General features: G+C 27.8%; 16 protein-coding genes and 3 non-coding genes across 25 annotated transcripts; 10 read left to right on the top strand and 9 right to left on the bottom strand.

The window, feature by feature from the left end:
• The first annotated feature begins 3715 nt into the window (after window positions 1-3715).
• On the top strand, window positions 3716-4283 carry LOC132918922 (uncharacterized). Its single transcript, XM_060980281.1, has one exon. The coding sequence runs from the start codon at window positions 3885-3887 to the stop codon at window positions 4281-4283; it is 399 nt and encodes a 132-aa protein (XP_060836264.1). The 5' UTR covers window positions 3716-3884.
• Window positions 4284-11143: 6860 nt separating this feature from the next.
• Window positions 11144-21515, bottom strand: LOC132920001 (uncharacterized). The gene is given in 9 exon segments (XM_060981988.1): window positions 11144-12039; window positions 12041-12178; window positions 12290-12471; window positions 13265-13781; window positions 13846-13946; window positions 14988-15086; window positions 15493-16340; window positions 16417-16647; window positions 21121-21515. Coding segments are annotated over 9 exon segments (2415 nt in total). The 5' UTR covers window positions 21155-21515; the 3' UTR covers window positions 11144-11774.
• A 43669-nt stretch (window positions 21516-65184) lies between these two features.
• Window positions 65185-79482, bottom strand: LOC132921585 (uncharacterized). The gene is made up of 4 exons (XM_060984682.1): window positions 77905-79482; window positions 74820-74913; window positions 68073-68183; window positions 65185-65738 (listed from the first exon to the last, which is right to left on the bottom strand). Exons 1-4 carry the CDS (start codon window positions 79166-79168, stop codon window positions 65549-65551), a joined length of 1659 nt encoding a protein of 552 aa, XP_060840665.1. The 5' UTR covers window positions 79169-79482; the 3' UTR covers window positions 65185-65548.
• A 7969-nt stretch (window positions 79483-87451) lies between these two features.
• LOC132919506 (uncharacterized) lies at window positions 87452-91391 on the bottom strand. The gene is made up of 11 exons (XM_060981169.1): window positions 91153-91391; window positions 90842-91070; window positions 90670-90756; window positions 90473-90606; window positions 90229-90325; window positions 89899-90000; window positions 89588-89768; window positions 89363-89498; window positions 88688-88911; window positions 87852-88612; window positions 87452-87785 (listed from the first exon to the last, which is right to left on the bottom strand). The coding sequence occupies exons 2-11, from the start codon at window positions 91056-91058 to the stop codon at window positions 87751-87753; spliced, it is 1974 nt and encodes a 657-aa protein (XP_060837152.1). The 5' UTR covers window positions 91059-91070; window positions 91153-91391; the 3' UTR covers window positions 87452-87750.
• Window positions 91392-91528: 137 nt separating this feature from the next.
• LOC132919505 (uncharacterized) lies at window positions 91529-105410 on the top strand. 2 transcript variants are annotated; one of them, XM_060981167.1, is made up of 31 exons: window positions 91529-91774; window positions 91845-92250; window positions 92978-93100; window positions 93188-93296; window positions 93359-93504; window positions 93679-93863; window positions 97091-97440; window positions 97509-97790; window positions 98041-98261; window positions 98347-98725; window positions 98807-98887; window positions 98943-99146; window positions 99211-99350; window positions 100209-100449; window positions 100518-100602; window positions 100682-101005; window positions 101070-101255; window positions 101318-101388; window positions 101446-101571; window positions 101661-101827; window positions 101905-102068; window positions 102162-102362; window positions 102430-102551; window positions 102626-103015; window positions 103076-103232; window positions 103328-103425; window positions 103505-103673; window positions 103742-103937; window positions 104029-104220; window positions 104318-104658; window positions 105125-105410. In XM_060981167.1, exons 2-31 carry the CDS (start codon window positions 91871-91873, stop codon window positions 105268-105270), a joined length of 5976 nt encoding a protein of 1991 aa, XP_060837150.1. In that variant the 5' UTR covers window positions 91529-91774; window positions 91845-91870; the 3' UTR covers window positions 105271-105410. The 2 variants fall into 2 exon arrangements, with proteins under 2 accessions (XP_060837150.1, XP_060837151.1); XM_060981168.1 differs by lacking the exons at window positions 91529-91774; window positions 91845-92250; window positions 92978-93100; ... (1 more) ...; window positions 93359-93504; window positions 93679-93863 and adding an exon at window positions 95961-96053.
• Window positions 93857-96169, bottom strand: LOC132919508 (dynein light chain Tctex-type protein 2B-like). Its single transcript, XM_060981171.1, has 2 exons — window positions 95843-96169; window positions 93857-94190 (listed from the first exon to the last, which is right to left on the bottom strand). Exons 1-2 carry the CDS (start codon window positions 96112-96114, stop codon window positions 94025-94027), a joined length of 438 nt encoding a protein of 145 aa, XP_060837154.1. The 5' UTR covers window positions 96115-96169; the 3' UTR covers window positions 93857-94024.
• Window positions 105411-106685: 1275 nt separating the features above from the next.
• Window positions 106686-110220, top strand: LOC132919507 (small ribosomal subunit protein uS11A). The gene is made up of 4 exons (XM_060981170.1): window positions 106686-106844; window positions 107021-107175; window positions 107783-107870; window positions 109931-110220. Exons 2-4 carry the CDS (start codon window positions 107027-107029, stop codon window positions 110147-110149), a joined length of 456 nt encoding a protein of 151 aa, XP_060837153.1. The 5' UTR covers window positions 106686-106844; window positions 107021-107026; the 3' UTR covers window positions 110150-110220.
• Window positions 110221-113691: 3471 nt separating this feature from the next.
• On the top strand, window positions 113692-123940 carry LOC132919949 (CLIP-associating protein 1-like). Of its 2 annotated transcripts, none has more exons than XM_060981902.1 (2): window positions 113692-113983; window positions 118414-123940. In XM_060981902.1, the coding sequence occupies exon 2, from the start codon at window positions 118508-118510 to the stop codon at window positions 122561-122563; it is 4056 nt and encodes a 1351-aa protein (XP_060837885.1). In that variant the 5' UTR covers window positions 113692-113983; window positions 118414-118507; the 3' UTR covers window positions 122564-123940. The 2 variants fall into 2 exon arrangements, with proteins under 2 accessions (XP_060837885.1, XP_060837884.1); XM_060981901.1 differs by having other exon boundaries at window positions 113692-113987.
• Window positions 123941-125536: 1596 nt separating this feature from the next.
• On the top strand, window positions 125537-130807 carry LOC132921307 (methionine--tRNA ligase, cytoplasmic). The gene is made up of 12 exons (XM_060984265.1): window positions 125537-125810; window positions 126305-126421; window positions 126635-126838; window positions 126930-127019; window positions 127112-127463; window positions 127543-127762; window positions 127824-128037; window positions 128159-128395; window positions 128465-128648; window positions 128713-128877; window positions 129294-129452; window positions 130365-130807. Exons 1-12 carry the CDS (start codon window positions 125701-125703, stop codon window positions 130521-130523), a joined length of 2211 nt encoding a protein of 736 aa, XP_060840248.1. The 5' UTR covers window positions 125537-125700; the 3' UTR covers window positions 130524-130807.
• A 1809-nt stretch (window positions 130808-132616) lies between these two features.
• LOC132919413 (ankyrin repeat and SAM domain-containing protein 3-like) lies at window positions 132617-193461 on the bottom strand. 3 transcript variants are annotated; one of them, XM_060981000.1, is made up of 7 exons: window positions 150420-150742; window positions 147321-147432; window positions 144368-144563; window positions 135866-135984; window positions 133898-134067; window positions 133649-133778; window positions 132617-132944 (listed from the first exon to the last, which is right to left on the bottom strand). In XM_060981000.1, exons 3-7 carry the CDS (start codon window positions 144518-144520, stop codon window positions 132860-132862), a joined length of 657 nt encoding a protein of 218 aa, XP_060836983.1. In that variant the 5' UTR covers window positions 144521-144563; window positions 147321-147432; window positions 150420-150742; the 3' UTR covers window positions 132617-132859. The 3 variants fall into 3 exon arrangements, with proteins under 3 accessions (XP_060836983.1, XP_060836984.1, XP_060836982.1); XM_060981001.1 differs by lacking the exons at window positions 147321-147432; window positions 150420-150742 and adding an exon at window positions 193213-193461; XM_060980999.1 differs by lacking the exon at window positions 147321-147432 and having other exon boundaries at window positions 150420-150741.
• Window positions 160458-199012, top strand: LOC132919412 (cadherin-related tumor suppressor). The gene is made up of 14 exons (XM_060980998.1): window positions 160458-166143; window positions 177386-177703; window positions 178836-179069; window positions 179383-179584; window positions 180202-180395; window positions 180478-181399; window positions 181486-181666; window positions 181731-185307; window positions 186181-187733; window positions 187808-188363; window positions 188422-188692; window positions 189771-190421; window positions 190950-191206; window positions 197305-199012. Exons 1-14 carry the CDS (start codon window positions 161002-161004, stop codon window positions 198424-198426), a joined length of 15180 nt encoding a protein of 5059 aa, XP_060836981.1. The 5' UTR covers window positions 160458-161001; the 3' UTR covers window positions 198427-199012.
• Window positions 199013-201707: 2695 nt separating this feature from the next.
• LOC132922107 (lipoma-preferred partner homolog) lies at window positions 201708-205720 on the bottom strand. The gene is made up of 9 exons (XM_060985444.1): window positions 205556-205720; window positions 205167-205444; window positions 204977-205089; window positions 204702-204915; window positions 204427-204596; window positions 203579-203757; window positions 203079-203199; window positions 202846-203005; window positions 201708-202703 (listed from the first exon to the last, which is right to left on the bottom strand). Exons 2-8 carry the CDS (start codon window positions 205420-205422, stop codon window positions 202874-202876), a joined length of 1185 nt encoding a protein of 394 aa, XP_060841427.1. The 5' UTR covers window positions 205423-205444; window positions 205556-205720; the 3' UTR covers window positions 201708-202703; window positions 202846-202873.
• A 6624-nt stretch (window positions 205721-212344) lies between these two features.
• LOC132921474 (uncharacterized) lies at window positions 212345-219757 on the bottom strand. Its single transcript, XM_060984511.1, has 3 exons — window positions 219545-219757; window positions 215294-216675; window positions 212345-213062 (listed from the first exon to the last, which is right to left on the bottom strand). Exons 2-3 carry the CDS (start codon window positions 216673-216675, stop codon window positions 212816-212818), a joined length of 1629 nt encoding a protein of 542 aa, XP_060840494.1. The 5' UTR covers window positions 219545-219757; the 3' UTR covers window positions 212345-212815.
• A 7880-nt stretch (window positions 219758-227637) lies between these two features.
• Window positions 227638-235422, bottom strand: LOC132923142 (uncharacterized). Of its 2 annotated transcripts, none has more exons than XM_060986975.1 (4): window positions 235201-235422; window positions 234301-235103; window positions 230454-230669; window positions 227638-229250 (listed from the first exon to the last, which is right to left on the bottom strand). In XM_060986975.1, exons 1-4 carry the CDS (start codon window positions 235228-235230, stop codon window positions 229154-229156), a joined length of 1146 nt encoding a protein of 381 aa, XP_060842958.1. In that variant the 5' UTR covers window positions 235231-235422; the 3' UTR covers window positions 227638-229153. The 2 variants fall into 2 exon arrangements, with proteins under 2 accessions (XP_060842958.1, XP_060842959.1); XM_060986976.1 differs by having other exon boundaries at window positions 235239-235422.
• Window positions 235423-239051: 3629 nt separating this feature from the next.
• Window positions 239052-242224, top strand: LOC132921104 (uncharacterized). The gene is made up of 4 exons (XM_060983940.1): window positions 239052-239631; window positions 239697-239912; window positions 241210-241517; window positions 241826-242224. The coding sequence occupies exons 2-4, from the start codon at window positions 239700-239702 to the stop codon at window positions 241962-241964; spliced, it is 660 nt and encodes a 219-aa protein (XP_060839923.1). The 5' UTR covers window positions 239052-239631; window positions 239697-239699; the 3' UTR covers window positions 241965-242224.
• Window positions 242225-242374: 150 nt separating this feature from the next.
• Trnah-gug (transfer RNA histidin (anticodon GUG)) lies at window positions 242375-242446 on the bottom strand. Its single transcript has one exon. It is a non-coding gene; the product is annotated as a tRNA-His (tRNA).
• A 3206-nt stretch (window positions 242447-245652) lies between these two features.
• LOC132921010 (uncharacterized) lies at window positions 245653-251728 on the top strand. 2 transcript variants are annotated; one of them, XM_060983805.1, is made up of 5 exons: window positions 245653-245792; window positions 245901-246132; window positions 249066-249379; window positions 251092-251239; window positions 251299-251728. In XM_060983805.1, exons 2-4 carry the CDS (start codon window positions 245908-245910, stop codon window positions 251234-251236), a joined length of 684 nt encoding a protein of 227 aa, XP_060839788.1. In that variant the 5' UTR covers window positions 245653-245792; window positions 245901-245907; the 3' UTR covers window positions 251237-251239; window positions 251299-251728. The 2 variants fall into 2 exon arrangements, with proteins under 2 accessions (XP_060839788.1, XP_060839787.1); XM_060983804.1 differs by having other exon boundaries at window positions 251092-251728.
• LOC132923567 (5S ribosomal RNA) lies at window positions 250097-250215 on the top strand. Its single transcript, XR_009661221.1, has one exon. It is a non-coding gene; the product is annotated as a 5S ribosomal RNA (ribosomal RNA).
• Window positions 251729-252425: 697 nt separating the features above from the next.
• On the top strand, window positions 252426-252544 carry LOC132923555 (5S ribosomal RNA). The gene has a single exon (XR_009661210.1). It is a non-coding gene; the product is annotated as a 5S ribosomal RNA (ribosomal RNA).
• The last annotated feature ends 650 nt before the right edge of the window (window positions 252545-253194 follow it).

The following is a 253194-nucleotide window of genomic DNA, read 5'->3' as shown; positions in this document are numbered from 1 at the left end:
TAATAATAATAACAATAAACATACATTTTATTATATGAAAGTTTGATATATTTATTCTTATACATTATTCTTATTATTATTATTTTCTTATTTTTTTTTACAAAAAATGTCTCCATATAATTTTAAGTTTCTATGTAATTGGATGTATTATGTCTAATGAATATAGTATAATATGTAGTGTACTAGTGTAGTTAATGTATAAACAGTGATTGTGTAACATAATCATCCCACTTTTATCCTTGAATGATGTTCAAATTTGTAATTTATCTCGTGAAAAATTTAAATCACAAATAATACCACATTTCTAAGAATACTAACTAATGTTTTATACAAATTCAATATTTTAAAAGAGAATATTTTTCTCATACCATTAAATTGTAATTTGTAAGTATTGTTTGTCTTTTAAGAACACCCAGACAAAAAATATTTGAATCATAAAAATGCAGTGTTTTTAGTACTTCAAATTGCACAAGAAAAAAATATTAATTTATAAATAAGGATTAAATTTGCTTGTTGTATAATAGATTTAAAATATACTTATAATTGAAAAATACCTATATTTTACATTTTATTTACTAAAGGTAGTAAAGGAATAGGATTCTTATACTATATATTATAACAAATTAAATATCAATACCTACATTATAAATAGGCAAGTGAAATAAAATACGTGTAGAATTAGAAAATATTTATGTGACTCACACTCGGAGACACTCCACTATGTGTGCGGTCAATTCATGTGTAAACTGTAAAGGCATACAAGAATAGAAGTAACTTGTCAAAAGCTTGAAAATATTTAACACCAAACTTAACCTCACGAGGTTTTACACCACTTACAAAAAAAACCAAGTGTCTGTATACTATCTTTAAAGTATCTGTGTCGGCCTTATTTAATAATATAATAAGTACGTCAAATAAAATATAAAAACAAATTGAATAATACAACAAAAACATTTATTTGTGAAAAACAATATTATTTTCATAGACATACTAATAATATAATATATAAATATATAATAAGTATCTGCTTTTATTTTAACTTGCACGCAATTATAAGTTCAAACATTATAAACTACAGAGCCATACAAGGTGATTGGTAAATGGTCATGACTAAAGTCCTGAAGAAAGAATCCGTTCAGTGATGAAACTTCCAATTATTATTATATAAATAAAACTTTTGACTTACGTATAACGTATAAGTAATTTAATTTCTGAGTTACCGGAGAAACCAAATTGTTTGTTTATATATTATTATGTATAAGTATAATATTATGATCTTTGCAACACTTATTTGGAATTATTATACTGAACGGAAATCAATTGTCAATTGAATTGGTGCTCAAAAGCATATTATAAAAATGTTGAACACGAAGTATATTCTTGTTTATATTTGTTTATGTGCGTTACAAGAACGATCGACTGGTTTTCCCATATCAAGACGTATGTACATATCTATATTACATGACCTATTACATTGATATTAATAGGATATCAGCGCATCATTTGTTTTATCTGTTTGACCAACTCGCAACATAGCAAATTTGCGTTCAGCAGAAGTCCAGAATAAACTTTGAGTTGTAAGCTTCTTTAGGATTAGATTTGATTAGAATTGATGTAATATCAAACTTGAAATCGTAAGTTGAAAACGTTATTTGTGTTCTTGATTTGGTTTTATTTTTTAAGATAATTATACTTTAAAGCAAGATATAAACTTGTAAACAATTTATAAACTGGAAAATATTACCTATAACTCAAAAAAAATTTAAGTATTGTAAAAAAAGCCAACGTAAAAAGTAACATAGGTCACTTTGATACTAAAGCCATGGACACGAGATTAATTCTATACTGAATAGCCTAGATAGTAGATAGGGTTACAATCTGTTTCGATATATTAGGAATTCGGGGCTGTTGCCGCAATATTGATTTCTCTGTCCCGAAGTCCCGACAAAAGACCAAAATGTCCCGATTGAAACTGTGCATTGCAAATTTCGCTTTATCGCATACAAATATGCATGCGCTACAGTTGCCATTTGTCCCGGCTTTAATGCAGTGGCGCAACTAGGGGGGGAGGCTTAGCCCCCCCCTCCAAAAAAAATATCCTTTATTGAATTTAAGTAATACACGTAAAATTGTTTTTTGTCACTTAGTTTTAGACTATGATTGTGGGTTTTATACTATTATGTAATATTTAGTTATACCTATTGTATAACAAGCTTTGTCGTACTAACTGTCATCTGTCTCGTACCTAATTTTTGGTATATTGACGAATATTAATCGTAGAACGTGTTACGTCTCTGTACTTTTCAGTTATTTGTTATTTCCTGTTTATATTTGTTATGTGAGTTTAATAGTATAAGATACACCTATTAAGATGGACAAGAAAGTTTTTAATATTTTCAGTATTAATAAAAAGACAGTTAAAAAAAATAATGATGAATATGTAGTGCCTTTAATGGTAAAAAATACTTCCATAGTAGAAAATGTACTGACAGCTGAAGAGCCTGTATTAGTACAGAAAATACAGTTGAATTACCCTAAAGATTTAGGTGATATTCACACGAACTAAAATCTAAAAGTTTTATTAAGTGCAATTTTTTGCAATTTTTTTGAATTTATCCATTTATATACAACTATTTTAGTTATATTATAGTCGACACTCAACCGTCATATCTAATATCTATGTTATCTTATAAAAATATAAAATAAACATAATTTCAAGTTTGTATATATAATATATACAGGCATGCAGCACAAAAATTATTTGTGAAATATGACTATTTAACAATTATTTTTTTTTTTTTTATAACTTTTTTATTTTAAAATATAAATAAGATGTTTGACATATTATTAAAATGTTTACAATAAAGTATCTACCTCCTTTAAGCATAATGCTTGTGTTGGTGGTAGAGAGTATTATGTGTTGAATTGTTATAATTTGTTCTTCAGCTACTCCGAATAGAAAACTGAATTATTTATATTTATATTTTTGGTAAAATTTTAGATAATAATAGTAAATTTAAAACATTTATAACAAAACACTGTTATTTTTTAATGCAATTTTTAATATTTTAACTTTTAAGTCTAATTGTTGGTATTTTTTGTGTAATACTGCAATCAATTTTACTAATTTTTTAGTACCTACTACAACATCCATGCTTTATTAATTAATAATTTTCAATAATCAATAAAAATATTAATCAAATAGAAATTTATAAAATACAAAAAAAATACTGCACACAACTTTAGGCCCTGGTTGGTGTATAAAATGTTGAGTAGAGTATGCCATTTTCATTATTGGCCTGTATATGTTAATACGATAGTGTCAACATATACAATAAAAAAAAAAACAAATTATTGTAGTGTTGTGATTGTATGTATAGGGGCGGTGGGATACTCTCCTATTGGATATTTTAAGTTCATAGTCTTGTGAAGGGGCTGTAGCCCCCCCCAGAATTTTAACCCTAGTTGCGCCTATGCATGTCCCGGTGTTCCCTGGCCGGTCATTAGGTTATTGTATATTGTATTATAGGTATTTAAAGATTTATCTAAAAAAAAAAAGAAAAGATTATTAATAATATTATTAATATGATGTCCCTGTTTGGTTATTCCAAAATCTGGCAATCTTAATACTAAACCAAAATTTGACAGAGAGAAAACAATAAATACATTGTGCTGAAATCTTTATCAAGTTCCGTTAAACTTTAAATACCAATGTCGTGATATCATGATAAATATTATGATTTAAAATAAGGTGGCATTGTTTATAATTTTCAGTGTCATCCAACCTGGACGGTGCCGTGTGGTTCACGGAGCAACCATCTGCAGCTTCGTCCAGAAGTCTGTGGACTTTGTCGTCTTCCAGTAATGACAATGACAGAAACAGAATGTCGCCGTCCGACGACCAAACTGTGATCCAAACTGTGATCCTACTACCCGAACAGCAACTGTATCCGTCATTAGACAACAAAGGTAAGTGCTTACACTCGTCCCAACCATCACTGACCGATAAACACATAATCACTTATCGATCGTCAGATAACTTTTTACGGTTTTCTTCACCGTCATCCTACAATAAATTGAGAGATCCGACGTCGTCACCGAATGCTATGGGTTTGTCCGAGTTTCGTCCTTCGAAATTTGAAGAAGTCTCGATGATACTGTTTGACGATAAAGGCGAAATGCACACAAACTACTACCCCCCCGTCGACATGGCAACAATAAACACTGTCAGAAAACCGATGACGTCGATGAGAGCCACCGATATTGACCCAAATGATCGATAGTCAACAAATAATGATTTGAAGTCGTACTAAAATAAGTCTTTTACGTCCTTTTTTTATGAAGCGTTTCGCATCTATTCGCATAGAAAATGACAAATGTTGTTTAAAAATCGTGTATAATATGATGCGGCTCCAGCGGCTGTTGTATGCGTTAAATCGTTCGAGTGGCACTAAGTCGAAAATCTTTTGGACATCGCGACAACGAGTGTGGTATGCATTTTGGCTGTATTTACACTGTTTAATGTAGATCTATACATATCGTAGTTGACTATGAGTTTTGGAATAGTTCAATGGATATTACCACATTATAGAATGTAATGTTTTCAAGTTTTCTGTCCGTCACTGTTATCGTAGAACAGTAACGTTCATTACGTTGTATACTAATGCGTTGTTATGAAAATGCTCACTATTTTGACTTAATAAATTGAATTATATTACTGCATTGTTTGGTTTTCAATATACTATATTATACATTTAAATATATTGAATTGAAATAGAATAAAAATATATTATATATCGTTTAATGAGAAATCATTATTTATATCTTATTTCATCAAAATTTAAACTTTAGACATTCATTTTAGATTCTGAACGAAGCGAGGTTAGGTAGAAAATTTAATAGATTTATTAGACAATTGGATTTTCGATTTTTCAGTTTTTTTTTTTTTGAAATGACTATAAAAAAATTGACTATCCAAAAATCTTTAAAATGTAGTACAAGGCTTATTATAAGTTATACTTATCGTAGTAAAAAAAAATAAAATCAAAAATCGTTAGTCACAATTTTTGTTTATAAGCATTTACAGTTCAAATGTTTACGAAATATGTTAAAATCGCGAAAATTTTCAAGAAATTTTCAAGTTGAAAATTCATAAAATTTTTGTAATTTATATCTAAGGTTAAAAAATCCAATACAAGGTTATCCATAAGTTTTCCTTCAAGTAATTGTAAAAAAAAATTCCAGCATCAATGTAGAAAAAAATTAATGATCATATGAAATTTATTTTTTTACAATATCGAGTAAAATGACGATACATTACAATTTAAATATACTTAAGTAATAATAATATAATATATCTTACTAATTATCCTAGACTGACAAATCATCTCCGTTCAGAATCGTCTTTCGTATATTATAATGATACCTGTCATTGCATTCAAATGTAACACATCCATTATAGTGACCTACAACCTACTCCCATCTCTACTATACAGCAGAGCGATGCCCACTTGCCCACCTTTTTAAATTACAAACCTATATTAAATAATACAATAAAATAATAACATGAGAAAGTCGAAAAACATGAGTTGATAGTGGAGAAAATATACATTGATATTATTATAAATATATATATAGGTAATAATAACGGTATATCCGGGCATCCGGGTATCTGGCTAATAAAGCGAAAAAATAACCACGAATGTAAAAATCGCAAATTAACAACGGAAAAAAATTGCCGAAAATATAGTATATATTTTTTTAATATACAGACATTAAAATAAAAAATAAAAATTATACTTAAAACTTGTATATTAATAAATAAAAATAACAAATTTTAAAAAAGAGACAATAATAAAACATTGAATAATAAATTATATGAAATCTTTTATATATATATAATATTTATATATAAATTTGAATATGAATATTAAGTAAATAATTAAGTAAAAAGATCTCTGGATCATTTTTTTTTTTAGTTGAAAGGTTGTATTGGTTAGAGAAGTTTAGAAAGGATAATTTTTCAAACTCTTAAAAAAATATTTATTGAACTACGTTCAACATTTTTTATAATCCAATAACAAAAAGTTGTGAAAAAACCTTGCATGCCTTCTATTTTTAAATTTTAGATATAAGTGTTAAACATTTTAAGAAATTGTCAACTATGAAACACCTAGCAAATTTTGGCAATTATTGACAAATTTTGTCAACATTATAACTTAATACACGCTTAAAAAAAATATCATGTAAGATGTAACAAAGTACTTTCAATATGTTTTAAATTGGCTTATGAAAAGCTTATAATGAATCTTCTATTCAATTTTCAAGATATTTTTCAAGTAAAAATTAATATAAAATGTCTAATTGCAAATACATGATTAATTACATTAAAAAATTACATCTCATAAGAAATGAATTCTTCCTAAACATTTCGGGGGGGGGGGGGCGATTGAATAAACAGTCTATTGAATATTTTTTCGTTTTAACTACAAGTCATTTTTATATTTAATTCAACTATTTTAATTTTTAAAAATTTAAAACACATTTACCTAACTTTTGTTACCTACCCCAAAACATTGTAATACTATAATACAGCGGTGTCAGATTGTTTAGTTAATTACTTACACAAATTTAAGTCACAATAATAATAAAATGTTTATCAAGTACCTATATACATACGCATGCGTATGAAAGCATAATTTTACAAACTATATATAAAATGTATGATTCCTGGTTAAATATACCAGGGTATAATGTAAGACGCTGTTGCCTGTTGAGCGTCGTTTGCGATATTGAGAAAATTTTTGCGCTGTTGACAATACATTTTTATGCGTATGTTAGTGGAGTGATTTTCAAATTTTAAATATTTCATATTAAATTATTATATCAGTTATATGTATTATTTTAAAGATTATTTTTCGGAAGTCGATTTCCTATACTTGCTTACACCGAACATACACACAGTTGATAGTTCCCATGTACCTGTACGATTCAGTATTATGTGTAGCATAGTATAATACACTATTTATATGTTTTATAAATATAATATTCATAGGCCCAAATAGTGTTTGAGATTTGGTGGGGCTGAAGCCTTAGCTACTGAATGAAGCATTGAAGCATTTATACAGGTAATTAACACCTAAAAAATTTTTTAGTACAACATATAGGTATATCGTATACTGCTTACTTAATTACAATATTGACAGAAAATAAAACTTACTAAACATTTTTTTTAAGAGGACGCCATACCCGCATGTGTTGTCTCTGTCATACTAACGTACATCATAACAAATTTTCGTTCAGTATAATACATTTTGTGACGTTAGCTTTAATATTACAGTAAATTTACCTATTATAAAATTTAAAAGTAAAAATATTATCTAGACAATGACATATGCTTTTAATGATATTATCATTTTAAAGTGAGTTATGAACATTTTAAAGTTGTTATATTTTACATAGCTTTAACTCACATTAAAATAATAATATCATTAAAAGCATAATTATTATGTCAAATGTGCTATTTCATCTAGTTATAATAATTGTCAAAATTATATTTATAATATATAATATACATTATACATTTATACACCACATAATTTTCAGGAAAACGTATAATAGCCAAATGGTATATCAATATGAGCTGCAACAATAGACTTCGTAATAAGAATGCTTATTATTCTTAGACTCTTAGTTCTTGGTAGGTTTATGGCTACAAGTCTATAATGAACAATAATAATAAAAATAATACCACGATAAATAAAATTTGTTCATTTACGAATTACGTAATCTTAAAAATACGAACACGAATTTTGCATCATAAAACTATAATAATACTGATAAAGCTTAAAAAAAATTATGAAATGTTTGCGGGGGGGCTTAGCCCCCCCTATTTGCGCCTATATATTAATTATTATTATAATAGGTTATGCGGGCCTTAGTTTCTTTCGATTAAATTCCACTAATAAGTATTTTACAAATCGTCGGCTTTCTACTCATTATACTGGAATATTGTATTCATATTTGAAGTATAATATTAGTTTGTACTTGAAGTCTTGAAAAACCTAGAAAATTTATTAATTCAATTTTCTGTCGTCCTATACAATTGTAGTTCATAAAATTGACTTTTGTGTTTTCTACATTTCATAGTAAGTTCAAAACTGCAATAATAATAAATTATTGTTCACATAAAACATATACCTAAATACAATTTGACTTGACCATTTTTGCTAATCAAAATAACACAAAATTAAGGACATTTCGAATAAAACTGATTTACTTATAAAAGAAAAATTTTAAAATCTTACTTGATTATCTTCCTACAAAATCCGTCCATATATTTAATAAACTAATTTATAACATAAAAATTAGGTATAATATTTAAGTCCATAAAAATCCCAGAATCTATTGAAAGTAATACAACTATTTATTTTTAAATTGTATTTAAATATAATTATGTAATTAGTTTTAAATATAGGTACATAAGTAAATTAAGTAGATAATGTGCAAAAATGTATTTATTTTCATATTATCAAAAAAAAAAGCAATTGGGAATAAAATTAATAGAAAATAATTATATTATCTAATAAATATTTTTACATTTATAGTAGTTATTATATAATATATATATGCGACCCTTGATAGAGGGGTAGAGGGAATTAATGCGTTGTTGACAAAAATCCTTAGAATAGATTCTGAAATATACCTATTAGACATTACCAGACCACATCAAATAACCGGCCATATTCAAATCGAATTTTAACTATATAGTTTTGTATGTACCTTATTTTGTAGATACAATTGTGTATCTATATATAAGGCTAAACATAGTAGTGTACACTTGCGCATCCAAATGATCGAATCTTGGCTAAGAAATATGACTAATATGAAACAATATGACTAATATAAATCAGTATACCTATTGTGTGACCTAGTAAATTTTTTTGTTTTCCTTAGCAAATATTCTTCAGTGTCATTTTCTTGAACTTGGTTAATACACAACAAAACATATAAGTACGTGATTCTACGTACCTATAGTCTTCGCCCTTCGCCGTGCATATGTTTAAGATTAAACTGAACAACTAAATAACAATTATTTATTGTACAAAATAAAGTATAGAATAAATAACACTGAATAATTTTGGAATTTAAATTCGTATAATATAGCGTATATAATTCGGGGTAATGGACCTTTTTTTAGAAGCTGAATTACTCAGTAAATATTACTTAAGTGTATCCGAGATCCAACACTAAATCTTCATAAAAACCAATTGAACTTAAATCGATAACGAATTTTTTTATTTTACATGAATAAAATGACTATATCTGTGTTAGAAAATTCTGATCTAATCTATAAGCTATGGTTTTAATACCTACTCCTCACCGACATCACCATAATTTGGCTGTGAGAAAATCATTCTCTGGTGATATCACTATATGTATATCACTGAATTCCCGTGTTGTTATGGCAGAGCAACAGTGCAATCTAACCAAAGTTTGGCATTTAAACAAATGTTTTAATCTTGTACTCTTGTAGGTTATACTTGCTAGGCTATTCCCTAACATATTTTTTATCCCTTGGATAACGTCCCAAAAAAATGTCTTACGCCTACACAACCGCATGAATATTTGTGTCCCCGACATCCTAATTGCATTCATATACCTATATACTATATTGGCTACATTCATACTTTTTAGTGGTTCCTAAAATTATCTATAAGTAGTTCATACTAAGAACTAAAACGCCTAAAACCATAAAATCTAAAAAAAAATATATATTAAATAAGCAATTATTATTGCAAGCAACCTACAGTAAGATAGAAAGTAAAATAAATTGCTTAAACTACACAAAAAAAATGTATCATAAACCAGGCATAAACTATCATACAACCGTTGTTGGTAGGTATACGATATTATATTATTTAATCATTGAATTTACATTTAACAGTGACTCACTCAACACCTTATGTACAGCAGAGCGGTATCCACCTGTCTACATAACAATCATTAATAAACAATTTATGAGGAATTTTGAGTTAAACTTTCAATATTTATCGAAATCTATAAAAAAAAATTAAAATTTCAAATTTTTATTAATAGTTTAAAAAGAGTAAAAATATATCAATGAAAATTGTATTTCGTATTGAAAATGCTAATGAACATTTGATGAAAATTTCAAGTACCTGTCCAAGTTATTTTGTTTTTGTTACACTAAATTTTTAAATTTCATTGAATACTGGTTCTGCGTAAAAATCCGTTTTCCTTTTAAATTATTTATCTCCGAATTGTTAACATGTAGTCATAATGAGGCAATTGCAATTGCCTCTCCACGACCATACCTAATATATTCGTATATTACGACATATTCCATAGTGAATTATTTTTGCAATTCTCGGTATCTAAATTGACAAAACTACTTTATAGGGCTGCATTGGGACTCAGGAATAAACTATATATACCAGCTAGTATCCGATATACTACATGTCTACATCAGTGATGGCTATCGAGTGTATAGTGAAACAAAAGTAACGATTGAGACTTCTCCAAAGGCGTGACCAATCCCTCCTCTTTAATTTTGGGTATAAGTATTAAAGTATACAACATACTTACATGCTTAACGCTGTACAATATTAATATTATGTAGGTATTTTTGTGTCTATCTAACAATATCGTATTTAGTATCCAATGCCCAATAATAGTGGCATATTCAGGGGAGGGCTTCATGGTCCCCCTCGTCGGTCGTATTTACTATTTTTTTTTTTAAAGATTTATATTTATTTGTATACGTGAACGCATACTACAATATGCCGTATAAAATTTTAGACAGTGTATGCCCCCCCTAAATAAAATTCTGAATACGCCACTGCTCAAGAGTACTAATTAAAAATTAGTAACTAATGTGTTATATGAATACAAAAATAATCCTTGTTTTTATTTACTTTCAAGTAGAAGACACGAAGACCCAACCTTCCTTTAAAGGTATTACTTGAGAAAGGCCTTTACTTTAACATATAGGATAGCCGCGAATGTTTGCTATAATAAGCAAAAAGTATGATACTTTCTTGGCAGGGTCGTACTCGGAATAATACAAACTTACAAATAGTTGTAACTCATTATAAATAAGTACATAATCTGTAATAATACATAAGGAGAATTCAACTTTTTTTATTAAAAAATCAAAAGAACGTTATATTATTATAATTAAATAAGTTCCAATTTTTTTTATTGGTCAATACAAAAGTTAAAAATAAACAAAACATAATCAATTAACTATTTTACAATGTTCAATATATTTAAAACTAATATTCAAATTAATACTTCGAATAAATGCAAAGAAAATAATGAAAAATGATGAAGATCCAAAATGATCGAAACATTTAAATATATAATATTGTAATAGTAAATTATACACGACAGAGAATCGTGTTCATAAATATAATTTTCATTTGTACATATTTGTACACATACTATTTATAGGAACAAAACACCCAAGCATAATAACATAATGATATTCAGAATTAGAATCTCGTCGTCGATCGAGTCAAAACATAATCTCAATTGGACAGGAATATAATTAATAATAATTTATTACAAATAATAATAACGAAAACGTGAACAACGAGAGCAAAAAACGTTAATAAGGTGTTGGAGAATGACGATCCGAGAACATTTCAAAAACACACACATATTACCTATGCTGCTTAGTTGCGGTAGTAGTTCTTACATGTAGGGCGGGGGCGGGGGCCAGTTGCTTCGGCTCTGATAAGTGTTTTGCATCAACGGGTGCGGTGGTGGGTGATGCGGGTGCGGTGATTGCGACGGTCCGGCGCCGGCGTTAAGCCAATCGTTGCTGTCGGTTGCGGTAGGCGAGTACCAACCAGTTGTGGCTGCGGGGACAGAAATCGCACCACCACCACCACCACCGCTGCTGCTACTACCCGCTGCCGGTTTCGGCCAGTCGGGTCGGCTTCCGCCGTGCCCAGCCCATTCCTAGCTGGTGCGTTGTCTCTTAGACGGACCACCTGTAGATTGATATTGCTGGATTTGTTCGTCTTGCTTGGCCACCAGTGTTTTTAACTGGGGCAACACGTGCGTGATATCTTGAAGCATGGCCATTGGTGTGTCTTCCGCGTACATCGACCTGAGGCGTCCGTTTTCTCGCAACACGTTCAACTGTTCACTGTCAAACAAAAGATGGACAGTTAATAAATTACGTCTACTTATTTCGGTCAGTATTAGATAAGAAGTATAAAGATGATTAAAAGGAAAAGGATCCATCCGAAATACTTACGAATTTCCACTGAATAGAGTCGTTTTTAAGAATTTGTGCAAGACGTGCGCGCATCTTGCGACAGTGCACGAAGGCAACATCATTTGGACTAGGTCGTCCAAGGTTACCATCAAATCTGAATATATGTAAGGTTTAGCGTTTATGCAGTGGATCATTCTTCCATGTAGTGTTGCCTTTTGGATCTGTTAAAAAGTACATATTAAACACATTAAAATAATAAATAAAAAATAATTTTGTATTTTAGTTTTTTGTTAATATTGCTCCGTTTTCAATTTAAAAACTAACAGGTCTGTTATTTATTGCAATTGATCAAATAACAAATATTGAAATAAGAATTTTAAAAATATTTCACAAATATTGAATTTAAAGAATAACTTTATTACTAAGTATAAATACGATACACACATTTAATTTTCAGAAAAATTATATAAGGTTTATATATATATTCAATGTTTCATTAAAAATATGTAAAACGTAGTAAATAAAATTCAAACATAATTATTTTTGAGTTCAATCCATACTACTATTTTATGTTTATCAATTTACATTATCAAATTTCTGTTATACAAAATTGGCTAAAGTTGATGTACATGTTAATTTTGTAAATAAAAATATACTTTTAAGAAGATTATGAGTGGAGATTTTTTTTTGTCTATGTGCATATGTATATTGTACATGATGTACAAGATAAGTTGAAAAAATATTTTGATTTTCATCTTTGAGGATGATTTCAAAAACCAAATTAATTCTAGTTTGTACTTTATGACACATAATAATAGTACCCACTTGCCTACCTTTTTAAATATAAAAACAGTCATGAAATGATCTAATGTAAAAAAAGACATCATGAATTAAAAATTTATACTTCATAAATGTTAGAAAAATATTATTATTCTATTTTAGGTGACTAGGTCCCACCACAACTTCAATCAATCTAAGAATATTAAAATATATTAAATATTATTATTTATTAACCTTGTATGCAGCATTATTTGATGAATCATGTGCCCACATTCGTTCAGGTATTTTTGTTAATTCCCATCCAGAATTAGAGCGGAGAGAAGTGTCTTGTACAGTTTGAGGGACAGGGCTTGATGGTGGAGACGATAAGTCAATGATTTCAGTAGGTGGGGGTAATAAGACTGGTGCAACATTTCTTAAGGCATTGCGCTGTTGAGTGTTGGTTAAACGACCATGAACAGATTGGCCATTATATGACTGCTGAGTTTGAGGAGTAGCACTCATTTGTTGTTGTTGTTGTTGTTGTTGTTGCTGTTGTTGTTGTTGTTGTTGTTGTTGTTGCTGCTGCTGCTGGTGGTGCTGCTGTTGTATTTGTTGTTGCTGCAACTGTTGCTGTTGAGCTTGACTGCTATTACTAGAACGTTGATTATAGAATTGTCGTATTTGATTTGAGTGCGACATCGCATTACTATTGTACATGGTTGTCATACATTGGCTAATAGGCACAACATTGGAATACGACACAGCATTACTAAAAGCAAAAATATTTATTTTTTTATTTTAAGATCTTTACAAATTTGATTATTAATACGTACCCAATTACTGGCGCTGTATTATTTGCACGCACTAGAGGTGGTGGTGGTATAACATGGCTCACACCATTCATGGAACTATTGCCTTGAGACATTGTTGGACCCTACAAATCCAATAAAATCACATCAAAAACTATTGATTTACTAATAAAAATATACATATAATACACAGATGTGATTATGATTTAAGGTACCACTAAATATTTCAGTTGTATGACACCTTGAATTAAAGTGAATATTTTAAAGGGTCTATGGCAGGGGGGGGGGGGGTGTCCACCAATTAATATATTTTAAGGGCAACATTAAGTATCTAAAAATTTTTTGCGGGCCATCAAAATTCTAAGTACATATTATAATAAGTAATAACACATATAATTTTATCGTAATATATGTTATTTATTTTTTGTCAGAAAACCAGATAACCCTGGCCTAGGGATTGACCTTTAACTTAGTCAGTTATGTAAATAGAAAGAAACTTTATACACAAAAAACATTTAAAAAAATGTTAGTTGTATTACGCATACACATACTAAGTATAAAAAATTTGAAATTCATAAATACATGTGTTTTTAAGTACCCCCTAGGCCCTCCAAAATAAAAGGTCATCCAGCTGAAATATTTAGTGGTACCTTAAATTATGATCACACTACATAGCCCACAATATTATAATATTAAGTTTTAAAAATAAAACCCACCATTGAATCCATACTTTTTAAATTATTATCACACATAGAGCAAAACTTGTATTCAATATATTTTTTTTTATTTTAAATAAACTTTTAAATGAAGCATCTAATAATATTAAATTATATGACTCAAAATATTAACAGCTAGTCAAAAGTTAGATTTAAAATAAATTCAAAACAAATAAAAGCTATACATTTTATTTTACAATTATTATTCATTAATACATCAGCATATTACTTTAAGTCTACAAAACATGTTAAGTTTTTTTTTAAAACCAGTGATAAATTATTGAAATTACCAACCGAGGAATGATAATTAAATTTAAAAAAAATGTTGTGTTAATTAAAAAATATAAAAAGTTTTCAGTGTGAGCTTTGAACTACAGAGAATTAGTCGAGTATTGCTATACAAGATATCAGTAAGGAGGAAAAGAATTAAGAAAGCTTAAAAATAAGTACCGCATTATAGCATTGAGCAGCTATACTTTGATTTCTGGACGCAATAGCATAGCCACGTGTTGTTTGCAAGGGCTGAGCCGGAGTGCTATATGAATTAACCTACAAAAACATTATTTGTTTATTGAGAATCTAGGAGACACAATATTATAGAAAAATCGGTTTATATGAAATACATGCTCGACACCACCACTGCTTATAGTATAAGAAAAGTTTATTAAAAGTAACAAATAAAAACAAAATTGCAAGTAAAAATTAAAGCCTTTTAAATCATTTTTTCCATTTATTATATTATTGTATTACTTTATTACTTACAAAATGTATAATTAATATACCTATTTATTTATAGACCCATTATTTATTAAAAGTTAGTACTAAAGAAAATGTTAAGCATAAAAATCATTAATACATTTGAATAAGTTGTGAAAAACACAAGCAACAATTTTTTTTTTTAAGAACCAAAAATACAAAAGCAATTTAATAAACTCAGTATAAAGGTAATACATACCATTTGATTTGGAGGCCATCCGTTTTGATAGGTGTTCATCATTACTGGCATACTTTGTGGAATCACTGGTGCAGGTGCTGTCAAAGAGTGCGGAATAGTATTTTCAGGAGCAGGTACTTCAGGGGGGGCTCTGATCCAAGCACCTGGTGGATTAACATGGGCAGATTTCTGATTTGTTAGAAGTTGAGTATCAACCACCTTAGCTGGCCAATACTCTTCAAAATTTGTTTCCGGTGGAAAATAATTTTTGATATCATCAAGACTAGTCACCGTGCATGAGTCACTAGCAAACAATTCATTTCTGATACCCTGAACTTTACAACAGAACTTGAGATAGGCCAAATTCCAATTTTCAAGTTTCACAGCACGATGCCTTAGGTTTTCTGTTTCACCTTCAAAATAGAATAGCGGAACATACTTTTGGCCATCTTTAATGCAGTATGGCACAACAGATTCAGAGTTGATGCGAATAAAACCACATTTCTCTTTGCGGCCAGGAGTAATATTGCACAGTAATTTTTTATAACATACTTCTATGAATGTATAAAACTCGTGGACATCTTCTAGACGGACAATATAATCTTTGTTTGAATAAAACATATCTTTTCCATACAAACCATCACAATGTTTTATGTTGATGTCATTTAATATTTTTGCTTCAGAATCAGTGATAAAGTGACTTCTTACTGAAGTACATGTATAAATATCAGCATGTAAATAATGTAAATAATTGCTGAGCAGCTGAGTTTCAGCCATCCGTACAGATACAAACTTCAATTCTTCACCATTTATTACACGAATAATGTATGGTACATGGTATCCTGCAATTGATTTCCAGGAAAATTTACCTATATCGCACAAAATAACATTCATTAGATATATCTTTGTAAGAAATTTCAAAACTTGTATTTCCTAATTGCTTACCTTTAACACTATCTACATCTTCACTGTCTTTAGGTAATTTTTCTTGATTGTTCTTTTGTGTAATTGGTGCAATAGCCAAAGAAACTGCCCTACCAGCTCTGTTTATATAAACATTGGCTGGAGAATTCAGCTGTTTTGCTGCAGCTGAAGCACTTTTTTGAAAATTCTCTTTCATTTTGAGAGCCATAGCATTAATTTCAGGATCATCGCGTTCATTTTTAACACTTATACCTGTAATTTAATTAAATTATAGATAAATATAATATTATAAATCTTGAAAAAAAAAGTATATGGAATAATTTAAAAGAATATTTTTCTTGTATTTATTTTTAAATACTTTTGCTGAAATCTATTGCCATCAAAAATAAAATAGTAATATTATGTCTAAATATTATACTTTAGAAATTTTATAAAAAAAAAAAATAGTGATCTTAGTAGTAAATGTACAAAAATTATAATAAAACTCATAATCATATTAACTATTGGTGTAGATAACAATAGTAGTAAAAACTTGTTAACTTGTTACTAATAATTTTAGCGTTTTAAATATTTTCAATATTATGATAAATGATAAAATCTAAATAGAACACCCATCACTTTTAATTAGATATTAAAAAATAGGATAATAAAATAGATTGTCACAACCATAACTACCTGAAATTTAGGACAGTCGAAGAGAAAATAGAAGAAAAAGGTAGGCTTGTTAAAAATTGTAAGATTAAAAAACAACAATTAATATTGGATTAGTCTACTTGGTTGCATGTTGTCTTCAACTAAACAAGTCAAATACAAAAATATTATTTTATATTTTTAGTTACTCATAATAAAATTGAAAATGACACAAAAAATAACAATACAAAAACTTACCATAAGTTTTATTATTATATAAGAAATAATTTAGTAAGAATAAGAAGTCGCTAAAGTTTTTTAAACTTAACGCTAGTCACTTTTTTAAATACCAAGTAAATAAAATTTAAAATATACGCCTACTTAAGTCTACATTACTCTTTTAAAATTCTTTCTTAGTATTAGAAAAAAATAAAAATCATAATATGATTACATGTAGCTAACTAAATGAAAAAATAATAATGAAAAACTAATTTAACAATATTAATATGTATACACATAATGCAATAACTAATATAATAATATTATGTAGGTATACAATTATTATTATTATTACAATACACAATAAAAATAAACTAATTGTAAAGATAAACATAGGATTTAGATACAAATTATCACTACGTCAATCATAGATAATTATAATTTATAACACAAGGGGTTTTAATTACTAAAGCTAAAGATTTTAACTAGACAACAAGTTTAAAAATAGAAAAATTCTATGTTAAGACGTCAAGACGGCATATTCAGGTAAAAATAATATCAAAATCTAGTAAAACCAATAAAAGGTATATAATTAATGAAAATAAAATATTATTATCTTTTAATCTTATTATGTAAGTGTTGTTTACAAATTTATAAATTAAATTTATTATTTTAATTATATCTTTATGATTACAAAAATATTCCTGTACTTCTACCTGCTATTTTTAAATTAACGATTTCCTAATACAATTTTCGATTAGTGGAACAGTGATAAATTACATTGGTTTTATATTATAAAATAAAAATAATACCAATTATTATTCAAGAATAAACAACGAAGACAGTAAGTATAATTTTAAGAAGCTATTAATTATTATAAGATTATTTAAGTTATTATTATAATTAATAGAAATTATACCATTATTGGCATTATTATATTATTATTATTTAAATAAATAATCAAGATTTTGGTTATTCTGTTTTAATTAAAAATTTTTGGGGGACTTGAAATGTTTACGTATGTTGTTTATATTTTATAACACATAATGACATTTTCAAAATATTTATATTAATTCTAAGCTATTTTGTTTATTTACACGACGAACTTATTCAAACCATTATACGGTAAGTGTTAAAAGTGTTTATTGATTTAAGTTAATAAACATAATATATGATAGAGATGCAAATAGTTAAGACGAAACAGGTATAGAAAAATATTATTTACTATTATATTAATAACTAACAAATTAAAATTATTTTATATTATCCCTATAACCTCATACGACCATACTTCTTTGGAGAATAAATTAACAAAAATAAAATAAGGCACTATTATACGTAAGTACAGGTGAAGATCACTTTGAGAACTATTCGACCGAAATTACCAACCGTCTGAAACGGATTAAAAATAGCACTCGATAAATTAAATATTATTTTTTATAATTTAAAACAATTTTTTACAACGCATTTACAATTATAATATAATATAGGTACTTAATTCATAATTTTAACATTTTGTCATAATAATAGGTATAGGTAATTAATGTAATAAATAAATTATTGAATATTTAATATATAAAGCGACAATATAAAAAAGAAGTATTAATTGGGGGAGGGAAGAAATAATATGTCTGGCTAGGCCCCAAGCTTCCCCCCTGGATCCGTCTCTGAGCCTCATCATAAAATATGTATCAATTGTTATAAATATATATAATTAATATTATATTATAATAGTTATAATATATATGATTTGTTTTTGGAAAAACTGAGTTCAACCTTCCCGTATTACAATATAAATATAACAAAATATCTTTAAAAACACGGACAGATTCTTTTTAAATGTTGATATATGTATCCTAAACAAAATCTGAACAAGTAATTTCCGAGTTATTATAACGGAGTACTACCCAAGGATTCAAATCATTTGTACTAAAAGAAAAATAAACCGCATTCGTCAAAACTGCTGACGGACGACTCGATCCTACGGATAAATTTGGCGCGAAAACGATCTTCAGTTTTTCAGAACGTGTTAATGATATTATTGTATCTTGGTTCATGGTTACACACAACACACGCGTGTATTTGAAGGAGTAGGAGGTAAAAGTGGTAACGTCACATTTGAACGATTTTTTTTTCGAGACGGACAGTAGAAATAACCAAACGTTTTGAAGAATTAACGTCCGTTCTAGAAATGTGAATTTTATAAATCTCACGATATAACAATAACAAAATTGTTTCGAATTGACCTCATGATAAAATACTTTATTCTTTATTTTATACACGCCTAGTATACATTTATTCAGATTAGGGTAAGTTAACAAAGTAGAAGGCCCAAGTAAATTTTAAAAAAACAGGGTACCAACAGTACACCCTTTACTTGCACAATGAACAATGCGATTTGTGATGGGCATAATAAATAACCGATGGAGCACAAAAGTCAAAATAACAATGTTTATTCGAAATGCCCGAAAAGAATATACAGTATTGTACTTGTTTCCGTATATAAAACAAATTGAACCATATTCAGAACACTTTAAAAAATCGTCATGATTATAAAATTTGTTCAAAATAATATGCATGTCAAACTACCACAACGTCCGATAAAAATTCAGAATGCGATCCGTTCGCAAGGGATGAGGAATTCAAGAATGTCCAGCATTTAAAATTTCAACTATAGCCATAGCCCATAGGCGGGCATTAGGGGAGGTGCTAGGAGTCATTTTATCAGCTCTGAATTGCATCTATGTCGTACGATTCTATACATCGTCGACTGACACGATTACACACACATACACAAGCGCGCGCGCGGGAACACGCGACCGCGTACCCCTTCCCCTCCCTATCTATCATTCCACTGACCACAACTTCAAAGGTGTCGGACGAAACGCGATAACAAAAGCCTTAAAACACGCGTATAAATGTGGTCAACGAACATGTGGATAAATTAGAACACGTGTTGACATTGTCGGGAAATCCCGGAGCGATACTAGGTTCCCTGAGCAACGGTTTTGTTATAGACCATCATCATCGCAGTAATAATTTCAACTAGAAAATAATCTAAAATTTTTAAGTTTAAGTCGATCGTACAATCAAACTTTTAAACGTTAGAAAAGCATAACAATATAAAACATACGACTATTTATGGTCTTCGCGATAATTGTATACAACATAAAAAGAGAAAGAGGAGAAAACAACGCTACACTAGAGAAACATAATAAATTACGAGGGCAATAATTCGTGTGCTAATTTTCAACGTTTTTAAAATTTAATAAATCGTAGGTACCTATAAAATTACATATTATACATGAATGATTCATATACACAATTACAATTAAATGTAAATCGTCAAACCGAAAGTAAAAAAACCGCAGTATTTCCTAGAAAAAATTACTGATCACCCCCTTCTCGCATAATATAATATAATATGCATATGAATGAAATGCAAGGTACTGTTTACACTTAAAATAAAAATTATTGGTACTGTTTGCAACCGATATGGATAAACGTTAATATTTACATGTCACAAAAGTGAGGCACGATTGACCTTAACTTGAAAAACAATCAAGATACTACTACAACAGCACTACTATATTCTTCTAGTAGTATCGATAATATTATAAACATTACATGTGCACGTCCCAACACATATCGATAAAATAATAATAATAATAATAATAATAATAATGGTAATAAAAACGACAATGGGTAATAAATAATTATTATTATTGTCGTTACACGAAACACAACGATTTAGGTAAACCGAATCGGGTGAAGCTTCCACCCGATCAACGATGTGTGCGTGTGTCCGTAGTACACCAGTGAAAACACATTAAGCGTTACAATCTCGTTAGGTTTGAAATGGTTTACAATCATTACCTTCGTTTGCGGGAACGCTGATAACAGAAGCCATCTTGTTAAGAGTCCTTCACACCGGTGGCTTGACGACAAACACGGTGGTAGTGGCGAAGGGGGTGGTGGGGACGTAATACGTTAGTGCTCGACAAAAGCAAGAAAATGTCGCGGCAGTTGCATTTGATTAAATACGAAAAAAAAAAAAAGAAAAAACGTCGACTGTTAAAATATAAATAAATACGTCGTATCGATAAAATTTATTCAACGAACGGAGGCGCGTAAGGTGCGCGCGGCGCTATCGCCTATCGGCGGCGGCGGTGGCGGGCTAAGCCGGGAACAACGGGAACCGTGGAACGCGTGTCGGGTGGACACGAGACGAGCAGTGTCGGCGGACGAATCACGAATGAACTCGAACGGTGTCCGACCGGCTCTCGGGCCACGGTGGGGTGAAGCGCGCGCGCGCGCGGGGCGGCGGGAGGCGCACCCACACGGCGACGCGACGGGCCCGTGTGTGCGTGAGTTTGCGTCCGTGTGAGCGCGTCCGCGCACGAGTTTACGTGCAAATCGGCGAGTTTGTGTGCGCGCGTGTGTGCGGCGTACGGTGCGAACAATGTGCGCGTGCGTGAGCGAAGTGAAATCGTCCGAACAAAGACGGGAACCAGTCGGCGGCTGGCGTAGCCTCTAAGCGAGGTACGCGCCGAGACCGTAAACCCCGCGACCCGCGACCCGTACCCGGCCATCGTTCGCGCGTCAGCGGAGTGGCGGGATCCAATGGCGCCGGCCCATCGTCCGTTTGCGCGTAAAACCCATTAAGCGGCGACCCCGCCGACTAGTACCCCGGATAGAGGCTGCCGGCGCGCCGAGCTCGCATAGTTCAAGGTTTTTTCAGATGGCGTACCGACACGGGAACGATAATAATTTATCATTTCTTTGAATACCGTGCGACCGACCGACGCCGCCGACACCCGCCCGCCCGCCGTCGACCGATTCCCGGCGATCTCGAGCGCCGACACTAGCGCTGCACGGCGTCAGCTCACGGCTTCCCGCCACCGCCGGCCGCCGAGACGCCAACCGACAATAATGACATTATTTCGTCTGCTAATGACCAAACGACGTTGTTCCCATTGTTCGTTATCGATGCGGCGGAACTGCGAGAGGCTACGCGACGTTCTCGGTCGTGAAATTCCCTGTTCCGAACCGGTGTGGAAAATAATAAATACATTATGTTTATATTATAATATATATTATATTATATATCGTGCGACCCTGCACCACCGCCACCGACCGGCACGCGGACCACCCACATCGGACGGTCGCTTCGCGCACACCCACATTAACCGACAAAATTGCGTTATTATTAATTATTATTACGTCCGTTACGGCCGTCGCCTTGTCCCGGGCTATGCGCGATCCGGGCCAATTAATATTATCCAAACCTCATGACGGGGGCGGGCGCACTCGGTTTTTAATTGGATAGTTATTATCCCGTTCGCCGTGTATGGTCTATTGTAATAATTCGTAACTCGCGCACGACTGTCAAAATATGACCTTTTTTCCTTTTTTATCTGTTCATTTCATGCATCGTTTTGTTTAATTACTTTTTTCCCGTTGACCATGCGACGGAAAATTATTGTATAAACATGATATTGTTACTACTGCATAATGTATGGTAATAATATGATAAATAGCGTGCAATTTACTACAACATTCAAGACGTATACAAGTATACTGAATTATTGTAGATTGGTGCACGAATACATTATACAACTGCATAATATAATACGATTATCATTAATAATTACCGAGTTACTGGATTATGCGCGCATACAATTGATGCATATAATTAAATGTACACTCATCGTTTCCATGGTAACGTCAATAATATCCAAATGTATGACAATGGAATCAGACATTTTGCGCGGCATAAACGGCAGATGTTTATTTTTGGAACCTACCTGTTGTTGCCAGTAGGAAACGCCGTATTGTAATACATTTTTTTTCGTCCACGCGGCTAAGCCTAACAATTGTGTGCCATGTTATTTTTAAATAAAAGCTGTAACAACAAAATATTTCCAAAGAAATGCCGACGAAATAATTGAATTTATCTTGTTCGTCTGCTATGTCGACGTTCATTTCAAATACGAAGGTTTTCAATGCGATTTAAATCGTTTTCAATTATATGTAGTTTGGTACTTCATCAGTTTGCATAGCTTAATCATTGTACCCGATAAACGTCTTATGAGTTATATATATAATCGTTGTAATCATTTTGTTTACATTTCATGTTAAAATACACACATTTAATCATTAAATATAATATTATCTACAAAATGTACAATAATAGTTATCGCTTGTTAATAATATTATTATCAAAACAAATTATCGGGTGAATGATGGGTGAGTCATAATTCGTCAATGTTCCAACATTTGAACAAACTAACATTATAATTTATAATTACACCGATAACACCATCACCATTAATAACTATTAATGGGTGCGGTTTGTTGGTACAAAATGTAGATAAGAGTTGAAATAGATGTACCGGATATTATGATGGTTTGATATTCGATAGAATATCGACCAGTACTCAGTAACTTTTAACGTCGTACGTGACATTGAAAATAATATGTTACAACGATAGTAAATGGTTTCGTTTCGAGTAACTATACAGGCTTTACCCAGTCACGGCTTTTCTCACGGGCATGATTTGCGGATTACACGGATAAACATAGATGAGAATATGATGTACGTGTTCTGCAGATATCGTACGTCACCTTTGAAATAATATGCAATACGAGTTGCTTTCCAGTTACAATATAGAAAGGCAGCTGGACGACAAATTATTATTATTTTGTTCGGGCGTATTGATTTTAGCGGGGCACTATCGATTTCCCACCAAATGTCTCGCTAAATGTTGAGGTTAAATGTATAATTAAACTTTTGACATTAAATTACTCTGTACACTGTTCGGAAAATAACTTGTTAATAATCAATATAAAACAAAATAATATAATACGAAACAAACGTTTTATTCGTTTAAAACGTTTTAAACAATTTATGCTATGTTTCAAGTGTAATAATATGTTTATTTTTAATAAAATATTTCACCAAGCTAAGAATCATGTATAAAATAGTGGAAATTTTAAAACTTTAAACTGAATAATGATAGGGTAGTTACTAGTTTTAGATTTGTGTAAGTTTATATGATCATGAAATCAGATTTTGTAGTGTGATTTACCCGTTAACAAATTGATTGATATTTGTACAAATAATACTATTATTTACATTTTTCGAAATTATTTGAAAACGCTACTCTTTAATGTATTTACATTGATAATTGAATAAATCTATACAATAAATAATATAATAATGACATACGAGATTTCGAACACGGCTTACATATTTTGTAAGGACATTTTATTGTTTAAAAAAAATCATATTATACGTAAAAAAAGGTTATAAGATTAAACATTTTCAAAAATAGGTTGTACGACCATAGAAAGTTTAGGAACCCCTGGTACAAACTATTTACTCCCTTATGTCGGATTCTTCCACCCACCAAAGTGGGAATTGAATTCCTAAATATTATATTGTTGTTATGTTTCACTAACAACACAAACCGATATTCAAACACGTTTATGTTTTTTACATAATATATTATATAATATTGTACAAGAGTACAAGCCACAAGATTTAAAACGTTGATATTTTTTTTATGTATATTTAAAATAAAACTGGAAATCCCAATCCTCAAGTGGGTAAACAGTATATTACATAATACAATATTATATTATATTATCATTTATTCTATAGATAAATCGAATTATAATGGAAGTATCAAGTACGTTTTTACAATTTATGTTATTTCAAAACTTTATTATCTAGTGAATAATAGGTACAATTTTTTACAATTTTTTAAAGTATCAAGTACCTATTTGAAACATTGCATCATACGCATTTGTATTTTAAATTCAAATATACCTTATCGTTTTTGTTTGGATTATTATTATTTATCTATTCAGAGATAAACTCATTGAAATCTTGTTATTTTGTACTTGATATAACCTCCTAAAATAATTTCCAAACACCATTGTTGATTATTTATAAAGCCTATATTGGCTATATTATATTGTTACTTGAATAGGAAACTATTAAATAATGTTATTATATGGGCGATAGCATACAAGTTGTAACATTTCTGTATAACATGACGGTATGTATTATGTATATATTGTGTACAAAGGAAAATATTCTAAGATGTAAGTATAAAAATAAATCAATGAAATATAATATGTACACGGACACATGGCATTATAGTATTCTATATTTCTACACAACAGGCACATTTTAGTTTTTTTCGAACATATTTTATACAATTTGTTATTTAGTACCTATCTGGTAGCCGGTAGGTATACATATTAGGTATGTGATACATAGAATAGAGTTTAAACGAGTCATTAATATCAATGGTCGATTTTAAGCATCGAAGAAAAAGTAATATGTATAATTAAGTATAAAAAAAATATAATTTGAAAAGTATTACTATTTAAATAATATGTGCTAAGTATTTTTTTTATTTATTCTTAAATACTTAATGGCAAAATTATTTTAAATACACTTTAAACACTTTTTAAGTTGATGTATAAATTTGTAACTATAATTAAAATTAAAATACAAATTAAATGCATATTTGCACAAGATTATTAATAGGTATAATATGCGTATATATATGGTAATAAATAGTATTAATGTCAGTGTTGTAGAAAGGTAACCAACAAATTATATATTTAAATATTATTTTATAATTATAGATTTAATATTATATATTTATAGGTATCTTAGAGAAGATAATAATTAATAAATAACACTTAAGAATTAAGATGTGTGTCTAGACGACTAGATTATAAATAAAAGATATCCAATTTTATCTGTTTTATCTAAATACAAAACTGATAATTTAAAAATTGCATTTGTAAAAATACCTTACCTAAATTTAAGTTTTACGTGTACTTTAAATACGATTATCCACTGATGTTTGGCGTTTGCAGATAATAAACAATAAACTACAAATAAAAAAAAAACCACAGTAGTTTATAATGTGTGTTTACACGTAATACATAAACATAAAAGAATATGAAAATAAAATCGAATAAATAGGCTATAAACAATAACACAGTAAAATTAACACCTTCCCCGCGAAAATAATATTTTTATTTAAATTTAAATTAAAAATCTTGTCACAAAAAATTATCTAAAATCTAGATAATTTATCTTAGACAACTATTTTATTTAAATATATAGATAAAACAATTAATAGATGCTTAACATTATTTTTATCTAGCTTATAGATAGTATAGAAAAATAAACATTTTTATATCTAAATAAAGTAATTTGATACAATGGTGGTGATAAACTCTCCCGATTTTTAAAACTAGTAAACTTTCCTGGGTCAACATTATGATTATGTTTACCTGAAGGAAATATGCTAACTCTACCGAGTTATTTTAAATGTATAGAGATGACACTATAGTGAAGTTGAAATTTACTGTGTTATATTTTTGGATTAGTTTTCATATAGATCCAAATTAAGTTGAGAATTTTTCATATTCTTTCAAATGTTTCATTTGTCTATTTATAAATCATATTAGCTATGATAATGCTTCCACAAAATGAAAAATTGGAAACTTTTGCTTCGTACTTGACCTTTAGTTCAGATAAATATTGATTAAGAGTTAAGATGCATAAAATCTTCCAATAACATAAACTTCAATCTCCATTTATTTAATATTTATTAGTACCTTTAAAGATTTTCAAACCTAGGTACATAAACTACATACATAAACTTCTAAGTTATACGATAAATAAAATAAAGTACTTAAGTAAAAACTATTATACCAAAAATAAAGAAATAATTATACTTTCAAGACCAAAATATAAATATTTTAAGCTTTTTTTAAATGTGTTTATTTATGATACAATAATTATAATGTACAATCGAACTGAGGACAGTTTCCATGTACCCTTCGCGTAGTACTGAAGATGACTCGGAGAAGTTTACAATCACCTGCGAAGGAAGCCTCAAAGTGCTCATATACAACGTACTCCATGGAAAATTATGAAAACTTGACAGTTGACAATAAAAAATACAATATTTTTTTATAATCTTCATTTGTATTGTAATTTCCATTACTTGTTGTGAGTTGTGTTCGATATCGATGACAGTATGACACGTTATAACACAAAATATAGGTACGTATTTTAGTTATCGACTTTGAGTATAATTTAACAACGCTAACTGGAAATTATATTTTGGCATTTTGCTTCATCGTATACAATTTTCGAGTCTTACGGAAGCACAGTTAGCGATAGATTTCCTACGAAATTTATAAAAAATATTATGTACAGTACAATATTATCAAATGCACTTATTCATGGGAGTATATTGTTTATTTTTGGTATGGTATTCATAGCTCATAGGCGCATCGTTATTATTTTTTCATATTATTGTGATATGAGTATTGAATTTTTTAGAATAGGATATTTCTAATTTATACGATGCTATTAATAATACAAATACACAACCACCATATTTATATGTTAATATGCTCTTGTTTGTGATTGTATTACTACCAAGCGTCTTTATTCAAGTTTTATACCGTACACTAAAATATCAGTTTTAATTTTTCGAAATATTTTGTCAACAAAACTAATGTCGACGTCATAAAGGTAGGTCACGACACACGTGTCATAGTTTTGTTGTGCATTGATAGAAAAATAATATTATTATGTTGTGCACATTAACATTATTAGGATCTTTAAACATGTAAATTATATTTACTAAATATCATTATTGCAATATCTTTTGGTCGTGTAGACTGTAGGCAATAATTGATCTTGGATAAAAATTCTAGATATATTCTTGATGTTTTATTTAGTGAAATAAGTCAATGTTTATAATTTAGTAAATCTATAAGTCTATATTGTTGTATCTATACTTAGTAGTTAGTACTTAGTATACTTACTATATATGTATTTAATTAATACTTTGTATATCGCATTGTGTTAATTTAATAATACATTTTTCTCTCTAATAATTCTTTGATATTTGCTAGATAGACAAAAAGTCAATAAAATATAATTTGCATTTTATTATTGAAATAATTTGAATAACATAATTTAAATCGACAAAAATGTAAAATAAATTATTATTGTTAATGCTGCATAATGTTTGATTGACATGAAATTTAATCTATATGATGATGGACTACAAAAATTGCAAAAATGCTATGGATAACACAAGTAATAACAATTACCAACATTTTAAATTTTATTATTGGATATCGAGTTAAAAATGTACTTTTTAATTAGTTTTTACCAATTTAAATAATATATTAAAATACATTAAAATTTTTATCGAATTTAAATAATAATTTTTTTTTCAAATATTTCTATACAAATTTAAAATTATTTAGAATTACAGTACTTATACACTCATTTATATCGGTTGTATAAATTCTTACGAGGAATGTTGGCGAGAGATAGTTAATTATAGCTTTAAAAAATTCAGTATTAATGTAATTCATAATAATAACTCAATATTAAAAAGAAAATGTATTAACTAATACTATATTTCCATAAGAAAACAGTAAAATTAGAATTTAAGTGCAGCTATGGAATTTCTGATCAACTACCATATTATTATTATATCATCGGATTAACTTAATATAATATATTATCTGTTGGTAGGAAGGTACTGGTCACTATAAGTATTTAAGTACCTAATTAATAAATATTAAAAAAATCAATATTAATATGCGTGCTGTAGGTACATTAATGTTCATTCATTTCAAATTTCAACATATTATGAATAAAAATTAAGATAGTATTGCCTAAAACCCTAAAGATGTTTAAAAGCAGCTAGCTGTTCGGCCATCATTTAAGTCAATTTATTATTTGTTATAAATAGAAATAGGATGCTGACGACTTTTGCACTTTTTTATTTTGTTGATCCTATATAAAATGCCATCTTAGCTAAGACATTATTTCATGTTCCCTCGATTCAGAATATACCAATTTTATTTTGCATTTTTAGACATTTTTAACTATACATTATTTTTTTTTTGTTTTTTAACGTTATTTTTTTATATTATAGGTCAATTCTAGTAGTTTTTATACAATGTGGTCATTTTTTCGAATTTTTGATTTTAAAGAAAGTGTTTTCATTCTGCAGATGAAATTATTTAAATACTTGTTTCATTGATATTCAGTGATTTATATTCAAAAAAACAATAAAGACTGAATTTTTTTTTTATTTTACTTTCTAATTTTTTTTTACTGTAAATTAAACTTAAAATCTAAATGTTTACTAAATTTCGTTTACGAACATATTTTAGATAATTTTTTTTATATTTTTTAGGGAATTAAAACAATTTTTTTTCGATTTTGATACTTTTGAAGTCATCAAACTAATTGGCTTATAATATATTATATTTATAATGAAACGGGTACGATAGGTACCAAATTATATTCACAATAATAATAATTATTAATTAATGATACGCGTAGACGAGGTATTGTTTTTATGAAAAGTTAAAATGGAAGTTAATTACTAACTATATGTGTAACTATAAATATTAACTACTGACTGTACAAATATTATTTTTGAATAATATTATACAGTATACACACGTGAAAGTGCAAGACACAATATTATCGGTCTATAGTTTTTACATTTATCTGCAGCTATCGTTTACCTATTCTACATTAATTGTTTATGTTATAACTTATAAATTATAATAGAAGTCATATAAAAACTGGTCGGTGATTCACTACAATATTGTTAATACAAATTTGAATACATGTCGCGATTCATTTAATTTTTATTCAGTTATTTACTTAATTAGATACAAATATTGTATGTTTACAAAAATTGTCACCTGCCCAAAGGTGTACATAATCTGTTAATTGAAATTCACATAATATGTTAAATATAACTAATCTTACTATATATTTGTCGTGTTTTACAATAAAGTATTTTATTGTTATAAAATATTTATTTTATTTATTATTTATTTGCATAGTAAGAAAACATTACTATTCTATAAATATAGTACTGTATTAATATTTAATACTAATATTATTTATAATCAATAGTAATATTAAACAGACACTTGATTTATTACACTTTTATTCAATTGGAATGTAAGTATGTAGATACTTAATATGTAAATTATGTATAAATGAATATAAGTGATGGTAGTATGGTACCTATGATATTCCGATGTTTGAAATTAATATAATATTTTATGATATTAATGGTTTTCTAAATTTTACATCAAATAATTGTATAAATTATAATCTATTGACTATTAAGGACTGCCATTTTACATTACATACAATGCCTATGCTTAGAATTATTTTCGCTTTGAGCGTTTAAAAATAATTCTAATCATAAATATAATAGTGTAATTATTGTAATACATAAGTATATGAAACATATTTGAATTTAATTGTATAATTAAATTTTAAACTGATTTTAAACCTTTTTGGAAATATTTACAAATTACATAGTTATTACAATAATATTATTGGATTATTAAACTAAATTAAAAGTAAAAACTAATATATCTTTATATATATTATAATAAATAACGAACATATTAAATCATTCTAGGGTTTGATTAATTAACATATTATTAACAAATTTATTACAGTTAAATTAATATTAATATGGTATAATTATTGTATTGTGATAAGGAGAAAGAGACTCGTTGACTATCAATATTAATCGACTAATAAGCTTTATTTTCATATTATTACTCGAACAAATAAGACAAAGAAATGGACGATTTAAGAAGTTGAGGAAGGGTAATGACTTAATTACTTAATTATATATAATTAATAATATTAAAATTATTGTATTTAAAACATTTAAAATATTTTAATATTCTAATATAATTATAGATATTAAAATATGTATAACCAATGTACCAATATAGCCATATGCGATATGTCATAGAACACTGAAAACACAAATTAATGTACAAAAACGGGTATCATACGATATAGCGTACGATGCACCTTTTTGTGAACACACGATTGCGTACGTTAAACAATTAACTTTAATATTTACCCCAAAAGTCAAACGATTGCGTATGATTTTCTGTGCAACGTTGCCACATTTAAGTTTTAATTTGTGATTAGTAAAAATTAAATTTTTAAAAAATGATTTAAGTCAAAACATTTAAAAATAATAAAAGGTTAAAATAATGATTTGTAAAAATGTATTCAATTTAAAATTGTATACCTCGGTATCACTAATAACTAATTTTTAACAAATGTTATAATATTTTTTGAATTTTATATTAATAATTATATTCTTTCATCGTTTCTTTTATACCAATTAGGTACCTAAATCAGCATTTTCAATTTTTTTAATCCAACCTTTAAATACTAATTGTATTTTCAAACATGTTTCTAGAAGGATGAAAGCTATTAAATTGAGCGTTATAAGTTCGATGAAAACTTTCGGATTAATTTTAAAATGTACGTTCTATAATAGTTCGAATTAAATGACAATAATGCTTCAAAGTTGCAGATAAAAATCGTACGCAATCGTGTTTCACCGACAAAAAACACATCTTAAATTCTTAAACCTTTTTCAAAATCACACATTTATTATACATCCTCGGTTCTAAAAAATTGACGGACAACGATATAAATTTAATGAAATTTAAAAAACAACAAATATGTATTCCATTATCAAAGGAGTCATTCACTGGTCTTTACTGAATATATACCATGTGGTAATTTAACAAATTACGTGTATGCATATAGACTATAGAGGCTGTAAAATAATTTGTCTAATGTGTAACAAATAACAAGCAATAACAATAATTATTATACTCACAACTGCAGACACAACTAATAAGAAATAGAAACATTAAAAATAAATAAATTAAACTTCTAATTTCATTATTATACATTTTCATCTGTTATATAGGTATAAGCATATGTCAAAACCATATAATTATATTAATAATGCTGATCTATGTTGAATTGACAATAACCTTGTTAATATAAAGAGTCAACAAGGTTTCTGAATTAATCATTAAAATTTGTTGATTTGACTATTTGTAATATTATATTTTATAAATTATACAACATTATTCTAAAATAATCTAAATAATTGTTAAAATTTAAACAATAATTACTATTTATTAATAATTAGAATGATGTTTATATTTTAATTACATTTCTCACCGTTTCGTTATTTTAAATTAAAATTATAATACACATAAACGTTAAATGTCGTATAATATGTATGTATAAACGTTGGCCGTAATGGCATAATAATAAAGTTAGGTGAAAGTACAACACTAAAAAGTATATATACAGGGAATTATAACTACATATTTATGTTTGTCAAAATATTTTATTTACTCACTCAGTTCCCATACAAAATAACACGATTTCGCGAATAATTATTGTTCTGCGAATTCTTTTTAAACTTCAATAAAAACAATTTCGTGTACTATTTATGAATATTTAAAATTATATATTTTTTTCGATTAATGTATGGTAAAACTAGTGAAAAATGCTTGAAAATTGAACAATATAAGACTCTTTATAAATTGTTCTTAAAGAAACCTAAAAATATCAAAATACATATGTACAAGTATTATATCTTTTTTACAATGGGTGTCATTGAGTTTTTTAACAGACAAGCCATTTTTTTATTTTCAGGCTACTTGTTTTTTTACTATAGTATAAGTATATGTATATTATTCTATATTATGTATTTTTATGACCAGAGCTAGGATTTGTATACAATAAAAAATTGTAAAATAGACAATTTATTTACCAAAATATGCAAAAATATGCATTTAAATTTTTATAAGATAAACACAAAAATACAGTTACAAAAAAAATATTTATTTATTGAAATACATCAATGAATGGCTGTTTGTCTTAATGTAATATAATTGAGAAATAAAATAAATAATTACAATTCACATTCAATAGTGGAAATATTTTGAATTTTATGTTTGAAAAATTGGAAAATTTATGTTTGACAAAAAAAACCAAGTTTTATACTTTAATCAGCATATGCAGGGCTAGAATTAAATAAAAAATATTAATTACAAAATATACTATAAAACATCAAACATGTATAATAATGTATAATATGCAATAATATTCATTTTATCCAAAATATGCAAAAACATGCAAAATAAAAACACCGCCATTTATGAGGTGATTCGTGGAAATTACTGACAAAATCAATACCTAATCAGAAATCGCAAAAAAAAACATGTTGTGGCATATAAATCCTAGTCAACAAAATTTTCAAAATCAGAAGTTAATATAGGTACTCATTAATTCCTATATTATTATTTATTAATAATTACGAAATAGTTCTAATAAATATGTTATTTTTATTATACTAAATAGTAAAATTTTAATAAAATATATAGCATTTATATTTATAAAGGTATATTTAATTTTACATTTGACTATCCTATAGTCGTTGAACGTTAAGAAAATGTGGCTATTATACCTACTCGTATTATGTTTTTACTGATTAATGATTATTCTAGTAATCATGGATTCATAGCGACTACATTTTATTTTTTACGCATTTAAATATATTGAAATCGGTTTCAAAGTCTAATAGAGGTCATTTATATATGTAATATAAATGAATAATTAACTAATTTATATTTTATACTTTGTTAATAATCACAAAAAACAAGAGTACAACACAACCGCCTCTCCAATTTTAACTAAGTATATTATAGTATATTGAATAACTTACAAATCATTATGTCTATATTATTGATAAGGGATAATTAATTTTATCTTTAATCAATTGATCATAACATAAATAAATAAGCCATGTTTTTATTATATTCTTGGCTTTTTTAATATTTTCAAAAGTATAAAAACACGTAAAAAACAATGGCAAAATTACTGTTAGTATAGGTTGAACTAATTTTTGCAAAAATTTACCGTAAATTATTGGTATTAATTTATCATAATAAATATTATATTTATAATTTGATAACACGTATTATAGAACGGTATGAAACTGCCAATATAGGTATATGTATTGTATAATAAAATGTAAATAGCAGTATAGCTAAATAACTATTAATACGTAATTAATAGCTTAAAATTAGTCTAAATATTTAAAAAAAATTATTGTGTACCTATATAGATAATAATAATGTATATAAAGGTGAAACATTTGTACTTTATTACTTTAATATTAGGTACAATATATAGATAATACAATTATTCAAAAGATGGATTCACGCCGTTCATATAATGTTTTTGTTTTGATAAACGAAAATCAAATATTTTTTTGTAATGGTCGCTATTGAGTATTGAGTATTGGTTACAGAAAATAAAATAGTTATTGTTGGATGTATTAATGAATTAGTAATCTGTCAAAAATTTAACAAGTTTATACAGTGCTCAACTGGGCAAAATTAAAGTAGGGAGACTCTGTTTACTTTTAAAATAAGAGCGTCCCCATTACTTATTTAAACATATTGAGTCGTGGGGGCTATGCCCCCACACCCCCTAATAATCACTTTTAAATCATAAAAAATATTTGTAAATAGGTAATCAATAAGAAAAATAAAAAAAATAAGTACCTGTTATATATATTATATTAAGAAATAATAACTAACTCAAAAGGACAATAAAATTGAATAAATAAAAACATCGATTTTTAACTATTTATTTATATAGATGCGCGATTTTGAAATAATCCACAAGACATATTATGGCGGTATTTCGCGCATTTTGATAAAAAAAACAAAATGATGAAGCGTTCCGAGCGTTTCCCTTAAAAATAATAGGGATATGCTAAAATTTCTGAAAAATTAATTGGGGTACTCCGTCCCGCTGCGTCATTTACATAAACAATTGTAAAACGAGTACAATTATTTGGAATTATCGACGTGTATGTACAACAAAAAGAAATGTCCTAATGTTTGTATTGTTCGTAACTTTAGACAGCTACGATTGACTAATTTAGACAAAAGTTTCAGATTGTTTTTAGATATATTAGGAAAGTCTAGAAAGTAGTTTAAACTAAGTTTAATAATTTATCAACATCTAATACGCCACAGTCAGATTATATATTTTGATCGAATTTTGTTCTTAGAGCGAGGTACTCCAATGCCGATTTGCTAGAGAACTTAGATATTTTTACTAAAACCAAGATATACCGATAAAATGTTATATTTCATGTTTTATTTTCTTGCGGACAAATTCGAACTATATAGCTAGTTACTTAATAAAATAATTTAAAATATAAATTACTCTATGGGATGTCAACTTTTTCGAGGTCATGATGTTACTATTTGTATCAATATTGCGATTTGTGGTTGTATTGAGGAGTGGGGGCTAGATAAACTAAAAATACGACTTAAAAATCATAAAACATATAGCCGTATAGGTATACTCGTATGTAAAATTACAATTACATACTCTTTCTAAAGTGGTGTTTAAGTAAAAACAACTATAATTAAACCAAAAGATAATAATATTTTAGAGATAACCTTATCTGTTTTAAATACTTAAAGTATTTCTTGATTTATTTGAACTTAAATTATTTTACCTATATATTATAATTATTATAAATATTATCATTTATTATGAAATGTTGAAAATCAACAGATATGATATTGTACATGTATCCGAAATAATAATAACTTTAATTTTTTTTATTACTTATTTTGCTCCCAATCTACTAAAGAATGAGTTATCACTTTATCAGTATAATTAAAATATAATATATGCGATTTGTTTTTCGTTACAAATGAATTGAATCTAAACTTATTATGTTTATAAATACTTAAAAATAAGTTAATATTATAATATAATATATAATAAAATATTATGTCTCTGCAGCTTAGAATCTTTTATTTAATGTGTTATTGTGTTCTTGCCAATAGCAATACAATACTTATATTTGTCTCATTTTTCTAGGACTTTTGGTCTATGTTGAAATAAATCATTTATCTGATAATAAAAAAAAACGAAAAGAATTAAAAATCTATTTATAAATTATCTATTTTGAAAGAACGTTTTAGTAATGTCGCAATAATGACATCTAAAGTAAAAAGCTTATAAGTTATAACTTATTATACAATACAATGTATGTACATTTCAAAAAAAAATTTTTTTTAATTAAATTTGTATAGGTACATTTGTTTTATGGAGTAAAATTAATTTTATAATATTATATTGCTTACACGTACCTATAGTAAAATATCAATAATGATTGACTACTAAATTAAACAATTTCAAGCATCTATAAATAGCAAAAAAATATTTCTTAATTTAGGTAATTCAAGTCTCTAACTCTAAACTTGTTTATTTTTGAATTACTAAACTATCATATTAAATTAAAATAAAATTTTGCGTAAGTAGTTCTTCGTTCTTTTTGAATTGTTTTGAAAAATACTGGAATATTTTTTCTTAAACTCTTAAAAGTATAATAACTAAGTTTAATTTTATATCTAAAACCATACCCGAAATTGAAGATTAAAGCATTTTTATAACTTTAAGACGTGTAGGTACACGGATAAAAAACACACAATTGAATCAAAATTATAAAATTGACTATCTAAAATAATGAAGATTGTGTGATATGTATTTTGGTTAAAATATATTATTTATTCTGTGGACAAATGATTAAAAATTGATACTAGGTATTTATCTAATTAATATAAAAACAATTGTATACGCATAAGAAGAAGATTAGTTAACTATATATTAAGACTAAAAAGTTAAAATTACCGATATATATATATATATATATATATATTATACAGTTAAAATTAAAATTTAAGGTGATTATGAACAATTATTTACGTATTTAATGATGCAATTTTTAACTAATGAATATTTTATAATTCTTAGTTGGATTTTTTGAAAGTTGATTCGAAAATCTCAACAAGTGGAAAAATAAAATTTAAAAATATAATATTTTTGTAATATTATCCTGATCACATACCTAACTAGTATAGTTCATTAATCATGTTTTATCGTTTACATGATGTATATATAGAGATATAAGATATGATATTTAAATAAACCAATTAGATACTATTGTTATTTAAAAACTTATGGTTTACATTTAAATTGCTAAAAAATTAAAATAATTAGGTATAATGACCTTGAAGATTGAATCTGAATATTCTATTACATATTTACAATACCTACATACTAATAATACGAGTACAAATAGTACAATATACCTACTTTCGTTGTGTTATGTGATAAATTGTGATTAAGTATATTTACGATATTTTTTCTTTTCTGTAAGAACTACTAAGGTATATAATGAAATTTGTATTGATTTGTGAAGTTCAAGTTTTAGCTATTAAAATTTACTTCAAAATAGTTTTAAATTGATCGTGATTTTAAAGATTATTTATAAACATTTGAACTTTTTCGCAAAATGTTATATTATAAAATAAAAACCGTATAAATATCTTAAAATTGATCTTTTTGATTTTAATTTTGTATAGAAAAGTATTGATTAGAACGTTTCAAGTTTCTAAGATTATATTTTTTTTACAACCAAATAATAAAATATATCTTTGAGGATAATTCGATATTTTATGAGTGAATATCCGATGTCGGTAACATTTGAAATTCCATCGTTCATAAAAAAAACTCACAGATGTGAGTGTTAACATGGAATTTATAAGAACATTTTAGCATACCTAAAGCCATAATTTTTTACTATGAGTTATTAAAATTCAAATTTTGACGATATCTAATATTCACACGTCAATTAATAATTTCTCCTCAATTTTTGTTATTTTGTTGTAATTCTATTTTAGGTAATCTATTAATTAAATTATTATTTTCTATAGGTACACTATTGTAATTCATATTATAATATATATTATATTACACAAAAGTGATTGTTTTCTCAAAAATGAGTTCAACTTATTGTCTTATTTCAAATCTACAAAAAATATGTTACTATAATATAATAAATAATAAATACAAGTTTAATGTATATCTAATCAAATATAAGCTGACCAATTGTCTCCGCTCAGTCGTTTTTGTCTTATAAATTATAATTTATAATAAACAGTCATAGGTACCTACTGATTTATTATAGTTGAACTCAAATTTAACTCATCCTTGACAATATAACATACTCAATATGACGAAGTAAACCCGAAAACTACAATATTAGTATACATGTACTGATGTATAACAGACCGATTAACCTGATTTTATAAAAAGATAAATTAATGGCATTTTCCTGTTTCTGAACGAACCCCTAAAAATCTATATTATATAGAATATGTCATTATTGTGTATAGATATAAATATATAATATGTTCCTATAGAGATATAGAATCATTAGAATCGTATGACGTATTATATTATTGTGTGTGTATGTGAATAAGAGTGTCGTGTGGGCTTGTCGAAAACTGAACGACGCGTTTCATAAAAGATTGGATGCTACAAAAATACGATTGGTACACCATAATACGGCGTGACTAATTTCTCCAGAATGTCTGTTGCTAATTGTTTACTACTCATTAGTACACTAGGTACTATTCACTATAAATATTATACGCAGTATGTTATAATATAATATAAATTTCAATAATTGTAAAAACCGCTCTGATTTTTGGTCAGTTTAAATTGTATACGTAAACTCGACCAGGATTTTTCAGGTAATATACATTTGTTATGTGAGCTGGGCCCTAAATTTCGAGACTCACTATTTACTATTTTTACGTTTGAAAATTATTTAGCATTAATACATTAACCTTTTTGACTTTTTACGTACCTATATGAAATAGGTGGCAATTCTCATCATTCACTAAAATATTTATTTTTTTTTTTCATTTTATTTAATTATTTAAATAAAACTATAAATAAGTATTTATCGTACAAAAAAATACTAATCTATACAATATAAAATTTAATGTGTATTCAACGTTAAATTGAATATATTAATTTATTTTAAAATACTCATATGGCTGCGTCTATGTATTAATTTTGATTATGAAGAATGAACTATCTATTGATATATTTCGTTATTTTTAAACACATGAAACGTGATTTCTATTAATTCTTTTTTTCTGGTATCTATTTTTTATATTGTACCTGAGACTGTTTTGTTAGAATCTATGTATAGGTTTTGTTGGTTTTCGTTTGTAATTTTTGTAATTTTTATATGACAGAATATGTTGATTGACGAGGTTAATACTGAATAGTGTGCAATGTGTAGTTGTCCATAGTAAGAATTGGAAAAGTAATATTGAAGTCGAGTTTACAATCATCATTTTCATTACCTGCTAATTTACAGATTGAGTTTACAACAAAAAAAAGTGATCACAGGACGGACACGAGTCGTTTACATTTTACCCACAGACGGCGGCGCATAAACGATTCGATAGTTTGATCGACATTAATTGTTCAAAATTAAACAGATGGTAACAAACGTTTTTAAAAAATATTGTACTTCATGTACTTAGAAAATAATACTCAATTTAAGAGGGCGTCACACCCGCAGTGTTGTCTCCGTCTTACAAGTACGTAACATAGCAAATTTACGCTCTGCAGCAGATCATATTTATCTACGTTAGTTAAACGATTAAAGTGAATCGACCTATTATGAAACTTGATGGTAAGAACATCATTATCTAGGGCATCTCATACGCTTTTTATTATATTTTTATTTTAAAATGATAACTATTAATTCATATCATAATGTATTCATAAATACATTTCAGTTACGGCCTTGATTATAGTCATTATTGAGAACGTAAAATTGTCTATGTAGTGCGTGGGTTAGAGTGGGTTAGAGTGAGATAACAAATACTATGATGCAGACATCCTCTTAAGCTATAATCGATATGATGATATTTAATTGGTGGTAAAACAATATAGTCCCGCGTGGCTTTCAATCAGTATTTTTATCCAACCATAAAAAATGTATGTATTCTGAATATAAAGATTCTGCCATCTCTTATTATACAGATACTAGCAAAAATCTAGGCTAATTGCTACCCAATAGTGGTTAACGAATAGTGATATAGCGGACAATTGACACCAATAATATATTATTATGACGGGTATATTATAATACAGTATATAAACTTATGTATATTATGTAAGAATACTATAATAATATATAATATTATAATATATTGAAATTTAAACACAAAAAAAAAACAGTTTAATTATTAATTAATTTGAAAAATGGTTCACTATCGTATATTATTAATTTCATATTTTTTAAATTGTTTTGTATGTAAACTTTATCGATGATTTACGTGTTTCATGTGACTTGTATTTTTTAAGTAACAATAAATGAGTTATAAGTATAAAAAAAAAGAAGAACATTGTATTTTAAAGATACATTTATGTACTTAAAAACCACAATAAAAAATGGCAAAATACGAACTTGTGTTGAATGCAAAAGTAATAAGTGCCAAGAGCCTAAATAACAAGAATTTAACACTAACATTTCAGCCAGAAGGTAGCAATTCAAAAATTTACATTTACAGAACACGATTATAAACTTAATCCAAGCAAGGTAGTAGCAGAACGTGTTTTATGTTAAATTAAGGATAAATAAGATTTAAAAACTGAACACAACTATAATCCTAAAGAAATATATTAAAATGTGTTGATATGATAGTATATGTTTTTAATCTTGTTTTTCCTTTATGAAATACGTTCTGCTGCTATCTTGCTTGGAATTTGGATTAAGCTTATAATAATGGTTGAATGGATTTTTAATTTATTTACATATCATTAATGTAAATAATATGACGCATAGTCATATATTATGTTGTTTTTCAAAAAATATTAACTATTTAATATAAAAGTATTTATTAATAATTAATTTTTTAGTTTTACATGAATATGATTTTAATATTGGCTGTTTATTATAAAGATATTAATATATTTATGTTAAGAAAGCGGTTCCTAAACTTTTTCGATTTACATTACTTGGAACTAAGGTCTTTACAAATGTTTTATACATTTTGCTCGACACAGACATTCGTTTATTATAAATACGTGATTTTTAAGCTAGATAACATCTGCGCCACAGTGTCCTTGTAAAAGACACTGCGGCGTACACCTTGGGGAACCGCTAATTCGCTACATGATGTTTTAAAATGGCCTACCACCGAGTGGCAAATGATCTATTCTTTGGATTTCAATGGATCAAATACCATAAAGCAGATTGCATTCTCCAGATTTTAACAATGACCATATATACGCCCACGTTTTTAACTATAGTCCATACCAAGAAATCGTTTATCGGCAAAGTATTCGAATGTAAAATCTATACATAGGATTTCGGTGAAATCACCGAAATCTATTATTTGATGGGTGAAAAGGTGAATAGGATGAACACAGGTGTCCGTCACTGAATGATTTACGTTTTAGGATTCAGGCTTAACAGTCTTTATGATTGTCTGTAGGTTGTCTGATCAAAATCTGACCTTTTTTTACACAAAAATGGAAAGACCATTTGAGAGAATATAATATACAATAGCCATTATTACTCGATGGTGATCTTCCACAAAAACTTGTGTTGCAGCTTATGTATAGTATATAGGTATTGTAGTATTCATGTCATAATGCTATAATGTTAGAATATGTGTCGTATAATAAAATGTCGAATTGACGTCTTGTTCATTGTTACTGAATATCGATCGAAATTACGGTATAGTCTCTGTATTTTGTTTCTACTCTTAAAAAGTATTTTATTTTATGTTATGAAATATTTTTCTTATAATTTTCAGTACATATACTATACTAGATCATTATAATTATTGGTAGATTAATTTTTTTATGTTTTATATTGAATAAAATAAATATGCAATAATAAATTGTCACTTACTTGGCATATTGGCAGTTGTTGAAGTTACTTCATTATTGTCATCTGTATGCTTTATCATTGCAAAGTTTTTATTGATTATTAAAATCTTAATTGGTGGAACAGTTCTAATTTCCATTACTTATCTATAATAACCGAACTAGACTAAAACATTAATAAAACATTAATTTTAAATTATAATCATAGTTCCAGTCGCGTCGTCGGCAAATAGTCGACTAACGGTGTTATGTTGAATATAACTTCTTATATAGATAGTTATATCAGGTTAGCCAACATATTTTTGTATTGTTCTGAAAAAATTAAATATTATTGATGACTTAGTACAATAAAACATTTAACACATTTTCTTCATCAGCACTTTTAGTCATTTTACAATAAAATATCTATTCTTTTGTCGAAGTATAAATAATTAATAAAATATTTCTGAATTTTCTGAATTTTAAGTTAGAGAATATTCTTTATTTAAATACTAAACTTTTAAGTATTTATTTTATGATCTATTATTTCTATTTTGTATAGTTATAATATCATACAGTATTAGATTTTACTAACTATACTAACCAGTAACCTTAATCTCTGGTACTTGGTATCCCGAGTTTTTATGAGACATCTCATGTAACTGAACTTATTTTGGCAAAACCTTTCATATATATATATATATTTGGTTAAAAGGCTTTCAGGACCATCCCATTTCATACTCAATCCTTCATCCTTCCCTATCCATCCCTCTTTTTTTCCAATCCATGCCTCTACCTAGTAATTCCACATCCTTTTTTATTTAGTCCCGTCTTGATTTAGGTTTTCCAAGTGATATTTTCCCACACGGATTTTGTTACATTTATGCTTTTATTGATTTGTTTTGGCTCCTCCGGAAATGCCCTACGCTCTGGAGTTTTCGTTTTCAATGGTATAATAATTTATTATGATAAAGATTGTATTCATATGAATCGCATGAGAATATTTTATTTTACCATTGCTTATCAGACTTTTATATGGCGTCGCTTACACTTTTATACTTGACAACGCAAACATGCAACACGGATTACGATTCAAAATTCTTCAATAGATCTTTTATTTATTGAGTATTGATTCTTCCTGTACTCAAGTCTATAGCTTTTCTGTCGATAGACCCCTTCGTGTTTTATGACATCCCATACATTTTCAAAGATTGGTCATTTTAAGACTAAATATTGTGAGGATTCAGCATTGTTGTTATTTTCTAGTGATTATAGTTAGGTGATTATCATATTTATTATCCACGTTATCCGGACCTTAGATACATTAGAATTTCCTCCTTTGTACATCTTAGTAGCATAGTTGATAAAATTCGTAGTCATATTATTAAAGCTATAAGATTATCAAAATTCCATGTCAGAAAACAAACTAGAAACTAGAAAACTATAAGATCAATCACATAAATGAAGAGTTCATATATTGCATAGTTATAAAAATATTTTTATTTTTGCTGTACTGTAATTTGTGAAATGTTTAATAATGATGGTTGATTTTAATTTACGTCTATGCTATTTAAAATTTATTTCAGTTTAAAATCATGAAGTAGAAAATAAAGGTGATTATCATGTCGGTAAACATACACTTTGTTCTGTCTATTGTTTGATTTGAATACCGCAGACAATCAATACATTGAAAATAAATGAGTAATAATATTGGTCATAGACAATTTTTACAGTAAAGATAAACTGGGTAATACATATACGATCTAATTTTTTTAATTTCTTATTTTGATTTTATGTTTATATATTATATTCTACTGTATACCTATAATATATTTCTATTTGAAATATACTACTCATTTAAATTTGTATCTATAATTATGTAAAATACGTAAATAAATAAATTATCGTAAATACATTTTTTTCCTACCTATAATAGTTCAAACTGTCTAAAATATTAGTTTTATTACTACCTAAAATATTACAAAAATACAAACCTTCCGTGCTTTTCATTTTTTCTATATATGACCGTACCAAGTCTCTTACAACCATCATAGCATATCATATATTAAACAATAAAATCAAACTGAATTTCTAGAATTTTTTTAAGTTCAATATATTCAAGGTTGGGATGAGTTTTTGTACCCACGATTTTATGCTTATTCAATAACAAAAAATTTTGTTTAAAATACTTGACATAGAATACAAAAAATTTTGATAATTATTACTAAAGTAGAAATAAATTCACCGATATTCATAAATATTTTATAACAGCGAATGTTTGTCATCATCACCAGTAGTATTTATTGAAAGAAGTACAATTTGTATTATTAGGTCTATCGAAGCAATGCGTAAATGCGAAATGCGAAAGTATACCAATAAAAAATAACCGACCCCTTAATCAAAATTATCTGGTAAAAATTGCGCACAGCATCTACATCACATTATATAATTAAATTATATTATATAATATATAATATATCAGGACCTATTACAGTATAATAATACAACTAGAATTTTTAAAAGAATTCACCATATGGTGAATCGTCCTATCAAAAAGGTTGGGAAACACTGCCGTAGGGAATCGTAACTACCGCCACCATGATACAAAGGTTATTCAGAACGCTAGAACCGATGTTGCCGTTGTTACGCGATTTGGGTTGCCACGGCGTCAATACGAAGTTGCCGTATTTGGCATGACGCATAACACATCAGTTGTGTTGCTAATGGTATAAGGAAAAAAACCAAAATGATAATATAATCAGAAAATTAGTATCGTCACAAAGTATAATATACAATCTATTTACTGTGTTAGTGTGTTCGTTGCAAACCGAGCGAACGATTGTTGTTGGGCTTCGACCAAAGGACAAATAATAATATAATATTGTTATGTGATGGAACCTGTTTTATCTAGATATGTATTTATTCGTTCAAAGTGCAATGTATTATTTGAATAAGAGTATCAATCCCGTGATAGAATATGTGTATCGAAAACAACATAATAACGCATAATATAAGAATAAATACCTATAATAATATACTTAAGTAAAATAAAATCGATTTTATCCTGAAATTTGTAAATATACATTTTTCCACTTCCTCACTATAAAATTTCAATCACCTATATTACTAAAATCGATTCTGAAATCTTTTTTAATTTTAGCTCATAAATGTCTATTATTTCAAGTATACTTTACGCAACTGAATAATTAAATACAAATTATAAAAGTATTACTTCAAAATGTAAATTCCTATTAAAGTAATTAATTTTACTATTGTTTTACCATAAGTTAATTTAATTTTTGCCGGAAATATTGCATCATTAAACCATCATATGATTAGTATTTAATTATTAAAATAATATATATTTATAGAATGTTAATAATTTTTGAGTAAGTACAACCTTATCATAAAACAATGCGAATAGGTTCATACTATAAATTATAAATTTATAATATTTAAAAAAATATTTAAGTCATAGCAATGTATACTAAAATTTATAATTTATTTCTTAATTGTTTCATAAACAGTTTAACCAACCTAGGTCCTTTATATTATAATTAAATGTGAACATTCAAATAAATAGTTACAGATACTATTTCAATAATAATACAGAAACATAATATACAAAAAATATATAATATTTGAATTATACATCATTATTTCTTAAAATTAACAAAATACTGAATTCAAAACTGTCACGATTGAATGAAAAAAAACCAAATGAGTAGGACATTTTATTAGTTATTTAAGAGGATGCCAGCGTAATATTTGTTATCTCTCTCTAACCCACGCGCAACATAGCAAATTTTACGTTCACAAAAATGACTATAACCATATTAATTTCTCAAATTAGAGTGAAATTACCTATTATAAAATTTAAAGTCAAGAAAATTATCTAGGGCATCTCATAAGCGTTTTATTATATTTTTATTTTAAAGCAAGTTACGAGTATTTTAAAATTGTAAATTATTTATGCATCTTAAGAAACTCATAACTAGCTTTAAAATAAAACGCTTATGAGATGCTTTAGATAATGTTCTTAACTTTAAATTCTATAATAGGTCATTTCACTCTAATTTGAGAAATCAATATGGTTATAGTCATTTTTGCGATCGTAAAATTTGCTATGTTGCGCGTGGGTTAGAGAGAGATAACAAATATTACGCTGTCATCCTCTTAAAGCACAATGGAAAAATAAATCAACAACAGAATTTTTCAAAAAATATAGGATAACAAAAAATTGTGTACTTTTAGAAATATATGAAGGAAGAAAATACATAATTGTGCCAATAAATATGAACAAGCAAAAAAGCAATATTTCCATTTAAATCATTCTATTATACATTATACACAAATATATTACATCCGCCAATTGTCTTTTAAGGAACAAGGAATTTAGACTAATTGAACACTGAATAATATCATAATAGCTTCTCAAAATATAGAAATATTAATGATAAATGCTACTTTCTTTAGTAAATTGTATTGAACAACTTAAATAAATGTTGTGCGGCACAATTTGCGTCTAGTTAGTGGTGGCGCCAGATATTTTTTATTGGGAGGGGGGAGCGATATACTGAGCGAAAATTATTTCTGGTGGGGCATTTATGTATGGCAATTGGCTACTCGATCACCTATTAATTTGTTTATAATGTTTATACCATATTTTCAGGAAAGTGTTGCTAAAAATGTTTCGGGTATATAATATGTAATATTTATAAATAAATAATCGAAAAATAAACCTAGGTTATTATTATCACAAATGTATAACAGTAAAACTTCAAATTTCCTCCGTTTTCTTTTATTTGTATGTAACAATACATAACTTTTTATTTTTTAATGTATGAGATTTTAGAAAGTGTGCTGTTATAGCATTAACTTTATTAAGTACTTGTATGCAAAAAAAGCATATTTAATTTGAGTATAATAGTCAAACTTAAAATAATATAACTTAAGTCGAGTTTTTAACTCTTTAAAGTAATTAATACTATTTTATATATTATTAATAATGATTTACAAATTACAATTTTTTTATTTACTTACATATTTTTAACATTAAATTTTAGGGGTGGGAAATAGAGCCGCAAAATCAAATGTTGGGAGAGTGGCACTTGCCCACCCTGGCCCTAATTGATGAATCAAATTCTAAGAAAGAACGTACAAGAGAATAATATAAAGTTTTTAAGAAATATAATTAATATAAAATATTTTTTTTTTTTTTTTTTTTTCTTTATTAATATATATACAATCTGTACACAAGGCACAATAAGAATATAGGCTATAATATTACAGGAGGAAAATCTTGAGTGAAGAAGCCACCCACTGATGACACTTCGTCAATATAAAATATAAATTATTAAAATGTTGAGTATTTCTATTAATGAAATCAAGCAACTTATATAATTTATTTAATATAGTAGAACTTCAGTATTCCGACTGTTTGATAATCCGGTATGTCCAGTAATCCAATTTTATTTTATTTTTATTTTTTCATTAAAATAGCCATAAAATTATTATTGTTAATGATAAAATCAAGTACTAACTAATTAAATCCGAATAAACCTAACTATTATATATTTTATTTTTATTCAGTTAACATTGATGTGTTATGCTTGTTTATTGTGTATCGGTCAGGTATTGTGTTGTATTACGTATTACATTAAAATGTCGCAATAAAGAAAACGAAAACATACTACTTTGAGTAGTCTTTGACTTTTAAATAAACGGTAACAAATTAGTAAACCTCGGCAGTACTCTGGTTTAACATCTGTCGAATTACCAAGATTTTACTGTATTAGTTTATGATTAATTTTAGTTTTAAATGATAATCATGTTTAAAACGATACCCAATTCTTTCATAACATACAATCTAAATTCATTATTGTCGATTTTATATTTAAAAATAATTGAGTTTTTGGAGCGGGTAAAGAAAATAACTTTAAATTTAATAATATTTATTAGAGGTAAACAACTAGTTTTACACCATGCAAAAACGAAAATAAGTTCTTCTGCAAAAGTTCAGTCTGCAATTTTATTAATTGGACAGTAAAGCATCATCAGCGTGTAGTAATATATTTATGGAATTTCTAATATACATAAAAGTCTACGTCCCCACGAATGTTTTTCAAATTTAACATAATAATTAGTATTGTTATTCGTCGTTTATATATGTAATTTTGTCTAAATTTTAACTTCAAATGTCTATAGAAAAAATTTGCTCATTCATTTTTTAGATTTTTTTGGTTTTACTATCCTGAAAAGTGAAAGTCGATGAATTATGAGTGATGACCGTTAGTAAAAGAGCTTTATTTTTTATTGTAATTGAAAAATGTAATAATAGTAGAGACTTGAATTTTTCTTTTTATGTTTATATTAGAAATTTCTTGATATAACAATTTCAAAATATTTTGGTTGTTTTTTGTTCTATTTACATTTAAAATGTTTGAATTTTTTAAATTGTATTTTTTAATCGAAAATTATGTATGATATAATTTTTGTTTGTTAGCTTCAAAATTGAATACAGATTCTTCGTATAGGTCTTTTTAAACGAAATGTAATATTATTTACAATATACAATGACATTTTAAAAAATATTTTAATTTTTTTAAGTTGTTTTACAACGATGCATCTATTCGTTATAATATGATACATCTGTATTGACTTATAATGTTAATAACGTTTATGTATAGTATTATTTTATGAAGTCATAAAATAATAGTTACATTATATTATATGTATGTGATTTTTTGTTGTCAAAAATTAGGTCAACCTACTGTATTACGTCTTATAAGAATTACATTATTAATAGCAATAGATATATAATAAATTATCCTGAGAAATATAGATTAGTATAGATCATATTCACTGTACACAATGGTTTTTTATTACATACAAATTATAATGAATATTAATTAATCATAGAACTCATTTTTAACACATCCATTACGACAAGATAAAATCGACGCTTATACATAGACATACAGTAGTGACCTTTTACGACTTTAAAACTTTTAATTTTATTTTTAGTTATTATATTATCCGTTTTTTTTATATAGATAAACACATTATATTTCAATTCTATTGATATTTTAAATTTTGATTATATTTATTATTATAAATTTGTTAGTTATTATTTATAAATTAAATAATATGTTATGTTAAAAGTATGAATAACGGTAAAATCTTGTATTTATGATGTAAAAAATTAAAAAAATAACTTTGTATTAAATTTTCATATGTTATAGAACATTCATTTTTTCATTCATAAATCGAAATAAAACTAAAATAAGTAAAACATTTTAAATATCTTTAAATACTATATGAAGTCACAAAATGTGTCTAAAATTATATCATATCTAGTAAATGCTATTAAAAAATTTGGTAATAATTTCAAGTCTCTGCAGTGTTTAATTTTTAATTGCTATTTATAATACGGGATACCAAATGATTGTGTTTTTAGAAGATTATGTTGGGCGTTGGCTTACTAATGTTTTTTAGTTTTTATAATACGGCTATTTGTAAATTTTAAAGTGCTCAAAGACAATTATTAACGATTAAAAAATTCGGGAACTTACTCTGCTGTTAAATGATTAATAGGTAACTATAACACATCAATGTCTGGTATATGAAACAACAATGATGACACTGTGACAGATAAATACCAAACATGATGGGAATACAAGAAAAGTTTGATTTTAATTGATTAGACAAGACATTTAGTTATACCGAGTACAACTGAATGTTAATTAAAATAAAATGTTAATATAATATATTTTACTTAATTGATAACCTAGTAGCATATAGATACAGTGAGCAAGCGATGAAATGAGACTAATTCGGCACAAGTGTATGTAGCAAGCCGAAGAATTGTCGTAATACATTTTGTGAACTAATCGAAAATAGTTATGATTCTGTGATAATACAGAATGAATGGGATCGCCTATACCATAAGCCCATAGGTCCTAGTTCTATGGGATGTATATAATATTACATAAATAAGCTCCGTGCAGTGCACTTTATCGTTGCTCGTACAAAATGTATCCGTATTATTATAAATGTGCCATGGTTGCCTAATGCTTACGTTTAGTGTAAGGATAAAATACTATTTTTTGTTTTCTGATTCGGTGTATATACCTAGATGATATTTCTGATATATCAACGTTATATATTGTCTTATCAACACCCAGCGTTGATAGATTTTTTCAATCGATTAACCGATGATTCGATCATTTGTTAAAAATAATCGGTTATTCGAATAATTGATTAATAAAAATAATCGCACAGCTCTAAACATAATAAAAAGGTAATATTGAAGTCATTAATCGGGATAAAAACCAACCTATATCTTGTGATGGAGACCAAATCACACACATTGATCATAATTTCATCAAAAGTTTTGGAGTGCACCGTGGACATACCCATCGTTTGTACATCAAATTGATATATATATAAAAATGTAATTTATAATAATAATAATATAAAAATACAATAGTAGTACTCACCTATTACTGCAGTGAATATCCAATGTATCGACATGTCATTGAGTTGGTTACTGAAATTAAGGGCGTCGCCCGAGTGCGTCCCGTTAATCATATCGTAACTTTTTAATAGCTCAACTGCGTCCGCGATAATATCGCTAAAAATTTTGGTATATCCTATGTGCGTCCGCGATATTATTGCTAACAATATTTATCTTTATGGATAAAATGCATTGATAAGGATAACTAATAATATTACACTGAGTTAGTTTACATTTACACTATAGTCCATACGTAGAAACATATATATGTATACTATTCGTAACTAGTCTTTGACAACCACGTGCAGTATGTATAGTGATGTGTAGAGCTTCCATTCAAAATTGAATTGACATTTTTACACACCTCATCCGGAAATATATATACATTCCTTCTTAGAAATATAACAAAAATTCAAATAGACACAACAATTTTGATACAAACTTCTCTAAAAAAAACTATATCTAAAGAAATTAGATCAGTCAATGAAAAAAATATTAAATTCATTGAAGAAAATATATGAAAATACAAAACTGAACAAATCTCTAGATATAATTTATTTATTTATAGATATATTTATATTTTTGGGGTGTAAGCCAGTTCACCTCCTCGTGGCGCAACCTGGGTAACGCTAAATGAACTTGGACGCACTTGGGCTACGTCAAAAGTAATGAACTTTTTCACTTGGTGCGCATCACTCGGGCGAGACCTTATTCCGGACGCATTCGGAACATTATATAAAAGACATTTTGGAACGCACTTCGAGAGTTGCCCGAAATTAATGTGTTTGAATTCAATGATAAATAATTGTACCTACCTATACGATGGAAATTGTTTCTAAAAAATTAAGATTTATTTCTGATTATTATTTATTATATATATATATATTTTTATTTATTTATGATATACTGATACGGTAACTTGAATTAATATTTACCAAATATTTTTATTGATTTTTCATATTTTGTAGGTAATTAAAATATCATATCAATTGCTAAATTTATAAAAAAAATATTTAACAATAAAGTGTGAAGAATTTTATGATGAAATGAGGAAATCTGAATTGTTAGGCATCTTTCCACTTATTTTGAGGTAAAATTATTGGATTTATCTCGAAAAATTCATGAAAGAATAATATGGCAATAATCTTGAAAAATTTATATTTTTGTTTTTTTAATGATATAACAAAAAAAGGTGTTCAAATGGATATCGCTCTGTTGTAGAGATGGAGAGAATTCAATAACAGTTAGGTATCATCGTATACGAAAAATGATTCTGAACGGAGTTAATTTGTCAATCTAAGATAATTAGTAATGTATATTATATTATTACCTATATTTAAATTGTAATACATCGTTATTTTACACGATTTCGTAAAAAATTAAATTTTCTACGCTCATAAAATGTTTTCAATATTGATGCTAGAATTTTTTTTTACGGTTACTTGAAGGAAAACTTATGGATAATCTTGTATTGGGTTTTTAACCTTATATAGGTATAAATCACAAACATGTTTTGAATTTCCAACTTCAAAATTCCTTGTAAATTTTCGCGATTTTGATATATTTCGTAAACATTTGAACTTTAAAAGCTTATAAACAAAAATTGTGACTAACGATTTTTGATTTTGTTTTTTACTACGATAATTACAACTTATAATAAACCTTGTATTAAATTTTAAAGATTTTTTGGAAAACCAAATTTTTATTATAGCGATTTAAAAAAAAAAAACTTAGAAAAATCGAAAATGTCAATTGTCTATAAATAGCTTAAAACAAATTAAAGTATTTTGAAAATTTAATCGTAAATATATAACACTAATATAAAGATTTGGTGAAAATTTCAAGTATTTACTATGATTTGTTTACAAGTTACAGCACAATAAAAAAATCGATTTTGTCGAAAAGTGATTATGCGTAAAAATTCCAGCTTTTCCGTCACTTTTTTAGGGATCTTCCTAACGCTTTTGAAAACTACTGGACATTTTTTACTTTTGACTTCCCAAAATACCAACTAGATGAATTTTCCTTTTCAAAGAGGGGCTGAAGTCAAAAATCAAAGCATTATTATTTATTTTTACTCCAAAACGTGATGACAGACACAAAAAAAAAAACATACATCATTGTAAAATTAATACATTCCTCACTTCGTTCAGAATCTAAAAATGTACAAAATAATATTGCTATTTCCTTTAAAAACAAATATTTTTATAATTAAATAATTTATTATACATTATATTTAATCTTTTTTTTGTTATTTTTGAGATCAAAGTATAAATTATTCAAAAATGATTGCTCTATTTATTTTTGGAAAATGTTTGAATAACATATTCATCCACAATACATTTTGATAAATATTATTTAATGTCTAGTGTGGACAAAGAGTTAGTTCCTTTTTTATAGGGAAAATCTTGACAAGGATCAACCAAAGTTATAATATTTAATAATTATAATCAGTTATATTCAATACTCGTATATGACCATATTTAATATAATATACATATAATATACTATTATTCATTGTAAAGATTTCAGATATCTCTAGTATTTTAATCTTTTCGTTAAATATATGATCAAAGTTATCAAAGTAGATTTATAGTCTAAGAAAAATATTACATAATTTATTTGGGAAACAGTAAATTTGCTTTAATTGCTATTGAACCTTTTGTTATTTTTAAGGAGTTTTGTATAGGCAATATTCAAAATTTTTTTTTACATTATGTGTGCTTGTTGACGCGTATTGAAATATTGAATGATCTTGGTTTGTCTTTCTTGAATACAGCTTTCTGTAATTATATTGGATACGAGATAACTGTAAATATACTAAAATTTAAAGTAAAATCATTTAAAAAAAAGAAAATAACATAATTTTATTATCATAATCATTATATATAAATAAGTACCTAAAGCTACTGGATTACTGTTTATTGTTCATCGCTACTTCTATTTAGATTAATTTTAAGAATTATTAATATGTATTTTAGTATGTTTATATTAAATTATATGATTGCCAGATTGAAATATTTTTTAATTCCATGCTTATTATCGTAACATATATAATTCTTCTATATGTGTGTGAATGTGTGACGTGTATGTCACTGAATTTCTTCTAAACGGGAGGACCGATTTAGATCAAATTTTTTGAGTGTTTTAGACGTTTTAGTGGATTCTTGTAAATTTCAAATTTACAATTGGACCAGGAAGGTGGCGCTATAATCCGGTTCTAAGAAATGTTGACATGGTTTATGACTTAAATAACACATGTGTAAATTTTAGAGGACAATGATCCCGAGAACTACTCATTCGATCGTTATGTAGTTATTTTTAATGAAAGAGTACACTATCTACAGAGTAGGTTTTCAGCATAATTGTATGAACCCAAACGCCCACCCCTATACATGGAATATTGAGCGATAAAATATGATGATGTCTGTGGCGTCATCTGTCCAGGAAAATAAAATTTAAATAAAATACAAAAAATAGTAAAAGTTTTTCCATGACGAAGTTGAGCTTAACACATTTAGAAGAATAAATGGTCAATATTATATCAACTTAAATTTTTTTTAGTTAATTTTTAAATTATTTGTTGATTTATTTACGGGCTAGGAGCTCAAAAGAACTATATACAATTAATAGTGATTCAATATCACTACACAATGCAATTACAATATATAGTTAATAGTAATAGAAAAATTGGACAATATAACATAATTATAAATGTAGAAAATGATAAAAATAAACAAAAACCAGTTTAATATGACTATAGAAATCTATTAAAAAATTAACGATTTGTCAAACCGAAATCCAACAATGTAACACCGCGCGTTCGTTTGGGCTAAGAAGGTTTAATATTAATTATTTTTATAATATATAAACATTATACTCGTACAATGTAGTAATGCGGCTACGTTCAATTTCGACATTTCACTAACTTAAAAATATCTTGTTCAAAAGACAAAGTGCATTATATTGTTATCCTTATATCAGTAGTTTTTCAATATGAATGATTAGTATGGGAAGGATTATCCAAATATTTTTTAAATCCATTACAACTACAATAAAATACAATTTTTAGAATATTTGTTTGAGCAAAAAAGGTATAAAAAGGTTGAAAAGTTTAACGAATTAAAACTATAAAGATTTTAAACAATTATCAATATGACTAATTTACAAATAATTAGCTATCAATTAGGAAGAGAAAAATAAAAATACGCAGCGATTGTAAACTACGCCCAAAATACAAGTAAACACAAAATTATACATATAACCTGTGCCCGGGAAAATTTTAAAAACAAATATCTATATTTTTGCAAAATTATCTTTAATTTATACTTAATTCGTTACAGCCTTAGTGTGAATATGAATAAGAATTAGAATAAAATCAAAAAATTTTTTAAATATATATAACTTTAAAAAGTACCTAATTTAATTACAAATATTACAAATAAGCACATAATATCGTTGATACATATTCATAAATTGGAGTTTGACCATTATTATATTTATTAATTAAATGTTTTAACTTATCGCGGGTTTTTTGTTGTTTTAGAATTTTAGTATATAAAGGGTTCATTTATACTTTTTAGTTTGATATATATTTTTATTTGAATTTCTTTTAACTTTTCTAAGAACATGAAAATATTTGGATGAGTTGTATAAAAGCTAGAATGAAATGACTCGTATGATTTCGTGGTTAAAGTTGGCTCTGCTAATGCTTGAGTAAATATTTCAGGTGGATACTGAGCTTTTTCACATATATATAAGTCTACCAAATAATCCGCAAATCGTGTCACCACTCTTTCGTCGTCAGATTTTGATTTCATTAAATAATTACCATTCATGTACAACCATTTTGATAGTGCAAGAGCTTTTAAATTAGAAATGCAATTGAAATCAATATTGTTTATTAATAACATATAACTCCTCATCTCTATATTTTATTTGAACACCACGTTAAGAATTAATTGAACTTCTTCAATTAATTTAGGGAATGGAGGAAATGTCTTTCTTATAGCATTATACATATTTCTCTTAATATTACGTACATCACTTGGTTGTAAATGTTCTGTTAGTAGCAAATTTGTATTATAATTAAAAAATATTTTACTGGGTTTGGTGCATTTATCTTCGGTTGCCTTGCATTTTATAATAAGTTTTGATCGCTTAATGATTCGTGGTTATGGTTTAAATTTTGTTCAGTGATTCTGTCGTTATCACCTACTCCATTTTTAAAAATTCTGTGTAAGTTTTGACCGTACATGGCCACTTAACCTCACTCGAACTTAGAGGCCAATTCATTTTACGAAACTTAAATTTTCAAGCATTTTCCGCGCTGTGACATGAGTTGTTTAGCCATTGTGACTTCACCGATTAAAGGGAATACGGTAGGCACTAGCAGACCTATGCCGGATATAGTGATAACCAACAGTTACCGTATTACTGCAATAACGTTAAGTAAGTAAAGTTAAGAATAATTTTTAGATGAAAATACAATTTCTGTGATATAGTTAAAAAAGTAGGTATACATTACAGTCATTACACATTCATAGAAAGTACTAAGTAAATTCTAAGAAAAAACTTGTGTAGGAAAATTCTTAGATAATTTTTGAAGAAGGTATTCAGAGAAAAAAAAGATAATTCTCACTTCTCAGTTAAGATTTTCGTTTAGATTTTTCTAAGTCGTTACAAAAATCTTAGTTAAGAATATACTAATCACTTGGAAAAGAAAACGTCATTGACATCGTTATCATCATATTTGTTGTTGTTATCACTTAAAATGTTATTTGAAATTTAACACGTTATTTATTTTTAAACTCATTTATTCATATTAGCCATACATATTATTTTTTATATTCTTTATAATTGTAATTTTCAAACATGGATAAAAGTATTGTTGAAAAATATGTGCCTAAGACAAAAAATAAACCTTTTATACCTGATGAATTGTCACTGCTTTCTGAGCTAGTATACAAACTCAGGTTTATATTAGAAAAAGTTGGTAAGCAATATTCAACAGTAAATGATAAAAGAAGTTTAATAAAATAAGATGTTGCGAATAATTTCATCGATTACTTATTGAAAAATATTCAAAGTATAATTAATTGTAAATTATTCTGAGTGTATTTTTATCTGAAAATTAGACTAGTCCGAGGGACTGTTTCGTGATGTCAACTGACGTGAAGGTAGGTACTTGTGCTGGCTCTGGTAAATGAAGTCTGTCGGAGTTCTCTTTAGGGCCCCCTTATATAGTCGGTTTCCCCTTACCTACTCTTCTCCTCGACCTAGGACAAATGGACGTAGCCGTTTGGACGTCAAAAAAAAAAAAATATATAAACCAGTAAATAAAATTAATAAGCCATTTATATTTATTAACATAAGTCAAAAATGAATATAAAATATTTAAATATACAAATTTTTCATTATATAAAATATTAAAATTAAAAAAATATCTAAAAAAATTTAAAAAAATATATAAAAATAATTAATTATTGTTTAAATATCTAAAAAATGTATGAATGTCAAATATAGTTATTACTTATTTATATTAATTATATTACTTATCTTATGTAATAATATTAAAAAATGATCAACATTTTATTTTAATGCAGAGAAATATTTTGAGCGATTCCACGTAAAAATGATATTTTAGTTCTAGTGTCATACCTTTGAACAATTCTTAGGTTAGATTAATATATTTTGATGATGATCTATTATAATATTATTTGTTTTCTTTATATTTTTTTTTACGTCAAATTGTCCCCAACTCCATTTGTCCCTATCCGTCTTCTCCTGACCCGAGCAGGACCCGTTTGAACCAATTTTTCTAAAACACAACTCGTTATTTGGAGCAATTTTGAAGACCCGTTTGGACTAAAAAATATTACTTTTATACAACTCGTTTGGAGTTTTGGTCCAAAATTTTCCAAAAAACTTGAAAATATTTATGCATTAACAATACTATATCTATAGTCTGTGAATATGTTAATGCATATAAATACTTTGAAAATTATATGAAGTATTTAAATATGTATTTATTATGAAAAAATGAAATGTCATTAATACAAGAAAATTATATAATTGATTATTATCTAAATAAGATATGACAATATGTTATTACTGGTTTGACGTAGTAACTACAGGTACAAAGTTCATCACTGCGTTGATAGTCGATAACGAGTTTCCAACATATTATGAAAATAATATGTACCTCTTATTATTTATTAGTTATTACCCATGTGACTACTGGTCTTCAGAAATAAGAAGTATTATAAAAACTTAAAACCTTGCAACTTTGAAAAGCTGTATCTGGCTAACAAATTAACGAAAAATAATAATTTGAACGTTAAGATTCATAAAAAAATAGCCTTACTATTTTATGAAATTTTAAGTATAGAATGCCATTTGAAAATCAAAATTTGATAGTGATTTCACTATTAAATATAAAGGTGAAAAAAATAAAAATATTATATAGTTTTAGAAAACCATGAAACTAAATATTTTGAAAAAAAAAATTGAAAATAGCCAACACTTTATGAAATAATGAGTGGTGTACAATGATAAAAGAATCACCCTGTAGAATGAAAAACAAATTAAAAATAAGATTCCGTAACGTTTCCTCTGGTTGACGTACTAATTTATTAGTCGACAAGGTTACGTCTTTCACAAGAAGGAAAACAAAATAATTATAGATGTAGAGCTTATCAAAGTTTCTAAAATAGATAACGATAAATACATAACAATTAATAATATCTAGTAAATCATTACTTATTTTAGCTGCCAAACCTATGTGTTTTTAATTATTATTAAGTATGTCATCCGGAGAAGATGGTACGTTACGGAAACTCATTATTGAATTTATTATAAATTTCCTGCAAGTCTATACAAGTATTAACATACTCGTAAATACAAAATATAATGTCCATAATTTAACATACTATATTATATACTACAGGGTTATTAAAAATTAATATTTTTTGTTATTTCGGATTATTTAATATTTTATTAACTTGATTTTATTATTAATTGTGAGTTTCTGAACTGTATGAGTCGTTGAAACACGATTGCAATCTAGTAATTAGTACGATTGAGCTCGAGCCTATAATGTAGGCCATTCTAACAATTTCCCAATACATTATCTACAAATACAGTCAGACTTGGTTAACTCGAAGTCGAAATTAAGTTAAGTTCAATTGTATACTTTATTAATATTTAACACATTGCATTTGTCATATTTTTTTTTCATAAACGTATTTTCTTAATATATAAAAAATAAATACTTATACAATTTTAGTAATTTTAGTATTTATTTTATACATATAAAAATATGACAAATGTTTATAATGTCCATAAGGGCAACAAGGTAACCTATGTTATAGACTCGAACGCAATTATTGTGGTCTGTTTTTTACAGGTAAAAAGATAAAACGGGTTAAATCGAGCTAATTTACTAGAACGCAATCGAGTTGGGATTTTGGGAGTTTGTAATTTGCACCACTGTAGGTAGTCAAAAGTAGCGTTTTTAATTTGCACCACCCACAGGTAATCGAAAATAGAATTTATAATTTGCACCAAAATGATTATTGATTTGTTCGATTATCGAATATTCGATTTTGAAATATTCGATTATTCCTGGATATCCTCGTTGACGTCAAGACTAGATGGACACGAATGACTTTTTTTTATATTCATAATTATACGATTTTATATAAACTTACAACAATATGTGTATTATAAGCTCAGCGTTATTTTATAAACAATAACTAAGCTAAATTTATAATAGGATATAGAAAATTGTAAGTTGGTGCTATCGAGATACTATTGAAAAAATAATCGATTTTAATTTTGGTGTAAATTACAATTCCTACTTATTACTACCTGAGGATGATGCAAATTATATATCCTTAATTTGGTTCAAATTACAAAAGCATTTTTTAAAAATGGGGCAAATTACACAAGTTGTATATATTTTGGGTCAATTTTGGTGCAAATTGACTACAACCGGGATTGGCTTAGCATACATGGGTAAGGCGGGGTGGGTGCTATCATGTTATACCCGTATGAGCACCTCAGTACATAATAATCTGGAACAAAGCAGTTAATTGTAACGCCATTAATCCAATTATTTCTATTATAAAATAAAACACTATGAATTATTATAAATCAGCAAATATAAATAAAACGTAAAATAATATATTTAATAATAATTAAAAACAAAATACAAGTATATTGCCGTGACACTTGTCTGAGTGTCTACAGTTTATAGTAACGAATGGCAAGATAATTGTTGAATATAGCAATTTTCATATGTTTAACTATTAATACAATATAATACATTAAAAATTAATTTGTGTTTTCTTAAAAAAATTTCAAGCGATATGCATCATTTTGCTCTATTTTTATAGCCCCATCATAGAATAATATAAACATCCCGTTTCAAAACTAAAGGAAGGTTTAAGGTTTAGTTTAATTCATTCAGAATTTTAAATATTTCAATATATATTTAATAAATAAATGTAATTTAAATATCATAGTTATCGTACATAAAACACCGATTTCCTCGAAAGTTTTCTTATTAATAAAATTAAAAATACATTAATTATAGAGACTTGAAACTTTTTGCTAATACTTATTTTATTATTTTCTATGCATCATATAATTTTCATAATATTAATATAAATTTTAAGCTATTGTACAATTGTACCACAAATCTATATTTTTCAACATTCTATATGGCACGTCGTGTTCGGTGTTGACTTATTAATTATAATAACAATTAAACAATACCTATTTAATGATATAATATAATATACGATGATTCATTAAAATTAGTTATTAACTAATAGGTTAAATTTTATAATCATTAATCAATGTAAAACTTATTGTCAAATATGTATAAGATAATACGCATATATACTTGATGTTAAATTTAAAATTATTATATGGCGATAAAATGTGAAAACTTATGAATAATTCTAAAAATTTATATCTTCTTTAAAATAAAAATATATTATAAATGAGTTTAAGTAACTTGTGTTTTTACTGAATTATAACTCAACCAAACTTATACTATAGATTTTGAAAAATGTCTATCTTGAGGATATAAACTTTTTTTCGTGGGAAATGCTACATGCTCTAATGCCTTGTACAACAAAGATACTGCGACGTAGACTTATACACATTCCAGTAAATAATAAGGGAAAAAGGGATGAAACACAATTTATTGCGCCCGCCCTACTTTTTTACACGCAAAAATCGCAACACGATTTGCTTGAGCCTAAATATATAGGTACCGCTGCTCTTATTGGCATTATAAATATTTATCATATTTTATATATATTGAAAAAATACTTTTATGAAAAAAAAAATTATGACAAATGTTTATAATGCAATGTATTAAATAAAATATATATCTGAACTCTTGAATAAAAATTCAAAATTATTTCTTTGTTTTGGTGTTGGTTACATCAAGTTAATATCTTATTATTTTCACCAGAATTAGATTTTTGTTTCTTATGTAGCCTATTGCCACATTCGTCCAATTGTATTGTTGGCAAAACTATCCAGTATCCATAAACTCGGAGAATGTAATATATACATATGTATGTAATAGTACAAAGTGTCCGCGTTTCGCACTTTTGACGCTCGACCGTAGAGAGTGGACCTAGAACCATTTAGAAGATATGTATATCATTTACAGTGCATACTAGTTACATCCAATGACCAGGTAGTTCAAAATTATATACGAGTTTCCCACCAAGAATTTTCATATTAGTTGTTTATCGTATAAAATAATTAAGTAGTGGTTCATAAAATCTTCACTAAATAATTATGATAATAATTAAATAAATTAAGTTTACTGTAATATAATAATTACATTACTAATATTTTACATATTTTAAGTTGACTCTAAATAGTAAATTGACATTTTTTTTCAATCATAATAGTATTTATCAACTACTATACTTTTATTTATGGTAATGAACAAATAGTAATTTATTTTTATTTTATACTGTTATTAATTATTATAATATTATATCATAAATTATTGTTATTAACTTAAGAGTTAAAACAACGTATTTTAGAATGATTTAAATAAATTGTGGTATAAATAGGTTAAAACTAGTTCAAATTTCTGAGTTACAGCACAATAACTAAAATCGCTAAAGCAAAAATAGTACATTATTAAACATCTAATCTTGAAAAATTTAGTACTTCAAATGTTAATAAAAAAAAAAAATTATGTCCATGTATTACTGATACTTGAAAAATACTATAAAATTAACTCAAGAGGAGCCTAATAATATGTTAATGCTTAACTATTTATTTGAAAATTGAATGGATTTTCAACTATAAAATTTCGTGATTTTGATAAATTTTGTTAAAACATGAACAAAAAAACTTATGAAAAAAATTGTGGCTATATAATAGAACCAAATAAATATTAAATATATTATATTTTTGATATTTTTTTTTAAATTGCTTTAAGCGAAATTTACTAGGAAATTTGGCATTTTGTATTTATTTTTAAACTCTTTTTACTCAAAAATTTCATATTTATACCTATTAATAACTTAAAAAACTAAAATATTTTCGATACTATATTATAATTATTATCATATTAAGGAAATTCTATTATACATTTTTAATGATAATTTCCAATCTCTACGGTTATTCATTAAGCAAAAAAATAAAAGGGATTTTCTTGAAAACTGGTTAAAACGTAGTTTCTGATTTTAGTTTAGAAATTATTTTATTTAAGTACAATAATTATCATAACTAAAGTATTTACCATCAAATTTTCGTACTACAAAACATTTATATGTTTAATTAAAACTTTGAAAAGTTCTTTCAATTTTTTACTATTTACCCTCCTCAGGGTTCAACTATATTTGTTTTATTATCATTAAGACAATTAACCACCTTTAAAGTTGAATCCTTTTTATTGTTTTTAAAGGCGATGAGTGATGACAGACACAAAAAGAAATAATAATAACACATACATGTCATAGTAAAACCAATATTACCTATAACACATTGTTACCAGTTATTAAAATAAAATATTACTCCATAAAAATAAATAAATACATTAATTACTCATGCAATCATTCTTTGGCCGTATTTATATTTAAAATTTTATTTTAACCTTATTCAGAAATCAAATGCTTTCACAATTTTAACTTCAAAGATATAATTTTTATATTCATAAATTGGTACAATTTTTTATATTCATTTAAGCCAAACAATGTAAAACATTTCTAATAAACATACTATGGTGGACTGACATTGAAAAAGTTGTTGTATAAAAAATATTTCATATATCATAATATATATAAGCATTTTTATTAGTTACTGAATTTAACCGAACTTATAATGAGTCAATTTAAGTTAAGTAATAATGTATAGACTACACATGTAAAGTATACGAAACACTACACATCACAATAACCAAATTATTTTTGGGAATTCTAACAAGCAAATGGCTAGTATAAATTAATTTAAAGTTTACTTGATAATAATTTTTATTGACAGACGAACTGAAGGGGATGTGCTTTCATCTATATAGATCATATTTCAATCCCAAACTGGGAACCTTTTCCCTTGGGTACGTGTTTGAAAGTTACGAAAACGTACATGAACAATATTGAAGTAGTTTTGAGAGAGAAATTTCAAAATGTGATATTTGACCCACGATTTATGTATATTTTAATATTTCATTTTCTAAAGTAAAGTTATATAGCATAAGTCCATCAGTGTCACAACTCACAGTTTATTAAGTACATATAACATGACGCCGAGTGAATTTCATGTAAGTTAATAATTATTAAAAACACGGGTATTATAAATACTCAAAAATTATGATTCATAAAATTAATACCTTAATTTTTTTTTGTTCTTGTACAAATGTACATTTAAACAAGCTATTATGATTGCAGATAGTCGCATTACAGTAATTTTTTGTCAATATATGCTTTCTGCTATATCATTCAATCCCACTCACTACATTCGAATCCGATGTACAAAGAACGGAGTTAATCGAATACATTGTGCACTACCACGTAATGAAATACCGTGTACTATGTATAGTATATAATCAACAGATTTAATTATTTAATGATCAACCATTTTGGATTAATCTTTTACAAATACTTCTAAAATCTCTAGAACATACCTACATCTCAGTTTTAAATGTTACAGTTTATTTATAGTCGTTCTAAATATTCACTTTCAATTCAAAAAGCTAATTTGATATTACATTTTTCAGTTCTAATCTATGATTCGTACTGAACAGTCGTATAATCGTAATGTCGTGTACTGAATGCAATAAAATTGTATGGCCGTCAAAGATTATTACGTACATTGGTTATAAATTAAATTTTAATCTCCATTGTGTTTCACTGTGTACTATTTCTTATTATAATAAATTAGGTAATGGAAACCGTCTTTATAATAGAGTGATAAGTGCCTACTATCGTATAATACTTCTTTGCGTAAGAAAACTGATATTAAAGATAGCAAAATCATGAGTTCTTTGAATACTGTGATCGATAAATTATTTCGGATTTAAAAAGCATTCAATTATCTTTTAACTAATTCTTAATAAGATAAAAAAATTAGAAGAGTTAGTTTTATCTTTTAATGAAATGCAAGACCAATGGCTTTTTGTTGTAACAAAATTGACTATTTTTGTTTAAAATCAGACAGATAAGTCAATAATATGTCAATGATTACACCAAAAAGATATAATAGGTTGAAAATAAAGTTAAAAATGCTGGAATTTACTTTATGAAATCCAATTATAATACTATAACAACTAATGAATCATTAGGTATTATTAATAAATATCGATTTAAAATAAGTTGATATAAAATATACAATTTTAAAACAAGGAAGGATGATACCAGTAGAATTTGTTGAATTTGAAGATAAAAACAGAAAGAAGAATATTATCAGGTTTTAAATCAAAACTCAAAACAAATCAGATTACTGCAGCTAAAAAAATTCACTTCTCATCTCCTGAGTTCCTGACCTTAAGATTTATTGGATTGATGAATTATTAACAGGTGAAACTAAAAAAATATTATGAATGTCAAAACAACTTGCGCCTAATTACAATTTCAAATACGTATAGACTAATATTAATGGTGTTTTTAAAAACAATTTGTAGGTCATTGATGTACGTATTAGTTTTTGTGTAAGTATACGTTTGCTCAATTGAATATTATTGATATTAAATTATATTAAATAGAAAGGCTGATTGTTTGTGGGTTTAGAAATAGAGAAAAATCTAATTTTTTATCATACTTATTTGATGATATTTATTTAATATTATATTTTAAATGCTATAAGAAAAATATTGTAAAATTAATTCTGTGAATAACAAAAGTTTAAACTATTTATTTAATGATGTTAATAATGTGAATAAGATTAAAACTATATCATTAGAAAATATTGATGATGTTAAATTAATCGATAGTTCTATAAACAGTATAAACATTCGTACAACATATATTATAATTTATAAGTTTTAAAGCACACATTAATGAGCTATAATAATTTTGAATTGTATTTAAAATTAATTTGATGTCATAGTTATTTACTAAAATTCATTTTTAATTTAAATAAAGCTGGGTAGCTACAGGTGTACACTGTACAGCAAACACAAAGTTATAAGACTTATAGTTCTAATTAAAAAAAACCAAAAATGTTAGTTTGTTTTTCAAAAATATATTTCTATACTACATCAGTGTAAAATATTCTAATTATAATTTGAAGTAAGTATATTAATATTATAGGTATACAAAATTAAATTACGTCCAAGTACGTATATTACATTTGAATTGCATAAAATTACTTTATATTATTATAATACGAACACAAACACTTATAAAGGTAATACATTACTAAACTCTATATTGCACTTAATTTCGATATGGTATTATTTAAAAACATAAACAATAATAGTTATAATAATAAAAATGGCGTATAATATGTGCTTATTTTCTATCACAGTTTTAATTTATACTTTAAAATGGAAGGAAAATAACATTTTTAATTAAATGGTCAGATGATTACAACATTTGGATTTGGTGGGCTAAAGGTCTAATTAGACCTACATGCTCGGCTCCTTTGGCTGGAAGCTTGTTCAGTGTATAATGTTTAATGAGATCAGGTATAGTTTCAAAAGGTCTATCCGATTGGCCCAAATAATTTCTTTCTCCAGATTGAGTTATTCTCATGTGAATAAAACCTTTAGCACTCCTGAAAAAAAAACAAATAATAATTATTAGAAATTGCTTAATTTGTTGAGTTAATACGACAATTTAAAACTTTTAAAGTAGTATACCTACATTAAAACCATAATCAATGAATTTATAAAAAATAAAAAAATTATGTATACATATAAACGTGTGATGTGTAAATGGCATATTTTATGATTTTTATAAGTTTTTATTAATATTATTTTTATCTTTTATGTTATGCTTATCAGGTATTATTTATAATTTAAATTCCAAATTCATGAAAAATCACTAAATTAAATGTCCTCTTAAATATGATTAACTGGTCCATAATTTATCCATTCAATTTTAGTGAACAATTAAATTAATCAATATTTTTTTTATAACCCAATATTACTGTATTTGTATTATTATTTATTATTATTATGATTCATATTTAGTACTACTAAACGTTTTAAATGTTTTATTATTATTTGTACTAACCGTAGTAAGTATAAACTTGGGTTATTGAGGATAATATATTGTTAGAAGTGGGAGTTAGAATTACAGTCACTACTAAGTGCTAACAGTAGTGTTAATTGGTATCACGTCAAGCGTTCGTCGAAAATAGTTCGTACGATAGTAGCTCGCGTGACAATATTATTCACAGGAAAATTATTCGAATAAGACGCATAATATGTCCGTAAAAAAAAATTAGACTTGATTATATCATGTAATATATTCTGTAATCTATACGGCAGTTAATAAATAACATACTCCATTAGGTAGAATAGTAGTTAGGTATATAGTTGGGTTGTTGGGTAATCGTAGAAGCCAAAGAAGAGATCCAACCATCCTCATTAGTGTATGTTATGATTTAGAAGCGGCAGGCCTTTCACGAACAAATTCAGTTGAAGGATGGCACAATTGTTTTTCATCTACACTTAATTCATCCAAACATCCATCAATTTGGAGATTTATACATGCACTCCAAAAGTATTAATACTTTAAAAAATCAGCAGGATATTGCTGGTCAAGAACCACCATTAAAAAAATAAATAAAAATGTTATCAAAATAAAATTTAAAAAAAGTATACTCGTATGTGCAGATTATATTAACTGTACAACAATTGATTATTTTCGTGGTGTTGGATACAATTTTCAATTGCAAATATAAAAACTATGTTCCTTCATATTGACATCCACAAACATGGAAAAATATATTATATTTTATTTTTGTAATGTATTGTTAAGTATAATTATCAAAAAAAAAATTAATAATAATTATAAAAGTATTTAATGTTATGTGAACCTATTTTGAATTAACAATATATTGAACATGTGAACAATGTATGCACGAACAATTTTCGTATTCAAATAGTTTCCTCGCGAACATTAGACGTGTGAGCATTAATATTGTCGCGTGAACTTTTTTCGGTGAACAATTGACTTATAACATCCAATATAAACATCTGTTTAAATATATTTATTTAGCATTTTTATCAATTTAAAAATATTTAGCATGCAATTTATAAAATTATTCATTGAAGTAAAAAGATCCACTGCAGTTATTAGTGGTATAATACTTAAATTTCAAAAAATTTGGCGCAAAAATGAACAGTCTGAAAAACGTACCTTTTTTACTTTGTCACAGATAGGCTAATAAAATTTTTTTTACACAAACGTGGACACCACTGTCCTGATCTTAACTAATTGTGCTTTCCTCAATCATACGACATATTATCTATCTATATCATCTATGTGGATACATCTATAACCCCGAACCCTCCTCTCCTGCTTACACTTTTAGAAATTTTCTTAGTTGTTTGTATGCTGCTACATTTTAATAGAAATTAATAATTAAAATATTAACATGAATTACATAAATTTGCTTCTTTAGATTTTTAAGAAACACGAGAACAAACAATTAAACTTTTTTTAATTTGAATAACTGAGATACCTAAGTCAGAAATTACTATTAATTTGCAGTAATACATGAATATGGTATATTATTTAGGATATCTATATCGGCTATATCGAAAAGAGTGCCTAGGGCTATGCCATTTTATTTATTAATTTTAATTTTATTTTTAATACAGTTACTAATTTAATAATAATATTGTATATAATACTTAGAATCTATAACATATAAACGTGCCTTAGGTAGATTTCTGTAATCATTATACATTTTGTATTATTGTCATGTTAATCAATATTTATGTTGAAGGGATATTAAATAATTTTATATCGCAAAAGAAAGAAAAACATTTTACATAATTAACTTCATTTTAGAAACATATGTAAGCAATTTAAAATGATATAATTATTTTAGTTACAAGTATTTGTGAACCATATTCTTACTATAAAATTTACATACTTAATTGATAACGCATATGATCCCTTGTTCCCTCTTACTAAATAGGTTCCTTCATCTTGACCATGCAAAGCTTTTTCAGCTTCAAGTCTGTTCATAGGTCCATGATACCAACTGAAAAATGTATATAATTATAAATTATTATTACCACCTATAATACCAATTTTAGATACATTAATATTTAAATCTTAATATAGTATACACCAAGTTAACAAATTCACTGATACATCGATTAATCAAAATACTGGATACTGAAGTATCGATTAACCAAAATAACATAGAAACCAAAATAATAATAAAAATTTATAAATTTATAATTTAAAGAAATTAATATTTAAATTTATTATAATACTATTTTAATTGTGTTTTTTTTTATTATTATAATAACTAATATTTATTACCCATGTTCTATATTTTAAAGCTATTTCAAATACTTTAGAAAATTTACTATAACAGAACACGTTATCAGGGGTAATTATTGTTTTTAAGTTTTTAACTAAGAGGTTACACTATTTGAAAATATCGAATAATTGAAAATGAAAACGACAACATACTATAAAAAATAATAAACTAGGTATTGAATAAAAATTGTAAATACTGAAATACCAGTGTACTATTTCATATCGGTATTAAAATGAATACCGTAACACCGATATTAATATTTCAATACCGCTTGCCGGGTTTCGCCTCATATTTAAATTATTAATGGAATTAGTGATTCCACTTTTAAAATATTTACATAAATTAGCGCTATAAATAATTCCACCTTTTTTTTAAGTAAAAAATAAACAAATATTATTACTATTTTTTTTTTTTAATTTAAACTACTATATGAACTAAAATAATTCTTGACCCATGTGTATAGTATTAAAATAATTATTCAAAATTATATTTTTAAAATACCAGTGACTATCTAAATGATATAATGATTAAATAAAACAACATCATAATATATAACTGCCAAATCAATAATTACAATACAAATAAAAATTAGTTATCAAAATTATTAGTAATAGTTCTATATATTATATTAATTGTTAAGTTGTAAGAATAATTTCTTCTTAGGTTTTTTTTTAAAGTCATAAAAAGTAATCATTTAACATTAGTGATTTATTTTAGCATACAAAAGTATATATTTTGAAAAGTTCTTAATTTCTGCAAATACCTTATTTGGACAAAATACTTATTTGAACGATAATTAATAACGGTGATAATTATTTTGTTTTAGGTAATTAAAACATAATTCGTAAGAATTTAAACTTATATACTACATTATATCATTATTAATTTTACTATATGTAATGACATTTTCGATTTATTTTTAAATATCATCTATTTTTACTGTTTAATGGTATTTACAAAAATATGATATTACATTTTAAGTTAAATAAGTTGATATAATATAGTAAAAAAAATATTATTGCAATAATTAAACACTAATAATATAATAAATACAATATTTTCAGAAAAAATTATATCAACCGACCGAAATATTAAAAGTAATATTAATGACTAATAGCTATATATGTATCAAAAAAAAAAAAATACCATAAAATATAATGTAATACCATTTACATTCAGAAGCGTTTTTCGTATATACAACGATGTATCATTAAATTCAAATGTAACATATCCATACTCATAAGACCATAATAGTGTCCCACTCAATTCCAATTGTACAGCAGAGCGGCACCAACTTTTATGTTTAATTTGTCTAAATATCAATTTTGTCAAGATTACAACTTCAAATTTAAGGTTTTATAAAATATTGATACCATAAAAACTTTAAATTGTTTATAAAATAAAATATCCGTTGTTAAACCATCTCGTTATTATTATCGTTATTCATAGTTTCAAGTTTGTAGTTTATACTCTGAAAACCAATTTGTCACAATCATATCATAAACTGAAAAGCTGTCATGACTATTATGATAGATCTTTTATTTGAAAATAAATGATACACGTCAAAATCTGTCTTAAAAATAAAATTCTCGTATTCTCGAAAATATTATGATGTTTTGTTCACTATAACGTACGTATACGCACCCTATATATTTTATTCTTGTTCGATACAATAGGAATAGCTTTACGGACTTACAGTTGTTAGTTTGATAAAAAAAAAAATAGACAATCATTGGATGAAAATAAAAGTTAAAGGTATTATAGAAGCTCGATAAAGTTATGTAAGACACGCACAAATATTCTTAAAACTGGACAATAAGGTTTCTTATTGTTATCGGTTGAAATTATATAATAATGTAGCCAATGTAGGTGTAATATTAGACATACTTGATCATATATTATGTATTCATGTTTTAGATTTTTTTTTTTAATATTTAATCAGTATACATTAATTGATGAATTTATTAATAAATTAGTAAAAATATTTTTTTTTAAGAACTAATGGGGCTATACGTGATATATTTGCATGATATTTGTGTGACTGTTGATACTCGAAACTTGGGATTTGATTGGGCTGATATAATATGCTACTTGCTTCTGTTACGCCCCCTTCCCTTATAACACTAAATTTAAAAAAAAGTATTCTATATCTGTAATATACTAATATAGAATATAGTTATTAGTTCTGACATGTTATTAAAATATATTTTTTACAAGTTATCGGAATGCAGAAAAATACGAATTAAACATAACGCTGAACATTTTATCATTAATAACTAACGATACTGTAAATAAGAACATGCATAGTCTATAATTTATAGACAATAGACATAATGGTACATACTACAATACTACATATTATATTATACATAGTTCAGCTGCAAGTTGACAAAATAAATAACTACACATTATTGGTAAAAATGTTTTTAATTTTCATGTATAGATAATATGAACAGAAGGTAAATTAATATGTTTTACTGCTTTTAGAAGATAATGTTGGGCGTTGGCTCACTAATGTATTTATAATAAAGCTATTTGGAGAATTTAAAGTGACTCACAAACGACAAACATAATAAATTATTGAAAAAACAGGAGAGCTGGATCTGCCGTGTAATAGATGTCAAGTGTACTAAACGTCATTGAGTACCTATATGGCTATATACTGTAATGGATGTGTTTGATTTGAATTCAATGATAAATAATTGAATTGTGCCTATACGATGAAAAGTAATTTTAAGTGTATAGGCATACCGCCTACATGTTAGTATATTTCTTGTAATTTTGTTCATTTTTTAATTGTTAAAATAAAACAATATACATTTTGTGTAAAGTTTCTGATTTTCCTTAATATTTGTTTAACACATATATCATTGTAAAATCAATATATTATTCAACATTCCACTCAAAATCTAAAATGTAGGATATTTATTAAAAAGGGAAATTCATAAATACAACTATAAAATATTAATATATAATAGATAAATTTTATAAACTATTAAAACGGATGATAGAAAGATACTATTTAAAATATGTGAAGTATTTATATTTCACCTCAATTGTAAGTGCTGTAATTTATTGTCAAAACTAAATTATTTATGATGTTGTTTTATTTGCTTATATTTGTTCATATTTATTGCGGGTATTAACATAGGGGTAATCCCTTGTTTAAACTTTAAAATGTAAAGTTTATTGTACTGGTACTTATATTTTATTAACAAACAGTTGTTTTTTATAGTACTCCTTTGGGTATAGGTAATAGTGCAAATATGTATTACAACAATGTTGTTTAATATTTATCATTATTAATTAATTAATTATATTCATTTTTGTCACAATTATAAGTTTTAATTTATAGGTAACAGTTCTACAACGATTATTTGACGAGTATTTTTTATTCATTGTTTTTGTGATGAACATTAAAATCCTTAGCATTATAATTTGTACAAACGTACAACAAACGTATTCCGAGTTAAATTTTATCTAAATTAATTGAACACAACACGATATTTATTCCTTAAAAATTACTTATTATTTATATTATTTAAATAATACTAATGTATACATATAAATTATTATTTAAAACCCCCAATTGTTCATACATTGTACATTAGAACAGTTATAAATATGTTACAACTTAAAGGTCTTTATTGGCGTTTGGAACTTTTGCTTGAAGCTTAAATTGTATGAATAGGTTTAAAATTTATTTTTATATTGATGTTATAAGACTGTTTTGATCGAGTAACTTATTCAATGATATACCTACTTAAATTAATTAAAGTACACCAATACAGAATTATGTCTCTATATTACAGAACCATTATATGATTTTTAATTTATTTAGTATTTTTCTATGATAAAATTTAAGTTGTGTTTCTTTAAATAAAATAATAATTTATGCACATTTATTTACAGATAAAAAGTATTTTTGGTTTAACATTTTATTAGATATTTTAATATTGTCTATTGATGATAATAACAAAATATCTTTTACATTATTTTACCTTAATAAAAATGCATTAACATGATTAAATTATATTTTAAACACTATAAACGTCATAAAAGGTCATCATTGTCCATGAGTCATTTACGGAATTCAAAAAAATAATATACTTAGCTGTAATATATAATATGGCTAATAGCGATATGGTGTTTTAAAATAATCTATAAATAACCTTATTACTTAAAAAGTTAAAAGCATAACAATGTTTTAAGAGAATGCCACACCCGCATGTTTTGTTTTTCCGTCTTACACGCGTGAACACAACGTTGAATAATATTCAAGTTTAGTTTCGTAAATTTTGTTTGTTTTTTGTCATAGGTATTTTTTCAATATTTTAATTCTATAGCGAGTTATATGTGCATAAAATATTATTATTCAAAAATACTCATAATTCGCTTCAAATTCAACTATCGAAAAAATACCTACGACAAAATAGTAAATTCAGGCAATGTTATCAATTTATATTATTATGCTTGAGTTTATCATAATCATAACAGGCAAATTCACTCTATTAAATATTAATATAATATATAATATTAATTATTAAAACCAATGAAACTAAATGTGGTTTGCTGAACATAAATTTGTTGTGTTACACACTTATAAGACAGAGAAAACAATAATAAGTACAAACAAGAAATCACTTTTATTAAATTATATTAATTTAGATTATTTAGAATATATTCTTTCATTTTTAATGTACTAGTGTAAGTGTGGCCAACAGGTAGATCGTGACTCCCTTTCGCATTTTTTTGAAATTTTAGATTTTTATCAGAAAATTAATAAAATAATAATTTTTTTTTTTGTAAATGTGTTTATCTGTTTTTAACCCACGAATATAAAAATTGAATTTAGAAAAAGGCAATAAATAACTATGAAAAACTAGATTATACACAATATAATATATACTGATATCGAGTAGCATATTTTATACGTATTAAAATACATGTTGTGTAAAACTATGAAATTAAACAATACTTATAAGTTATAAGTATAACGCGCATGTATATAAAATATATTTTTGTTTATTGACAACCTTTTTTTTCGATCGCAAAAATCTGAGAAAACTCAGAGCCCAGAGGTCGATCACAAGTCTATTAAAGTTACCACCTCTGTACTAGTGTATTGTGTATTAGTAAGTAATAACTTAATTATACTATCATAAAATAAAAGTAAAACGAATATACTTTTACATAGTTATTACTTATTAGTACCATCAATCTGTATTAGCCATTAGAAGGTTGGTACATACTAACTAATTATAATAGCTACCTATTATACCTATTATAATCAATGGTTTAATGCATATAAATTACTACATATTTTTTATTACTTATTACAAATCTGTAATTTTTAAACTAAACATAAAATATATGTAATATAAATTCATTAAAAAATTTAAAGTATCAATAAATATTTTTTATTGTTGATTAAAAAAAGGCTGTTACGAAAAACATTTACATTCAAAGAAAAGATTAAACATCAAATTATTATATCAACAAATTAATGTAATTATTAAGTCATCATATTTCAATGCTTCATTCCACTTTAGTCAAGAACATTTTACACCATACAGAGCACATAATACCATTATGTTCGCTACTTATACCACCAAAACAATTAATATATTCACCCTACCGGTATGCAAAACCTTGTCAAATTATTTCGATAATTGGATTATTTTTAACTATATTTAAATCTGATAGCTATTGTATTGCTGCGATAAAGTTAGTTTTAAAATAAATTGTCAGTAAAAACGTAATTTTCCAAAAACATATTATAATATTAAAAATATTTGATATTATTTAATAATTTAATTAATTAAATAAATTAAAATGAAGTACATTTTATCATTTATTTCATACTTAATTTATTTAATATTAAATAAATAAAAAACAACAATAAAGAAAACTAACAGTTTGTAATACAATTTAATTAAAAATATGATGAATTATGAAAATAATATATTGCAATTACAAATAGTTATTTAATTAATTTTAACTATACAATCTTAGAAATATAAATACCAAAGCCTTTTGAGATAACGTGAGGAGTATGATTAGTATGAATGAGGATAATATCATAATAGTATAATAGTTCAAGAGAAATAAGAGGATTTGGGTGGTACCTACCTATACTTTAGGTTGGTATGAAATATTTTTGTACAATAGTTTTTGGCTAGTTGCTCAACTGCAGTCGATATAATATTTAAATCTATTTTGATGATTTGTTCTCATAAGACTTTTTATTTTTCCTCATAATAAAATAGTGATACATAGGTAATATTTACATTTTGTATAATCTCTATAACTTATAAAGCACAATTTAAATATAATTTTAAGACTCACCATTGCTGATCTAAAGGTAAAGAAACGTCAATGTCTTCTACATAATTTAAAGGCTTTATACTGGATAAACTTAATGTTGGACGGTTTGGTTGATCTAAAACAAAAATATAATCAATTTATACTTCATATATCAATACTATAGAACCATAGACTAATAATATTCAAATTAATTCACAATTTATCATAACTAACTCGTCAAGAGAAAATCTATGAAAAAAACATCAAAAATATTTTTCACGAATCTTACATGTGATTATGTTATAAATTTCTTAAATATAATTTATATTTCTAACATAATATTATGTTTAATGCAATATCAATACTTATTAGCTATTATGATTTAAAGTTATACAAATTAAAACAAATTTCTAACCATTTTTATCTAAAATTTTCTTTTTACTTTGTCCTACTCGTAATTAATATTTGTGATAGCTTATTAAAACATTATGCAATTATTTATTTTATAAATTTAATTTCAGATAAATTTGAATTATACGAGTATTATTAAGATTTTTTATTAATTTTTCATTTAGCAGTCGCATAATATTAATATGTATTACTTTTAATTTAATAGAATTCAACATAATATATATAATAAATTATAATTGATATGAGTATAAAACTGTAGTATACCTTTTATGTGTATATCATATTTCAATTATTTATAAATTGTAATTTAAATAGTTAAACATTTTCATTTGGCCATTTTTTGTTTATCAGCAGATTTATTTAGCAGTGGTGTGTATATGGGTTATTTTAAATGAGCTGGGGAGGGGGTATAATTATGATACATACAATATACATTAGGGCACACGTTTTAATTTTAATTTATCCTGAAATTTCACTAAGCTCCTCCCCCTCTTCTCACAAATATATTCATTAATCGATCAGGGTAATTCGCTTATATTACCAAATTATTATTATAGTATATTTACACTATTAAAAAGGATTACACGCGTAATTCCTACTATAAGTATTAACTATTGTATTATTGAAGTGCCTACCAAGATATTTAGTAATTCATTAAATAACACGTATATATTTCCTATATTTATACGTTATACCATGTGTTTAAAAAGTTTGGAAACACTTTTATATTATTGTGTAATGTGTATATATTATAATAACTACAAAGAGCAATAACAGACAATACTGTTACTCATTTATATTATGTAAAATAATTAATAGCCTCATAAATTATATCATATTAATATTTATTAATCCCAATTAGTCTAATGACCTTTTTAAATAATCTGTATGTTGATATTATACCGTAAAAACATTTTAAGATGGCAATTTATGATTTATACATACATTAAAACCAAACATAAATAGAGTTCACATTGCTTGTAAACAGTGGCGGACTGGGAGAAAAAAAACAGCACGGGAAAATCATAATTTTAGCAGCCTTCAGTACACACCGGCCCTTTCTATATATATATAATAATTATTATATACTTTTGTAAGCATAATTTAGCTTTTAAATTTATAATATTTTAATTAATTGATATAAAACAAAATGAAATAAATAACTCTTTGAGATTCTATTTTTAAACTTGTTACAATAAGTTGTCACAAGCACAGACTGGACGGACTGGCCGAACTCAAGCCATTAAAACTCCAGCATTTTAAAATAATCAGAAATTTGGGTTTTTATGTTTAATAATATTACATTACTTATTACTTATTAGGTAATATTTTAATTTATAATTTCAGAATAATAATATTAAAAAATATATTTTTTATACGAGCAGCGGCCCACCGGGAAATTTCCGGGTATCTCGTTCGTCCAGTCCGCCACTGCCTTTCGTAATCATATTTAGACTGTTTATTTTTTAATCCAACCGTATTAATTTGCACTTCAACTGGTGTATATTATTGTAAATAATGTAAATACATATATACGAGTACCTAATAATATGTAAAAATAATATAGGTACTATATTATATATAAGTCTTTAGTTTTTATCATTATTATTTTTTTATATTAAGTAAATAGGTTTTGATGTATTAATTATTTTTTTAAATCTAAAGCACTTCAAATAAATACAACTTGATAATTAATCTAGAAAATAAATTTTATTTTACTATGTTTATTATGTTTCATGAGTGTTTTATATAATAATATAACGAATTATACTTAGTATTTGGATTTTGAATCATTCTGTATATACTTGGAATAATGGCTTATAGCCATGGTCATAAAATCATTCCCCTCATATCATACATCAATGAGTATTTTGATCCCTACTTTTTCAGCGAGGGGTTATCTAACACAAGGGTGAAACAAAACGATAGTAGGGTGTCCAAGTAATTTTCATAAAACTGTTCATAAATGTTCGGTTTTACTGTTTTAGACAATTTATATTTCCAACGACTATTTAAACTATTTTTTAACATATTAGATAGTATTATGTTTATTACTGTAAAAGTAGCCAGTGAAGTCTGTGAATCGTAAATTATACTAATAAAAAAAAAAAATTATATTTTACAATCGTTATTAAAACAAGAAGGTATATAAAAGAACTATTTTTTATCATTACATTGAAAACGGACTTTTTTAAAATTTATTTTCATATAATCAAAATAATGTTATATATCAATATATTATTGTATAAACATAATAATAATTATAAAAATAAAGTAGGCAAATCAAAAAATATAATTTTTAATTAAAGCATATTATAAATTTATTTAAATATATTATTTTATAATGTTTATTTACATTAGATTTGTATTTATTTAAAGGGGTCAAATGCATTTATTAAATAAATTATATATTATTTGTTTAATCAAAAAACGATTATATTTTTATTATTATGCTTAAAAAACTATCACGTGATGTCATGATGAGTTCCAATATTGAGCAAAAAACATGATTGTACTATAGGTACCTATATTGTACAAAACAACTACCTGTATAAATAAAAGTTAATACATATACTCGTATATTAACTAATAATTATAGTTACTCTTATAAAATAATAATAAAGAATAACATAAATTATAATACGTCCAAAATTAAGTAAAGTAATTAATCACAATTCACGATGATATTATACAATAAGCCCGTGGGCACACTTACTTTTGTTTTGGAAGGTTTTCGACAGTAGCTTATTGTTTTCGTTGACAGCAGCACTATTGTTGGGTATTACATTGAGGAACAAGGTACTCCTATCTGGTTTTTTTTCATTCTCATTGTGTAAATTAATCTTTTTTAATTTCGGTATGTCAAACGGAAGCTCTTCAAGCTGTTCGCTTTTAGACCTGTCAGCCGCATGACTGACACCGGAATGAGCACTGTAAGCGTACTCGTCACTGCCAATCTCAAAGTCTAACGATATAACTCTCGCACAGCTGTCCATCTGCCTCTTTCTAAGCTTCGGCATGTCGAATGGTAACACGGAACCACCAGGACCACATCCAGCATTAGTCTGTCTCCTCCTCAATTTCGGCATGTCGAACGGAAGTCCCTGCAGTTGTGGCGGTGCTAGTACTGAATGTCCCGTGCAATCCGACGACGACACCGTAGTCGAGCCCTCTTCGGATCTCTGTCTGCGCCTGAGCTTTGGCATGTCAAACGGCACATCCAACAGCTCCTGATAGCTGTCACCTGGTTTTGATCCTACGGATATGCCACTATCGGAACCGTGATGCTGCATATGGTCGCTGTTGAGCTTGATCAGGCCCAACGATTGCGGTGGTTTGGTCTTGACTGGCGTGGCCATCGCGGTGGCACTTTCAAGGGCATTGGCACACGCAACGACAACGGGGGTCGCGGAGCCAGCCGTGGATGACCTCCTACGTTCATATTCCAAAAACTCTGCGCCGGCATCCTGCGACGACTTGTCCGAGATCGGCGACAAGACGTGTGGTACTGGAAATCGCTTATAACACGGTGACTCAGAACTGTGCGAGCTCAACGAATCGCTAGTGATCGACTCCAGACTTAGACTGCTGCTAGTCACCACGCTGTCCGAGCTTCGGTACTTGTAAACACTGTTAAACTGTCGACTGCCGCCACCGCCACTGCCGCCGCCGCTACCTCCACTCCGGCCGCTGCCACTGCGTCTCTTCCGCAACAGGAACCCCAACAACCGGTTCTTGCATTGCATCCTGCAGGACGTCGAGGCGCGAACGACATTTGCGGTGGTGGCGGTGGTAGCGTCATCATCGTCCTCGTCGTCGTATTGCCGGACAGAATTCGCGCTGGCCGACAACTGCAACTGGTTAGACAGCCGGTGAGCGATGGCCGAATCTTGTTTTTCGGCCGATAGCAGGTCTTCGTCCGACTTGCTGATTTTTGAATCGAACGCGGTCTCGTAGAATCGTCGGAATTTCTTAGACATTTTTCATAGCCGTGTCATCACGAGTAGCTGTAAGACGGCTCGATGCCGAGAGGGGTACGTTATCTCGTTTGCCGAATTCGCGCCGAAAAACGGCGGTAGCAGTGACGATGGCATGTAGTTAACTGCAAAGGTCCGGGGCCGCGTACTGCGACACATACACGCCGGCCTTTTGACTAAAATAGTTGCAGCGCGCGGACTGTATACTTTTATAATATGTTATATGTGTACAAACACGCGTGCTGGTACACAACACCTGACAGCCGGGCGACGACGGTTGCGGCGCTCTACGGGGTAGTTACTGCACAGACGCGCGCGCGTGTTTTCGCACACCCACTCACCCACCCGCGCGCGTGGAACGTGGGAAGAAGGTCGCGCCGGAGCGGCAGGCGCGCGCGTCTCGCCAATCGATGCGCCGACGCGCGACGCCGACGCTACTGCCGAACTGCTATGTAATACGACAACGCGCCGCGATGACTCACGCTTTGGGAATTCGGTGCATTGATCCTCGCGACGGCGTTAGGGGTTGGATACCGTCGTATGAAATATTATACATATATATATGTATTTACCTACAGTCGGCGCGAGACCAAACGTCGCCGTTGCCAGCAAAGTCGGGATATTCTTTCAGTCTTCAGTGACAAAGAAACTAAGCTGTGCGTTCAGCAGATACCTACCACACGTCTTTGTGTTGGATACTATAGAAAGATATTTTATTATAATAAATGGGTTTGAAACCCTTTTGAACATTTTACAAATAAATACATAAAAATACGGTAACTACAATAATACTCGTAAGAGATTAGTAAATTAAATGAAACGTTTTAATAATTATGATTAATATGATATATTTAGATAAATATTAACAAATTAATGTATTTATGTGTATACGTATGTTGTATGGTATAATAATAAAGATCTATAGAGGATTCCTTATTGGCCCATTATCATTAAACGTCTAATAGCCTGCAATAGCACAGAATAATTATTCTGTGGCAATAGAGCCAATAGCTTATATTATTATTTTTATTGCACTATAGACTCAACAATTTAATTTAGTTTTACTCAAATACTATCAAATGTAAAAAAAAACACACACACACGCAATGATAAATATAGTATTAATATTCCATTTCATAAAATATAGAAACTCTATTAATATTTATAATTTTATGTTTACTTTTTGTATTCACAGTTGTTCTGTGTTAACAAGTATAACAAGTACATAGATATATCTAAACATTCTAAATAATTTTATGGTAATTTATCGTAACTCATATTTTCAAGTTTGACCTTTAACCTGCTTGGCTGCATCGCCTGCATCATAATATATAAATACAATTACTATAGGTAGTTATAAGTTATTATTGTTATTAATGTTATTATATGTATCATCCTGTCTCATGTATGCTTTAACAGCATTACTATTGGTACATATTTTAAAATTATATTAACTTAAAGAGTGGTAACTGGTAATTGTACAATATTTAATATGTATATTGACCTCAAATAACAAAAAATTAATGATCAAATTAATCCTTTGATAGTGTTTATTACAATTTTTAAAATATTTACTATTTAGACATTGTAATCTATTTTAGCCTTTAGGCATTTAACATTTTCAAATTGTATGGTTCAAACTACCTATTGATTAAAATGTTTAACCTAAAAATTTAAAATCCAATTCAAGGTCCAGCCCGCTGCCCGCCTTGATATCTTGATTCAACACACAAATTTAAATTAATTTTTAAATATTATTACGTACCTAAATAGTTTTAAAATTAAATGTGTAATGCCAGGGTCTGGTTTTTGAGTTTTTCTATATCATACGCACCAGTTACACAGACATGAGTACATAACTGTAGGTTGTTTACGAATTACGTTTAATATTTTGTGCCGTTCACGAAAATGGTTATATGGTTATCGTAGTATAAATCTAATTTTAGACAATTCTGAAAAATGACCATATAATATGGGCTATGGCAGGCGCGAACGCAGGGGGGCTTTGAGTGTTTTAATCCCCTCCGAAATATCAGGAACAAAAAATAAATTACCTGACCTAATGAATAGTGTGACATTTATGTACATTTTTCAGTATTAAATAGTATGTATAAAAGATAAACTTAGGCCTACAAGGGCACATTTGAGTTGAAACCTTGTGGAGGGGGGGGGTAAAATAAATTTTCCTTCTATACAAACAAAAAATAATTTACAGTTGATTACCTAAATAGACATAAAATTCTTATTATGTTAAATTGTTAAATATGATATCATTACGATTTACGAGCTTTATCAAACGAAAAATGTTTGAAATAAATGATTAATTAATGTGTTATGTAGAAAAAAATACGAATGATGGGGGGCGAACGCCCCCCCACAATTCCCCCATAAAATACGCCCTTGTAGGCCTATGTAAAAACCAGCCGGTCACAGGTAGACCGCATCCTAAAGCGACCCGCGGTAGAACGAGTTTGCCGATAGACCGCATACATATCTTCCGATTTGTATATATATTATAAATTATATATTATTAGAGCCTAGAAGACCTATTTTAATGAATAAAAAAATCAAAAATATACAAAAAAACGCTAGGTAACAAAAAAAAGTAAAACAATGAAATATATAAATATAGTTTACCAAAAATTGTGTGTTTATTTTTGTGTCTAATTCTGAAACATGTGAAACTACATATTTTCTGATATAAAAATATTTCACAAATTGAATACAAGATTCGAATAGAATACGAGGAAGCTATTTACAGATTCCCATAGGTAACATTTTAATGGAGGGGGGACAAAATAAAATAAATCTCAAATTTAGATAAGCTACATAAAAGTGTAATAGTATATTAGTATTTCAATATAATAATATAAATCAATACCGACATATTAGCTTTCGATTCTTTGCAACATTTTACCGGCTATCGCCACATAGCCACATTTATGTATAAGTAAAAAAGCTGCATACAGAGAGTACTCAAAATATTTATCAAACACGTCCCTTCTATTTCACTAAGACACGTCAAACCAGAATCTTAGACCTAGTCACCTAGATCTAGAAAACCTTGTAACGGACAAAATTCAATTTCTTGTATTAACATATTATATGATGCGATAGCGCTGTCCGTCCCGCGGACCCCTCTGCCGCCGCTCGAAGACGACACCGATCTACTTAAAGACGTGCACACTCACTATCACCATTGCCCAGTACCCGTGGTTCGGAGTGACCGGCCGTCAATATATTAATTAGCCACTAATTAAAATATTCAATATAGAATGTACCGGCCAAGTAATATTATATAATCATTTTGTAATGTCGTTGACGTACTTTGTCCGGTGCATGATACGCCCGTTAACGGACTTTTCTTTTCAATTTTGTTTTTCCTCTCCACCGGACCACATGTTGGAGTAGATAGAAAATCCATCACCGAGGACATCTCGGGGACGACGCTCAGGACACTAAAAACACTTGGCAATATTTTATATTATACATTATGTACCTACGTCACGAAACAAAGCCGGTATTAATTATTAAATTATATATTATATTGTTTATTATTGGTGTGCCCAACGGCCTTATTTATTGTATTTCATATTATTATATATGATGGTGGTGCTCAACGGTACTAAGTTTACACACAAGTTATTTATTATTGTTGTGCTCAACAGCATTAGGTATATTGTGTTGTATATATTTATTATTGCGTTCAATGGCACTATGTATTTATTATTAATGTAAATGTTGTGTTTAACAGCATTACTTTTATATAAATATATTTATTATTATTGGTATACGTGCTGGTAACCGATGATCGGAGCCGTGCCGTATTATTATGTCATATTACTCATTTGTGATATTATATTATTATTATTATTATTATTATTATTGGTGTGACCTTTACTTGGGGCGAAGTTTTTATGCCATATGGCTTTTCTTGGCTATAACTTAAATATTATTCTTTTTTCACTTATTAATATAAATATTACAAAAATAACAATCTCCAAAACAATGCGTTAATTATTCTTTCCTGTTTGTTTTTATTTTTTTATCTATGTAATATTATAAAATCCCTGCACCACACACCATTCCGTACGTTTTGTACGTTGTACCCAAGAGCTTAGTGCAATGATGCCAGATTTTCATAAGGTTCCGTAAGTATTTGACTATTTGACTTAGTATAGTAATGTAGCGTTTTACGTACGTTTCGCGTACCGAATAGACGATCAGATTTTGCCGGCCGGTCACCATGTTCCCCTCCAAATGCAGTGTGCCGGAGCCGGCACCCGGCGTACTGTGTGAACTTAGCGATTCCGACGAAAAACGGCACTGTCGATTTACCACAATCTAACTATGTATAAAAAATCGGACTGTAAATCCGGTCGTCTATTTAGTGTTTTATATAATGCCCAGTTTCATAGTCCACACCCTTTTATTCATTTGGTTATATCAGTTCTAAAGAAAACACAAGAAGAGACCTGCGCAAAAATAAGATCAGCATCTAAAGGGCATTTCAATAAAATGGCCTTAGCCGACAAACAACGTTTAGATCACACAATCAACGAATATAACAAATATTTGATCCATAAAAATATAATGAAATATTTGTAGTTAAGTATTTCAAGTATTTGTAACAAATACCTTAGTATACAATTATAATTATTTTTATACTTTTATTTTATTTTTACATTTTTACAATTTGTTTATACCTAATGTTATTATTTAAGAAAATTAAACGATTTGACAATAAATATTAAATGGCAACATTGCACAGACAACCGTACGTAATCGTGTTGTTTTTGGGATCTTTTTGACAATCTATATTGTTTGATCAAAATCGTACGGAATCCTGTTCTCAAAAAGGTAAAATGTACGGAATCGTGCTTTACCGAATTGGATAAATTGGATAAGGAGTAATAAGAATCTTGACGTACAATTGTAAACACTTTCACTGATGACAAAATGAAAAAGTTACCCATAACATTATTTTTAATCTTAAAATGTATTATTGTTTTGTCAATTATATCTAATTAACTATATCTATAGTTATCTGTATTTCTGTAAAGCTTGCATATAATTTCAACATATTATATCTAAATATAAATAATTATTATACGCTATTGTTGATATAATTAATATTTGTATTGGTATATTATTAAAAATACATTTTAATAAGTATACAGCCAGTACAGGAAAAAAATTGAAAATAAAATATAATCAAATATATTATTTGCTGTGATGTATAGTGCAGGGTATACGCGGGTAGATATACGGCGTATACCCAAAACGCTAAAATTCTTAAATGCGTATAGGAAAGAAAATAAAACAAATACGCGGGTATACGATCGTAGCCTTTTGGATGATAACCATATTACCAGAATTTATTAATAATATACATACAATTTGAACATTTCTGATTTTTTTTTATTCTCATAACTCCAAGAGAATTGGTGTATCAGAATAATTAAAATTAAAATTATAAGAAATAGGAAAATTTTAAATTGTCCAAACGTCATAACTTCTCAAATTACTCGTGGTTTATTTATTTATCATCAGAAGTCATTAATAAACTATAAGCATTGAATACTACGTAAACATATAATACATTGGGCAGGTAATAGATACTAGGTAATAGATACTGACAAGTGATAATACAATATGCATGTCATTTATTACATTTATAATTTAATAAAACAAATATTTAAAATTAAATTAATATTATGAGTTATGACGACGGCAATATGGTATATATAAGACATGGGGAAAATGAAATACAACAATTGGGCCGTAGATTTTTATTAAATACATCTGTACTAGTACAAGGAATGAGAAACTTTATTCATAATAATTAATAATACAAAGAATGAAGAAATACAGGAATTAAAATATATACTAATGTGAACGGGGATTTAATTTAATGTTTAATGAATATAATATGTTCAGATCTAAGATCTAAATTGACAATAAAAAATATAACAAATCTTATGTTTATGGCTTATCAATATAAATGGGCCACCTTTTAGTATAGGAAACCCAACCAAATATGTTGGAAGCTGGCTATTGCAGCACAGATCGACCGATGATAACCGTTCAAGGAAAGTGGAGTCATTAGAAAAACAGTGGAAAATTTTATAAATTATAAATAAAATTTGCTATAATGGAATTATATATTATTATGTATTTAAATATATTTATAATAATTGATAAATTTAAGTTAATTAGTATACGGGGGGTGTGGGGGGCCCCCTACGTACTACATATTTCTCAATTTAGGTGTATACACAAAAAAATATTTACAACTACACCACTGATTATTTGGTATCGGTTTATAACAATTAACAACTGCACATTTTTTCGTTTTATTCATTTAATTTCTTCCTGATAAATAATAATGTAGTAAAACAATTTATTTTATGTTGTCTATAGTCTGTAAGTGATTAGGTAATAATTTTATGGTAATATTTATTAAATTATAAGTTAATATTATTTTTCCAGAGGATGGCCGATGGGGGAAAGTGCTCTGTTTTGCCTTTACATCAATGAGCGCGAGCGCCCATGAACCTATTTAAAAGTATTTAAGATACACAGGCACAATTTTTTTACAAGTACTTAAAGTTAAAATGTTGAAAAAACATTTTTAAGATTTTTTAAAGTATACTCTTCACTATTTCTGAATACTTTTAGTACAGTCTTGTTTCTAGTAGTCTTATTTTGGTTTGTATTAATTCTAAATACTTTTAAAGTGTTTTACCCATGAAGTAGGTATGTAGATGAGTTTGAACTTTTATGAGATTTTAAGTTTCATATCATATTGAATACCTATTCGATTTACGATATAGGTACCTACCGTCAAGGCGTCAAACATGCTGCGCTCCAAACTGTAATATAATTATAGGTACTTACCTATTAGGCTAAAAGTTATTTGAGACATACATCTAATGTCCATATATGTTTAATAATATAATTAATAAGTACATATTTGTATAGAGTTATATGTCGTATTTATTTCACTTTTTTTCTTGATAATTATAAATCATAAGTTATAGTGCTGTATAGTTGCATACTAAAATGCTATTAGGTCTACTTTTTACTATCCATTTACCTTTACGTTTTTTATTTTATTAAGTAAATAAAATATAGCACAGATCTCAATTCCACTGTTGTAATCAAATTTAAAATTAGTACTACCTCTAGGCTTTAGGGCTTCTCAACCTTCATTTATTGCCTGTGCGAATAGTGTACAAGAAATGCGATTTTAGAGGGTCTCGTGCTATTTTAGTAGTATTATTTTATAAGAAAAGTACAACTACTAGGTACTCTACCTACTCTAAATTATTCAATGGTCGCCTAATCTGGGCATTGCAGTATCTAATGTTTTAACCAATACCTATATAACTTTAAAAAGTGGGCTAATGCTATAGGTACCGCTCTATCTACTGTGTGACCGTATACGGTTAGGTCGAGTGGGTCCCTGCATGTGATGGACGTGTTAAATTTGAATATAATAATTAATAGTATATCTTTGTATACAAAAAATGATTCTGAGTAGTGAGTAGAGACATTGGCTATAATTCTGTATTGCTAAGTATATTTCATGTAAAGTATGTTTTTGAAGTTGCTATTAGGTAAAGTAATTTGTTTTATTATTAACGTAGGTTGAATTAATTTTTGCAGAAACTGTACATTTGAAAATATCACAGTGAATATAGCTGAAATATCAGTATGACAAATAATGAAATAAAGAATCAACGTGATAAATGATGACTTTGAAAATATCATGTTTACAAAGTGCAACAATTATTTAATAAATAAATATAAATTACCAAGTTCTAGTACTTAGTCAGTATACTATATACATTTATGACATTCTACAAATATAAAAAAGTAATCAAAAATATTTGAAAAGTATTAATAGTAATAGTTTTTCAAATTATTTGTGTATTATTTGAAATATTCTAAGAAAAAAGTATTTGAACAGTATTTTTAAATACTTGGAATAAAAGTATTCTTTACAACACTGACACACTGTACTTAAATTTATTTTACTTAATTTGTATTAAGTATGTAATTCAGATAAAAACACACACATGTATAAATTACCTACTTATAAAGCAGCTCAACAGTGCTCATTTTCAACCAGCCAGTTCTTCCCTATTTTTATTCTATATTACAATTGAAATGCTGATTTTTAAAAACAAATAAACATTCCAGATTAGATATTTAGGTAAAAACACTATAAATGATTAATAATATATAATAATATAATTGGTACAACAGTTCTAATTATTAATTTTATAACATAATTAATACAAAAATTCAATATTTTAAATCAATTAATAAAATATAAGTATAATTTATTAAGTCTAAATAAAAATATTTAAAATTAACATGTCATAATAAATGTCGAAATATTTTTCAAACTTTGTTTTAGAATATTTTTAGTTTCTAATTATAATTGACAATTGATAAAAATTTACATTAAATAAATTTAATTAACTATTCTTTTTAATGTACAAATATATAATTTAAATGTTACATCACTAATTACAATTAAATACGAGTACATATGTACTTAAGATGATTATTAACTAACTGTCTTCAGATTTTAATGAAACTGTAAAACCTGTAACAAAAAAAAAAACAATGTTTATCATCAAAAGATTAAACATTTTATTAACAAATAATTAACCTGAACTGGAGTCATCATCATTTTCTGATGAAGGAGCAGTTTTTGAAGTAGAAGCTTGAGATAAAATATTAATTGGTGGATTATCATTAATTGCCTCTGAAGTTTCTGTTGACCCCAACAATGTATCATTTTTATTGAACCAAAAGTTCACTTTAGTAGTATAGTCACAATCAGAATCATCATTAACATCAGCATTCTCATCTTCATTTTCCCATTCAGATAAGTCATCTATATCCCAGGGGGATAATATTATTGGAGCTAGATGGTCTACATACGATAACATTTTTTCTTTTGACATATTCCAAAAATTATTCTTTTTAATATTAATTTCTTCATGTATGTCTGATGGTTCTAATTGCCAAAGATTACTCATATCAAATATACACGAATAGTTTAGCTTTGGAACCGTTTGAGGTTTTATTGTAACATTTTTATTAAATTCAGTAACGTCTATTGGTGTACTATCATTTATTTTTTGAACAAATAAATCTCCAGCAGAATTAATACTGTATAATTTTAAATCTTTAATATGTTCACCAATAACAGTAGTACCAGTCAAACACCGTGAAAATCGATCAAATAGTAATGGATTTAAGCAATGCCCTTGAAGTTGAACATTGCGTAATGATTGTAATGGATTTGGAATTGATGATGCAATACTTTGACATAATAAATAGTTATCTGGATATGAAGTGTACGGTAAAGAAACAAGGCTTTCATCCGTTTGGTTTCCCAAAAACAACATTTCACACGAATCAAAGCTAAAAATATGTATTTACATTTTAATGGTTAATATACTTTATTTATATTATGTATATGTAAGCATTTACACTCACTTGTTTTCATAACGATGTATATTAATTAGAGATGGAGGATTTGAAAGCATGTGATATGATTTACTTACAAATCCTATTCTATTATCAAATGTTAAAACCGAATGGTTGGAAGTTACATAAATACTATGACTATTTAAATTACTACTTTTTAGTGTTGTTAATTCTTCGCATGGTTCTATAAAAGTAGTTGGATCATAAATAGAAGAAGGTTTAGATATATCAACCTAAAAAGTAAAAAGTATTAACAAGTATATAATATATTGTGCAAAGCTCAAAACTATTTCAAATTTTAAGTATTTTTAATTTTCTAGTTTGTTTTTTAAATTATTTATTGTGATATCATTAGAATTATTATTAATGAACTTAAAACATACTATTTTTTTGTATGAAAAATCTTGTTTTAACTAGAATTGTGAATATTGTAATTTAATTGTAAAATTAATATTAATACATATATACCAATTAAGTTTTGTAAACAGTTATTTTTAAATTTTTAAGTTTTTAACCTATGTTTGGAAGACTTTTGGTTTTGGTTAGGCTCACAATGTTGAAAAATTATAAAATCTGTGTTTAAAGCCATTTTCAAAAAACCAAGTTTTCAGCCTTAATGTTTTAAATGTTATAGGATTTGTACTTTATTTTAGACCACTAAATTTAGTTATAAATTATACATACCCGAGTATCTATTAAGTAGAATTGTTGTCTATTGATAACGCCAATTAAATTAGATTCATTTTGTAAGTAACTTAAATGCATAAAAGAATCTGGTTGATCATACAACACGTCAAAATATTTGTTTTGAATACAATTTCTTTAAAAAAATAATTAAAACATTTTAATATTGCATATTATTTATTTTATGATTTACTTCAATAGGAAATATTATTGAAATATATTTACCCGTCTTTCCATAATTTAATAAAATGTTTCACATCGGCAGTACAAAAATTATTAGGTATCATATCAGCATCAGCAAACGGTATATCACAGTTATCATAAACTGAATTATTATTTAATATAGATTCTGAATCAGAATTATTCCAAAATATAAATAATTTGGCTTTTTGGCGAATCATTAAATCTAAAAAAGCAAAATTAAATACACAGATATTTGTAGATAATGATTTTTCTTAAAATACTCTTAAGTATAAAATAATTGATATAAATGATAATTTAAACTTATTATAATTGTATAAATTTTATAATATTACCATTTGAAATTGAAGATTTTATATCAAAAATTGGATCTTTAAAATGTTTGTCTTTCTTACTTTGAATTAATTCAAATTTATTATTACTAGTCGATATAATATCTAAAACAGTAAAATTATTGCGTTAAGATAAAACTATAATAGTTTAACATTATGCAACTTAATATTCATAAAACAGAATATATAAAAAAATTAACAAATCTAAGTAAAATTGCACAGTTTACAATATAGGAAAATTAATATTTATAAATTAAATAAAACATAATATTATCCTTACCCATATTGTTATGAGTTAGTTACACACACACACACACACACACACATAGTTACCTAAAATATCAAGGTTTACTCCTCTGGCACAAGCTAATACCCATTTTCCATCAATTTGAAATTTTTCAATAGTATTACCAAAATACCAATTATATTCCTAAAATGAAATTAATATAAAATAACAAATAATTATAACACATCTTTTTTAAAATTAAGCATATGAAAAAATAATACCAACAAATATTAAAATTATTTTGGTATTATAATAATTTACTATATTAAAACAAGGTATACTTATACTTACAGAATCAAAATATTGATCAGGATTTTTCATCAAATTTGATGTAAAACGAGTTAAAACATATGGAATTTTTGAATACACAGTTGAATTTTTTGAATTTAAAACTGTTTTTATGGTTTTTAAAGTATCAAAACTTACTGAAAATAATAAAATGAAAAATTATTAATTTCAATAAGTTGTTAAAAATTGATAGGTAATACATTTTTTTTGGCATAGTCCTAGTAATTTTTCATTTTCATGTTTCCATTGTATTTTTAAATTAATCATATCTAAAACTGCATTTATTTCTGTAATTAAGTAAAAAGAAAAAAATTATTTTTAATTTAACTCCAACAAATAGTTGTATTTATAATCAAATAAAATTAATATTACTTGGCTCAATATCTGTAAATGTAATACATGGTATTGGTAAATTGAAACGATTAGGCGCAGAATAATACTGAATAGCTTCATTGCTGTTTTTGATATTACTCAGTAAATATGTATTTAAGCCTGGCAAATAATAATGTGGTAAGTGAGCCAAAATGTTCTTTGCTCCTTTTTCTTGATGCCCATCAACCGGATGTACAGTTATTTGATTTCGAGACATGTTTTAGAAAATCTAATGTGAATTACAAATAAAATTTACACAATAAATTAACTTAAAATATTTAAAATATACAAGAAATACTGATTTTAAATACCTATTCAAGTTTTACTTATTTCATAAAACTGTAGTTATATACTGTATCATTTCATCTTTCACAAACTATCTAGATTAATCCAAATTTAATCTATTCTGTTAAACGACCTCAAGTACTCACAGAGTTGCATAAAAATATAAAACATTCGTAAAATCGTAACAGACTTCTGAATTAAGGAATTTTATTAAATTTAAATTTCGTACTTTTGATATCATTTATCAATGTTTAACAATTGCCGCCATATGAGATTGATAACATTAAAAAATACATTTTCTTTCATGAAATTCTTTGTTGATTTAATGATAAATTTAAGCGCCAAAATTCTATTCTTCAGAGATAAAAATGTAAAGGATTGTTATTGAATTTAAATATTATATTTACTGCAACTATATAGGTATATTATATCATGTTTATCGTTTATCTAAACTTTCCAGTTTTCACACGGCTGCACTAAATTATATAATAATACACAAATTACAAAAATATTAAAGGTAGCCTTAGGAGTTAGGATACCTAAGGTACAAACTACAAATAATTCGCAATTTTGAAAACACAATACGGATTAAAATATAAGGCATGTTGATAAACTAATTCAGAAAACAAATTAATTTTTGTATTACTCGTAAGTACTTCATATATTTGTTTTAAATATGTATTTATTTTAAAATTAAAAATTGTTTACATTCTATTAGATCTATTTAAATCATAAGATTTCATAATGTGGAACGGTATAACAATTGGTTATAGTTCAGCCGATGAGACTATAAATTTCGGTACTCGTGCTGTAGCTATTGGTGACAGTAGAATATTTGAAACAACCACTTTGGCCACAATAAAAAGAACATGTGATGAAAAATGTGTATCCAAAGAAGACCTAAAAATCAGTGCTATGTGTACACATGATTTAATGTACATTTCAGGAGGTCGATCTTTCACCTCATTTAATACCAGTGTTACAGAAATCAATCAGACATTTGGATTTCCAAATGAAATAGTGGATGCTAAAATATCAGATGATGGATGTTACTTAATTGTGTTACTATATGATTGGACTATATATTGTTGTTCATTTACAAATCCAAGGATTTTATTTATCAAGTACATATAAAAACTTCTATTCAAGTATATAAATTAAAAATTAATAATAAATAAACTAATAAATTTACATAAGCAAATTAATTTTCAAAATAATATATTTTCTTTTATTGTTTAAATTGTTTACTTATGGTAATTAAATTAAAAGTTGATTGCTCAATATAAAAACAATTTAAAAAAACCTAAAATAATATATTATAATATCCACTAATGAGCAAACTTCAATTTTCACAAACTAAACTTTTTTTCTCAACTTATTTAAACTCATATTAAACTTAAGTTTTACTCAAACTTAGGTACTTTCTTGTTATATGTGGCTATTATCTCGATTACCATAATATCTTTACAATATTCAATATCCATGTACCACATATCTACTAAAAAATAATTATAGCTTCACAATAATTAAGAAGAATAGATATTATAATTATAATAAATTATTCATGTCTACAATTAAAATAAACTAAGATAAATATAAGGAAAAATCAAAATCACAATTTAGTCATAAGTTTATTAGTAGGATTCAGGAGTTGTACTTAAAATTATCGAAATATGCATTCAAAATCATCAAAATATACTTAAAATTATGCAGCTAATTTTTTATTTTGTTTTTGAAAACACATAAAGCATTTTTTATATATAATATATATACAATTAATAATCATTTAAAATTTTGATTAATGATATTAATATTTAATATAGGTATTTTAATATGTAATTTTAATTCTAGGAGAGTATCAAAAAATCCTCGTTGTTTGCCCTCAGAAATGGAATCACCTGTAGGTCTGTTCTTTTCTCATAAAGAAAATCAATTCTATATCACAGTTATTACATCATCTGGATTCATTAATAAGTAATAAATATATTGAAGAAATATTTTAAGTTTTTACATTTTTTTCATTGCTGTATTAAATAATTTTTATATTTTAATTATTTTAAGATTTATTTGTGCCAATGTTATGGAATTAATGGAGAAATCTGTTCTTGATAATGATTTTAAAAACATAGAAAATCTTATAACTTTAAAAACATTTGATATCCATGAAAATGTAAGTTGAAGTATTAAATATTGTATAAGCATTTAATTACATTTTATTTTAACTATTAATAGGTAAAAACGGTGTGTGGGATGTATGATAATATTTTAATTGCTGGTGACAGCATTTGTTTGTATGAGGGAGAAAACATGAGATCTAAGGAATTTTTATTTCCAGACAACTGTAAAATTAAAAAACTGGTTTTCACTCAAGATAAAAGGTAATTTATTAATTTTAGTTCACTTACAATTTACTATTTTTTTTCTAATCTCCATTGACAACATAGTTAAATTTTTGATTATACACAAGTATAAGTATGGTTTATATATAAACTAATTCAATAATTTTAAAATTATAATATCATTGTGCTTACAATTAAACTATATCATTACAGTTTCATAATTTGTCTTACTGATTCAAAAACCATGTTATTGGTATGTGCATTTTCATTTTTACCAGTTAAAGAATGGAACAAGGTGCCAATTAGCGATTTTACTGTGATGGAAGAAATGGGTATTACAAGTGTTCTTTTATTAACTGACGAAATACAGCCTTCATTGATGCTAGTTTCAATGCCAGGTAATTAAATATTAATTAATAATTTTTAATAAATAAGTATTTTTCAAAAAGTTTTTGGATTAAATATTTCTTTTTTTCTTAAAAGATTTTGAAAATGTGAACAATTTTGGTTTTAGATTGTTACTTATTAAGTTTTTAAGCGTTGTAAAATTTTACTGAATTTATTCATAATAAAATGCCCCTACTATAATAGTTGCAAACAAATGATGATTTTCAAAATTGCTATAAACATATTTATCTTTATTGAAGTCTCGTAGCAATCTAGCGATAGACATTATTCCTTGATCTTTTTTCTCTCCAATTTCAACTATGCAGACAATTTTGTACCTGAAACAAAAACTAAAATATATAGTTTTGTATTTAACTTACTTTGATTTTAGTTTTTCTTTTTTTTTTGCTGTATTTAAAAAAATTCTTAAACTTAAAAGACTTTTTTTTTAGTAATAAGTTTATTTATATAACTGTTATGTTTTATATATGTTACTACGAATGTCTGCAATTGGTGAGTGCTGACAGTCACCAGTTAATGTCGTCATACATCAAAGTCATTGGTGAATGTTGGCATATTGATTAAATTTGTACTGTTTGTAAACATTTACTAGCGAATATCGACATTTATATAATGATATTGGTAAATGTTGGTAATGCCGATATTATTATCTAAAATTCTAGTACCTGTCTACCTATACACGATGTAATTGCAAAACAATGTGCACCACAAAAAAGTGTGGTTGTAGAAATGTTGACATTTTATGCAGTTCAAAATGTCATGACAGTTTGTCATGTTGCAATAAGTAGAACAATGTTTGCCGTTGTTTTAAAATAATAATTTTTGTATGGAAAAATAATCATAATTAATAAAAGTAATTGTTAATATTTATAACTAAACATATAATTTATATTTTATATTGTCTATATCTATAGTACTATACTATAATATTATGTGCGAATACGTAACCTATGTCAACATTAACCAAAACCGTGTTGTGTATAATATCAACATTGACCAAAATCCTAATGTAAATTTCAACATCCACTAGTACATGTCTATATTTTTTTAATTTTTCAACATTCACCAATTTGGTAGGTGTATGTTTACATTCACTAGGTGATTGTCAGCACTCACCAATTGTGGACATTCACAGTAACACATATACCACATATCTAGAATATATTTGGTTGGCATAAAAGAACTTTATAAAGCCATACATTTGTGCAAAGTGAGTAAGGATTGAAAAGATGAGTTATAATATAATTTTAATTATAATTGTTAGAAATTATATTAATAACATCTATATAATCTACTGTTGTGTATAGTTTACTCAATCAATAAATTGACTAGTGTTATTGAATAAACACTTTGTAATTAGGTACCATAGTAACAATAATATAATAATTTCCTTTCTTGACAAAATTATTGGTACACTCATATCAAAAGGAAAATGTCATAAAGAAATCATTACTTTATAATTAATAAATGTCTAGTTTAGTATTTATTATACCTATTTACATATTCACAATCTGAGCTTGAAAAATTATCTAATAGTTCTTATTGGTTAAATTAGGTTAATAAAAATTTTTTTTTTGTTTTTAAATAATTAGGCAAGTTAGAAGGATTCAATAATTTCAATCAAAGTTAGTCAATGTAGTATAGATTATGTAATATAATAATCGTTTGAACATATTTTTATTAAAACAAATAATTCAACTCAAGTTCATATAGGTACTTATTTAAAATAAATATGAAGATCTATGTAAACAATAAAAAATTTGATCGTATAATTTTACAAGCACAAATAAGTAATAATTACTGAAATTAACTTGATAAAATATGTATTTGCGTAAAATATATTTAGTTAAATCTTTACATTATCTAATCTAATACCTAAAGTAATTAAAGTCATTGGGGATGCCATTATTATTATAATTTATCTATAATACTTAAATATGTATATATTTTTTTGATTAAATCATTTTACCTTTCAAAATCTAAGTCATAAATACCATCTCTTATACTAAGTGACATATTTGCAGCGATTCTTGTTGCGTCATCTGGATTATATCTAGTTTCATTATTCAAATGTTTCATTGTTTCATTTTTTATAACGGTTAAAGCTTTGTTTTCATTGAATGGATTTTTCGATTCCAATCTGTATGTATTCTGATATTTAATGAGTTTATCTTGTGAAGGTAATTCATTTTCAGTTTTGTTAGTTAATACATCATATACATCTTTTATTAATGTATCCATGTTTAAATGTTCCTTAATGTTATAATATTATTTGGATATTGAAGTAATATAAGTATTGATCTAACATGTACACATATATATGTTTATTAACAAAACTTCAATGTATAGAAACAATAAAATAAGTTAACATTAATATTGTACAAATATCTGATATCTGGCAAAAATATTGAAAAGATTTTATGTTTTAACAAATTGAAGAATAATCTTGTTTGAATGTCGCTAATAGAAAAAATATAACTAAATAATTGTTAGAATTTCATTAATATCATTATGTTTGTAAAAAAATTGTAACGTAATTTGTAACATGATTTTAGTATAACTTTATTTAACTTTAAAACATCTTTTTAAGTTAAACAACATTGAAATTTAAAATACTAGTGGTTTTGTTTTGTTAACAAGATAAAGAGTGCAATTGTTTTAAAATCTTAAAAGTAATATTTTTATTTCAACATAGGCTCATGTCGTTGTTAATAACAAATTTTCATGTAAATTAATAAATTAATATCTATAGTTAGGTAGGTATGACCATAAAAACATACAATTATTTTATGCCTATTATAATTGCTTCTTAAAACTGTTTATGATGTCAAATGTTTTCACTACGATCAAAAAATAAAATTCATGATTAAAATCACCATAATATTACCTATAATTATTACTTGTTAAATTTATAATAATTTATCTAAATACATTATGTTGATTGCAATTTTGTATCTAGTTGAAATTAAAAAACAAACAAAAATATGGAATGTAAAAAGTATAATTAATTACAAGGTATAAATTTAATAAAATAAACTTAGATACCCTGAGCTGTTTTCTTATTTTGAAATATAAAACCACAGATGCAAATAGAATGAAATATGTATTTTTTTAAAAGCAAAACTGGTAATTTTAAGAGGAATTAATCCATTGAAAGTTTTAATTTAAAACCTATAAATGTTGGTTTAACACTAAAATATGTGTTTGTCTAAAACAGATTTTAGTGTAACATTCAAGCTTCCAACATCATCATTAACATATCTTATTGATTATCCATGCACATCTGATGGTCTATTGTATTTGGAAGCACTTGGAGATGAAGATATTAACACATTACATGTAAAACTTATATCTGAAGGTCAACCTGACTTACGATTGGCACGAATGTTAAGGCGAGGTAAATACGATGAAGCTCGGAATTTTGCAGCTGCTTTTAATCTTGATCCAGAAACAGTATATAAAGAACAAGTTAAAGGACTTATGGGAAAATTAGATGTATGGCAACCTGGAAATAAAGGCATCCAAGAAACATTTGATGAAATGATGGATTACTTAAATAAAATTAAAGTAAATGATTAAATTATACCTTTTCAAAATAATTTCATTACTAATTCAAAGGTAATTGTTTTGTTTAGGATGATACATTTGTTGGTAATTGTGCTCTTAATATAATTGTACCTAGTTTTACGCTATGTAGAAAACTTTTAAGGTATGCATTATTAAGAGTAAAGTCCTCATCACAAGGATTAGAAAATAAGTTAACATTTTTACTTGATCAATTACAAAGTACACTTCACAAATTAGATACTTTTTGTCTTTTGCACGATGTATCTGACTGGTCTATTGAAAATACAGAACTATGGCTTTCTTTTTGTAAACAAAATGTGAACGACATTTGTTTGGACCTTGTACAAAAAGTAAATATTTATACATAATTTATTGTAATATAATTAAGTAAATTTAGTTTATGTTAGTAAAACTTATAATATGTAAAATTAATATTTTTAAATTAAAATATATATTAAATTGTATGTAAATAATAATAATTAACTTTTGTATTTTATATAACTTTAGACTTTTAGAGTGATAGTTCTTATTTTGTTTGGAATCTAAAATTAAAATTATAAATTTAATTAGTTTATTTGTTTTGGTTTTTGTTTTTTCTAGAATCAGTTAAGTGATGCATTAACAGTTTGGAGTCGTCATATTGCAGAAATTAAAAGTTGCATTAATGATGAATTTATTAATGAATATTTTTCAAGTACACCGTTTTCTGTAGATATTTATGATTTAAAATTATGGGTCAAGAGTTTTGCTTCTACAACTCTTTTTATGTACTACGATGAAACAGTAGCTTCTATGGTTTCTTACATAGAAAGTAAAGTTAGGTATGTATAAATTACTTATAACTACCTAATTGGATTTAAATTTTGAATTTAATTATTTTTACATTTTATCTTAACATTTTTTCAGATGGAATGAATTATACTTACATTTGGATTGGATCAATCCTAGTTTAGAAATTTGTCGCTATTTTTTAAATATCATCAATCAAATTGTTTCATCTCCTTTGTGTTTAAGTATTTCACGACCAACCGAACCTCAAATGAAATTAATATTATTGATAAAATACATAACCGAATTAAAGGAGTTGAATGATAATTTTGGTGTTAAGATTACTTTAGATGATTATGAATTATCGCATGAAGACCAAAATTATTCAGAATTATCATTTTTAATTTTGGATCAAATACAAATGAATACATTCTCTGATTTTATTACAACATTTTGGTCAACATTTACATTACAGCGATTCTTAAATTCTGATGAAATTTTAGCTGCTTATATTAAAGTAAAAATAAATAAATTTTTTAAATAACTAATATTGAATTCAAACTTATTAAGCTATATTAATTTTTAATTTATATTACAGAATATTGTTAGTCAAGTTGATTGTTGGTGGTCATGGGAAGAAAAAGCAACTATGATACTTAATTTTATTTCTAACAAAGAGGTAATATTCATTAAGAAAAATATAAAATATAAATTATTTCCAATTATTTTTACAGACTAAATGTGATTCAGCCTTGAGCATTTTAAAAGCTGCTAGTATACCTTGGTCCGAACTTATGGTAAAACTTTGTGATGAAACACTTCATACTGATTTGAATACAGCAACTATTAAAGATATAGTAGAAGTAAAAAGCTTACTTACCAGTAAATTAATATTAAAGAGTTATAATCTTTCATTTACAAATATTACTCCAAGTATAGTAAGTATTTAAACATCTGATAATTTTTGTTCAAAATTTGATTATAACTCTTTGCTAATGTTAGATAATTATTGCGGTTCAAAATATTTGTTCCCAAAACCGCTCAACTGTACTAGAAGACATAATTAAATTGGTTAGTACGCAATCTGTCACAGTTCAACGAGAAGCATATGAGATTTATATACAGTATTTGATTGAATCTGGGTATGTATAGCTTATATATTATAACGGCATATTTAAATTTAATTATAGGCAAAATAAGCATCAAATTATTGCCTAGGTTGTAGTCCTTATAATTTCTTCTTATTAATCTATATGGATACATATCTCTTACTTATTTTTACTAAATTGGTGTACTTGCAAATGGCTTGCAATTAATGTAAATTTACATCAGTATTTACATCTATAATATTCTTTATGATTTACCAGACATACCCACCTCTATTTTTATTTTTATTGTATATTTATCTAAATTTTGACTATTGGAATTTTTGAATATACTTAAGTTCATATTTTCAATTATTTAGGTTGATAAGTATAAAATCAGTTTAAAAATGTATAGGTTGGTTCTCATTTGTAAAAACAAGTTGGTATTGCCATAGGAAACTCCTTTACTGGTACAACAAATATAAGCATTTGCCAAAATTGATAAATAGTCTTGCAGTATACTCATTCTTGCCTCTTGGTTAATTGTATATCTAATTAAAAATAACATTTTTGTGACTTATTATCAGATATATTTTTGGGGGGAAGTTTCCTTAAGCCACCATCTAGTTGTATCTATGAATTTAATTATACATTTAGTTGATTTTAAATATAGTAAAACAGTTGACCTCTAACATGCCCAGAGCTATAATAGTCAACTATAGCGAATTTTAATATTATTTTTAGCTTTGATATGTTTTAGAATCTCGACAATTTTGTGAAAATGTTTTACAGTGAATGGTTTGGCATGGTTCTGATTTTTTTCTACTCTGTGATAGACGTGGAAATTATTTTTATTATTATTATTACTATTATTACTTTTAAAGTTATTATAAAATTTAATTTTTATTCATATAGTTTTACCGATAAAGCAATAGAATCATTAACAAACCCTCAGATAATTCCTAGTTCAATGGTACAAAGAATATGTATAACAATTTGGATTACATATAACAGTTTGAGAAAACATTCAATCTTTGTTGAAGAAGCATCTAAATATTTTATTGTACTAAAATTTTTGGCTAAAAGTCAATGCATAGATATTCGTCAAGAGTGTCAACATAGTGTTAATGGCTTAGTTAACATTTATTGTTTAAAGGTTTGTCTGTTTAACTGTTGAAAATACTAGAATTTATAATTTATGTTTTATTGTGATTTTTATTATAGAATGAGTTTAAAATTGAATGTGATTTATCAGAATTCTCTAATGAAGAAAAGCTTATAAAAAAATGTGTTAATTCAATCCTAAAAGGTAATTTAAACATTTCAATCAACACATTTTTTGCATTAATTAAATTTTAATATTTTTCTATTTTCAATGAATTGATTAGATGAATGTTTCAATAATATGAAGACTTCTATTATACAAGCAAAATTATCAAGATTATCAAATTTATTATTTCAGTCTTTTGAAAATGTTGTGGTTCAGTTTGTTAAAGAGTCTGCTTTACAAATGAATAATGAAAATATATGTATATTTGGTCAATTTATAAACTCTTTTGGAGATGTTAGCCCTCAGCTTGCAACTAAATTATTAGAACTAGGAGAACTTTTAGTGTCTACTTATGACCCAGTGTTTCAAGCTGCATTTAAAATACCTCTTTGGACATTGATTCGAAGAATTACACAATTAGTTACTGTTAACAGTGAATCAAGTAATATTATTTGTTTTTTTATTTATGTACTAGTTAAATTAAAAATTTTATTTTTCTATTTTAGGTTTGTTAACTAGAGCTGTTGAATTGAGTCAGTGGGTTGAACCATTTTATTTAACATGTGGAGATGTGGTGAATAGTGATAATATAGAACTTGGGTTAGCATATTCTTGGAGAAATGGAATTATTGACAAAAACTCTATACATATAGAATTTTTTGAACAATTTAAACTTTATAGTTCATTTTTAAGTAATATTTAGTTAGTTATGTAATACCAAAACCCCTAATAATCTTAATAATTTTTCTTCTAGATTTTTATAATCCTAAATCTTCATTACACTGTTACAAGAAAATAGATGTTAAAGATTCATATGATACCATTGTAAGTAGTAATAATTATGTTTTTAAAAATATTTAATATTTAATCAAAATATTTTAGCCAACACCAGATATAATAATGTCTTCGTTAGAATATTTCCAAGGTCAGAATCTTATTGGTCTTCACATAACTGTAACACAAATAATGTGTTTATATCGCGCTATTCTTCAAAATCAACAAACATTGGTCAGTTCTAATTTTATTATAAAAAAAAAAACAATTTTTTCTATAATAACTAGTTATTTATTAAATAAATGTGTATTTTAATATTTCAGGAATCCGAGTTAACTAAAAAAGGAAATAATTTAATAAAAAGTAATGTCAGACAAATATTAAAAAGTGTTACTTATTCTCGAAACTTAGATATGGACCTAGGTTTAGGTCTTTTAAATACTCTCAGACCACATGATGCTTTCAATTGGCTCGAAGATGCTTTAAATAAGTAAACAATAAACTATAAAGTTATGCAATTTTAATGGTTATATATTATTTTAATTATGTTTATTGTTTAATCTATAGTGTGGGGATGAACTATCAAAAATTAACAAATATTACAGATTTGGGATTAGTTTACTTACGATTAAATATTGATACTGCTGGTGATTTGTATGAAACACTTAAATCAACAAAAAACAAATGTATTTGGGGTAAAAAATTGATGAAGTATGGATTTGCATTTAAAGGTATTAATTTATTTTTAATAAATTAATAAATTATATTGAGTTAAAAAATGGATATATTATGTGTATTGCTATATATATGTTTTATAATTTTAGATGCATTTTATAATTCAGAATTAGATCAACGACATTTATTACAGAAAATGATAAGATCTCCAATTATTACATTAAATGTATTAGTAGATTATTGTAATGATACACATTTTGATTTACAACAAACAGCCAAATTATTTTTAGAAAGTTGCTTAATTCAATGGGAACCTTATACACCTGGGGAAAATGAAGAGAAGACATTTGGTGAATAATTAACTTTAAAATAGTCAATCAGTAAAATAAAATAATTGTTATTTTACATAAATTCTAGATTGGATAGCTAAAATAATTGAAGACAAAGATGCCCTATTAAAAAAATGTGAAGACATTTTCTGTGTTATTACAGACAAAACTGATATTTTAGATTTTCTTTGGAATCATGTTTGGGAACAAGTAAGGCAACAATACATTGCACTTTTACTTTTAGTTTGAAAACTAAATATTTTAAATTAATATTTGTTTTCTAGGTGAATATTTATTATTATGAAGTATTTTTAGTAATAATGGGTTTAATTGAAAAATATGATGTAAATGCAATTTTAAAGTTTCATGTTCAAAAAGAAATTTTATTATTTTTAATGCAATATAAACGAGTAAGTTTACCTGAAGAACATGAGCAAGAAATATGGTTTGCCATGTTCCAGGAATCACAATCATTACCTCCTATTTCTAAATATCGTTTACCCTATGTACCACTTGCAAATAAAAAAAAAAAAAAATTTGGACATCGTGAAATTCATGTTTGGAAAATCATAAAACCAGAATTGACATTTTTCACATATAATAAATGGTTTTCAATAATTGAAGCAATTGAAATGGATAAGGACACATTATGTATTTTAACTGTAAAGAATATGGTAAGAACTAAGAATTGTTGAATGCACAGTGATTCACAGACTAAGTGATTAATATTTTAGGTTAATGAAGTAGCTACCAAGGATAAGAATGTTGAATGGTACTTACATATGCGCTTGGAATCATTGCTTAAAGATATTCAAGAAGTATTGAGCAATGTAAAGAATTTAGAAATAGTTGCTGCCTCACTTTATTTTGTTGTCAATAGTTTACCTTTAGGTATTATTTATATTTTTAAATTTCAATGAATAATAGCTTTTGTTGAATTATGCTGTTATATAAATATTCTTTATTTGATTGATTTTTTTGTTCAGGTGCTGATCAGTTGGCAGCAGCAAAAATTAGTCATTCACAAGCGCAAGAATGGGTTAAATTAGAAAATTCAGAAAATGCCAAGTCTGGTATTACAAAAGTATGTATTTGTATTAATATATCTATATATTTGAATTAAATTTAATTAGTGTTTTTTTTTTTTTTTTTTTTTTGTCAAGGTCGTTACAAAATATGTATTAATTACCACTAAACATATATTACACATGTATGGATTTGGAAAACCAAATTATTTACAATTAGCATTGCAACCTAATGAATTAATTAGAGAATTATACAATGATCCAATAATACTTAAAAGACATACAGGTGAAATAAAATTGTTCCCAGGTAAGTTTTAATGTCATATTAAAGTTTTGGTATTAATTTATAAATTATTATTATATTATACTTTTTAGACATTAATGGTGCAGTAGATGCAATCGTTGAAGTTCATGGTAAAGGAGACTTGGCGCTTAAAGTAGACCTTCTAAAAGAGTGGTTACAACCCTCTACATTGGGATCAATGGGATCTCCTGATAAAAGTTTAATGTCTACAACTAATTCATTTTGTGTAGCTCAAGAAAATTTAACAATCAGTGAAGGTGTATTAAGGTGATAATTATTATTTGAATTTGTTTGACCCTAGTTAAATACAGCTAAAAACTGAGTGGTGTTAAACTATTAATTAAATTATTATGTTTAGAGCATGTTATCTATTAGAAAATGATACACCAGCATACAATTTGCATAATTTCCTTATATGCCAAGCTTATAATGAAGATGACAGTGATTCTATGTGTCCGACAAGTGTGCGACTAAGAGCATTACAATGTCTGTGTTTAGTGACAACAGAAAATATTGAAGAAATTACTTGCCGTTCAAAAGAGATGATGAAGTAAGAATAATATTCATAATATTCACTATTCTACATTTTTATATTTACTACATATTGTAGTTAAATAACCAATTTACTTTACTTATTTTAATGTTAGAAATAATTTGGTTGAATTATCAATTATTACTGAACTGGAAACTCTTGGAATCAATTTTTCCCCAGCAAGATATCGTGGATGTGATAAATCCAAACTAGTCCAATCGTTGATGGCAAGAAGATCGTTGAGTTCGACTAAATTAGCTTCACATTTATGTGTCTTATATTCAGATGCCATGAATCCCAGTATATGGGATTTATTACTTACTAGATTAATTCATTTTACAATGATTAATGAATTAGAAAAAGTACTAATTCATTTGATGGATAAATGGCATAAATTGACATTTGACATTGTAGAAAAAGCCTGGAATGTTTTTCTCAAGTCATCATTCAACAGTGGTATTTATACATGCATTTTCTCAATTAAATAGTAATAGTGATGTTACAAACTAATAGTAAAATAAAATTTTTTTTTTTATGAATACTAATAAAGTAATAAATTTACTTTTAAATTAATTTAAATATTTTAATTTGTGGTTAGTTATTTACAAAAATTGAAAAGTTTAGCATAGTGGTTCTTAACCTTTTTATGCTCACAGCACATCTCTTATAACCATACGTTTTGATGGAACACTATAATAATAAAGTAATAAAAATTTAAATAGAAATTTCTATTTTTAACACCTCATAATACTATGCACTTATATGCCACAGAACACTGGTTGAGAAATATTGGTTTAGCGTTTAATTTCAAATTAAAAATTATAAATTCAATTTATCTAAAAAAAAAATTAGTACTTGTAACATCACTAATTAAAAAAAAAATAAACACATTTTTATATGTTGTCATTTTTTTTTTCTTTAGCTAAAGATTCTTATGAAGTTATACATTGTGTCAAATTGGCGTTCAGTTGTCCAGTCATAGATAGTATTGATCTACAATCAATTATCGAACATTGTGAGCGTTTTCAACTTGATCAATATGTGCAAAAATTGAAGTGTCTGAGTTAAGATTTTTTAAATTTAGATATGTAAATAAGCAATTATTAGTTTTATTTTTATATTAATACAAAATTGTCTAATTATAATTTTTTTAACAGAACTATACTTTAAAACAATATATATACAAAACGTGATAATTAATAACAATATATGCAATGATTATCTCATTTATTCTTCAAAAACCCTTTTTAATTCTGCTTCTCTTCGTTCTTGGAAAATTCTTTTTAGATCAGCAATTTTTTGTTGAGGTTCTGGTCTTTCCGGTGGAAACATCTCTCTTTTGAATTTTATTACTTTATCTTCATAATTTTCAGGTAAGTTGAAGTAATGGAATAAGATAACAGGAAATGCCATATAAATACCCATTCGTAAAACCTCTAACTGCCACTTAGCCATATCTAGGTAGAAATTAAACATAAATAATTTAACATAATTATCGTTTTTTAAAAAACACAAAAAAGGTAAAAATATTTAAGTATAACATTTGTTTAGATAATTTAAATGTTATATTAGATTGAGAGTATCCATATATCCCCAGCATTAATTGTAGACAGGTGGTATTCAGAGCTTGAGCAACTGCTATGATTAATTTTGTGTTCATTGATGATAAATGTAATGTGTAATTTTATAATATACTAATACAATTTATACTCTGTATACAAGTGCCCAGAAAGAAAATATATTAATTCTGCATACTAGGCTATTGATACTGGTCCCACAATAGTAGGACATGTTCTTGAAACAACAGGTAATAAATAATTACTCTTTGAATTTGGAGTATAAATATATATTAGTAAATTGATTTATGTTTTTTGAATTATTAGACTACTTGTATAGTAAGAATTTGCATATACCTTTTTAAATTATTAGTTATTTAAATCATTTCATGATATAAGTATAATAATTTAAATAAAAGGTTTAATCTAGGTATATTTTTTTACAATTAATCGATCATCTTACCTTTATTTTGAATTAATAGTCAGTATAGACTAAACAGTAAATTATTGAACAGAATAAACAGCTAATAAATAATATAAAATGACAAAATATAAAAAAACAATTAGTATTTTATTTTAATGAATAAAATTTTTATTGTTTTTATTATTTTTTTTATCACATTTATACATAGATAATGATACAAGATAATTTGGATAACAAGGTAAATTATCTATATCCGTGGTAAAAACCTCAGATAATCTACAATGCAACCAACTACTGAATCAACACTTACTATCGTTATATTAAAAATTAAATATAATTAGTAAATAGAACAAAATATAAAACCAATAAAGATACCCTTAAAGTTGGGATTAAAACTAATTATTAAAATGTTTAAATGAATTTTTTAACTTTTAAATACTTGTTTATATTTGTATATTATTTAGCTGTAAATTGTTATGGGAGTTATTGGTAACACTACTATCGATTTGGTGTGACAATCAACATAACCTCAAATTTGAAAATGTTATATACTCTTTTACTCTTCGGAATTTGATTTCGTATGGTGTAAGTTTCTTTTCTCTAGTTCTTGACTAGATAGCTTTTAATTTTACGTTAAAACTTTGGATATTTATTGAACATAAGTAAGTTGTAGTAGACCCTAGGTCCATTTTGTTAAATTTACGTAAGATTTGTTGTCATTCGGTATTTTATTTTGATATTATGAATTTTTAATGTAGTTATACATTGGCCATGTGGCATTGTTATTCTTCAATTTATTAATACTTCTTTTAAAAATACTTATTATTTGTTGATTTAGTAAAAAATGGCTCCAAGGAAAGGAAAAGTACAAAAAGAAGAGCCAGTAATCCAACTGGGACCACAAATTCAAGAAGGAGAATTGGTTTACGGTGTTGCTCACATTTTTGCTAGCTTCAATGATACATTTGTACATGTAACAGATTTATCTGGAAGGTAAATATTGTTTGATGGTAAAATTTTTAAACTCAAAGAACTTGAGTTATAATCACATAGTTGCCCAATAAATTTCGAAGAAACCTTGATTGTCAAAATATTGCAAGAGCCTTATAGTAAAATTAAATTACTAAAAATATCTATATTTTTTTGTATATTGTTATGACATCTGTATTATATTTACATTTATATAATTCTTTCTAGTTTTTTTTACCATAATTTAGTTAAAATATTTTCTACGTTATTTAACCTAATAATTTAATTAGTTATCTGATTTAGAATTGCAAGATAGTATACGAGTACATTCGAGTCGCAAAAACTTGACAACTTAAATTTTTTTATTCTCCTGGAAATATAAATTTGTGTTAGATATGTCAGTGAATTTTAATCTCCTTTCAACTTTGAGTTATCGCGTCTTGACTGTATATAGTTGTTTTTTTTCTTTGAGGTTTAAAATTTTTCTTTGTCTTAATTATTTAAACCCATTTTTTATTATGCATTTCTTCTATATTATTGTTAAGACTAGACTTCAAACGTTCATATTACTGTGTACCAAGAAAAAGCATTTTATATTTTTATCAATTTAAGTAATTATACTTTTTTTCAGAGAAACAATTGCTAGAGTTACCGGTGGAATGAAAGTAAAAGCTGACAGAGATGAGGCTTCTCCTTATGCTGCTATGTTGGCTGCCCAAGTATGTATTAATTGTTAATAATAATTATCAACAGACTTAAAAATAGCTATTTTATTAATTAAATTACACTTGCCACTTCTTCTAAATTTAAATAAGACCTGTATTAAGAAAATTTAATCAAATTATTATATAAATATGTTTTCTTATTCTGTTTGAAGCATAACAGCAGATTTATGTTTAGTTATAGGTACCAATTTTGTGTTATGTATACTGTTAGCTTTGTTACAATATTTTTAATTTACTATGATTTTATTCATAGCTTGCACATAATTTAAATTTTTCTAAAAAAGCTATCACAAAAGTATAGATATTAATCTAACTTAAAGTTTTATAATAAGTTGCCCCCTCTTTAAATAAAAATAACACGCAATATTGAGTCTCTATGCTAGTTTACTATGTTATGTGTGGTAAAAAGAATAATATATGAAATGATAAATCTGCTGAAATCTTAAGTTAAATTTTCAACTTAGGTTTCTTTTATTTAAGATTTTTTTTGTTTATACTTAATTAGTATTAATGATTTATAAAAAATATTATAAATTAATTTAAGTGGTTGTTGGACAAGTTTTGTCACAAACTTGGTTATTTTAAAAGTAATCTAAGTATAATTTATTATATAAAACTTTGTATAGTTTATAACCATTGTACATTTTCTTTCCATAAATGTATATTGCACATTTATAATTTTTATATAGTTGAAATAGATGTAAATTCAATTATATGCTATTGATATTTTAAAATATTAAATTTGCAGTGTCCATTTTATTAATGTTAAACAATTAAACATCCATAATAATTTAAATTACATAACATCATTGTTGTCAATCAAACATAATAACTAATAAGTAACTTGACTGGATATTTTTAAAATTTAAAATTCCATACCAAACTAAAATAAATTCTATGAAACAATTTAAATTTGTTTTCATATTGAAATTTCAATGATTTAAATGCAGTGTTGATACATTTTCTACTAGAAAGATGTCCTACATTCAATATTGCTAATTAATAAAGTATTAATTTTTTATAATTTAAACTACCTTTTTTTTTAACACTAACCTTCTTAAATAGTGGTTTTCAAACTATTCTTAGAGCATCTCAATTTCAATATTATTAGTTGCATTGTAATGACTTATGAGTAGAGCTTGGATTTTTATATTTTTACTGAAAGCGTGCAGCTCCAATTTGATTAGCTTTCTCGACTATTTATTTTTTCATGAACTGATAGCAAACATTTTTAGGACATAAAAGAGAATATTTTTATCTCGTGTTTTGAGAGTATATTGCCATATTAAGGTTTAAATTGAATATTTTATATTAAAAATATTTTTGACCACAGTCGATTTCTACCCTTATCTAAAATGAGTTTTAATTTCTATAATTATTTAAAACATATTATTATTATTGTTTTTGAATTCATAAATCTAAATTTTAGCTATGCAACTATATGCTACAACAGCACAATATAATTAAACCATATACACCATTATATAACCATAGTATAGTCATAGATTAAATATGATTGTTTGAATAATTTTTTAAAGATTAGGTTTAATTTTTATGAAATTGTTTTCCTAATATAATAATATTTATGCATATAAAATATTAAAGTTTATAATGATTTATATCCAGTCTATTAATAATCATCTCAACTTTTATTTATTTATTATTTAAGCTCTGTGGTAGTTAATCTTAGAAAAATAAAAAATCTTGTATATTCATATAAGTTTCATAACTTCAATTTTAGCAATATATTTTTGATATGTGTTTTTCATAATATCTGAACTAACAAATAAAATATGCTGGTTTCTAGAATCTGTAATTAGTTGTAAAATGTTTCTGTTATCATTTCATATTTTTAATTATGTGAGATATAAAAAAGTAAATTTATATATTGATTATCAATATCTAAATTTTCTAGAACAAGTTTGTAGTATTGAGCCGGAATTTGTCAGGGAAAAAGGTCCCTGATACAAAAATACATTATCATTTTTAGTTGCTTAATATTATAATATTTTCTTTCATGTCGCAAATTAATTTATGATTTATTTTAATTTTAGGACGTTGCGGAAAAATGTAAATTATTGGGTATCACAGCTTTGCATATTAAATTGAGGGCTACTGGTGGAAACAAGACAAAAACACCTGGTCCAGGAGCACAATCTGCATTACGTGCTCTAGCTCGTTCAAGTATGAAAATCGGCAGAATTGAAGATGTAACACCAATTCCCTCAGATTCTACACGTAGGAAGGGTGGTCGCAGAGGTAGACGTTTGTAATTTACCAATTTACATTTGTATTACATGTTGTGTATACCACAAATATTAAATTGGATGTCTCTTTATACAAAGACTTATTTCTTCTTTATAATTACTTAATTCCAAACGATTTCCTAATATTTCCTTAATCTTGTTATTGGTATATTATGTTACTATAATTAAGGGGTTAGCTATTCAAAAAGTTGTATCAAGACAAGTTTAAAATATTATTCTATATTATCTTATTTTTTTAAGGATCTGTCTTTTACTGAAGTATTTTTAATTTTTAAATCAGATAAATTTTGTTATAATTAATTGAAGAAACAAAAATAATACTAAATTCTTTACAAGATTTTATATTACTATATTTCAATATATATTAAATGTAATATTGTGTATTGTAATATGTACTAATTTAAGTGAAATGGAAATTACACATCATAAATGTCATATTTCGAGGCAGAATATTTTTTTGAAGTATTTTAGTACATACAATTAGAATTTCGAACGAGTTAACAATTAGTTATAACTTATAAATATATAACCAAGTATATATATCATTAGATACCACAACCAGTGATGTTTAGTTAAGTCTCAATAATGCAATCACTAATGTACATGAACCAGGATTAAAATATTACACTAAATATACAGCCAAATATTTAGTGACTGTTACATTACTTATACTTTTTCTATTGTCACATTTTTATGTATTCTTATTTTAATCATTATTTCTATACTAACACACCTACTTAGGTAATATGCACCTTTGGGATTTTAGTAGTGTGTTATCTATAAGAATATTAATATTTCTCATCTCTTATTATTTAAATAATATTAGTCGTATGTATTTGGGTTAGTTATGATTTATGTGTACTATTATTTTATTTGAATGTTACAAGTTTACAACTGACTTTTTTATATCATTTATAATTTAAAATGAGAAGATGTTGTGTGTATGATTTTTAAAAACACTTAAACATTCTGCTAAATCAAAAAAAAAACCAATTTGTATGAAAGAAGTTCTTAAAGATAGCATAAAATGCAATTTGAAAACTAATATATTAATATATTATTCCAAAATAAATAAGCATTTATTAAATATGAAATAATTTTAAAAATATCGCTTTTTATGCTATGTCCTGTGTAGCTGTTTAAAATTATTAGTTTACGTATAATACAATTGTGTAAACCACAAAATATTAAAAATGCATACATAGTCTCAATATTTTATGAAATTCAAAAAAATCTTAAGTTTCCTCATAAGTTTATTTAATGGATATTCAGACATTGGTATAATAACGATTTATCCTTAACCAATTTTTATTATTTAGTTATATGATTCAAAAATTATTAGTCATAGAAAACTTATTACAAAATCGTTTTTTGTATACTGCAGTGATTTATCTTTGAATTTAAATTCTATTACTGTGTGTAACGCTCGACATCTATTCTATCTACTGTGCAGCAGAGTGTTTATCTAACCCAGTGGTTCCCAAACTTTTATGGCACCCTTAAGAAATAGTTTGTGAATCGTGGAACCCCAATGTCTTTAATTCCATCTCAATCCCAACTTTTCTAAAAAAAGGTTATATTCTAACCCACTTTTTTTCCGTTAAAAATAGGAAGACAGGTGTAATTATAAATATTACCAACTGTAATTTACAACTTATATCAAAACTTAGCGGTAGCTGAATTAATGATTTACATAATTAAAAATAATCGTTACATTTATCTATGTAACATTTTTTAACATATTTATAAGTGTAGCTGCAATCTGGATTTAACATTGTCAATAACTGTTATATCTTGTAATTTGTGATTACATATTGAGACGAAGACTTTAAGATTGAAACTTGAAAGCACAGCTTTCAGGAGGTTTTTTGTACGTCAAAAGTTTTGGTTGCACGCTATGGGTGTTATAAATTATTATTGGTCGAATTATATCATTGCTTATAAGTTAGGTATAATATTATAATAAGATAAGTTTAGTATAAAGGGGTGGGTTGTTTGATTTTAAAAATTGTTCGAGTTGATACAGTCTCAAGTTGAGTATGGAATACCTTATTTGTCCTACTTTTATTTTTAGTTTTATATAATTGGCCAAATTCAATTTGTATATCATTGTCCATGTCCAAGTTAATACTAAAATGTATTTTGTGAGAATTAGTTTATTATTAATTTTTATTTGAGTAGGTACTGGTATCAGAACGGAATTTAATTTTTCTAATTTTGTTTTCCAAAGTTCAAACCAGTATTATAAATTTATAAGTCAAGTTACCAATTTTATATTATTTAGCTCGTACTATCATATTGTAGACATTGTAGTAAATTCTTCACGTTTTTGTTACTTATTTGCCGGTTTAATGATGTACATTCCTTCGCAGCTAACCAAAATAATGCTTATGATTATTGACAACATCCGGACGAAAATTATTCTTTTTGTCATTATTGAATCATTATTCTATTAAAAATTAAACTATTATGGTTTATGATAATATGGCTCGTCGAGTTTCAGGGTCGATGTGTATACCTACACATTACACGCGTTTCGCGGGATCCATGATGTTATAGTTAGGTAGGTGGTAATAAATTATGAAATCCCAAATCCTGTTATTAGTCCACGTAATGTTTTCAGGTATAACATATAAATGTTGACATGCTGTTATGGGTTTGAGAAGTTAATAACTATTAGTTATAATATAAGTATTAACATTAAGTATGTAAAAGTGTATTACTTTTATAAATTTCATTCAAACTATTTGTGCCGTATAACCATTTCGAATAACAAATGGTAGATCATTATTTATACCTCCAGTACTCCATAAATTGTATTTGATCGGTGTATATTTTTTGTACTAAGATAACGTATATTTAAGGAATAATTCTAATAGTCTTATACAATATTAAATACGAAATTGCATCCAATTTATTTGATATTTTTATAAATTTAATTAGTTACGAGTATTGTCGTATGCCACGTAGATAGTTAATTTATTTTACGATTGGCGTATTAAGAAAATTGGTAAGTATCATTTTAATACATAATATCGCCAAAAAAAATTTAATTAAATTAATTAAAAAACAAAATTTTTCCATTAATCGTGATCAGTTAGTTATCATCAATATGCGTAGTTATCTATAAAAAAAATACGTATTAAATCCTAAAGGACTTTTTAGGATGTTAAATGGCATACAAATGTAAAATGCCCAAAAATAGAAACACAATTACTAATATTATGATAAAGACTAAAGTAACTGATCAGTTAGTTTCTGTGATGAGTGATGACTAATTAGTAAAAAAAAGTAAGTTAACACGACAATTTTTACTATTGGGATTGGGCTAATTGCTACTTGCTTTTATATAAAGGTGCTACTGCTGTAGTGCTATAATAGTATAATTATTAATTAGTCTAATTAATAGTGCTATTGCCTATTAGAGAATAAAAAATAAAGTGTTGTTGCCGTTGTTGGACATCCGCTGACATTTGAGGTTATGTAGTTTATAACGTACGTTTCCGATGCATAGGTTTCCGTTTCGTAGTTTGTGCAGTTGCAGCTGAACGCGCACCCTACATCCATTATTTTGTCCTTGACGAAAAAAAAATATCTGTTGTTGTTCTACTGCCTTCTTTTCAGTTTTCAGTTCGGTATTCGGCGCGATGATTCAATGATTGTTTTCTAGACCGATAATTTTTTTTCGCTCGAAAGTTCATTGGTGTGCGATTTCTGAATAATTCAAGACAATTACACTGTCAGTGTTTGGAATATTTACTTGACGATATAGTTGAATCGTATCCACGAACAAATGTGCACGACGATAAACCTGTTATCATTTTACGACGAGCCCAAGTGGTCGGTAAGTCTTTTGCCACTTATTGTTTTTATGTGTCTTTTTAATTGTATTCCTATTTCAATTTAACTTCTTACTCGTCAAATTCGTATTATGGCACTAAATTATATTTCCGGTTGATCTTCTATAGCCGAGTAGAATATTTTGGTGGACCAAGTAAATAATTCAAATTCGTTATAGATAAACCAGCTGATGACACCTAGTCTACTCTAAGCCTATAGAATATATTTGTAGAATATTTTTTCTGAGGTATCTATTTAAATACTGTTAATTTATGTTAATGTTAAAATTGCAATAAAAAATAAACATATATTGTATGGTAGATATAGTGTGAAATACCTAGTATATTTATCCAGTAAAATTTTATGTGATTTCAATGTAATTTTAAAAACTAAGTTAAGAAAAGATAAAATAAAAGATTAAAAATTATTCATTAGTATAGGTAATTTATGTACTTTGTCTAATTTTTTCACAACTAACCAATTACCTATTTTCATTTGTTTGTAAGTAAGTGGAAATAAAGTATTAGTTAACTTATAAAATTACAAGTTTTAGATATTTTAAAATAATCACAATCCTTAATATGACATGATAAATAAATCATATTTTTTTTATTCTATTCATGTATTTGTTTACATTTTTAAAATGAAATGATTATTTGATATTCTTGTTTCTAATATAGATCATATACAAATTATATATATAGAAGATACTCAACACAAATATATTTAACAGTTAAATTCAATTTATAGTTATATGGTACACTTAAAAAAATAGATTTTATTATATTAGAACACATACGTAATATTTTATGAGTAGTGAGTATGCAACAGGAATGCCATAATTTTATCTATAATTGTTGTTGATTTAACTACTAAGTAGTTAATACATTTAAAATAAATAAACAATAGTTTTTTCAAGTATTTGAGCTATTAATTGTTAAAACATTTATTATTTATTTGTGTACCAATTCACCTATCTTTATTAATTTAAATATCCAAAAATAAATAATAAATACCTCACCATTTAATAATAATTAGTAGCTTACAAAATGATAAATTATCATTAGGTACATATTTAATTTGACTTTTTTTTTAAAGATTATTACTTACTAGGTAGGTACTGAAGTTTAAAGGTTTGAAACTATCAATATGAGAATACTTAATAAGGGGAGTTGTCTAGTGTATTTGCAAGGCCAAAATAATTTTAAAGCCTATAACAATCACTTTATTAGTGACATTAGTAATTTGTTGTATGACCATAAAATCTATCTATTTATTACCATTAAAAGTTCTTAAAGTACTTACCTACATATAGTTTATAGAGTCTTTGTTTTAAATTTTATATATTTTTATTTTATCAGGGTATCTAGGTTCTTATTTAATTACTAAATATCAACAAATTATTATTTTTTTTAATAAGAAAAAATATTTACAATTTATACCTTTTATAATAAAATAAGTAATTACTATCTTCTATCCAACTAGATATTGTGTCAATTCTGTGAACTTCCATGCACTATTCTGCTATAATCAAACCAGTCACAGGATTTTGAGTGGAGATGTACAGAAAAACTGATCTTTATTGGTTAGCAGGATGTTCTCTCACTGCATAGAGTATAATATGTATACAAAGATACACGAGCAAGGCAGGTTGATTAAGATGTTTAATGAAACTATCTACTTCAAAGATTTCATTTAAACCCCACCATTCCATTCTGAAAAACATTATTAAAGCTCTTTTTTTTTTGTCCCAAAACTTTAGACTAACATCTTAATAATAAGATTTCCTTTTTTAATTCCTCCCTAAATATTCTTTAAAATTATATAGCTTCTTTATATATGTATCTAATACAGTGGTTTTCAATCTTTTTAGTACCGTGGCCCAAATTTACCCCAAAAAATCTTTCGCGACCCACATGGTTTCATTTTCAAAAAGTAGCTATAAAAAACAAAATTTGTATTATATAAATATGTATAAACTTGTAATATATATTTAATATTTTATAGGTTTATTATCAATTTATTTTTATAAATGTACTTTTAATAATGAGGTGTATGCGAAATGTATGCATTGACATCATAATTCAAAAAATTGTTTACGACCCACTAATAATTGACTGACGACCCACACTTTGAGAAACGCTGATCAAATACATTATTAAATCATCCAATTAGAATTTTCTTGTCTTTATTTCCTAATGTTTATTTTGTCCATTTCTTCTCATATATTTGAATTTTAATCCCACATTATGATGTGTTTATTTTATCTTTTTAACAGTTTTATAAATTCTTTTATATCTTTGCACATTTGATACCTATTACCTACCTATGTGTTAATAATTTTTATATTATATAAATAAATATAAAGAATTAATTTTTGTGACTTATTATGCTAATTCAATAATTTCATTATAGGCATAAGCTTTTACATAAGCATATTCAATTGATAATTATCATTACTTACATAAAAAAAATGTTATTATGTTGATATATTGTTCTCAAAGATCAACAATAATTGAATTGATTGTGCTTATTTATTTATTTGGTGTAAACACCCTGGTGGGCTCAAGTACAGTGACAATAAAATATATACTAATAACATTGTTAGAATAGAGATACAAGTACAATAGTAGTATAAATTAAGTACATAATATTAAATTAAATTAACAAAATATAAAGTGATAATTTTAGTGATGTGCGTCAGGCTGCAAAAAACAGTGTTTTATAGAATACAAATCATTCATAATAAACAAATCAAGTTTTAATTTATTGCACTCTCTGGCTGTTCGATCAATAAGGTTATTAATGCCATAGGATGTTCAATGGAAAGGGATTTCAAATGTGGGACAAGAACATGAATTAAATTTAGGAACATGGAAGTTTATAAACTGTAATAGTTAAAGATAAAACACCATTTACTAATTTAGATAGAAAACAGATGTCTGTATATTTTCATTTATTAACAAGAGAATCTAAGTTAAGGGAAGCCTGTATAGAATTAAGGGATATTGACTCGGATGGGTGATTATTGGAATGCATACATCTCTTATATACCATTAAGCGTAAAAATCTTCTTTGTACATACATGCTTAAGTGATTCCATCAATCCGACTTGTGTTGGGTTTTAAATAATTGAACAATATTCCAACGTGGGTATAACTAAAGAAATGTACAACGTTTTTAGACACTGTTCGTTCCTGCATTCAATAGTTTTTAATTTTTTTACTTATACTTACAGTTTATATTATATTTATATCAAATTGTGCAATTTAGTATTAATTTATGTTTTTTAATATTTATTTAAACTAAAATTGATGAAGTAAATACCCCTCAAAATACCCTTAGTAAATACAATAATTAATATGACTTTAAATTCCATACTTATTATCTTGAAGTAAGTATCTTCCTATAAGGTTAACGTTAAATTGTATATTAAGTTTTTTTCAAAATTAACATTGCATAAAATTGTAGGTATTTATTTTAATTTCAACTATTGTAATAGGTAATCATTAACTAAGAAGTGATATATCTAATTAGTATGATTGTTAAGTTAATATTGGTCATTAAAATGGTATAAGCTATACCTCAAAACGTTTAAAAATTAAATTGGTAATGTACCTGTATATTTATTAAACTTATTTAAAATAATTAGTAATTACCTACTTATTAAACTGTTATCTATGTTTTTTAATGAATGTTATAAAATAGTAAATGATCTGCGGATTTAAATATTCTGAAAATTAGTAAAATAGCTGATAGTAATATTATTTTAGTAAAAAAAAAAAAATCATAATCTGATGTTATTATGGTTAAAACAAGTTATAAATAAAACTGTTTTTTCATGTATAGGTACAATTGTACAAGATTATTTTTGTAACAAAGTCACTCATAATTACAAAAACTATTATTATTTAAGTTTTTTGTAATCTTTCAATGGATTTTTAATTAGTATTAATTAACTTAGGTGTTACCGTATTTAAAGTTTAGATGAAAATAATAGACTAACATTTTTCTGAGTACCCATATTTACACTCTACTTTGCTCATGGATAAAATATTCTGATTTTGAATATGAGATAAAAAAATTTAAAAAATAGTAAAAACATTATAAACTTAACAATTTATCTGCTCGCGTGTGATATCATTTTTATTTGTCAGACTGTTGTGTAGCCGCCTTTGCTTTTGTGTGGTACTGATATATCTAAAAATATTATACATTTTTTATTTTTAGCTAGTTAATTTAAACTAATTTTTATCAAATTTATCCACTCTTATAAAATATATCAAAAATTATTCAAAAATGTAAAATAAAAGTTTCATATTTAAATTCTTTGATATTTAAAACAAATTTTCCGCTTAGCATTAATGTACTATAACAAAATGTAATTAAATCTACGCTTTAATAATAAATAATGTATTATTTTGTTACAGGACATTAATCATATAGATGAATTGCATAACAAAGAAGTATAGCACTTAACAGCAATTTACTATACAGCCTCAGATAAATTCGCCATCTAAAAAAATGGCTGCCGGATCACCCCATGATTTAGATGGTTTTTTACCTCTGTTATCAACTTCTGATATAAGGATGAAAGTAACTGTTGGTGGTAAATTATTTACTTATTTAGAAGAACCTAGTAATTCAGTTGAATGTTCTGATATTGGAATGTTTATTGATGGGGTTGTTCAATGGTTATCAAACAGCAATCCCAAAGTTACTCAATATGGGATTGAAATAATAACACAGTTAATAACTAGAATGAGAACGGATTTTAGACCATATATTTCTACTGTACTACCTTTAGCTGTCGACCGTCTAGGTGATAGTAAGGATTCAATTAAAGTCAAAGCACTTTTTCTTATTATGAAATTAATGGAATGTGATACAATTAGCCCTCAGGCATTATTCGACAAAATATCAGCTAATGCATTCTATCACAAAAATAGTAATGTTAAAGAAGGAGCAATGAAGTTATTATTATCAACTGTTGAAGAATTTGGTGCCAACTGTATCACTATATCAAAAATTGTACCCATGATTGTAAAACTTTTAAGTGATCCTAATGTTCAAGTGAGGCATAAAGCATTTGAAACACTTGTTGATTTATATAAACATGTTGGAGAAAAATTACGTGTAGATATACAAAAAAAATACACCATTCCTCAAGGTAAAATGACTGACTTGATGAATAAATTTGATGATGCTAAAGCAGCTGGAGATTTATTGCCAACTGCTTTTGTTGGACTTAGCTTAGCTGATGATGATGAGACTGATCGTGCTTGTATGTCAGCACCTAGACGCATTCCTGGTAGTGTTAAAAGACCTGGTTCATTTTTTCCTCCAAATTCTGCAACACCTTTACAACGAACTGGTTCTGTAAGAAAACCCAATTCAGCGTCTTCTACCTCTTCTCATGCTGGTGCTGTTGATGAAGATACTTTTATTCGATCTTTTGAAGATGTTCCTACAATACAGATTTTTAGTGTACGAGATTTAGATGATACTATGAAAAAATTACACGAGTCTATTCAAGATGGTAATGAACAATGGAATAAACGAGTTGAATCTTTGAAAAAAATTAGATCACTTGTATTAACTGGTTCAACAAAATATGAAGAGTTTTTCAATAATTTGAGATATTTAGAACATTCCTTTCAAACGTCTGTCAAGGACTTGAGATCTCAGGTTGTTAGAGAAACATGTATTACTATAGCATTTTTATCTCAACGTTTGGGTAATAAATTCAATCACTTTGCTGAATCAATTTTTAGCAATTTAATTGATCTTATACCAAATTCAGCAAAAGTAACCGCTTCATCTGGATTAATTGCTATAAGATTTATATTAGAACATACTCATGCTCCTCGTATTATACCTATTCTTGCAAATAGCCTAGGATCTAAGTCAAAAGATATTCGTCGTGCATGTTGTGAATTCTTTGATCAAATTTTACGTACGTGGCCAACTCAAGCATTAGAAAGACACATCACAATACTTCAGGATTCCATAAAAAAAGGTATAGCAGATGCCGATTCAGATGCTCGAGTGTTATCACGGAAATCTTATTGGGGATTTTGTGAACATTTTCCAGAACAAGGAGAAATATTATTAAATAAACTAGAACCAGCATATCGTAAAGTATTACTAACAAATACTGGATCTAATTCATGTTTACCAAAATCTGTTATGGCTGAAAGTACAAGATTACCTTCTCGTCGTCCAGTTACTCCACAAAGCAACATTTCAATGAGATCAAGCAGTGCCATAGATTTACAAGCTGCGCAAAGAGCAAAAGCTCGTGCTCAATATGCAGCACTTGCTAGACAAAAAGTTAACCCCATGGTGTCTCCTCAATCTGTTACCAAAAAACCTAATGAAGATATGCATCAATCAGAAAGAATTGGGAGATCAAGAGGAAGAGTATCAATATCTCAACCAACTAGTCGTTCAGGATCACCATCTTCAAGATTTACTTTTGGCCAACCAAAATCGCGAAGAGGCAGTTCTGGTATACCCAGATCTCAAGATACTAGTAGAGAAGCTAGTCCTAATAGATATAGTTCCCTTGGATCACACACAAGTAGTAGACGGCCACCTATTTTGCCTACGTCTAGACCAATAATGGCACAAAAAATATTAATGCAGAGTCGAGAAGCAGAATCTGCCCTGGCTGATGCTCTGGGAAGTACTACTGGTCATAAATCACCAAGAAAAATATTAGGAAGATCATTAGATGATCATAGTGATGAGAGTGAGACATCTAGCATTTGTTCTGAACGCTCAATTGATTCTCATCGGCGGCCTTCCGATTCATTTTATTGGAATGGATCACAACATCGCTTGCATAAAGAGATTTGGGAGAGCTCTAGTTTAGATATAGATGATATAATATTAAACTGTGAAAGTTCAAACTGGAATAATCGCAAGGAAGGCTTAGTAAGCTTACAAAGATATTTGCAACAAGGAAATATTTTAAGTGAAATATTATTAAGGAGGCTAACAGATATATTTACTAAAATGTTTATGGATTCTCAAACAAAAGTTATAAGTCTGTTTCTGGATGCTTTAAATGAATTAATTGTTACACATAGTCAATATTTAGAGCATTGGTTATATATACTTTTAGCCAAGTTATTCAATAAGGGAGGTTCTGATATACTTGGTTCTGTGCATTCAAAAATATTAAAAACAATGGAAATTGTAAGATTATCTTTTCCTTGTGATTCTCAGCTAACTGCCGTATTTAAATTTCTCACAGATCCTACACAAACTCCTAATGCTAAAATGAAAATATTTGCTATGAGTTATATATCAAAATTAGCTGTTACAACAGATCCAGGATCAGCATTTCCGTCTGCGGCAGATGGAAAAAAAGATTATGCTACTCTAGCATTAACGAAAATGATTGGATGGACTATGGGTAATAATATAAAGCAAGGACCTGAGTTAAGACGTGCTGCACAAGAATCTATTCTTGCATTATACAGTTTAAATGCATCTCAAATCACATTAAGATTATCCCAGTTACCAGAAGAGTATCAAGAAGCAGTTTCTGGACTCATTAAAAACAGAGTCAGGAGAAGTAGTGTTGATCAATTAATGTCTCCGAAATATCATAACCGACAGTCCCCAACAAGTCTTGCTTCACCGCCTTTGCAACAAGACAACACTGATACTTTCAATTCAGAAGAAATCTACAAGTCATTAAAACAAACCACTGCTGAAATACAAAAGTACAGTTTAGAATGCCATTATACAGGAGAAAGAGATGCTGCTTCTTATGACTCTGGAATAAGTCAAATGTCAGTCCGTACTGAAACTGATAATCATAACTTAAATGGTTACAAAAATGGCCATACTGCAACAACAGATGGAATTATAAAAATATTAGATGATTTAGATAAAGATTCCCTTCAACTGGATTATAAACAATCAAATTTAAACCGTTTAAAAGAATTAATTAGAGATGGTCCTTCTGATCTTCTTATAAAAAATTTCAAAAAAATTATTAAAGTTGTTCTGAAATTATTGATGGACAATGAACCAATTGTACGAGAACAAGCTATCATTTTGATTACATATCTTGTTCAAAAGCCAGAAATGGTTACTTGTTTTTACAACTTCACTGAATTGATTATATTAAAAGTACTAAATATGTGTTGTGATCCCTGTAAACCTGTTGTAAAAGTTGCTGAAGAATGTTCATTTGCCTTAAGTATCTCTTTACAACCAGAAACAGTTGTTAGAGTAATTACTCCATTGATATCGGCAAAAGAATTTCCTGTTAATTTGATGGCAATCAAGATGATGACTAAACTGGTTGATATGTATGGCAGCCCTCCTGTAGCTGTTCAAATGAAGGAGATAATGCCTGGTTTACTACAAGGCTATGATAATCCTGATAGTGCGGTTCGAAAATCAGCAGTCTTTTGTATGGTTTCATTACATAAAGTATTTGGTGAACAAGAATTTGCACCTCATATATCAAGTTTAAATGGCGCCAAGCTCAAGCTATTGAACTTATATATTGAACGTGCTCAACAGTCTTCTCCAACATCGCCCAAAACCACTTCTTAAACTAACTATTTATAATATTTATTAACGAACAAAATAATAAGAGTCCTATAAAGGTATTCCATTAAAAGTTTTAGAAACTTGTATGTGATATTCAAGTTGCTTCTTTTATCTAACATTGGGATGCTCAACAAAATATTAGTACTTTAGTCATTATTAACTATTGCCTTTTCAAACTCAACCACATAACAATGTTTTACATTTTAATATTTGATAATTTTTAATCACTAACTAGTGTAAAGTTAATTATTGTATCTAAATTACAATTTTAATCTTTTGTCAAACCATCACATCTCCTAATAATAAATTAAGGAATTGTCTATTAACCAAAAATATATAATTATTTTTATCCAGTTGTAAAATAATATTTTGTAACTGTGTACGAGTTAGTTTTTAATATATTGCTATTGGTTGTATTATTACTATTGACTTGTTAAGATACTATTTTAAACTTTTTTTTTTTAGTATAGTTCTTGAAAATCTATTTTTAAATAACTGAAGTACTGATTTCTATTAATTCATTTCTATTAATCTGTTTTGTTTATAATACTTCTTTAAGTTTAAACTTTTTTGTTGTCATATATAGTGTGTTTCTGTTAATTTCAGACTATCAACAAGTATTATTGCATTAGTTAAATTTTTTTATTTAATTATATTTTATCCTTTGTAATATGTGGCTTAAATTATTTATTTAGTCACATAAATAATTTAAAGTATATTATTATACATTTATAATTCATACATGTCTTGTTTAAATATATTGTGCCACTATTTTTTTCAGTGATTTTGTTAAAAATATTGTGATAATTGTAATATATTAGTTCAACTATTTTATATTTCCGTTTACACTATGAAAAATAATTTACAGAACGATACAATAAAACAATTCATGTGAACTTATGATAAATAAAAAAAAAAAAATAAGTAACTACATAATTATTATGTTTGGAGATATTTTGTCGATAGTTTTCTTCAAAATAATATTTTTTCCCAAAACTGTGTATATTGTTTTATTATTAAATTAAGACTTTAAGAGTTAGTCAAGAAATAAATGTTATTTCGTTTTTTACGGTTTGTAGTTTAAGTAAATTATAAACAAAATGTTATGAATGTCAAAATTTATTAATTGTGTTAGTGGCACGCTAATTTATTGTGTAAAAATATATACTGATGAATTATTTAAAAAAATGTCATAAATTTATAATAGATTTTTTACAAAAAAACTTTTAGTTTCTACTTGTGAGTTTGTAGAATAAATGCATTATACTTCCATTATAATTTTTTGTGATTTTATTATTTTATTTTTATGGTAACTACTATTGTTGTAATGTTATTTTAATTTTTGTACAAAAGCCATAATAAAATTAAAACCCAATAAAATTAATTGTTTTTATTTCTTTCCTATTTAAAAACTTTAGTGTAAGTACCTATCTAACGCTATCTTTATTATTTGTATGATAAACATGTATAATTTGTAATTTGTCAGTTACAGTAGTTAGTTGTAGGCTATAGCTGTGGATCATACTAGTGTGATTCGAAAGCTGGTCTACTTTAGATGTCTAGCGACGACTAGATCATGATGATATAGAGGACGAAAAATGTAAATAATAATCATGAATTCATGACAATAAAAAAAACTTCTGCTGATAAGTGCTGACGTTTGCGTGTCCTATAATAATATTAATACCGATTACGAACGTACAATAATTTCTAATGCCTGTTTAAAATGTTTAAATAGGCCTAGGCCTAGTTTCTACTGCAATTTATTTTCTCGTAGTTGTGGGCGTGTACACGCGCCACGTCTCGCCATCCTCCCACCAATTACCTACCTAGAACATCGGGAACCGGTGAACCATACGAAACATTTAAAATATAATATTTTAATTAACAGCAATTCGATGAGCTGCAGATGAGCTAATTAATATTGTCGTGGTTATAACACTTATAACTGTTAAGACACCAGTCGTTATTCTGGAACAATAATAATAATATCTTCAATTGTGTGGTCGGAAGTAAAATGTACACATTGATCATAGATACCCACACGGCCACATGACTACATAATATTATTAAGTATTGTCTTGAAGAGTATAGTGGTTTTTTTTTTTTAGTGTTTTAAAATTTGGTCAACTTGGGGTTATTATATAATGTAGATTATTCCAAAAATAAAAAAATGACGTAGTCGCGTAGCTTTATAGGTAGGTATACACTTTAAAAGTGTTAGTTTCTTTTACCAATGATTGTTATTTATTAGACTAAAACATAAGTAACATTCGACTTTTTGTACGAAATATGAAATCTATGATATTTATAAAATAAATTGAGACAACAGAAATTGTGTTTAATAAAGAGGATATAATTCGATCTTTTTAGAAACCCTATTCTCTAGATCTTTACAACAAATAAATCAAAAAACACTGTTCGTGTTATTACTTATTTGGTATTCTTAAGAGTAAGTACCTAATTCTCACAGTTTTCTAAAAGTGAAAGAACGTGTATAATTTTAATTTACAGACAATTTCGCTTTATTCTAATTTATTTGGTTTACAAAAGAAAAAAAATACAAATATTAATGCTGTTTTGTAACATTATAGCATACGTCTAACTGTACGTGGCTATGGACCACGAGAAATTATGTTTGCAAGTTGCTTAGTTAATTGGCAAAGGCAAATAACTTAGTGATAAAATTCTGAGTTATAATTGCTATAAATTATAATATGTATAATATAATTCTACGGAAATTCTACTGTCGTTCGTCATTGTCAAGTTTACAGGACACAACGGCCTATGGGATATGATTATTGATTATTGATTTGGCTTAAATGTTCGAATCCATTGATTCATTTGATTCATATGTGATTTCAGATTTGGCGGCGAATGGCGATGGTAAATGATAATTGATAATGATACCCATCGTATATATGATTATTATCACAGAACAATATATATTATCTATGGTGTTTACGTGTGCTGATAAGTGATAACCTATAATTCTTTAAAACTGTGGTCTGCAAAGTAGAGCAAACTGCAAAGTCGAAAAGCGTCAAACACTCAAACGACCTGTCCTGTCAGCGAGAGACGAGACACGAGAGTGGTCGGTTGATTATTAAGGTCTACTTAAAGTGTCGAAAGTTGTAAAAATGTCCATAGCGGCCGTTGAAGTAGGCGAATTCGAGTTATTGAACGCGAAGAATTCATGGATATCCAAGTCCTGTCTAAAAGATATTAATAAAATTGAATGCCAACCAGTGTAAGTTTAATCAACATTAATTGTTTTACACTTAAATTTTGTAACGATTTTGTAATGGTTAGAATGTTTAAAAAACTTTGTCATGTTATTGCACAGTATTTGAAAACAATTTGCCGACTGATTCTTTACACTATAGTATTAAACAACTTGAAATACAAAAAATTATAAATACCTATCATTTTCAAATTAATAATTCCTATTAGTAATAACTAATAATTAAAGTTCTCAAACTACTTAGTATTTAATTATTCTCGATAAAAATAAATTTTGCTTTGTGCATCTACCTATTTGAGTAACTATGTACCTAATTTATATAACGAAAATATATTAAAATTTGTTAAAAGTAAAAAAAAATTCTTTATATCTTTATTATTAGTCATACTGTAACTTGTCAATGTCTATTAAGTTTTGTTAGAATAATTACATATTTTAATGTTATAGGTACCAATGTGCATTATATCATTTATTTGTATGTTTTTATATTTTTAATATAGATTACCTGTTAAAGACGAAAAAAATGTTCTTGTGACTTCAGCACTACCATATGTCAACAATGTTCCACATCTTGGTAACATAATTGGTTGTGTTTTATCTGCCGATGTTTTTGCAAGGTAAGTTTTTTAAATAATATGATCTGTCTAAACATAGGTAATTGATTATTATTTATATAAATGCATTGTATACTATACTATTAAATAAATTAAGTACAATGAATATTTATTCCAGTAGTCTAAATATGATATCGTTGTATTCTTATTTTTTAATTACTAATTTATCATTAAATTAAATTAATTTTGGTTGTTTTTTTAAATTTTATTCATTAGATATTGTAGATTGCGTGGTTGGAATACATTATACATTAGTGGTACTGATGAATATGGTACTGCAACTGAAACAAAAGCATTAGAAGAAAAATTAACACCGCAAGAAATCTGTGACAAGTATTTCAAAATTCATAGTGAAATATATAAGTGGTTCAATATTAGTTTTGATCATTTTGGTAGAACTACATCACCGAAACAAACCGAGTAAAAATTATATCTATATAGTTCTAAATTTGAATGTAATATATTTAAATTAAATTAGTTCTTAAAAAAAATTGGTTTGTATTTAATTTAGAATTGTTCAAGAAATATTTAAGGAAGTACACAATAATGGTTATACTACTACTGCATCTATGGAACAACTTTTATGTGAAAATTGTGATAGGTATGTAATTTATCAAAATACATTTCTTAAATCACACATGCAGATAATTTCTTATTTTTAATATTATTCTGAAATTAATTATTTTGTTTTAGATTTTTAGCTGATCGATTTGTTGAAGGAACATGTCCTCTGTGTAAATATGAGGATGCTAGAGGTGATCAATGTGATGGTTGTGGACATTTAATAAATGCTACTGAACTTATAAAACCTAGATGCAAGGTTTGTCAAAAAACACCAGTTGTACGTAGTTCTCAGCAACTCTTTTTGAATTTACCCAAAGTTGAAGCTAAACTTAATGATTGGGTAGATAAATCTGGTGATGATTGGTCTTATAATGCTAAAGTGATAACTAAGGCTTGGTTAAAAGATGGTTTAAAGGAGAGATGTATAACGAGAGATTTGAAATGGGGAATTCCTGTTCCACTTGAAGACTTCAAGTCAAAAGTATGCATTTAATTTAATTTTTTAATGACTTTTTATTTTTACATTATTAGCAAAATATCTCTAACAACTAATTTTATAGGTGTTTTATGTTTGGTTTGATGCACCAATTGGCTACATGAGCATGAGTGCTGTATATACTCCAGAATGGCGTAAATGGTGGCAACCAGAAGATGATACTAAAATAACATACTACCAATTCATGGCAAAAGATAATGTGCCTTTTCATTCCGTCATGTTTCCAGTATGCCTATTTTCTACTGAACGAAACTATACAATGGTCAATCATATAATGGCAACAGGTTTGTGATTGTAAAAATGTCGAGCTTAATCAGTATTTATGTATATTTATTATTCTTTTAGAATATTTAAACTATGAAGATGGTAAATTTTCTAAGTCCCGTGGTATTGGAGTATTTGGAAATGATGCTCAAGATACAGGGTTGCCTGCTGATGTTTTTAGATTTTACTTATTGTTTGTCCGTCCTGAATCACAAGATAGTTCATTTAGCTGGGCTGATCTAGCTACTAAAAATAATTCTGAGTTGTTGAACAATTTAGGAAACTTTTGTAACAGGTAATTTAATTATACTTTTTTACTTATTTATGCTTATGTATTTATATTGTTTAGAAAAATAATATGTAGTCTTATTATAAAAACTATAAAATACTAATTAGTAAAAAAACAAATATTTCAGAGCTTTATCGTTCTTAGAAAAGTTTTTTGATTGTGTTATTCCTGAAATTCAATTAGGAAATGACGAACTCACTTTATTAGCATTAGTAACACGTGACCTCAAAGAATACATAAATATGTTGGATAAAGCGAAACTTAGAGATGGCTTACGACTCATACTTTCAATATCTCGCCATGGTAACCAATACATGCAATTCCAAAAACCCTGGGTGTTAATAAAAGGATCAAATGAAGAAAAGTAATGACACAATTGAAAATAAAAGTAGTATTTATTTTATTTGACTAATCTTATTGTATAATATTGTAGAATCAGAGCAGGTACAGTCATTGGACTAAGTTGTAATTTAGTTTGTTTACTAGCTGTCATGTTACAACCTTATATGCCACAAACTGTTAATATAATTGGAAAACAGTTGAACATTGATATCTCTACATTTTTATTAAACAATTTCGTATCAGTTTTTTTGCCACCTGGACATAAAATTGGAAAAGTATTATTCAACAGTTTTATGCTTATAAACAATAAATACTAATTTATTTTTATTTAAATCATAGCCAGCTCCATTATTTGAAAAAATTGATCCATCAGTCGTCAATCAATTAAAAAGTCGCTTTGCTGGCAAACAGAAATCACAGGAAAAAGAATTAGTAATGGCTGCTGGTTTGGACCTTAAACAAATTACAACTGTAGAACAAATGGAAGAAGCTATTTTTAAACAAGTAAATAAACCTATTTTAATAAATGTTAAAGTTTTTTATGTTTCAAATTGTTTTTAAAATGTTTACCGCCATTGCTAATCACAGGTTGGCGTTGGTAGTAAGGTTGCCACCAATCTGTGATCGTCCCTTGTACATATATTTAGATAAGTTTATGAATAAATCGGCCATAGACAAACTGATTTAATACTTATTATAGCCATTCAGTACATATTAATAAACAATTTGTTGCAGCCGGGTTTTGTTTCCCGCGGTTTTTAATTTAGTTTTATTGAAAACAACTACAGTATTACTTAGCAGTACCTTGTAATTACACAATGTGTGACACTAAATTAAGAATATATATATATACTGAGCTCACTTATTAAACTATTAAAAAAAAAAGGGAATATTTTATAATTTATTTTATTTTATGTTAGGGAGATACAGTGCGACAATTAAAGCAAAGCGGAGCTCAAAAAAGTGAGTGGGAACCGTATGTCAAAACATTATTGGAGATGAAGAAAAGCTTAGAACAAATGAAATTAGATTCCAATCCAATATCTATTGATGACTTAGAAGAAGAAATTTCCAAACAAGTAATTGCAATATTGCATAGTTATTTGGGGTTATTTATAAATATGTGTTATACTATCAAACTTACCTTAATACAAAACTAATCAGTATAGTGTACTTTAACTATAATACCCATTAATCATTATAATTACAAATTTATTGTTGATGCTAATAATTCGAAAAGTTAACCATCCATGTTAGTTTTCATTTTTTCATATTATTACAAGATATTTATAAAACATTTCTTATCTAGTGTTAAATATAGTGTATATTACATTATATACAAAGAATATTAAATATAGTAATTTTAATATTTTCATAATTTATAGTCGACGTCTAGAATGTAATCCAATATTATCATTTGCAAAGTAATGGCAGGTACATTGTTTTATTGCCATCACTTAGTATACATTATACAACTAAATAGAACAATTGATATGATATAACGCATGCAAGTAGATGGAGCTTGTTTCCGAGACATATTTTCTTTGGTTGAAACACAGTAATTTCTCTTTTTATGCTTGAGTTCAAGCTGTGTCTTAGCACAACTATCCCAATCCACAGAGTAGTTCTGTTTAGTTGTATTAGTGATACATCTATTTTTTTAAATGTGCACAATCATACATTGAATAATGTGGCTAAACTCAGTTAGTTATAATAGTTGACTGTAAAATATTTTAACTTAATGTTTTTTCCTTGTATTTTTAATTGTCATTAATTTGGTAGTGAAGTAAAACAATTTTTGAAATAATATGATAAATTCTATCTGTTAATGTAAGATTAAGTTAGTAAAACTTAATTTATTATTGAACTGTATTAATTAAAATTTAAAACAGTTGATAAACTACAAAATTGATTAGCACGCAATTGGTAAATACTAAATATATAATCGTTTTTATTATTATATTTACTAAATTAAAATAATTTGTTGACAGGGCGACAAGGTACGTAAACTAAAGGAAGCAAAAGTTGAAAAAAGTGAATTACAACCTGAAATTGATTTACTGTTACAATTGAAATCTAAACTATCTATATCAAAAGGTGTTCCAGTTGAAAACGGACAAAAAAAGAAACAAAAACCAACTAAAAAATAAACTTGACTATAACTTTCAATATGTTGAATTTTGTTCCTTAATACTACGAGATAAGATAATAGTAAAGTACACAATTTTTTCCAGTTCTGTAACAAATCAAATTTTTCCAATTAATTTTCATTCCTAACTTTTAATATTTCTCTTTAAAATATATTTATTTTATCCAACTATATTTATTACATAAAAATTGTATTCATTAGTTGAATAATTGTCATTTTTAAAATCTGTAAAGATCATATTAAATAAAGATATCCAATATGCAATAAATTGTATTTATAAATAAATATGTGTTATTATGTTTTTACATATTATTAATTATCACTTATAGTAATTTACTTATACACTAAATAGTATTGTTTCAAGTTATCTTTATTCAAATTCAAAAACTTGAATGGTGAACACTGAAAGTTAAGTCTTTAGTATACAGTCATAGGAGCGTGCAGATTTAAAGTTCGGAGTATGTCTAGGTCCTATAAAAAATTTGAATTATATATTATATTTATGTGCACTGGTTACTGAGTATATCTATTAAAAAATAAATACAAGATGAAATAATGTATTATAATTGAAATGAGAAAATGCATTTTAGTCAGTACCGGCTATTCTGTGATTAACATGTTGCTTCAGAAACACATACAATTAAGTGTTAATAACATTAAAATGTTATTATAAAATTATAAGTGTTTGACATTGATGTTTATAAAAATTATGAAAGCTTATGTAGATAATGTGAATTCAGACAATTCATCAGCCTCTCCTGTGTACTATAAAAATATGATTAAATAATACTAAGTTTGACATCAGTTTTTTGATCCATCTAAGATAGAGTCGCATATTGCCTTCAATGCATTGATAAATAAATTGAATAATTCCAAAATCTATTTTTATTTATTTATTATTTTTGGAATTGTCTGAAAAATTAATTTCAAATCAAATTAGTTTAAATCAATCATAAGCTTTAACTCTAAGGTTTAAAAATATTTTTGAAGAATTTTGTTACATTTTTAGTTGAAATTCAATGAAATATGAATAAGAGAAGGACTACAACTCTGAAGCTCCGTGGGCCCGTGGCTGCTATAGTAACCACAATTTGCCAATGACTTGAAAAAATTAGTTAAGATTAATAAAATATGGTAATTACTAATGTTACGTAAGTTCATAATTCATAAAATAACTGTTCATGGAAGCCCGCCGACCGGGAACCATTGTAATTTTGACGTACGCTCAAAGAACCTTACTCGGAGCCGATGATTTTTGTAGCTAGATAGCGCTGTTGTATATGAAATATACTTGTAAACCAAATAACCAGTTCAAACGTTCATCTTACTATTTTAGCATGGTTACATGAGTCACCGTCCCATTAGTACGGTGGAAAGTAATTACGAGTGCCCAGGTCCCTTCACAGCCTCTGCGTTTAACTTTCTCAGTCCTTGGGGTTACATATTGTCTTCGAGACGATGCGGCGGGTGTTAGTCTCAAACTTCTGTCGTTTTTCCTTCAACCTGTCTACTCTTTAAGCGAGAGAAGGGCATAAGGTAGTAACTAACTACCTCATAAATGTTACGTATTATGACTAGAAGATTGGGAGGATTATTTAGCACACCAGTGGCATACCTACTATACCTAGCCATGTCGTTAAGGGTATAATCTAAGCAATAAGCATTCATCGCTTTGAGATTATTTTCGATCGGATGTGGATTATGCTGCAAACACTGTAATCGGCTATCCTTTACTTATGTCACCATATACGAGAAGTGGATACGATGCAGAGTGTTGACTTCTAGTCGTCTCCTTCTGCCGCGAGATTAGTGAAAACTCATGTAGTCATAACATAATCATAAATCATATAATACCTAAATGTCCTAAATAACCTGGAAACGTAGAAATTGCAGTTCGTTTACGGAACTTTTCTGACCGTCTAACAAAACATGACTAATCGCCTTTTTTTTTAATACGAACTTTTAGCTTAAAAATTAGAATTTAAAGCATCGATGATGCTTACAAATAATAAATACATAATTTATTTAGTACGCAAATAAACGTGACTGATATTTTCACAGTCGAAGGCATAAATAAAATAAACCATAAAAATATTACTGTATAAAATTAATTTATTTCTTACATATCTTGAAATTTCAAATGTGATAGTATGCAGAAATACATTTTAAAGTTAAAATATTTAAAAATAATGTAGTAAGTATAAATAATATGGTAGTTATGTTCATCAATAAAAAATTCAAATAAAAATCATAAATATATATAGGTAAAAAATATAAAGGTACATCAATTCAATAAAAGTTAAAATAAAATAAAAAAAGTATATTAATGTACAATTTTCAACTTCTCGAGTGTTCTTGTGATGTCCTTAATTCATTTAATTTGTCAATAGTCATTATTAATTTTCTCCTTGGACCAAATAAACTAAAAAAATAATTATATTTAATTTGTATTAGCATCTGTGTTGAATATGTAGGACGTAGGTATATTAAAATATTAAGTTGTCTACGTGAATATTAGATTAATTTCAAATTTGATTAAATATGATTATCTTAGATCAATTATTATTTTATTATAAATATAAATAATTATATAATTTATGTTTTGGAATATACAATAAATAAGTTTTAGTGCACAAAAACGTGTTAGAATAGTTTATAATATAAATGTATTACTTTCTTTTGTTTTCTGTTTGTGAATTAATTTGTAGTATTTTATTTAAAATATTATGCCGGTGGCCCTGTTTGGAATTGGATGAATTCTATTTTAATATAATTAAGTGCATTTATCGCTCAAAATATATAATCGCCAGGCATAAACTAGATAACGATTAATGAGTATTTATTTATTATTATAAATAACAATAACTCAAAATTGAAATTATACATTTATATTTATACCTATAAGAATTACCTTAGTGCCAGTATTCAGTAGTACCTATTACGCAGGCACGTATACAAACAAATTTCCTAACCCGTGGGGGGGGGGGAGTTGAACCCCCCTGTATACGACCCTGCTATTACGTATACCTATTCCACTAAAATACTAAATAATAGTAAATATAATTAGTTATGGATATGTTGATTGTTCTTTAATTTAGTAATGAAAACTGTGTGTTGTATACTCACTTTATACCGATATCTTTTAAGTCTTGCTCAGATAACTTCAAGAAATCATTATACCGGATGTTTCGTTTGTCGAACACCGGCCAATATTTTTCTAACGACAATTGTCTTAGTAGTTTTTCCACGTGATAATCTATAATAATTAATAATATACATTCACATATAATCCCAGAATATTTAAATATAAAATACCTTGTACACTGTAGTGTGTTTATAAAAATAATTATCTGCATTAAGTGAAATTAAACATACCTAAATGATCGTCGTTTTGATGATTGTTTCTGGTCATTTCTAATTTTTCTGACCACGTAGTATTCAACACGTTTTTTTCGTGTCTATTTTCATATTCGTACAATAATTTCATTACTCTCTGAAATCCTTTAGAGATAGCTGTCATGGTCATAGTCTTACCGAAGTTATCTCTATAAAAACAAGTATAGAATGTAAATGTATTTTCAAATGTAGCCAATGTAGGTATAGTTAATGTTTTAATGGTAGTGTCCTCTTAATTCCTATCAGTTTTATCGTTGTAATGTGTATTTTTTATACGTCGTTTACTCGGTTATATGCTTTTTAAAGTTATAGACGTTATAGTATCTATATAATGATGCATATATATATTGTCAGTAGGTAAAGGTTTTAAACATTAATTATGAATTCATTGTATCTAACTACTTGTAGGTTATATTTATAAAATATATAAAACATTAAAACATTGTAAATATATAATATTATGAATTGTTTTATATTATTTCATTGACTATTTATAAATAAATAATGCATCACATCAACATTTTGGCTGTATGTTTACAATTACCAACCTAAAATATGTTTTAAAAATCAAAATATTCTACATTCGATTTGTTGTAAATATTTTTGTTTTTTGAAAACGTATCAAAAATATTAATACCTGAGTAATCTTTCAATTTAAATTTTACTTTCTCTTTGACTTAATCAAAACATCGGGGAAATAGATACCATTGAACAAAAATTATATTAAATTAATTTTTCAACGCCATTTAAATTAAAATAAATATATAATACTGTATAGTGTATAATGAATTACAAATATTACGATACTATATTGTTAATTTAAACTTTAAATACTTAAACCTTAAATAGTTCTTGTAATTATTTATAAAATATAATATGATGTATTAGGTACTTATACATAAGGTAAAAAAAACTGTTATATGAATATAATATACAATTAAAGTGCATAAATTATTAAAAAATCAATATTTTCTGCTTATAAAATTTACTTATAATAATCTTTTTATACTTTTTTATAAATATTTTATAATTTTTGTGGGAGATGTAAGATATGTCATAGTTAGTGTCAGGAACGGATACAGGGGGGCCTAGGGGTCCAGGCCCCCCCAGACATGTTATTTCATTGAATACCTATGTCCTATACCTACTATTATAACAACATTTTTAAATTATGAATTAAATACCTATAAAATATTGTTGCCCCCCTAAATCTTTGCTCTGGATCCATGCCTGGTTAGAGTTTAATGACAGTTTTACGTTAGTATAGGTTTATCGTACGAGTATAATGTAGGTATATATAATAATTATGAACTGATATTATATAATTTATTCACTGGTTTATTTTTTATATTGTTATGTTAGTTTGATTATGAAGTTAAATATTATTTTATTTTATTTTTATAAAATGTACGGCATAAACCCTTATTTTAAAATAATATTAAACGTTTTCTCTTTTAAATTAATCGATTCTAGTTCTGGGTGGTTAATTAATTAGAACTTTGAAATAAGTAGTCAAGTTATTCGTGCATGCAATAAACTCTCAAGATCAATAAAAGCTTTGATCGATAGGTATAATGTATACATTTTAATAGTACTTAAGTGCTTAAGTACTATTTATTTGTTTTGTTTATTTCAATAGTTAATACAAATATGTATATAAAGTGGTATAAAGTGGTGTTATAAAAATAAATAGGTGTAAAAAGATAATGGGTTTGTTAATTTGAGATAGATACTTGACATATGACGTATAGTCAAGTATAAGTTTTAGTGTTTAAGCTATTACACATATGTTTTGATATTGTAAATTCAGTATCATCAAAATATATATAAAAATAATTCATACAATCTTTTAACTATAAAGTGTATTAGAGTGAATATATAATTTCGTAAATATAACGTATATATATGTAGTACATTTTCCATTCATCATTAAAAAAATCTACTAACATTACATTACAATTGGCTTGTTTTTCAATAAAATACTCCAATATTTCTTCTTGATTGTATAATACCGCATAAAACATTGCTGATCTGCCTAGTTTATCAGGCATCTCCAAAATGTCAACCTAAAAAATACGTATAATTAATATTCGTATGATATGCCATTTTAATTCTAAGAATATTTCGATCATGTCCATTTGTTCAATCGAAATAGTCGGCATTTAATGGCATATTTACAGTGGCTATACAAAGATAACATGCCACACTATCGATGGTACACTCATTAGTTTGGAGTCTTTAGAATGCAAGGCAATACTTAACGATGCAATTACACCAGTTTGCAGCGTCTGTTCAATTATCGATGGCAAAAATGTGACTGTGGGTAAATTTGTCTTTCGGTACCAGCGCTTGTATACTGTTCACCTCAAATACTATACATGCCGATGGGAAAAAAATCAACTCAATTGTTGAATCATTAGAAGTTATAACCTGTTAATCCCCACTCCATATCTTAAAAAAATGTATGAAATCAATGCATGCACTACTGGTTCCTGGAGATGACCATTATAGACGGTGGCGGTGGCTTGTTGGATCATCTAACGAATATATAGATGTTTGTCACGAAGGAAGAATATCGCGAGAGTAGGTGTAAGTAGATAGGAAATCTATGTTAAGTGAGAAAATAGTTTTGTAAAGACTATAGTGGCCTTAATATTATATACGAGGATTTCACTAAAAAATCGATATAAATATAGCAAATATTCGCGAAAGATTGATACGAGTAACATATATGGCTTATAATAGTATAATGGTTCTATAGAGGTTAGAGACTAACGAAGGTAGACCCGACAGAACGCAATAGACATGTGTATAGTGTTAAATGTGAAAGCGATCGGTGATCACAATTTGAATGCATTTTTCATCTTATATATATATACTTATGAAATAGTTTACATAAAATGTTATAATATCAATAGAATATAATAAAAAAGAAATATAATCATTGATTTAGCTATAAATTATAATATTAGGTTATTATTACAAGAGACTGGAATATCATCTATATATAATATATATATATATTGAACACACCTCTTGTTTCCTTATTACTCTTAAAAATTACCATATAAGTAAAATAATAATCGGTATGTAAAATCAACCATTTTAAAACAGTTAACCATATGTATAGTATAACTAGAATTCTTCTTATAATAAAAAGTATCTATAGAAAAATAAGAATTATTTTGTAAATTACAATTAATTAAAAAAAATAAATTATCGAACTAAACATTGTCTAACCGAAATCGTAGTATCATTTGTAAATATGTATATGAATAAAATGGTGAATTGCTGTGCTATAGGTATAATAGATGAGAGTAATATCTTGTCAATTTTCGTTGAATGTGTCACCGTAATCGACGCGTTCAATTGAATTCAATGATAATAATCATCATTGCGCACAAAAAACGATTTTATTGAACAGAGACGGTCTGCTAGCCTATGCTACCTACTAAGTGTATTTTATTATATTATATTTATGTTGGTACTTGGATTTTTTATTTTAGTAGTACCTAATTTAATATAGATTGAAATAATTTTTGACAAAAACATCGTATTTCTAATATTTATAAATTTATAATTATTATATCAGTATACACTTATGACATAAATATATATTTATTATTAACTTTTGAGTCAATATAAATTTACCATAAAACGGTGTGAATAGATCCGTGATATTAATAAAATAGATTAAAATTGTATTCTAAATATTTTGAAAATATCATAGTGTATATAGTAAAATATAGCAATATACGTAGGTAATATAAAATTATTCAATAATAAAAATCATTAAAATAATATATTTTTAAAATTATAAAATGTCTAATAAATGCTAAATAAAATATTCTACAAAAATTTCAAGTCTATACTCTCTAAAATTATTTATTTTTGAGTTAAAACAAAAATACAAAATCAATTTTTAACAAAATCTAATTTTGTGTAAAAAAAATCATTTTTTCCATAAAAATGTTTTTATTTTTTTGGTTATTTTTTAATAGTACTAGGATTCTTTTACTCTTCATAAACCCTCCCCCTATCTACCAACTAGATTTAATTCGTAATCACTGTTATTAGAAACTACCTTCAAAGATAATTTCTTGAATATTAAACATTTAAAAAAACAGTACCATACAAATACATAACTTTACTGATGAAACTATATCTAATTAAATATTTTTAAATTCAATTGAAAACTTGGTACAAAAAAAATATCAGTATACCTATTGCATTTAAATGTTGTCTTAAATATATTACCCATCTACCTAATTGTTTTTTTGAAACCGTAGACGGTTACTAAAAGCTTGTTCTCGAGTCTAGACGACTATATACATATTTACTGACTTCCTAACATTTCAGTTGTCTTTTGTCTATTCACTGTGTAATATGTTTAGTTTTTTGAAAGTATAATGCTGTATTCATCCAACAGTGTTGAACACAGATATACGTGTAAATCATACGAGTATACAAAGATTAATTTCACACATCAGTTACAAAATGTACAAAACAAGACGTTTACACGTACATTTCCCATAAACTGTTAGTTGATCATCGTTAGAATTTTCAACATCAATATTTTCAACATTCATTAATATACATAACATAACATACGCACACTATACATATTACATAATATGTATTTTACTTAAACGAATAAACGAATAAATAATATACATAATATAATTAATTATTTCATCTTATTTCATTAAAACGATATTATGATCTATTTAATTTGATTAGTAGTTAAATAATTATTTACGCAATTGCTTAAAATATTATAAATATTATTATTAAGTATTACATATTATTGCTGGTAATTATGATTAATTTCTCATTATTAAAAAAATAATTTTGATATTGTAACCAAAATAAAAAACATGAATACCTATCTGTGTACTTTTATAAATGATTCGTATACACTATACATGGTATATATAATATTATAATCTATATGAGCGATTAAAGATGTCTATAAATCATTGTTAGGCCAAAATATTTGTACAACTCTAAAACTACTTATCTGTTTACAATAAAATTTAAATTAACCTTACATTATTCACTAAAAATACAACGTTTAATTGATGGTTCTTGAAAATAGTTTTTCTTAAATTATTTATTCTAATATTATACTTTCGTGTAATTCTTATTATATAAAAAAATGCATTAGGAATTTTTTAAATGCAATTTTAATCAATCGATCAAGAGATAACTAAATAAACAGCGTACATATTTTTTTAAGCTACCTTGAATCAACACAACAAAACGTCATTGGACCCCGGGGGGTCACTAATAAATATGACTTGTAGTCAAGACCCACGATACAAATTATCATATTATTTTTTATTATTAAGTATTAAGAACATTAGTGTTTTTGGTTGCCTACATTTATGATTATTAGGAGAAATTCCGATAGTAATAGATGAAAATAATAGATAATTTATTATTTCAGATATATGTGAAACAGTAATTTTAAGTTCATTGATAATTTTACTGAAATATTATAATATTTTAAGCAATTTTATTTTATATTTTTATGAGTAGGGTATAACTATTATGAACTTAACAGAAAAAAGACACGATGGTGTATGTTTTATATTTCATTAAACTACATAAACTATAGATATATTTAACAGATTTTATTTTATTGAGTTTTTGAGTTCATATTGTATATTAAAGTATATTTAAAATGATTCGTTTGTAATGATTAACTAGATAATAAATACAAATTATTTATACCAAGATCGATTATGATGATTAAGATTTACAGGATTCATCCTAGTTTTACTAGCATTCTTAAGTCAGTACTTCTATAACAATCTTTTAAGAGGAATAAGAGGATGTCGTCGTACCCGAATTTGTTGTTTCCGTCTCCGTTTTAGTAACATATATACCATACTAAAATATTATGCGTTCAGAGTTCAAATTTTGTGTGTTTAATTTAAATATTATTATAGTGAAATGATTTATTATCAAACTTAAAAGTAAGAACATTTTCTGTACTCTCTCGTCGGTTTTTTTTATCATACTTGAATTTCTAAATGATTTATAAGCATTTTTAAGTATTAATATTTTACATACTCATAAATGGACCACATAAATAGGGTCTAAAATGGGAACCATTTCAAAAGTAAATTTATAGTTTATGTAAACACTTTTACGTCACCTAGACTTTAACATCAGATTCTGAGGAACACTAAGAATATTTTCAAGATTTATTAAATAAAAAGTATTTGTATTTAATTTATATATTATGTAAGTATTATTATTTATAATTTATAAAAAGCATTTCAACAATTGTTGTTATTATTGTTTTTTCATATTTTATAGTATTTTATAACTATATATTGTATTTAGTGGAGAAATTATAATATAATGACTAATATTTATTTATACGAGTTTACAAAATATTATGTTTATTTATTTTATGATATCGCATATTCATATAAAAACGTTAATGGTCAATGGTCACAGAAATGAAAGCAAAAGATCAATAAAAAAGAAACAAACAAACTTATATTTAAATAAAGTATTTTGTGTTTGAGTAATGCCACTGTGCCGGCATAACAAAAAGTATCATAATTAATGTATTTTAATAATAATAATATTTAGCTTTAAAAAAGGACTAAAGTAGTTTTTAGAAAATTAAAAACTTAAAGAGCTAATTATAATAATAAATATTGTCATTATTTAAATGGTAGGTACTCATTTTGCGTAGTTACAATTTTATATTTATTAAATTATTTATAATACAGATCAATGTACCTACCACATATTATTACCTATATGGGCTATATGTATATGGGAAAAATACGTTTGGGCGTAATATTTGACTTCATAAAGCACGTTTGTGCACATATATTTGTTGCATAATATATTAGGATATTTTACTAAATCTGAGCCTTAACTCAAAAAACACCGCAAGGAGGTTGGCTCAATATAATATAGTCTTCCAAAAATATTAAAATTTTTTTTTTTAAATGTCCTAATTTAATTTAATATATTACTAGTTTATTATTTATTAATATTATTGTATAATATGATCTTTTCTATTAATTAATTTCTTTTTGCCACAAAACGTAGTCCTAAATTGTATTATGTAATTTAATATTTTTTTTCAACTTCGTAAAAGTTACCCAATATTTTTAAACAAACTTTTGTTTTTTCAGATTAGATTATACAAGATTTTCGATTACTAGTTACAATATTCAATATTGTTCCCAAAAGTGTTTTCATAAATGCACCCAAACGTGTTAACAATTTTCTGGTAATTTTTTTAAACTGCGCCCAAACGGGTTATGCCCTATATGTATATTATCCTTTAATATGTATACAAATTTATAAATGTATAATAAAAATACCTATAAGAAGAGTAAGAAGTCTAGTTTTAACTTTCAAGTTTAAATCTATTTCACAATGATTATGTTACGCCGAATTTATGAAATTGCCGATTTCATGAAATCAGCAACGTTGTCACCGAATACGTGAAATCGGCAACTTAAAAAGCATAATACTGCCAATTGCGTGAAATCGGCAAGACCCTTCTTAAAAAATTATAAAACATAATTTAATTTAAATAAATGTATAAAACGCCAGAAATATAATAAAATCAAATTGTAATAATAAGTATTATATGTATATAAAAAATAGTTTAAAAGTTAAAAAAAAGTTAAAAAAGTTAAGTTAACAAATCTTGTTAAGTTATTGAATGTTAAATGTAATATTATTAGTTTATATTCATAAAAAATAATATTCTTTATTGATTAAAAAATTCCAAATAAATAGAAAATACTAATTTCCACAAATAATATCCTATTTTAACCAAAAAATATTGATATCAGTTACCACCTAACAAACGTTGCTAATTGGCTGCTAAATGATGGTTCAAGAAAAAATTGAAAATATGATTTCAATAATATTGGTGGGGCTGGGGAAATGTGTCTCCAGCCCCACCCTAAGTTTTTTATTTTTTCCATGATTTAGGACAAGTACGTGCAATAAAAAGACCTCAATGACCAAGATAAAATGCTTGTACGTATCATAGCATCTATCATCATAGGTAATAAAGATTACGGCGTGGTAATGCCGATCAGCACGCGTGCAATTATTGTTTATTTATAATCCACTATTTGTAATTATGTCATAATAATATGTTACCGAATTCATGCAATCGGCAAAAAAAAGTCTGCCTAATTCACGAAATCGGCAATCAAAATTTGCCGATTACGTGAATTTGGTAGCCAAATTGCCGATTTCACGTATTCGGCGACAACGTTGCTGATTTCACGAAATCGGCAATTTTTCTGCCGATTTCATGAAATCGGCAATTTCATGAATTCGGCGTAACAATTATATTTCCACTGAAAGACCTATTTATCCTATTTAAAGACCTATATTATTTTCTTGTTATTTTTTATTTATTAATTTATCAATTAAGCTTAGAGCTCAGACTTATCACAGATGGCCTAATAAAAGATTTTGAGAAAAAATTGTATTGGTTAAATTAAGTGAGTAATCTCAAAATCATTATGAATTGTATTTAAATACGCCTATATATACCTATAAATATATATATGTGTGTGTGTTTTTAATAGCAGAACATAAAATAATAAATATTTACCGTACCCTATATAAGTACCTAATATTTAGTTGAGTAATACTTTATATTAATACAACAATATATCTAACCTATAGGTAACTTGGGTTCGCCATTAATATTTTTAATAAATAATTGCCATTAGGTAGGTATGTATGGAGTTGTCAATTATCTCGTGTATGAATATGTCTACATAGTATAATATAGGTTAAGTATATAATAATATACTCGTATTATAAGTATACATTTATAAGCACAATTTCTTATATTGTATTTATATAATGTAATATATTATTGTATTTAATATAATCGCATTATCAAAGAATATTTATCAAGTATCTTAGTTTATACCTTTTTTTTATGGAACTTTTCTCTATACTGAGCCAATATTTGATTGTCAATGGGTTGTCATTTGAATTTGAATTAAATTTGATAATAATTAATTTAAATTGTATTTATGCATTTAATAAAAATATAGTTTTCAGATTATTTAATGAGAAATACTGAATTGAATCTAAATAAAACTTATAAATCGGTGTACTTTTAGATGATAATATGATGACTGCTTGTTTTTGTAAAACATATATCTAATAATCTTAATACATTTAAATATTATACGAAACCATTAATCGATTTCTTTAAAAACTATTAACAGTTTATCCTAATAATAACTATCTTTTCGGTATCTTTAAACGTATTAAATATATATTCATAAATACCATAATCGTGGACTCAATAAGTGATCACATATTATATTTTATTTTTTCCAACGCAAAAATATGTAATGCTTTTTACGTGTTTTTTTTTATCCCGTCAACTAACCTTCCCACTCAGATACTGACTAAATACGAGTTGATTTTTTTCTATACCCACAAATGTGCTAAATATAATTATAGTGTCCGAATGAAATATCTTGATAGCTGAGTTTTTTCCGGATCAAATGTCACTTTAAATACTACCATGCAAATTACGCGAATAAAATACAACAAAACTAGATGCCTGTTGCATGAATGAGCGGGCAACGACGGCGGCTCCGTTGTTGGCGGAACAAATAAAATCATTTTAATTTATTCACGTGGTCACGTCCTTATAGTCGGCTATTTTAAAGAAATATGACGTTGGTTAAACACTCCATTACATACGTTTGTATATGTGAACTATAATTAAATATAATATATTATATTATACATTCGACATTGTTCTTATATTGTAGCGAAGAAATTGTCTTCAAACTCTGGTGGGTAAACGAAAGGTTGTAACCGTCAATAAGTCAATATAAGTATACTGTAGTGCAGAACATTTAAGTGTTTAAACGTAATAATATCCTTATACATGTTATAATACAATTGTGTTATTTAAAATATGAATAAAGTATATTGAGCAATGGTTAAATTTTAAAATAATTGTTAGTTTTTCATATAATAATCATAGTTTATAAAATTTATTAGCTATTTTGAATATTTGAGTTAATATCACGATACAGTTTTATTTGATATATTAAATTTATCGATACGAAAATTAGCGTTAGCTGTATTTGTTATAATAAAATATTATATGCATATTTATTTAATATTAGATGCCATTTATTTGAGATCTAAAAATTATATATTAAAATTAATAATTACTCAGGTATTTTCATACTTTTAATTTGTATACTATTTAGTTATTACTGTTATTACTTAAGATCTTTCTATATCTTTAAAAATACTTGTAATTTGTATTACAATTTTTTTTGTTTCTTTTAATATTGCCAACATTATTTTAATATTTGGAGCTTATAATCCTTATTGTAAATAATGTAATTATATAGATAGGTAATTATAACTAAAAATAAATTCTAAAATATTTTTACTTACATGAAATGTTTTCTTCACTATTGACACGTTACCGGACATCGTGGCAATCATTAAAGGTGTTTGTTTATCATTGTTGGTCGCGAATAATGTTTTTGGATCTAGATCTACTATGCGATCAACAAGGTTTTCGTTTCCATAATAGCAAGCATACATCAGGCAAGTCCATCCTTTTTTATTGGAAATATTTAAATTGTTGCTAGGAAATAAATTTAAATTTAGTATGTATTTCCTAAACATTACTTTGATGAAAAATGTAGTAACGCTTATTTCTTTGTCAATTATGAATTTCTAGTTAAGCATATACAATTATTATACATAGATTAATTAATTAGGTAATATAGATTATCTATATATTTATAAGTATTTAAATCATGAAAATATAATAATATAGTCATACGTTTTAGTTTGATTTTTTACCAAATATATTTTGTCTCAAACTTTTGTCCGTAGTAGTCTTTTATGTAATGACAAGATACAACTGATACAAGTTATTATATATTAGTATTCACCTAAACACTATATATGAGTATATCAGTACATCACTATATCAGTACTAAATACTCTGTTCAATACCAAAATTTTGGCCATTTTACTTTGCTCAGTATATTTTTGAAAACCGATTGTTAAATGATATTATTTTATGAGTTTGGAAGCTAATTTAAAAAGAAATTTCTTTGGGTGCTAATTAAATTTGAATTTTTTTTATATTAGGATCTATTTTTTTATTGTTTGTTTCTTTTTTAAAATTATACATTGTACTCAAAATTGTAATATTGAATAAGTATAAATATATTTTTATATTAATGCGTATAATGCTAGGTTGTATGAACAATCACTAAACATTTAATGAATCAATGGTTATAGTTAATGATTAAGTGGTCCATGTTTGAAGCATTAAATTTTATTAAACTATAAATTAATTAATTTTTCATGCAAATCGACATTAAACTATACAAATTAAAAATTAAAATATTATTTTATAATAAAATATAATGTGTACTATTTTAGATTTTGTAATATAACATTTGGCATAAAACATGTTCAATTTTTTAATACAGGCATAATATTTAACAAGAAAATTTATAATTAGTTCTAACTGCTGTAGCTTGCATATTAGAAATGTACATCTCTAGTGACTAGTTGTAAACGTTATGGGAGTGTTATGCTTAAGAAGAAGGGATGGCTTAAGGCTTGGTGGTAGTATATAATTTGTTGTCATAACATTTTTTCGAATACCCATCGTATACAGGTAACATGTATTAAATTACTATTATTTGAATTAACTGTAACAATTATGTTGTCATTCGTGAAAAAAGTGCTACAGAAAAACTCAATAAACTATAATTATATTTTTTTACATAGTCTACCCACGTGTTTAATACATATTATATTGAAAAGAACACTGAGTAAAAATGATTGTATTTTAATGACAGCGAATAAAATTCAAAAGATATATTATAATTTATAATATATTATCATAGCTATTTCTTCAAATTTATTATCTATTTTTTGAGTGTAGCTGTGTATAATTTAAAATGTGTACGCTTAATAATATAATTTTGTAATACATTTAATTTATATAGTCAATTAATTAGGTACAATGTATATTAATATGTATATTATTATTTATTTTTAAACTTTCTAATAAAATAAATAATAAAATATATAGACGAAATACTGTAATATTTTAAGGTTGATACAGGAACGGGGCGAAAATGTAGTTATCAAGAAGTATAATACAATTCTCGATATTTAAAGATAATTTTTGCTAGAAATAATATTCAATGAGGAATAGTTTGAATCTATAATTGAAAAATGAGAGTATAGGTTAAGATAAATTATCCAATTTTGATAAGTTGAAATGGAGGTATACCTAATGACCATAGTTATAAGACCTCGAGGCTCCAAAGAAAAAAAAATGTAAAAATCGGTAAATCATAATCAGTAGTCACTGGTAATGTTTGGCAATGCCTTCTAGCGACAATACCTAATACAGTTTATTATTTTTAAAAGGAGGTTTTTTGGAATTTCTTTTATATTTTAGTTACAGGTAAAGCAAAAATACAAGGCAGAATGTAGACTCAAGGTGTTAAGGGCATTAATCTTGGTTTACTAATTTTAGTGACGGATGGTGCATGATGTGTGCCCTACCAATATAAATTTGAATGCAATGACAACTAGTTATAGAGAACAATTCTGAGCAGAGGAACTCAATTTAATATGAGTAGAAATATAGCATTACCTCTATTTTCTTTACTTACACAGTTACACGTGTAATGTGATAAGATATCACTGATTATAAATAAATCGCTGATAATATAATGCATTATCTACTCAGTATGGATTTTTATTATTTTTAGTGATGACATTTTAAACATTTTAGTGAATGTTTAGTGTATTTTATAATCATTATTCATTATTCAAAACAAAATTTTAATATACCTAATGATTAATTTTAATAATATTACTGATATACTTAAAATTATGATTTTGATGAATCTATTAATATTTACGCTTATATTAATATCTACACTGGATACGAATCTCTTTAACTTTTATACCTTAGTTGAATTATTTATATCGAAAATATAATATACATAATAAATATTATGACTAGAATCCGAAGATTTCTAAAGTATGCGTTTAATGTGAACACATTATTATATATAGTTTTGTTGCAAGATCTGATCTCTACACCACTAATCGTTATGACGTTATAAACATTATTAAATTATGATAATTACGCCTACACTGTTCATACTGGTATTCATGTAATTGGTTTTATTGTCAAAAAAAAAAAAAAAATAATAATAATAATAAAAATAAAAATCAGTATCAAAAAACCGATACATGTTCGTGTTATAAATAACTATATTGTATGTGTGTAAAATTGTAAACTGCATCAACCCACAGGCGGAACAAGCGAGTAAAAAATGTATAAAATAAAATTTACCACTAAAAGCCAGGGGGCATGATTGTACTCTCTACTTGCCCTCTCCCTGTTTTAGACGACTGCCCTTGGACGTTGGAATGCAGTGGGAGATTAATCGGAACGCAGACCCCAACTGTGCAAAATGGTTTAATGCAAAATTAAAGAAAAATTAACTTTAAAGATTCGTGTTAGATATTTAGATCAGGAATAATTATTAGTTAATAATATAATATAATATATTAAGACATGCAAGTAAGCACAATCTTATAAGTTATTTATTATTGGAACCCTGATAATATGTTATACGTCTTTGGTTTTTAAATCAGCGTTTTAGTCCGGTTACTAAGATTGTTAAATTTATTAAAATTTCAAAAATCTATTTGTAATTAATTCTTATCATTTTATAAAATATAAATACCTATATATTGTATAAACTACACTTAATAATTTGTTTTTAATTTTTATTATAATTAAATAGTGGTTATTCAAAAATTATTTTGTAAAGAAATATCTTGAACCTGCTTTTAATAATAACTCAGTGAAATATAGAACTGTAGTACACGTGTCTCTAATGTTATTGGGTAAACAAATTTGTACTATAGGGTCATAAGCTAAAAATTATATAACGTACAGAACAAAAGTTGGTATTGTATTAATACCTAGGTTGTTTTATTCCGAGGATATTGATGCATTGATTAAAAAATCATATAAACGCGTAATGGATTTTAAATTTATTTGAGATTCCTTCTCTATAGTTTATACATCGTTTGGCAATTCCAACAAGCTCACTGATATTAATTTATAACTATTGACTTTCTAAGTATAGTATGATTTCATATTATTTTGTATACCGACTATGCTAAAATTGTGAAATGTTTGTCAAATTAAAAAATAATATTACAGATTTCACGATTTAAATAAAAATATGTTAACTACTAACTGATCGTTGAAGGTATTTAACTTCCATAAATGGTATGACGGATCAATGACATATATTGTTAACAATAAAAGTATATAAATACCTCTTAGGTAAATAACATTGGTAATAATAATTTTAAACAATTACCTATAATGGTATTAACTATGAAGTATGAGATGTATAAATAACGTAATTCATAAGCACTTAATTAGAATAATGCATTTCATTGTTTCTATTATTCCCATATTTGATATGTGTATGTAAGTTATTATTTATATTGTAATCAAAAAGTATTTTTTTATTCAATTTAAAAGATTTTATAATTTTAAAATGTTTAATCATTGAATATCAGAAAAAATTCAATCATTTGAAAATCTAACCGAAATAATAAGCTCAATTTATTGCTTTTCTGAAAAACTATTGTTGAGTTTAATATACTAGATTTCTACCTATAAAACGAATACAAAATGAAAGTAACATATTTGTACTAATAGTTATTTTTTTTTATACCGAATTCTTGTGTTCAATTTAAAGTTTTAACATTGTATTCTCGCACTTAGAAAACGTTTTAAATTGTACCTAAAGAAAACAATGAAATAGCTAATAGGTAGTAGGTACTTATAATTATTAAAAGAAATAATATTTTTTATAAATATAGAAATTTTTTATTTAGTTACCTACTGTTTAGTTGATTACGATTATTATGTTTAGGTACTAACCAAAATACAATTAAAATATTAATCAGGCGTTTTGAAAGCGTGAAAAAATTAAATTGTGATTTTAAAATAACACTTTTGGAACTTTTGATACTTTAACAGAATTTAAGATAAAAGTTAATTTTTTTTTTAATTTAAAAAATGATTAAATTAATATTATAGAAAATTAAATTGACAAAGCGAATTTTTTAATATAATTTCTATTAATTGACTTATTTAATCAATTCAAATATTAGTTCTTCAATAGAAAATTCATCTTGGATTTTATAAAATGTTCAATACATTTTATTATTTGTATTTTGTAGTGGGGTTAATTTTAATTTTAAATGTATAAATACAAATATTCAAACTGTTCAAAATTATTATTTATGATTAACATACAATGTTGATTAATTTTATCGTGTTTAATTATTGTTTAGTGATTCGATTTACATAGTTAGTAAATAATTTGTCGAATTTGTCGAATTAGTAAAATTATTATTTTATTTTTAGAACGAACCGTGTAACATGTACTTGTATAAAATATTAATACGGTATATAGAATATAGATATCTCCCAGGTATTACCTACCAATATTAGTGATTGAGCGATATGACTTTATTTTGTGTAGATAACAATAATATGATATTACCTATTTAGTTAGAGTACAGATTATTAATTCTATAATGTTAAATTTCTATTTGAAATAGGACCGTTTCAATAACGATAATAAGCCAATTGCCGCGGAATATGGTATAGAACGGTTTAGGTACTTGGTAATAATGGTATAACACACGGTTTCAAATAGGCAACTTCATATTATATTGCACGTTTAATTTAACCGGGTTTTGTATTATAAATTATAATTAATCGATCTATCATTACGAAAATATTTCCACATTTATCCGAAACGCTTTAATTAATTTAAATCGAGATTATACATTATTGGTAGATGCGTATTGTATAGCGGCCAGCGAGGTAAAGCGATTGTCATCGTACTGATACACGTATCATCGGATGTTAGCTCCAAAACACACGTTTATTACTGTTATTATTGTTACTGTTACTATGTCGTCCGTAAGTAAAACATGATGCGGTGCTTTTTTTTTTTTCTGTATACCTACATGTATTAAATTATTCTAAAGGGTATAATCAAATAAACGGTCAATGGTAGTTTCAGACGTTTAATACCGAGATTTTTACGTTTATGTTTAAATTGTATGTTCAAGTATGTTACATCATAATAATATTATGTATATCGTACACACGATATCATAACTGATCGAAGCCCGTGTGTACCACCTACCTGCAGCCTGCTTATATATTCGTGTGTATAAGATACCTACATATTATTTTTACGATGGCGACCACAGATCGCAACAGAGATAAATATTTTTAAATGTAGAGAATTATCCGCTGGAATTTTGAACACACAACACATACGCTAATCCTTCGCAAGTAGTAAGTACATAAAAGTCTCTTAACATAATTGAATATAATCATTACCTTAGCGTCAGCATGTCAATCACCTTTGGGTGATTCAGTGTACACGCCGTGTGCAGGTCCATCGGTACTGGTGCACCCGAAACAACGTAAAATAACGATTGTTGTTGTCAAATAAAACGTTATTCGCACGAATATAAAAATATATAATGCAGTAAAAATCACGGAAAAAAGTACACACCAAAACTGATCATGTTTATCGTTAACCAGGACCGACGTTTATAATATGATAGAGTATATACTATATACCCACACGTGTATGTCGGTTATAGTGTATTGTTGTTCGCATCACGATTCACGGTGAACTATCAATCAATGATAATATTGTTAATATAAGTAATATCTTATCGTTATTCACCGATGTTCAAATACACTCGACAATTGGTATTTTGTTTAAACAATTTATTTCTGTCTACCATTTTTGTTGTTTTTTATTTTTATATTGTTGCTCTATAAGCCGACCGGTCGTGTCACGCTAATTACCGGCTCTTTTCCACACAAAGCACTCCGGGCGATTCGATAATTAGGAGCAATCTCCATGCGGAAAATTTTGTTAATTTTAGATAAATTTTTTTTTATATATACCTACATAATATGTGTATCGTGTTGCGCACGATTTATTTTTTACATATTATGTATGATAGCTCGGGGAATGCTCAGAGGAATAATCTCGGATACACTATACGTACAGCATATCTTACGATCGAAGTAATTTACGCTATATAATAGGACATACATACAGCACTGCTGCTGTAAAAATATTCCCCACACGCATCAATAGACATTCTGACCACCTTGAGTTTAGTTCTTGAGAATGTTAGGGTAGAATACGCGCAGCAGAGGGGATCGCGTCTGACCCATACCGAAAGGTTCGTGTCTGTGACGAATTCGGATTTTCAAGACTTATGTTTTTTTTTTTTTTTTTTTGTCACGGAATATTGTAAGAGAGTGAATTTTTATTCCACTTACCGAGACGAACGGACCTATAGGTTTCGAATTTAAAATTTAAATTCAAAAATAATATGTAGCTATTGTTGTACCCATATGATAACTTTTAAACTATAAGATGCGAATATTCGAACGCGATATTATTTTCTTTCGTAAAAATCAAAATAATATAATATACATTTATATTAATATATTATAATATAATATATAAATATTATTTCCGAAGAAAATTATTTAAATTAAAAAAGTTAACAAATGACTTGTTGACTTATGATAATTTGTTAATCTCATAGTTTTCCTTTTGATGTTAATTATGAATAATTTTATTTTATCCTTTGTCATAAAAATGCGATTCGTTTGATGTATTGGTTCGATTTAAATATAGGTGTTATAATGAGTATCTATTATCTATTATCTTATCATATTCATATGAAAAATTAACAATATTATACTATTTATACTACAATCTGTATGATGATGATATTATTACTATATTTAATTGTTATAATATTAGTCTGAAAAATAAAAATGAAATAACGATGAAATTATGAAAGTCTGAAGTACTCCTATCTTCTATGTACCTACTTCATATCAATGTAAATAAATTAGTATATATATATAAATTTAAAGTTTTTAAGTAAATCAAACTCTACTCTGAACCATTTTTGAAATCATTTTTAATGATTTAGTAATATTTTAATATAAAATCATTCGACATTGGGTAGTCAATAGTGATCTATATCAGAACTCTTTTATCTCGTTTTGATTTTAATTTGAATATGTTCTAAACATAAACAAGTTTAAGTTTTTGAACTTTATTTATTTAAAATATTTTAATCTATATAAATATAGATATATACAATGAATAGTTATTTTAAAATTATCCTTCGAGAATATTGTATGATGGCGTACACAGAAATACACATATTATAAGTACATTGCTTGTTTATTGATTTATACAAAAGGAAATATATTTATAGTAGTTATTAGTTATAACACATAAATATTAACATTTATAACTTTTTGTGTATTTTAATCTAATATTAATTAATAAAGATTATACTCAGTCTCAGTGATTTGATGGTATTATAATATTATATTAATTTTTTATAAGTGTTATATAATTATATTATGAATAATTATGGTATTATACCTATAATATTTAGGTACTCATAAATCGAAAAACTGCAGTAGGTATAAGATAAAATCACATATGTACTTCGACTAAAATGTCTAAAACCGATATTTCTTACAATATTAACTCAGTATTTTATAATGAAAATATAATAATTAGAATTTAACTTTACTTTCATATACATTATACCTACCTACCTATTTACAGACATACAGTAAATTATGATTGTGTGTACGCAATATATAAATTATAATAATAGCATATAAATCATATTATAATACATAACTGTGTAATTGTGAAATTAATAGTTAATATCAATTTTTATGCGACGTATACACTATAGAATACTTAAACGTACGGTCTGTTATTAAATTTTGGTTATAGTATGCAATGATTATCATTGAATTCAAATCTAATACATTCATAATGAATGAAATAGTGATTTTCTCAATAACGAGGTACATTCAAAATCTAAAATTATACAGTAAAATGACTTCCCTAGTTCGTATAGGTACGTGTAATATGTATATTGTATATTTACATTGTTATGTCTGGCGTACCGGATGTATGCACTATACACCATGCCCGATATGCCACTGTATACTCCGAGCTCTAAGATGAGGAGACCAATTTGTATCTTCTTAATCGGTAGAGCCCATTTTTTCACAAAAAACTCAATATTTAAAGATTTGAAATTTTGTTTTCAAAAAATAAACTTCAATAAGCTATAATTTATTTTTTATAAATAATTACTTGTTACTATTTTTTAATACATTTTATAATTTAATGATAATAATTTATAATTTTATTACCGTACTTTTTTTATTATTTGGAAAAGTTAGTGATAACGAATGTCCTAGATCAGATTTTTTGTTTTACATAATATGTCGTTTTATAGTAATAGATTATTTTGTATTTTAATAATTCTTTACCACTTATAATGTAAGTATTATTATATAAAATAGGTCTTCTTCAATGAAATCAATTTAAGTCTATAGCTTATTTCACGTGGCCATTATGATCGGCTTGTCAGGGGTTCTCTATTAATGTTAAATTTTTACAATTTTTTTTTATACTCCTTATCAATAGTTTTTAATAATAGTAGTTGTTAATATTAAAAATATAAATATTAAATATTATAACTGTAATGTCTGAAATATAATCAGATTATTAGATAGCTATAATAATATTTTAATTTATAGATTTAATAAATCCAACAAATAATACGTAGGTGTTCATTTAGATGAATAATTTGGATATGTTTCTACTATTTCGATAAAAATAATTGTAAAATATCTGACTAAGTTAGTAAGTTTCAGAACAAACATATTTCCATTACACATTTAATTTTAGTTTTAGAAATTAAATATTCAGGAATTTCTATGATGTTAAACAATAGCTATGGGCTATGACTAAGACCATCATAAGCGTTTTTATTGGATATGATTATTTTTTATTCGATGTGTTTCTAAAACGTGTTTTTGAGAAACTTGTGTAGTCTTGTGGAGACATGATCTAAAAGTTTTTAAGGAGATATTGGCGATATCGAAATATTAATATGGACAATTTAATTTTTAAACATTTAATCAACTTTTTTATACGTAATAAATATAATTTTTTCGATGATTTCATTAGTAATAAGAATATTGAATATTCATTGTTATATTTTTCTTTGATTAACTTATACATTTTATACTAATTGTGTTTTTGAAATATTTATTTTACCAATAGATTATTTAGCAATAAATCATTTTTGTTGTTTCAATTTTTAATTTTATGATATATTTTACGATAATTATTTAGGTATTATCATGATATCACGGTTTATTGCGATTTTATGCATTATGTAATATTATCATAATGAAATAATATAAGGTTTGTTAATTTTTATTTGAATTATTATATTCTTACTGACAGTAAATTGTAAATAAAAAAAAAGGTTCACTATTGAATATTGTAGTTATTTGAAGAATTATAGGTTCTATTTCAATAGTTCAAGGTTTAACTTATTTAAAATATTATTTTTTAGTTGCATGTGTACAATAAATTATATAATTAAACAAATAAAACAAAATAAAATTTGATGTTTAACATTAGTTTAAAAACTACAAAAGTAATAAGTACATTTATCTTTAAATAAACGTTTAAATGTTATAATGTATAAATTACAATATATTTTGTGTACCTACGTTGGGTATAATACTATAATGTAAAAAGTAATAAATTAATAACTAATAACAAAATGTATAATATACCTATTATTATATGTACACATCACACTACCGTATAACGTGGCTCATATTTAAACAGGGGTTGATGTGGTTTTATCTCCCTTGTTATTTTTTTATATACTGGTAAGTATAATTAATTCCAAAGTACCTAAAACCATGGTGATCATTTATTAGTTATTTGTTTACATTTTTCCACATCGTTTCATTGTAAGATCGTAAACACTAAATATATCACTGATTCACTGCAGCGTATCAATCGTTTGTCATATTAGAATATTTAGTAAAATACGACATTATTTAGTTACCCCGGAGCTCTAAATTGTATCCTATGTTAATTTATTATTATAATCATATATATTATATAACTCAATATAAGTACGATAATAATTAGTAAAACATAAATATTTCATCAAAACCATGTATGGTATTAACATTATCTAATAGCTAGTATAAAAAGATCAATAAAAATTACAGATGGTATTAAAAACACAATGGCCTATAAAGAAAAGATTTATAAAGATAAGGTTTGATAACAGTGCCGGGCATTCGGTGGAATATAATATATTAACGGTTTTTTTTTAATGCTTCAAGCATTCAGAAACCATTTGGCTGTGTTTTTCGTAATATCTTTCCAATGATAACGCCCACGTATTATTATGCATTCCTGTTGTTCTGTCAAAAATAAAAGAGAGTATAGATACCTACCTATACCCATATAACTAGTATGTTCCGATAGAGAGCCAGTCCATGTTTCGTGTATATCCATATATATATAGCAAAACTGAAAAATAGCATTTATTTAAAAATACTCAATCATTCACTGGCCAGTGGCCATATATATATTATAATAAAAAAGTTAAGTTTAGCTCTTTGTTTCAATAAATTATAATATAGAATTCTGTATGGATGTGACTCATAGCTGTAAATAGTGTAAATATTAACAGGTCATAATGATACATGGATAAGTTTTCTATAAGATCTACAGTTTGATCGTTTAAAAATATATACGACTGAAATTTGTAAAATACAACAATATTAATGATGCTAGTGTAATATTTGCAGTTTTTACTCTCTGAAAACTCACAGCAAATTTGCGTTTAGCCTATATTATAACCAATAATCAATATCGTGTTGTTAATACTGTTATAGTGTTAGCTTTAATATTAGAGCGGATTGAACAATTATTACATTTAAAGTCTTAACCACTATCTATATTTTTATCCGCGATGGTTTTTTACAATGTTTCAATTTTCATTTAAGTTTTGAGTTTAAAAATGTTTTTAATATATTGTTGAAAGATATGCTTTAAACTAACGTACAAGATAATGTTCTTCAGTTTAAGTTATTTAAGATTGATGACATTTATTGATAAATAAATTCGTCTATAATCTGTTTTACTGTAACAACACCATACGTACCTACTATAGTCAACAATTAATTTTAATTTTTAATGTCATTTAAATTTATTAACAATAACCTCTTATTAAAACTATTGATTATAAATACTAAGTTAGTATTAAAACGTATAGATGGATATTGCAGGATATAATATGTGTTTCAATTGATAACAATTAATTTTTAAAAATAGTGTCTATTTAGCTACTTTATAATAATGTATATCATGTTAGACTTAAAATTTATAAGTAATATATTTACCCTTATTAAAACTGCATACCTATTCATTTCAATGATTAAATGGAATTATACAATTAAAATTAATTTTTGTAATTTTGTAAAAAAATATGAAACAACGAATTTAAGTTATAAGTCTATGCATTATATACCAGTATACCACGAATATGAAATATTAAAAGTTTTGAAATTTAGTCTAAGACAATATGGTATAGTGTCTTTATCAATTGTCTTGTCTGTATAAGTGAAATCAATATTATATATCGTATAGGTGTACCGTATTTATTTAATCAACCGTGTAGACATTTAGATAGTGTTAAACGTGTTTTATGTTTTATAACAAATGTCCAATAGTGTTTTATCTTAATTACACACAAAACCATGTATTTTTGGGAATACAGTGACAATATCACGCATGTCAATCAGTAGACACGCTAAAATGACATCTTCATTCAACTCACACCGAAGAATAAAAGAACCACCTACAATAATAGCAGTCTTTTGAAACTCGTGTAAATAAGGGGCACAGTATTCGGATAAAACCTGTACCTGTACGTTATTATGTATTATATATTTATATGTATGTGCAGTTATACCTACCTACATTTTTTATTTTATTTAAATATGTGTATGTCTTTTGTATTGGCACTGTCCCATCTGCAACGAGGACTACGCTTTTATATTTGAATACGCTTAAATATAATATGTATATTTATTTTTGCATTAAAAATAAAATAAAAAATCTAAATCGATTACGATTAATCAACCAAAAAATGGCAAGTTAAATTTTTTTACACTTGTTAGAATGCAAGGTAAATTTAGACTGCGCATAAAAATGAGAAACTAATAAATAATCGAACCGATTAACTCTAAAATGTTTGTATGATGGTACTTAACCGGTCACGTGTGGATACCAAATACCGGACGAACAAATGAACAAAACGAGTCTTGTACAAAAGGTTAGATGTTGAATTTCCAAACACTCGTTACGGCCTACGATTGCTGCACATATTATATATATACTTACATATATGCCTACGTGGATATACGAGTACAAATTTTCCTATTACTATGGCACCGAGTAGTACCTTATACCTATGTATGCTTGTTATTCTTATATTTTATGTATACACACCTATAATATGCGTACCTATATCGAACGATGGACATCATGCAATTGACATATTTGGGGGTTCCATGCTGGTCATAAAATAATGTTTACAATTCATTCACGATGAAACGTGAAAAAAATTGAATTTCAATCAAAATCTTTTGAATTCGGGCGACGTGATATTTGGTTAGTTTATATACATAATAGGTTTAAGAAACATATATATTATTACGATTGATAATATTTTAAGTTTAGTTGAGAGCCTTTTGAAGTATGTCCATATATTGAATATTGATATATAATATATATATATATGTGTATAATATGTGTGTGTAGTTTAATAATAAAGAAATATTTAATATATATAAAATATTCTACGTATTGCAGTATGTCAGTATATTATAAATGTTTTTTGAAATTTAATATTTCGTTTTATTTTATTTTGAGTTACCGCACTTATTATAGGCATCTAAATAAATGTATAATATATTTACGACTTATTTATTAGGAAGCAAAAAATGTGATTAATAAATTGTTAATTAATTTAAAATTATTACCACTGAAAGTGTGTAATAAATAAACCTGATCGAACACGTGAGATGTCGTGATTGATAAATACAATTTAACAAAGACATATTATCTGTAACAATATTATTATTATATAGATAATTAAACAATTAAAAAATATATTTATTTTGTGTACTTAATCAGCTTTCCAATAAATATGGTCCACATTATTATAAGATTAAAATTATCCGAGTGAACATTAATACTCGACCGTCGTCCAACTGACAACGTATTGTATAGGATACTACACTCACATATTTACCTATCGAAATGTTATTACAAAAATATATTATTTACAAATAATAAAATACCATCCAGATGCGAGCTAAAAACATCGGACATTACGTTTTGACGTCATATTAAACGGGATGTATAAACAATATTTATACTCGTAGCTGATTCTTCAACAGGCCCGGCGTGTACTAAATGCCAGACGGACAAATGAGCAAACGGGTACAAATCGTTGGATGTTGAATTTTTCCAACGCTCGTTACGAGAGTCCGTAACCCCCGGCGCGTAAGCGGCCACACGTTTCTTCACGGATTCGTACTCGAGAACCGCGTTCTGCTGCTGCTGCTACCTGATAGACAAACAACGTGTTTTTTTTTCTTCTACACAGAAAATATACGTATACTTAAGAGAGATGGGACACAAAATATTGAATAGGCACCATCTGTCTGCTGCGTGGACGACATTGTTGCCTTGTATTTATTATTTTACTTTATTATTTTTCTTCTTTTTTTTTCTATGTACATGAACGTCGCGTGCATACCGTGGAAAAAAAATCAAAATCGTCGTCGAAGTTATTACGGACGGTGCTCGCCGATGTATTTTACGATTTTTTTTTTTTCGAAAACAGAATTATATACGAAAATATCGTCGATATTATAATATTATATTGATATATAATAACTCGATACCCATGTATAACAAAAAATAAAATGTTTAATATTAAACGCGCACACGCGTATTTCGTAACAAAACATAAAAAAATTAAAAACAAAACGTCGATAATTGACGGTTTGGTCGGCACCCATAAACGTTTATTGGGCGGCGGAAACGGCGGTGGTGGCGGCGGTGGCTTCGGGGGGAGGAGGGAGCTGACTGCTGTAGTGGACCACAGGCGAAAGACAGGTGTATATCTTTCCGATCGAATTCGGCAATTATTATTATTGTTTTTATTTGGATTATGGTCGTTGATTTTTCTGATCGTTTACGATTGCCATCAGGTACACGGTTTTCGGTATTCTAGTCGTGATCGTTGTAGCGTGCGGGCAGTACGGTACACACTCGAACGCCTTACAAAAAAAGGCACATTGTGCACATCCGATTTCGCTTATAGGTTCATTATAAAAATGACGTGTTCTCCGTATTTAGCGTGGCGAATCGTCGTCGTCGCCGCCGATGGGATGTATATATGCTCGGCATAATAATAATATAATATGGTAATAATATTATGGATAATACAGCTACGACGCGTATAATGTTATAATGTTATTATTTTTTATTAATATTATTACTATACGTGCGAGAGGTATATTATGATAATAATATTACGTATACGATGATTGACGACTGTAACGCATACAGCACACACGCGCTGAAATGGAACAAATGATGCGCGAAACATTATTATTATTCGGTTATATCTGCAGTAATATGAATATTATTTTAATTCGGATGCCACTGCCGTTTCTAAAAAGATAATAATAATAATAATAATAAATAGTGCAAGATGACCGGACACAAAGCGCGGACGCACTCGCATGAATGGGCGCGAGCGCGCGGGCAAACGAACGAAACGAGCGCGGGCGCGGGCACGGCGATTCCCCCCCGTCATCAACACACACACACACACACACAAATACACACATAATATGAGCGATCCGGTGGTGGGCGAGTGGCGAACGGGGTGCAGCCATCTTGAATACCTTCAACTAGAACCCGGGCCCGTGTATATCCGAACGGCAGTAAAATACTCAAGCACCACCGCCGCCGTCGACGACGACGACCGGCCCGACCGACCGGCGCGCACTCGCTCACACTCGCATACACGCACACACACACATAGACACTCACGCGCGCAAACACCCGTGTACAACTACGGTACGCGCGCACATACTCGCACGCACACACACACACACACACGCACACGCAGGCATAGGGCCGGCGGCGGGTAATCTTGACAGGTAAAAACGGGCTCTCCGCCGCCGCGTGAACGCGAAGTCGGGTCGGCGGGGGTCGGAGGATACACACGGTTCTGACACGGGCGGGCGGGCGGCGATGAGTATGGCCGTGTGGCCGGCGGGGTTAGTGTGGAACGCGCGCAGAAGGGGGCCGACCGAAAGAATGTTTCCACTTCGGATCCGACTGAGCCGGCCGCCGCCGCCGCCGCTGATCCGACGACCGAACCAAACCAGTCTTCAGTATACGCGCACACTCTCGTCCGTTCCGTTTTGCGATACGTGCGTGGTGCAGTAGTAGTGTTATTATACCGCGTGCGTGTAATCGTCGATCTGCCGTAGTATTTCTTCAACCCCTCGCATACAGTTCAGGGGTGCGATTTTTACGAATTATCTTCGCAACGATCCGACGAGTCGTGATTTTTAGATTTTTAAATTTTTATATTTATATATAATTTTTTTTTTGTTTTTAACCGTTCGCTAGTGTTTGTGTGTGCGTATTTTTTTCGCGTGTTTGCACGTTTCAAACTCGGTTATTCTTTGCGCGTACCTACGTTTTATTCATATTAACAAATCGTATATAGTACACTCTTTTGTCGCATCGTTTCCGAACCGCAGTGATCGTCACCGTCGCCGCCGCACATGGATTACGGTAGTGCAGTGAGTGTAGTTGTTAATAAGTATGTGGTACCTAAGTGAGAGCGTTTGTACTTAGGGGCGCGCGCGCGTGAGTGTGATGACCGGGTGATACGTTGTGAAAGGGGTCATCCCTCGCACAATGTCATGGCGCGTCGCGATATGCGCGGTATTGGCGTTGATGGTAGGACCGTCGTCGGTGGCATGCGTCAACGGCGACGTGGACAACAACGCTCGGGTGCAGCTGGAGGTGTTGGAGGGTCAGCCGAGAGGCACTGCCGTCGGGCGGATACCGGTCAGGCCGGGGTTCGTGTACAGGTTCAACGAGCCGTCCGACGAATTCGTGCTGAACGCCACCACTGGCGAAATAACCACAGCGCAGATACTGGACAGAGAATCGCTGCCTAATGACCGGTACGACCTGATCGTGCTGTCCAGCCAGCCAACTTATCCAATCGAGGTGCGTATAGTGGTGGCCGACGTTAACGATAACGCACCCGAATTCCCGGAGCCCGTCATATCTGTGTCGTTTCCGGAAAGTGCGGCACCAGACAACAAGGTGCTCTTGGACACGGCCACGGACAAGGACGCGGGCGCCAACGGCGTGTCGTCCGATTACCGGATTGTTGCCGGCAACGTGGATGACAAGTTCCGGTTGGACGTCACGTCCAACCCTGGCGGCGATCTCACCTATTTGTACCTGCAGACCACCGGCAAACTGGACCGGGAGACCGTGTCGTTCTATCAGCTCAATATATCCGTTCGCGACGGTGGTGTGCCTACTAGATACGGTTATCAGACGGTCAACGTCACCATACTGGACGTCAACGACAATCCGCCAGTATTTGCGCACACGGATTACAGTGCGTGGTTGAACGAGAGCGCGCCGCCGGGTACGTTCGCGTTACAAGTGACGGCCACGGACGCTGACTTGGGCGAAAACGGTCGGATCGTATACTATTTGCCAGAAACTTCGGACACCCGGTTCCGCGTAGACCCGGAAACAGGTGCTATATACACGACGGAGGTCCCAGATTGTCCACAACAGAACTGTCCGCACACCCAACAGCCGAGAGCGTCGTGTCCGAAGAGTTGCGTGTTCACCGTGCACGCTAGAGACCACGGATCGCCTAGACAGGACGGCCGGGCGTACGTCACTATTAGCTTGATCGACGCCAACGATCATGATCCGGTCATAAGATTCCGGTACTTCCCATCGAATGCGGCGTACGCAACGGTAGATGAAAATGCGATCAACGGTTCGGTGGTCGCCGCCGTGTCTGTCATGGATCCCGACGAGGGGCTCAATGGCGAAACGACCGTAGAAATTATATCTGGCAACGAGATGAATCATTTCCGATTGGAATCGTCACAGAGCTTCTATATTGTTCGCGTTCACGGGGTTTTGGACAGAGAACAGATCAACAAATACAATTTGACCGTGTTGGCCAGTGACAAAGGGACCCCCGCCAGGATCACCATGGCATATCTGTTGATATATGTCAATGACATCAACGACCATGAACCGGTATTTGAAAAGAGTGAATACTCGTCGACGCTAAGCGAACTGTCGCCGGTGGGCACGTACGTGGCAAGCATTACGGCCACTGACGAAGATACCGGTATAAACGCGCAGATTTACTATTCAATTGTGTCGGGTAACGCTTTCGGATGGTTTGACATCGATCCGGATACCGGGCTAGTAACGCTCAAAGGACGACTCGACCGCGAACAAATGGGTGCCGCGGAGTTAAAGATTTCAGCTCGAGACGGTGGTCCTAATCCTAAGTGGGCGTACACGCAATTAAAAGTTATAGTTTTGGACGAAAATGACGAACGTCCAGAGTTTACACAGGATTTAATTGTTGTTAAAATGTTGGAAAATGTACCGGAAAATACTTTAGTAGCCATGTTGACGGCTTCAGATCACGATCAAGGTACCAATGGTAGCGTGTCATACAGTTTACATCCTGAAGTTCAGTATAAGTATAAGGGTGCATTCGCGCTCGATTCGTTGACGGGTCAATTAACTGTTAAAACACAACTCGACAGAGAAAAAGTACTAGAATATAAAATCAAAGTATTAGCCAAAGACCAAGGATCTCCGCCTAAATCGTCCACAGCTACCGTAATACTTGATGTGCTGGACGTCAACGACAACGACCCAGTATTCTACCCACAACAATATGTAGCATTTGTTGGCGACAATCATTCGACCGGCACTAGTCTTCTTACGGTGTCGGCATATGATATCGATGAAGGAGAAAACGCAATCGTTGAATACCGATTAGCTAATGGTGGCGACTCCGGTCTTTTTTACATAGACGCACGTGACGGTTCAATATATTTGAAGAGCAGTGGGGACCTAACGAAATCCTTATATCGTCTGAACGTGACAGCTGTAGATAGAGATGGTCGGAGAGCTGCTGAAGATGCATCTGTAGAAATAATAAAAAATGCTGACGAAACACTCAAGTTCGATACGAGTGAGGGATATTCGTTTCAAATTTACGAAGATCATAGTGGCCAAGAGGATCCGATTTCAAATCGACAAGTGGGTCGGGTTCGTGTTAAAGAAACTAAGGCCGATGTGGCTTATTTCATACTGAACGGTGATAATGGAAACTTTCGAGTAGATCGAAACGGAGTTTTAACGACATGGAAAAAAATCGATCGGGAAAATCAATCATTTTACAGTATACGCATAGGAGCGCGGGCTGGCCTGAAGTTTGGTACTACTTTGGTTAATGTAACTATTTTGGATGTAAATGACAATGAACCTACATTTGTAACTGTAATCGATGAAGTGGACCTTTATGAAAATACTGCCGTTGGTCAAGAATTGTGCGTAGCAAGGGCTAAGGACAAGGATGTTGGGTTGAATGGCCGGGTAACTTACCGATTGGTATCCAAACCTGACAGCCTGTTTCGTATCACCGAATCGTCCGGAATCGTGTATCTACATAAGCCGGTATATACAGCCCCAGGCACTGTACTAGCCGCCGAAATTATGGCCACTGACTCCGGCAATCCCCCACTTAGTGCCAAACATGTAGTTCTATTCACTATTCAAGATGTAAATGACCACACTCCTGTATTCGATCAAACTTCATACGAATCTTCACTTTCCGAAGCTACCGCCGTTAATAGTAGATTTTTCGGTTTAAGAGCTACGGACGGAGATTATGGTTCCAATGCTAGATTATCATACGCAATTGAAGAAGGAAACGCGGAAGGAAATTTTGGAATTTTTCCGGACGGAATGTTGTACATCAAACATCGTCTGGACAGGGAAAGTAGAGATTATTACGCACTTTCTGTGGTAGTCCGAGACGCGGGCACACCAGCCCGTAGTTCATCTGTCGTGGCCATCGTGCACGTTACCGATGAGAACGACAATAAACCGGAATTTGCCAATGTCACGTTCGATTTTCGCATTAACGAAAATGAACCCGCCGGTACATTTGTGGGCAAATTATCGGCATCTGACCGGGACACGGGTCGAAACGCTGAATTGACATACTCTCTGATAAATTGTAAAACGGACTTTTTAATCGACCCGAAAAACGGGTTCATCCGAACTCAGCGAGAATTTGACAGGGAACAGTTGATCCGGGCTACAGGCCAAAATGTTATTACATTGGAAGCTACAGTTTCAGACAACGGAAAACCTCCACTTTATGATAAAACTAAGGTAAACGTCTACGTTAACGACGTTAACGATAATCGACCACGATTTTTCCGACAACCCTATCGAGTACAAGTGTCAGAAGGGTCACCAGTCGGTACACACGTGTTGCGGGTGTACACAACTGACGAAGACGACGGACAAAATGGTGCTGTGCATTACACTATGGAGGATGGAGATGATGACAAGTTTAGAATTGATAATGGAACTGGTATGATTACAATCAACGCGCTTTTGGACAGGGAGTCGCGCGCATTGTATATGTTGCGAGTTACTGCACACGATAACGGTACGACAGTGCAACTTAACGCTTCGGCAACAGTTACCGTGGAAGTGTTGGACGATAACGACAACCCGCCAAAATTCGAGTCTCCACTGTCGGGCGTGTCAATTTTTGAGAACGCTACGGTTAACACGGAGTTAGTTCGATTCCGTGCTACGGATCCAGATTTGGGGGTTAACAGTGAAGTTCGGTATTCTATAGTATCTGGTAATCGACGAGATACATTTCATATCGACACCATTACCGGAGTATTGTATTTGCACAAACGACTTGATTACGAAGACATTAGCGCATACGTATTAAATATTTCGGCTTACGATAATGGCAACCCGAGGCTGTCATCCGCGCTAGCTTTCCACGTGACTGTTTTGGACTGTAACGACAATCCGCCTCAGTTCCCGAGTACGGCCATAGTACGACAAATTATTGAAAATCTCGAACCCGGCACGTCCATAGTGCATGTAGTCGCCGACGATCCAGACTCAGATTTAAATGGTCTAGTACACTACTCTATTACACAACAACAGCCGGATAACGATAGACGAAGTTTTAAAATAAACGAAAAGACGGGCGTGATTAGCACCGTGCTACCCATCGACAGGGAATATGTGGATACGTATAGACTGACCGTCACGGCAATTGACCAAGCCATGCCAGTGGAAACTCGGTTGTCGGCCGAAAAAACAGTGACCATCATAGTGGATGACGAAAATGACAACGCTCCCGTGTTCGTTTCTGTGGATACCGGGCTCATACGAGCCAAGCACGCCGGTGCGCCTATCATGCATGCACTGGCTAGGGACATTGACACCAGTACAAACGGCCTAGTCACCTACGAAATGGTGGGCGGTGACTCGGAACTATTTTCCATACACCGGACATCGGGAGCGATCAGTTTGCGCCGCGAGTTGACCCGGCCTGAAAGGTCGTACAAGCTGACGGTGCGCGCCACAGACGAGGCGGTGCAGTCGGAACGAAAGTCGACCGACGCCTACATCACTTTATTAACGGACACCGATGGCGTTGATAAGCTGGCTGACCTGAGGGACTACGAAGGGTCCGTGTACGAAAACGAACCGGTGGGCACGAGCGTGCTGAGGATGGACCCGTTGCCCGGGCAAATTGAATACTACGTGGTGAACGTGACCGGGTTCAACGGGCGGCAGGCGGATCGGATGTTTTCCGTAGACGTTAAACTGGGCGTGCTTTACACGGCCGCGATGCTGGACAGGGAGGGTGGCGCCGACCAGTACGTTGTGCACGTTTATGCTACTAACGTTGGATCGCAGACACCGAAAACCGGTCACATTCAGGTATTTTTTTTTTTTATTCTACAACTTCTCCTTCTCCTCTTTTCTGCTGCTCTTCTACTCCGCGTCTCGGCGTCCGAAACTTTATCATTATTGTTATTATTGTTCGCTTACTATATGATTTATTCGATTCGCTAGGCTGCAATTAGCTAGGCATTCCGGATTTTGGTAGACCGCGGTGAGTTCAAAGTGTATCAGTAGTAGTTGACGAGTTACCTATTCCCGTGGTGTGTGTAGGGGACGGGCACAGGGGGTCCGCTGCTAAAGTCTTGAAATTTGGTTGGAACAATGGAATGTACGTAACACGCGAACCTCGTCTACTGTGCAAGAAAGTATTGTATGCTCGACGGAGAGAGAGAGTCGAGTGGGACATAATTGTTTTTATGTCATTTCTCATTACGCGAGTTTTGTTTTATATAATATCGCCAATGAGTTTGCATCGTATTTAGAAATTTCTTTTTTTTATACGATTAACCATACTTAATAAAATATTTTAAATTATTATTATTATTTTAAGAACGTTTTAATCCAAGGGTTTTATTTTTTTTTCGTTTTTTAAGTTGTGTTCAATAAATCAATTATAATACGTGTTTAAATTTCAAAAAAAAAATAAATATAATATAATAATATTAGCTAATAATTATATAAACATTTGCGAAAACTTGGATGTTAAAAATAAATATTTATTAAGAACATATAAGTCGATTATTACTCGTAACAGTGTGTTATTTTATACAAATAATATTACATTGATGTATTTTTGTTATAGTAAAATTATCTTTTTACGTTTGTAGGAGGATATTGTGTATTCATGTATTTCTATTTGTTTAACATTTGAGTACCTATTATTATACTTTCAGTTTCTTATTTAAAAAATAATACGTTTACCTTTCCTCCGAAATCCGTTTTATTTACATTGTACGGAACGGAACAGGTAATACGGTTTTACTGGGCCGACAAATACATGTCATAAATATCAATGTCATTATCACATTTATTGGTTACCTTTAAACAAACAACGAAACATTTACTTGACAATTTATGATATTGTGCTGCCGGAGTTTTGAGAATCGCAACCCTTTTTAACTGTAATTTTATAAACATGTTGAACACGTTCTTTATGTTCAAAAAAAAAAACACATTTTTTTCTGTTTATTTCTTACCCTATTTGTACTACAGTGTCGAGGAATTAATGTGTCTTTTGTATAGCGCGCGAGATACGGCGAATGAATAAAACTCCCAATCTTGTGGTTCAGCCACTTCGTCAGTTGTCCTAACCCGACGCAAACCCATTGGATGATTAAATACAAAGCGGACAGCTCAGCCGACGATATATATCAGATATATATATATATTTAGCGAACTGACGTTAGTACCATTATAATATATTATAATATTCACAAATATTTCTAAAACCGGCCTACGGACGGAGTACCGTCATGCTAGAGAAGCGGACGTGTAAAATAACTTTGAATATGCATAGCTAACTATCGTCGGCTAATCCTTTGGATAACTGTTCCATTTTGTTCGTGTAAACCCGTGTAACTTTAAAATGTCAAGGTTCGAACTGACAGTCTATGTGTGTGAGTGTGGGACGTTTACATGACGTCTATAAAAACCATGAAACATATCTTTTAAAGACTAATATTATTTTGGCACGGTGTACAAGAATTTATGATTTTATGGTTTTTTTATGTTACTAGCTAATAAACTATATAATTTCAAAACCATCGGAAATTAAGTTTACTTTTGAAGAATAATTGTTAACGTTTGTTAATATTTTAAAACTATTTTTATGTTCGGATAGTCACCGGCATTTCCTTACCTTAATTAATCGTAAAATTTAATAGCATCGTTTATCTTTCTGACTTTAACACGATCAGATCCCCGGAACATACTATTTAAATTTACAACTAATTTTCATCTGCAGATAAATCGTATAGAAAAACTGGCTTATTAATTGACTTACAAATTAGAAAAATGTACGGAATATTAAATTTCTAGTTTATAATGCACTATAATACGTATATTACGGATATATTGTATGAATATTATATATCTATTAAAGACATTTTGGAAAAATATGATTTTACTGTTTATAAAAAAGATATAATTTTGATTATCTGCAATAATTGCATATTTGATTATCTGCAACAACAAATTAATTTATTATTTGATATGATATAAGTAGTTGTATACACAATAATTTTGTTACTGTTAAAAACCAATTCTTTAATCCTTATACCCGGTTGTGCTATAGTTGTTTATTAATTTTAAATTTTGATATATTTCCTATAATGTGTATAAATTAATGTTTTGATCAAAAGCGATTAACGTACAATAAAATATTAAATTTCTATCAAAATACTTTTATAATATTTTATAGTTATGTATAATGTGAGACCTCATACTACATTATAGAATACAACAAAATCGATTTCTAATCCCAAAATATATTCTTATAACATATATGATTTAAAAATTGTATTTTATCACAGGTGTAAAAAGTTATTGTAAGCCCAATTGTTTATTTGATATATGATATCCGGCCTTTGAAAATGTCGAGGCGACTGAGGGAATAAATCCCCTATTCAATAGCAATATTATTCTACCAGCTGTGTGAGTACGCGGCGGACTATAAAAATACCTACACACAAAGAGTTTAAAACACAATTCCAACAGTAGCAGATGTTCAATTGAAAAATTTGGCTCGCGCGTAAATACGATTTTTTTTTGTAAATTGTCAAATAATAAAAATTTTGATCAAAATGTAGGGGTATTTTTAACTTAGGGGGGATTATGTGTTAACCCCCCAAGCCCCTCCCTCAATATACGACCATATTGGAGTTGTCTGTCAATTGCATAAACTGCCATATTGGAATGCGTACCTATATAACTTGTCAGATAGATATGGTTAAAGTATACTCAACATCTGTACAGAAAAAAAACTTTTCTTACGAAGGTGAACAATGAACAGTACAGTATCCTCTTATGGATTCAACTATTATTATACGCAATTCCGAAAGTAAATGACTATCCTTTAAGGAGTTAAAACACCTTGAATTTTTTTTCTTTTTAACCATTAGAAATCGAATGCTTGTATTTATACAATAGTGTATTAGATCGAATTAAAAAATATTTTATTATTTTTATATTTTATAACTACTGAACATGATATTTTCTGTATACGGCTGTCTATATAATAAAATAATATTATTTTAAATTCACTTCTAAGAAGCACACGTTTATTGTATATATTATTATAGGTATATAATTTATCTTAATTGTTTTAATTAAATATATATATATTATATAGTTTAGATAAATGTAACTATTTGATGGTGTGTGTCTGGTATAATAAGCGTATACGGATATAATATAATATTAAAATTAAAAATGTGTGTATCGTTCATTGAATTTATTATATTATATTTAGTATTATGTTATTGGTAACAACAAAACGGTTAAAATGGTTGCATGTCCATAAAATTTGAATAATTCTTTATAATTTTTATGTTACTATTATTTTTAATATTTAATATAATATATAGGTATATAAATATATAATATACCCATATATAGGTACTTAACTATAAAATATATAAAACACAATATCGTGTTTTTTTTTATAAAATAAATCTTTTATTTTGAAATGTATAATTTAAAAGCGTATCCGATGTTGTTAGTATTATTATAGTGTTGTATAAAAAAAAAAAAGTGAATTTATAATATCGTCTTTCTATAACCGCGTACAATAATGCATATAGAGATATCAGTATGCTAATGTGCTTGAGAGTGCTTTGGAGTTATCGTAATCGGAGTGTCTAATAAAAATCGTTTTTAACCATTTGTATTGGATTAGTGCAACAATAAATGTAAAATATGTTTATTGACAAACCGCGGAGTTAATTAGAAAAATTACCACTAAAAAAGATTGCACGGCTTTCGGTCATTTAGTAGTTGCGCAACAGCCGGACATATATTTTAGGGTTTAGCATATATTTGGTTTCTTCTTAGTGTATAGTTAAAAGATAGTATCGGTACATGGAAACACTTATATAATGATAAATTAAACTGACAGTTGAAGATTTTGTTGTGGTTTTATTATAGTCGCGTATGTTATAAAAAAGTCAACTGAGAAAATATTTAAGACATATTACAAGAATATAACTATATAAGTAACTCGCTCGGAGCACTCTTGAAGTTCAAAAACCAAATGACATATATATACGTATACGTGCAGAGGCTGAGAAAAATAATTCAAAAATATGTTGTTTTTTTTTACAAAATCGACGCGCGTACCTTCCTTATACACAGTAAATAGTAAGAATCTACCACTTCCGCGACTCTTTTGCAGAACGACACAATTATTCCGTTTTTCATTTTAACGACTTATATGATAACATTGAAAAAGCGGGGCTAGACGTTGATTTTAATCACAAGGAGTTGAATAGATTCAACATTTAGGACACGCCCACATTCTCACGATAGCGTCTGAATAATATTTCCCTTTTCTTGCTCCCCATTGGCGAACACGGCACGCTACAAACCGCAAATACGCCTAAAGGTACTGATTTCAAACTTATAAGAAACAGGACCACTATACGGCACACACACTCGCTGAATGTGCATATAATATATATTTTTATTTTATTTTTCGTATTATACGGGTATCGTCAAAAAAAAAAAAAACTGTGGTTAATCATCATAATTAATAGTGCAATAATTGTATGGGTTCGTATCGGTTGGCTATTAAATATTATAATACCGGCGGCATGCAGTTTTCGCATTTATTGTGGTTTTTATTTTGTACACATACCATCTCATATACGCATCATATGCACACGCACGTACGTACGTGTATACATTATAGTTTACACACACACACACACACACACACACACACACACACACACACACACACACACACACGTGCACTCGCACGCACACACGCGCGCGCGTGCATTATAATAATATATTATATTGGTTATTGAAATTAAATCAAGTGACAATAATTGGCATACAAAAACACTGACCGCTATATGTGTAACTCGTATAATATGTATATGAACGGCAGAATCCCGTTGGAGGTATTTTGCCGATTGGATAATGGGTTCCTGCTACAATGATGAATATTTCATATAAACTCGCAGTATATAGAGGTACCCACAATACGCCGCAACAGTGCGGCATATATAATATTATAATATGTATATAAGTGCGTGTGTGTGTGTGTGTGTGTGTGTGTGTAGGTTACTCTCATTGTCCACGGCAGGAAGAAAAACCTGGAATATATATATATAAATATATATAAAAAGACCACTGTCACTGCGGATTATATACAATACTCTAATAACAATATAAACGATATATTGTATATTGGTGCATTATATTATAATATATATATATATTCGAACCGTGTGCGGGGGTCAGCACAGTAAAAGCGTAATATTTGACGATATCTTAATGTTGTTACACGTTTATTTTATAACAATAATATTATAGACTATAGGTAGTACAGACTACAGATGTATTATAGTGTATTAGTTAATACAGTATAGTAGTAGTAGTATATGATATAACTATATAGAAATAGTGCATAATATACGTATAGTCGTACACTCGTACTTATACGTATCGGCAGTTGTAGGTACTAACCTATCAGTTACTAATAGTAAATTGCGTGGGCTCCTCCGCAAACGGTGAATGTATACAATGTTTAGTTTTTAGCATATATACCTATGACCGGGTGTAGGTAGGTTACCTATAGGTTACAATAATGACTATTGCTCACATAACACAATATTATTACATGAGTGTCGGGCTAATATAAACGATATAGTTTTATAAGGTTAAGACTTGAAATAAGACGCCGTTCTAATTTGTACCGACACATGTTATTATTTTGTTTTGATTTTTATATTCGAACGAAAGCAATAATTATTATTAATTATATTGTAGTAGTTGTCGTACGTCCTTCTTATTGTTGTTATCAATTGTTTGCGTAATTGACGACACTTTTATATGAATTCAATTGGTTGCAATTAATAGTGATGTTAATTTATTATTGTTAATAATTAATATTAAATAACGACGTGATAAAGGTGTATGCCAAATTTCAGCTTGATGGGATTTTTTCCGAACTGAAAATCTAATTTGACTGGGCTTATATGCTTTCAAGAAGAAATTTCCCCAAAAAAATGTATACCTTAAAAACAAAGTTTAGATGTCAATGAAAATATTTTAATTATAATAAAAAAAACCATAAAATATGTACATGATGTTTAAGCTTCATTTTTAAATTTTAAAATTTTAGAAATATTCTCTTAACAATTAAAAAACTTTGAATTACTATAGTTGCTAGTAAATTAAATACAATTAAATCTACTATAGTATAATAATATACTAATTCCACTCGTATGATATAATAAATATAATATAAATATATCGTTTCGAAATTTATTTTCATATTATACCTTTTTAAATTTTATAAATAAAACAAACAATCTATTATGTATAATTAAGTATTGCAGATTGCAATAAACATACGTATGTACATCGTATGCGGATGGTATTCTTTATGAGATGGGCAGATATGGAATTCATTGATTCACGGATATTCAATGATGGTGACACTTTTTGTCTTTTTGTGATGATTTGAATAGATTTTATTAAAAATCTAAATTAATTAAGATTTAAGTCTCTATATTATACTTACTTTAGGTTGCGAGTAGGATCACCAAGAATAATGTTAGAACCAAGAGCAAATATGAGTGAATATGAGTAATTATTGTCAATTAAAAGCAGAATCATTAATATAGGATTTTGGCAGTTATTTGTATTTTATATATTTTTATATTTGTATGAAGGGTATGGTATAATATACAATTAATACGAAGAGTTATAGATTGGGAGGTTTGAATTTTATTTGTATTTGATTTTTTGGCTTCATCCCGCGTAGTTAGATGTAGTATGTCCAAATAGGCATCAATAGAGTTTTATACAAGAGTGATTTGAAATGTATATAATTATTGTTTTTAAGTTTAAAATATAGTATTTAATTATAAGTATGAATAGTATGATTATATAGAATTATAGAATACACCAATAACCATCAAATTAGTAGTTATAAAACAAAAACAGATTTTCTTTTTCATTCCTTGATCGCGAATTATCCCACTACTTTTTTATAATTTACATTTAAATATTTTTATCACAAGATTGTTAAAAAATAAAAGTAGTTACTTGTAAGAAATTTAAAAATACTTATTAATTTAAAATGTTTACGTTTTATGTTTTTAATATAATTATTATTAATTATATACAAAACCTTAACTTTTGTCACATAATAGGTATGTAAAATATAAGTCTGAACAGTGAAGAATTATTAGATTGTATACAATAATTGTATGATTACATTAAATGATACTAATTTGGGATAGTCCTGACATAAATTATAAAGTATGAAGTTCCCTGTAAATGATACTTATAAATTTAATTTTTATGTACGTATTCTTATTTCTTATAGAACTAATGAAAACATTACAGGTTTTTTATAACTTAATAAAATCCCATTTAACTAGGTATATTTTTTTTTTGTAATCACGAATTATATTTTAAAGCTGCTCTAAGTTTTATGAAATATATTATAGTCGACTCATTATAAAAATCAATAATAAAAACATCGCGTGATAAATAATTTGTGCATTTCTAATTAAATTTTACACATTTATTAATATTATTAATAATTATATAACGACAATAATAATAGCAGAATAATAATTACTCAATTAGGTATTAATTAGTTTAGAATCTGTTTAATATCGTATCAGATATCAACACTTATGAGTGCCGAATATTGAGTGACTATCACCAGGAAATAAATATAATATGTAATCAAAATTCGAAAAATATTAATTGCACATATATAGGTGTATAATGTATATATCTATAATATGTATATAAATATATTATATTGATTTCGATTTTGATCACGTGTTTATTGTTTATGTTATTTGTTTCTATAGTATGAATGTGTAGGCTGGTTGTCGATTTATTCGTGATATATACGTGATATATATTTTTATCAATATTTAATAAAGTGTAGGTACTAGGTATACTTATTATAATGTAATGGAATGAACTATCGAGATACGAGATCATATTCACGAAAATTGTAACTAGATTAAATTGGATAACATGTTATTGATCACACTGTACCTATTATATTAAATGAATAACGATTTTGGCGTTTGGATTAGAAGATTATATGTGTCAAAAAATTTATTTTTTTTCCTTCTTTATTCACGGTTGAATGCGATGTATTTGATTCTTGGTCCGTATAGATATATCAGCCTACATATAGCTAGAGTACTTCGTCCGGCCACTGGGCTGTATAATTTGTTTTTGTACAAGCACGTATATTTTACTTAATTCCAGGAGCACCTTTACACAACAGTGAAATAACCATTAAAATTTAATAGCCCTAACAACTATATCATTTGATTTCTTGATTGTTTTTTAATAGTTCGAGAACACTCTATTGAGAGCATGCATTTTGTTATAAATAAATAAAACGATCGCTCGCGTCTTAGCAGAATTAATATATCTGCAATCAAGTACTTTGATGTATATTATAAATTATTAAACTTATTACTTATGTCGTTAAAATATGGTTTTGAATTGAAGCTACTCAATTCTTTATCAATACGACGATTATTTAAATATTTTTAAAAATGTTTAAAAACCTTAATAAATTCAAAATAAATAGTTTTGTATTATATTATTTAATTTTACAACCAATCTCCTGTGTTGGGTCGTTATTCTATACACGATACCTATATAAATAGCTACAATTAATCGTGTCTACAGACTACAAAGCGTGTACAACTACGTGAAGGCATATATTTTTTTGTTTTAACTAACCGCCGCCGATAAACATGTTACCCCTATATCATAAAAAAAATAAAAAACAATTCCCATAGAAAAAAAATGTATATCCATTTCGGTATAGTAAACTAATTAACATCAATTGTACCTCTTTTTTGATGCCTGCGGAAAGACTCGTTTAAAAATACCAAATAACAATGTACCGGTTCAGTAAGAATGTATTTTTTTACCCGTTCAAAAAATGCCTGTACGTTACTTTTTCTCAAATTCTATTTCTATATAATATATTTAAGTACCTTTATTTCATAATACTGGTACAATACACTTTTACAAATCAGTAAAAAAAAAAAAAAAACGCCCGAATAAAAAATAAAACCGTTTATTGATTTATAAATAATAATAATAAATTCTATTCCAAACATATATTACTGTAATATTACTTATATTTATTTTTAAAATTAATTATTTTTACACGTAATATCTCATCTTATTTCAAAATCTTATTTTTACGGTAACGTATTTCAAGTGTGAAATATAACTGATACATTTATGCTTTCATTAGGTCTTATCGGAAATAAAACTATTATTATAACGATTATATAAAATAATTATTTATGAATAAATAAACATTATTTCTTAATAATGATTTTAGAATTATAAATTTGTTAAAGATCATGTGGTGTATAAGTATTTTAAAACATTATATTATTTTGTTCCTTTGTTAATATAAAACTTGACTTACTGTGGGATTTATTTGGGAAAACAGGTTTTAACAACAATTTGTACAATAAAAAACGCTGTCTTACCTTGAAACTGTCAAGCCCTCAAATTATTGTAATATATATATATATATTTATACAGGTATATATTATATATATATATATATATATATATATATATTTATACAGGTATATATATATATATATATTATATATAGTAGGTAATCATAATACAATTTTGCTTAGGTGAAGTCCAAAATTATAGATCTCACATATTCGTTATGGTTGCAATAAAAAATGTAGGTAATTTAAATAAAATAAATTTATGATAAATAATAAATTTAGTTTTTAGGGTGAAAAAATACTTTATCTTTTAGATTATTCTTTTTATTGAACCTCAAAAAACAAATATTAAATAATCCAATGAAATAATAATTGTGTTGATTATTTACACAGAACGTCTTTAATGAACTTATACTATGGATACATATATACTATGTATGGATAGATTTTTTTTTAAATTACATATGCAAATCTGAAATCCTTAGCCAAGCAATAATAAATGTATAAAATAATAATATTTATATATATTTACAAATTGTTAATACAACGTACCTAACTAAATATTATAAAAAAATAAAATCTTAACAGACCGTAGATATACAGCTATATTTTTTAGGAATGTTATAAACCAAAATTGTTATTGTATAAAAATCTCCTTAATCCTTTTAATTTCATAATTTCCATAACAAGTAAATTAAATAATTACTGTTAATTATACAAACACTAATTTTTAATGACTTTAAATATTCGTTACACATCATTATTTAACACAAAGAAAATTCGTTTTACCGGGGTATGGGATAATATTTGAATAGCTGATACCGTGTGCTGTGAAATACCTGGGCTACTTGGATTCAGAAATATTTTTAGTATTCGGCTGTGTTCATTTACATATTTATTTTAAAATTATGTCTGCGGATAAAAATACATTTACACATATAAAACAAAAATCCATAATTTCTATTAGTTGGAATTTATTTAAACATATTTCTTTCTTAAATTATATAGCATTATGTATAATGTATATTATATACGTACTTACATAAGGATGCACGTCTATCCACGGTCGTCGTGGCGGCGGTGCCTAAACGGTTGAACAGTGGATAGTTTTTCTGGTCGTCATGCTCTGGCGCAATTGCTTGGGTCATTAAAAAAAGTAACACCATTGAATGAAAATATACGGTGTTTGAGAACATGATCCGGAATGCGTTAAGTTATTTTAATAAGATAACATCGATTTGAATATATGTAATGGTACGTATATACGTATACGAGTATCTACGTACCTGGGCGAGATTATGGGAACAAAAACGTATAGCATGGAGCCAATTAGCGTTTTTTTTTTTTTTTTAAATTTTCGGCTCCCGTACGGACAACTACGCATGAGTGGATTCGCGAACGTGTACCAATGATTTATGTGTTATTTGTTATGTTTTATATAGGTATACGTACAATGTTTAATGCATATTATTATACAATTTATCAATATCTATAATATATGCGTATTAATGTATTATCTTCATCTCTCACGTGTGTTATAATTGTTTTGATTTTTTTTTTTGTTATTCACACAGGTAAAAGTGAAGATTTTGGACAGAAACGACAACCGCCCGATGTGGCCGAGCGCTCCGATCGAGTACAAGATCTCCGAAGAGATACCGATCGGTTCGCTGGTCGCCACGCTCAAAGCCACCGACCCCGACTTGGATTCGACTCTCACGTATACGGTGATCAGCGAAAACGACAGCAGTAGCTCACCGTTGCTGCTGGACGCGTACACGGGCAATGTCCGCGTGCGCAAGCCCATAGATAGAGAGACCAGCCCCAGACACGTGCTACCGGTACGGGTATCCGACGGGGTACACCACAGTGACACGACCGTAGTGTTCATCGTAAGTACAATGAAATTGTTGTAAATTATTGTCAATCATAATCCAGTTAAACAAAATAATTTTATGCGTACCTATTATTTATGCAAATATAAAGTGTAGGTACACCGTACATGTTAGTCAAATGCCTCGCCCTATAGTCGGAAACAATATAATATATCTTCATAAAACTTCATGGTATTTAAATCGTTGTTTCGAAGTCGCGATGTTATTTACTTTATATATTTGTATAATATAAATAAATCTATTTATATTCGTATATTAGGTAAACACTACGAATAATTTAATTGTACCACACAATTTATTTTACAAGTTTCAGTTAATTAGGATACCTAAACAATTATATCGATAATTTTTTTTCCACTTCGAGTTGAATTAAAAATAACATAGTATTATAATTATTATACACGATATAAGCACTTAAAACGTATCAATGCCAAACGGTCAAGTCGATTTTTCTCGCCACGTTTAACATTTTTGCAGCTCTTAACCAAACACGTTCTTCCCCTCGGCAACAACGCAACACTGCAGACGTTTCAGCACGTGCCGTACATTTACTGTATTTACTATACCGTCTATATCTAATACAATCATACTAAAACATCACGCGATCTCCGGCTATTCGCTTGTATTTCATTAGCTATATTCTACATAATAGACATGTAATATTTTTTAATTTTAGATTTGTAAGTCATAATATATTTATTTAAATCGTTCGAGCTATAGTAGTGGCGTGTACTGCCTTCCATGTCGTAAATAATATTTATCGACTCTGTTTATTATTATAATATTTTAACTTGGTATTATGCATTAAAATATACCTTGTACGTTTATCATAGACCGTCCGTGCTGTGGTGTCAAAGTTCTTATTATAGGAATGAAATTAAAAATAAAACATTATTGCGAAACTAATCTAGTTTACTTGTACACAATAGAAAAACAGGTACACCATAGTATAGTTATAGTCGTTTTTGACGAGTCAGATTGATGCTCCGTATGACTGCATAAATATAATATAATATTATCATAAATTCATAAACGATAAATAAAACATAACCGAGATATCATCGAATCAAATTATTCTTGATATTCTCGATATTATGTTTAGAATTTAAAATATTTTCTCCATTTGCAGGTTCTAGACACCAACGATAACGCACCGTCGTTTACCAAGAGCGTGTATTCGCTAGACGTGAGCGAGTCCCGGTCTAGGGGCACAAAAATCGGCGACATCACGGCCGTGGACGAGGACGAAGGCGTCAATGGTGTGGTTACGTATTCAGTGATCAGTGACTGGGCTAACGACGTCTTTAACATCGATCCGCACACGGGAGCTTTTACCCTAACTGGAAAACTGGATCACGAGGAAGTGAGTATTTAAGTCAATTTTAACCAACTAATGAATTACACCGTCATTTCACTTTTGGAGAAGACTGATTCGCTAACAAGACTGAAAGTTTATTGATATATAGTAAACTAAAAATTAAAAAACAAAAAACTGATAAATTGTATAACCTAATCGGGTGGGCTAAATCAAATATTTGAAGGGAGTGGTTGTGGCTGTTGTTCACTAAGCCCACCTTATCAAACTGCTACCGCTTTCACATTATTATAAACTTGTGCGATATATTATAAAATTGTATATTATAATAATAACGATGTGGTGTGTTTGCGTTGTTCAGGTGCAGCACTACATCATGACTGTCCAAGCCCAGGACTCGGGAAAGCCAATGTTGTCCTCGACCGTGACAGTGTATATAAACGTTATCGACGAAAATGACAACGCACCCGTATTTGAGACAAATAGTTACAATGTGGATGTTTACGAAAACGCTACTGTCAACACAATTGTAGCGACGGTGATGGCAACAGATCGTGATTCAGGTAAACATTTAACCAACCGTCGACGTTTACTTCGATGCATAATATTGCGTGCGTGCGTGCACGAGTATTTGTGTATGTATATATATATATAATATAAATATATATATACATAACTAAGTGTTTTGCGGAAACACGTGTTTTATAATTTATTAGTAAACATATTTTTTCTAACAATCTTTGCCGGCATGCACCCGATAATGAATTCGATCTGTCGAGTGTCGACTTCGTAAAAATTTATTTTCTCTAAGTATATATTATACATACCCAACAATAGTAAATATATATATATATATATATTAAATATAATAAGCGCTATTATTAAAATTATACTGACCAATCTCGGGTTTTATACATAAGTTCAGGTATAAAAATAATTATATGTAAATTATTATCGATTGCGTGTTTAATTTTGTATGATATAAATTATTATTTATATGCATTATTTTTTCTCGATAAGTTAGATATTTATTTATTTTTAATATTTTATTTATTAACTATAAGTCTAAAACGCCTCAATGAACTCATTTGTTCTTGAGTTTTTTATTTTATTTAACAAAATGTATTTAAGTGATGCATGTTTTGATAAATAATAAGTTAATGCATGCTGCATTTTTTAGGAATCAACGGACAAATCAAATATTCAATTCAATCTATAGACCAAGAAGATAATGATTTTACTATTGATCCGGACAATGGCACTATTTGGCCACATCGCAATTTGGACCGTGAGACCGTAGCTTCATATAATCTCGTGGTAGTAGCCAAGGACGGGGGACGCCCGGCGGCTTACGAACTCTCAACTACTGTGCAGGTAACATACACTACAGCAATTTATATACATGAAATATAATTTCATTGTATTAAATAATTATTAATGAATTTCCTTCGTATAGATGACAATTACAATCAAGGACGTTAACGATTGTTCGCCTCAATGGATTACACCAAACGTGACTGCAGTTATGGAAAATGTAGAAATTGGTACTATAGTTACAGTTCTTAAAGCTGTAGACGATGATGAAGAGAAAAATGGATTTGTCGAGTATTGGATAAATTCTGGCGATGAAAAAACATTTACAATTGGATCCATCGATGGAGTTCTACGTGTAGCGAGTTCTTTAGATCGAGAAACAAAATCATCATATAAATTAGAAATAGGAGCTAAAGACCGCGGCGATCCTTCTCTAAATTCAATAATGAAATTAACAGTTAATATTTTGGATGAAAATGACAACAGTCCGATTTTTGATCCAAGACAATATACTTCATCTGTACCAGAAAATGTAACCATTGGATACACAGTTATCCAATTATTTGCCACTGACAAAGACGTTGGTCCTAATGCTGGTATAAGATATACGATCACAAACGGAGATGAAAATTTGGATTTCAGTATTGCTGATGACACTGGTTTAATACGAGTTGCAAAATATCTCAATTATGAACGTAAATCTCGTTATGTGTTAACTATTAAAGCTGAAGATAGTCCTGTCGGTATTGATAACCGTGTTAATTCTGATGAAGTCACAGTTATAATTACTGTTTTGGACATAAACGATAATTATCCAGTTTTTCCAGACTCCCCTTACACTATAAATGTTCTTGAAGAATATATCCCTGAATCTAAAGAATTCCCAGTTGCTATAGTGAAAGCAACAGATGCCGATTCTGGATATAATGGTAGAGTGAGATATTATTTAAAGGACACTGAATATTTTACTGTGGATAGTGTTAATGGAAAAATATATCTCGTGAGAAGCTTAGATAGAGAAGTTCAATCTGAACATTTGATTACTGTAGTAGCTATGGACTCTGGTAAATATAAAAAATTTAAAAATATAGTAAATTTTTAATATATAATAATTTCGTAGTGAATAATTTTAATTTGACTGATTTTACAGGTATGCCATCATTAAGCGGTACCGGATTTATCCATGTAATTGTTCAGGATGTTAATGATCATAGTCCACAGTTTCAGCAACAAAATTACGTAGTATATATTGACGAAAATAGTCCGATTGGATATTCAGTTACTCAATTGATAGCAACAGATTCTGATATCGGGTTGAACGCCAAAATAAAGTATGATTTGTTAAGTTATTAAAATATTTTAATTATTTAAAAAAATTCTTAACTATTTTTTTAGGTACAGCCTACTGGGAAATAAACAAGATAAATTTACAATGGACGAAGATACGGGAATACTTAGAACATCATCAAACTTAGACAGGGAAGAAAATGAAGTTTACTATTTAACGGTAGTAGCTCAAGATTCAAGTTTAACAGAACCTAAGGCATCAGTAGCTAACTTAACGGTGTTTGCAAAAGATGTCAATGATAATTTTCCAATATTTTCAACTTCACAAAGTATTATTTATGTATCAGATAAAACTCAATCAGGGCAATTTATTTTCGGAGTAACTGCTACAGATTTAGACTCTGGAGACAATGGAAAAATTGTTTACCATTTAATATCAGGGGATATTGACGTGTTTCGCATAGATGAAAATACTGGTGTTATCGAATCAATTCAAAAACTAAATAAACAAATGGAGTACAAAATAAAAATTGAAGCTAGTGATAAAGGGCAAGTACCTAAAAATGCAGAATTTGAGCTGACTGTAATCCTTTGGCCAGATAAAGATTTTCCTGTAGTACGACATTTAGGAACAAAACAGATATCGATTGTTGAAAATTCTAGTCCTGGAAGTAGCGTATCACGAATCTTAGCAACAACTCCAAAGAGTGGATCAAAAAAAGGTATTTTACGGTTTTCTATAGCAGGAGGCGATTTTGACAATACATTTGAAGTAGATTCAGTAAGTGGGGAAGTAATAATTGGTAAAAATGGAATTGATCATGAAAAATCTAGTCAGTATAAAATTTGGATTGAAGCTTCAGATTCAGATGAACCAAAGCTTAGAAGCGCTGTGTTATTAACCGTCAATGTTACTGATGTAAACGATAATCCACCTGTTTTTGAATATCCATTTTATACCGTTTCAATTCAAGAAGAAACATTTCCTCCAACTCCAGTTATTACCGTTATAGCGATTGATAAAGACACAGGGAAAAATAGTATCATCACTTATAGATTAGTTGACGATATAAACGGAATTTTCAGCATTGACGAAATTTCTGGAGAAATAGTAACCAACACAAAATTAGATAGAGAAACTGATGATCATTATACGTTGATGGTTGAAGCCATTGACCAAGGTTTTCCACCACTTACTGGAACTGCAATGGTACATATAACTGTTTTAGATATCAATGATAATCCACCACGATTTACTCGTTTATTCAGTGTAAATGTAACTGAAAATACAGAAGTTGGTTCATTTGTTATCGGTATTACAAGTTCAGATTTAGACATAGGTATTAATGCTAAAGCCACTTACAGATTTACTGAAAATCCAGGAAATATGTTTAAAATTGATTCAGACACAGGGAAAGTTTATATAGCATCTCCTATAGATCGCGAGGTTCAAGATGAATATTTACTTAACGTTGTTGCAGCGGATGGTTCATGGCAAGCTGAAACTCCTTTAACTATTACAATTCAAGATGTTAATGATAACGCACCCGAATTTGAAAAATCTAATTACAAGTTTAATTTTCCCGAAACAAACAAGATTGGAGCAACTGTCGGTCGTGTAATTGCTACAGATAGAGATAAGCAAGGTTCTAACTCGGTTGTTTCTTTTAATTTGAAACAACCTTCTGATGTATTTTTTATAGATCCAATATATGGTGATATATTTACTAAACGTGCATTAAAATACAAACATTCAACAAAAGATATATCTCCAGAAAATGAGTATACTTTAACAGTTTTAGCTACTGATAATGGTAAACCTCCTTTATCATCCGAATGCTCCATTATTATTAACGTTATTGATTCAAACAATAATGCACCACAGTTCGAAAAGAAAAAATATTTCTCACCAATTCCAATAAATTTAGATATATGGTCACCTTTAATTACAGTTGTAGCTACTGATCACGATTCGGGCGTGAATGCCGAAATTGAATATTTCATATATGGAGGAAATGCAACGGATTTGGTTCAAGTTGACAAATTTTCTGGTTTAGTGTCATTAAAGAAAAAATTGACTAATACAGATTTAAGTAAAAACTATGATTTAGTTATTAGAGCAACAGACCACGGAGTGCCACCAAAACAAGACATAACTGATGTCACCTTTACAATGACTAGTGAAAATAATTTTAACCCAGAATTCTCATCATTAAGTTATCAAGTATTTGTACCAGAAAATGAACCGATTGGGTCAACAATTCTAACAGTTAAAGCAACAGATCAAGATGAAGGGCCAAATGGCTTAGTAAGATACTCATTTGAAAATCTATCCGATAAATTTAAAATAAATTCAGATACTGGTGCTATAACTATTACTCAAATTTTGGATTTTGAACGTATAAAAGAATATAAACTCAATATCATTGCAATGGATACAGGATTTGAACCAAAAAAGTCTAAAGCTATATTATCTATTATGCTTACTGATATTAATGATAATCCACCAACTTTCAATCAGACTTTATTTAATGTGTTTATTCTTGAAAACTCACCAGTAGGAACCTTTGTTTCACAAATGGTAGCAAAAGATTTAGACTCTCCTAAAAATGCAATAATAAATTATTCTATAATTGGTGGTACTGGAGAAAATTTATTTTATTTCAATAGTACATCTGGTGCTATTTTCTCAAAACAAATATTTGACTACGAAAAAGAAAAATCTTACAGTTTGGAAATATTAGCTATTAACCCGAACTCAACACTATCTGGAACTACAAAAGTTATCGTACACATAGAAGGTGTTAACGAATATTATCCGACATTTAGTCAATCGGTTTTCTATTACGATGTACCCGAATCTGCGGAAATTGGAGTTAACGTTGGGGCAGTAAAAGCAACAGATTTAGATGCTGGAAGTGATGGTAAAGTTTATTACTTTTTAGTTGGATCTAGTAATGATAAAGGATTTACAATTGATCATAATACCGGATTGTTAAGAGTTTCTAGACATCTAGATAGAGAAACACAAAATCGAATTATACTTACTGTTTTGGCGAAAAATGACGGTAGCATTAGAGGAAATGACACTGATGAAGCGCAAGTAATAATATCAATCCAAGACGGAAACGACCCTCCAGAATTTGATCAAGAATATTATGAGTGCTTGGTTTCCGAAGGTACTAGACCTGGAGCAAAAATATTAACAGTCCACGCCGTCGATAAAGACGCATGGCCGCAGAATAATCAATTCTCTTATTCTATACTTTACAATATGACAAAATTATTTCGTATTGATCCGCAAAATGGAACTATTGAAACTGTTGGCCATTTTGATAGGGAAACTATCAATTACTATGAAATTATAGTTGCTGCTGTAGATACAGGATCCCCGCCTCAGACTGGAAGTGCAACAGTTAAAGTCATGATTACTGACGTTAATGATAACGGCCCAGTATTAGCCCCTGACAACAGTGTGGGATATGTGTCTGAAAATGAACCAATTAATACTAGTATCATGGTATTAACAGCGACTGATGCTGATCAACCACCAAATGGTGCTCCGTTTACGTATAGAATCGTTGGTGGACCTCATCGCGAATTTGTAACGTTGGACGAATCAACTGGCCTTCTTAGAACTGCTAGATCAATTGATCGTGAACAGACACCAAACCTTAGTATTGTGGTATGTATCAGAAATAATAAGTTAGTTAGTATTATAATAATTGTTTAATACATTTAAATTTATACGATTTATATTAGCCTCAATAGGGAATAAAATAACACATTTATAATTAATAGGGTTAGGACTTGTAGCATTTACAATATTTACATATTTGTTTTACATAACCACAAAAATAGCCGAGTAAACAACAGGACAGAAATATTATATTGTAATTTAAAGCTAGTTTTGTAATTTAATTTTGCATATAAATGCATTTTTTTCTTTTAGGTCATAATTGGTCTCTCGTTTATTTATTACTTTAGTATATACCATACTCGTAAATACTTTATAATTTTTAACTTATTTGTGTATAAAATGTTTGATTTGTGATTTATAAATTTATTAATATTTTTTCCATTATTGTATTTTATTTTTTAATAAAAATAAAATGCTGATTAATTTTATAGGAATGGTAAAAAATTCTGTTTACAGAAATAAAAGTATAGTTACGTAAATATGTTGGAAATTTAATGTTAATTGCATAAAATATCTACTGGCATGTATATATAATATATATATATATATATATATATATATAGCTTCACCACTATACCAGTAACATTAAAATCATTAATTTTTTAATATATATGGTTTTTTCTTTGCATATTAGCAATATTTCAAAAATAATTATTATTTAATCATTATTTCACCATTTTTAAATAAAAAAATTATTTAATACATTAATAAAAAATAATGGAAAAATAAAATAAAGTTTGTGTTGAGTATAATCATCATCACCATAATATAAACATTATTTACATAATTTGAGCTAAAATATGTTTAAAACATGATTTTTATAATTTCTATAATTTGTTGTATTGTTTTATTTTTTAGATTTCGATTACGGATAATGGTTCTCCTCAAATTACAACTGAAAATCTGTTGAACGTCGTAATTTTAGATCAAAATGACTGTCCATCTAGTCCGAGATCGGTGTATGTTCTTGTTTATTCAATAAAAAATGAATATCCTGTAGGAAAAGTTGCAGATGTGAGACCTATTGATCCTGATACAACGGGAGATTATAAATGTTATCTCGAAAAAACAAGCAACGATTTTTTGATTCCCGAATCCTGTGATTTACATATCAATAGCATATCTAAACCAGTTACTGTACTTCGTGTATCTGGTAATGATGGTAAACATGATTCTGTCACTAATATTGTTAAAGTAGAATACCAAACAATCGATAAGAATATAATAGAAAATACAGTTTTTACAAGAATTGACAATATCACTTCTTCGGATTTTATTGAAAACCATTATACGAAATTTATGAATATATTGAACTCAACATTTGAAGATAAGGACCCGTTATTGTACAGTATTAACGAAGTAGATGGCGGTATTGAAGTAGCAATAGCAGCTAGAGGTTTGACTAAAGAACATGTAAATGATGCGTTAAGGAGTAAGTCAAATAGCATTGCACAATCAACAAGACTATCAATTTTCTTCGATTATTCACCATGTCAAAAGAATACATGTGAAAATTATGGAAATTGTTCTACTTCTCTAATTATATCAAAAGAACCACACGTAACAAATTCTCAAGATTTTATTTTTACTTCGCCTACCATATTACAAGAATTTGTTTGTAACTGTGCTGAAGGATATGCAGGGAAGAAATGTGATAAACGTCAAGATCCGTGTGCACCAAATCCTTGTCAGTATGGAGGTACTTGTAGAAGGCAAGGCATTGGTTATCAATGTTTCTGTCCTTCAAATAGAGAAGGTCTAGAATGTGAGAAAGAACGTTACGATAAATGCGACAACAATCCTTGTATGAATGGTGGCAGCTGTAAGCAAACTCAAGATAACATTGGATACTTTTGTTTGTGCAGACCAGGGTATCGAGGAAATATATGTGAGTTATCAGCTGATTCGTGTCGACCTAATCCATGCTTAAATGGAGGCTCTTGTGTTTCTCTGAAACCGGGTTATAAGTGTAATTGTCCAAACGGCTTGCACGGAAGACATTGTGATAAGTCATCATTTGGGTTCAACGAGTATTCATATATGTCATTCCCATCGTTGGACAGTATAACTAACGATATTACAATTGTTTTTTCTACATCTAAACCGGACTCTTTACTCTTATACAACTACGGTACCCAGGTTGGAGGAAGATCAGATTTTATAGCAATTGAATTGATCGAAGGAAAATGCGTGTTTTCATATGGTGGAGCTAGAAGTTCTATAACTGCGATAAGTGTTGGAAAAAGTGACGGATCTTCATTGGCTGACAGTCAGTGGTATAAGATAACTGCTGTGAGGAATGGTAAAGTTCTGTCATTGAGTGTCGCGTCATGTGTTGATAATGGAGACAATTGTCAAGAATGCAGACCATCGGATAAGTCATGTTATAGTGATAACACCGGAACCGTAGGGTATGTATAAATTAAATAATAAATACATAATATTTGTGTTGTTTGTATTAAAATAAATTTTAAATTTGTTTCAGGACTTTAAATTTTAATGGAAATAATTTGTTGATTGGTGGAGTTACTTCAGCTGATCCCTTATTAGAAAGACCTGGACAATTAAGATCTGACGATTTTGTTGGTTGCGTACATAGTGTTACCATCAATGGTTATAGTATGAACCTCAGTAACCCAATATCTTCAAAAGCTGTCGATCCATTCTGTAATCGTCAAGGCCTTTGTGCACAATCTTTGACATTATGTGGTGAAGGATCTTCTTGTTTGGATCGATGGAATGGGGTTATGTGTAAATGTGAAGATAACGATGTGCTATCACCAAATTGTTTTCAAGCATTCAAACCAGTCTCATTAGGCGAAGGGTCGTTCCTTGAGTACAAGATCACAGAAAAGCACAGGCGAATGCATTTATTAGAATCTATATATAATGGAACAACAGTATGGCGACAAGAGTCTAGAATTAAGAGAAGTTCACTTGTTGTAACCCCAGTTAAAGAACTTAGTCTGATGTTTAGAACAATGAAATCAAATGCTACTATACTTCTAGCAGCTTCAAATTCAGATTTTACGCTAGTTAAAGTAAATATTATATTTAAAAAATATTAATCTAAATATTTATGGTTATTTTTTTTTTCAGCTTATAAATGGTAAACTACTTTATTCATCGTTTTTAAGTTCTTCGACGTCTACTGTGAATATGTCGGTAGAAAAAAATGTAGACGACGGCAACTGGCATAATTTAACTATGGTGATCGGTGCTAAAAGCTTGAAATTATTTTTGAATGGCCAAAAGGTTGGAGAAGAACTGGATTCGGTTAGCGTACACGATTTTTTGGATCCATATCTAACTAAAATGTACCTAGGTGGTGTCGATCGTGAATATTTCTCTGGAAAAATCGATATTTCTAGTGAGTTTTTTGTTTTAATTAAAAAAAAATCCAATTCATCTAAGTTAAAATATATAAAAATAGTTATGTACTTAAAATAACTAGGTTACGCTGGAAAATAAATTTAATTACTTTAAATTTAGTTTTTAAATATTTATATACATTTGTTTGACGATAATAAATTAATAACTTGTAATTTGGTAGACACGTTCGTGTGGGGTATTATAAAAATTAGAAAAACACATAAAAATATGTAATATATACTTCATCCACTCGATCTCGGTAATAGTGGTGTTTGTATAGGTAAATGTATACTTAAAAGATATAAAAATAATATCTTTTATATTTTTGAAATAGTATTTTAACCGGACTTCTAAATGATTTAGAAACTTTATTAATATTTCATAGTTGATTAAAAGAAAAAATCAGTTAGAAAAAATTTAAGTTTTTACCTATGTTAAATTTATAAAAAAAATATGAAAACTCATTAAGTAAATCATATTAATTAACGGTTGCATTCGAAAACCGCACACTTTATCGGTCATTGTATAACAAAATACCGCAAACTTATAGTGGTTAAAACCGCACATTATTTTTATTGCTAAATATAGCGGATAAGATAAGATTTTTAGGAGTACTTGTTTAAATGTTGTAAAGAATTGTTAATAGACGGAGATCGTATTAATTTTTTAAAAATGTCGGTAATAAGTAATAACTAATAGATTTCAGCCAATCAAACATTAAAAATGTTATACTTTACAATTTTACATTTTTTTACATTAATTAACATTTTTACACATTATTAAGTATGATTTTAGCCAATCAAACTTTACATTTTTTTTTAAATTTGAATACTTCCTACCTATATACATTTTTTAAATTTATATTATTATTATTACATTATTTTTATTTTTTATTTATGTGGTCAAAATAATAAGTGTTTCTCCTGTATTTTATCAAAAGTGTGCGGTTTTAGGAGTCAATAACGTAATTAGCTTATATCAAATTATTAAACCGTTGATGTTTATCGGTCGGAATAAACTTGTATAAAGTTTAATATTAATGCTATATATTAATTTTGTTATTATTATTTGTTTAGGTTTTTCAGGCTGCTTAGCTAATTTAACAATTAATAAAGAACTTCAACCGTTTAATGGTACTGGGAGTATATTTCCAGAAGTTTTTCATACTGGAAATATTTCATTCGATTGTGATCTCTCCGGGTTAGCATCAGTTGGTGTGGCTGTTACTGATCCGCTTAGCCTCGGGATAACGTTGGTTATTGTGTTTTTCGTTATATTATTGATGGCGATAACAATAAGTTTTGTCGTGTTTAAAATACGGAGACAAACTAAAGGAGATAAAGATTCCGATAGTGGTAAAGATCATTTCCAAAGTGGTCTCCATTCTGAATCTCCAGCTCTAAACACAATACCTGTGTCATCGTTCATGTCCGAAACTGGAGATGTGATACGACATCATATGGTGCCACCAGAAATACTATCCAAGCGCTACAAAGACCAAGACATGGGCATGAATGATACACACAGGCCACATAGACCGGACATAATTGAAAGGGAGGTCGTGGGAAAATCTCCGCCACCACAAAGAGACGAACTCAATCAGCACATGAAAAATATGCATCAACACGATAGTGTGACCGGAGATCATGATATGCCAGAACACTATGACCTAGAAAATGCAAGCTCCATAGCACCGTCGGATATAGATATTGTTTATCACTATAAAAGTATGTGTTTAAAATTGTTATATATTGATACATGACTTATATTATTCCATAATTTAAACCATTTTAACTCTATGAAAGTATAATTTATTTAAACACCGAAATGAGATTTTCATTAAAATTATAATATATTAAAATATTTTACTTATTGAAATTTAACTCAAACATGATATGTGAAATTTGCTTTTATCTATGCAGATTTAATTCAATAATCGATTTGAATACTACTTAATAGTATGCTTTTAGAGTATTTCATTAAAATATTGGCCATTACTCATTCGTTAAGTGTTTTGCATTAACTATATTATGTAATTAAAATGCGTTATTTATTTGAACGTTAGTTTTTATTTTTATCTTTAGACATATGCTAATAGTTATAATGCATTTATTTTAACGAATGCCGTTATTTTTTGATTCTGAATAATGAATTTTCTTGAAAAATAATAATTATAACTTTCATTTTTAGCTTTGAATTATTTTTTTTTTGGTGATACGTTTATTATAAAAAATGTACTTTTGATTATTGTTTAGGTTACCGAGATGGAAACAATTTACGGAAGATGAAGTCCCATCTTAGTCCCGGGATGCCATCTAACATGTATCATAAACAAATGCGACACGCGACAGGCTTTCAATCACCACATTCCAGAGATAGTCGGTCAGCAGCACCACCACCACCTCCTCCGTTGGATTCTACCAATCACATGCAACACCAAAGCACACCACTAGCTAGGCTTAGTCCTAGCAGCGAACTTAGTCAACAGTTACCCAGAATACTCACATTGAGAGTAAGTAACCTTTTATTTTTATTTGAGGTTTAAACAAAGCAGTTTGTTAAAGAAAAAATTATTTGAAGTGAACCTATGCTTAGAAAATTAATATTTATATTGTTTACTATTAAAATATGCTTAGTACAAATTTGGAGGCGAACGCTTTAAGAATAAAACTTTTTACCATACACATCGTTTAAAATTATTAAACGACTAATAGAGCGTCTCAATATATATAAACATTTAATTCAAATGTAGGAAATAGGTTATAAACCTATACAATTTTATCGTTTTACTAACGTACGGTACAAACGATTTTATAAAATACTGCCAATGCCCAATAGTAATATGATTTGCACATATATTGCCATTTCCGTAGTACAAAATATATCATGGCAGTAACATCGCACGACATCATTCGATTAATTTAATTTTAAATCGTATAGTATAACTATAAAATATATAATAAATATTAAATAATAATTTGGCAATTACCATGAAATTGCATAGATCATAGATTAATTAATTATAATGATTGTCTTATGTGCGTTTTACTCATTCTTTTTCGTTTAATTTGTTTTATTACAACAATGCTAGAGAAAAAATATTATGTTCTTAATTTTTTTTGAACAAATTAACTATACATTTTATTAACGTTTTATGTTTTTTAAAAAGAAAAATTCTATTCAAATGATACATTTTATACATTAAAAATAAAAAGATAATTTTATAAAATATAAATTTTGTTTTAATTAAGAATTTATTTAGAATTTTTGATTGTAAATAATAATGTTTACTATAAGTGTATTTAGAAGTATATTATTTGGAAATGGGAGATAAATGTAAATAACAAATTATTGAACAAAAAGTTTGGAACAAATTTTTATATGGTTTCGAATCAGTATGAAATTATAATTACATTTTTATTTTAAATTGTAAAAACATTAACGTTATTCTGACAACTATTGATAATTACTAGTTTTTAAATCAGAACAAGTCTTTCAATGGCAAATGGAGAAATTAAAACATTATAGACTATAGGGGCCACCGTAGTTGATGGGTCTGCATTCTTAGTATGTTTCAAATTTACTGTCGGCAATATATTTAAACAATTAATTTAACTTAATTAAAATAGTAGCATGTTATACCTACTCGTGTGTACGATTTTTTAATGATAACTTGTTAGGTAATATCACTTAATAAAATTAATTAATATAGTTAATTAAAAATAAATAAAATATTATTACGTTAAAGTTAAATTTTCCTTAGTTACCTAGGTAGATTATAATTAATAGTATTCGTGAGCATAATAATTTTAATATTTCGAACATTTGAACTATCAGTCATCACTCATCTGTTACAAGATAATAATATCCTATTGCTTGAGAGTTGGGCGTTTATAATACTATTTTGATATTATGAACTATGAATCTATTTTTATTATTTTATTATAATATTAAAACAATAATTATTAACATATTAAATAATAAATATATAGGTGATCGAGATCGGGAAATACTAAATAATATGCATTTCACACATATGTATAATTTTTTTTTATTATTATTTATTATTGATACTGTGTATTGAAGGTTGATTAAACAATTGTATTATATTATTATTATTCAATTTCCAAACATTTTTTGGTATTTGTTACAATATAGGCACCGGCATATACAATATTCGTTTCTGCTGCGCTGTAAGCCAAGTGCAACAGTAACATCGGACACTTAGATATTATATAGATGTGTATGTGTCTATATCACCGGCTTACAATTGAACCGACAAATATAAACCTATGATAAATAATAATATTCTCTATACATACTGATATTATATTATATATAATATTTTATTTTCTATTTTATACAAAAGTTACCTGCGCGGTTATTTAACTAAGGTTTTCTCAGGATTTTCAAAATCTACTTAATAGTCGTAGTAAATTGTTTACTTTAAATATGTACGAAACTGTCTATTCCTATAAGGAACCCGAGAATTAATAAAATTGACTTTGTGCATCTTACCTTGACGCGCCACCAGCGCGTAATCTTCGATAAACGGACGGCACGTGTTCGGCTGGATGAGATGATCAAGATTCGTTTCGCTACTGCACTATATAATAAGCACTCTCAAACGGTAACTCGAAAATGGTTAGTTATCGGTTGTGATTTGCAGTCGGATTTTCACGGTATAGCCATAGACCTATACTAATTTCTATGGGCACAGCTCAACATTACCTGCACAAACAGATGCCCGATTTCAAAATAATTATAAAAAATAGCTACATAGATCACACACACAAACATAATGTAAACGGTAACTATAATATCGGTGTTCAGAACGAAAGTGAATTTTCTAGTGTACCTAATTAATTTTATATGTCTTGATATTTTAGTCATTTGATAACAGTACGCATGTATAAATTATATCTAATTTAATATTCTTTGATAAAGAAATACCAAATTATGCGTTTTTTATATCAATGATAATAAAATAATTTAACATTTGTATTTTCCTACTCATTGTACAGTAAAAATACCATTTAATAATAAATATTAGGTAACTATAACTTTACAAGTCTATAACTATATATAGAAAAAACATCTAAATATTATGAATTCAACATGTTATAAGAACCATGTTTATCCGGTAAAATAACCAGTATAAACAAATTGCAGTTTTTCAATATGATTACTTTATTCTAACTTATCCAGACGTGCTATGCAAATTTACGTAATATATTCATTATTTAGCGGGAGCAGCTTAATTTATGAGATACGTTTGGTTTAATGTTCGTATGATCCTCAGAACAGACATTTTTCTAATGCTATATATTAGATTAATATTACCTACTGGGTCTTTTTTCGCAATCGAACTAAAATAAATAAAAAACGATATCTGTGTACATACTGTTGATTCGATTGAATAATTGGGTATATTGCTTTATGTGCTTGTTACATAACAATTATTGTTAATTTTTCAATTAATAAAGATAAATAAAAAATAAATTTAATTTGATAGGTGAAAATGGCATTAAAAGAGTTTTGGATCGCGGAAAGTTTGGAAAATTATAAAAAGTCCCTTATGAAATCTAGATAGTGACGCTTAATAGTTAATGGAGTGTATATAGTTCTTATTGGTTTACACTATATTATTATAATATTATTTGTAGATTTTTGGTTTGATTTAGATTTTTTGTTAACCAGTGAATACTGATGCAGATATAACTATATTTAAATATTTTATTTTTTATTTGAATTATATGGCGATCTTAAAATAGAAATGTTATCAATTATAGTCTACAAATGTTTAGTATAAATCACAATATATCGTTCTACACAATACGTATATAGTATATAACTATTCGAAGTGATCATTTGTTATTTAAATTATTATAGTTTCAAAAAATAATAAAAGTCATAGGTACAATAGATTTTTATTCAGCAAACCGGTTATACGGACATTTAACGACTATATTGTTACAAATTAAAATTTATTCTATTTTATTGACTTTCGACCATTCTAGACTTTATTCTATAATAATACCTTATATACCTTTATTGTTAAACTGCAGGTTTTGTGTTGTTACCTACTTATTATACTCGTATATTATGTTCATGCGTGTGTAATGTGTATGTATATAAATATAGTATAAACATAGTATAATGGAGTCATGAGAATGTAAGATTATGATCTAGGTAACAACTAACAGGACTTTGAATGTATACTAAATAAATAAACAATGATAACAAGTAAAAACCACATAAGACATGTCATTATTTGTTTTACTCTTCGAAACGTGGTCTAATAATTATTTTTTATTTGGATAATATTAGATGATATCTATATATTGGGATAAAATGGGTTTTATTATTGCATATACAAATTATTTCTATTAAAATTGACCTAAGATGTACAACAACTAATTATATATATTATACCTATATTATACTTAAAAGGTAATATACACGTAAAAAATAACATCGTTTAACAGTAATATACTAATACATATATTATAATATTATATATATATATATATGTATATTATACGTATACCTAATATTATAATTTATAATGTATTCCAATAACAAAAATGTAATAAAATAACTAATGCTCGGGAATCGCATTACACGCCATTATTACGCGTTTGACTGCACTCATTATCATATTATAGTTGAATGTGAAACGAAGTGAGTGGTGAGATAATTAATTGGAATCCGTTGCGGCAGCGTGGTGTTTTTTAGCCCGTGTAAATGCATACATATTATGTATATTTATACGCACAGACTGCACTTATAATAATACGTCCGGGAAAATATATAGTCAAGTCATTATTTTACTAATGGACTTGAACATTAAAAATCAGCGAAAAATAAAAATAATAAACAACTAACCAACTAAACCAATATTGAATATTCTCTGTGTAGTTGCTGTAGTAAACAATGACGTAAATGCGATATTTTAACGCACAGCATTAAAATATTGAAAGGAATCATTGATATATAAATATAACGAGTCCTGGAGTTTAGTAAAATGTACCCAGGTGTATTATATGTAATATATATCATTATTCCATAATATTCTTTATCAATCTATTAGAATACAATAATATATTATAAGCCATCTATAGAGCCCCCCTCCGTTCATGTTCAATTTTTTTTTGGTGTAATGATATTAATTACTCCTGGTACAATTTTCTTTGTGTATATGTCCTCCTATTAAATTTAAGAAACTAAAAATTCACTAGAAAACATTATAATTATCGAAAGTAAATTATTATATCAGCAGGAAATATTTACCGAGAGGTATAATATCCCTCTACCCGGCTCTACCAATCATTAAATTTAATAATGCACTTATTTTTCACTCATACTTTACAGTCTACACGATATAGTATTTAACTAAAACACACTTTTTATACTAAACGGCCAAACAGGTCGTTGCTAAAAATTCACCATCCACATATTCGTCTTGAAAATGGAGTTATACCTAACACTTGTAATATCGAATTCTTTTATTCATTTAAAAATAAAATATCAAGTATAGTCTCTATTTAGATATATTTCAACGGGTATATCAGTATATGTCAATGTCACAGAACACTTCTTCAAAGTTACATATTAAGTTACATTTATATTTTCGTATTGTGTCTGAACTTGAAGTAGGTATATATTTTCGTCATTTTTACTTTCTGGTCTTACATATTTAATAATATACAGGCTCACCATCGTTATCAGATCCGATATTTTATAAATACGTACTTACATGTCATAATACATATAATAATTCATGATTTTCATTTTCGTCATTTTCGTAAATTAAATACAGTAATATCACCAATACCGCATTTTCTATCTAATTTATAATATATTATATATTAATTATTTCATTAGAATAAATTTATATAATTTTTAATAAATATAATAATTTTAATGGTAGGAAAATATCACTCTTGGGTACTACTCATAGAAGGATATTTCATAGAAAGATTTTCAATCCAGTTTGTATTATACCTATACGTGTACATATTATTTATTACACAAAAACTATTTTATCACGCATGTATTATAATATGCATATTGACAGTAAAGTGTATATTGTACTGTTATGCCTTATGCCTGGGCAATGGCCATCTTTTGAGGCATTGCAGTAAACATCGGTGGCCCTACTTTTTCCTGTATCAATATTGGCCTGCCTCAATTGTATGCTTCGACGGTACAGTTAAAATGTAATAAAAGTTTGTAATAATGTGAGTTTTGAATTTCGAAACTTCACATGCATTATAATTTATAAGGCGTGATGCCTCGAACGTAAAAAAGGGAACTCTTCTTTTCTTGTAGGGCCACCCTAACCTATTGGTGGTTTTTTTTGAAAAAAACTTGTTTTACGTTTTTTTTTACGAGTGTACTAAAATAACAAATACATATTTGCAGATGTACGACTTCTGCAAATAATACATTTATACTTTTATTACTGTGGTCTGGTGGTGGATAAATTTGGCCTGCTTAAAAATCTGGTTGCCCTCTATTTTAAAACTAAAATGGCGCCCCTGCTGTTATGATGTGAACTTCGGCTAACAATAAGATATTAACTCGGCCAATTGTTTTTGTGTGCAGGACATAAGCGGTAAACCACTTCAAACGGCGCTGTTGGCCACCTCCTCGTCGGGCGTGGTGAGCAAAGACTGTCCGATGCACAGCAACAGCGAACGGAGTTTGAACAGCCCGGTGATGAGCGGTCACAGCCTGTCGGGCAGTGGTATGTCCGGCGGCGGCGGTGGCGTGGTCGGTAGCAACAGTGGCGGCGGCGGTGTCGGAGGCGGCAGCGGCGTGGGCAGTGGCGGTCGGTCGCAGTCGCAACAGCAACAGCACGGCCGGCCGTCGAGCATGGGCAGCACGGTGGACGCGGTTTCCGGCGGCACGGGCGGCAGTGGCGGGCGGCCGTCCAATATAATGGTGGACGATCACGCGCACCTCCGCCGGCACCAGCAACAGCAGCAGCAGCAGCAACAGCACCACCGGCCGAACGACGACGACGACGACGACGACACGGGCACGTCGACGTCGTCGGACGAGAGCGGCAACGACTCGTTCACGTGTTCGGAAATCGAGTACGACAACAACAGCGTGTCGGGCGAGAAGCTCAGCGACGTGATATTCAACAAGATCGGCAGCACCGGCGGCAAGAGCGCGTCCGGTTCGTCGGACAGGGACTCGCAGCGCCGCCGACGGTTGCCGCTCCCGTCACAGCTGCCGCCCTCGTCGTCGTCCTCGTCGGACGCCGCGGTCATGGCGGCCCAACACCAGCAACAGCAACAGCACCAGCAGCAACAGGACCAAATGCAGGCGGCCGCGGGTTACGACACGTTCGACTCGTCTTTCAGGGGGTCGCTGAGCACGCTGGTGGCGTCCGACGACGACGGCCCCATGTACCGGAACGTCCGGACGCCCAACAACAACCCGTCCGAGTCGTCCAGCATACCGGTGGGCCTGGGCTGGGATTACCTGCTCAACTGGGCCCCGTCCAACAACGGCATGAGGCCGATCATGCAGCCGCCGTCGCCGTCGTCACCGTACGCCGACCACGATCACCGGCTGCACCATCACCTTCACCACGTCGGCGGAGGTGGTGTCGGCGGCGGTGGCGGTCAATCGGCCGCCGACTCTGTGTCCACGAGAACGGGCGACGGCACATCGTCGTCCCGACAGTCTCCTAAGTCTCCGGAAGAATACGTCTGACTGCGAAATATCGACGACGACAACGGCGACCGCCGCGACCCGATCGATAAATAAATAAATGAAATTAAGTCGCGGCCCGGCCGACGCAAACGGTGCTAGTCCAATATATTATAATCATTATCCGTCCCCGTCCCCGAGCAGTCACCATTATTATTAATTATTATTATTTTTATGTATTTTAATTTCTGTTTCTTTCGAATCACTTTTTTTTTTTAAATATTTTTATACTCTTTTAAATCATTTTACCGCGTGTAAATGCGAAATTATATTTTTATTATTATTACTACTACTACTACTATGATAATATGAAACAGTATTATATAATCGCGCTGTGTATAAAATATTATTTTAACGATATGTACAAATTTCATAAGTATAAGATGCCTATTATAAATAAATATATACATATTATATTATAGTCGTGTAGACATATGTATATACTGCAGAGATATGTGTTTCGCGATTGTACATAATATTTGTGCCATATAGTTTTGTAAGTATAATATGTATTATGTATTATATATATATATATCTAAAAATATGTGTACCAATGAATAAAAAATTGACTGATTTTCTTATTTTTCCATTGTCGTGTTTGTATAATTTTTTCCAATGTGAAACCGTTCGTGGACGTGTTGTCATCTATCATATTTTCATTTAAACTCTGCAAAGGTCAATAATAAGGTCCTCGCAGATGTATAGAGAATTATGAATAATTATTATACGTGTCTGCAAAGTGACTCGGGAACACGACAAACTGGACAAATTTCTTCACGTGGTCATTCTCGTCGCAATGCCCCATTTTGCCTTATATAGATAGTTCAGTTTTTCGTGAAACGGATAGTGAGTGGTAACGGTCAACGGCAGCGACGTTGGTCCATGCAAGATAATGTGGTACTATGGTCCATTATCATAACATAGCTATAATTGACGGTGTACACCGTCGTACTACTCGCACTAAAATTATTTATTTCATAATTCGCAGTATAAGTAATAGGTATACACTGTTTAATTGTATGTTTTTATAAAATCAATGCCACCACTGACACTGACTGCACTGTGAACTCTGGTAGTATCGATGATTTTTATATGGTATATATGAGTTTTAAAACTATGACCGTATGAAATACAACTATAAATAATTTAATTTTCGCCCAGTATCCAGTAGAGTTAGTTACCTATTAGATATAATATTCAGAGAGATTAATTAACGTATGCTCATCACTTTTTTCTTTCTACAATGTAATTAGGTATTCAAAATCTAATATTTGTAATTTTTAAATAGGTATACTTAAAAGGACGCCATACCCACATGTGTAAATGTGTTGTCTCTGTTTTACTAACGTACATTATAACAAATTTTCGTTCAGTAGAATACATTTTGTCACGTTTTTTGTGAGTTAAAGCTATATAAAATATAACGACTTTAAAATGTTCATAACTCATTTTAAAATGATAATATCATTAAAAGCATATTATATCATTGTTAGATAATATTCTTACCTTTAGTTTAGTTACCTTTAAATTTTATAATCGGTAAATTTACTCTAATATTAAAGCTAACGTCATGCAAATGTATGGCGTCCTCTTAAAGTTTAAGACTTTATTTTCAAATTCTTAAAAATGTTCATATTAGTTACAAAAATTAATACATCTAGTTTACTACTAATCTTTAAGTCGGGATATATACGTTTAATCAATAATCACATAGACCATTGTACCTGCTAGTGTGTAATAAAAAGAAATAATAAAGGATCAGTTTTTAACGAAATATTTAGTTGTAACCAAAAAAAGTTACACATTCAGTCATTCAGACATTCACAATACATAACGAGTATGTGGGAATATGACGGTTATTTAAAAAAATTAATTTACTTATTTTTAACCAAGTTGAGTGTTAATATTATCTCAATTAACTTAAAGATTTTACAATTAAGTATAATATATTGTTACCAAGATAATTATTAATTTAACGTAAGTTTAACATTCCCCTTAACTTCACTAGTTTAATTCATTATTTTCATTAACTTGCCCACCTTAAATTATATGAAAATAATTTTTATACTGTATAATTTGTTATTTGAGTTAGGTATTTCTATTATTTCCATCTCAAAACTATGAACGCAGTGGCGTAGGTTAGGTTACCTGCGAGCTGGCTCAAACGAGTTACCAGAATTTATTTTACGGGGGTGTTTTTAAAATTTAATAGACTTATGGTAGGTGGGGGGAGGGGGAAAGTTCATCAATAACCTCTGTCCTAGATATGGGCATATCTCTATTGTTATTCAATAATGCTAAGCCATTCAACCTGTTTTCTTTTTTCGAACGGTAATTCTTAAATAACTTTTAAGTCGGCGGAGTGTTGAAAAGGAGCATACCTACACTCTCAGATGTAGTGACAAGGATCATTGCCGATATAACCAATATCCTGTGAATCATAGGGAAAATAATAGAACTACAATTTATTATGAATGATTATTTCTTGCACTCGTGTAGAACTAATTACACTGTGAGTAAGTTTGGGATTTGATCAAATATAACAAAATATGGCCGAGAGGACGGAGGGTGTTCTAACACCATATCACCCCCTAAATACGCCCTTGTATGAGTGCGTAATCATACATTTTCATAATATAATTACATATTATATGGAAGTAACTATAAATGTTGTATTTCTATAATATGGTGTAATAGTACCATATTAATACCAAACAGGAGAATAATATAGGATTTTGGTATAAATCTTATTTATATCTAGTGCAATATAAATTGTAATAAAATGTTAATATTCTATAATATTTTAATAAATAATCTGATGATGAAACAAGACTAATTCGACAAATGTATATTATTAATTATATAGCAGACAAGGAATGCTATTTATAATAAATTCTATGTAATGTAATAGATATTTTATTCTATTTAGATTTGAAATTTGAACCAAGACTGTTGCCAGCAAAATATTTTTTTCTTGTTTGAAGAGGGTGGGGAGTTGTTAGAGTATATATGAAATATAGGTAATAATGAAATTATAAAAATATTATTTTATTCAAAACTTATTTTGAAATCAAGGTCTGAACCCTAAACCCCCCTGGCTACGGACTTGGTTTGAACATATAAAGTAAGCTATGATACAATGTCACAACCCCAACCAATGTTATCTATGATTGGAAACCCAATCATCGATAATAATTGTTATCAGTTAAATGGAAGATCTGTATGTAATAAATTTAACAAATGCCCGAACTTAAGACAAGTATAAAATACACATTACACAATGATTTGTAGGTTAATAATATTTATTTTAAATAGTTATTATATCACTTTTTTGGCTACATATATTTTAGTATACATTAGTACATAATATATATTATAAATAATAAGGTATAATGTGAGATTGTAAGAATAATATTATCAATAATAGCAGTTAGATAGATTACACATTAGTAAATAATCTAATATGAATAAATAATGTATTAAGAATTATAAAGTTGACTAAATTAACAAGTATGCAGAAACATATTTAGGAATTTTGCGCCCCGGGTAAGAAAAACCTAGGTACCGTATTATATCAAAATACTCCCCAAAATTCAAAATTTACCACCTGGGGCCAAACCCCCCCGTCACCCTAAATATGTCTCTGCAAATATGTGAAATACAATTTTGTTATATACCAATCTAAAATATATTTTGTTGATATGACTGTAACAAAAAAGTTTTTGTTTTAAAATTAATATAAATATGAGTAATGAGTATAATATAATAATTTAAAAATTGTATTACAAAATTACTATCAGTAATAGACTAGCAAAGAATGTGGTCAACAATTGGAACATACTTATAATATAAAAGTATTACTGTAACAACAGCATGGAATGAGAATTATAATTCAACTATGATTAACGACAATTACAATATATAATGGCTAATATAAAGAGTAAAAAAAAATAATAATAAAAAAAAAAAAAATAGAAAAGTTAGAAAAAGGAATAATATGATAATTGCAATAGTATGTGTACGAAAATATTTCAATAATACTAACTTGCTAACTGCAAGTGTAAATACTAACGACTAATTTATCAATAATTTTTCAGAAGCTTCTATATATACTCATAATCACGTCATTAAAATATGATTATACTAATATATTTAAATATAATTGATAAATAAGATGGTTTTAATGTTTAAATAGCTACAATTTGACTTGCAAATAGGTCTCAATAACTAACTTTGGTAGTCAATTTCATAAATTTGATTGCTGAGTCCAAATTAGGAATCTGTAAAAAAAAAAAAAATACAATTAACAAATAATATTATCTCATTATAAACATTTATAAGTTATTTATTCTATTATCAGTAACCAATATGTTATATAATAATTATTGGTTAGTGTTTTATACTTAAAAAAAAAACACTAACATTTTATGAAGCTCTGACATAATATTACTTAAAGCTCAGTAATCATAGTTGATGTTAAAGCTTGAACTCTTTTAGCATTACAACTTTTGCACAACACATGGTCATCTAATGGATAACATCCTCTACCTTCAGCTTCTGATCCTAATAAAGTATCACAATCCTGGAAAAAATAAGTTGACAAATTAATGGTAAATGAAATTAAAGATGATATAAGATATATTTTTTATACTAACTTCACATCTGTAACATTGTACATGGAAGCTTCGATCTAATGCTACAAATCTCACAGTTTCGTCTTGACCAACTTCTGGCATAATAGGAAATTGGCATACACTGCATTTTGGAGCAAATTTCCTACGAATAAAAATATTATCATAGTAACATTAAATGTTGTTCAATATTTATATGCATGCAAAGTAAAAGCAATAAATATTTAAAATTTTCACATTTTTTATTAAATTATTTTATTTTTTTACATAAATAGATGACAATAAGAAAAATATTCATAGTATCAAATGTTTGAATTGAGTAGTACAGTTTTGTAACCAACATTAATTGATTGTATTTTATTTAACTAGTTTATACTAGTAGTTTTTTAATCTAGATAATACTAATAGAAAACTATATTAATACTTTCATGTTTAACCCAACAATCTACTTAATAAATATTCAGTTATTTTTAAAGTTTTGATTATTTATTATTTATGTTTGCTGAGTATACAAGATGTCTTACTTGTGAAAATCATCAATACAATAAATTTGATTGGCTGCATCGATAGTGAAGGGTATACCATCTAATAATGTAGAGCATACAATACATCGGAAACAGTGTGGGTGGTATGGGCGTCCTGTGGCTCTCAGAATTCTATCCAAAATTGGTATTTGACAAACAGAACATTTTTCCAGTGTATCCTGGGTATAACACAAAGTAAATGTGAAAATATATGTTTTAATTTGTTATCAAAAACAATTATAATATTTTAATAGTATACACACATTGTACTATCTATAAAGAGATAATAATACCAGTTGATAAAAAAAAATAATTTTTTATGAAACTAATGAATGATAAATTTGAAACAAGGAAATTAAATGCAATAAAAATGCAAAAAACATTGATAATTACTTTACAAACAATATTAATTTGTTTTTAATATATAATTTTGATGATAATTAACTGTGATTTTATGTAATCTACATAAGCATAAGTGGGGCTTGTGCAAAAACTAATTGTTATTATAAATTTATAACATTGACAATATTGTAAATGCTGAGTATAAAATAGCTGAATTGACTCAAAGAAATAGTCTGAAATTATTACATAACAGAATTTTTAACAAAAAATATTTACCATAATCTAGTTATATTCAAGTATTTATTTCTAATTTATAATAGGAGACAGTGAATGAAATTTTAGTAAGTATCCATAAGTATCATTTACTTAGAAGTATCTTTATACTGGTGCAGTGGTGTTGTACATTTCAATGTTAAATTAGTATAAAATATCACAAGTTATAGATAGGTGATATTAAACAATATAATAATAATGTTAATTATGTTATAATAAATAAAATATGTTACCAAATAACCCTCTTCACAATATGGCTTGTTATCAATGTGGTAAAATGGTTTTCCTTCCAATTGATCTCCACAATGGGTACAAGTAAAACATTTTATATGATAAATATTACCCATCGCTGTGCATCCAAGCCCTTCTTCCATTACTTTTTCATTGCATTTAGTACAATTCCCTAAATATATATATATATTTAATAAAGTGGTTATTTTTATTAATAATTAATACAATTAACTCTTAAATAAAGTAATAATATTATATATTATAAAAGATAACTTACAGTCTAAAGAACTTGCATTACTATCTAAACTTTTTTTCCCATCATTGACTGACATTGAATTTACAAGGAGATCAGTTAAAGAATCAACTTCGGTTTCATGTTCACGAGTAGTAATGGACTGTGAAAGACTGCTCATTGAATATGTAGATGATAACTCACTAGGTGGACGAACAGCATTAATAGGCTCATAGATTGATTCATACATTTTTGATGCCTAATAGAAATGACAATAAAAAACAAATGCAATGATCTTTTCTATCTTATTGTCTACTTACTTGTGAAGAAGAATTATCAAAATCTTTTGCATCATCTTCGTAACTAACTGCTTTTTGAAGTTCAGAGTAACTAGAACTTACTGGAGATGGAGGACAGTGTATGTTATCTTTACCTAATAAAAATATTTAAATTAATATAATGAATAATCAAAACTAAATTAAAAATATGTGAAAATAAGTAATAACAAACCTAATGGTTTTAAATTATCATATAATGGATATTGAGTATTTTTATAAGTCGGTTTGCCTGTTTCAGCAATGTTAGAATATATGTTGTTGCCTTTTGCATGGTAGTTCACATTGCTATAAATGCCCTGGGAAGGTTGTGGCATTTTAGTAGTCACTGTATTGTAGTAAGTGGGTTCATTCTGGGCAGTCAACTCTTCACTCTTATAGTTTACTCCAGAAACATTGGCATATAATGGACTAGACGGTTTCTTGTACATTTTTCTGAGACCAAAGTTTATACTGGATAAACAATAAAAAAAATATTGTTAGTCATCTATGTGGAATTCGATGACAATGGAACGAATGCCAAATTAATAATGAAATACTTTTGAGGATGGTTATTATTCTTACCTGAGAAAACGTCTTCTTCACGGTCTCCTGCTTCTAAACTTTTTCCTTTTTAAACCTTGATGCCTCGACCGATTACAAGTAATTATTTTTCGAATTTGTTAGTTTGGAATGATCTAATAATTACGAATTGATGAAAGATTATGATTTATAATGAATAATAATAGTAATATATTTTATTTTTATTTGATAACGGAATGATATCATCAAGGTGGATAACCAGGTCGTTATATTATATCATTCTTATACCAATTCATGGAGGAAAAAGTGTTGACAATAGAAAATTGGTGTGACATTCGTGTATTATTTCAAATCTGTATAATTTATTAAGCACCTGTATCAGACTTGCATTCAATTTTGTCTAAAAAGTAAACTTTGTTTAAAAGTTTCTAATTGAGTCTCTAATTTATGTATTATTGTTAAATTTGAGAGGTATAATTAGGCTAATATTTTAAAAGGCAGTGTAAATTGGATTATTTTAAACTTAAAACTTACTATTTTATATATTATAAATTTAGACGCAGACAATACATGCGGCCATGCGGGTACGACAGGTACGTACTACATATTATAAAAAACATATTTGTGGAGAAGGGGTTTAGGCTGTACGTTTTCATATTTTTATAATAACAAGCTCATTGATAGAAAACACTTACACTCTAAAAAATATTTGTAATAATTAAGCTGAAATATTTTTATTTTTTCAAATGTCATTCGATAGACGATTATAATTTTCAATCACATTTGTTTTAACAACAACATAATCTATCTAATACAGATGTATTAAAACGTAACTATTTAAGTGATTTAATTCATACTATTAGTAGGTAGGTACTTAATTAATATGTATATTATACATTAATCATTCAGGTACAAATTTATCAATATTGACGTAGGTATTTATAAACAGCAACTGTTAAAAAAATAATGTAAATAACCACAAGGTATGACTGTCCGTCGGCCCCTGCACACTTCCTCGCTCGAAGATCCTCGTGGACCGTGGTCGCATCAAATATCAATGAATATAACGCTTTGAAACACTCTAAACAACCCATTTATCTCGTAAATTATAATAATATATAAAGTTTTTATGAATGACAAGCGTTTGCTCATCTTGTATGACGTACACACACCCAACATGAATGACTTACATAAATAAACAAAAATTGACTTTCTCTTTGATTCCGATTACATCTGACCGGATATTGTAACCGGTGAATTATTATTGTATTATATACCTACGGATATTAACACTCAAAGTCGTAACTCGCAATACGATATAATATTACAGATAGTTCCGTTTTGAGTAGATGCTCTCGTGAATGTATGATATTGTAATATATTCTAACAAATAATGATATTATTACTCATGAGTATTAGTAGGTACTATTATTACATTCATAATTCATATAATAATAATATTAAAGAAATCATTTCATTTTGTGTAGGTGCGATGTAGATATCTACGTTATGTGTGACTTTATAGGTATGTGATTCGCGTATATAAATATTATATAATGCTGAAGCGAGAGTGATAAAACTACGAGTTCAAATAAATGTATAATACGATATGTAGGTACAGAATGATTCAGCAAACATGCTCGCCCCCCTTTTTTTCAACAACGAATTATTCGAAATCTAATTTTTGGAATTTTTGAATGTATATATTTATATAACGATTATATTTTCAAACACAATTGAGGTTATTGTTTTGTATTACTTGTTGTTATCTATGTGGACATACACATAATTATATAGTTTTATATTTAAAATAAAAAACATTCTCAAATTTTTTTCATTTTCTACTGTAAATTATTTAGTTGATTATTTTTCTGAAAAAATTAACGTATCAAAATCAAAATCCAAACAAGTTAGTATAGTATTTGAGTTCGTCAACTTTGTGCACTAAGGATAATAGACCCATGGAAAATGTTAGATATTAATCTATTAAGTATTAACATTTATAATTTGTAATAAAAATGGTCCAAGTAGGTATAATAAAATATATTATATTGAGTGACGAGTATTACTTTTATTTTATATTTTTGTTAAAAAAACCATTTGTAAGGACTATATATTATTATGCTTAGTATAACTAAAAAACTGTACTCAATCAAATTTTGAATTAGGTACATCGACATTTTAAAAGAACATTCTTCACTAAATAATTTACAGCAAAAACGAAGGAAGGTTCTTGTGTGAATAACAAAAGTTTGTATCCCATATCCCTATAGGATACTCCATAAGTTATACAAAAAATCTGAAGAATTTGAATCAATTCGTCGTTAAAGAATAAAATTAGGATTAACATGTTTGGCGAATTACTCTATATATCTATATATTATACACATTTTTAAGTTTTTAAATAGTGAAGTATTTTTGTTAATTACATATTTGACAATTAACACTTAATAAAAATGATGTAAATATAATAAATACGTATTTTGTTGACACATAATTCTGAACGTTTAGCTCTGAAAATCTTTGACCCATATATACATAATTTGCAATTTTATATAGATAAATTAAGTATTTGTCAGTTCAACTTTGAGATTCAAACAATACTTACATTAGGTACTTTATAATTATTCATATTCAATTATTCACAATAATTTATCGCAAATACATAATATGTACACAAGGACGAAAAAAATCAATAACCGAGCTCTCCGGGAGCTTCTGCTTTTCTCCAAATGACCCCTGCTGTTAACCACATTTTTAAAAATAAGACAATAGATATTATTCATTTGTCAAGACTTCATACAATACCAAAAATAAAATAAAAATAATAATTCAATGGTAAAGTGTAGGTGTAGAATATAGAAAATATTTTTTAGTATTTTCTGTAACAGTGATGAGAAATTCGTTCAATCAGATTCAATATTGTTGTTGTGATTTCATTTGTCGATATATTTTATCAATTTTAAATACGGTAATAATATTATAAGCAATATCCTTTCACTCCTAGATCATTGTTAAATCGATATCATTTCGTTAGTCACAGTTTTGTCATTATTATATATTTGTGTCACCACATATATTGTGTCCATGACTCAAAATATAGAAGTTAAATTATGAACTGAACACGTGGATAATATTTTTGGTATACTAGCTTCTGTAGGTTTTGAAATTTTATAAAATTGTTTTTACAAAAAATACTATAACCATTTAAATTTAGCATAATCTAATTTAATAACCTTATTGAAATAGTTGTATTTATGATATATTACGGATATTTTTAAAGGCAATAAGACATCTTTGATCACTCTTTAATTACAAAATATGTATTATATATAATTTATTTATTTTTATTTTTATTTAAGACACTTATTATTACAATAAAATGTCAGCTTTTCTTAATTTTAGTCTTGACAAAAGTATAAGTCCCTATTATTAAAATATATACATAAATAGTATAGGCAAGTATCTATAGTAGTGACATAGTATACTCGTATTCGAAAGACAAGATAATGATTTATAGTGAATGCTCGCGGATGGTACATAATATTATTTTATCTTTAGAACTTATTTTATACCTATGTTTTATACAGTTAAACTAAATCGTTTAACTATAGTTTTACTGAAAATCTCATACTTACTTATATTTGGTTTAAAATGTTTAAATTAATTACAATTTCATATACTAATTCGATAGGTAGTAGGTACCTAATTTAAATTTAATCAATTAAATTAATTAATTCATAATACTTCAAAATTTATATTTTTACCTTTTATAACATATTTTAGAAAATTTATTTTTTATTAACCAACTAAAATGTCTAAACATTCTTTAAGGTATTATTTTATAAATTCTATCATTTTATGATTTTTTATTATAGGTATACTGTACATGTGCTAATTATATTATTATATTACTTAAAATATTTGTAAGTTATTTTATTGCAACTTGATAACGATAAGTCAAAATAAAAATAATTTAACTTTATAGATGATTGGTATCATTGATTATAAAATAAATAGTAAAATAGTTGAATATTATAAAGTAGGTACACTATACTTATACGCGTATGTTAGAAAAAATAAATATTTAAATATAATTTCATGTATTATGTTTAAATAATAAATATCTATTTGGTTAAAATTATTAATTATTAAAAGTTTTTATAATTGTTCTTCTGATGGATATTTGTACTTATTTAATTAAATTTTTATGATGTCAAGAAATTTCACTAGAACTCGAAAGGAATATTTCACATTTGTCATTATAAATCGGGTTAGTATAGGATGTTACGTAATATATTGTCCCCTACCTATATAATCAATTAGCATTTTATAATATGTTTTAAACTTTCGCTTGAATGCTACAAATGAAACTGTTTATTAATTATTATATTAAATTACTAAATAAATAATGACGAAAAATATGAATAATAATAATTTCTATTTCGTAGACATCACAATATAATATAATATTATGACAAAAAATTTCTATAGTATGATTATGTTTGATGATTTATTCAATTTTAATTTTGATTCAACATTTTGCTGACTATAATACATACTATTCAGTAAGTATAGCTATTAGCTATACTATTATAGTATAGTATTAAAATTATGTAAGAAAGTTAATAGTTACATAATATAAGTATTGGTCGACTTTAACATTATAGTATATTTAAACATAATATATAACATGATACCATCTAAATAATTAAAACTTACTGAATACCAATTATCAAAATATTTTTTTTGTGAATATGGATCGGTTATGAAGACTTGTGGCACATTTGAATTTTAAATTTAACTAGTTCAAATGTGTTAACTGCCAATAATAGGAAAAAATGAGTAAAACAACATGTGTTAAAATGTTGGATAGATCATAGATGTAGAACATAGAACTTCAAAGAGCTAGATTTCAATTTTTGTGATAGTAATCAATGTTTAATTTATACAAGTCAGTAATACCTATAACTTTTTGGTAGCTGTTTTGATATAGGTACCCAAAAGACTAAAATATTGAGAGGGGTTCATTGAAAAGTGCTAATATTTTAATTGTATATAATTTACGTTTACCTATAACCTATTTGTTCCAGTTAAGTGATCGGTTAACCTAGTATTGTTTCATGAAACAAAAGTATAAATTATGTACCTATATATTATATATGCATTATGCATATGTATATAATAACTAGGGCTCGGATTTATATGTATTATGATTTAAATGTATATGTAATAACAAATCGCTTTAAATATGATAATAAAACGAAAATATGGAATATAAAAAAATTACAAAAAAAAACATAACTGAAAATAAAAATAAAAATTTCTTTATAAATGACAAAAAATGAAAACAAAAAAATTTAGAGACTTGAATTGAAATTATTTATGAAATTGAACCTTATTCATCAAGATCTTGATAGTAATGAGATACCTTATAATATATGCTCAAATTATCAAAGTTAAATGATCTACGGTTTGGTCGTATACGACACAGATTTGTACCGACTAAAGAGCGTTCGACTTCAACAGATGAGGTAATGGGTGCAAATTTTATGTTCTATATGTCCAAAGACCAAAAGAGTGAGCTCAGCTTGTAATATTACCCCATTCATTCTGCAATGTTTATCTCTAATTCATTTTAGACAATTTAAATTAGGATTTTTATTTAATACACTGTAAATATGTAAGAAAAAATGGAATTATTGAGAAATATGTAAAAACATGTAAAATAAAATATAGTTAATTTCATTGGAAATCGCTTGAAACGAATTTATCACTTACCTAATTTAATTCATCAAGTCACAGTAAAAATATGTATTTATATATAAATCCAAGCCCTAGTAATAACTAATGTCTAATAGGTATATTGAATATAAATAAAATATACTACTCTTATGAGTTTTATGTTATTATTGTTTATTTCTTATAGCAGCGTTTCATATTCCTTTTTAAAAAAACGTTTTGATTGTATAACGTTCAAACTCACATGTAGCTTAGCATAGTCGTGGACGCTGACTAGTGACTACCACAGTGTCCCGCCAATTGATTTATTTTATCAAAATTCTACCAGTCAAAAGTAATGTTCCATAATTCTTTGGGTCATACAAATAGGAGAGTGAGTTTCAGATTTTATCTTGTTGTTGTGGATTTAATAATACGAGTACTATACAGTATACGCATATGTTATAGGTAAAAATAGTACAATAAATCAGTTATCATTTTCATCGAATGATGATAAATTATATCAATAATGATCATTATTTATTATTAGGTATCAATGTATTTTTATTAATACTGAATAGGTGCGACATGTTGAATAAAATTTTTTATTTTTCAATTTAACAAAGTTTAAATGTATTAATTTTTTAATTATTATTTGTAATTAATCAATTGTTTGAATTTTATTTTAGCTTAAATATTTTATAATATTGTTACTAAAACATTTCTGCAGTTCCTAATAATATGTCAGAAATAACTAATTTTCATTAAAAATAGTTATTAGATATCTATAAATTTAATTTATTAAACTTATATATGAATAAATTGTAAATTTTTTAAAGTTTAAAATAAACTTTAGCTATCCTTATAAATTTTGCAGCTTTGTTCTATTGTTTATATGCACACAATGAACAATAAACTAAAAAAAAAAGAAAAAGAAGTATTATCCTCTGTGAACTAATATTGTGAACTGTTCTATTATATTATTATGTATCATGTAAATAATTTACTTACATTAAAGGTTGAACGATTTTCATATATCTATCTGCTTTTATTATTCGAATTACAAAAAATTGTAATTTGTAAATATATGTAAAAAATAAAAATAAAAAATTGAACAAAACATGTGTTTTAATTAAATATAAATATAATCAGTAATAACTTATTATAATAAGTTACTTCAAAATTTAAATTATTTTGTGTACCTAGGACTTATATGTAGGTACTTAAGTACCTACGATTAAATTTGGCTTTTTTACTTAAAAGTTTATTTGTGGTTGTTGAAATATAAAACTTAAACCTAATTTTACTAATATATAATAATTTAGTATACGGTCATAAATACACAATATAACAACGAGTAAAATATTAAATAATATTAATTTATAGGATAAACATTTTTGCAGATAAATAAGTAAGTTATTACATATTTCAAATAATGTAACATTTTTTCTTAAATACTTATTATGACCACTATTTAAATTTAAAATTACTTAGGTACAGTTATATTTAAATATAATACTATACATATATCAAACTTATAAATATTTAATTAATTACTTATTTACTATAATTACGAGAAAACTATACTGTTTTTAGAGTTAATTTAACTTTTCTTATTTTACGATTTGTGTATGGTCTTCCATTTTTATAATATAACGACCTTCTTTTTCTATTTAGAGGTTTAGCTTCTTTTTCAGTTTTCGTGTCTTTGTTTTCTATTTCTTCTGCAGGCTGTATTAAAATTGGTTGATATGATCTATTTAATGACCGTTGGAACTCTATTATATCATCATTATTTCTCATTTTTACCACGTCATAATCGAGGTACCTGCAATATATAAAATTAAGTGTTAATAATTATTAGGTATTGATTAAATATAATACGATTTTAATATTATTATTTTGATTTACTATATTAAGAGTCAAATGCCAATGAACACTTATTAATTTATTACTAATAATATTGATATTAATTTGTTTTAAAACTATAATTAAAACTTTAATATTAAAACGACCTTGTTTTATTTTTTTAAATTAATTTTTATTAAAACAATATCATAAATATTCTTAATACATTTATAATATGTCATTAATACATTTTGCTTCAATTTAAATATCAATGATTTTTTATATAATTTACTTATATTTTTAAAATTGTTAGATTTTTATTTTTTTTGTGGTGGACATTTAATAGATAATGTTATTCTATGTATAATAATTTTTGTATGTTTTTATTAGTAACTTATTTATAAATAATGGAATAGGATACACAATATTATATTAATTATATTCTATTTGTATCGCAGTAACGTTGAATAATAGTTTCTATTCTATATGAAAGCAATAATAACTGATTTAAATTAAATTTATTATATAGAACTAAACCATCACTGATAACTGCATAATATTTAGTTTGATTGAAAATAGAAAATTGATGGAGGCGGATAGTTAAAAGAAAAAAAATGCAAATTATTTCGAAGGAAACACTAAACATGTTTAAACATTTATAAAGATCAGTCAGCTGATATTTTTCTCAAGACTATATTTATACACAGTGCTCTCTCAATAATTTACTTAAACTAGGAGTTATAACTTATAGAAAGCAATATAAATAGTAAGATGTAACGGTTACTTATTAGTGTATCAATACATTAATTCAACGATGGTCCTTATTCTAACGGATGGAAAGTGAAACGTGTCCTGTGTTGTTTAACCGTCAACTACGTTTTCATTTCAATTTCAATGTCATGCTCTATGTGTTATTCAATACTTTATTTAACCAAAATGTTCAGTCATGCTATCTGTCATTGGTGCTATGGACATATTTTAACGATTTCTCTGTGATTGTCCAGTTTAGAGGGAGTCGATATTATATCGTACACTTAAATATTTATTCAATTGATTATCCGGAAAAAGTGAAACCCTGATATATTTATGTTTTGTATCTACCTTTTCTTTTTATATTTTTCCGTCATCTCGTCAAAATATTAAATTATTCTACGTGTTTTACTATTTTATTCGGGGAAATGCAAAATTAGACAATATATACACATATACAATCAACCATGCGTTATTGTTCATATTATATGCGATTTATGAATGGTATATAATATTATGTGTACTTGTAAATAAAGGTGTCGTAATTTTTCGGATTACAATGAACTGTTAAGCTGTTATTGTGTTGTTGATGCATTATTACGCGTTATTTAGTCTTATTCAATATTTTTATAACCACGAATTACAGTTTTACACACTACAAATTTTATTCGATTCATATTTAATCATGTTTATATGAACATATTTAATAAATATGGCATGTAAAATTTAATTAACGGGCATATTATTATATATAGAGCCGACAATTATATGCCCTAAAAACCTATTAAATAGGTATGTACGCAGTTATACTCTAACAGTTATAAAAATATGCCCTTGAAAAATGCTCTAAAAATAACTATTATAATACATTCTAAATTTTATTTTCAATTAAATGATTACTTATATTTTATATTTATACTGCAAATGATTTAAATTATTGGTAAAAAAAAAAAAAGGGCGTACCTATATTATCAGCCCCCTTACTATATTCTGATATTTAAAAACCTTAAAAATGTTATTATTTTGTGAAAATTCTCGATTCATCGAGTTAAAAATATCTTAATTTACGAAATCCAAACATACGCTAAAAATGCACAAAATCATAAAAATTTACGCCAAAAATGCAAAAACTCCAAAATATGCAAAATAAAATTTTGTTATAGAATCTTTAGGCCATGAAATAGATTTTAATGAAAAACTAAATATTTTTACTTTTTAGAACAACCAATAACAATAATATGCTAATATGCATACACATTTCAGCCTTTATTTTATTTAATAAGTATTAATTTAAATAAGATTTAAAACATTAGTTAATTTGTTTGTGTTTGTTTGTTTGTTTATTGTTGTGTTTTTTTTTTATGTACAATCATATGAATACAATTTCGAAATAGTTTACTGCCGAATTTTAATTTACGGTATTATATTTATTCTTATTCGAAAAATATTATATCAACTAACCTTCCCACTGCTACTGCACCTAGCCCTAAAGCTGCTCCTCCGGCTACCAGACCTAGTGCAGGCAATAAGATCGATGGTGTAGCTACCATACCAAGTTTTTCTTTGACCACATTAGTAAGTTCACGGTTTCCGTTTCCGAAACCTAAATTTCCTGTAATCTTGTGTGTAGCTTCCACCAATGGATCGACCACAGGTCTCGTCAAATCGGACATTTTATCGAAACTAGTTTTCATTTTGTTCTTCATTAAGGTCCAAAATGATGCTTCATCATTAATATAATAACTAGGGCCATATTTTCCTTGTTTTTCGGGTAGACTATAATGTGGAGTGTATTTCTTAGGAACTTTTACTCTTGATTCTTTTTCTAAACCAGGTTCGAATGCGTAAGGACTCCTATCTGCATGAATATCATGACCAAAATATGAAAGTGCTTGTTGTCTTCTACCGTCTCTTTGAGTTTCCTCTACAGCAGCAACAGAAACAGGAACAGGTGGTTCATATTTTGCCGCTTGAACGCCCAACTCTGGGTGAGCATACTGTAGTACGGGGGTCCTTGCACTCTCTTCGAACGACAACCTTGACACTGTTTTTGGCGAATAGGCGGCAGAATTTGGGAAAACACTTATACTTGGCGCATGTAACACGCGAGCTTCCATTTTTGGCTCTAACATCCTGGATGTACGGTCATTTCCTAAAATGTTTCCATTTATATTCTTTATGTACCCAAGAATCTTATCTGTCATATATTTTTCGTCATATGTATCTCGCTGTGCCGTAAAATGTTGCTGTTCGTTGGTGATAATAGGCTGGGTCTTTTCTGGCTCAGGTTTTTTTTTGTACACCTGCCAAACACCATTGAACATTGGAGCAACTGTTTTATATTCTTCTTTTACCACGTGTTGGTTAGTTTTATTTGTATTTGGCACTAAAATACCGTTGATAACTCTTGCGTTTCTCCAAACTTGTGTGTCATTTTCATCATCGGGTTCTCTAACTCCCGTAATGACAGGTATACCGTCGGAATCCACATGGAAAAGACTTCTAGATTTTTTTTCCTCGTCTTTTTGGTTTTTAATATAGACCGAGTCCGATCGTATGACGACAGGATCTGGTACTTTAGGCGTGTTTCCATTACTTATTGATACCAACTGTAAGTCCGGTTTGGGTGTTGGTTCTGTAAATTGTTGTCTACCATCACGTTTCTTTACAACTATGGTGGCAATGTTTCCCGTTCGAGTTTTTACTTCCAACGTTTCCATGGCATCGGGATCTAGATTTCTGGCTACTTTTATAGATGTTCTTGTCATTTGAACATTATTGTTATCGGAAGCACCGTTAACAATAAGAGGTAATATAATAAACAAGAATGATATTTTCCACATCTGCAAGAAAAAAAAAATATCATTAATCTTAAATTATATTATATATATATTAAAATGTACTAAAAAATATGCGTTTTATAAAATATTTAAAAAAAATTTCAAATTCTATTTAAGTATTTATTACATAATCTGTATTTAAAAAAGCAGGTCAAACATTTAAATATATTGAATATTATACATGCATAACATTCATAAGTCACAACACCATAAAAGTTTGTGACATATGTTCAGTTCTATAGTTAATATTTTAGATTTACCTATACTAAATTCATTGTCTAGCATTTAACTATGAAAAATATTAATTAATATTAATTTACTTAGAAAATTATATTTAATATGTTTGTCCTCATTTTTGTTGCAATCCTACTGAACAAAATAATGTTTAAACAAACAGTAATATTCTAAAGTTTCTCCATTAACATTCAGTCAGTAAAAACTCGCTCACATAGCCAATAAAGCGATGCATACATATTACATATTACTTGTTTATTGGAAACATAAATCATAATTTTTTTTTAATGCTCAATTCACATATAATATATAATTTTATATGACGAACTAGAGTCGAAAAGAAATAAAACACTATATGATTATTTCATTACATTTAAACGTTCCGAGTGCCATTGACCTTAGAATCGAAGTTTACTTTCCCTTCTGCAACACTTATTCTAGACAGGTCCCTATGGTGAAACGCACTGTTTCGTCTTCTATCTGATTAAATATATGTATGTTCCGGAATAGTATAGCAAAATTAATAATAGAAATAATAGGAAGGAGACTCTATATTGACTATATTATTGAAGAGCAGATAAAATGAAAAATAACTGTAGGTAGAATAATTTTCATTAGGACATTTGGCTTTTCAATTCAATGTTTAAACCTAATGACATTGTAAATATCAGTGATAATCACGAGTTTCTCACACTTTCACTTAGTTTACACTTTACCGGATGCTTCCGCCAATGTCACGAACGTTTGTGGTAATTGAAATTAAAAATAATGTATATACAGCGTGAAAACATACAACTAATCCACCAAATTGTCGTTCTAATCACGTTATCATACCCATTATATTTTATTAATTAAAGAACACAAAACTATGTTTTACATTTTTTGTGAAAAATTTTTTTAAATTATAAATTATTGAAAAAATTAAAAAAAAAAATTGTTTAATTACAGGTATTTGTAAAAATAATTAGCCATATAATGAATTAATATCATACTTACACAAAATAAATATATTAAAATGAATAGTTTACAACTATGAAAATATAAAATATATAATAATATAGGGTCGAGTGGCATCGTATTAATAGTAACAAAAAAGAACATTTTAATTATTTAAATGTATTATTATTTACAATACTTTAATTATTAAATACCAAAAGAAAAAATACATATGAGAAAAATTTGTTAAATTATTACATTATTTTTTTTCCTACGATTATAATCAATTTAAAACCATTTAAATTTTTAAATTTTTATCAAAAAATTAGTTTGATAAATCATGGTTAAGATCGGTTAAGATGTAATTTGATTAATGATTTTAAATGTAATATTAATTATTTATCTCTTCAAATAATTGTATTATATACTTAATGCAGTTGGTATGACATAACTCACGAAGATAAATTATGAATGTGCGAGAAGTACCTATCAAAAGGCTGATATAATATAATATAATGTATTGTTTTTAGCTGTAACGTATTATATAGTTAAAATTAACAGTTAATCTTAATATAATATCTTGAACGATTATTGGTGTTTCAGTCTTATTTATTTGTTTGTATTAACTATATTATTTAAAATAATACCAAGAAAAGAATAATGATAATATTATAACATGGTTGTTATTTAAATTCATCTTGAACGGAAATTTATTCTAAAAACATCGTAAGACATAAGTTAATATGAGAACACGATAGTCGATACCAGTAGTAACGGTCGTCGTAACGTTATACATTTATAGTTTATATATACGAGAACCTACTTACAAAATGATTTAAACATTTTTTTTATCCTTTTATTAAAATGTGTATATTTTTCCAATATTATAGTAGGTATCCATATGATTTTCCATTCTAAACAACCAATGTTTAAACAGGTTTTTGTTTCGATCGTTTACACCCCACGGTTTCTATATTAATTGTATTTTTTTAGGGCGTCTAAACCGGTATTGTAAGACATTTAAATTATTGTCTATTGTTACATCGTTTAATTTTTAAACCATAACAATAATATTATTATAACTATATATATATATAATCTATGTTTATGTGTTTACTTTTATAATAGTACAATTATACTATATAATATAATATTGCATTTTTTTATGTATCCGGTATATTATATATTATTTTATCTGAATATAAGCATGCATGAATAGCAGTTTTTCGAACATTTTTGTTGTTGTTATAAAGATTATGTCTTACAATTTTCTGCTTGCATAATAGGCATATATATGGCAATAATAAATAAATATAAGTCTATAATATAAAAGTTAGTTTTGTTACACCAACATGTATGTCCCATTGTAAAAATTACAAAGTAATAAAGGCGTCGTGACTATAAATTTTAATCACCATACATATATTATATGAGTCAAAATAATAAATATGAATTCATTTTAATACTTAATATATTGTATACGTATTATGAATAAATGGAATTTATTATGTTGTTGAATAAATATTTCTAATAATGGTTAATTAAATTTGACTATTTTTTCAAGAGCGCCAATACGATTTTTTAATACGATAATTGTCTTATAAGTACCTACGAAACTTACTATTGTAAATTATTTAGTAAGCAATATGATCATTTAAAAAAAAAACATTATATAAATAAATAAATCAAAAACTGAACATACCTTTTTTCAATTCGTTTTTATTATCCTTTAAACGCACAAGACACTGTATTTAGTAAACAAACTCTATCCTACAACGTTAAGTGTACACTGGTTCAGTCTTATCGGAATTTTAGTTTGGTTTTAAAAAGTAAAAATATTCACATTTCACTTTCTACAAGCGGCCGTACCGTACTTACAACAAGCCACACAAGACTAACCCAACGTTGTAGTACTCTAGTCGGTACGCACCGATGCTTTCTTTCACTCATTAACTAATTTCCCCTGCTCTCACGTGGTGCAGTTGTTTGAATACCTATATATATGCTATATAATACTATATGCGCATGGGTACACCCATTTGTAAGTAACTTATGGCAAACCAATACGATATGAATGAAATGTATTATTTATTATGCATAGGTAGGAACAGTATTATTTGTATTGGATAACGTACCTATGTATACCGTAACCTGACTATATGTAATATAAATATATTTTTCTATTGACACCATAAAAAAACTTTGCAATTTTTTGGAAATATTTATTCTTTCTAGTTACACAAACAATTACATTTATCATAATTAAATAAAATTAACAATCATTCAATAAAGTGTTCAAAATGAAAGTAAAAGTTAAATTAAATTAAAATTTTTCATTTATAAATTGTATGTTTATATTCCTACGACAGTGCAAGACATTAAATGTTTAAAATATTTTGTAAAATATACTCGAGCACAGTAATCAGTAACATAAATAATAAGCTTAAAGCTGTATATTATTGCCTTAAATTATTGTAATAATTTACATAGCACTTAAACGATATTTTTGTATTTACTAAGATTTAAAATACTTATCTTTATGTTCCAAGGAATTATAAATAAAACTATCACTATACAACATTTCTTTAACCCTTTAACAAAAAAATTACGTTTTATATTTTTATATATGTACCTAGGTTCTTTATTGTATTGCAAATGGTTAAGATACGACTGTTTTGTGTTTGATCAAGTCATGATTTTATTTTTTAACAATAATAAAAGTGATCGCGCTTATTTTATTTTTAGTGATACATGTATGTTATATAATATAATAAATATGTAATTTTTAATATAATGTGCGATGTAATATCAGATTTAAATGCTCTATTCTATTTTATTTATAAAGTTAATTTAAATCATCATTATCACATTGTATATTTTGCAGCGTAGTTTAGATAGGTACTTAAAGTTATTTATCATGAATGGACCTTTTTACTTCTGAAAATTAAAACCTAATTTATTTAAGCAATAGCATTAAAATGAATTTATTTAATGATCAATATTTTAATTTTGAAAATAAATTTGGGTTTCGTAATAATATTAACATAGTGTGTTTCAACAACTTTTTTTATAAACTATTATGTATTATATTATATAAGTTATAAACATTTTTTATTATCATGAATGTAATAAACTATTAAGTTTAGGATTTTGTGTTTTTGATGGGGTTTGGATTTTATAGCATTGAAAAATATTGAAAAATGCACTATAATATGACCAAAAATAACTTTAAGATATGCGTTATAATATGTTCTAAAAACATCAAAATAGTAAAAAACAAAAAAATATATTAATTAACATTTTACTAAATTTATTATCATTAGCAAAAAAATATCACCAAAACTCCAAAAATGGCAGTTCAAATCTAAAATACTTCAAATATGCAAAAATAAAATAGCAAAATAAAATTTCATATTTGGATTCTTTGGGCATGAAATTAATGTATAGCTGACTCTGCTATTCTTATCTGTATCCTATAAGCAAAATGCCTGGTTATTAGGCTTTGTGGTTTAATATCATATCAATTTATTGAACATTTTGGAATATCATATAACTGTCATTTAAAATGATTTCTGAATTTCCGATAATTGTAGTTGTCTACAAAGTACATGTTTCTAAATTTCTAACATAATGATCAATACAGCAAAGTCATTGCGTTTTTATTGATAGTGTTATTGTAATAGTTTTACAATTTGAAATTCTGTAGACACCCGACAGTTGTTGTAAAAATGACATAAAAAAGAATCGAAGAATATTCTTCAAAAACATATTTATCATCTTGTTTTCACGATAAAGAAAATACGTTTTTGTGATTTGGACGATTCCCACTTCTCAATAATGCATCTTTTTACATTTGTCGATTTCCACTTAAAACTACTTACAAAGTACGCGCAGTTGAGTGAATGTGTGTGACTATATTATGTGCACGTATATAATTGTTTATAGCATGTAAACTTGTAAGGCCTACATATAGTGACATTCACACTTCAGTTGAATCATTTGTAAACATGTGAAAGCTAAATTTTCAATGTAATGTAAACAACTACCTACCTATAGGGTAATATCAAAATGTACATTTTTGAAGTAGTTTTAAGAAACTATATAATATATTATATATTAGGTAGATATGCGTATGATTTACACATTTTAAACAGTCACCATATTAATGATGTAATATAATAAACAATTAAATTATTATACTATTTTTTTAAATTTATAATTAAATTAAATTATCTGTTATAATAATATGTTGGCAATTATGGGGCTAGAGAAATTGAGCCCAAAACATCTTTTTTTTTTGTGGTAAACCTAGTCCTTGTTTGAAAAGGGTTAAGGTAAAACTAAATCTTCTTAGTTCTTATTTGATATGTTAAATGTTTTTAACAAACTCAAGTCGTGAAATATCTTTATTTCATGTTTCACCATTTTTTGTTCCATTAATTTTTTCCTATTGTTATTTTATTTATTTTAATTACCTCTAAAAATATCGTTTTTAAGTATCTTAAGAAATTGGATTTATGTCCATTTATTATAAAAATTGTCTTGTTTTGTTCACTAGTCATTGCATCCATTGTGCGACCACAAAACTATTATTATAACAAAGAATTTTAAGAACTGTAATTTTGAAGCTAAACACTTGAACTACAACTGGTGACTATAGTCGTCATGGTTATCATTCATATTTGACGATAAGTTTTTTTGATAATCGATAAACGGATAATATAGTACGATAGTTTTAGTGGTCATAAGGTTTTTTTCAAACATTACCGGCAAATCGACAAATCGGTAATTGATAATCACTAATTGGTGGCTACACAGTACATATTGAATGTAGGACTTTTCCTTTTTATATATATCATCGTTATTTATAAATTATTTTTTCTAAAAATTAAATTATATTATTACTCGGGACTCAATTTACCTATATGTAAAAGTTTTTTGGACTAATGTACCTATAACCCCAATATTGACTCAATTATATGGGACTCAGTTTACCTCTCCCGTGCAATTATTACTACAGATCTGTATAAAGAATAATGTGCTCTTATAATTAAAAATATTTTTTTAGTATTGTAGTTTTATATAATTTTTACTCCCTGCCACCAGTTTATAAAAAATACTTTCATAAAATGATGGAGTATTTTTTTTATTCTTTGGCTTAAAAACTTAACATAAACAATATTAGCACTTAAATGTAGATATTTAATATTTTATTAGTTTTTGGGTTTTAAAATATAAGATCCTACACATAGGGACTCATAGGACTACAAACTAATTTTTTGGCTGTATCAAAATATCCCTCAAATAGAGATTCATAACATGAAATCTTAAAAATATTCTTTATTTCAAATGTAACCATAATTTATACATTTATAAATAATAAATATAACCGTGGTAGTATCAATCATTTTAAGAATATTTTAATGAATCGTATGACTTATATTATCAACATCAACTAATAGGGTAAAAAAAAATGTTACTAACAATATTAAAATTAAAAAAATAATTATTTGTGTTGTATAACAATATTTAAATAATTGTAAATAATTATTTGATATATAATATTTGTATTGAAAAGATTCACTTATTTGAAAAATACCATTAATCTTTCAAAAAATATATTTTTGATGTGCTATCAAAATAGACGTGTAGTGGACACACTGCATAGTTAAATTAAACATTGGAAATACTAATAAATAAGATTCCCTATGAGAACGTTGAGAACTCATTTAATTAAAAAAGATTGTTCTAAATTCCGTACGGAATTTCATCATTAATATATAATACAAGTATTAAAATATAGAACATTTAAAAATACAAACCAAGTCAAAAGGTGTACTTAATTTAATCATAAACAAAAAATAAGCACAACAAATTTGAAAGAATATTCTTATTTTGTTAACGTTACATCAAGCTTAATATTAGATAAATAGATAATGAGTCTTAAATTAATGTTTCAAGCTCGTATAAACAGATAGGTATTATTTAATTGGTAAGTCAGTCAATCAATGTCTATATTCATGAGAGCTTGGGTTATATATTAATATTTTTATCACAGTTTTTTCTATACTATTACTTCGTATGACCAAAGGCAAATGTTTATTGTGATAATAGTTTTATGACTTTTCACTTCTTCGTTTGACAAATGGATTTGATTTTATACTAATATATAATGTGTATTGTAGGTGTATTTATATATTTATTGTTGCGGGTGTTTTGAATTCTTAGATAGTAACAGAAGTGTATAAGTACCTTAGTACTTATTGTTGAACGTTAAAATATTATTAGTTATTATTAGATGTGTATTTTATAACACCATAATATCATATAGTCATACAAATATTATACATTTTATGTATATGTAAGTGCGTGAATACATCTATTTAGCTTACCTTGTATCACTTCAAGAGTGAAGAAAAGGAAATTTAGAAATAATCAAGGTTTAAACGAAATTTATCTACCTAAAAACTAAAAAGACTTAAATGCCGCTTTATATGTGAACAAAGTTTCGTTGATTTATGGACTAATAAATTATGAATATCATTAATACAATGTATAGATACAATAAGCATTTATAATATATATTGTAAGATTATTTTGGATTATTATGATTCTATTGAGTATTTTGCAAAGTACATAGGACAAAGTATAAATACAAATTAGGAGAAAAACAGGTACATATCAACAAATTTAGTTATTAACTCGTTTTTAACAAATGCTGAAATATTGTTGTATATTAAGCATAACTGTATATAGGTAATATACTCAACTATTATGTAGCAAACGAAAACTTACAAACTAATAGTAACATTAACACATATATTTTTTATTTAATACTATTTTTTTAAGAAAATTTAACAAAGATCGATTTTTTATTTGCATGAGACGGTTATGTAAAAGATGTATATACCTATAATAAAGAATATGGCTTATTAGTTAATTGAATTGATTAAATGAAAATTTTAAAAATCAACAAATTTTTGTGTACTCGTGTTTTTTCATTATATGATTTAAATCTAATTCCGACCACAGAGCTCAAAATATTAATAAAAACATTCGAAAACAAATTGCTGAAAAAAATTAATGCTGCTGTGAATGTAAGAAAAAATTTACAAAATTATTTATCGGAATAAATAAAAACAATTTTCAAAACGTATTTTTGGTTTTGTTTAAAATATTTAAAACAAATTCCGTTAAGCTATTTATACTTCAGAAAATAAAAACACGAGTCAAACAATATGCTTTAGTTATGCGCATATCTACACTAAGTTAAATTATTTTATTCTCAATTATTTTGTAACTTGTAGAAAGTAGTTTGTATCACCTCCAGTGAAATTCCAAGAAAGCAAGTAGCCAAACAATTTTGGAATTCCTCGAATTATTTAATTTAAATTTAATTGTAATATTAAAGAACTCGATGAGTTGCATTTGTCACAAAATTTAACCACATAATTTTAAATTATAACTAAAAAAATGTATTAAATTGACATTGATGCTAATTAAAGTTAATTTTTACTGTGATGGATCATTTATATTTATACAAACTATTGCAAGTTATCTTATATGAAATAAACATAACCAAAATTAAAATTTTAAAATTAGTTTTAAAACAAATTTATGGTTTTGTATCTACTACAAAAGTGATTTTTTTTATACTTACTCGTATAAACTAATAGTGACGATAAGTGCATCACGTAAATAGTATTACTTTCAAAATTGTTATCATTTATCAATTAGTGTTTACATTTCAACATTATGTGTAATATATAATATATTTAACTCACAATATTTTGTTAAGTTTCGCGAGGGACAGAGAGAGAAAACAAATAGTGTACAGACATCCTCTAGAAATTCTTAACCATTGATAACTATATGTATTAATTTAATAAAACCCTTCACACAACATGCGTTACTTATGACTATATAAGTAATCAATAATTGTCATAGTTATTTTTCAATTGTTATTTTACGAACAAAAATGACATGTCTTTTACCGATATAGATTGATGAAATTGATTTTTAATTTAGGTATGTACAATATTAACCATATCTAAAATATTAAAACAACAAATTCAATTAAGTCGTGTTAGATAATATATTTATATATTTAATAACCGTGACTAGAAGATAATTCATAATTTATTGTAGGTACCTATGGTTAAAACAATTATTATGAATCCGATAGTTTAGCAAAAATAAAAATCATATTATGCTTTTTGATCGTTTATGTGTTCATAATATTTTTTCACATATATAAAGTTAAAAAGTAGTTGACCTTTAATAATTAATAGACTTTTTATTTATTTTACATGAAAAAGCGAGAAAAATTATCATTTTATGCATAACATAGTAGGAATGTCTTCAAAAAATAATTAAGAATAATAAAGTAGGTATTTATAATAATTATATTCAGAAAGTTGTTTAGAGAATACATCATAGCCTTGCTATAATAGTATATAATAATATATATAACCATACCTATAACAATGGTATAATAGGTAAGCGTAAAATCAAATGAATAAATTTCGAAGAATATTATACAAAACTATTAATGTAATGAATATCAATATAGTTTAAATTACAGAACATCTTAAGTCTTAACGAATGCATTTATGAACATATGCTTTTTCTATGTACCTATGTTATTTGATTAAGATCGTTTCCAATGACCTAACTAAAAGGAATATTGACAAAGAAATAAACATAAGTCCAAGATTATATTTAAAATGTATCACATCGAAAGCATATCGGTAGGTAATAAATAAAACTATGATCCATTAGAGTTCATAATATTTATTATTTAGTATTTATTTTGGGACCGAGTTTCGGAGTTTAATATAGACTTCAGTGACCACTCTAATTGCTGTCTCTCTTCTCCGTTCGGGTGCATAATTTATCATAAAATACCCATTACCAAGATCTAAACATATAAAATCTATCTATCAATTATTACATAGGTGAAATATTTATCGCTCGATGACTCAGGCGGGTTATTAACATTACATCAAGTGTTTTTAAACTCGAAAAACAATATGAAGCGGTATGAGATTATAATCCAAAGTTTCTCGAAAGACGGGTTATTATTTTTATTTTTTCTACCATTCAAATAAGTAAAATTAGGAATATATTGGTTTATATAATAATGACGTGTTTTTTAATCTTTTTTTAATTTTAAACTTCAGCATTAATTATTAAAAATATTTTATCATGATGTGAGGTTTTTTTAAATTTGAAAAGATGATTTTTTTAATATAATGATTGTTTATTACTTTTAAATATTAAAAATAATATCAAAACATTGTTTTTCACCGAGATGATTGATGCGAGACGAGTGCTACTATCTGTACATCCTGCTTAACTTTTTCTTATTTTCCATTAGATTTTAGCATTTTTTTTTTTTAAATTCTTTATAATTGAGGTGCAGGAAATTGACTTTCTGTAAAGTGAAATTAAGTATATTTATCCAATTTTGAATCCGTAGATGCATGTATGAAATTTTTTGAACTAGATATTTTTCTTAGTTTATTAAAAAAAAATGTTTTCCAAACCAAAATAAATTTTAACTACTATGTATAATATTATGCTTTATTTTTCTAAAAATATACCTAAATATATAATACAATTATAAAATAAATATCCTATTGCATCGATAGGTTATGTTTAATTTGTGTAAAAAAGAAATATATTACCTACTATATTAGTAATATTACTATAAATAGTATGATTTACGTATATCTAGTACTATGTAACATTTTAAAACTTTCGAAATTAATTTTATAAATTAAAATGCCTGATTATAAAGATGCATTAGTAAAAAATATTATATTTTTAATCAATGATAATAGAATGATGAGACGTGTACAATTTGGTGAATAGGTATTGACCATTTTATTAAAAACCTTCTAAAAGATTTAATGTCGACCTTAATATGCACTTGCATAGTACACATGACAAGATATTAAATCATAACGTAAAATCTACAATGTCTGAAGAGAGAGGAATGTACTTATAATCGCTGGAGAGTTATTTAATTTCTCAGTTAAGCGTGTCTGCGCGTGTTGCTTTTCGGTTTTACTTTTTCGTGCTACTTACATTAAATAGGTACGTTAGACTCCGTTAAATGTTTTATCGAAACGATCGGCAGACGAAATCGAATTTATGTGCATATGAAAATGTATATAACCGCATTGCATTGTATGACGTGTAGACGTGAGTAGTACTCGTTTGGTAATAAATTCAAATATTTGTGTCAAGTATATATTATTCATTTGGGATTTTGGAGTTTACGTCGTGTCTTAATAATTATACTATATAGCAGCGTAACAAGTAATATTTCGATTAGACAATCATTGTACACACAATGAAGACTAAAGATATTAGAAAAAAAAAATTGTATTAACCATAGACGATTTTAAGTCGACCAAAAAATATGAAATTTTATTACAGTTTGATAGCAATGATGGATTTTTATCGATGAATACGTTTCGCGAGAATTTACTATCAGTAACAGGTGATTTAATACTTAATGCTTTGAAGCAAAAAAAAAAAAAAGTGCACAATAATGTAAACACACAATATTCTACGTCTATAGTTATAAGATATAATGACGTATAATAACATAATACAATCCCGAAAATGCAAATAATATATCAATTTGGGCCAAATGATATAATATAAATATAATATGCAGTGTAAAAATCTACGATTTTCGAATTTCCATCCGGTTTAAGTATTGTAATAAAAAATATTGTACGTAGGTATCTACCGTTTATTAGAATACATATAATTATACTACATATATACTTGATTTGTGCATATAAGTTTAATATTAATTGCATTAAAACTTAAAAGTGTGCCTATAATTATAATTCTTGTTCGTCTGTATGATTGAGGATCGCGTCAAAAGCCACAAAAGAAAGCGATATCCGTAATCCGTTATGTATAAGAATGTGTCATCAACCACATTCTTAGACGAAATTTATCCAGCAGATTTAATTTTTTATTATTATTTATTTATGGTTATCGTGGAACGAAAGTTCGCCCAGGGCCAAGTCAACTTCCGATAACCAGCCATTAAAACGTGTCTGCATTCCGTGCATTAATGGAATTCTCGCGGTCCGAACGGTATACATAAAAATTGTGGTTACCGTGTTGATATCATAAAAATGTACCTATACATATACATGCTACCAGGTATATTATATTATTATTATTATTATTATTATTATTATTATTGCAGACAGTACCTATATATAATAATACATATATATACTATATATAATATACAACACAACAGCGACGCCCAGCTTGTTCAATCACTGCAAACGAATACTTGACACGATTCCGGCTCTGCGGACGCGGCTGCTTTAGCGATTTCCACCATCGTTGGGCTATTGTCCACGGTCCAGCTGAAAATAATAAGACGATAATAATATGTGACCATAACTTTATACTGCGGCTAATGATGTGTATACCTTTATTTCGAAGATGCCACACCAGCATAATATGTCGTATCCGTCCTACAAACGTACAACATATCAAACTTATAAATTTAATCGAACCAATTTTGTGTTGTTAGCTTTATCATTGAACTGAATTGATCGGCTACCAGACTTAAAGGTAAGAAAGTTCATTAGGTAAGAATAACATTGTCTATGCTTGTGCGTTGGTTTTTTATGATGTTTAGATTTTTAAGTGAGTTAGACGAGCCTGTAAACTACAGGATTACAATATTACTATAGTAGCTAGGTATATTACTGTATACTATTACAGACTATAGTACAAAACGGTTTATTTGCTAGAAAATTAAAATATCGTAAAAAACCAACATAAAAATACAGATAGTATAGTATTCTTATCTTTAAGTTTGATAATAGGTTTTTCTAATAGATTTACTGTAATACTACGTATTATATAGTTAACAACACCAAATTGGTTCCGCTGAGCACAGATTTGTTGTGTTGTACGTGTGTGAAATGGAAAAAAACATAATATTATGCAGGCGTGAGTGTATGTTGTGCTCCTAAGTCATCGTGTCATTTTTTATTATAATGTCAAAACTACAGTCATCATGGCCACAATGTTTTCTCGTATTCCACTGATAACTTTGTATATAGTATGAAGTGATGTAATGAATAATCGGAAAAACATGGTGACCCGCCACGGTAAAGTTATTATTCAAATCTTATAATATTTCTGTTTTAATTCAAACGTGTGAGCCATTGTTAATAATACGTAATTAAATTATGCTCGTTTTAAGTAGGCGCCTACTAACTTATTATTATAGTAGGTTTTTGCAAGCGTCACTTGATCAGAATTATTTTAATTATTATTTCGTATTAGGGACCTACTGCAGGTCAATATACATTTTTGCCATTTTGAAGAAATAGTTATTCATTTTATTTATATAGCCGTGGTAGTTATTACTCGTAATTTGTAAGTAGTATGTTTAATTAATATTATATATATGTTTCAGTTAATTTGGTAACATATATAGGTTAGTAGACTAATGACGTACCTATAGACATTTCACAAATTTTTGAAATCCACGTTATAAATTTTATTTACTTCGAAGTCAATTGGTGACTAAACAATAATTTAATTAATCTTACTTTAACTGATAATTTTGCTGTAGAGTTTCCAATTCAATATGCGAATAGTTACTCTTTAGAGTTTCGCATATTTTTTTTTTTAAACAATCGTCTAAATATCCAGGCGATTTGTCTTCTCCGTCAGTTTTCAATCCCGTGCTCGTCTTTCTCAATGCCTTATACGAGTTCTTCCCTGTAATAACATTTGGGCTGAATGTCGACGAATTCTTTTGGAACCTATACCAAAAGCAAACAATAATATAATATTACTATTTCAAATTTAGGCAATAATATACCACGTAGACATAAACAAATAACAACTTTGAACTTTTCTTAATCGGAACATTTGACCATAATAATATTTATGTGTGATGTAATACATAGTAACAACGCGTTCAACTCAATCCTTTCCGATCCATTATTATACTCTTCTAGCACAAAATAATATAATATAAACTTTATTTGATTTAAAAAAATATAGTAATATGTATAGGTAATAAGCATATACTATAATATAATAAGTGTACTATTAAATGTATTCCAAAAAAATTATTTTAAACAGGAAACACGCCATAATTGTACCTACTGAACGCGGTTTTCCAGACAAAGGTGATTAGTTGCGTTCAAACTTTAATACGTTGGAGCGAGGAAATTAATCATATCTGCCATAACATATCTATGCGCTCTAATAACGTAACAGAAGGATCTTGTAATGAAGTCAAATAACACACAATAAAGTATATAAACTAATGCGGTTGCAGCGAATGCAAACGTCGGTGATCGTCCAATTTTAGAAATATTTCCAAAAAAAAAAAAACATGTCTAATTAGTTGTTTTCACTTTTTAGGCCATGGAATTCGATAATAATCTATGGACATGTGCACTCGCGCGCCATGAGAACGTAATTCGAATAGTCGAATTATAGATGTTTAATATAATAGAGACCGTCGACCGTCAAACATGATTCCTCGGTAGAATGCATCTACACGGGAATATCGCATATACAACAAGTACTAACGAGATGAAAATAATATTAATTAATAATAATAATAATAGTAGTAGTAATAGTAAACTCGCAAGTTAAACGTGAGTAAGTAGACAAACGAAACACACTTAGTGTCTGCATGTAAGTCGTAGCTATGACCTTTTTGCAGCCGAAGATTTCTCCACAGGGTGCGGCGGTCGGCTATAGTCCACAAGACCTGCATCAATTTTCACGCGTGTATATACATAATGATTTATCATGTATGCTCGCCCCCTTTTTCTTTAATAATGTAGTCATTTTTAGAATTTTTAAATATACTCGACAATTTTTTTAAATTTTTAAGATTTTCTGTACTACTTATGGAATGTTCTGTAGATATACAAACATTAGGTTTTTTAAATAAGACCTATATTATCTACTGTAAATTATTTAGCAGACAATTTTTTTTGAAAATGGTCCAATAGTATAATAAATTAATAAATACTATACTACTACAGATCCATTATATATTATTAAATCTATTTTTCATTTTTGTACAACCATTTTTAAGGATCTAATATCATTAATATAAATATTTTAATAACCGAAAAATTATATTCGTTTAAACTTTGAAATAGGTACAAAAATATTCTCTGAAAAATTATCCATTAAATAATTTACAGCAAATAAAAGAGATTTTTGTTTGAAAAACAAATGTTTATTTAGCTATAGGATACTCCTTGAGCAGTACAAAAATTCTAAAATTTAATTTCATAGATCAGAATTTGAATAAATTTACTATTGCAGGAATAAATGGGAGTGGGGTGGGTGAGCGATGAGTTGCTTAGTGCATCTCGCTGTTTAAGAATATTGGGAGACAGTAATTATTATTGTATGATTATACCATGTATTATGTAACCACATAAAATATGTGTGCGGTTGACTCGGTATATTATTATTATACTCGATACTACGAGCGACTGACAAGTATTATTTTATTCTCTTTTATGCTTTTTTCCAAATCGTATACGTATGACAGCGTAATCGCAAAAACCACACACACACACACACACACTAACGTAGTATACACCCATCACCCATATACGAAAGGAGAAGCTATATATGCGTGTATTATGGGTGCCGCGGTGGGTTGTGCTATCGTCATCAGCTCGTCGCGTGTGTGTGTGTGTACTGTGTATATAATATAAATATATATATATACCTAAAGCCGAGACGCTTTCACCCGCACGAAACGTCACCGTGGCGCGGAGTCTCCATTAGATTAGAGAGAACGGTTTACTTGGTCGTCGTCGGCCTGTGCGATCTACCGTATAAGGCCGCACTTTTCACCGGGTGCAGTTATTCGCGATATGACCGCTGCGTAGATTTCCCCTTTCCCCTCCCCGTTTCCTATATCGGAATCAGTCGCATGTTTACATATATAAGAACATTGGGTTGGTCGCTACAACGATGTATATTGTATACATATAATATATCAATGATGACAAAGTAGAAAGACATAGAATAAGAGCAACCAAAAATGGAGCCGACACCGGGTCACGATGTGGTTAAGTTAGGTTAGGTCATTTAAGCTATGAGCACAGCTTTACATGGGAGAACGGTATACCTATACGAAATATTATAACTATACAGGTAGTGGCAGAACTCGCAACGCGCAGGAAAAGTTAGAACAGAAGGCGTGGATTTGTGTGGAGGCGTACTATATGCATTGTCGCCATACCGTATTACTTGACAGGGCGCAGAATGAATAAGTCCAGATTAAGATTTTTGAGCCCCCCCTCCCCCTTCGGTGTATAATAATAAAAAATTTCCTATAATATCGTAATTTTATTTTCATAAAACATAAATATATAACTCTTATACGTTTTTCATAATTTAAAAATAATCAAGATTGTTGTATCATATCATAAAATTTTTTTAACAAACTGATAACAATATTAAATCCCACGAAAGATTCTAGGATCAAATGCTTTATTTTCAAGATGATTTTTTTAAATAAATATTTTTATTTTTTCTAAGGATTAAAGGTAAATTTAAGCTATTTTATTTTAAACAATTAATATTAAATAAATAAATATTATAATATTATAAATATATTTTGCCAAATTGAAAGCCCCTAAAAATCTCAAGTCTTGTAGCCAGAGAGCCATGCTCACCCTGGACTATCCCTAATCCTGGCTTGGCTGAAAAAGATAATGAAACTCTATAACTCGATAACTCTTAACAAATTATACGGATATAAGATCGAATAATTGGAATATATTATTATTTTATTCATATACTATATAGATACAACTGTACAAGTCGAGTACCTATACTAGACAAATAATTAATTATTTTATTTCTTAGCAATATTTGAAACGTTTCAATTAAATATGTAATATTTTATTTTTACTGGTCAAATTACAGATACCTACATAAAATATTATTGTGATATCCAATATTATAAAATTTACATTAATTTGCTCAATACGCATTGGATAAGTGTATAAAAAAAGTATGTATATTACATATTTATTTTAGAATAAATTGCTTAACCCTGAAACTAATAATAACTAAACTCAAGAATCTTATAATGACATTTAGTCACTACCAGAATGTTGAAAATTCGTCTAAATAATAATGATAAGTCTTGATCAATTTACATAGAAAATAATTCAGAAAAATAGCGTTTCCGAGAAAGAACTATGTTTTCCTTTTTTTTCAATTATCGGCGAAACGCATAGATATAAAATTGTTAGATTGTAATTTGCACCAATATAAGTATAATAACATAAAAATTTGCCTTATACATAATTATATGTGTATATTGTATATATACCATTTGTATTTTTACAGTCAAATTGCTTTCTTCTAACGAAATTTAATATAATATTTACTCACTGGTAGGGGTATTGTTTGGAATCCACTTTGATGACGGTCGGCGGAAAAGAAGCAAGCAACAGACCAACCGGCAGAATAGTGGCCAACACCTTGAGCATGCTCTTCCAGGGGTCTTTTTTATGTGTCGTGACGCTGTGATAAATTTTTGGTGGTTCGTGTATTATGTCTGAATATTGTGACATCTCGTTCCCGTGATATTTGCCGAAATGCCTTTCGTAGGAGTTGTAGTCGTAAGCACTAGTGTGCTGCGTCCCTCCAAAATCGTGTTTCATCGGCTTGGACTGCGGCTGAGGTAAGACTTCGGTAAACTTATACGGGCCCCTAGACTCCGGCCCGTTAGATCGATTGTCGTGATGTGAATATTGGTAGTAATGTTCTTGGGTCGCTTGGGGAAAAACTACATTACTGTCATTCGGTTTTGGTGGCAATTGATATGTTTGTTTATTGGGTCTTGCGAAGTATTCAGGTTTGTGGAAAACTTTGTTAGTGACTTGTGGACTAGGTTTTTCGAATATAGGATTACCGTCGGGCCTGTAATAATTGCTGGGCTTGAAGTCTTCGAAAACCACACTAGGACTATACGACGAAAAGTTAACGGTAGTTTGAACCGAAACCGCAGTGTCTTCGGTAACTAGAGAAATTTTTTCCAAACTTTTGGTTTCTTCGGTAACTCGTGGAATTTTTTCCAAGCTCTTGGTATTTTCAGTGGTAGTATCGGTCGTCTCTGTTGTAGTAAATACGTCTACGTCGAGCTGTGGCATCTGACGGGAATGACAGACGAATATCAACAGCGAAAGTATAACCTATAAACACACGTCATTATAAAGGTTCCTAATACAAATTACTGACATTGCTTTCAATTGATTAATATATAATGTAGTTTTACAACATTATACTTACCTTTTCCATGTTCCCAAATAATAATAACATAATATTACCTATATTTCAGTATTTGGGCGCTTATTACTCCTTTACGTAGTCGCTCATCGCATTCGAATGAGATAAACGACAGAATTTTATATTATTTCAAGAAGACCATGCATATTGTTCATATTCAAGACACGGAAGAGTGTACAAATTAGACACATGTTATAGTATATTTCAATAACAACGGAGTTACATCTTAATGGGACATTATTCACTTTCCTTTAATTGTATGTAATTATTTGTATTGTCTCTGCAGTGGTACAGAATATGTAAGTATACATGATGTAACTTTATCACTAATAGTATCACAGTAGGTACTGTTGTATAGTAATTATTTTAAAACACTTTATACACTAATTGTACACATGCATTTTGTTATTATTGTCCTATTCAAGGAAGGAAGCTGGAAGACGCTCATTGTTTACCACGCAAGTAAACATAATTTAAATACATGTATTTATTGTGTTCAATGGTTTTATTTGTTTAGGTTTTTTTGTATAAATAAAAGTTTTAAATTTTTGTATATATCATTACCAAATAAAACCTGAAATTATTTAACAGTATAGAAATCACACTGTTAAAACTAGTTGTATTAAAGGGTGTCCGCCGTCTGGTAGATTTAAGAACGTGTCATAATTAATTATACCTAAGTTTAAATAATTTCGTGTTTTTTATTGCTACATGACCAATAATAATATTCTTTTAGTGTTAAATTTCATTCGTTTCTGTAGAAAAAACATAAATTTACTTTTTACTTTCACTTTTCCTTAATTGGATTAAAATATCAATGAAATGAAAAATTATGTTTACGAAGTATTTAATATATCTAAATACGATTTGTTGATGGAAATTAGAAAATGTAAATAAATTAAACATTTATAGATTATATGTATTATGTATGTATAATATAATTTATAGATATTATTAATAAAAAGCTTCTATTAATTCGTTGATTTCTATCACAATTCGAGAGTAAAGTAATATATTACTATTAATAAAACCTATAAATTAAAATAATATTAAAAAGACATCATACATAATATTATAATATAAAATCTAAATGAGCGGTTTAAAATATATAATTTTTAATAATTACTTACCATAAATGACAATTTTAAAGTATTAAAATATAATAGTATATTTTACAAAATAAGTTTTTTGTAATTTAATGAGAATCACGAAATTTTTGTATGATGAGTACTAAATTTCGTGTCATTACCTACGGATAAGTATACGCTGGTAATATCAATATATAAATGCGTGGTAAATTTGTCCTTAAGGTCCTTATATACGTTAAAAGTCTTCACACACAGCGCGACGATATATACGTCGCATGCGATTACACCACTCAGGGCAATAGAATTTTACTGTTACCGCTACAATGTGTGCAAACCTATATCAAGCAAAAACTATCACGATGTTAAATATTTTTTTTTTTTAATGTATATCGTACGAGAATCTTCATTCCAAATCGAGAAGAGTGATAGTAATTATTAAAATATATATTCTTTGAAACGAAAGGCTGTAACCAACCAGAGCAGCCATAATTTTATCGGATATTAAGTACAGTAATACTTAGACTATCCAAGGGGTACCTCAGTCAACGTCTTAAGTTTTTTTTCTATTATAGGTTCCATACACCTACTGACTATCGTGCTTTTGAAAACTGAAAATCTATGCATAACATATAGTCTTATTATTACTATACAGTTCATACTTCATAATACTGTATTATAAATATATTTTTTTTTTGAACTAGGTTTGTGTATTAAATAATTAATAATAATTTAAATTTACAAAAATCATTTTTTTCAGGAAAAATGCTATACAGGAATTTTAATTCTTGAAACAATATAACACGAACGTTACACGTTTTTACTCAATAATATTAAATACAATTAAATAAACATTTAAATAATTAAAAAATATATCTATAATTAATTTGTAATCTATTTATGCTATATAATATATATTACATTAAATAAAATAAAATGTAAAAACTGCATATTTAAAGATTTTTAAAAAACCTGATGCACAATGTATCTGAATAGTAAATATTGTTGATTTTCAAATAAAACCAATTCATAATAAATCTATTCAAAAATATAATTTGTTATGACTTTATGAGGTTTTCTAAGTTATATTTATAATTTATAATGAGTAAATAAAATGATCACTTGTTTTATTATTTTACAATTTGTTACCAATGTGCCATTCCACTCAAAAAATGTCCTACATATTTTCTCACTTTTAATAAGCCAATCAGGAATAATTTCAGCGAGTTTCTTAATTTTTATTCAAGTGTATTCTATTTTATTTATAATTTATAAATAATTATAAATCCTTAAATTAAATATTTATATCTACAAACTCTAATTTTTAAATGTAATGTATCATGTACAATTGCAGTAATGTATGTATATGTATTTTTTTGGTAAAAATATATTTTTCTTCGTGTCTGCAATAGAAATTTGATTTTCGAACGCCGGTTGAAGCGTAAGGACACGACCTTTTTAAATTATCGGAAAGTAAAATATGTTTGCTATTCAATAAGCAAAAAATGAAAACCCTCCGTTATGTAGTTGTTCAAAAATTTAAATACCAAAAATCACAAGAACCATTTATAATTTTTTTTATAATAAATTTAAGTAATAGTGATGATATTTAACAATATTTATACATTTTGGAAAAAAATGTATATATATAATATATAACAATATCAAGACGAATGTGGGCTTATATGATTAAGAGCCAACCAATGTTTGTACTTTAGGTCCTACACTTAGCACACAATAATAAATAGTATATAACTATTAATTGACTATTGTATATTACCATTGATGACTTAATATTATTTGGTTATAAAAAACTCATTCATAAAAAAATTACTTTGTTACAATGTATTATTATTCGCCTACAAATTGTAAGATAGGCAATTTGAACACATTTAAGTAAATGTAGGTACCTATAATATAAATTTAGTTATTAGTTATTACATATAAATTTATAACTAATATACTATGTAATTTAAATGCAATATTCCAGATATTTCATATCACATGTGTATTTTTTTAGAAAAAACTTTTTTTTGTAAGTTGAAGTAGGTATTTCAATAGGTACACACTTTTAATAGAAGCTCTCAATTAAATCGATAACTTATAAACCCTAGGCATTAAGTACTTAGATATTTTAACAAGTATTTAAAAACAAATAAGTATGATTGGTTAAAAAAATATTTACAAAATTGTTCAAACTTGAGCATAATATGAAACATACAAAAGATTCCAAGATGAGCTCAACAACCCATGCGATCTTTTTGAATTTCTTGTACTTAATCCAAAAATTATCACTTTGCTCACAAAATGTTTACATCTATCAAAATCATACAATTAGCTATCATTATTTACCATACCTATAACACTTCTTTACTATAGCTATATTTCACCTATATTAATCCATGAACTTAAATTGTAATACCTTAAATTTAGAAAACGCTTATAACCTGGCTGCGAATGTGTATTTATAAATACAATAATAATAATAATAAAACATATATTATTATTTTTATTATTTTATTTTAGTTGTGTGAATATTTATAGAAAATAATATAATTTATATTGGTTAATAATAATTAATAGAAATTGGAAAGATGACGATTTTAAGGAGTTAGACATAGGCAAATTATACGACATCGTTGTAGACATCAGACGTCGGAAACCGTACGACTTAGATTCACGTAGGAGTATATATAATTTAGGATCTAGTATGTAGAATATATATAATTTGTTAAACATTTTTATAAAAACCTTTGGATCGTTTAAATAATAAAGCCCCAGGGAATTTGAAAAAAAAATTTAAGTGATAATAATTACAGAATAAGTCAATTTCAAAATAGGTACTCGTATGTTATCAATAATGCTTCGTGGTAACTCGTGATTTAACATTTAACAAAACGAACGATTGGAATTGTGTAATTAAATTATTTTTTTAAAAAACAATAGTCAAACGCATGTTCTAGAGAATTTGTATCGTGAAAGCGTTTATTAAATACATCTTAAATTTATGACAAAACTATTCCGTTTCAGCTCGTGAGTTTACAAAGATATCTGTTTGGTACTCATGTATAACGATCGAAACATTACCTTACACGAAAATAAACGATTTGGAGCGTTTGATGTGTTGATTGCGATATGCTATGCAAACACAAACAATATGTGACGCTTTTACTTTGTCGATCGGCGACGTCTCAAAACCAGCCCTCCGTCAGACAACGCTTGTCATTCGCGTACCGAAGACGATCGCGACGATTTCAGACCACTTGCTGCCTGTGCTCCGTTTGACCAATACGTACTTACAAGTTCTACTTCAAGACTACGGATACGACAATATTATTTTACTTAATTAGTAAGTACCGTTCGACTATATCGTAATGCCATATATTTTTGTATATTATTTTATATTTTGTATAGGCTATGCAGACATCGATGTCCGTGCTCGTGTGCTTACTGCTGTTTGTGACTCGATCCGTTTCGGGACATGTGGTCGATGAACATCGTGCGGGAGTTTACGGTGACGATGGTGCTGACCAGAAAGAGGGCCAACTGCGAGATATAAAACCGGAGTCGGTGTTAATGGGCCTCGCCAAGACGTTAATCGGTGGCAAAACGGCAGCGGCCAGTGGTCAAGTACATATTGAACAATAAAGTTTTATTTGATTTTTCGCAGGCATATACCTATATACAATACATATATCATCGTACATAAATCAAAAATAGGATTAATATTTTTTTTTCGTTGTGAACAATTTATTGACATGTGTCAAACGTATTATTATTATACATTTAGAATCACTACTGTATAGATCGTGATGTATACCAGAGATCAGCCCGGGGTTTCTGCAAATTGTCCTCTCTGACCACTTTGTCCAGTCCCTGTAAATTTTTCAAGATGGCCAATGGATTTTGCGATCTCCCCGACATCTTGGCTAGTATTTTTAAAACAAAAATAATAATATAATACCCTGTCAGAAAACTTTCCGGGAATCTTATTTCTAAAATTGTATCTGGGTTTACTGCTTATAATATGTATTTATTACTATATTTACTTCCACTTTCAATAGATTAAACAAATTAACGCCACGACAAATCATAACCATACTTCAAATTACGTTTTATTCACTTTTACTATATCAGCTATGCATGTGACTATTGTATTCTGTTCTATATAAATTTATTAACTAATAGGGCAGAAGACTTTATTAGACTTTACTCTATAAAATCACCAAGCCGTAGATAAACAAGAACTTAATAAGAAGTAAGCACTAAGTTATACATTAAATATATTTTATTTTGTTTCTTTTTTTTTTATAAATATAAAATATATAATACAATAAATAAATTATTATGTCTAATTTGAATAAATTAAACTTAAAACATTTTAAAAGATAAAATAGTTTTTCCGTTAATACAATTATTATACAAAACGAATATAAAGTATCTATTTTAGTTAAAAGCTTAAAAATTATTAAAATCAATAACCAGCTTAACGCAATATTTTTGTCCTTCAAAAGTTTTAATTGATAAAATATATGAAAAATAGTCAGCCCTACAAAAATAAATATAGCTTGACATAATATTAAAGAACCTAATAAATTATTAAACATAAACAACACTCAGTTCTGGATTTATGATAATCTTATTACGAAAACAATTAATTTTTTGACGAAAAACACCTAGCAAGAATAACCTAACCAAACAAGCAACATAGAACATGTCATCTGCCCTATACCTTGTAACGATCACACTATTTTATAAATATTTTTAATAATACTATACATGTATACTCGCAATTTATGTTATATACTTATATACTTATTTGATAATATACCTATTATGCACAGCATAACTGTTACACGTCGACACATTATAATAGTAATATAATAATCACAGTATGGCCATCATACATTATCGTTCTGTTTTATAGTCGCTGAGCTTGAACATGTCAAACTTAGTACTGATGTTGGTGCTCAGGGGTCTGATATGGGGCGTGTCATACATGCAAAACGGAGGTGACGTCAAAGAAGCACGAAATGAAGACTCGACCGCGGTCGGCGGACTATTCCAGGACATGGTAACCGAAACTGACGTGATGTTGTTTCTCGGATATCTGGTGGCCGACGAGTCGGGCCGATACGAATGTCTGAACCGCGTGGCGTGCGAGCAGCCGGAGCGGGCGGAGAGTTATTTCAGGACCGCCGAAATGGTCTGGAAAACCGCTAAAATGTTTGACGAGTAAGGTGCACTCATCGTGCTAAGGATAAAATTATAAACAGAACATTATTTGTACGAAAATATGGAGGAGGGGGTAGGTAATATTGCCAATTCCCCTCAATAGCGTCTATGCAAATATTATGTAAAAGTAATAAAAATTTAGTACATACATATAATAATATAACCTTCGAATTAATGATTTCTTAAAGAGTGTAGTGTAACTATCAACGTTTAAAATAATATTATCGTTCTCCAGTATTCTTTTGGTTACTCTTCTCATCCCCCTCTACACACCCACACACCTATATAATAAATATTGACATTTTCAGTGTGATACCGTTGGACTCGAAGTACGAGAAAACGTTGACCAGGTTGCAAGAAGCCATCGAGAACGGAATGGCGGATGGAGATTGTGAGTCGAAATATAAATGCTTCGGGCCGACTAATTCCGATACCTTTAAATTGTAGTCGAATGAAGTTTAATTACAGTCATATTTTCTTATAAAGCATTTAAATATAATTATTTGTGGAATTAAGTCTGATCGACAATGAATAATGATGAACATACCGATGAGCGCAATCTTTTAGGTTATTTTACATAGTTGGTAAATTTGTAATCACTGATTACTAATCACCAATCAACATTGTTTCAAATATTTTGTGATATAAACATATTTTTTATATTGTAAGAGTATCCGACAAAAACAAAGTTATTACTATTATTATATTAGGAATTATGATTTAGATTATTATACTATAAATTATGTTCAAATTTAAAAAAAAATGTATTGTTATTTGTTTTCTTTATATTTAAATATATTATACATATAATTTGTTATGTACTAAATGTGTATTCATTCAAAATGCAAAAAATTCTGTGCCGTGACCAGGATTCGAACCTGGGTTATTGCGGCCACAACGCAAGGTCCTAACCACTAGACGATCACGGCCGTGTAAACATTCTGGTTTACTACATGATATGAGTTATTAGCCGTCGATTATTATAATATTATGTATTATTATGATATACATATTATACTAAATAAAAAAATAAATACACTTCAATTTCATTTCCATCAGCAACCAATATTATCGTACATCGTATATAGAACTGAGAACTGAGATATACGGTTTTATCTTTTATCGGCGTATATTCGATAATTTTAAAATACATAATATTAATTATTATTATTATATTTCTATTATTGTCGTTGATCAATACAACATACTATATAGTATTCACTATATTAATTATTAATGTTATAGTCAATGGATATGTTGGTATCATAACATTGATTTTATGCTTTCACGTGTTGAAGTGTAGCAACAGCCAACAGTACAGATCAATCAAACCCAATATTCATTAGTAAATACTAAATAGTAATAAATAATTATGTAACTAAGTAACTCAATATATCATATATGTACCTATTACATTATCATTTTAATAAAACACTATTATAATAAATGTACCTAGCGCCCAATTACAATAAAATTCTAGCATTAATACAATATAATACCAGTGTTTCCGAATTGCGTGCGAAAATCATTATCAAGGTTGATTTGGGTGCGTAGTTTTTTCACAACCGAGCCTATAGTTGTTGTGTGCGGGATTAGTCGATTGACCAACCAAGTTAGTTCGATCAGATTCCAAAAAATTGTCAATATAGTATGAATTTAGTAAAAAAATTACATTATTACACAAAACACATATTATAAACAAATAAATGGATTGTTTTGTTCAAATTAAAATGATTTATAGGTAGAACCTATTTGTATAGGTAAGATAGTTTTTTTATACTTTAAATAGGTGTTGTTAAATTATTTAAACGTTTACCTATAACATAACGAATAAATGTATTTGAAATTTTTATCAAATGTTTATTTTATCGTTTTCTATACACGATAATTACATTTTTTATGTTTTTTATATTTTTATTTTTTATAGTCGCTATAGGTTATGTATAAGCGTATAGCTATAGCTATATACATAGGTACTTATCATATTAACGTCATATATACTCATATATCAGTCATATCTAATCGTCATTTATCCTCATTCACCGGAGAAAGCTCAACATACAATATATTGAATTTACTAGTTATATTTACAATTGTACTTTTATGGCATAATATGTGCAAACAGGTCGTCTGCTCAAATTTATTTTTTTTGCACGCAATTCGGATGCAGCCAATATAATACATGTACCTAACTTGTGCAAACCCATTCTCACATGTTCCTATCGCACTATATCACAATTTTATTTTTGGCTAAAACTCTAAAAGTACGTGATTTTCGCAGCCATACCTTTTGATGTACATACTAATACATACTAATATACTTATAGGATAGAATTTATGAAAACAGATTTGAGTTCGTCATTAATTTAACCACTTTCCCACATTTTTTGTTTATTAATTTAAATATTTTAAAACTCCATATAATTCTTATATGGTTAAAGAGAAAGCCCGATAGTCGATACAGCTAACGTATTCAAAAATCTATTTCTATTGTTAACTGAAAGCATCGCTCCAGACCTGGAGAGCGAAAACTAAGCATAAAATATTGTAATGGATGAAAACAATGCAATAAACTATTTAAAAAAACATATTAAAATGTTGGATAGGCCATAATTATTAAATTACATTATACCTAATATATATAATATATATTAGTCATATACTCATATTGAACAATAATCGCTTAGCTCTGTATCTACCTTTAATGCTGGACATGTTTGAATTTTGTTCAATTTAAATTGTGAATTCTAGAGGAATAAAAATTAGAATCACATAAATATACAAAATTACTCATTCGAATTAAAATTTTGTATTCCAAATATAATCTTTCCTTTCAATTTTCAAATTAATTTCTTGAACATGTAGATTAAAATCATTTTTAATATTCATATATTAATGTAAAATATAACTTTATTTAAAATTCACTTACACTTTTCAATTTAACATATAGCTTTATAGTTGATATACTAAAAATGGCGTACTTATAGACTATAATGTTTCTAATGCACTGCAAGAGGTTTTCTAAAAAAAATTACAATCATTTTAATTTTTAGATCTATATAAAAATATAATTTTTTCAATAGCAATCAATATGTCTAATCAATAAAATATACAACTGCTTGAAAAAATATACGAGAAGCATCTATAGCAAAATATATATGTTTTCCAATAAAATATTGTGTTAAGGAGGTACCTACCTACTAACTGTTTGGACGTCCAGACTGCTGTTGATATTTCTTATTATTCCGCCTATACAATTTAAGATAGGCATTTTATTTACATAACAGTTAAACTAGTTGTCTATTAATTATACCACTTTTATTTTTTCAAAATCATATTAATATTGAACAATTGAACTATACGCTATTACACAGTTATTTATTTGTAAGTAAGAATATGCTATATACTATATAGCTTAATTTATTATTTATAATTACATATTATTATTCAAGTTTATTTTGGTAAACACAAACTGTTTCTAAAAATAAAATTAAAACATTATGCGCTTGAACATATTATTTTTTAGTTTTATCGACTTTATAATCAGCTAGGGTTGCTGATGACGCAATTCGAAAATACTTCAAGATATTATATGATATTATGAAACGTCTAAAATCATTTCATCTTTCGGCTATAATAATTTAAAGAAATCGTAGAAAGTGTAGATGCTGCGTGTATAATAAAAATACGAGTACTTCTAAGTCTACGCAGTGTCGCAGTATATAAGTCGTTCGGCAAAAGCACATACGTAGGAATGTAAGGAATATAATATATAATATATAGGAATTAAAACAATAACAATATAGTAATCACCACTTAACACACGGTGGTAGACACGAACAAACAAAATCGTTTGCAGTCACGATTTCTGACGGATATCCCATTGTGGCGGCAGCAGTCTTGCTGTTTATTCTGGTCGCAAGTTTTTCATTTCCGCCTAACACACACACAAACACACAGACGACGAAAACAAACGGTTCCATCTGCCTGATCGTTACATGTGTTCTAGTGAAACTTTAATTGCAACGATATGCTGTCGAAGCAAGAACAATACGCGACACTTTTACTTTCCCGGCCGGTGACATATAACAAAATCGGACGTTCGATCGTCTGGACCCGTCACTTACAGCGCCGAAGACGATCCCTCAACACGACGCCGTGACACTGTATTGACATCGTCGACTTACCGTCGTCTGTCCGCGAGACTCGCGCTCGTCGATATAATAATATATAATATTATATAGTATAATAACTGCGATCGTTATTCTTGTACGGGTGAGTGTCGACCGGACCGCGTCACCGTCATCCGCCGCGTGTTAGCCGACAAACCGTCGTATTAGATAATTATATATTTATATAAATATTTTTTATTTTTTTCAAAAGGAAAAACATGCGGTCGACGGGAATCGCGTCCGTGTGCTTACTGCTGCTGGCGAGTCGCGCGGCGGGACACGCGATCGGCGAAAACCGCGGCGCGGACTACGAAGACTCGTCCGGAATCGACGTAGACCGCAAGAGAGACGCCTCGCACCAGCCGAGGGTTTTGGACATGGAGTCGATATTCGCGGGTTTCGCCAAGTCGATGATCAGCCGGACTGGAGCCACCAGTAGTCAAGTATAAAACAACACAATATATACATTAGGTTTTATTGTTTTCTCGTAGAAGGATTTGAGAACAATTTTTTTTTTTTTTTTTTTTTAATGGGTTTTTAATTTGTCACTATTGGTAATAACGCGTGTGCAACGTATTATTATATTGTATATTTAGAACCAGCACTGTATAAATCCGGGTGTAAAAAAGAAGTCCACCGGCCAGGGTTTCTGCAAAATGTCTTCCCTGACCACCTTGTCCAGTCCCTGTCAGTTTTTCAAGATGGCCCTCGGATTATGCGATCTACCCGACATTTTGGCTAGTATTTCATTTATGTATAAAACAAAACTTTAACACCCCCTCCCCCGCCCCAAGTCTTTTCGAGAATCTTATTTCTATGGCTAAAATCGCATTTCGGGTCTACTTTTTATACTTCAGTCTTCAATCAATTTAATAACCGTATATTTTATAATATTGCTCTTGACTCTTCCACATAACATAATGTTATATCAACCACTGCGATCGTTTTCAGCACACACACACACACACACATATATAAACATAATACAAATATACATTTATACATATATTATTATAATATAATTGACTCGAGAGATGATATAATACACCGAATTCGTCACAATGACACTATGTTTACATAATATGAATTATATATATATATTATTATTTCTACACACGTGAACATGATATGATAATATAGAAACCCATATTATATCGGACGACGTATTTTGTTCTTTGTCAACTCGTATAACTCGTAGTTCACACTTTATTACAACAAATTATAATATACACACAGTACAAACGCGAATTTTACACGTGGACACGAAGTATTATTCATACCGCTATACCTGCTAACCACCTTAATACTTTACAAGTTAATAAGTACATATTATTAAACTTATTCCTTCTACTTGAGATACTGCAGACGATACTGTTATGACATTTTCTAGGAAATGCTCTTTTTTAAATTCACACTAATATACACGAACAGCAATATTATTCTTGCTTGTATATATACACACTTGCCCTTCATAAAAATATATGTTTATACAATTTATATAGCCGTATATAAGATATAACATATTATTATATTAAAAACGGTCTTGCCCGATAATCACACACCTATTGAACTTTCATTCAGAAGTTTTGAATTAAACAATTAGACAAGTGCACAACGAAATCCAGTAAAATACTCAACTACATGTTATGCATTATTATTATAATTTATAGCTATCTGTAGTACTAATTTCTTATTAACAAACCATTATATTTTATATTTTTATTCATCACAATATGCATATAATTGTATTGCCCATATAATACGTCTGTACACTCTGAATTGAAAATTAATAGATTCCTACATCCTACTGCAGTGACCATATCATATAGTTATAATTTAATTTAATTTTAATCGTGCATTTTCTGGAGTCTAAACGATCCGAATCTTTAATTCTCATTTGACCATTAAATACTAAATAGTTATATCTTTTCAAACGAAAACTATATTAAATAACAATTTAAGTAACCATAAAATGTTTTTCATCCAATTCAATAGTTTTTTTTTTATTGTTAACCATTTCACAACGTTTCCACTCTGAAAATTACTTTAGTCTATGAAAAATGAAAATCGTGTTGACCAGTTGAGATGGGGCGTATAATTTCTCATTCCCTACGACCTTACCTTACAATTTTGGACGGTCATGGAACGTTGAGCCAAATTAAAATTGTATTACACCGTGATACATTTCGATATTTAAATAAAGCCAAATACACATAATATACAAATCTAAAATCAACGTATTTTGTATTTATTTGAAAAAAAAGTAAAAACATATTGGAATCAATCTATACGATACCGACATACAGACGTACAAATTCACGTTTATTTAATTTTAATTAGAAATCAGTAATTAATGCAAAACATTGTGCACTATCATTATTGCTCTAAATTATTCAAAATATAATACATAGTATAAATACGTTATAATATGTCTATATAAAATTATATTAGTCTGACGAAAAAATGCTTTCAATTCTTATTGAAATATCCTATAATGATATATCAGCTGTTCTATACTCATAAATTTATTAAAAGTTTTTGTTTTAAAAACTCTCACAACCGTGCCATCTGAAATTTTTAGTTCTCCACGAATACATCTAAGGCGTCGTTTATGACGTAATAATTAACGATAACTTTAACAACTGTACTCACTTGACTCGACCTTTACACTATAATGGTATTTTTAATACTATATACCTATTGGCTTTTTTTATAAATATTATACGCTAACACCTATATATGGCTATGTATATTAAATAATTGATATCGCTTTTTCGTCTTATATTCCTATTGATTTCAGTGTATATTATTATGTACACAAAGTGATTCATCAGGCATGCTTACTCCTAATTTATCCTTTATTTAAATTTTGATATTTTGGAATTTTTAAGTATGTATATAATATATTTATATAATAATGACCATATTTTAATTACTTTAAGATTCCTTTTGCCGTATAATAGGAATGAGTAATAATGGCGATACAAACATTTTTTTTTACAAATGATTAATGTCCATAATTACTCAGAACCTATTCTTATAAATTTTGATTTAGATAGCTACATAATGATTAAAAAAAAAAAAATCATAGCTTAATAATTTACAGTCGGGGTGGTTAAAAGTAGTTAAAATTTAAAAAATCTCAATTGTATTACCGTACATCTTGTGGTCTTATTTATGTACTTATTTATTATTTATACGTAAAAAAAAAAAATTGAATAAATGCAAAGGGTAAAATGGTTGTCAGAAGCATGTTTGGTAAATCATCCTGTATTCCTTCGTCCGCTACCCCCCTCGACGACTGCACTGCCTTACTCGACGGTATGCGAACGACCATCGATTATTATACAGTGTCCGTCGTCATCTGTTTGTCTAGATGCTCAGTTTAAACATGTCGAACGTGGTACTTATGCTGGTTCTCAAGGGACTTATCTGGGGAGCGTCGTACATGCAAGGGCACGGTGGTAAAGGCCGAAAGGATGGACCAGATTCGGCGGGCTTGGCCGGGAGCGGATTTTTACAGAACATGGTCTCCGAGACGGACTTGCTGTTGTTCCTTGGATATTTAGTGGCTGATGAGTCAGGTCGCTACGACTGTCTGAATCGCGTGGCGTGTGAGCAACCGGCTAAAGCGGAGAGCTACTTGAGGAGCGCCGAAATGCTCTTGAAAACGGCGAAGTTACTGGACGCGTAAGACTTCAATTATACATTTATAAATGGATATTGAATATTATATATTTATATGCGAGATGCAATTATTATAATTAATTATCAGTCAAGTCATGGGCTCAAGCAGTTTTTTTTTTTGCTGGGTGATGGAGATGATAAATTTCCGATGTCTAAATATTTTATAGTAATTATGAGTTATGATTTTATGTTATCATAAATATCCGCCAAATCTTCGTCAATGGTTTACATTACAAATAATATAAATATGAATTTAATACATGGTTCTGTTTACTTAATGTTATTTTATTTAAGAGGACATTATATCCGCATAAATGTTATCGTTGTCTTACTAACATACATCATAGCAAATTTGCGTTCAGCAGAATACATTTTGTGATGTTAGCTTTAATATTAGAATACATTTACCTATTATCAAATTTAAAGCTAAGAATACTATTTAGAAAATGGCGTATTATGCTTTTATTGATATTATTATTTTAAAGTGAGTTATAGCTATGTAAAATATTATAATTTTAATAAGGTATGTCATTTTTTAGACAATATTCTGACCTTTAAATTTGATAATAAGTAAATTTACTCTAGTGACTAATATTAAAGCTAACATCACAAAATGTTGTTCTGCAGAACGAAAATTTGTTATGATGTATGTTAGTGAGACAGAAACAACACATGCGGGTATGGATCCTCTTGATAAAAAGTTATAACCCTTCGCTACTCGCCAACGACCATACCACGTTGAATACACCAGTTCTCGTCCGATCACTGAAGTTAAGCAACGTCGGGCGTAGTTAGTACTTGGATGGGTGACCGCTTGGGAACACTACGTGCCGTTGGCATTTTTTATATTTGTTAAGGCGTTTTATAGCTAGATATTATTTTATAATATCATAAATTAAAAAAGGACATTTTTGTTTATAATTTATACACGAATTTAATTAGTAATTATTATCGTAAAAATACATTTATATTTAAAAACAAACAAAACTATTACTTGTTTTAAATATTGTAATCAAATAGTGACAAGAATTTTCATACTCCTCAAATCTTTATAAATGTCAATTATTAACGAAAAATTATATATTTGATCAAAAATAAAATAGTAAAGATAAAAATGGAAATCGTAAAATAGTGACTATCTTAGAGCGACTACCATCTCCGTACTTTTATTGTTTTATTCATTCATTATAATATATTTATAGATTAGTGATTACTTCATTTTAACAACTAACAAGGATTATATTATAAAAATATTTATAATATCTATGGTAATATTTTACTATATTATATTGCATAAAAATATAATCCTATAGCCTAGTTAACACCAATGTTAGGGCCGTATATATGTTTGAAAATATAACAGAGTTATATTTTTAGGTTTAGTATAGGTATTTAGTAATTATCAAATAAAAGTATAGAAATAACGTTCTATCACATCCACAGTTTATCGATGGTTGAAAGTTAATATATAACCCACTCTTGATTTCATCTGTCTTGGTGTTGTTTATTCAGCTGACTAAAATATTGTCAATTTATTGTATTATCTATATTTATAATATATTAAAGTTATTTTCTTATAATCCTTATGGTATATTATGGACATATATTACTGTAGATTAATATAATGAAAATTAAGTATTATTGATACTATAAAATACAAAATATTATATTTAAAATATTGCATATTTTTATTAACAATACGGTATTGATTTTAGCGTGGTGCCGGTAGACGCGAAATACGAGCAAATGTTGATCAAATTGCAAGAAGCCATTGAAGACGGCCGGGCGGACGGAGATTGTCAGGCCAAATACAGATGCTCCGAGTCGACCAGCAACGAGGATAACTTTAACCTGATTTAAAGTGTAAAGATATTGAGAGTTTATATAGTCGTAGGTATACTATGGTTTTTTTTTTGTTTAAGATATATTTTGCCGAATTTTAAGTCTGATCAACGCAAACGCTGTGCGCAGTCATTGTATAGGAAATTGGATTGTTATTTACGCAATAACGCACGTACAACAATAGTAGTAAATAATTATGTTTTATATAATAGCAAATTTTTTTTTCAAAAATATTTCATTTTTATTCAATGTACTTATAATAATCGTACTTATTACTTATGCTATTTGATGAACAATGACCTCATTCAAAATAAAAATGCTATTATTATATCGATCTGCACGTTAATTTCTATTGTAGACCATAACGATTAATGTATACCAACTATTGTATCTATACGATTTTCATTAATTAAATTCATCATCTGACCTATATCCAAGTACAACTATATATCTGAAATATAGAGAGTATTGTTTTTTTTTTATATAAATAATATTAACTTGTATATTGTAATGTAGAGTTTTGTTGTTAACATTAAATAATGGTTTGTTAAAGTACTGCTTTATTTTTTCTTCGACTACCTCCATTTTTGCAAATGTGATATTATTTTCGCAGCAGAATAGCCTGCTGCCTCCAAATGATGTATTATTGATGGAACTTAGTTACAGATTGTCGATTGACTTGTGGTCAAAAGCAAAGGGATACGTCTTCAAAACTAAATAAACACATTGGTAGTCATTATATTAATTTGATGTAGGTACATTTTGTAGTGAAAATACTACATTACTACGACGTTATAAGATAAACTATAAAGAAAAAGACAAAATTTAATACCTGCTACTCGTATATAATTGCGTGAAAGTAGTAGAATGTACCATCATCATTTACGTTTTAAGACATTTTTGAGTATTTATTTATATAAATAAATAAAATAATATATACTAGATACCAATATATATTTGGTAAATATATATTATATATACCAATATTACGTATTGGCACGTGTTGTGTTCAATTGCCACCCCTTGTCTAGGATTATAATTCCAAGTCAATATTATTTTGATACAAATGAAACAATGGAAGTGAATATAATCTAATTATTGGTTCAGTAGAATTTAGTTTTAATGACAGCAATTTTTAGGTCTTTACCAATTCGTACATATAATTGAAAAAAACTGTTTAATTATTAAATAATCCAACTGGGTTTTCGCCAACGACCATACCACGTTGAATACACCAGTTCTCGTCCGATCACTGAAGTTAAGCAACGTCGGGCGTAGTTAGTACTTGGATGGGTGACCGCTTGGGAACACTACGTGCCGTTGGCATTTTTTTGTTAAAAAGATAATATAAATATTTATTTACATAATATGAAATTTTTATCTCTTTAACATAGTTGTTTTTCTTTTATATTGTTATAAACTTATAAATATTGTATGTATTCATAGGCACCTATAACATGTTATTATATATGTATAATATTATTATACTTATAAATTATAATATAATAATAATTAGTTATGTTACATATAATATATTGTGTCTTTTAATTTAATTTTTATTATTACTTTTCAAATCATAATCATTCGTCGATTTTAAATTTAAAAAACTAATGTACCTACTTACCAATATCGGTATGCTGATGTCTGTTTTCTATTATTGTATATACATTAGTGTAGACGGTGGACCTATATATTGCAGATCATATAACTATATAAGTCACTGAAATAGTGAAATATACTGTGTACTTATACATATTATACGTTATACGTACCTATATGTGTGTGTATAATAATATTTATCAATAACGCAGATTCAATTTTACGTTACAATGATACAAGCCATATGAATCATATTATTACACATATTATTATATAGTTTGTACTTTGTATACATATATATATATATAAATTTATATTGATTTTGATTTCTTCTCGATGCGATTTTAATCGAATACCAACGTTTTCTCTAAACGCAC

This window comes from Rhopalosiphum padi, chromosome 2, assembly GCF_020882245.1.
Source record: "Rhopalosiphum padi isolate XX-2018 chromosome 2, ASM2088224v1, whole genome shotgun sequence".
Lineage (NCBI taxonomy): Eukaryota > Metazoa > Arthropoda > Insecta > Hemiptera > Aphididae > Rhopalosiphum > Rhopalosiphum padi.
This window is presented reverse-complemented; position numbering and strand designations above follow the sequence as displayed.

Bases quoted from the DNA above. Each gene is read 5' to 3' on its own strand.
- LOC132918922 (XM_060980281.1), top strand. From the start codon at position 3,885: ATGTCGCCGTCCGACGACCAAACTGTGATCCAAACTGTGATCCTACTA.
- LOC132921585 (XM_060984682.1), bottom strand. From the start codon at position 79,168: ATGTCTAAGAAATTCCGACGATTCTACGAGACCGCGTTCGATTCAAAA. The intron at 74,914-77,904 runs GTAAGTGTGCCC...TTTTTGTTTTAG, and splicing joins GAAAACCTTCCAAAACAAAA to ATCAACCAAACCGTCCAACA. The intron at 68,184-74,819 runs GTGAGTCTTAAA...TACATTTTTCAG, and splicing joins TTACCTTTAGATCAGCAATG to TTGGTATCATGGACCTATGA.
- LOC132919506 (XM_060981169.1), bottom strand. From the start codon at position 91,058: ATGTCTCGAAATCAAATAACTGTACATCCGGTTGATGGGCATCAAGAA. The intron at 90,607-90,669 runs GTATTACCTATC...TATTATTTTCAG, and splicing joins AGGACTATGCCAAAAAAAAT to TAAGTTTTGATACTTTAAAA. The intron at 89,499-89,587 runs GTAAATATATTT...ATTTTTTTAAAG, and splicing joins ATTAAATTATGGAAAGACGG to AAATTGTATTCAAAACAAAT.
- LOC132919505 (XM_060981167.1), top strand. From the start codon at position 91,871: ATGTGGAACGGTATAACAATTGGTTATAGTTCAGCCGATGAGACTATA. The intron at 93,864-97,090 runs GTAATTAAATAT...TGTCTAAAACAG, and splicing joins GATGCTAGTTTCAATGCCAG to ATTTTAGTGTAACATTCAAG. The intron at 104,659-105,124 runs GTATTTATACAT...TTTTTTCTTTAG, and splicing joins CAAGTCATCATTCAACAGTG to CTAAAGATTCTTATGAAGTT.
- LOC132919508 (XM_060981171.1), bottom strand. From the start codon at position 96,114: ATGGATACATTAATAAAAGATGTATATGATGTATTAACTAACAAAACT. The intron at 94,191-95,842 runs GTAAAATGATTT...TTTTTGTTTCAG, and splicing joins TATGACTTAGATTTTGAAAG to GTACAAAATTGTCTGCATAG.
- LOC132919507 (XM_060981170.1), top strand. From the start codon at position 107,027: ATGGCTCCAAGGAAAGGAAAAGTACAAAAAGAAGAGCCAGTAATCCAA. The intron at 107,176-107,782 runs GTAAATATTGTT...ACTTTTTTTCAG, and splicing joins GTAACAGATTTATCTGGAAG to AGAAACAATTGCTAGAGTTA. The intron at 107,871-109,930 runs GTATGTATTAAT...TTTTAATTTTAG, and splicing joins CTGCTATGTTGGCTGCCCAA to GACGTTGCGGAAAAATGTAA.
- LOC132919949 (XM_060981902.1), top strand. From the start codon at position 118,508: ATGGCTGCCGGATCACCCCATGATTTAGATGGTTTTTTACCTCTGTTA.
- LOC132921307 (XM_060984265.1), top strand. From the start codon at position 125,701: ATGTCCATAGCGGCCGTTGAAGTAGGCGAATTCGAGTTATTGAACGCG. The intron at 127,020-127,111 runs GTATGTAATTTA...ATTTTGTTTTAG, and splicing joins TTATGTGAAAATTGTGATAG to ATTTTTAGCTGATCGATTTG. The intron at 128,038-128,158 runs GTAATTTAATTA...CAAATATTTCAG, and splicing joins TTAGGAAACTTTTGTAACAG to AGCTTTATCGTTCTTAGAAA.
- LOC132919413 (XM_060980999.1), bottom strand. From the start codon at position 150,481: ATGGACCTGCACACGGCGTGTACACTGAATCACCCAAAGGTGATTGAC. The intron at 144,564-150,419 runs GTAATGATTATA...TTTATTTCCTAG, and splicing joins ATTGACATGCTGACGCTAAG to CAACAATTTAAATATTTCCA. The intron at 133,779-133,897 runs GTATGTTTAATT...TAATTATTATAG, and splicing joins TCAAAACGACGATCATTTAG to ATTATCACGTGGAAAAACTA.
- LOC132919412 (XM_060980998.1), top strand. From the start codon at position 161,002: ATGTCATGGCGCGTCGCGATATGCGCGGTATTGGCGTTGATGGTAGGA. The intron at 177,704-178,835 runs GTAAGTACAATG...CTCCATTTGCAG, and splicing joins ACACGACCGTAGTGTTCATC to GTTCTAGACACCAACGATAA. The intron at 188,693-189,770 runs GTGAGTTTTTTG...TTATTTGTTTAG, and splicing joins TGGAAAAATCGATATTTCTA to GTTTTTCAGGCTGCTTAGCT.
- LOC132922107 (XM_060985444.1), bottom strand. From the start codon at position 205,422: ATGTACAAGAAACCGTCTAGTCCATTATATGCCAATGTTTCTGGAGTA. The intron at 205,090-205,166 runs GTTTGTTATTAC...TATTTTTATTAG, and splicing joins TGATAATTTAAAACCATTAG to GTAAAGATAACATACACTGT. The intron at 204,597-204,701 runs GTAAGTTATCTT...ATATATATTTAG, and splicing joins TAATGCAAGTTCTTTAGACT to GGAATTGTACTAAATGCAAT.
- LOC132921474 (XM_060984511.1), bottom strand. From the start codon at position 216,675: ATGTGGAAAATATCATTCTTGTTTATTATATTACCTCTTATTGTTAAC. The intron at 213,063-215,293 runs GTTAGTTGATAT...TATATATTGCAG, and splicing joins GGTGCAGTAGCAGTGGGAAG to GTACCTCGATTATGACGTGG.
- LOC132923142 (XM_060986975.1), bottom strand. From the start codon at position 235,230: ATGTTATTATTATTTGGGAACATGGAAAAG. The intron at 235,104-235,200 runs GTAAGTATAATG...GTGTGTTTATAG, and splicing joins TATTTGGGAACATGGAAAAG to GTTATACTTTCGCTGTTGAT. The intron at 229,251-230,453 runs GTAAGATTAATT...TATTATTTTCAG, and splicing joins CAGCAAAATTATCAGTTAAA to CTGGACCGTGGACAATAGCC.
- LOC132921104 (XM_060983940.1), top strand. From the start codon at position 239,700: ATGCAGACATCGATGTCCGTGCTCGTGTGCTTACTGCTGTTTGTGACT. The intron at 239,913-241,209 runs GTACATATTGAA...TCTGTTTTATAG, and splicing joins CGGCAGCGGCCAGTGGTCAA to TCGCTGAGCTTGAACATGTC. The intron at 241,518-241,825 runs GTAAGGTGCACT...TGACATTTTCAG, and splicing joins ACCGCTAAAATGTTTGACGA to TGTGATACCGTTGGACTCGA.
- LOC132921010 (XM_060983805.1), top strand. From the start codon at position 245,908: ATGCGGTCGACGGGAATCGCGTCCGTGTGCTTACTGCTGCTGGCGAGT. The intron at 246,133-249,065 runs GTATAAAACAAC...CTGTTTGTCTAG, and splicing joins CTGGAGCCACCAGTAGTCAA to ATGCTCAGTTTAAACATGTC. The intron at 249,380-251,091 runs GTAAGACTTCAA...TATTGATTTTAG, and splicing joins ACGGCGAAGTTACTGGACGC to CGTGGTGCCGGTAGACGCGA.